Source organism: Vidua macroura, chromosome 27 (genome assembly GCF_024509145.1).
Source record: "Vidua macroura isolate BioBank_ID:100142 chromosome 27, ASM2450914v1, whole genome shotgun sequence".
Lineage (NCBI taxonomy): Eukaryota > Metazoa > Chordata > Aves > Passeriformes > Viduidae > Vidua > Vidua macroura.
Window position 1 is genome coordinate 6094752 of NC_071597.1, and position 282609 is coordinate 6377360.

Below are 282609 nucleotides of genomic sequence, written 5' to 3' on the forward strand. Positions count from 1 at the left end.
GGAGGGCAGGAGGGAGACACATTAAATTTCCATCTTGCTTGATAGATGCCCCTTTGGGGAGCACAGCAGCCTGGACACCTTGCCAGAGCCAGGAAACATGTGTTCCCTCCTTAGGTCTGTCATGGGGATTTAGAAAAGTGGTCTGTTATCCCTTTCCAGCCCCCAAATGCCTGTCTTGTCTTGGAGACCAGCTTTGGGACAGCCATCACGTGGGACGTGGGCCGGCTGTTACCTGGGACCACAGCACCCTTCTGTGGGCCCAGCTAGGATCAGGGATTGTCCATCACTGCTCCCTTGTGTGTGCACACCTGCGAAGACAAGAGTGTCTTTTCCTTTAGCCAGCTGGGGACGCACCTGGACCTAGGCCGGAGGTGTGGCAAGGAGCCAAGGTGGTGGCAGACCATCATCCCAGACCCACCCATGAGAGGGGTTCAGCCCCTTACCCTTTCTAGCACCCAGTTTAAACCTGCAGAGATCCATTCCAGCTATTCCTCAGGCTTTGCAGGGCAACGTGTCTGGAACAACCTGGTTCCCTCCACCTATCTACAGAACAAACCCAGGACTGCCAGAAAAGAGACAGGAAACTGCTACTTATCTAATTTGATTTCATTTAACTTCGTTTTTATTTTCTGGCCTCTCAGAAATGCATTCAGTCTGGATTGAGGTTACAACCTGAGTAATGCCTCTCTGCCTAAAAAACACCCAAACTGTTACCATAACAACCTGACTCTATGCTTTATTACCATGGCGATTCTCAGGAATTATTAAAGACTGTGTATGTTTGGTGCAGGTGCTCTGGTACATCTGATGCCAAGCTCAGGCTGGGATCCTTCTTCCCCCTACAATCTGTCTGTTTCATCATGTTTAACTCTTTCATTCCCTCAGTCCAGACTGCCAAGGGAGGGGAAAGAGGTGAGTATCATCTGGGACTTTAGTGTTTTCCCCCTCACATCTGTATGGGATCATCTGGGACATCTGTATGACCAGCGTTTTCCAGATGGGTCAAGCCACCTCTATTTCTGCAATTGTACAACCAGTGATTCCATAAGCAGAAGATTTCCATTTGCAGGCAGTTCAGCACGGGAAAACGCTATCACTTGCCTTTCTCTGCTGTCTCCCTGCTGCCTGTCTAGAAAGAAGAAATTCCAGCTGGAACAGAATCACAGCAAGTGGGGACCAGCCCAGAGACAGGCAGCTGTGCAGGAGGAGGATGGTGCAGATCCAGGGCAGGTTGCTCTTGGTGGGCAGGACAACTTGACTGACCACAGAGTCACAGAGTCAAAGAATCATTAAGGTTGGGAAGGACCTCCAAGACCATGTACTACCTAAAATCGTGGATGTTTTCAGAGAAGGGATGCAGACCAGATGGACCAGTGACTCAGACTGGTGTAACCAGTCCCACGGGCTTGTGTTCCACTGCTAGAGGAGATCTTAGATGAGACCTGATGGCTGGATGGCTGGTCCTCAGTCTGCCACTGATGTGAGGATGCATCTAAGCACATCCCTTCTGTCCCTGTCCCTCCAGCAGCGTCTCTCAGTCATGCTTGAACAGCTCCTGGTACCCCAGTGGCACTCTGGAAGTTACTGTGATACAAGTAACAATTACAAAAAAAAAATTTAAAATATAGTAATAAATAACAGTTAAAAAATAAACTGCTTGCATTTTCTTGGGAGCTGGTAGGCACTTGTGAGCTTATACTAAATGAGTAGGTGTTAGATGAAAAACTACAGCTTGTGGGGAGAGGCAGCAGAAAGAGCCATTATGTTCTGCTTTCTTCAACAAGCCCTTCAGTAGCAATCTCATCCTCCAGCTGCAGAGCTCATGTCTCTGGGGCAGGACAGCTGAGTTTTAAGGATCTGAGATCACAGCTCTTCCCCTGAGATTTGGGGAGCATTGTGGTACCCTCAGTGCCTTCCCTTTAAGCAACCATGACTTCACCTCAAGATGGTCTTTAGACCCATAACCTCTGATCCAAGGGATTAGTTCATGATGCCAGCCTTCTTTTCCACAAATAATTCCTCCTCAGTGGGGTAATGAGCCTTTTATTGGGAATCTAATTGGATAAGGACATATGCAAGTGTTTTAAATGTCTTAACCTCTGCACAAGGAAGGCAGAAGCATATGGGGACACGTGTTGTAATATGGCAAATGTGGATGGTGACACCAGCTGCTTCCTCTGAGGACCCTCCTCTTGGTCCACACAATCTGGTAATGCAGACGTATCCCTGATGCCAGGAAAGAGCCACAGCATGACCAGAGAATGGACAAGTCAATGTAAAGTTGGCTCTCGCCCCAAGGACCCATGTGGAAAATGTTCCCTCTCCCAGCTGAGTCCTGAGCAAGCTCCACTTGCCTCAGCAGGTGCCCAGCTCTGCTTTCTGGGGTGTTTCATTGCTCCTCCAGTTCATGTGTACATGAGCCTTTCATGGATGATGTTTCTCTTTACCTCTGGAACACTCCACAGCATAAAAGGGTTGAAGACCCCCCATGCCTCATTCCTGGATGTGGCCTCTAAGGACACATGGCAGGACCCTCACTACATACCAGCTGTCACAGCCCTGGCAGAGGTGGGGACAGCTGAGATGTGTGACCAACTGCTTCACTCATGGTATTGCTGCAGGGGAAAAGTAAATTTGATCCTTTCATTGCATTAGCAGCTTTCCCTGTGCCTTGCTCTCCTTGCTAGCTTTGGAAGGTTTCTTCCCTCATCTGTGAGTTGTCCTTTGCATTGGGGCCACAGCTGGTGGATGGACTGACAAGAGGGACCAAATGCCAGCTGAAAGCAGGATGGGATGGGAGTTCAGTGAGTGCATCTGTGTTATCCTGTGACAGCACAGCAGCCTGGAGATGCAGATACACCTTTAGGTTACAAACACAAGTACAGCCCAAATATTTGTAGAGCTGGGTCACTGCATGCTTTGGGGTTTTCATGTCTTACCCTCATGTCTTGACCAGGCTGTACTCCCAAAATAGGAGTCGTCTGCACTCTAGCAAAGAGACCATGGAATCATGGAATCCCAGAATGGTTTGGGCTGGGAGGAATCCTAAAGCTTATCCAGTTCCTGCTGTGGGCAGGGACACCTTCCACCATCCCAGGTTGCTCCAAGCTCCAACCTGGCCTTCGACACTGCCAGGGATGGGGCAGCCACAGCTTTTCTGGGCAACCTGTGCCAGTTTGCATCCAAGGCATCACTCTGAGCAGTCTGTTCCAGGACATCAATGGCCACAACACCCCTTGCAGCAGCATGGAACAAAATCCCCTTCCAGACTGCTGTGTGAGGCCACTTTACATGTGGCAGCAGGGCAGCAGACCCTCTGCACTGAGAAGGTGGCTCAGGTCTGCAGACCTGCAACTGCTCACAAAAACCAGAGCTGCCTATTCAGCTGTTCCACTGGCACCAACAGGACATTTCAGAGTTTTGAATCGCAAATTCTGCCCCTGCTGCCACGTTGTCACTGTGCTCCTAAGGCTGACACATGCAACAGGTCAGTGGGAGCAATCAGAGACAGCACTATGCTGGTCCTGCTCTGCATCGTGTGGGAACCTCGAGAAGGTACTCAGCAAATAATGATTACTTACAAAACATTCTCTAATCATGTTTTTCCCTCTGGGAAAGGCAGACATCTGTTCCTCTAGATTTACATCCAAGCGTCTCAGTTCATCAGCTCCTTCAGTATCCAGGACTGCTTTCCCACTACAGAAATGAACCCAGCAGGAATATTGTTGGTGGAACAAAACACAAATTATTTCTACCTGACACCCACAGCTAGAGTTGTAATTCCATCACAGAATAAAGGTCAGGAGTCTTCCTCCTCTCACATAATTCAGCTTTGACAGGTCATCAGGATCAGAGAAGCGAGAGGTTTTAACTCAAAGGCTGAAATCTTGCTTTGCAAGAGGCACTCAGAGCATTTTTATGAGTCTCTGTTTCAGCACTCTGCAGGTATTCAACACGAGCCTGGAATACACAGTTCTTGATGAATTCATTTGCTAGTAGAAAATGATACTTGCCTGCGAAAAATGATAGTGGTTTTTGCTTTAAAGAAATACCTCTAATTACACTTCACTTCAAGATGAGATGATTATACATGGAACTAGGATTGAAATTCCTGAATTATACACACAGAGAGAAATAATAAAGACAGCACAAAATTCTATTGAAACAGGTTAGTGTTTTTCCTGAATGTTCACCAGTTTTCAAAAATTACAAAACCTCAAAGACTGTAACAATGTAGCACTTGGAAAAAGAGGCTGGTGTGTACAAAAACAAGCATGCTTTTGTTTTAGGGGTGGGAAGGGGTTTATAGTTATCCATGTCCTTTTCTTCCTCCACCATAGCGTAAAAGAAGAAAGTACCAGTTTATTCAACAGAATAGGTCAGGAAAATGAGGAACAACATGCTTTCCCTGTTACAAAATTACCAGAAGATGCATGCTCGAGGTCCAAAACACAACAGACTGACATTTTTTAGCATGCAGACTTTGTTTTATGACCCACATGGCACTTCTCTTCCCCTGCCCCTCTCAAATATAAGGTCTGTGCCCTGTATTTTGATCTTCCATTAGTTTGTTCTTTTGTTTTCTTTTTGTTGACTTACTTGCCTTTTTTTTTTTTAGCCCTAAATCCTAGGTAGCGGTATCCAAGGTAACAGCAGTAAGGAGTCCAGATCTTCACACTATCACTGTTTCTGCAAGTTTCATGCAAAACTTAAGCCATTTCTGTGTGCAACACAATGCTGGTCATTTATTGTGCTGCACACAGCTCTGGGGTGGTTTTCCCATTCGCCACCACATTTTGTTGACTGGGAAGAACAGGTTTGCTTTCCCATGGACACAGACGGACTAAAAGACCCCTCCCCCCCTTCTCACTCCCTCCAGTTGCCCCAAACACATGGGAATGTGCGTCTCAACACCAGGTCCAGACAATTCACTTGCCTACAGGAGCCCGGTGGCTTCAGTAAAGTCCCATGATTGCAGCGCCCACGTCCTTAGAAGGTCTTCGGTCTTTCACCAGAAAGTTAATCATGCTCTCCGACTTGATGAGCAAGTTGCAGCCCAAAAAGAAGATGCCAAACATCACAGTCAAGGAGAGGACACAGAGGACAGCAATCTGCACCACCCTTGTGATGAAAAGGCTCCTCTCATCGGGTGCCAGGACCAAGGAGCTGCCATCAGTCGCCAGCACTGTGCTGGTCCCATTGCAGCAGGCCATAAGCATCCCCAAGCCCTGAGTCCTGTTGGGGTCAGCTGCCTGCTCCAGGAGAGTCTGGTTGAAAAAGGATCCATTCATGGTCTCTGTGTGACCCCAAATCTTCAGGAAAAAATAAAAGTGAAGCTTGTTGTCCCCCTGTCCACCCTTCACAGGCCAGGGCTTGGTAGCTCCAAGCAACCTCCTGCCTTTCCTCTCTCAGTGCCCAGGATGGAGAGGGAACTTCCTCAAGGCTGTGAGCAGGTGAGAAGCCAGTCCATGCAGCCGACAGATGTCTGGATCCCAGATCTCTCCTGGCAGAGTGTTAGCACGAGCCCCCAAACAAGCAAAAGGAGGGAGAGAGAAAAGGAGAAAGGGATGTAGGGGAGAGGATGGCAGACGGGGATCACCCCATGCCCCTTGCCCTCCCAGCCTGTCCCCAAAACAGCGAAGCAGTACTGCTGGATCCCAAGGTTTCTCCCGCGGGAAGGAGAGCTGGTGTCTGCCGGCTGGGAGCTCCACAAATGCAAGTTACAAGCGAAAGTCTTCACCGTGCTCAAAGGAAAAACAGCAACTCCACCCCCTTCCAGCCTCTCCCCAGGCCCGCCTTCCTCCCCCTCCACGTTCACCCTGCTGCCCACCCCTTCCCCACGCTGCACATCCCATCTCTGCCCTGCCACGGGTGCCCACATCCACCCCTGTGCCACCCCCAGGTGGGGGCTGACCCTTGAGGCCCTGCAGAGTGGTACCTAGCTCATCCCTTCCTCCAGCCCTCCTGCCTGCTCCCAAAAGCATCTAGCATGGTGAGTGTTCACCCCGGACTGCTGGCAGGCCCCTGTTCCCCCGAAGGCTCCTGTAAGCCTCAGGTCAGCTCTGCTGTCACTGATCTCCTCTTGCTGCTCCGTGCCACCCACTCCTTCTCCGAGCAGTGTGGCCCTATCCAGCCAGTCCACCCCCAGCTCTGCTTGGTGATGCCTGTCCTGTGCCTCCAGAGAAGAGCTGGATACAGCCCCCCTCTTCATCCTGTTCCTCTGGCTGGGGGCTTCTTCCTCAGGGCACATGGTCTCCCTCTCCTCCCCTTCTCACTTTAGCTCCTCCAAAGGGAGGCGCTGCACCCTGATCTCTGCTCTGGTCTGTCTCCAGCTTTGGGTCCCACAGCAGCATCCAGGGACAGAGCATCACAGGCCCCTCAACCCCACCAAGGCAATCCCAGGCGAAGTTTCACCATCACTCCCCTCTCTGTGTCTGCACAAGCTCCCAAAGTGACACCACGAGTCAGGGTGTCCAGCTTGTCAGGCTTATTCCTACTCCTGCTCATCGCAGGGCTGTGCCCATAGGACTGCCGTGTCCAAGTCTCCTGGCTTTGCCCGTTGGCATTTGCCTGGAAATCTGTCTGGATGGTCCAGAGCAGCAGATCACCCCCAAAGCACAGTGTGAGGACTTTGCCCTGGTTTATCCATGTACATACTGGCTTGTTTCCTTTGCCCAACCTTCAAGGGGATTTTAATAAAACAAAAATGAGGATTGATGAGTTGTAGCTCAAATCAGGGACGTGTGGCTGGCTGAGGGTGGCAGGCAGCTTGGCAGGGACCGTGTCAAGTGATCTTCCTATTGGGCAGCTGGGATCCCCTGATCTGCTGCTGTGACTTTAGGGGCTCAGACCTGTTCAGTTCAGGGTTTACTTGTTGCATTTTCCTCCTTCTTCTGGATTTGGTATTTCTGTCTGGGTTGCTGCCCACTCTGCTAGAGCAGTTGCAGCAGAAGTTAAGCAGGAAGGAGGGGAAAACCCTGATCCAAGGAGCATCTGCTTGTGTTTAACCTGGGAAAATCCCACGGGAAATCAGAGCATACCCAGTGCCCCAGCCTGGCACTGGGGATCCTCTCCCTGCATGCTTTCAGACTGAAGGAGTTTCTGCTCCCTCTGGTGGCTCCATCTCCAGCATCTCCTCTCGCAGCACACCCCAGCATGGATTTGGGCTGCACCCATTGCTCCTGGGTCACAGCCTGTGGTGATGGGTCAGCTAGGGCTCCCAAACACTCCCCTGCTGGCTTCTGCCTTCATCCCACCAGGCACCCCGAAATCTGGAGCATCCCACTGTCTATTATGCGGTGCCTGGAGGTAACATTGCGGAATCTTGGAATGGTTTCAGTTGGAAAGAGGCTCAAGTCATTCTAACACCCTGCTATGGGCAAGGACATCTTCTGCTAGACCTGTCCAAACTGTCCTTGAACACTTCCAGGGATGGGACATTCATATCCCAGCAATGTTCTTAGTACAAGCAACTCCTTCTTGCAGTTTGCAGGGAAATTCCACCCAAACATCTTGGACTGAGTTCATTCCATCCTTGTCCTCAGGCAGGACCAGCCCAGGAAGGTGAAGGCAGGTCAAATACTTCATTTTGCAACTTTTTCCTTTTTCTTTAGCATTTTTGCACTATGCTGAAAGTATCACAGCCCACACTGGGCAGGGGATTCCAGGACACACAGAGCAATATGTCCTTTGGGAGCAGCAGCACTTGCCAGTTTGGGGAGCCAAGAGCTGGGCAGGATGAGTCCCTGGTGAAGAGGGCCTGGGAGATGGATGGCAGGTTGGATCTGGGGGTGTGCAGAGCCAAACAGGATGTCATAGTCCTCTCTAGACAATAAAGACTCATCTTCCTTTCCATCAAACACTCAGGCACAGTCACAGGATGACACAGCGCAGCACATGAGGACAGGCAACTGTGTGGGCAGAAAGCCTCACATGATGGGAAAGGCCGTATAAGCAGGATGTCCAGGAAGGAAAATAAGGAATTTGGATGCCCTAAAACTGGCTAATGGGGTCTGCCGTGAGATATGGCTCCAGGATCTGAAGCAGGGCAAGACTGGAGCTGCCCAAAAACAGATTTGGGATTTGTCTCAACCAAGGTACAGCCCTATTTGATACTGCATGAGGGTGGATGGGCTTCTCCTAGTCCCCTTTGCCAAATCTTCATTAACAAGCCCTAGGGAGGCAATTGGATCCCAGGTGGACATTGATCCCCACTGAGGAGGACAGCAGCATCCTCGAGGTTGGTGAGGCGGTGTGGAGAAGCAAAGAGGTGACAAAACTTCTTTTAAAGCCAAGGAAAGTGCCCAGGTCCTGAGGAAGAGTCTTCACAAAAACTGTTACCTCTTCTGGACAGCTGCCAGGTCTGGGACAAATGCTGTTATCCCCATCTCCCAGCGTGGGGCTGTGGCTCTTGTACAGCTCTGTGCACATTGTCTGTGGTCTCCAACACCTCTAGGATGTGGCTGCAGCTCTTGGCACCCACAAAAACTTGTATTCCACAGCTTGGTATTTCTGTGTGCTGGGTTGTCTTGACACAGGGCTGTGTCATTATTGCCTCCAACCCCTGTCAGCTGGTGGGAGAGAGCATCCCAGGGAAATGACTCCAGCCCTTCTCTCCATAGTGCTCCCAATGTGTATTCCAAGTGCCTCAATTTCCGCAGCTTTGACTAGGTTTGTTGTTTCTACAACACCTTCAAGAGACACCCACAGCCAGTTCTGATGTTTCAGTGGGTGCAGTCCCTACACAGATCCCAATCCCTGGATTTGTTCAGCACAGGATCAATTCCTGAGGACACAGAGGGGAAAAAAACAATACAAGTGAGAAGAAAATCAGGTCCAAATTATGTGACCCCAAGCTGAGCTTCCCTTCCTTTTGAGATGTCCAGGTTTATATCCAAACTGCTGGCTCCATCAGGTGTGCTTCCTGGCTGGGTCTCCCTCAGCTCCCTGCTCTGCTTTAGCAGGGATATTCCCTCTCTGGTGAGGGAGCTGAGAACCCACACTTTCATATTAGTGTGTATTTGCTCTATTTCTCCTTAAATCCTTGAACTCCAGCAATTCAGACGGGGTTTAAAACCAGCTGCCTTTCAAGAGTTAATAAAAGGAAGGAGTGAACAAGGTTTTGTAAGGAATTAAAGCCAGGCGGAAGAGCCTATGGGAAAGAGCCTGTTACGAGCTCCGGGGCTGCAGGTCACCAGTGCCGAGGGAGGACTCGCTGCCAGGGTTTACTAGGTCCTTGTTTAAGCCGAGAGAGTGAAAACCTCATAAGGAGCTGGCGACAGAGCGGGCGGGGACACTCCGGACTCCGAAGTGACGAGGCAGCAGTTTCGTCCGGCCGCCCCACTCGCCATGTGTGTCATTCACCCAGCCCTATGATTCATCTCCTCAGCCGCTAAAAGCCTCCAGCTACTCCAGAGCCGCTGCCCATCACTCATGGAGGGGCTGGTCCAAGCAGTGTCCCCACTCCGAGGCTCAGAGAAGATGGGTGAACTTTCCGTGACACTCGGGATCCTCCTGCTCTGCGCTACCGGCGGCTGGGGTAGGTATACTCTGTCGCTTCTGTCACTGCATATAGCCATTTAGTGAAGATGTTGCGTGTTACTTCTACAAATCCCAGGAGTTTCTGCATTCCCAGGGTCTGTGATTTCAGGGGAAAATCACTCGGAGGGGGAGCTGGCAGCCTGAGCTGCAGCGTGTTCCCACATAGGAAGCACTGCTCAGGCCGCTTGGATTTCGTCTGGGTCGGGGCCAGGAACTTCTCAAGGATGTTACAGGATCAAGACATACTTTAGTGGGTTATTCTTACTGGACGTGGTAGATCTTACTGGATCTACCTACTCTGTGTTTGGCTCTGGTTACTGGTTTGTAATGCAAGGACTGGGGTGTGACTTGGGCTTCATCCTTTATAAACAGAAAATTCTCTGGGAGAAATCACGTCAAGTAATCCCTCCCTGTGTCAGTACATTTTAAGGGCGGGGAGTGGGGTGGGCATTTATGTCAGCATTGCTGTCCTGTGTTATTTTTCTCATTGTTTTTTTTTTTTTTTTTTTATGCTTTTCTTTAAGAAATCTGATTTCTGACATCATATGATCTCAGGATAAATGTAGTTTGTATTTTTTAAAAGTTTTCCAATGTCAGAGGTACAGAAAAGCCTGGAAAAGCATTATCTCCTCCCCAGGTGTGTTCCTAGTGACTAGGCCTGAAAGGAAATCTAGAAACTGCAATATGGTGATTTATAAATTGGTCACATTGTTTTCACGGCCAGACTTGGGATTTGGGGCAACATTGTTCTGTCTAAAGAATTCCAGCTTTTAGTGAATTCCCAGGAACAGCCTGAGGCTCTGATTTGCTGCCGGATGGAGCTGTCATTAGTACAGGACAGATAACCCCTGCAAGAGTTTGAGTTCATAGAGCTGCAGTTTGGGGCTGTGCACATATCTCTGGTGCCTGTGCTCAGTTTGGGGCATCCCATTCCCAGGAAGATGCTGGCAGGAAGGGAGAGGTTCGAGAGAAGAAACACCCCCAGAATGGCAGGGTGGGGATCTGCCAAGAAAGTCCAGATCCTTATCACTTAGTCAAACGGAAAGGCTGGAGAGGATGTGGTTTGTACCTTTATCAAGTTTCCTCAAATGCCTTTATCAGGTTTTCTCTGTGCTCATTCTTGCTCAATTTGGCAGAGGGGGAAAACAAAGTGTGTGGCTGCTCCTGCACCACACAGAGACTGGGACTGAGTAATTTTCTCCAGTCAGGACAGGGTGATACTGAGCCACAGATGTCTGGGGTGTTTCAAGTGCATTACTTCCCTAAATTCAAACAGGGGGTGGAACTGGATGGGCTTTAAGGTCACTTCCAACCCAAACCAGTCTGGGATTCCCTGCTTTCACCTCTCTCAGGACCACAGCTCCGCCAGCCCCAGGTGGGTGGTTCCCATCATTCTGTGCAGTTTATCTCCCATTTCCTTGTATTTCAGGATTGCTTTTTTTCAAAAACTGGAATCTTTAGGATCAGCTCATTGTGTGAGAGCAGCTGCTATCATAGTTTTAAAATGCAGGTTTTGTACTTGGGTTTATTAGTTTTTATGGGTAGGGAAAAAAGCTCCAAATATGGGGGGGGGGGGGGGGAAGTCACTAAAAAATACAGAATTTGTTCGTATAGGCTGTACTGGGATGGTGTTGAGCTGCTCGCAGCCAGGTAGTGTCCAAGTCTGGGAAGGACTGCCAGGCACTCACAGGGCCAAAACCTGAGAGGACTCCAGCTGCAGCATCCTCCCCATCTTTCACATCCTCCAGCTCCTCTATATCCTCCACTTCCACCCACCTGTGCTTTTGTACCAACATCCTCACAAGGTCCCTGCTCCCACAAAACTCTCCCAACACTGCATCCCTGCACCCAGCCATGCAACCAGTGCTGGGAATGCCAAAAAAGGAACATTTCCCCATGGTGGGGGTGTCCAGTTGCCTGCTCACAGCAGGACCAACCTCATGTTTGGATGGTCATAACTGCCCAGGCCCTGCTCCATCCAGCCCCATGGAAATGCAGCCAAGAATGGCCCTGTACAGTGCTGGAGATTGGTTCCAAGGAAGGGAAGGGTCCTCCATCCCCAGAAAAGTGTCTTGGTCATGGAGTGATGGACACCATAGGGACCACAGGGCTGTGTGAGTCTGGGAGCAGATACAGATCTTCAGGAACCCCACAGGCAAAGCCACCAGCAATGGCACGGTGGCATGATGTGACATCAGACCCCAGGGCAGCCTTGGGAATGGCAACATCCCTCCCACAGGGACTTCCCAGCTGTAGCCCCACCTGAGCCCATGTGCAGCTCCCCAGCCATGACAGTGCTCTGCCTAGGTCTGTGGCCTTCATTCCAAAATCCACCAGAAGACTGGATTTACATCCCCAGCAAAGAGAGGGGACACCAGATAAAGGACCCCAGGGCTTTGGGGTGGCAGCACAAGGAGAGGAAAGGAAACCATCAGGGTGCAGGGGCTGCACACAGGCAGGAGGTAATTTGTACCAAATGGCGAGGAGCAGATGAGCTCAGAGGGTCCTGGGGCTCCTTAGCCTCAAGATCAGATTTCACAGCATGAGGAGGCACCCTGGGGCTCTGCCAGCAGACATGACCCTGGAATCCTCCACACAGAGTTTTAGTGGAAAATGGTCTCTCAATGAGACCAGGGTTAACACTGCACAGGGGAAACTGAGGCAGGGAGTGACTGAGGGACTAGATCAAATCACAGGGAAAACCTGTTTGAGGCAGGATTTGGACTGGTGAATCTCATGTCCCAGAGCCCTCATGGAGCCCTTGTCAGCTCTGCCCTTCCCCAGCAAGGTGGGTGCTGGGGCAGAGCCAGGTGACTAAACCAGATAAAACCCACCATGAGGGGACAAAACCCACACTGGCATTAAACAGGAGCCTGTCCCATCCCTGAGGGCTGTCTGGGCAGTGTCTCCCTGCTTCCCGGAGGGCTGAGCTGGCTCCCAGCTGCACAGCACAGCACAAATCCATGGCACGTGCTCTGACTGCAGGCACCGGCACTTGGCAGGGCAGGAGGGATTTCACATGGACGCAGCAGGAGCCAGCAAGAGTCGTGGGAGGTGACGTCGTTGCTGTTTTCAGAGAGCCTTTTGCCTTCCCTCTTCCTAGCCCTGTCCACCCAAGGATCAGTGTTGCTGCTGGCACATTGCTGAGGTGCAGGAAGCACTGGAGACCAACCTGTCACTCTTTTGGGCAATGTTACATTTAAAATCTGTCCCATCCTCACATGGAGCCAGGTATTTCAGGGTATGATGAGAGTTCTGGGCATGGGTGCCACCCCAAAACTGGTGCTAAGGAAGGCACTTGGGCTCAGCCTTTAGTTTAGTCTGGGACAAGGGGGAGCTGCAGGTGTCAGAGGTGCGATGGGGACGCTCTGGGGCACATCCCCAAGCAGCCATTGGCCCCTGGGACAGCCACAGCCTGTGACACCGCCCTCAAATAGACATACATGCAAACACACACACAGAGGTGTGAACACGTGTGTACGCTCTCTGGCTACATGCCAGCAGGCAGGAGTTCACGGTGCTGTGGTTGTGGTTCTGCTCAAAGATCTGATGATGTTGTTTCACCATTTCCTCTTTCTGCTTTGTGTTCCATTTCCTGTGGTTGTGGGACACTGCTGGGACAGCCGTGGGCAACCATGGGGGCACACAGGGCAGAGGGGGAGGCTCTAGTGCCCACTACTCCCCGCTGGCATCCCCCAGGCTCCTTAGGCTGCAGTGTGTCCCAGCCAAGCGGGTACTTCGCTGCAGTTTTCTCTGCCTGGGGAATCCTAAAACTGCCGAGATGCTCGTACCCAGGAGGGAAGAAGAGCCAAGGGTGACGCCATGGCAGCGATGTCCCAGCCACTTGTCACATCGGCCGTTGGCAGCAGGAACCACAGGGCCGCCCACTCTGGTCTGTGTCAGAGGAGCTCCTCCTGCCCTTGGGCTCCACAGGCATTTTGTGGCCCTTTAATTCTCCCCCACAGGCTCACCGGCCTCTGACCTTCAGGACTGGTAGCAGCAGGTATCTCCCAGAGTCCCCACAGCCACTGACAGAGCCCGAGCTTTCCTGGGACATTGGTGCCAACCACCACCAGCACATTTGTGGATTTGTGCCCTTTCACTCCCCTCCTTTCCCTGGATTTGAAGCTGAGCCAGGACCAGCCACTGAGTTTAGTGTCTGCTCAAGGTGTCAACAACCACCCTGGGTCAAGGTGATGGGAAGAGGCAGACAATCCCTGGCAGGGCTGTGGGTACCACCCTGCACCCTTGGGAATTCACCCTTTCCGCTCCTGCTGCCCCAAAGTGTCTGCAGGAGTGTCGGCAAGGAAACATAAACCCCCTGCCAGGGGGCTTCACTCCAACACCCATGTGATGCTGCAGGGGTGAGAGGTCCCTTTGAGGAGCTGGGAGGTAGGGAATGATGCTCAGCCTTGGGCAAGATGAAGCCCAGCTCATACCAGGCTGGAGAGAGCAAGGAGGCAACATCCAGGGTTTGCAGATGGGAAAAGGGATAGAGAAGGGCCCTGGTGGGGCTCTGGCTGCTCAGAAGCTGGTGGCTGAGCACACGTGAGTTTGGGTTCTGTGGGCTGTAATTGCTCTGTTTTGCTGTTTCAGGGGGCAACATCTGCACCACCCGGGGGGTGAACTCCTGCAAGCAGTGCCTGGCTGTCAGTCCCCTCTGCGCCTGGTGCTCTGCTGAGGTAAGAGCTGGGGCCTGAGCAGGGCCCTGAGCAGGGCAGGGGATGTAAAGGAAGGGAAGAACCTTTGGGATGAGTCTAGGTTACAGCCACAAACTCAGTCTCCGTCTGTTCCCACTATATCTAAACAGATTCCTTGGTGCCACCTGGCTCAGACCTCAGATCAAGGCACTTGGTCAGTGGGCACTGCTTCTGCCCTGCTCCAAAAATATGCCCCTTATCTGGGTGTGTTGGTGGGAGCTACACTGAGCTGGCTGGGAAATTGTGGTGTTTCCACTAGGAATGCACTTTATCTTTCAAATAATGTACATTTAAAAACTTGTTTTACTTTTGGTTTGCTTCTTGGAAACCCATTGTAAAGCACTGGCTGAAGGAGCCTAATTCCTGGAAGGGCTGAAAAGGGAAAGGGGCCTGGAAGGCCTGTAAGGAGGAATTGAAAATACTCATCAGAAGTTAAGGGCTGCGTTTTAAAGTCTTTTTTCATTAGAAATAAGGGGAAAAGACAAGGTGCCTGGTTTTGGTTACTGAGCTAAAGTGGATGTGAGTGCTGAGCTGTGGCTCTCAAATCATCCTGTTTGGGTAGGTGAGAGCCAAGCAGATCTTGCCACGTTGCTCTCCAAAAATGCTGCCCTGGGGGTTAATCCATTGGGTAAGAGGAGGGAGTTTCCCAAGGGGATGAGAGAGGAGCCCCAGGGCAGAGCCAAGGGAGGTGATGGGGATGGGGCAAGCTGATGAAACCCTCAAGGCTTTCCTTGTTTTCTCCTTCTCTATCCTTGAAGACCCACTTCTATCAGCTGCAACTGTGCCCCTAATGCCCTCTGGGACTTGGAAAAGACCTGGGAAAAGTGATCCAAGCTGGAAAACGCTGCTGGATCATGCCAGCAATTGTCTAATGCTTTGGGATCAATGCATATCGGGAGGGTAGGCCTCTGGCTTGCTGTGCCCAACAGATCTGACGCTTGGCATGTGGTGTGAATAAAGATGTTTGTGCCCATCTTATCTCCCGCAAGGAGCGGCTGAAACACGCAGCTTGATAAGGGGCCTGGCTTCCCTCTCCATTCCCCCCTCTGAGGGAGGGAATGGTACCATTCCCCTCTGAGGGGGAATGGTAGCTGGGCTGGGCTCTTCCTTCCCAGCTGCTGATCCTGGGCTGCACTGGTGACTTGACGATGCAGAGGGAGCCGTGATGGGTTTTTTTTCCTCCAGATCAGCAAAGGTTTCCAAAAAAGGAAATATTTCCAGTGCTGCTCTGAGCTGTGCTCCCGGGCAGACACAAGAGTGAGGCAGCCATCCTGCTGCTAGACCCAGCCCCTGGAGAGCTGGGCTGTGCACTCTGCTCAGCAACTCTGCCTCCAACATCTGGACCACGATGTCTTAATTTAGCAAATGAGGTTTTTTTTCTGTGGGTTTGTTTCATTTCCCTGGGGTGGGGGAGGGTTCTGATACTGCACCCCCCCCCCCTCATTTTTAAAGGGATAGTGCCCATATTTGTTCTCCTTCTGCTCCCACTACAGGCCTTTTCCACTCACACTGCCTTCCCAAGGAGCCTGGGGTGATGATTTTCTCCTGCTCCCTCCTGATTTTGGTTTGGAGAAGGATTTCATTGTGGTTTCTTGTGATCGCTGACCCCCCCTCCCCCCCCCCCCCGAGCATTGATGCAGAGCAGAGTTGAGTTTTATTTATTTTCCAGAAACCTTGACCGCTCTTACCAACAAATAGATGTCCACATCTGCCTTTTTGGAAAAAGCCAGCCAAGCTGTAACACTGAGATGTTATCTCTAAAATCCCTTTGGAGATTATTGTGACAGATCCTTCAGGGTCTCACCCACACAAAATGTCACCCACTCTGGGTCTCTTGGAGGCTAGACTGGACCAGATATAGATTTCAGAGAAGCTGCTGGAAGTTTTTAGCTTAATTTGTGGCGGTATCTGTGCTCTAAGCACTCCCAAGAGCTGTCCTGAAGAGACGCTGATGCTGCATGTGGTTGTGTCCGAGATGAAAACAGATATGTCCTGGGGAATACACAGTTCCCACAGGCTGCTGCCCTGGGGGCTCAGGGATGGAACTGGCTCTGCCAGAGCCCTGCCTGACTCTGCCCTCATTAATCAGCCCTGGAGGCAGTGACTGGGATAAAAGAATCAGGTTTCCCATTCTGAAGGGAGCATGAGCAGTTGTCTGCTCTGCAGTGAGACAGAGGGCAGGGAGAGCTGGCAAGCATCTCTGGGAAGGGCTGTGGGATGGCTGGGATAGAGAAGGTGCACACGTCTCCCTACATCTCCGTGTAGGGAGCTGATGCCATCAGGACTGTGCTGACAGGGAATGGGTTTCTCATGGATGAAATTCCTGTGCTGTGAGTTTGTCACCAGCAAGCTTGGGTTGCCTCCAGGTCACTCCTAACTAGGGGCTGTGCCCCAGCTGTTGAGTCAGCAAAGTGGCAAAGCTGGGGATCAAAAACAGACTGGGGGCTGCCAGGGCCTTGTAGCCAAAGGTCCCACTTTTGCGGTAGCTTTTGTTGTTGGAGAGGCTCCTCTAAGTCTGGAGTCAGTCACTATATTTAGGGCTTCAAAGAAAGGGGAAGGATGCAGCCCTGGGGTTAAATAGTTTCTTCGTGGAAATCTCACAGGAGAAATGATGCTGCTAATGCCATAAGGTGCCATGAGGCCTCTGAGATCCTGGGAGCTCCCTAGGATCTCCAGGTATCACTGAGCACCATGGTTAAAATCCACCTGCCCAGCATGCTTTTCACCCACATAGTTTTCCAGTGATTTCCCTTGACTAGAATGTACCTGATGATTGATGGGATCTGGAGTGAACCAGTCACCTTTTCCCACAGCAGGGAGCCCTGTGGAGTAAGATTATGGGTGGGTGAGTGTGAGGGAGCTAATTTGGAGGAAGGACTCGTCCTCCTCTCTGTCAGGACACTGTCTAGGTGGGGGCAGGGTAGGAACACGCCTGCTGATGAATTTTTTGTCTATCGCTTGGCCACAGTTTCCAGAGGGCCGTGGGCCAGCCAGGGCCTCCTGACACCATTTGTGTTTTTCTACTTATTTGCATAAAACATACAAATTCATCCCTGGGTTCAACCAGCCTTAACCCAGTTCAGGGCAGTTGATATCCTGTATGGCAACTTCTCTAACTTCTCTAGCACTGGAAGGCTCAGCACTGGATTCCATCATCCCAGGAGCAGGGAGGGCACTGAACCAGCCCCACCAGGACTTGTGCCACCTCCTTTTGCTGCAGGAAGAGGCTGTGGTGGTCCTCTGCTGGAGGACTCTAATATAGAAAGATTTGGGCTGAGGGAGGGAGATAAAGAATCCCTTTGGAGGGGAGGGTGAGTGCTTCCTGAGCAGGAACATGAGGCAGCAGATCACAGCAGTGTTGGGCTGGGAGAGATATTCCTCCCATGTTTGTCTTCATAAGCAACCAAAGGAATAGGAACCCTCCTGAATGTTCTGTGATTAGGATGAGAAGCCAGAAGCTTTCTAGGAAAGGAGGGACAAGGCTGGAGCTCACCATGACTTCACACTTTGTGCTTCCTACCCCTGACAGGCTCTTCAAGGCTTTCCTGCAGCCCCAGTGCCTTTGCACTCTTTCACTCCTTTTTTGGTGCTCCTTTCCCTAGTCGGCTCCATCCATCAGGAAGCTGGAGAGCTGGAGATAAGTCTGATCCACTTCCAGACAGGAACTGAACACTGCTCTGTGCAATGAGCTCACCCACAGTGGACACACTCCTTGCTCATGGCAGGATTTCTAAGGGCCCACGTTGGAAAAATGGGGGAAAAGGTGATTTGTCTTTTGTCAAAGTAATAAATAATTTTAAAAGTCCCACACTGCCTCTACCCGGCTTGCCATGTTCATATCCTGCCGCACCCTCCTCTAGCCATCCCAGAGAGACAGGATTTCCTTTTAGCTCTGCCAAAACCCAAACCTAAGGCTCCAGCTGCCAGGAGTCAGGAGGAGGTTGGCAGGGATGTGTTATCCATCATTCCTTGGCAAGGGCTGATGGGCTTCTGCAGGAGTTGCTCCAGCAGGAGTTGCTGATCCCAAATCCCCTCTGTCTGCTGCCTTCCTCAGGCAAGAGACCGCGTGCCCCAAGAAGCCTTTGATCCTATTCTGGAGTTAGGTGTGATAAAGCAGGGCCTCTCCAGGGAAAAGGAGGGGGCCTTTCTCCTTCTCCCAGCATAGTCCTGGGAGGCTCCTGACCATGTCCCTCCCCCGCAGGTCTGGGCGCACTCAGCCCCTCGCTGTGACCTTCATGCCAACCTCCTGCACAACGGCTGCGGGCAGGACCACATCGAGTCCCCCAGCAGCAGCGTCACCATCCTGGAGGACCGGCCCCTCAGCAACAAGGGCTCAGGGGGGTCCACCACCACCCAGATGAGCCCCCAGAGAATACAGCTGAACCTGCGGCCAGGTAAGAACCCCCAGACTGCTGTAGGAAGGGGGAGATGCAGTGGAAATAACCCAAAGGGCTCAGAGCCATCACTCTGCCTCACTGGCCAAGGTGGTCTTGTGTCCTTCAGGGTCAAGGCCAGACTGCCGGCAGCACAGAATCCTCCAGAACATCTCTGGTGGGCAGTTGAGTTCTCTGATCATTGTGTTCCTTCTCTTGCCTCAGTCCTGAGGTATTTGAGGGGCAGGATAGGATGCAACTTCAACAACACATGGGGTATTTTATAAAGCCATTCAGACCTGAGGCACTGCTGCTGTGCTCAGAATGCCTGGGTGCAAGTCAGCTCATATCTAACAAGCTGCGGAGCAGCTATGAGGGTTGGGCTGCCACCAGATCCTTGTAATATCCCAGGCTCTGCTCAGCCAGGCAGGCTGGAGCCAATTAACTGCTCTGGTCCTTTGCCAGCATCCAGGAGTTTCAAGATGCCAGGCAGGAGGCAAAGCTATCGGGCACACGGCCTCTGTGCACATCCCTGGGCATGGGCAGGAGGAGTCCTGCCCCATTGGAAGGATAGCAGGCAGAGGAATCCCCACACAATCAGGACATGGAGCTTTGAAGTGGCCCTTGTTCTCTTTAGCTCTGAAAGTTGCTGTCAGGAGGCAGGTGAGTATGCTGCTCTGAGGGCTGTAAATCCCTGTTCCTTGGAATAAAGAGGAGAGACCCCCAGCTTGATACCATCTTTGCCAAACCAAGAAGGTTTGGCATAAGTCATCTGCCTTGACTCATGAACCAAGACCAAATCATGAAGGATGCAAGCAGGACAGGTCACAGCTCATGTCCCACAAGCTCAGAATCCTCATGGTTTCTGCTCAGTGAGGACAAACAGCAGCTAAGCACAAAAATGGAACCCCTGGCTCCATGGTGGGTTCCCATCACAACTGGAGAGGGGATGGAGCTTTTTGGGCTGTCATAAATGTTGAAACTTTCTTCATCGTGAAAGAACGTGGTGTGCAGATTTAGACCGAAATGTGAAAAGAATAATAATTTAAGCTCAGTTAAGGCCTTTTTTTCTCAACATGTGAGGTGCTCCGACAAGGCTGTAGCTGTGCCCTGGGTTATGTTTCAAAGAAACCATTTCAAAGATCAGAAAAAGGACCTGTGTCTCTTAAAAAGGAAGAAAGAAAAGGTCAACCTTAAGTGTTTTCAGCTTTTTTTTTTTTTTTTAATGTGCAAAAGTAATCAAAACTGGGATGTTTCCCAGAAGGTTCTTTCTAAGGAGGTTTTTGTTTCAATGGAAAATGTTTCACCAAAATTTTCTCAGAAGGGGCTGGGAGAGCCAAGAGGAGAGGAAAGGAACTGGGATGGGGGAGGGTGCAGAAAATGGTGAGAGTCCTTGGAAGCTCAGAGAAGTCCGAAGAAGCCTTGCAGCCTGCCTTGTGATCCCTTTAAGACCTGCTGCCCACACACTGGGCACACTGGGGGTTTCCCTCATTCCATCCAGCTGTTCCTATAGGATATCTTGAGAGGTCAACCCTGGACAAGAAGATCTGCTCATGTTCCAGCACTGAGAGTTTAGGAGAACAGGAGACATAACCCCCATCTGCCATAGAATTCTAGAATGGTTTTGGGGTTGGAAGGGACCTTGAAGACAATGCTGTCCCACTCCCTGCCATGGACAGGGACACTTTCCACTAGACCAGGTTCCTCCAAGTTCAATCCAACCTGGCCTTGGACACTTCCAAGGGGTGCACAGCACATCTCCTGTGCAAGCACCTGACTAAGGGGTTTGCCCCTCTGTCTAAAGGTAATGTTCTCCTCTTAGAAGCTTTAACCATCCCCTTGGGTTCCTGCTGACCCCCCCTGTGGTGAGCCACCCTCCCCCTTCCAGGAGATGACATCTCACTCTACTGCCCTGTCACTTTGCAGATGACTCCCAAGTCTTTCATGTCCAAGTGCGTCAAGTGGAAGATTACCCTGTGGACATCTACTACCTCATGGACCTGTCTAACTCAATGAAGGATGATCTGAGGAACATCCAGAACCTGGGCACAAAACTGGCCAGTGAGATGCGTAAGCTCACCAGCAACCTACGCATCGGCTTTGGGGCCTTTGTGGACAAACCCATTTCACCCTACATGTACATATCTCCTCCAGAAGCCATCAAGAACCCTTGCTATGAGTAAGTCCAGGTTGAGGGAATCCTGTAAGGGCCAGAAGTTGATGGGACACCACTGCAATGTGGCTGGAAATCCACATCAGCTGGTGAAGAACTGCAGCCCATCGAAAGGACCTATGTTTGAGAGGTTCCTAAAAGCTTGTCTCCCACGGGAAGGACAACAGGCTGGAAGAGGGAAAGAGCATCAGGAGGAAGGAATGGCAGAGGTGTTAGGAACTGAATTCATCCCCCATTTTCTGTTCCCCTGTGCTACTAGGAGGGGGGTGGGCAGAGGAGTGAACTTGAGCCTGAGAGAAAAAGAGGGGAGTGGAGAAAGTGGGTGCCTGATTCTGGACAGGGTTTAAACCTTGGTGCAATCTGTGTTCTGCTGGCACAGGGAGGAGGAGCAGGTCTAAATTAGAAATATCATTATCAAGCTCTTGAGGGAAAAAATTTGCATCATGTTTTCAAAAGAAAAGTTGAGGCTGGAAGAAAATGACTCCTAAAAATCCCAGCAGAACTGAGGCTGGGAGCTGACCTGAGCCCAGCATCCCTTCAACATTAATTTTATTTAAAAGGTCCTTCACCAGCCTCAGGCTCTTGGGAGAGCGTTGGGTCTCTCCAGCACATCCTTGGCAAGACCATGGGATGTGGGATGGCTGTAGGGCAGGAATGGGAGCAGGAAGAGCCTGATGAGCCCTGTGCCCTGAGTCCTCTCCTCCCACAGGATTGGGGAAACCTGTCTGCCCATGTTTGGGTACAAACACGTCTTGTCACTCACGGATGAGGTGACTCGCTTCAACGAGGAGGTGCAGAAGCAGAGCGTCTCCCGGAACCGCGATGCACCAGAGGGTGGCTTCGATGCCATCATCCAGGCCACCGTGTGCGATGTAAGGGGCAGGAAGGCCTGGCTGGGGTCAGGACAGGGTCACCAGGCTGGGCCAGGTGGGTTGGCAGGGACCAATCAATCCCTCCAGGACATGATCATAAGCCTTGCTGAGTTGTTGTATGACTGATTTCTGGCGAGGGTAAACATTCAAGTGGGACATTTCCAGTCCAATAGTCAAGGGAAGAGCAGGACTCTCATGGGATTATGGTAGTGGAGAGGAGCGGAGCAGGTTCTCGGGAGCAATCCCATGTCAGCCCTGTAGTGACCAGTCCAGAAGGGACAACACCTCCTGTACCTTCACCTTGGGCTGGAGATCTTGCATCCCTGAGTCATTAGCCACCTTGATTAACACTCTAACCAATTAAAATTCATCTTCCACCTACAAGCAGCCCATGCCCACCTTCCAGACCCCACACTCCCACAGCACTTCCCTGAAGGAGCAATTGCTTTGGTTCCCTGTGCAGAGGTTGGTTTTTATGACCAAGCCATGACCCCCTGGCACAAAGGCAACAGTGGGGTGCTGGCACATGGGACTGCCCTCAGCATGTGCTAACACATGACTGGGAGCTGCCTTTCACTGCAGGAAAAAATTGGCTGGAGGAATGATGCTTCCCATCTGCTCGTCTTCACCACGGACGCGAAGACCCACATTGCACTGGACGGGCGGCTGGCTGGCATCGTGCAGCCCAATGATGCCCAGTGCCACATCGACAAGGATAATTTCTACTCTGCCACCACCACACTGGTAAAGCCTGACCCAGGCATGGGGTTGTGGAGCCCAGAGCACCCGTTGGGTCCCCATGGGATGGGAAAGGTGTTTCAGCCATGGTTAGAGAGCATGATGGGGATCAAGGTGGGGGGGTGTACATGTTCCTAGGCTATAGCTCTCCTCTTCCCCAGGACTATCCTTCTCTGGGCCTGATGACTGAGAAACTCTCACAGAAGAACATCAACTTGATCTTTGCTGTGACAGATATGGTTGTTGGCCTCTACCAGGTACCAGCTCTAAAGCCACCCTCCTGGGGGGCTGGTGGGCCATGGGTAGCTGTACATGGCTTGGTGCTCTGTCCTATCAAAACTCCCATGTTCCTGGACAGGGTTTTGCCCAGCCATGGCACATTTACCCATCACAAACAGAACCTGCTTATGATATTCCTACAGAACTACAGTGAGCTGATCCCAGGCACAACTGTGGGCACCTTGTCCAGAGACTCCAGCAACGTCCTGCAGCTCATAGTGGACTCCTATGGGGTGAGTGTGCAGTGTGATGGCCCCACAACAGCACTCTCCCTAACAAAAGAGCCACTGCTTCCCACTGCCAACAACCCACAGATTTGTCAGCTCCCCCAGTCCTAAGCATCCTCCTTAGAACAGCTGTGAGCATCTGCTTACACCCATGTGTGCAGGCACCCTGGGGGCAGGAGATCACCGTGTTCACCACCTGTCCTTTCCTGCCTTGAAAACGTTTCCCTGTAGACAATGACATGGCTGAGGCTTGAGAAAGACTTGGGGCACTTGGCTCCTTTCCCATGTGCATGGGAGTATCACTGTGGTGCTGGGGGCAGGGGAGGACTCCACCAGGGCTAAGCCCTGCCCAGCCTGTGCTGTGTCTTCATCAGTCCTCTCTCCTTCCCTAGAAAATCCGCTCCAAAGTGGAGCTGGAGGTGCGTGACCTCCCTGAAGAGCTGTCCCTGACCTTCAATGCCACCTGCCTCAACGACGAGGTCATCCCTGGGCTCAAGTCATGCATGGGGCTCAAGATCGGGGACACGGTGAGGATCCCACTCATGGGCTTGGCTTTTCACCCCTCTACATAGCAGCACTGCCAGGCCATCTGTTGCTCTGCACCAGCACCATCTGCTTGTCCCATGACCTCCCAGGTGACACGGACCCTGGAATCTCAGCACTAGAGAGAGAGGTCCAGCAGGGTGGGTGCAAGGAGGAGAATGTTTTTTTGAATCTGCTGGATGCAAAACTCTTGTGATCTCTCTAGCTCAACCTGGGCTGCTGCCCACAGGGCATGGGAACCTGGAATCATTTGGGTTGGAAAAGCCCTCTAAGACCATCAAGCCCAACCACTAACTGATCTCTGACAGGTCCACCACTAAACCATGTCCCTAAGCACCATATCTGCAGGTTTTTTGAACACTTCTGGGGACAGTGATTCTACTTCTTCCCTGGGCAGCCTGTGCCAGAGCCTGACAAACCTCTCAGTGAAGGAATTTTTCCTAATATCGAACCTAAAATTTGCCTGGTTACTGTGGCAAGCACATTATCTAGCCCACATTGTGCTGGAACAGCTTTGATGAGCCCAAAGAGACCTGGTGGCTCCCATTTTTGACCTCCTTAAGTTGGGGCATGGACTGGAGCAGGTACTGACATCCAGACACACACCTTTGCCCTCCAGGTGAGCTTCAGCATCGAGGCCAAAGTGCGGGGCTGCCCCCAGGAGCAGCAGAAATCCTTCACCATCAAACCTGTGGGCTTCAAGGACAGCCTGACAGTGGTGGTGAACTTCGACTGCAAGTGCTCCTGTGAGAGCCACGCCGAGGCCAACAGCCCATCCTGCAGCCATGGCAATGGCACGCTGGAGTGCGGCGTGTGCCGCTGCAACCCTGGGCGCCTGGGCTCACACTGCGAGTGCTCGGAGGAGGAATACAACCCCTCACAGCAGGACAACTGCAGCCCCCGGCCAGGCCAGCCCCTGTGCAGCCAGCGTGGCGAGTGCATCTGCGGGCAGTGCGTGTGCCACAGCAGCGACTTTGGGAAGGTGACGGGCAAGTACTGCGAGTGTGACGACTTTTCCTGTGTTCGCTTCAAGGGCCAGATGTGCTCAGGTGAGTGCTGGGCTTGGCAGGGAGGCAGCTTAGGGCTGTTTAGGCCACCTGAGATCATGGGCAAGGGAGACACCAGTCATTTTTGGGCTTGTCTTGTGAGTTGTCCCCACCTCTGACTTGTTCAGCCATCCCTGCACTAGCCCTGGTCTGAACTGATGCAAGGGAAATTATTACCTTTTTGGCCACTGATATCACCTCCTGTGCCTGAGAGCTGGAGTGGGGATGGGCTAGAAGGTTAAAAAGGAGGCCTGGTGGGGCTGGTGGGGACCAAGCGAAGCAGCTCTGGGGTGTACAGGGCAGGGACCTTGCTTGAACCATACAGCTCAAACACATCAGAAGTACTGCTCTGCAGGAGGAAACCCCAGGGTGGAGGGGGAGGGGTGGGGAGAGGTGGGTTTTATCCTCCACCCAGTTCTGGAAGACTTCCTATTGACAAAAGTGTTGGGGAAGTAAATCCTCCCTCCTTGCTGGCCTTACAGCGTCTCCCCTCCTGAATATTCATCTCTGCCACATGCTCCCAGACTTCCCCTCTCCAGCTGCTCTCAGTACTGGAAAGAGAGTACCAGTTCCTTGGGTTCTCTGGTTCCCCTCCCAGGGAAGAAGCCCTCTTGCAGAAACCCCATCCCAACAGCAGTTCCAAATGTCCTGATAGGCCAGGGCCTCTTACCCACCAGGAACCTTCATTTAAGTTTCCTTCCAACCACATCTCCAGTAACCACTGAAGGTCTGAGTGAATTGCAATGCTCTGCCCATCTCATGTATTTAAGGGATATGAGAGAGGTGAGTGCGTAGGAATGAGGCATGAAACTGGCACGTCCTCTCCAGGAGCAGAGCACCCCAAAACTGATTTAAGTGGGGAATGGGAGAGGGGTAGCCACTGCCATTCCTAACCCCAGCCTCCCTCTGTAAGCCCAGAATAGGTAGCTGCTAACAGAGTGCCAAAAAAGCCACCACTTACCTGCTGAAATCCCAAAAATCCCCAGGAAAACATCAGTGGCCAAAGCTGATTCCACTCCACTGGAGCCCAGTCTGGATGAGGTGAAACCTGGGGCCAGATGACATTCAATTCTTGCTCCCTGAGGTCTCCAGATTGATCCCACCTGCCCCTCAGGCCAACTCCATGACTCACACTGCCTCTATGCTGCTCAGATTGATCCTTTATCTTAACAGACTGCTGATAACGAGGTGGAGACGCTGGGTTTCCCCCACCCTGAGTAGTCAGTGTCCTCATGGAGCCTGTTCCGGTTTGAACAAGGGCTGCAGATCCCCAGGATGGGTGAAGGGCAATGATGAAGAGCTGCCCCTGGCCAGGGTGGGCTGTTAATTAACTTGAACTCTCTGACCCCGTTGAGCCACTTCTCCCCAGCCTACTCATCTGTTTCCATGCCTTGTCACCCAGCCTGGCACTATTTTCCTGTGACTCAGCCCTAGTTCCTCATTAATGGGGTTATACATTCATTTCACATGCCAGTGCCTCCAAAGGCATGGCCAGGACGGTGCCCAGCCGATCCTCTGCTGGGAGCAGCATTCCCAAAGTGTCCCACTGTGCTCAGGGCTTAGGACAGGTCAGCGCCTGCAGCTCCACAGTGTTTCCACCACTTGCTGTGTCTCGTCTTTGAGCTGAAATAAACCACAATCCAAATAGCTCCAGGGTTTGGCAGGATTTGAGCATGCCTGTCTGTCTGTCTGACTAAACCAGTCTCAGTGAGCGTGTGTTGGGCTTTTCCCAGCAGTCAGCTTTCCCTGTCTGGTCCAGGCCTGAGAAAGGAGTCAGACTTAGGGGCTTTGACCAGATGTCCTGACTCAATCTGAAATTCAAAGCCACAGAAAGAACTTGACTTGCTCAGAGACAGATCTGATGGAGCATCTCCAGTTGCTGCTGCTGGAGCTGGGGCAGCTCAGCCTGAAATGTGGGAGTTTGATCTTGCTTGGGTGGGATAAGAGGAGTGTTTGGAACATGGTGAAGGTCTGGGTTTGGTGTGAGCTTCTCTGTGTCCCACTCCAAGAACAGTGCAAAGGAGTTGTCCTAGGTGGCCAGTCTGCCTTGCAGTGCCCACAGAGGGTGAGCTGCCACTCTGGGTCATAGGCATCCATATGGGGAATTGCTAACAGGCTCTGGGAGACACTTAGAGCTCTGATGCCTTTTGGTTGTCCCCAGGCCACGGGCAGTGCAGCTGTGGGGATTGTCTGTGCAACTCAGACTGGACAGGAGACTACTGCAACTGCACCACGCGCACTGACACCTGCATGTCCAGCAATGGGCTGGTGTGCAGCGGCCATGGCTCCTGTGTGTGCGGCCGTTGCGAGTGCACCCAGCCCGGCTCCTACGGAGACACCTGCGAGAAGTGCCCCACCTGCCCGGACGCCTGCACCATCAAAAAGTGAGAAAGAGCAGAGGGCTGGGACAGGTCATACCACATTGTGGGCTGGCAGGGAGCTGGGATAGGTCATATTCCACTGGGGAGCTGGCAGAGCGCTGAGAAGGGTCATATCCCATCATGGAGCTGGCAGCACTGGTGGCAGGAGCTCTCACCATCTGCAACCCAGTAGGGTTGGGACTGCTGTGATTTCCACAACCTGAAACTGAAAGGTGTGACAGTTCCCTGAGGAGAGCATGGAAAAGCTCACAGTACCTCCCTCCTCTTCCACAGGGATTGCGTGGAGTGCAAGAAGTTTGAGCGGGGAAAGCTAGTGGAGCAGCAGTCCTGCAGCCGTATGTGCCGTGACAAGATTGAGACAGTGCAGGAACTGAGTAAGAGGAGACCCAACCCCTGTCCTAATACGTGGTAATCCAGGGGGCTGTGTGTGCCACATGATTTCCCTCTGTGTGTGCACCCCTCAGCATGGGGACTCTGAGCCTCTCCTTCTGGCAGGTGACAGGGGCAAGGATGCCGTGAACTGCACCTATAAGGATGAGAATGACTGTGTGATGAGGTTCCAGTACTACGAGGACTCCAGTGGCAAGTCCATCCTCTATGTCATTGAGGAGCCTGGTAAGACCCAGCTGCCATGCTTAGGCCAGGGACTGCAGAATGTACCATGCTGGGTTTCTGTGCAGAACAAGGGGATGTTGAATTCCCTTTGTATCTCCCACTCCAGCCAGGCTCATGGGGCACCACAGCTAGGGGCTGAGAGGGATTAAAGAACTTCTTTGTCCCCTGCTCAGTGCCAGCAGGCCATGATTTCCTGCCTCTCAGGTATCACATTTCCTAAGTTATTTCATCCCCTCACTGAGGCCAAGGATGGGGGTTCAAACTTCCCACCGCTCTGATCCTGTGTTTGACTTTGTGGGAGTGATTTTTCTTGGGAAGCAGATTAGAGGAGGCTCCCATCAGCAGCTCTGAGGTCTCCACTGACCTCAGCTGAGCCTGGGACTGTGTGACTGCAGATCCTTCAGAAGCAGGGCCGTGAAGGCAACCACCAGCTCTCACTGCAGCTGTCTGCCATTGGCAGGGTACAGCCCACACTTCCCAGCCCCACAGCCAGATGGGAGAGGAGAGGCAGGGTGAAGGCTGGGGTGGCCACATGGCCCGGGTCAGTGTGCAGAGGGAGCAGGAGCAGCGGAGGCTCACACTGGATCTCCCTGCCCCCATTTGCCAATTCAGTGTTGACACGTGGCCAGAGGCTGGGGTGGGGTGTCAGTGGGCTGGTGGTTTGGGGCGAACTTCACAAGCACAAGGACTTGGTCTCCGATGTCATCCCCCACTGTGTGTGGGACCTGTGATGCCCCTGATCTAGCTCCAGGCTTGGCTGCAGACCCCCACCCTACAGATAGGTACTCAAGTATTTTGGCACAGGCACCCCATGGATGGGATCCTCCTTCACAGAGCATGCTGTGCTCAGGGTAGAGGCTCCTGCTTGCTGGCAGAGGAGGATGATGCCCTCCTGAGACTAAAGGAGCTCCACATACCCATGGCCAGGTAGCCCCAGAGCTGCTTTAAGTTGCCCTGGGGCTGCTGAGCTCCCCTCAACCCTGCCCTCCTCTCTGCTCCAGATTGTCCAAAGGGGCCAGACATCCTGGTGGTCCTGCTCTCAGTGACAGGTGCCATCCTGCTCATCGGCCTCACTGCCCTGCTCATATGGAAGCTCCTCATCACCATCCATGATCGCCGTGAGTTTGCCCATTTCGAGGAAGAGAAGGCCAGAGCCAAGTGGGACACGGTGAGGGGCAGTGGATTGGGTGTGCTGGGCAGGAGCCCCAAAACCCCATAGCCTCTGCCTTGAGGGATCCAAATCCCAGTGCTCCTGGCATGAGAGCTCAGTTGCTGTCTGTTGTCCCATGACATGGTCCTTAAGGGCCAGCTTGTCCCATTCCTCTCTAAAGCCTGGGACAGTGTCCCAGGCAGGACTCAAGGTGACACTGCCAGCCGGGACAGCCCTTCCCTGAGCCTGCTGTGGTCCCAGGGGCTGTGCACAGGTGATAGGAGATGTCCTAGATTATTTTTCCCCCTCCAGCATATCCAAAGCACCTGTCAGCAGCATGACCCCCTTACTCACTGCTCACAGCAGTGTTTCCATCCCATGAGTGAGACAGAAGGTCCCTCCTGCTACAGGATGCTGGAAAGCACTGAGGAACCCCAGGCACAAGGGAGGGGGCTGGGACAGCACTGGTACATGTCCCCCACCCCTCCTCCATCTCCTAACCCCCTACAAAGGGATGGGATGGGATGGGATGGGATGGGATGGGATGGGATGGGATGGGATGGGATGGGATGGGATGGGATGGGATGCTCTTTCAAGAGGTCTCTCTCTTCCTGAGCTCCTGCTGCTTTTCCTTTCCTCCACAGCAGCTTTTCCCTATTCTGCCCCATGAAACCTTATGGGGAGCCATTAAGCTGCTCATCCAAAGCCTTGAGTGGAGACAGGGATCCACCACTCCATGCTGAGACAGTGCCTCAGTTACCCCAGATGTTAAGTAGAACAAATGAGGATGCCAAGCACAAAGTGATGATGCTCTTTTTCATCTTCCTTCTTCCTCCAGACCCATAACCCTTTATATAAAGAGGCCACATCTACCTTCACCAATATTACGTACCGTGGGAACATGTAAGGATGCCACATCCAGCACTGGCCATGGGATCAGCTGATGATCCGTGGGATCTCCTGGAACCCAGTTTACAGAAGAGCTTGTTTGTGTCTGCCTGTGTGAATGACTGCATGTGATTTAACAAGTCCCTGACTGCCTCCAACCCATATTGTCTGTCACCCCACTGTAACTGCAGGGACGTGCTTTCCATGGCAAACTTCAGTCCTTACCTCAGCGGGTCGCTCGCAAAGCCACCGGCCCCCCATACACTGAACACAGAGAAATGGGATGATCTCTGTCAGTCTGTGAACTCTTTGCTTCTCATCGGAATTTCAGGAGCAGCTGCTTGAACCACATGCTGAGCTGTGCTCTCCTCCACAGCCTGTGCTGGTGAAGCTCTGCCCGCTCGGAGTCCCCTTCTGCACTGGCCTTGGTCCCTCTGGGCACAGGGACCTTCTCCTTCAGCACAGGGCAGCTGCCAGCAGGCAGGAGCCATCACTGGCTTTGGAGGTTCAGGACACTGTTGGAGCAGCCCAGCAGCTCTTTTCTTCTTGCAACCATATGTCACGGGTGCTGCTGTGACCCAGGGTGGTAAAAAGCTGTGCCCCACATAACATTGCCCTCCCTCGCTCCCTCCAATGCATTCAGTCTATACCACCTGCCAATTCAATGTAGGATTAGCTGTGCTGCTACCAGCTGCAACCTGGCTCAGCCCCTGGGATGGTGCTGAGTTCCTCCTGTCTGCCTCCACTGTCCCCATGCCACAGCACACATGGATGTGCAAGCAGCTGCTTCAGGATGGTCATGACACCTGATATCCCTTGAGCCTGGCCACCTCTCTCCCCTTACTGTGTTTTTTGAACTGTGTAACTGCACCATCCCTGGACTTCTGTGTGGCTCAGGGTTCCAGAAGAGCAGGCAGGGGTCAGGCTATGTCCTGCTGCCTGGAGCTGTGTGTCCTCCTGTGTGGAGGAAAACAAAGAGCTGTCCCAGAGGCAGTGCTGGGCTGGAACAGTGTTGCTGCCTGGTCCCTGCCCTGCCAGAGCACATGGCTCAATTCCCCTCAATTGCCTCAAAAAGCAACAGTGACCTTGTTCCCATCCTGAGGTTGTCTGTCCTCCCAACGTCCCCGGCAGTGTGTTGGCTGAGCTGGTGGTGACCCTGTGTCCCTGTTCCCTGGCTGGCCTGTCCCAGCAGTGTGGGAGCAGGGGCAGCAGTTGGTGCTGGGTGGGCTCTGGGGCTGAGCCCTGGAGGGGGGCCAGGGATGGATGGGAAACACCAGAGTGCCAGTGATTCACATCACAAAAATAAAAATAATAACAAAAAAAAAAAAAAAAAAAAAAAAAAAAAAAAAAAAAAAAAACAGGGAAAAAAAACCAAACACCACTCAGACTATTATCACTGTGGTCCCCAGCCTATGCCCAGGTTTCTGCCCTGAGGGCAGCCCCTGACACCCGAGCACAACTAGGGGAGCTGGTTTGAGATGAGATGGGTTGACAGATGGCAGAACAGGGAAAACAGGGCTGTGGGCTCCCCATGGGGGTCTCTGCTCTGTTACTGGTTCCTTCCTCAGGGTCAATAACAAGTTGGGGGGCACAAGGTGGGCGAAAGTCACTGCAGACTATGGTACTGGCAGCACCTCACTCCCTTGCTAGTGGAGTGAACCCCAGCACACCACATCCTATTTGCTTGGGTCTTTGACACCCCACACACGTCCCATGCTACCAGGTGCTCCCAACCCACACTATATTCAGGCACCCTGGGCAGTGTTCAGTGTCACCAGCTGTGCCAGGCAGGGGCTCAGTGGGTGGTTACAGCACCCAAGTGGAATCTGGGCTACAGTGGAGGTAGGCCCAGGTTGGTTTGGCTCCAGGCTGAGCATTTTGTCTGCCAGTGGGCTCAGGGAAAGACAAAGGCAAAGGCAGAGCCTGGCTGCAACATGAAGAAGCATGATGAGCTGCCCTCAGGCTGCCTGGGGCTGCTTCCACTGGAGAAACCCCAACGATTCCACATATGCTATTCAGGCGGGAGATTTCCCTTTCCCATGGAGCTGTGGGATGAGGAAAGACCCCAGTTTATCCTAGTCCACTGCCCCTTAATGCCAGAGGGCATGGCTATTTGCAGGATCCAAGCCCATGACCACAAGGAGCGGCTGTTGGAAGTCTGGAGTGACTTTTTCCCCCAAAATCAAGGCAGTGTTGCTGTGCCGGCCGGAGTAGAGGAGAGGGGGCAGCCGGAGGTCCCTCCTGGGCCAGGGCGTGAACTTTGTGGTTGCTCTCAGCTCCCTGGGAGAAGCCATTTGGGGGCTGTAATAGATCCAACTCCGCGGAACGTGCCGATTCCGGGCTACATGGAGGCTGTTGGAGCCCGGCACCACTAGATGGTGGTGTCTGAACGTGTTCAGTCCAAGCTTTCCACCTTCTGGGCTACTGAGATCATCTCCCACACTGGATAGGGACATTTGCCCCACGGAGGTTTCCAGGGAGTAAGGACACCCTGAAACCCATCCCACTGACACAGCTCCTACAGCAACACTTAAGGCCAGAATTCTTTTTACTGCTACTTTAATTCCCGGAAGCGCTGAAGTGCTCTTTCCTTGGACCCCATCAACTCCTTTTGTAAACTGTTTTCTGTTAATATACCCCAAAAATGAGCAAAGCACTTCCAATACAGACAGAAGATGACAAAAGGTGCATTTTTTCTGATTCAAAACCCAGAATGGGGTTTTCTATGTGTCTAGGGAATTTTCTGAAATTAAACACATCTCCCCATTCATTCTAGAGAAGCAGGTCAGTTGGAGTGCTGAAGTCCGAACATTCTCAATGGAAATCCATTTTCCATAACAGAGTCTCCAGGAGGTCCTGAAGGACATGACTGTAGATGGTGAGTACATCGGCACTTCAGGATACTTCAGGGTCTGGAGCATTTGCTGGGCAGAAAACTTAAGATTTGGAGAAGAGAAGAAAGAACTGGAATTAAAACCAAAAAGCCAAAATGCTGCATTTTCCTTAGCACAAAATCACAGAATAGTTTAGGTTGTTGTATTTTGGGCTCCCCTTCCTCAAATATATTTGCTGAGAGAATTGGGATTGTTTAGCCTGGAGAAACAAAGCTTCAGAGTGACCTAATTGTGGCTTTGCAGTTCCTGAAGAAGCTGACAGGAAAGATGGAGAAAGACTCTTTTACAAGGGTCACAGGACAAGGGGGAACGGCTTCACACTGTCAAGAGGGCAGGGTTAGATGGCATATGGGGAGGCCCTGGCACAGGGTGCCCAGGGCAGCTGTGGCTGCCCCATCTCTGGAAGGGTTCAAGGCCAGGTTGGGCAGGGCTTGGAGCAACCTGGTTGAGTGGAAGATGTCCCTGCCCATGGCAGGGAGTGGAATGAGATGGTCTTTAAGATCCCTTCCAACCCCAACCATTCCATGACTCAGTAACTAACTCCACCTTCCCCCATAGTCCTGGGGACATGGTTGACATCCACAATGTAGATTCCAGCTATCCCCTTAGCCAGCGAGGAATAATAATAATAATAATAATAATAATAATAATAATAATAATAATAACAACCACCTCTTTTTGGCAAGTCTCTCTGTGCTGACTGCCAGCAGGCAGGGCAGTTTCTCAACAATTTCTTATTACAAAGAGTGCAACCATTGTGGATAATCTGGGCTTTGATGTGGTCACAGAGGAGACTCACTTGATCCCAGAGCCATGGGAGGTGTCAAGTCTGGATTCTGTGGATGGAGTCTCTCCAGCTGCCCTTTTGATGTCACTCCTGAAGCCTGAAATCTCCCTGGAGTGCTGGCACACTCCCTGCTCCACTCAAACATTGCCTGGGCACTTTCCTAGGGCACAAGGGTGACACCCAGGACCTCAACTCCATCTTGGGCTCCACAGCCAGCAGGGTTCACCTGACCAGCAAGGAAAGCTGGAAGCCTTAGGACAGAGGAAGGTAAGTCTAGGTATCTAAGGTCTTTTTCCTTGGAGGAAACCTAGAAATCTTTGGGAACCAAGAGATTAGTTAAAAGCCTCCTGCATGCCTGTACTGGTGCTTGTCAGATGACAAGGATGTGATGTTAACATACAGCAATTGATTCCCTTAAAATATTGCAGTGGTTCCCCACACACATGGGATAAACATGGAAGCAAGTCTCTGGTGGTGAGGGACTGATGGCTCCTCCAGCAGTAAAATCATCCTCCCCTGACTCAGCAGGGTCTAATACCTTATATTTGTACCTCCAGGTGCCACAGAGGCATCATGCTATGATGGGGATTTCTGCCCCTGGATTTAGTCCGGACTCTCACTTTTTCCCTTTTTCCAGTTTGTTTCAGATGTTCCTGGCTAAAAAGCCAAGCTCTTCCCTTACCAGATGGAACACAGAAAGAGTCAACCCTTACATTTCTGGCTAATGATAAACTGCAGGGAAGTGTCCTCCCTGCCAAATACCTAACCAGCACTGTGAAAAATAGGGATGGATCCCCATGGCATAACTTGTCCAGATCTTCTCAAGGTTGCTGGGATCTCTGCTCCCTTTGAGCTCTGTGAAAGCAGGACAAGGCTCAGTCACAGCTCTGACCACTCTCCTCCTCTTCAGCGCATAGGAAAAATTACTCAGGCAGCTTTGATTACCAGAGGAATTCTCCAGCTCAAAGTATTTGGAAATGGGTGGAGTTGGCAACTCTGCCCCAGGAGAATTGTTTCAGATTATCAGGTGAATTGCCTCTGTGGGATAGAGAGGGAAGTGCCCCTCTCTTCTGGGGTATTTGTGCCTCATATAAGAACATACACAAAACACAGGGGCCCCAAGATGAGATTTCCAGAAAAGCTTTATATCTGGGTGCACACCCAGCAGCATCGGCATGGCTGCCATCTGCTCTGCAGAGGCACTGCTGGAAGTGCCACCACGGGCATGTCACACCCCTGCGCAGTTTAAACTCCCCAGGTACCACGTCACTCCAAAGCCATTGGTGCAGCAGCTGGTGCTGAGTGGGGCTGGGCAGTTTCACAAGCCAATGTCTCTCACTTTTGTCTTCTGGTTGCCACCCACAGGAGCTCAGGGATGACACCAGCCAGTGTGGGTGGATGGAGACTCCCTCAAGTGTTGCAGAAAGAAGCCCCACAAAATTTGGAAAGAGGTGAGTCACCCTGTGCCTCCCTTTACATGCTATGAACAAAATTACAGAATCCCAGAATGGTTTGTAGAGGATTTTAAAGCCCATCCAGTCCCACCCCTGCCATGGGCAGGGGCACCTTCACTAGACTAGATTGCTCCAAGCCCCATCCAGCCTGGCCTTGGACACTGCCAGGGATCCAGGGGCAGCCACAGCTGCTCTGGGCACCCTGTGCCAGGGTCTGCCCACCCTCACAGGGAAGAATTTCTTACAATATCCCATCTAACCCTGCCCCCTATCAGTGTGAAGCCATTCCCTGTGTCCTGCCACTCCAGGCCCTGTTAAATAGTCTCTCTTCATCTTTTTTGGAGACTTCCTTCAGGTACTAGAAAGGGCCACAGTTAGGTCACCCCAGAGCTTCTCATCTCCAGGGTGAACAATCCAAACTCTCTTCGTCTTTCCTTGTACAAGAGGTGTTCTATCCTTCTGATCATCCTGGTGGCCTTCTCAACTTCCATCCTTCCCCCTTCATCTTCCCTCCCTCTTCCCAGAAGGCCAAATAAATAAATAAATATCGGGGTGCCGAGAAGATGGAGCTGGACTCTGCTCAGTGGTGCTGAGCAATAGGACAAGAGGCAACAGGCACAAACTGATGCCCAGGAAGTTCCACCTGAAAAGAGAAAGAACTTCATCCTTGTGCAGTGACCAAGCACTGGAAGAGATTGCCCAGAGTTGTTGAGCTTTCATTGTTGGAAATACTCCAGAACTGTCTGAAGGCAGTCCTGGACAATCCATTCAGATCATTTGAATGTGAACCCATTATGCCTCATTGTAAGAGGACAAAGCGGAATGGGTTCAATTTGAAAGAGCAGAGTTAGCTGGGATAGGGAAGAAATTCCTCCCTGTGAGGGTGGGCAGGCCCTGGCATGGGTTGCCCAGAGCAGCTGTGGCTGCCCCTGGGTCCCTGGCAGTGCCCAAGGCCAGGTTGGACACTGGGGCTTGGAGCAGCCTGGGACAGTGGAAGGTGTCCCTGCCATGGCAGGGGTGGCACTGGGTGGTCTCTAAGGTCCCTTCCCACCCAAACCATTCTGGGATTCTGTGCCATGTACTCTGGAATGACCCCACTAGAACAGGAGGGCTGGACCAGAGGAACCCCTGTGGTCTCTCCCAGCCTGCTCCATTCCAGAACCCCCTGAAATGCGAGATAAACTCCACGAAAGGCCTTTTCGGGGCCCTTTCCCCGCATTATCCGGCGAGACCGGCTCACCTGACCACCCCTGCCACGTGACTACCGCCCGCAGTCCTCCTTCGGGTCGGACCGTGCGGCGCTGCTTCCGCTTCCGGCGCCGGCCGGCCCGGCATGGCGGCGCCCAGCAAGGCGGGGGAGCGGCGGCCATTCGGGAGGCGGCTCCTCACCGACCCCGCCCGGCTTTTCCAGCACAACGCCTGGTGCGTGAGGGCTGCCGCCGCTGCCCGCTCTAGATCCCCGTGAGCCGCCCGGGGTTCTGCTGCCCTGTGGTGCCGCTCCGCGCGCGGCGGTGGGGTGGGGGTGGCCGGGTCGGGCTCGCCGTCGTCTCTCCGATTTGCGCTGTCTGTGGCCAAGCGCTATGTAATGGGCCAGCCGCAACCTGCCCGTTCCGCCTCACGGGGTCTCTTTTCTCCGGAGGTGCCTCGAGAGACGCCCTCAGGGCGTGGCGCGGGCTGAAGGAGCGGTGGGTGTACGGCTAGCGGCCGGACAGCGACTGCAGGCCGGGCGGGGACCGCCATCCCCGAGCAGGGCACTGCCCTATGTGGTCGATGTTGGTCGGGAGTGCTGGTACCCGGAGGTCCTGAGCCTTCGGGATTGATCCCCCGGGGGTCCTGAGTACTTGGAACTGCTCCCTGCAGGGTACTGAGCCTTGGGAACTGATCCTCTGGAGGCTCCTGAACCTTTGGGATTGATCCCCAGGGTGTCCTGAATCTTCAGGACTGATCGGCAGGGAGTTTTGAGCCATTCTCAACCCTTCCTGAAGCAGTAGCATTCCTCAGGCTCCTGTGGTTTGTAGCAATTGTTTTATTGCTGTGGTTAATAAAGGTAAATTATCTGCTGTCAAGAAATCCATAACCTGCCATTCCTTCAGGAGCTCTTAATTAGCTCTTAATACAGAAGTTGTTTTAAGTCAGTTAAACATCCAAATTCTCTAATTTGCTGTAAACTGAAGGTATTTTGCATTTTTGGGGTAAATAAATCCACTTTTGGTCTCTGGCTGCAATACCTTGTTAAGAATCGGGTGTGTTTAATTTGCAGTTAAGTAATATTTATATGTGTCAGCCTGTCATTCCTTCTGAGACTATTCTATACAAAAGGTATATTACAAAAGCATATCCTTAGTTTTCCTGTGGAAATTCTTAGTAATCTGTTTTTTCAGACTTAATATTTAAGCCTTTGTTTTGTAAGTTAAAATCAGAAGACTTGATTCCTTTTGAGACAAGAACTGTTTCTTGGGCCTAGTATTCTGCTTTTCATTGACTTGCTTTAATGAAAAAAGGCCAAGTGAATCACTTTAATGACTGCATAGCTGTGTATGTGCACTGAAGTTATTAATAATTCTTAATGCTTTAAAGCTTCCCATAATTTTCTCATCATTTGATTTAATTTAACAGTTACCTTCCAAATAACCCAACTGCCTTTTTGTTTTAACTTGAGAAAGACAATGGAGTTTTGTGCTGAGTGCCCTCATGGTTTTAGCAAGGATCTATTCCGTTTAAATTTGACTGAGCATATAAAATGGGACAGATTTAGGATCCCTTCTGTTTGCAATTCCATGAGTTCCTTCAGGACTAGGGCCTGCATGTGCTGACTAGGCCGTTGTGCTGGTGCTGGGCTGGAATTGGGGATCACATCTGCACCCCTGTCCATTTGGAGGGCTCTCCAGACCTTTCTCTTTCCTACCATGCTTAGCTCTAGTTCATCTTATTTTTCACAACAGGGATAATGTGGAATGGTCAGAAGAGCAGGAAGCCAGTGCCAGGAGTAAAGTTCAAGAGAACAGCTCACAGCTATTGCCACAAGATAAACAAGGTACTTTTGCAGAGTGTCCTCATGCGAGTCTTGGCTTTGTGCCAGGAATGGAACGGTCTGGCCAGAGTCACATCAGAACATCATCAGTTCCTCCCTTCCCCCTCTCCCAGTCACTGAGAAGGCATTAACACATGTGTGATAATGGGAAATTGAGGAGGAGGAACCTTTCTGTTTTTAATTTACCTCTCTGTGACTCTTCCACCTTCACTAGATACTCCTCCTGGTTGGGAGGAGTCAGATTGGGTTGAGCTTCTTTGTCATGTTGGGTATGTTAAGTACTTGTTAGTGTTCATTGTCAACAAACCTCTTTGAGTGTAGAGTTGTTGCCTCTGCTTATTTTTGCTCTTTAAAGCTAGTAGTCAGTCTCTTCTTGCTGGCTTGCTGTGGAATGAGCCCTGATCCAAGCTGATTTTCTCTTTAAAGGGTCTGATAAAGTAGTGTCCATATCTGTCTCTACAGAGTAAACAAACCGCATGAGAACAATTTCATCAGAGAAAGAAAAACTATTTTATCTTGATTGTTTACCCTCAGATAGACAGCAAAGGGATTCCAAAGTTTTTATTTTATACGATTTAAAGGATATTTATCAATCCAAAATGCAGAGCTTACTTGTCTCTGAATCAAGCTCAAGCTCAGCTCTTTGGTTAAGTCATGGTTGAAGCCGTTCTGAGATTGTTAATAATGCATTTTCTCCACACCTGGTAGAGATCATCCAGGCCCTCAAATGTTGGTGAAATGGTTCTTTGGTGTGATAAGAAATTTGTCTGATGGTGATCTTGTTATACCCTGCTGAGCTCTAGGGTGTATCTGCTACTTTTGTTCAAATTAAATTGAGTGTGTCACCCATAAGATGATGCTGAGCACTACTGGAACTATTGAAACACTTCCATATAACTTCCAGTTGTGTTCACAATAGCAAATTTAATTACACCAAAGAGTAACCCTCCTAATTTCTTGGACTCTTAGAGGTATCCAGCGGTTTTCCATTGTGATGCCTATTGTGTTGAGCTCATTTTAAAATCTGGTTAGCATTAAATGGTGCTGTCTGTCATGCTTTGAGAACCTATATACAACTAGGAAAATGTGGAGCAATTTGCTGTTGGAGCCATTTGTCAGAGCTCCATGATGTATTTTCCAGACTGAACAATGGAGGCCAGTCAAATGTTGATGGTTGCTATTCACTGGGCAGCATGTGGAGACAATGGGATGGCTGGAAAGTAGGGAAAGCAGCCCAGGCAAATGTGCCTGAAGGGTCTGGTAGTTTGAGAATCAGGATCTCCAAGGAGGAGAACAAAGGCAGAGTATTGGTCATTATGGCTGTATTATTCTGTGGACTACTTGGGGATGTCAGGATTTGTTCTGAAGAAGGAGGTAAACTCTGTGGGTATGTGGAAAATGTGTCTCCTGGCTGGGAAAAGAAAGAGAAAGAAATCCAAGTTTCTTGGTTTCCTTTTGAGGCTGCATAATTAGCCCCCTTGTAATTCAGGAGGTTTCTGATTCTCTTCTGGTCTTTTTGAACAGTTACTTTTGTTTGTTCTTCTTTTGCAGAGTGAAGAGGTGAGTATGGGCTTGGCTTTGGGGGTGTGCTTACAAAGGTGAGCAGGAAGTCAGGTGTCCTTATCAGGAAGGTCTTTGTGGGAATCTGACTTGTACACTGATGGCACTGTGAGCTAATACCCCAAAAAGGGCCTGAGATAAGGATGATGTGAACTTTTCTGGCAGGAAGTCTTCCTGAAAAATTAACATGGTCATATTTTTGCTTAAATCTGTTTCTTGTATGATCTTTGTCAGTTGGCCCTTGATTTTTTGTATTTATATTGTTACTGATCCTTTATTCAGGGCTTTGAAAACAGCAGGCTCCAAGGTAAATGAACTTTAAATAAAGCTTCCCTACATGTGGTTTGGCGTATGACAGCTCTTCAATAGTGTCCAACAGAATTTCACACTAATGTAACAAAGGAAGAGTACAATGTCTTCTTCACCAGTGTAATGTGGCAAAAATGTGGGCAATCCAAAATGGCTGGGCTGGAATTTTGTCCCAGCATCTCAGGTAAGCATTCCACTGCAGTCAGGCTGTCATGGGATTGTTGGAGATGAGCAGAAATCAGGATCTGTATTTTTGTGAGGTGAAAGAGCATGTCTGCCTCAGAAGTGTTGCATATTCCTGCTAGTACATGGGAGAAAGGCTGGTCAGGATAGAGTGTGCGAGGGTTTGGATCAATAGTGCTTCTTCCAGCATCAGCAGTCATTGACTTCTTCCATGCAAATAATGAACTGACCTGGCCCTGCTCACTGTGACCTACAGTGAGATCATGGCACAAACTTACTGCTTGTAATAATACCAGCCATTAAAGTTTCCTTTGGCTTGGGGTTTAAGGACCAGGCTTCTTAAAAGGAGAAAATCCTTGTAGTTGAGGTGAAGAGATTATTTTTATATATAGCTCTTTGTGCTGCAGGGATAGATCCTACTAAAAATAGACATATGACTGATTAGTGCTTCTTTGTTAAAGCCATTTTTGTCTGTATTTGGCTGAGGCTACATATTTTTCCAGGTGTTCTGGGTTCACTTTACTGTCTCACTTTGAAACAGTTTTATGTTCTTCAGGAAGACTAATAAATAAACAGCAGTTCAGCTAATAATGCCCTCCAGTCTTTTTTATTCAGTAATGCACTTGTTGCCATCCAAAGATGGTTGAGTTACTTGTTACTGGCATGCAATTGGGATTTCTGTCCATGGATGTTAATGTCTGTAGGTGATTCCAAGCATAGGATGCTATAATTAGGTGTTAATTCCCAGGACAGAGAACTCATCACATTGATGAAGTCATAGAAAGTCACTTGAATTTGTAGCTTCCCATGGAAGAAATAGTTCCCTCAGACTGTACTTGATCTGAAATCTCTGAAAGTGTATGGAAATAAGTTTGCAGGTGACTCAGATTTCTTGATCATGGCTTTATAAGAGCTATTCCAGCTCACTGTAATACTAGCTTGCTCCTAGAATGAACCATTTGATGTGAAAGTGCTGCTGCTCAAATTAATTCTGTTAATCTTTAGCCTGTCCACCTTAGCTCTCCACTGGTACTTCAATGCAGTGGTCACTGTTGATTCCCCTCTTTTGTATTAGTTCATACATGTGTGATACTCTGCCACACATGTATGAAAGCAAAGTTATCTGGACTGGACTCCAGCAAAACGTGGAAAACATGCTGTCCTATTACCTGCAGGATTGCATAAATTCTAACTGAGCTTCCTGCCAGGCCTGGAGAGTTGACTCATTTTTTTTGGTTTCTCCACCTGAAAATAAGAGCAGTGTGTTGGACAGGAGCTTTCAGCTCCAGGCAACTCTCAGAAAATTCCTTAGGAGTTGTGCTTGACACTTAACATCACCAGGCTCCAAATTAATTGTTCCAGTGAGCTGAACAAGTCAGTGTTAGAGATGGAAGTAAAACCTGGATTTCTTTAATCCAGTCTCCTTCTGTTGCCAACTTTCTTTAAATCCTACCAGGAGACAGAATCTCTCTTTTCTCTTTTTAAGTCCTAACAAAGTGACTGTGAGGACATAGGCTGAGTGTCTATGTGGGATTGCAAATTTAAATAAAGGTGATTTTACGTCAATAATGTCACTTATTACAGCAGGTTGGTGCGTAGATACCTGCAGTGATCCCTCACTCTCTGAACTGATTAAACCCTGAGACCTTCTGATTTGATGCCTGATGATGTTTTTGCTTGTGTTCACAGAGGAATATGAGGTGAATGCTAAGAAATACTGGGATGACTTCTATAAAATCCATGAAAATGGCTTCTTCAAGGACAGGCACTGGCTGTTCACTGAATTTCCTGAGCTGGCACCTAACAGGAACTCAAGCCAAAATGGAGATTCTGTGCATGGATTTAGTGACACAGAAGAATCCAAAAATGAAGGGCTGGGAAGCTGTGAAAATGGCCATTGCTCATTGGAAACCAGGACAGAGAGTCAGTTAAACCTGATAAAAAGCCTGCCTGGAGGCCACACAGAGGAGTTGGCTGCACAGAAAGACAGTGAGCTGAGTCAGAGTGATGGGCATTACCCAGGATCAGCTGCATCTTACCGTGTATTAGAGGTAAAAGCTATAAATCAAAGTCACACATCAAAACCTCCCTTGTGTCAGTGTGACTGGGACATAAAAATGTGGGTCACTGCCAAACAGCAAGGAAGTGGATGATTGCCTTCAGTCAGTAAAATGCAAAAATCAGAGGGCAGTTTAGAACTGAACTAAATCTGTTGGGATTCATTTGGTTCAGACTCTGAATTAACAGAGCACAAGGACCATAAGAAGTTTACAAGTTTAAAAGCCAAACTATTACTATCAGATATGCAAACAAGCATTTAAAAGTCATCTTTTGAAGAAGCTGATTCTTCTACTCTGTATAAAGCTTTCCCTTGTGTCCTGGTTTAGGGCAAATTTGGGAGGAAACTTCCAAAGGGGTCTCTCTAGAAAGCAAATTCAAGTGGCCCCTGCCCCAACTGGCTCAGGAAAATATTTCCTTGGAGAAAAGTAGGAAAAAACTGTTTATTTAACAAGCAAAGTATTTACAGGCATAAAAAATGAATAATATTAAACCATAAAACCTCTTGCTGTTCTGAAGAGATGGCAACTTCAGGAAGTCCCTGTCGTGGGGTGTAGTCTGTTTCAATTTTACTGATTCTTTAAACATTCAGAGGCAAATTCCCTAAACCCAGTTGTGTGAGCCATCATCTCTTCAAATGGGAACAAGCAGAAGGAGTAATTAGAGTAAAGCAAACTTAACTTCTCTGTTGCTCTGATTTTCTGTGGAAGCGAATGTAACTCATCCATGGCCTTTGCCAGTGCTTCAGTGACTCATACTGGTTGTTATACTTGGGATTCCAGCAAAAACAGCTTTCAAAAGAGTAACAATGTTCTTAAGATTTCTACAAAAACTTGCTTAGTGGTTTCCCACACATGTAATCCTGTTCCTGAGACCTTAACATGCTTGGGTCTTGCATGGACACTTAAGAATGGTAAATGCCATTCTCAGCTTTACTCATGCATAGCTCTTTGTTCCATGGCGGTAGAAAGATGACTGAAAATCATTTGTATGTACATGCTGAAGGAATTCTTTTCAATGTACACATCTGCTCTGTTTATGCAGGTTGGCTGTGGGGCTGGGAATACAGTCTTCCCAATTTTACAAACCAACAAGTAAGTAGAGACAAGAGGAAATGGCTTCCCACTGCTAGAGGTCAGGGATAAATGGGATATTGGGAATGAATTGTTCCCTGTGAGGGTGGGGAGGCCCTGGCATGTGTTGCTCAGAAAAGCTGTGGCTGCTGCATTCCTAGAAGTGTCCAAGGCCAGGTTAGACAGGGCTTGGAGCACCTTGGTCTAGTGGAAGATGTCCCTGCCCATGGCAGGGGTGGGACTGGATGATCTTTAACGTTCCTCCCAACCCAAACCATTCTGGGATTCTGTGAAGTAATTCTCAGTAGGCTTTTACCTGCATGAGATACCAGCCTCTGAAAAACAATGGGGAAAATGTTCCATGACAATCTCAGAGAAAAGCCAAATGCGAATGGTATCTTTGCCATCTGCAGCTTCAGGTTATTGTGTTTTAAGCTTGGAAGCCCTTGGTTTTAGCCCTTTTCCTTTAGAAAAAGGAAGCAGTCAGTTCCTATGAGAATAATGGGCATAAAAAGCAATGGAATCCACCAGATTTGCACAAAAACTAAAGTCCAGGATTTCTGGGGTTTGTGCATTTGAAACACTCCTTAATTCCTCGATAGAAATGACAAGTTTCTTTGATTTATTGCAGCGACCCTGGCCTGTTTGTTTATTGCTGTGATTTTTCTACAACAGCTGTGAATCTCGTCCAGGTACTCTCAATGGTGACTTATGAAAATATGGGAAGTATCTGGGGCCAATTGCCTATTAACACAAATCTATACCAGCTGCCAGTGACTCTGGCTGTGCTGGCAGCTTTCTGGTCTTAGCCAGCCCTGGTGCTGACCCTTGCACTGGGAAATCTGGAAAATGAGCCATCAAAGATTGTAGAAATTAGGGAAGTAAAAGTTCTCAAAATGTCATATTGGCAGCAAACAAGTCAGACAGATTTTCTTCCCCTGTGGTTGGCAGTACTTTTCTCAATACAGTGTTCTTTTAGCTGAGTAACTTGAAAACAAACTCAAACCTTGAAAACATTCAGGCTAATTTTTAACAGGAACTGAAGCTGGTTTTGGTTTGTGTTTGTTACTGTCACCACAGTTCTAGAAACATGGTCTAATTGATTCTGCACAAGCAGCTGAGGAGGGATCATGTTTGTGGTGCAACAGGTTGGGATTTAGTTGAAGGACAAATACCACTGATAAATTTCAGGTCAAGGGAGAACTGAGAATATATGAAGTATCAATGCAATCAGTCACTTCCTGAGATGAGAGGGGAGCATAGCACCACAGTTGGCATCCATTTCGTCCTCTGGATGTGACACAAGCACTGTTTGTAGAGGCTTCTGCAATCTGTAGCAGCAGCTTTAGAAAAATATGCAACTTCTAAAAGATGTCTAAATCTGATTTTTAAGGCTGAAACTTTAGGCAACCAAGTTTGATTTTTTTGGGGTATAGAGAATATCTGTTTGTAGATGAAATTCATCTTGATTTCAATGATGCAGAGAGGTGCCCTGACACTCTCACTTATGTAAAGGTTTCCAATTTATCAGTATAAATCTCTCATTTCTTACCACTGTTAGTGGAAATTCTGACCTTAAAATTATGATAAACCCTGGATCCAATTTTGTGGTTTTCTTTTTTTTCAGTGCTGATTGATTGTAACAAGACCAAAGCTCTTTGTAAATCTCCTGTATGTAAATATTTTTTCACATTTCACCCCTGTTCCTTGCCTGACCAAGGAACATACCTGACACAGAAGTCCAGTGAGACTGAAACAGATCTCTGGACACACCTCTTGATAATGTGAAAGTTAAAATACTCCATATAATACTAATAATCCATATATCCAACTAATACTGAGATCAGTGTCTGCTACTAATGTTCTTAATTTTTCTCCCTCAAACACAGAACAATGCAGAATATGATTCTTCTCGCTGCTTTGCATTTGTCCATGACCTGTGCAATGACCAAAGTCCTTTCCCAATGCCAGAGGAGAGTCTTGACATTGTTATTCTTATCTTTGTCCTCTCAGCAATTCTCCCAGAGAAGTAAGTTTTAATAACTCCTTCTGATTGCAGAACATAATTCTTCTACAACCGGAGTTCTTTAATAATCTCCTATTGAGGAAAATTAAAGTTTGTTCTGTTTTGGTCCAGTTTTCCATGAAGCCTCAGAAAATAAAATTTCCAGGTATTTGCTGTTGCTGTTGTAACTAATTAAAGAGGACAGGGTGATTTTAAGTGACTGCAGGTGATCATTGCTGGGGTCACTGTTCTGAGCCCCAGCCACACCAAGCATTCACTTGGGAAAGCATTCTGCTGGATTTTCAGGTTCAAAGGGTAGATGAATTTCTCACATGGGAGGCAGCAAGAAGGAAGGGTTCAGGTTCAGAAAAAGGTAAGGAAATTGCTGTGGTCTTAGTGTGATAATTGTTACAACCTACAGTAGTCTCTTTTTTTGTTCCCTTTAGTTTTACTTCACAACACTTCTCTTCAAGTTTGCTTACTACTTCTTTTGCAGAAACCAGTGGAGATCCTTTTGTAATCAGTAAGAGAGAGCAGTTAATCCCTGCTGTGGCAGGATGTTATCCTTGTAGGAAAAAAAGCAAAATCAGGGAATGTCAAAAAATAGAGGCCAAATAAAATGAACCCACCTGACTCTGGGAGAACTCAGAATGCTGCTGGCTTTGGGTAGCTCTTTACATGAAGTTGAAACATAAAGAACTTTATTCCATCTTTTTGAAAGGAAATAAGCATGATTTTGGAGTTTGTTGAGCAATCCTGGTTTGTTTTTCTCTCAGAATGCAGTGCATTGTGACCAGACTGAGTCGCCTTCTGAAACCAGGGGGAATGATCTTGTTACGAGATTATGGCCGTTATGATCTCGCCCAACTTCGGTTTAAGAAAGGTATTTCCTTTCCCCTGGGAATTCTTTATTCCCCATCACTAGTAGATTCTGCTTCTCTGGAGCTGTGTCTGCCCTCTTTGGAGGCAGCTCGTTAATTCCACAAGGCACAGTGTGTGTTGGAGGGCCTGTTGTTGGATGGCAGTTGTTGATTTTTAAGTGATCACTGGTAACTGTTCATATCTGTCTTGCTCTTAGGTCAGTGTCTGTCTGATAACTTCTATGTGAGAGGTGATGGCACCAGAGTCTACTTCTTCACACAAGGTAGGAGGACAGAAACATTCCTCTGACCATCAAAAAACATCCCTCTGATTCTCTTCGCCACTTCTTGTCCCTGTGCCCTCCAGACTGGCCACTAGATCTTTTCAGCCTCTTTCTTGGAGCACTGTGAAAGATTAAGTATCTCCCAATTAAACAGTGACCTGGGCTTGTCAGCTCCTGGTGCAAGCATGGTATGGTCAATTTCCTTAGTGGAAAATCCTTTAAGAGGAAGACTGGTGTGTTTGCTACCCTGGGAGGGGTGGGATTGGAGGAGCTCTCCTTGTATATTGGCTGCAGATGATGGAGGGAGATGGATACCACATAGCAGAACTTCCCTTAATTTTCCTGCTCTCCTATAAGGAAATCAGAAGGGTGTGGTCCAGCATGGAGCTGAGGCAGCCCCTCCAGTTCTGCTGCTGTTTGATGTTAGCAGCAATTATTCTCCCAGTTTATCACCAGCTGCGCCTCCAGTCCCTCCACTACAGGCCCCTGTGCACAGTCACTTCCAGAGCAGTGGCAAAACTGAACTGTTCCCCACTGCATGAGTCTTGTCTGGCACAACAAAATTAATGTTTAATGCATGTTTGGCAAACACCTCACAATAGAAAGCATCTGATAAAGAAGCACAAGCTGAGACCTGTCGGACTTTTCCTACAGAAATTCCAGACAAACCACGTGCTCTGGGAGTAAGCTCTGCTGTTCAGCAGGACTGGGGCACTGTGAGACTTATTTGTTTGGTCAGGATTACCTGCCAGTGGAATTGTTGAAGCCTCAAGGGCTCTTAGTGCTTTAATTGGGCTCCAACAGGGTGTGGAGTTTAGGGATTTTTTTTTTTTCCAGATTTAACCTTAACGAATCCCATTCCCCTCCAGCCTAGGCAGCACAGATCTAACTGCTGCTATTTAAAAGCATAGGTCTGATCCTGTTCTTTGCTCTTGTGGACTCTGAAATTCCTCTGGGCAGGGAAGAAGGAATGGCTCTGTCCCAGCTTGCCAGAAGATGCTCCTTAATTGGTTACTACAAGCAGTACCCTTACTTGAAACTGCTGCTGTTTCCTTTGTCAAGTCTCTAGTTCTAGATGTACTCCAAATAATTCTTTCCTCCTTTGCTAGAAGGAAAACTTGAAAAACTGTGATGTTAACCTCCCCTAATAAAGTAGTTAAGTCTTGTTTGATCAATTCCCTGCCCAGGTGAGACCGTGAGTTTCCTCTGGCCCATCTTTCAGCTCAGCTTAGCACTCAGTGTGAGCAGGTATCAGTTAAAGAAAAGTGATAGTCTCCTCAGTTTCCTCTCTTTGCTTCCAGATGAATTAGATCATCTGTTCACCACAGCTGGGCTGGAAAAAATCCAGAATCTGGTTGATCGGCGATTGCAAGTGAACCGTGGGAAACAGATGACGATGTATCGGGTGTGGATCCAGTGCAAGTACTGCAAACCCACCACCCTTCAGCCATGAGGCATGTGGACTTTGGACTGGAGCCTCTTCATCTCCTCCTGGTGACCTGTGTGTGATGCAGTTCTGCACACCCAGGACCTCAGTGCCTTGTACCATGCCTGGCATCACTTAAAGTGAGTTTTGCTAAGGACGAATGCCCTGAGAGTACAGCAAGCATTTTAGATGTCATAGAATCACAGAATATACTGGGTTGGGAAGGACCCATGAAGATCAAGTCCAACTCCTGGCCCTGCACGGGACACCCCAACAATTCCACCCCATGCCTGAGAGCGTTGTCCAAACACTCCTTGAGTTCTGGAAGCCTTGGGGCCATGACCCATTCTCTGAGGAACCTGCTCAGTGCCCGTTGTGGGAAGAACCCTTTCCTGATATCCAGCCTAACCCTCCCTGGACACAGCTCCAGCCATTTTCTTGAGTCCTATCCCTGGTCAGGAGAGTGAAGAGATTGGTTCCTGCCCCTCTGCTGTCCCTCAGGAGGATGTTGAAGATCCCAGTGAGGTCTGACCTCAGTCTCCTCTTTTCCAGCTGAACAGACCAAGTCCTCATATGGCTTCCCCTCAAGGCCCTTCACCATTCTCATGACCATTCTCTGGATGGTCTCTAGTGGCTTAATATTTTTTTTATATTGTGGTGCCCAAAACTGCCCACAGCACTTGAGGTGGGGCTGCCCCAAAGCAGAGCAGGACAATCCCCTGCCTGACCAGGAATGCTTTACCTAATGTCCCGGGACACAGATGTCCTTCCTGGCTGCCAGGGCACTGTTGACTCATGTTCAACTTGCCGTGGACCAGGACTCCTGAGTCCTTTCTTGCAACTGCTCTCAGCCTCATTCCCCAGTCCACCCACACATCCAGGCTTGCCCCTTCCCATGTGCAGAATCCAGCAACTTTCCCTTGTTGAACTTCCCACAATTGGTGATTGCCCATATCTCTGATTTGTCAAGGTTTCTCTGGAGGCCCTCTCTCTCCCTGAAAGACTTGACAGCTCCTTCCAGTTCAGTGCAGACAGCAAACTTCCTTAGTATTGCTTCAAGTTCTGCATCCAGGTCATTAATGTGGATGTTGAAGAGTACAGGCTTGAGAAGGAAGCCCTTTAAATGTCATGCTACTGGTCTGAGTTTTAAAAATTATTTATGCCTTTATCTAAGAGATGGTGTCTTACAGCAGCTGAGCAAGTTGAGTAGTGACTTGCTCATAGTCTGGATTTCCACATGAAACAGGAGAGCTCTGACCTTATCTCTGTCTTGTGTACTCTTGTCTTGGCAACAAACATACAAAGGATAAACCTGCTCTTCTCTGCAACTGCTCACTGATAGGAATCCCTTGGCCAGCTTATCTTATGCAGCTGTTTCCTAGTCACTCCGGTGTGTGCCAATCCAGGAGTTAAAATACATTGATCTGAGGGCAGGAACTGAGACTATGTGAGTCTCTCTATACCAGCTTTCCCTGGATGATTCAAGGTGTGGAGATAACCTGTGGAGAAAGGAAATGATGCTGCTCTGCCCTCACTGTCCACAAGGATGTCCTCCCAGGGAACCTCTAAACAATAGCTCAGGTGCTATCAATTCCTCTCAGGCAGTGTTCAGGTTTTCAAAAGTTTGGTGCTGATGCTGATTTTAGGGCACCTTCAGAGTGCAGCAGATCAGAAGCAGCTAACAGGACCAGGGTTTATAAATAATTACCTGCTTTTCCTAGTGGCTGCAGCTCCCAGGTCACAAAGTACCCTGCCATGGTGATGTGCTAAACCAAAACACATGAGACACTTTCTTTGATCTGAAATCTGCAGGAGGTTTAATTTTTGCACTCTTGTTTAATTTCTTAAGATGAAGCCAACACTGTGGCTTTCAGAAGGTATTTTTCTGTCTTTGTCAGCAAATACCTCTTAGCTTGTTTTCTTCTGTTATTTTTAGGGTGTGGTACAACAGGTATTAGAATAAGTTTTGTGCTTTTCAGTGGTGGATTGATTAATGTAAATCATTGGAAAAAATATAGCAATGGAGAACAAAGCGACACAGACCCCCTTATGCATCCAAAAGAGATTGCTTTATTGTACAAATCACCCCTTTTTTTACCTTTAATCTCCACCTGACAGAACTGAAACCAAACCAAGGCCCAACAGAACTTAACAGAAGAAGGGCACCCATTGGCTGGCTCAGCTGCAGTGCTGCTGTCCATATGTCCTGTCACCCAATCAGCTTCCTGCTCATACACTGTCCCTGCGTTTCTCCAGCCAATCACAACCTCGCTTCCAGCTGTCACTCAGCTGACTCTCTCCTCACTCATAACTGCCTCTCAGCCCTCAGCCACTTCCAACCATCCAGCCTGCAGCTGTGCCTTTCCCACAGGGCCTTCTGGTGAGCATAAGCCTTAGCAACTTTAATAATTATACTGCCATGTCCCACATCTCCCCCCCTGTTTTTTTTAATTAGGCAACGAAAACCTACTAGAAAAAACCTAAACAACTCCTAAAAACATTAATAACAGTGACAACAATAATAACTATAAAAACTTTTCAGAAACTGTAACATGTTTATAACATAGCAACTATATGCACATAGAATCAGGATGGTATAACAAAAGGTCACACGTACCGTGATGGAATCCTCTCCACCTGGTGGCCTGTGGAGAGACAGGCATAACCTCTTCCCCATGTCACTTAAGTCCAAGAGTCCTTTCCATTGTCCAGTTAATTTACCATTTACCATTAAATTTTAATTTACCAAAGTCCTGTACCATTACTGGAGGTCTTAGATGAGCCTTTGTGTTGAAGGAATACTGTCTTTCGCATGCAGTTTGTTCCATCTCGTCCCAATTTAAAAAACTGAGGACATATAAGGCTTTAGCTAGTCTGCCATGAGGGCACCGCAACTCCCCCTCTTTTTGTTTTTCAAGCATGGTTTTTAGGGTTCTATGGGCACACTCAGCAATAGCTTGACCTGTGGGAGAGTGGGGAATGCCCGTATGGTGAGACACACCCCATTGCTGCAAGAAGTTACCAACTCACTCTGAGGTGCAGGCAAGTCTATTGATTGTGTCAGGAAGGCCCCAAGTTTTGATGGTGTTGGGAAGGCCCAGAGTGGTGAAACAGGTGAGCCAGTGCTGGATAGTATCACAGGCCTTCTCTCCAGTATGAGAAGTTGCCATTAGGAAATGGGAATAGGTGTCAATAGAAACATGAACATATTTCAAATTACCAAACTCTGGGATATGGGTAATACCAGTTTGCCAAATGATGTTAGCTATGAAACCTCGGGGATTAGTACCTTCTCCTGAAGGAGCAGGAGCAATCCCAATACAGGAGGGACAAGACAACAGGATATCATGAGCCTATGAGGAGGTCAATTGAAATTGTTTGTAAAGAGAGCAAGCATTCTAGTGGAAAAAGTCATGAGATACTTTTGTTGCTCAGGCCAAGTTATTTGGTACCACACCTGTCATCACAGTAATATTTGCATAGTTACTACCTTCTGCAATAGGCCCAGGTAAACCTGTGTGGGAGCAAACATGTAACACATAAAAATCATGCTGCTGGCTGTTAATCTAAGTCCACAGTGTTCTTAACTCTGTAAACAAAAGATGGTTATTAACATGTTTTAAATAGGAAGATTCTAAATGGAATGCAACGCTGGCAGCTTATGAGGAATCAGTTACAATGTTAAGTGGTTCCTGTGAAAATAACTGAAAGTCATATTGGATAGCAACCAATTCTAAAATTTGTACGGAAGCATCTTTTAATATTAATACCCTCTTATGCCACTGGGCAGAGTCACTTCCATGCCAAATCATTGCAGTTTTGTTAGTTTTGCTGGATGCATCTGTAAAAACAGTTGGTCCATTGACGGGGGTCATGCTGCAGTGACGTTTTGCATACAAGGGGAGATTACCCACCTCTGTCCATAGACAATGTGAGAGAAAATGGATAGATAATTGTCCAGAAAAATCTGCAAGTGCAATTTGAAAAATAGTGTCTTCTAATAGTAACCATGCCAAATTTCTTGCCATGTCTTTACTTACAGGTGTGTAAATGGTATGTGGGTCTTGGCCATTGACAGTTTTTTGTCACTCTTTGCCTTTCTTAATTAAATACAAGAACATATCATTAACAGTCCACACAGTCTTTGTTGCTGTGTGAGGTAAGAATAACCATTCTAACACAGGTAAAGGGTCTTTATCATTAACAGACTATTGAAATAGAACAGCAAAAGATTGACATTTGCTAGCAATTATAACAAGGTACACAGATTTATCAGGATCCCACCTCCAATTTTGTCGGTTTTCTAGTGCTTGAGCACAGTGTGCAAAGGCAGTTTTAGCTTCTGGGGTCAGCTGTCGAAGCAAATGCAGGTGGGAGTTTCCTCTGAGTAAATCAAAGGGTGTAAAAGTTCTGTAGATAGACCCAAAACAGGACGCAACCAATTCAAGGAACCTAGCAGTTTCTGTAATTCATTTAAAGTTAGGGTGACTTTAACAGAAAGCCTTAAAGGCTGAGGGCTGATAGTCTGCAGAATAATTTTCCACCCCAGATAATGCCACAGGGACTCACATTGCAGCTTTTCAAGTGCCATGATGAGTCCTACATGACAACTACCTGAATAGAACATAAGATGGATTGATCATGAGCTGCGAGTAAAATGTCATCCATATAATTGATGTATGGTTGCAGGAAATTTACGACGGACAGGCTGTAGGGCAAGATCAACTACCCTTTGGCATGTAGTTGGATTGTTACTCATGCCTTGTGGCAACACGGTCCAGTGAAATCTCTTCATTGGTTATGCATGATTCAGGGTAGGCACAGAAAAGGCAAACCGAGGTGCATCATCAGGATATAAAGGGATGATGAAAAAAACATCTTTTAGGTCTAAAATTACTATGGGCCAGTTGAGGGGAATCATTGTGGGTGACGGAAGCCCAGGTTGCAGAGCCGCCATAGGTTCAATAACTGCATTCACTGCCCATAGATCCTCCAATAATTGTCACTTGCCATTTTGCTTAGATATACAGAATATAGGGATATTCCAGGGGCTAGAAGATGGGCAGATATTGACTAAGGACAATTGTTCTTCCATAAACTGTTTTAAATTTAGTAGCCATTCCTTTCATAGAGGCCATTGGTCAACCCAAACAGGGTCTTCAGTCTGCCATGTGAGTTTACATATGTCCAGTATTTGATTTTGGAATGGCTACTCAATGGCCCCTATGAAGAAAGGTTCTCCAGTGAGGTTGAGTCTCTTTGTATGGTTGTTCCAAATTGTCCCAGAACATCTCTTCCCCATAATGTGCATGGTATATAGGCAATGAATAGGGCAATTCAGGCAGTTTGCCCATCAGAGCCAAGGACAAGCTGAAGGTGAGTGCTTGGTCTAGGGCGCTGCATTCCTCCCACCCCAATTAGGGTCAATGTGGGGCTGATTGTGGGCCAATTACTAGGCCATTCATTGCTTTTAATGATAGAGACATCAGCTCCAGTATCAACAAGCCCTTTAAAATTTTTGCCATCGATACTGCAAGTTAAGGTTGGGTGAGCTGTTGTAATATAGAGCTTGTCCAGAAAGCCTGTGGCTGGCCTGTGCTACCAAAGTTACTTGTGCCACATTTACCCTTGCCACTAGGGGTTTTGTTGGAAAAGGGAATAAGTTGTGCTATACATTGACCTGCAGGTATAAAGCAGGGTGGCACGGGAGTCCATAGCATAATTTGTATTTCGCCTTCATAATCTGAATCAATAACTCCAGGTAGTACAAAAAGTCCCAATTTAAGTGGCAGAGGAGCACCCTATGAAAGCAAAACATGGATGTTATTACTAAGGAGTCCCCACACTCCAGTAGGAACTAAGTGCACTGAAAATGTCGTAAGAGTTACTGATTCTCTGGAGGCAAGGTCCAGCCCTGCACTGCCTGTGGTTGCAGGCAGGAGCTTGCTTGTCAAATGTTTTGCCTTGCATTTTTTTGATTCTCTGGGGTGCGCAGACCCACCCCCAGCTGGAAGCTTCCTGGCTGTGTAGCCTTCCCTTTTACAGGGTACTGGGAGCAGCATTCAGCAGCTCAATGCTTCCCTCTTCCACACCGAAGACAATCTCTAGGTGGTATTTTTATCCTATCCCTTTGTTGAGGGCAATCCTTTTTAAAATGACCCATTGAACTGCATTTAAAACAAGCCCCCACCCACGTGTCCAAAACTTGGAAGTGTTGGGCTAAAGCTGCTGCTTGAGAGTTAGTATTATAAGCAGTAGTTCCCACATTTTGGCATGTTCTAACCATATCTGCTATGTCACAAGTATGTGGGTTGCAAACAGCAAGCAATGCCTTTCTAGGCATGTCTGCATGAATGAACAATGTCTTCATTCACATTTGTGAAAGCAAGCTGCCGCAACAGAATAACTCTGGTTTCATCATTATCAACTTGCCAGGAGAGCACGGCTTGTCCACAAATTCTGTCCAGGAATTACACAAACTACTCCGCTGGACCCTGTAAAATCTTAGCGAACGACATGTTAGAACTGATACCCGTGCCCAGGAGTCGCTGCAGCACTTGGAAAGCTAGGTGGGTGATGATATCATGCACATCATGCGGGTGGCCTGCCTGCGCTGTAGGGACTGTGAAAGCACCTTCTCTGGTCAGCTGTGCATCACAATTGTTGGATTTCTGTCTTAACAGCGCTTCCGCCTGGACTGTACACAGTTCTCAGTAACTGGTTAGCCAGACTGCAAACTTCATCGCTGTTAAAATCATTTTCATTATGCTTTTCCAGTCATGAGGTATGAGGACAAACGCAGTTCTGATAAGTCTGATAGCTTAGGGTGTGTTGGGAAGATATGCCGCTTTCTTTTACGAGCATCCTCAGTTCTTTAATTACTTTATAGTCTAGCTCTCGGTACGCTGGTGTTATTTTGGCGCATATATTACTTAGGCAGGCTGTAACACCCGCCAAGTCACCCTCCTTCATGGCGGCTTCCCTGCATTTCTGCCAACGCTGGACTACTGCGTCGCCATTTTGGGCAGGGAGGGAGCCCACCACCCACCTGCGGCATGGGAACTCTGCACTGAGGGGATCAGCTATGCAAGGATTTCCATCAGGGTAAGGCAATTCCGTGGGGCTTAGGTTAATCTCGGAGTAAGGCAATTCTGTAGAGTATGGGTTAATCTCAGGGTCATATATGGGGTCTGATGGCGCTGAAGGTTCGAGGAAATGAACTTCTGCAGCTGCGTAATTGGCTGCCATTCACGCAATTTACTTCAATGGCCACCATGATTGTCCCCCATGTGGCCAGGCGCTCACAATCTTCAGCAGAGCCATCTTTGGTGGTATCAAAAAGTCTCTGCCCCATCACTTGCCAGTCTGACCGAAGGTACCCATTAAAGGGAAAATCTTTAACATGACTAGACACCCAGTCCAGCAGGGTGCTCAATTTTGCATCAGCCATATTAATAGATTGCTGACATAGGAATCACCATACCTGGTCCAAGCTCCTGCTTTGCTCCAGAGGTATTCCACCTCCCATATTCTTTCCACGGGTATACTCACCTACGCTAGGTGAGGGGCGCACACTTTTGTTTCTTGAGTTCTTTCCCAAACTCTCCCAGATCTTTTTCCCCAGATCCCTTCCCAGACTCTTCCCCAGCCGGCCCATCCCTTGAGCCAGTGGGAGTTGCTACCAGAGAGATAACACACCCTGCACCACTTTAAAGGTCCCGATTCGGGCCAGCCATTCTGTAGCAATGGAGAACAAAGTGACACAGACCCCCTTATGCATCCAAAAGAGGTTGCTTTATTGTACAAATCACCCCTTTTTTATACCTTTAATTTCCACCTGACAGAACTGAAACCAAACCAAGGCCCAACAGAACTTAACAGAAGAAGGGCACCCATTGGCTGGCTCAGCTGCAGTGCTGCTGTCCATACGTCCTGTCACCCAATCAGCTTCCTGCTCATACACTGTCCCTGCGTTCCTCCAGCCAATCACAACCTCGCTTCCAGCTGTCACTCAGCTGACTCTCTCCTCACTCATAACTGCCTCTCAGCCCTCAGCCACTTCCAACCATCCAGCCTGCAGCTGTGCCTTTCCCACAGGGCCTTCTGGTGAGCATAAGCCTCAGCAACTTCAGCAGTTTAACAGTTATAGCCTCATATCCCACAAAAAACCTCATGTGCATGTGTGAGCCTGGGCTACCATTAGGGAACCACAGTTTTCTTCTCCTGTTACAAGTCTCACTAGTGCTTGCCCTTTAGTTGAAGAAGAAAAAGCCTTGGCTGGTATCTATTGCCTTATTTTAGTTCATGAAGCATCAAGAAGCATGAATTCATGAAGCATTGCGTGTGTCCTGGGTGAAGCGCAGTTCCCCTTTATTTTTTTAGCCAGACACTCGTATTTGGAGCTGGACATTGTCACCTCTAGAGCCACATAGGTTATGAAATAACTGCTATCTGGAACCAGAGGAGAGAGGCTGTGCTAGTTTGAAAACAAACCAACAGGAGATGCCAGGTCAGAGCTACAATTTTAATAGGAAAGGTAAATAAAGGCAAGAAACACAGGCTTAACCTAACAGAGTTGGTCAGGGTGATGATGGTCCCATTAAATGGTGACTGAGTCTTCTTGAAGTGATAGATGTGGTTCTGTTAAAGCAGTGATTCTGTAGAAGGGTCTCGTCTTCCTTGAAGGTCCAGTGGTGGTTATGTAGATCTTGTCCTCTGGGAATCCAGTAGGTAAGGATTCCTGTTTGGCTTCTGCTGAGCACAAGCCTGACCCACCCCAGAAGCTCTGCAGTCACTGCTGTGTTTTCATGCTAAACCTACAAAGTCTGGTTCCCTGGCAAAGCTGAGGCCTCAGCCAAGGTCTAGGCAAAACACAGCTCAAGTCCTCTGGAAGCAGGTGAGCAAGCTGAAGTGTCCTCAGCTTATCCAGGTGCAGAGTCAGGCTTAGCAAGGGCCCTGTGAGGATTAGACCTGACATGACTCGTGTAACCACCTCAGTGACAGACCTCTTCTGTGCTACTGGGGCCTCAGGCAGTTCCCTGGGGTCCTTTCCCTCTTGGTCACTCAAGGAAGACCTCCTCCTGGGATAGCTTTATCTCCCTGCGAGAAAAAATTATTGGGGTACACAATCAGTATAACTAGTGTAAATTAAAGTAATTTGAAAAATGTCTTATTAATCATCCAAAGGATTGTAAGCAGTGCAGGAAAATGTGTTTTTAATTATAAACATTATTTATATAAAGTTGATGGACTCCCCTTTAAATTTGAACTCCTGAATGGGAGAAAATGAAGGCTTGTTTGTGCTTTCAAGGCTGTATCCCAGTTGCCTGGTTTTAACTTGGACTTCAAGCAAAACCTTGCAGCCCTGTGAGCCTGGAGCCATTGAAGTGGCTCTTTGCCTTTCTTAATGCTCTTAGTTCTGCTGTAGTATTTAAGCAGTCACTCGGCAGGGCCCATGCTGGTTAGACATGCTCTTGTTTCCTGTCCTCTTGGTGGTGTTCAGAAAGCAACAAGTTAATGGCCTTGAATTGAGCCAGGCCTCCTACGGACAGATACTGTTTGAGCTTCCTTAACTAATCCCTACCAGCTCCTGTTCTCTCAGAATCTGCTGCTCTCCTGCCACTCCAGACCTTGCCTCCCACACAGCTCTGCTCAGGTACCTTGGTCCTGACTTGCAGCAGCTCCTGCCATTCCTGCCTTGGGCCTGCTGAGCAGGCTGGGTTTCAAGCATGCCAGCTTTCCAGCATGTTCAAAGGAAATCTCCACATTGACTTTTACCATGCTGAAAAGACAGGTTAAGTGCCATTAGTGTTTTGGGTTTGTTGTTTTTTTTTTCCTCTTCCTTCTTAGCAGAGTAACGTTAACAACTCTAAAGCCTTTCTGAGCATTTCTGCTCTGGTTTTGTTCCCAGCATTCCAAGTCTTGTGGTCTGTGGCTTATAGGCAATGCCAGTGTGGCCTGATGAACCTCCCAAGCAGAAGAGGTGATTTCATGGTTTTTCACATGCACTGCCCCAGCGGTCTTGGAGCCAGGCATTGTTACACTTTGGAAAATCTGGTCCTGAGTCTTGCCAGAAGATGGTGAATTTCCTTGGAGATTCATAGAATGTTTTGGCTGGAAGGGAACTTTATCATCACCTGTTGTGACCCCTCTCATAATCCTTTCATGTAGGGATAATGCCATCAAGCCTGTGACTTTGATTTGGACTTGAAGGTAGTCCTTCAGAAAGGACTTTGATCCAGCTGTGGTGCTGAGGGCTCCCTTCACTGGCTCCAGTGAAGGGCAAAAAAAGCTTTTGCCTCCCCAGGTACATCATTCTTCTCAGAACATTGTGGTTTCATCGACAGGCTATGAATTGGGAGACAGGAGGAAATAGGGGAGGTGATGTGAACAAGGGGCTGCGGGTTATTTCTGATGGCATCACTTCAAAATTAAGTAAATTGTAAATTCCACTGCAAGTCGGAGCTTTCACCTTATCTTCCTGACAGCACAGCAAAGTGAGAACAGCAGTCATCCATAGTGATTTGAATTGTTACAGCAGTGATTATCAAATTCTTTTGACCAGGAGCATGTGAGATCAGACACAATTATCTTCTCTCCCAAATAATTCTGCTCTGCCTTCTTTGTGTATGCCACCAACATTTCTAATCTGCAGTGAGCTCTAGAGCTCTGGGATAAATGAGACCTGACTATTTACAATAGAAGTGTGAGCAGAGGGAACCTCCTTGTGCACACACCAGCAGCTTTTGGCACTGCATCATAATGAAAGCTGGAAGAGCTTCTTGCTGTCATTGACATTGGGATGAACTCTGGCTTGTCCCCACTGGATTCCCTACAGGAATTGCAGCCCCAAACTGAACTTAACTGTTTTTCCTGAGCACTGCTGAAAGATGCACAGTTTTTACTGCCTAGAAGTGGGGATGGGGCTGCAGGGATCAAGTTATTACAGGATTCAGGGACCATCCTTCCATCTCTGTAAACACAGATGAAGGGAAACTGAGTCATGCAGTCTTTGTTCTGATCAGTCAACAAGATCTGATTTGTCAGTCAGAGAAGTGCCACCATTTTTGGTTTGTTGCCATATTGGGGAAAATAAGTCCATGAGGGAGGATGCCACAATCAGGGCCATTTTTGCTATTGTCACTATTTCTCTTCCTTGACAGGGGTGCCTGGCACACATTCTTGTATGTAGTGTCCCTAGACACTGACTTCAACAGAAGTTCTGATTTTAACTGTGTTTCAGGCCAAGATAGAAATTACCAGGAAAATTATAATTAGGAGGAATTCTACGAAGTGAAGTGCTCTGGAGGAAAAAGAGTTGTCAGCTCTGTGCTTAACCAGTAAAGCTCTGGAGTTTGTGCTTTTAGCTCTTGCTGAAGGCAGCAAGTTCCTGTGTGTAACTGCCTGGCTGAATGGGAGCTTGTGTTGCTTAAAAAGTGGGACATATTGCAGGAAATTACCTTTGTAGGCAGCTGATCTGAACTAAATAAGATACAGCATGAGTCAGAAGAGCATGAGCGAGGCCTGGACACTTGGCTGGAACACAGGCAGGGAAAGGCAAGGGAATCTGAGCCATGTGTGCCTCTGCTTTTCCCTCCTGCCCAGGGATTGTATGGCACGGCAGTTGTCATGCCAGTGAAGGCTTTTATTCTTGGTCTTTGACCCACAGTGGGATGAGCAGGAAATGGCAGCGGTTGGAAAGCAGTGATGGCAAAGCTCACTGGCAAGTCTTACACGTCAGCACCTGCCAGCAGCTCCCAGCCTCTTGGTAGTTTCCAGGAAAGAAGAAAATCCCAGTGAGGTTTGGACCCTGCTGTTCTAAACTGTGCTCTCTTGTGCTAACCCCATAAAACCCTCACTGCAAGCACAAACATTGCATGGGATCATGCTATGGGATCAGCATCTTGATTTTGGGGTGGAGCAGGACTGCTGTATTCAGGTTGTCTTTGGATAAGGACCCTTGTAGCTCTTGCAATTTCATGTTATATGGAAGTTAGGGAGTTCCGGGGGATTGCCAGATCTTTGGAATATGAAACTTACTTTCAGCTCCTGTGAAGCGGGAAGCTGCCGTTGGTAGTCCCTGGTTGCAGGGGCCAGGCTCATACCTCTGTGCTGTGTGTGGAACACAAGGGGATCTGCTCAGGTGTAACGAGAGAGGTACCACCTTTCCCTGCGGTCACTGGATGTGGCTTTCCTCATTTGGAGATTAAATTGCCTTATCTCCCCTCAGACTCCTTCTTCATCCCTGGGACCAGGCTCAAGGCATGCTGCATATCCCCCTCACCTGGGGAGCAGTACCTGGGCAGCGGCACCTCACTGCAGTCTGTAATTAGACAGCCACATAGTTTTTTCCACATTCAGTGTCAATAGTGGATGTGAAGAGGTCAGTGGAGGTAATGCAGAAAACTAAATCTGACTTTTCCACAACTGCAGGTGACTTCTTACCTATTGAGATGAGCCTCGTTAGGAAGGTTGGAATGCATTTGCAGACATTCACAAAGAGGCTGAATATACTTAGAAAAATGTGTGTGCAGTAACTCCAGCTTTACAGTAAGATGTTGATTTAATTTTCCTCTTACACAAATCTCAGAGCAGTTTGTCATTCCAAAGCCCTGTAAGGTAGAGTGTTATTATGTGTAACAACTGAGGCACAGACTCAGACCAGCAAGGAATCAGAATCATTTATTCAAAGAAACAAGCTGCTTTTATACGCTTCTTCACGACACAATTATTTCCTTTTACAGTAATTCTCAGTAAGCGACCAATCACACATCACCACGTCAGCAACACACTTTCTTAATGTCCTTCTATGGGGTGGTCACTGCTGTTCACCCATCTGTCAACTTCCGGCAGGCTCCTCTCTGCCTGGCTCTGCCACATGGCACCTCCTCCCCCCAAAGTCAGGCAGAGACAAGCCTCTCTGTGCTGCCATGTGCTTCTTTGTGCTCCGATGTGCTCCTGCAGGTGCGTGCCACAGCCTGCAGTTCAACTCCATCCCATCTCTGACCACAATTCCCTCTTTTTTGTTTTATACAAACAAGAATCACTAAACGAAACACTCCCAACATTAGAACATCCCAACATTGGCCCACAACCCAAACCAAACAAACTCCATTCATCTTGTTCTCTCAGCTTCCCCACAAGTTGATGATAAAGCCAGAACAACCAAGGCTGGTTGGATCACTCTTGCAGGTACCCATCATGGACTGGAATCTATGAAAACACAAGCATAACTTTGCCCCCAGGTTATCAATGGAAAGGGTCCTTCTCATTTTCTACTTTCAAGATTCTTAGTAAGTCTAAGTGAGCTTGTGATTCGCAAAAATGTAATTGGACAGAGTTTAGGTCATTCTGAATGTGATTAAGAACATGTAAGGCCTTTGTGGGGAATATAGCCCATCCCCACACTCCCTCTTTTTTGTTTTAACAACTATAAAATGAACATATTTTAAACCCAGTAAAACAATGCATCTACAAAGCAACAAGCACTACTGAGCAAAAACAAGGTAATACCTTTAACTGCCTAAATACTTTACCGTTACCCAGAGTGTGCCATCGCTGGAGAGCCCTGTCACTGTTGACCTCGTTTCAGAGAGACAAGACACACTCTTTCAAGGCATGAAAAAAGCTACCACTTTATTTTATACATCCCTTTATATAGTTTTATAAACCCTCCCATGTCTATCCCCTATTGGTCAGTAATAAGCTGTTTGTTACCCCATAGTAATTGGTCAGTCTTGGACAAGGTGTCTACATGAAAGAAAGGGCTGTTTGTGAGATACTGTTTTCATTCTTTTGCTGAGACGGTTGGGATTGTTGAAACAGGTACAGGAAAACAGTCCTAATTGTAGAATTCTTTTGCAGGGAAACAAGTTAGTTTTCGCCGTTACAGGCTTCTGTTTTCACGAAGAGCTGTTAGCTTTCTCACAGCTGTGTTGGACCAAATTAGGATTCAGTCTGCAAGACCTTATACAGGCCTGCTGTTTGCCACCACATAGACCCATTTCACAGTGAGGACCTGGAAAACCTTTCCTGGGCAAGGTTTCCAAGTTTACCTTAAAAGTGGATCCAGCTTTTATAAGACCAAATCAGCAAGTCAAAATGAATTGATTACACTTCTAGCGCAGAAATACTTGGGTCTGATGGTATACTTCCCTTACCAGCCAGGGCCAGGGCTAGGCCAGGGCCCAAGCCTTGACTGGGAGGGTTTCCCCAAAATATCTACAAGCAAACCTTTATTAATGTAACCAAAATAATGCATATAAGTAACATTAGATAATTATCTTACTACTAAAGCCCTTCATAAAAGCTCTATGTATTAATGCTGTCTGGATCCAGAAATATACTACCATCACCCAGTTAACCTTAAATCTAATTAACAGTCCTGTCAAAATCTACAGCTTAGTGAAAACATAAAAGTTAGATTTTAACAAGAGCAAAAAATGACTTAAAAATACAAGAGCATCCATAACAAAGAGCAGTTAGAACAATCCAGGGGGTCACGAGGTGATGTGGTAAAAGAGCAATCTTTGAGATAGACTCCAGGATTGTGGCAACATTACAGCAGAGTTTTACAGACCAGCCCAGGAACTTTATGCCAAGCTTGCAGCCACTCCTGCAGAAGATGGCGGCCTCATCTCCCTGGGCAAACCCTGCCATGTGCAGGGAGCAGGGACATGGCACTGCCCCTCCCAGTGCCATCAGGCTCCTTGGGTCACCTTCTTACTGCCCACATGCAGAGAGCCACACGCATCCCACCAGACCTGCTATGTCAGCGTTCGTTGCCGGCCCCTGGCTGTGCCATGTGCTTGCCAGCATGGCACAGCCCTGCCACGTGCTCGCCACCATGTGCTTGGTGCCTTGCACTCACCACCGCCGCTACAGCACTGCGCCCCTGCGGCTCCCCATGCCCTCCGGCTGCTGCCTCTGCTGCTGCTGCCACACTCTCGCAGAGGGCAAATGGAGAGGGAACACTCTACCACAAATGGCCCGCTCTGCTCCAGCTACTCACCGCAATACGGCTCCACCTGATGACGCAGGGCAGAACAAGTTCTTCTAGGATATTAAGAAATAATGTCCTTCTATGGGGTGGTCACGGCTGTTCACCCATCTGTCAACTTCCGGCAGGCTCCTCTCTGCCTGGCTCTGCCACGTGGCACCTCCTGCCCCCAAAGTCAGGCAGAGACAAGCCTCTCTGTGCTGCCATGTGCTCCTTTGTGCTCCGATGTGCTCCTGCAGGTGCATGCCACAGCCTGCAGCTCAACTCCATCCCATCTCTGACCACAGTTTTGCCCATTTTATGCAGAAGAAAGAGAAGCAGGGGGCAATCCCTGTTGAGAATAAAGCCCTCTGATATTCTGGGAATCCAAGAGTGAGCAAGGACAGGGAAGGACTTGTTGGCACATTCAGGAGGATCACATTGTTTCACATGCTTGCAGAACCAGGAGATGTTTCCAGTACTGTGTGCTTTGGGATGACAGAGGTGTTCCTTTCCTGCCTGTGGGATTTGTTTGCCCTCGGCTGGGCCATGGTGGCGGTGCAGTTCCAGGTGGCTGCACGATTCCAGGTGCCTGCACACAGCTGCCTTCCTCCTCCAGCAGCAGCACACACGTTGCCTTGGATCAGGGCTCTGAGGCTGCACATGGCTTGCTGCTTTTGTGGAGGCTGAGTGACCTGGATGCTTTCCTACTGGGTTTGGGTATCAAAGACTCCCTAATGCAATACCTGAAGATGTAGACAGAGGGAGGGGCAGGAACAACTTCAGAGGTAAACTCCATTGTGTAGGAGGGTGGAGACTCTTGGAATGGCCTCAGGAAGGAGTCAGGCAATGGCATGTTATCTTTGAGGCACTCCAATACCAGTTGTCTCCCTAAGGAAAATGAGGAAAGACACTTTTAATGTTCCTAGTGTGGCAGAAGCCCTACCCTTAATAGACAAGAATCTGCACAAGGGTGACATGTTTTGAATGCCCCAAGCCTAGAAAAATCTCCACTGGCAGCTCATGCCTCATTAGGTCTAACAGTATCTGCTATGCAGACAAGGGTAGGCCTCTTCAGGATGTGATGCCTGGAGGTGACATCATCCCATCATGCTAAAATCATATAAAGCCTGTTGAGTGTTGTACTCTTGTAGGTTTTGGTTGAGGTTTCTTTTTCCCCAGAGCTACAAAATGTTTGGATTTGAGATCACTCATGCCAGCTTTTACATTTTAAAAATTCAGGCTATTTGTTGTTTTTCTCCAGTCCCTAGCTGCCTGTGTCCTAGAATCACTGAGGAATCTCAGCTCTTCTGTTGTGTACCTTTTATCAGTAGATTTCCAGACCTTATGGCAGTACAGAAATGCTTGGGAAAATGCAGTTAGTGTATTCCACAAGCCTGGAAAGCAAAGACAAAGAAAAGTCACCAAAAACACATTAAAAAGATCAGAATCTGGTGACATTTTATCTTTTCAAAATTGAAGGCAGAAGGAACTTGTTATATGCTCTGCTAAAATCTCTATAAGGTCTTACCCAACTTTGGTCTAATCTAACCTCTGGGTTAGCAGAGAGGCTGTGGTGGGAAGGCAGGTCTTGCTGATGTTTTGCTGAGCATGCTGTGCTTGTGGAGGGGAGCTCCAAGCTCCACTGACAAAGAAAATGGCTGTGGCAGCTGAGTTCTTCAAAACATGTTCTTCAAAACATGACACAAGTGCTGTGTACTAGGGATATTACTGACATCCAAGGAGGCTGAGACAAGGAGAGGAGAGCTACCACAGCAATGTAATCAGAGACATTAACAATGGTTAATCTCCAGACCTGGAGAGCAGGATGTACACAGGAGTGATCTGGCAGAGCTGATGCTGGAGGAGAGCTGGCTTGTCCCCATGAATGAGATAATATTTGGTCAGCCATGTACATACTCTGTTACTCATAATCAGCTCCTCTGAAAGGACCAGAGCTTAAGAGCTCTTAAAAAGTTAATGAGAAAAGGGGAAAACAGAATAGTTTCATATGCAACTCAGGTGTGGGCTGGAAGGTGTTTTCCTGCATGAGAATTCTTGGAGGTCCGAATAGTCTCTTCTCTTGCTGGGCCAGAATGTGAAGCACACAGAAATTGCTCCCTAACTGTAATAGGATGGGAAAAATCAAGTTGAGGTTAACAGAATCCTGATTTCTAACCTTATATTGTTTTAGTTTTGAGGCTTTATAAGCTTTTAGAAGTAGTACCTTAGAAGTTGACATTAGACACTTTAATTGAATCAGAAAATTTCCTGTACAAAATGATGAACTATTTACATATTCCAGCCACTTTGAAGAGCAAACCTTTCCCTGTAAGAACAGAAACAAACTGACCTTTTCTGACCAGAAGCACCTTCGGATAAGTTGGCTTTTCTTATTAAAAAAAAAAAAAACACCCAAAAAAAAAAAAAAAAAAAAAAAAAAAAAACCAAAAAAAACAAACAACAAAAAAAAAACCACACACACACACACACAAAAAAAAAAAAAAAAAAAAAAAAAGTAAAACAAACAAAAAATCACTCCACCAAGTCTCTGCTGAGTCCAAACCTGAGGGATCAGCTCCCAGGAGAGAACATGTCATAAAAGGTAGTCCAAGTGTGATGTGTCAACACTGATAATTATATTTTTACCTGAGAGACTGTTGCTGTTCCAGGGAGCCCAGTCTCACATGTGCTGGCACAGCACAGTTGGAAGTGGTGTACCAGGCTGGGCTGTGCAGTGCATCCCCGTTCAGAGCTGTATCCTGATGGAGTGTAGGAGGAAAAAGTTCTGAGATCACTGGGAAATTTATCCAGTAACTTCCTTCCTACTGTTATCTGACAAACTTTTCTAAAGTCCCTTGTACCTACCTGTACTCTGCTGACAGCAAGTGGGATCCTTAAAGGCTGCTCTGAAATTCCTGCTTACAGCCAGAAATAGAGTTACAACTTGTTGATTCCTTCCCTCTCTGTGCCACAAAGGGACCAGCTGCCATGTCTGGTATGAGGTGCAATTTTGGCATCTTGGAAAGGAAATTGCTGCTGGAAGTGTTGCTCTGAGCTGCTCTTCAGAGGATGAAGGTGGAGAGGACCATAGTTGAGTGTGCAGCAGAGGAGTGTCGGGAAGGATATGACTGCAGCCGAGAATGAGCTGCTGGACACCCAGGAGCAGAGCTGAGCTAGCAGAGCACTTGGACTGCAAAACACAAGGGCTGCCTTTACAGAATGTGCTGAAGGGGATGTGCCCCAGTCCGGAATTTGAGAGTGAGAAGAAAAACCCCAATTATTTCAGAGGAATGCAGGGCAGGAGAGGGGGAGTCACAGGATAGTGCAACCTCAGTTTATCTGTTCCTTATCAGATGTCACCACCTCCTGTTCCAGCCTGACCCGGCAGAGCCCAGGGCTGTTGCCATGGGTCCTCTGTCAGGCCTGGAACTCAGTGGTGCATCAAGGGATGTCTTGGAAAACATTCCTGGCTGCAGTGGATTCTCCAGGAGGCTCTCTCTCGGAATTTGGTCCTGCTGGAGGGAAGGAGAAGAGAGGCATTGGTTTGTGATTTCAGTGAAAATGACAGTGAGCAAATGACCATTGGGAAATGACAGAGGTTGTGGCTGCTCCATCCCTGAAAGTGTAAAAGGCCAGGTTGGATGGGGCTTAGAGCAAACTGGTCTGGTGGAAGATGTCCCTGCCCATGGTAGAGGGTGGGACAACATGGGCTTTGGGGACCTTTCCAACATAAACCGTTCTGTGATTCTGTGACAGCAAAAGTTTCTTCTGGTGGCGTACATAGAAATACTGATGGCATTGTGATACCTGGCAATGCGGTCCCTGGCAATGTATGGAGAAGGAGGAGGAAGTGCCCCATCAAGTGCTGTCAAAAAAACACAGGAAAAATTAGACCAAAATGATCCCCCATCACCCCTAAAACACAAAGGTGGAGGACAGTACCATAGATTGGTTGTTACTGGTGTCCAGTTCTGGCACTCTGAGGGGGTGAACTGTTCCCTTTAGAGTTGGAGGTGTTTCTTAGGGCAGTGGAGTCCAGAAAAGCTGGGGGGTTCAGTAAGTAAGTCCCTTTATTGGGTGTAACAGCTCTCACAACTTCTCTCTCCACCCAAAATCAAACTGAAATGCAGAAATGAAATTTAAACCTCCTTGAACAATGTTCACTGCAAGTGGTCCTAATTAACGTTCCCCAAATGGCTGTAATTAGCAACCAGCTGATGGAATATTTACTCCAGGATTTTTTCTTAAAAAAAAAAAAAAAAATCAACCCAACACAGACACAAACCACTATTTATTTAATTATTTATTTTACAAATTCCTGACACTGATCGTGCTGAAAATGTGACTTACAGAGCGGGAGCTGAAACTGGAGTGGCTCTTGTACTGAAAAACAGATTAAAGCACAAGAAAAGCAGCTTGCACAAGCAGGCAGCACTCCCAGAGCCATTTGCTGTACCAACTTAACAAAGTACGATAAATCAGCAATTTTAAAATAACACAATTTCCCCTATCGCCTTGCAGGAGCAGTTTTTCCACGATGCTCCACTGGCTCCTCTCCATACCCCTTTTGCCAAACTAGTCGGTTCTGGTTTGGTCATAAATCGCTCGATGTCACGATATCACGCAGTGAAGGGGAGGTGACGGATGTCCCTCCGCATTCCCAGCCCTGGCAAATCCTTTATCGAGCTCCTGGAACCTCCGCTCCCATTGCTAATCCACGCCTGCCTCCCCTTGGACAGGCCTGGCCACTTCCTTTCCCAACAATCCTCTCCTGCTTGTTTGCTTTTCAGAAAGCTGATTCAGCCTTGGAGCGAGGGGGTGCAACACCCGCAGCGCTTTGGGTCCTGCCCCTGCCGCCTGCAATGAGCCGAATGAACTGCATTGGAATTGCTCCACTCCAGCCAGAACAAGCCCTCTCTATTAATTTTGGGGCCTGTTTTCCCGACTGTGGTGGCAGTTTGGCCTTAGAAAGGCGAGAGTGGGCTGTGTAGCTTGGGGGTTGCTGAGGCACCCGGGTTGTGTCTCACAGATGATATACATGTTGGATCAGCCCTGAACCCGGGGCCCAGCCCATTCCAGATGGTGTTTCCAGGGGGCAAGGATGGAGTGGGGATGAGTTGGGGGTGCTGAGGTGCCCTTGCACCCTCCCTCGGGGGAACGAGGGTGGTTTGGGGAGTGAGATTGTTCGTGGGTGTGTAAGATGGAGACTGGAGAGGAAGTGAAGAACTAGGGGGTGCATGGATGTCATACCTGCACGCCCTCTCTGGGGCATCCTGGGGCAGGGGGTAGGGGGTAGGTCAGCCTCTGCTCCCCTGGTGGTGACATGTCCCTAGGCCTGCCCTGCCCCACCCCCAGGCCCTGGCTGGATCTGACCCCTCCTTGTGCCTGTCACGCCCTAGCCCCTCTGCCCTCCCACGATCCTTGCTGCCCCGCCACCTATGATCACCCCCTGCCCCCACCTGGCTGACCCTCAACCCTGACTTCACCCTAAGGCTGGATCCTGCCCCCTCATCCCTCCATGACCCCATAGTCCACCTTGACATTGCTGCCCCTCAGCCCTGTATGACCACCCTCCATACCTCCTGCACCCCCCAGACCTACCCTGACCCCCAGGCCCTTCTGACTCTGCCTTGTGCCTACCACCCCAGCCACCCCGACCCCATGGGACTCTGAACCTCTGCTTCCCTACATGTGCATTACTCCCCAATGCCCCCCAGACCCATCCCCATCCTGAAGCTAGATCTGACCTGCCCTTGAGCCTGCTGCCCCTTCAGCCCCCCCAAACCCCGTAACCTCATGGTCCATCCTGAGATTTTGCTGCTCCCCCAGACCTGTGTGCCATGCCCCCTGCCCCCTCAGACCTGCCCTGACCCGCATGTCCTCATGACGGCCAAGCCCCACCCCAGATCCCGTAGGACTCTGGCCCCTGCTGCCCCCGTGCCCTGTGTGACACCCCCGCCCCCCCCATTCCCCCTGCCCCCTCATACCTGCCCTGACCCCCCCACGTGCCGCCCCCGCCCCGCCCTCTGCCCCCTTAGGCCCCACCCCATTCAAGCCACGCCCCCTCTGACCCCCCCTCCCCCCGCGCAAGTCTCGCGAGACGCAGCGCGGTTTCCCCAGCGCGTGTGCCCCCATCGGTCGGGCCGGGCCCAGCGCCGCGGGGCGGGAGGGACGAGGGGCCGCACCTGCCCCGGCCCCACCGCGCCTGCCGGCCCCTTGCACCCCCCCGCCCCGCCCGCCCGTCCCACCTGGCCGCCGGGTCCTCCCGCGAGGCCTTTGTCCTGCCGCCGCCGGCCCGCGCACGCTCCGGTCCGGCTAGGCCCCTCACGCGAGGCCGGGGATCCGCGGCCTACCCCCAGCCCGGAGCCCTCCCTCTCCACCCCCCGCCACCCTTCCCCTCCGCCCTTCGCAGCCCCGGTGCCCGCGGCGGAGCCCGCGGAGCCGCCCCCGGCCTCCTCTTCCCGCCCGTGCCGCCGCCGCAGCAGGTTCCCTCCCTCCTCCTCCTCCTCCTCCCCCTGCTGCTGCTGCTGCTGCTGCTGCTCCTGCCCCCGGCGGCGGTGGGATCCTCGCGGTGCCCCGGGAGCGCTGGGCCGGGCGGCGGTGGCAGGAGCGGCAGCGCCAGGTGAGACCCCCGGGGCGGCGGGGGGCAGCGTAGGGACACCTCTCGCCTCGTCCCCGCCCGGCCCGAGAGTGGGTGGGGGCGGCCACGGGGAAGGCAGTGGCGGGGACTGGTACCGCGGGCCGGCCCAGGTCACGGTGAGAGGGCCGCGGCCTGAGCCCCAGGGCGGTGGCAGCGCGGCCTGGGCCCTTCGTCGGGCACGGAGCAGCGCAGGCCCCGCGGCCCGGCCCGGCCTGGCGGGCGGGGGTGAGAGCTGGGGGCGGCGGAGGGTGGGCATGGCCTGCGAAGCCTCGGGATGAGGGTTGAGGCGGTGCTGGAGGGGAGGAGGAGGAAGAGGCCGAGGCGGTGCAGCAGCTGGCAGCGGGGCAAGGCTGCTCGCTCGGCGGCTGGTGCCTCTGCGTCCCGAGTGGGTAGGAGAGGGGTGCTGGAAATCCCCTCCCAGAAGGACAGGAGGAAATGCCAGCCCTGCCTGGAGGGGTGCAGCGGGTCCCGGAGCAGCCCCCGGCGGGGGGAACTTGTGTCAACCCCTTCCCCACAGCTGCATCCCGGTGTGGGGATGCGATTCCCTGCGGATGATCGCCTCATGATGGACGAGAGCCCTGAGAACGTTTGAACATCTTGGCGTTTGCTGCTTATCTCTCATTTTCCTCGTTGCTCAGATTTCCTGTTTTGAAAACTGGGCTGAGAGCTTTGTTGGGCTTTTAGAGCCCGTAGCAGAAATATGTTTGTTTGATAACGACGTTTAAGATCCCATTAGTTTTTGAAGCTTGGGACTGATTTGGGAGAGCAGTTGAGAATGCCCCCGGATGGATTCACTTTGCCCCTGTGACTCAGAGCCGCAGCGTTTGGAGGAAGCGGCAGGGACAAAATGGACAGTTCATAAAAGGAACAATTGTGCACTGCCTGTTCTAGAGGGCACTTGCTGCCCTTCAAGAACTTTCTTCATTGCATATGCTCTTTACACAGCAAATCTTTATCTTCTGTTTCTGGCCTTTTTTTTTTTTTCCTACCGTAGTCCAGAAAATGAAACTGGAACAGACATTTCTGGAAATAAACTTGATTGGTGCAGTTGGGAAGATGTGATTCACAGTTATAATGAACAGTGAATTTTGTCCCATTTTTTCTCAGTTGAGGATTTGAATTATGTATTTCCTGATTTTTAACCTGTTTACATAGTTATGCAGGGTAGATTTTTAACCCTTCAAATAAGGCATCCATAGTGTTGGATTGCCAAGAGGTACCCCAGGTCCATCCAGGGTGTAAAAGCTGCTGTTATTTTAAAAGTATCTGATGCTTTACCTTGTAAATTAAAAGGTTTAATCGTGCATTATTTTCTTCTTATAATCCCACTCTGTGCTTGGAAGAAGCAAAGCTGTTATCAGTGAAATCTGGAGTTCGTGGAGCTCGAGTATTTCCAGGATTGGCCAAAAATAAATTATGGGGTAAAGAATGTTGCTTTTTTTTCTTCTAGTCATGCAGCACGGATGAAAAGCTCTGAAGCTTTTAGTCATAACACTCTGGTCCCATGTTTTCATTTTAATAAAGCATCCAGTGGGAGAATGTGACATAATTAGTTTCTTGGATTTAGAGTTCTTGAAATGGCTGGTACAATAGAGGAGAGGAAACTCCAGCAGGGTTATGGTTTAAATACTATAATATGGTGGCAAAGTCATGTTGTTACTACATGGTAATTTTGCATTTCTCTTGCAAGAAAATGCTCTCTACATGGTTGTGCTGCTGTCTTGTCAGTGGCACAGAATATTAAATGTCTCTCTCCTTTCCTTGCATTGCATAATCTGAGTGTTATTCTTCTATAGCAGCAGAAATGATGGAAGAATTGCATAGCCTGGACCCACGCAGGCAGGAGCTTCTGGAGGCCAGGTTCACCGGGGTTGGGGTTGCCAAGGTGAGTGTGAGTACCTGTGGTGACAGGTGTGACTGCTTAGACATCATGCCTTGTGCTTTGGTTGGGTTTTGTAATTTCTACATGGATAATTTTTCTTTGCAAACAAATTCTGTGTCACTTGTTGTGTTTTGAGCTCTAATTTGTGTGAAGTATGTTAGAGAGGAATGAAAATGGGATCTCTGAGCAGATGCTTTGCTGTACAGAAGATTTTGGGCTCTAATTAAGTTCATAGGAATTGTTCCATCTTAAGGCAGCTTGTATACCCAAAAAAACTCCATGACAACTTTGTGGAAGTGGGAATCTCATCTGGCTTTTCCTTTCTCCAAGAATACCTTTGAGAGCTGAATTTGGCTGCTGATGGGATACAGTTTCAAGTATTGTGTGTTGGATACAACATAACCAGACTGAAATATTGAGTCCTATTCTTTGGTGTGCAGGAGCTAAAATTGTCTACCCATCACATGGAACACAGGAAAAAAAAGTGTTTGCATGGCAGCTCTCCTGTGTCTGATCCACAGCCTGCCAATAAAATCCCATCTTTATCCTCATGTACAGCTTCCACTTGGTCAGGAGCTATCTAAAGCAAAGCACCTGAGAAACAACCTTGTGTCATTGCTTGGTGTCCTGGCATTAAGCTGTGAGTTCTCAAGGTGCTGGTAGTGTTAATGTCAGTCTTTCTGAGCAATGAAGTGGAGTGGTGACAGAGCACATTTTAAACTAGGTCAGGGATAATGGGTTGATTTTTGAGGGTGATACTGAATTTTGAACATGAAGGTAAAGCAACACATCATTAGATGATTTTCTAAAGCCACTTAGAATTATTTTGAGGTAAAACCTTGTAGATGCTGCATTTCTCAGAAAAACACAAAGTGATTCAAAACTTGAAAGAGTTTTGTTTGAATTCTCACTTTTCTTTCTGCTCTGCCTCTCAGACAAAGTTGAGTCTGGGAAGAGAGCACAAGGAAACCAAATGCTCAGCTGTAAAAAAGATTAACACTAGAAGTTGAGGTAACAATTTCAGTTGCTGAAGTAAGAGTATGGGGATTTTTTATCTTTTCCCCTACTCATAAGACTTTTAATGTGTTCTTTTTATTGCATGAAAGTTGATGGTGTTTACTGTACTGTGATCTTGTTTCATACAACATTACAACTTTTCATGTACTTTATCACCTGTTTCTTGCCTCTTTTCCTCCATTTTGTCACTTCAGAATCTTTAGCTGTACCAGTACAGATAAACCCAAACATCTTACTAGAACAGCTGAAAGCATAGAAACTGGTACAGCTTTAAAGCAGTGCCAATGTACTCAGCTTTCACAAAGAATGTTAGGAACTCTTCCTTTTAAAGGAATAACCTTTGAGAGATACAGGAAAGCAAATTTTAATTATGTTTCCAGTATGTTTGGAGCAGAAAGTACATGCCCTTTTCTGTAGGGGTGAATATTGAAAACTCGTTTCTAAAGCAATCCAGGGAAAAAAGCCTCATTTGTTGGAGGCCTCACTTTGAGCAAAGCTGTTCTTTTACTGAGTTTTATTTTTCCCTGTTGTTACACGGTTTTACGTTGTACTAGCCAGTAAACTGTTGAAGTGCATTACACTTACTGCAAACAGTATATTTATTTACTTGCATTCTTGCTAATTTGCAATAGATCAGCCAACCATTGATATAAATTAGCATGACTCTACTATGTTGCAGCAAATCTTGGTTGCAATATTAATTTCAGCTACTACATTCCCTCCCAGGTTGGTGCTTCAAATTCCCTCCCTACCCCCCCAAGCCTCCGTCCGTCATGCTCCGCACTGGCATTGGTAGGTCACTGTCTTAAAGGGAATATATTGGGAAAGCTGTGATACAGTTTTGTGTTACTCAGCAAAGATTTTTAGCTGGCTCCAATGAAATGTTTAAAGAAAGAACTGTGGAGTAAGTGAGTGCCATCTAGTGGGACAGGGCCTGGCCCATCCTCCTGGGATGGAAGGTATCTGGTGCTGTTTATTGCATAAAAGGAAGAAATGTCATCTCAGATGTGATTGGGTGAAGGCAGCAGGCAGTTGTACTTAGCTTCCTGCCTTCCTCCCACTGGGTGTATCTTGCTGTGTGTGGATTCTCTCTTTCATGTTTAGAGGCACAGGATATATTTTGGACCTGTATAAAATGAAAGCATTCATTTATACCTTAATACAACTTCAGCTTCAAGCCCACAGTTCCTCTGTGTTGTTAAAGAGCACCTGTAAGTGTTTTGAGGTATGAATGAGAGCAAGCTGATCTAGAACAAGTTTTCAGGCTGGAAACTAGAAAAAAAGCTTCTAGCCATAAGAGTCATGGGATTCTGGAAGAACTTTCCAGTAACAATAGTAGAGGACAGAAATCCTAAACTCTTTTGGAAACAGCTGTGTGCTTGTCACCTCCTGTGGTAGCTGAAAGCACAACCCAATGACCAAGGTCATTTGCAGCTCCAAAAGCCTCAAAATTCTGTTGCAAGTCTCTGATGAAGTTTCTTACTTAGAAGCTGAAGAATGTATTTCACTAGAAGCTTGGAGTTAATTTACTGAATCAAATTTATGAGCAAGGAATGTTTCTAGGCAACTGTTATACTCCTGTGCTTCACCCATGTCACTAGATAGCTTCATAAAGCTGGTGATGCTTTAGATGTCTATTCTTGCCATATGGTGAAGTGCTAGTCTTCCCCAAATTCCCAGAGCAAGTCCCTGAATTAACACATGACACTCTGACATTGACTGTTCCTGCTTATTTAGCCTGTTTATATTTATGTATTGGGAAAACCTAAGTGTATTCCCATGAGGCGTTATGCTGACTAGACATCTTCCTTGGATCAGGAGGCCCAGGAAACAAAAGTGTGAGTTGTTTCTTTGTTTAATTTAGTCTGTTCTCATCTTCTGCCTTCCTTCCTCCTATTTGGGTGTTGCCTTTAAGATATCAAGAGGGTTAACTTGAAGGGATTTGTGTCATTTCCACAGACTTTTCCTGGATAAGAATTTGAATTGTGATGGGTGAACCTGTATTTGTACACAGCCTGTCTCAGACTTAACCAGGGTGGATCCTCACAGCAGCACATGTATCTTCTACAAGTTTGGTTTTCAAAAGATCTCTGAACCAAGCTCTGTGTGCCGCTTTTACAGTTAAACTAAAATAGCTGAAGTACTTCTAGGGAGTGTAGCTGGGCTGTAGGAATCTTGCAGATTCATTTGACTGTGCCAGAATTGAATAATTCTTGGTCTTGGTAGCTAGTGCTCCCTTTCCTCCTGCTCTGAGGTAATGATACAGGATATATGCTGCCAAAATACTGTTCATAAAGAACAGTATTTGCTTGTATTAGTTTGGTTTTTACTTATTCTCTGTAACTTTTGAAGTCTTGATCACTTCAGCAGTTCCAGTTTTGTGATGTACTCAGCAATAGTTTTAGCAGCAAAGTTACCATGTTGAGAATTTGTGTTTGAGGATAATTATGTCTTCCTTGGAGGGAAGTGGTGCTGTACAATGGTGGTCCCCAACAGGTGTCATAGTCCATGAGAAGAGCCAGTTAATAAGAGTTTTAAAACTTCGAATTGAATTTTGCAGCTGCCACAGAATTTGCCAGGACTTTATGCCAGGTACTTTAAAATTGTTTAGATGCTTCTGTGTGCAACATTACTTCAAATGTGTTGTCTGGCTGCTAGACACCAGAAATAGTTATCAAATCTCAAATAGTTGTCAAACCCTCTGCTCCTGAGCTGAGGGTTAGGATGAGTTGCTTGACCCTTCTGTCCAGTTTGCCATCAGTAAAATAAAAATACCATATTTCCAGTCAGAGAGAACTCTCAAAGCATAATGGAAGCCAAGCAAATCCTGCTGCAAATCTGCTTGCCCATCTGATAGAGTGGGGGTTACCTGTGAACATCTGAGAGTAGATTAACTTCTTGTGGCAGAAAGACTTCAGTGATTCAGGGGATTTCATTATCCGCAGTAATACTGAGCTTTTCGAAAAGTCCAGTTAAGAAGCAGGTTGTAATTCTCATACTTATGTGACGTTTGAAATAAGATAATAATATGTTAATTAAACCTGATACAGTAGCACTAGACCAGAGTAACTGTAAAACCATTTGACCATTTCACTTTGGTGTAAACCTGTGTGGAGTCAGCACTAACCTTTACTGGAACGAAGGATTGACTATTTGCCTTTGAAATCACTTGATCTGCTACAGAATTCAGAGGAACTCAGGTTATCCTGGCTTGAGGTAATGAAGCATGTCTATCTCCATGTCTCCTTCATTTACACAGCAAGAGAATTTTGCAGTGCATGTTGCTGTAAGCCTATGTTGGAGACTCTGGCTAGGCAGCTGGAATTCCTAGAGCTCCCTTTCAGTACAAGGAATTGGAGAGCACAAAATCGAGACTGCCCAGCTTGAGTTCTGGAGTGATGGATCATTTCTGGGAACTTGGGGAGACTGTGGAAATGCACAAGTCATGGGAGGCAGGAGATGGTAAGGGGGCTGAGTCAGCTTGATGGTGTTCTAGATGATCTGGTGGGAGCTATTAGCAGGATAAGTTGTTTCTTTAGAAGTCTCAGCCATTGAAGCCTCACTGTGAGCTTTCCAGGGGCTCTGGCAAAGGGAGAAACGATTAACCAGCTCCTGTGAGCGGCCAGATTTTAAATTCTTGCCTCTTGAGTAGGAGTCTTCAAAGTGCCTGCTGCTGTTGAATCCAGTTCTCAACATGGAGGCTTTATTGTGCATAGGTAGGTCACAGACTTTGAAGCCGCAGTTGATAGGTGAATCACAAGGGAAGAAAGCATGCCAACTTATCTTGGAGAGAAATTCCTTGTGGAGGAGGAAGTGTGTACTGTTCTTGTGCTTGTCATTTGGGTAAATACTATAGGAACTATTAGCTTGTTTCAGATGACCCACGTATTTTGAATTTTTGCTGAGCCCCATCACCTTGTGCCTTGACAGGGCACAGTGGATGAGTGGGCTGGAAGCAAGAGCAGAGAAGTGCAGTATTATCTCTAAGTGGTCTATGCTAGAAAAATCAGGAGTAAAATTCATAAGTCTTTTCTCTATAAATTATTGCATGTTTATTATGCACTAATACTACCCTGCTACTTCCCTGGCAATATACTCATGTTAATGTTCTTTGTTTACTTCAGGTTTTTTTTTTTCCAAAATTCATATTCATTCCTTTAATTCCTTTTGTGACATGTCCACTTAAAAATGGTATGCTAAATTAAGTACTGAACATTTATCCCAAGTCAGTTGCTGAGTTATACAGTCAAGAATGATAAAATACAAATTTGAAGCATTTTTTATAGACACACTAACGGACTGTTAGCTGAAGGCATGTACTTGGCTATATGGTTTCTCACATCCATGCCTAAACTTGTTGCTATAAGCAGTCGATACCTAATTTCACACATAACCCCATGTTATCTGGATAATCAGGAAAACTTGCTTTTCCTTTCGCTTGACACACTACATGAGAAGAGGTGCAGCTGAGCACGAGGTCATGTTCCTGAAACATACTAGGTATTGCATCTTTTTTGCTTTGAGTACAGCATGTTCTAGTGAACAGTTTGGGTTTCCATAGCTGAAATGCTTCAAAACAAGACTTTTTGCCAACTTTGCCAAGTTCAGCTCTTGTCTGTAAAGTTCTTATCCTTTAGAATAAGAAAAGTGTCGATGGAAGGTCCTCTTAAATGTAAGCAGAGGAAAGGGAAAGTGATGCATTTGATCCATTCCATGGTCAAAAACACGTCTACAAAGAATTAATTATGCATTTATTCACAAATCAATACATGTGGCAGTGAAATTGCTGGATACCTGTAGACAATGACAAGCTGTTCTGTTCCAGTTCCATAATGAAGAAGTTGGTTCCTTCTCACCCTTTCTTCTACTGCACTGAGTTGAATTTTACCACATCATCAGTGTAGGTTCTAAAGGAAGGTTTAAAATAAAGAAAAAAAAAAAGATTCTGTTCAAGAATCTGACCAGCATTTAACTCATCTTTCATTGATGCAAGACACTGCCTTGATTCCAGCTGGTAGAGCTAAAAATTTCCCACGCAGGGTAGTCGGTGCAGGTACCTGTAGTCCTAGAAGTAAGAAAAATATTGTGGATTTTGTATTAGGCATTTTTCCAGCTGCTTGCATCCCAGAACTTTACATTCAGGTGCAAACTGAGTGGATTTCTTGTACTGGACAAGATAAACTTGTACTTCTGCAAAAAACGTTAGTATCATTTCTAGCTATAAGTGGTCCCATCAGTTTATTCTCCAGGTGATCCCATAATACAGGGGCCTTACAGAAGAATTGTCCTGTGTAAGCCACTGACATTCCCCTTCAGTCATAATGTTCATTGGAAGTTCAAATGTGATGTTTTTGAAGCAGCTGCTCCTGTCATTTGCTATCCATCTGCAAAATGGAGGCAGCGAGATTTAAGCAAATGTGGAAACAACTTTCACTTTCATCTTTATTATGTCAGAACCCCAGTGTGAGCCCAGCAAACACTTGTTTGGAGAGATGCTCCTGTATCTTACAAAGTTCTCACCTGGCACATGAGGTTAATTGGTGCCTCGGACGTGCTCTTGGGGTTGGAATTCCTGAGAGAATGGAAAGATTTTGGAGAGCAGCATTTGTGCAGTTTATAAACAAGTTTTTTCATGGGTGAAAGGATTCACTTTCTGTTGCCACTTCCCATAAGAGTTTACAATTTTTTTAGCAGTGAGACTTTCATGTGGATGTAGCTAAGGTTAGTTTTGGCATTTCTGTTAAGTCCTGTTGGCCCAGGAGTAAATTCCTGGAATAACCAAGAGTTGTACCTATAACATTTGTTGTTTACCACCCACATTGGGTGGTAAGGACCTTGTTGCTTTGCTTAAGAGAAACTATTGATGAAAAGATGAGGTGAAACATTTTTTCTGGTCCTGAGCTATTTGTGCGATCCCTTGAAAGGATAATAGTATGGCTTAAAGAATGTAAACCTGAAATTTTTCCTTAAGGGAATCCTAAATGGTCCATTTCTTGAGCTATTCAGGTGTTGGGTTTTTTTGGTTTTTTTTTTTTACTTTCAGCACATGCCTGCTTGGGAATTTCAGTTAGTAATAGCTAGGTTATGTTACAATTTCATAGTGGTGTTTGTCCCTTAAACAGGGGAGGGGGAACTAATCTATTCAAAAATTGCCTAATGTGGGGTTTCTCTGTGGTGTTAAGGCTTCTCCCCCACTCCACCACTGGAGTCTTCTGCTCAAGTATATAATGAGAAGTGGCTTTGCTTTGAGGAAAGATTGATTGGTGGGAAGTGGTTACTGCAAAGTTAAAAATGTTAAAATAGAATGCATCTTGGGGAAAAGATGCACGCAAGTTATTAATGGACAACTGGCTTTAACATGTCATTCTTCCTATTAATACATTCCATCATTAATTGTGAATCTTGTTTTTACATCTTTGTCAAATTTGTCTAATTTCTTAAGTTAGATCTGTAGGAGGATACTTTTGTGTCAGGATAAAACACAGTGACTTTGCATGATTCACTTTTTCCTTTTAAAACCAGTTTTATTAGAGATCTTAAATAATTTTCAAACTACTTGGATATGTAAAAATGCAGATGTGTATCCAGCAGAGCCTGCAAAGATGCAGCAGACTCTTGAGGTACCTGGTTACAATTTTGTTAAATCTTTTCTGATCTCTTGAGTTTCTGCTTTGGCCTGGTGGGAGCAGCTGCTCTGCAGGCAGGTCACACACGGATCCATAAAATAGCCAAGTGGGAAAGGTTGTGTTATGGGAACTGCTGTTAACACAAGTTCCACTTGTTCACTTTCCTAGTGTTGAAAAAAGCATAAAATTACACATTTAAATCAATGGTACAGCCAGCATCTGATAACAGTAATAGCTGGCTTGCCAGATGAAGATGCGTCTAAATGCTTAGCTCAGGGTCAAGCAGATGGTTGCCTAGAGAACTGAGCTTGGAACTCCTGCTACTCAACAAATCAGGTTTTCTTCCTCAAGCCTTAGGCTTCTATAAATACCACCTTGGCTATTTTGTGGATGTGGTGGGTAAATAGATCAGTTAGGAAATTAATTGATGCAGAAATACCTCAGAGGCTAGATCATTATCCTGAGAAAAAATTGTTGAACAATCCAACTGTCCTGCTGCAAATAGCTTCTGAAGGCTCTTAGTGCCCCATCCCCTGTCTGGGAGTTTGACCCGTGGTGCTGCTGTAACTGTAGTTAGCCCAGAGATTGAGTGTTTTTTAGGGTGGGTCTGCCTTGTAGGGAAGTTGTTTTTAACAGTCTTTGTTTGCTTTTCACTAGGGTCCGTTAAATAGTGAGTCTTCCAACCAGAGCTTGTGCAGCGTGGGATCTCTGAGTGATAAAGAATTGGAGGTAAGCAGGCAAAGCTGCTTGGGGTAGTTTGATTTAAGGTGAACATGATCCATCTCAAAGCATGGAAGAAATTGTGACAGTCGCCTTAGTTTGGAGAGTGAAAGGGACCAGGGAAGTATTTAGCTTGACCCTGCAGGCTTTCAACTTCTCTGTGAAGCTCTTCCTTGAAGCTTCCCACCATTTCAGGAAGGTTTTACCCAGTCCCAAACAAAGCATTCATAAAGCTCAGCTTGGGAAACTGTTTTCAGCTCATTGGGATACGTTTTTGGATACACATAAAAAGCCAGAGAACATTAATGGAAAAGTTTGCCATATCTATCAAAAATGTGAGTTTGCCTAAGCCTGTACAAGGCAGAGCATTTTGTGGGTTATTCTGTGGAAGTGTGGGGAGATGAAAATTGATGCTTTGTCCGTGGTTAGCCTCACTTCTTTAGGATTAACTATTTCAAAATGTTCATTAAAGCAGCAAAATGAACTGTACCTGGATTTTTATTCTAAAATCTAAATCTAATTTTATTCTAAAATTCTATGTTAATAAACCAAAACCTCAAATTTAACTGCATTTTCTTATGCATTTCTTACAAACTTCCCCCATAGTTACCAGGTAAGTTTTGGGTCATAGTTCCCTCTATTATATGGCAATACTAGTATGAGGGGCTTTTGGGAATGCAGTATCTTAAACTCCATAAAGTAAGTGTAGTTAATAGTGAAAATCTGAGTATTCATTCTTTTAATTGTTTTTCTTTTTAATGAACTTCTGTGGAGAGATACAAATTGACCAAGCTGACATACTCAAATCTCCCATTCCTTGCTTTTTCAGTCTGTAACAGATAATGTTGTGTGTAATTTTTCTTATGTAAGTACTTGAATGGGAAAACAACTTAAACTGATTCTCATTAATATACTCACAGCTCCATGGAGGCTGTAATGGAGCCTGTGGTGTTAGAGTCACGCCAACGCTGTTTGCGGGGATTGCTGGACTCCAGGACGGTTTGGGTGGGTGGTAACGAAGGATCTCTGAGGCCCGGTCTTTAGAGCATAGGGTTTATTATAAAGGATGAAGGGCCCTGCTTAGAGTTGCTAGCCGCAACTCGTGGCAGGCCCGGGGAGAGCGGGGGGAGAGAGAGGGATGGTGCCAGGTGGATGTCCCAGCAGGAAGGTCCGAGAGAGAGAGCGTCCGGTCCCTCGGCCACACCTTATCAGGGGGCTTCAAGGTGGGCTGGGACAGGACTTGGGCCAATGGGGTTACAGACATCGGATACTTCAGGGGAGGGTTACAGGTATGGGATGAACCATACATTGGGGGGTGAGACAGGACATTCCATTTGACCCTAGGATCTATCAGAAAGGGGGGATTGCATTATTGTTTTCGGGATGCTCAGTAATGAAGGTTTGGTATTTCAAACCTCGTTTTCATCTCGATATCTGTATTCTCTGATTCTTTTGCCAGGCCCTCATATTTATAGGGCCTTGCTATTTCATCTTCCCCAACATCTCCCCCGTTCTGATGAACAACTAAGATGCTAGATACTGTCTTACTCATTATGTTCTGCACACACTGAAGTATACAGGGTACTGCTACTAAAACTACAATTATCACTATCAGAATAATCAAACCTACTTTACAGAGTTCCTTTAGCCAAGGTGCAAAGCTCCAACCATCAAACAAATCGTCTAGCCAGGATGGATAGACAGATGGTATCAGAGTCTGAAGACTTGGCTAAAGCAACCCAGACATTCATATTTGATTGACTTACAGGTAGCTTCACTACAAGAACTAAAACAAAAGAACAAAAGCAACATGCACGCGCGCAAACAATAAAACTTCATTCTTTTCTTGAGCTGTTCCTGGCAGATCACTTTCTCCTGATGATTCTGCGCAGCTCAGGTCTGGATGCTTGCTTCTTGGTTTGTACTTGTGGAAGTACTGGCTGATGTAAGGGTGTCAGCGGGCTTCACGCTTTTTGCTGGGACCTTAGATGCAAGGCAGTTAGGATTTCAGTAAGTTTTTGGTCTCGTACTTCTGCTTGTGCTGCCTGTGCTTTTGCTTGCGCTACTTGTGCTGTAAGAGCCCTTTCAATTTTCTCTCCTAGAGTTTCTCCAAGTTCATTTACTCGAACTGTTGCTACATGCTGTGGGCTCCCAATTTTGCTGCAGGCATCAATCATTTCAGGCACTGTAGGTCTTTCTTTTCCCAGGGCTTTGATGACTCTCTTGCATTCCACGTTTGCATTATTTTCAATGATGTCCCGTATCACTATTGGACGGGCTATATCATCACCGCATTGTCTTTCTGCTGCTTGGATCACCCGGTCCACAAATGAGGTGAATGGTTCAGATGACTCTTGACTAATTAGATTGTAGGCTTTTTCAAAAGTTCCTGCAGGCTGAACTTGCAAAAAAGCTTTGCGAGCCATCTTTTTTATGTCATCTAACACCATTCTGGGTAAATTCACTTGATTTTCATTCTGGTCATCCGGTGGGTCACCTATCAATTTAGACAGGGTGAGGGCACGAAGGTCTGCATCAGTACATTGTCTATAAGTGTTTAGTACCCCTGTAAGCAGTCTCTTCCATTTAAGTTCCCATAGTATATACTGTGAGTCTGTAAGAATTATAGCAGCAAGATTTTTACAGTCATTTGGTGTGAGTGTATGTCCTTCCAGGGTACTTTTCAGCAGTTGTCTAAAATATGGAGAGGAGATACCATTGTCCTTTATTGCTTTTTGCAATTCTTTCACCTCATGAGATGGGATAGCTGTCCAAGTTCTGGGACCACCGGCTTGCTGGCTGAATATCACAGGCAGTGCTATAGGGTTTAGGCTTTCCTCTTTGCAAATGTCACGTGTTATTTGATTCCAGTCTGTCAGTTGAAGATTGTCAGAACTTTTCTGGGGATTTTCTAAATTTGTGATTGATGCTGGTGACTTTTCAGCATTAAGAGGGTTGGCATTTGGAAATGCAATACAGTTCTCCATGTGTGTCACATTCGACCCTCCCCCTTCTCGTTGCACGGTTTGTGTGCTTGGTTGTAGTCCAGTCCTGCTTGGGTCAGGTGCAGGATGCGGTGGCTGCGGCACGGTACCCGGTGGCGATGGAGGCAGGTGAAGGGTGGCTGGAGGCTGCGTCTGCGCAGAGCTGCTGATGGCTTTAGCGTTGGGGTTTCCAGAGGCTGTGCGAGGCGCGCTGCAGTGGGGGCCACTTGTGATGAGGCTGTAACAGGCTCCGGCTGGGGTGGTGGTGTGGGCGGAGACACTTGTAGATGCGGTGATCCCGGAAGTTGTGGCGGCGCGGGCTGGTGTCCTGCGGCTGGAATTGGGAGCGATGGTGCTGGCGTGGGAGGGCACGGTGATGTCGGCTGGGGGTGGACTGCAGCATGGAGCGTGTGGGTGCCGGGAGGCTGGATCAAAGGCGCGGCGGAGGCGGCGTGGGGGGGCGGCGGTGGTGTCGCGGTGTGAGGCAGGACTTCCGAGGGTCGCAGGGACTGCGCATGCGGGGGGCGTGTCACGAGGTCCGCGTGGTGAGGCATCATGGCGGCCGCCTTGGGGAGCGCAGCAGGGACTGTCTCTGTGGCCACAGAAGGGAACGGCAGGGCGCCGCCGCCCGCAGGGGGTGGCAGCGCCGCGGCGTGGAGCCCCGGGGCATCCCTACGCGATGGGGGCGGGTCGGGCCACGGCGGCGCCGCGGCGCTCCGAGCCGGCAGCGGCGCCGCAAACAGCGGTGCACTGGGGGGCTCGGAAGCAGGGGGCTGGGCTGCTTTCGCGGTTCCGGCGGTGGCCGCGGTCCCCGGCGCAGCCGCAGCGGTGGTAGGAAGGGGGGGGCTGGCCAGGGATCGCCGCGGAGCGGGGACAGGGCGCTGGGGGCAAGCCGGCGTCTGTGCCGCGGAGCTCAGCCGCTGGTAGCTCGCAAGCTGGGCTGGAGCAGGGGCCGGGCGGTCGGGGAGGCACGGGACCATGGCGGTGGGCGTGTCTGAGGGGGGCAGTGACAACGGTGGGGGAGCCACCGCGCGGGAGGTGCGGGGCGGCTTGGCGGGCTGGACCGCTCCGTCCCGCGGCACAAAGGACGCTGCCGTGTCAGCCTGCGCCGCGGCAGTGACGGTAGCATGAGCTGCTTGCAGAAACGTGGCCGCGTGACTCTGCAGGAGGCCGGCGATGGCTGTAGCCACAGAGACACAGCACGTGGCTGGGGGAGCGGCGGGACTCGCGGGGGGGAGGGGGGGGTACAGTCGGGGCCGCGGGAGGAGGGGGGCCGGGGCCGGTGCAGCGCCAGCAGCGGGGGGTGTTGCCGCGATCACATTGCTGGGCGGGCTCGCTTGGGCGGAGGCGGAGGAGGGGCCCGACACGGAGCGGGGGGGGCGAACCGCGCCAACCGGAGCAGCAGAAGTTAGTGGAGTGGGGGGTGCGGGGATGGAGGGGGCGGCGGGAGGGGCCGCGGGGTCCGGTGGGGGGGCCGGGGCAACGGACGCCGCGACCACGAGGGCGGGGGGAGGGGCCGCGGACGCCGCAGCCGCGCGGCGCGGGGGGGAGGCGGGGGGTGTGCCGCGCTGCGGACTCGCGGCAGCGTGGAGGGGACTCGCAGGGACAGCATGGCCAGGCTGAGCGGCTGCCGCGGGCGTTTGCTGTGCAGCAAAGAGCTCAACCAATGCTCTGCACGCCGGGAGAAGGGGAACGCCAGTCAAATCCCGGCGCGAAATATCATTAAAGAGTCTATTTCCTACTGAGTCCCAAAAGTCTCTGGTAAAGACGGCTGAACGGTCCGCATTCGGGAAATTAAGTACAGTCCATTCTAAAAGATTCTTTAACTCTTGCTTAGGTAAAGTACTGTTACTGCAGCGTAAAGAATGCTTAAGTTCCTTATAGAGATCCCGATCAGGGGCAGAGTGGGATTGTCCCATTTTTACACCAGTGTAGCTCACCTCGATATCGCAGGGGCAGGGTCCTCACTCAGAACTCCGACGTGGGGGGCTGGCCAGGCACTCCAGTCGACGCTCAGGACTCTGCTTGAGGTCCCCCTCAGAGCTCCGGTTTCAGGCGTCGCTCAGGAACGTCTTTCCGTGCTCGGGGCCTCCAGACTCCACTCAGAGCTTCAGTGCGGGCAGTGCAGAGCAGTGCTCGCCTGTGCTCAGTGCACGTGGCGGGGTGCCACGGTAAGCTTCCTCAGAGAGCTCTAGGTAGCTGCCGCACAGCAGCAGCAGCCTATGCTCGAGGATTGCCAGGCAAATTCCTCCAAGAGCTAGAGGTACTCGCTACCTTGTAACGAATTCCCCTGCTCGAGGATTGCCTCGGCAAAGTTACAGAGCTCCGGCTTCTACGCTGCTCAGCAACGATACGCCGTGCTCACGACACCGATTAGGAGGCTACAACTGGTTATTTAGTTACCGTCCATGGAGAAATCTCCCACAGGTAGAAAAGCTGAAGAGGTCTTCAGACACGTGGGGTTGCCGGTCTGTGGGGGTCGGTCTTCCTCGTTGGGCGCCAATCTGCGGGGATTGCTGGACTCCAGGACGGTTTGGGTGGGTGGTAACGAAGGATCTCTGAGGCCCGGTCTTTAGAGCATAGGGTTTATTATAAAGGATGAAGGGCCCTGCTTAGAGTTGCTAGCCGCAACTCGTGGCAGGCCCGGGGAGAGCGGGGGGAGAGAGAGGGATGGTGCCAGGTGGATGTCCCAGCAGGAAGGTCCGAGAGAGAGAGCGTCCGGTCCCTCGGCCACACCTTATCAGGGGGCTTCAAGGTGGGCTGGGACAGGACTTGGGCCAATGGGGTTACAGACATCGGATACTTCAGGGGAGGGTTACAGGTATGGGATGAACCATACATTGGGGGGTGAGACAGGACATTCCATTTGACCTTAGGATCTATCAGAAAGGGGGGATTGCATTATTGTTTTCGGGATGCTCAGTAATGAAGGTTTGGTATTTCAAACCTCGTTTTCATCTCGATATCTGTATTCTCTGATTCTTTTGCCAGGCCCTCATATTTATAGGGCCTTGCTATTTCATCTTCCCCAACACTGTTCAGGAGCTGCTCTTAACTACACACTGAGAAGGCAATGTCACTGACTTCTACACACAGAGGGGCTGGAGCAGCAAGTCTCTAGGTAGTTTTGGAGTTTTCAGTCCCCTCATTCTAAAAAAGTACCTTGCAGACACAATAACTGTCTTTGTCTTAATATCCCCTCCATCCTCTTAACAAAGCAGCTCGCTCTCTGTGAGTGCCCAGCTGGTAACAGGGGGCTGTAGATGTCCAGCACCCGCTGGCAACACAGCCAGGTTTAGATTCAACTTTATCCTTTTTATCTCACTAAAGGAGGGAGATTTATTTCTGTGCTTAGAATGTGTAAGTCTTGGTATAGATCTTTAAAGAGGGTACTTGAGATCTGTGTTTCCAAAGAGCATGAAACTTAGGTTTACCACAGACTCTCTGGCCATGGCTTTCCCTCCTCCAGAGCTGTGTTTTGCAGTGTTTTTCTCCCCACCCCCAGGGCTATGGTTCAGTGGTGGCTGCAGTGATTGGAGAACATACATCTTGGGAATTATTTGGGATAAGAGATGTTTTTAAAATTACAATGGTAATGGGAATGACAAGACATCTCTTTCTAGCAGCCTCAGTGAGCTGCTTCCAGCAGTGCTTCCCAATGACTTCAGCAGGTTTGGCCACAGATGTGACCCTGATGATGGGGAAAGCACCAGTGTCTCCTCCATTCTCATTTTTAGGCTTGCTAGCCTCATACAGACAGATAGGCATGACACTTCTGGAGCCCTCAGGCCTGTCAGCTGTGCTCTATGTTGTGCCTGTGCATAAGTAAATTGATTGTGCATAAATTCACTGATCAGCTGCCCATCAGGTCTCTGCACATGCAACTGACCTATGACTTTAATGAGAGCTGTTGAGGAGCAAACAGAAGCCTAGGTGAATTGCTGCATCTGTAACAGCTTTGTCATGCCTGCTGTCCTGTGATAGTTCTTGCAGCCATCTGCAGTGGGCTTCGAGAAGAAGCATTACCTGCAGGCAAAGTGAATTGGTTAAGAGACTGTGATTGGACTGCAGATTTGGATGTCAGTACTTAAACTTCTCATCATTATTCCCCTTGGACCAGTACTATGATCACCTTGGAGGGGTTTACATGGGTTTTTATAAATGTTTGAGCTTGCTCTGCTAACCTTGTAAGGTCACTGGCTTGCAACAGCTGAAATAGAAAAAATAAATTACCTCCTTGTTAACCACATTCTCTCCCTCCTGCAGCACATCTGTGAGAAGGTAGCAACTCTTTGAGAGCAGCTGTTTCTTTAAGTACCAACGATAGAAAGAAATTAAGCTGAGAAATGAAACGGCCACTGGGGATATGGAACAGATCATTGTGTTTGGACATTTTCTTTAAATCTTGGAATAACTGCAGTAACGTTAATTTTGAAGTATTGTTTAACAGACTCCCGAGAAAAAGCAGAATGACCAGCGGAATAGGAAGAGAAAAGCAGAAGCCTATGAGACCAGTCAAGGTAATCCATGCTCCAACCCTACTATAGGATTGCCACTTGCTTGGTAACTTGGGCACAATGTGCACAGGCAGTGTCCTAGGAAACTAATGGCTCTTCTCAAGGGTGTGTCAGGCAGCTTATTATAAGCTACTCCATGATGGTGTATTCTCTTCTGGGAGCCTTGTTATCTTTATTGGCAGGAAAATACTTGGCTTATTTGCACAAACTCTTGCATTTTTATGGGACAGGCTGCCCAGAGGTTTCATATTCTGCTCTGAAGTGTTGTTTTGGTCCTACATATACAGCAGCCAGACTTCAGAATACAGCCTGTACTCTCTTCATTGCTTTCCAAGACACATGCCTGCCTTGTTGGAGGAAGTTCTCACCATGGCAAATCAGGGACAAGCTGTGCCCAAGCAGGCAGTGCTGTCCTGAGTAGAAAACCTAGTGCGTTCAATCCAAGTTCACATTTTCTAGCAAATGGGCAGAGGGGCAGATTTTGAGTTTTTTCATTCTTCAACAAGAAATGAATGAGAATTGTGTTGACAGAACTGCTTTGATAATATGATAGTAAGAAAAAAGGACTAGGTTTTAATGAGCTGATGTTAAACCACTGCTAATTATCTCTCAAACTCTTACAGGAATGCTTGTGAGAGATCTAATATGCAGTAATTTATCTGAAGGCGGAGAAGTACCCTTTGCTCTCCTTATCTTGAAGGAAATTTTGGAGAACCTGTGCAACAGTCAAGACCTTTAGTGTTTTCTGAGTACTTCAGCAAGTGCAAATGCTGTTTGATTAGATCTGACATGTTTGGAATGGAGAGTTAATTGAATTGTCAACTGTAGAGCCTCCCAAAAACAGCACAAGGGCTGTAACCCTGGGGCGGGCTTTTGTTGTGTGGAAGCTTTGTTGTGATAGGTGTTGCTCTGAACAGGAAAAGGAGTGTCAAAATGTAGGAGGAGATTTTTAGGATGGCATGGTAACTTTTCTCCTTTAAAGTACAACTCTTATTTTAATCCTTTGCTTTCCTTTTTAGGGAAAGGCACTCCTAGAGGACATAAAATTAGTGATTATTTTGAGGTAAGAATCTTTTCATTGACAAATCTGCCTTAATTCACATTTTGCAAAATCTGTGCTTAGAAATTTGTAATGTGACGTGTGTTACTGCTCTGTCATTGGGATCATGGATTGATCATGTCAGCCTGATATGTTCAGATCTGATTAGGTAAAGGACATGAGGAAATTTATTTCTAAATTAACATTTAGTTGAACAGTTGATAGGGCATTTTTTTCACTTAAGTATAGGTTTGAGGTTGATTTCCAATGGAACCTGTATCTCAGTTGAGGATATCTCTAGGTTTGCAAACAATTTTGATAAGGATCCAGTGTTGCAAAAGAGCCCACGTGCACAATCCTGCTGATTGGAGTGAGAAGTTGTTTACAGGGTTCCCTCTTAAAAAAAACTTCCCATGGTAGCCTGGTGCCATAGGGGCCAGACCCCTCCCCAAAACAGTGATGGACATTCTAAATTCAGTATTCTTTTTGCACTGCATGATATCTGAAGTTTTTCTAGGTCTGCACAATACAGAGCTGTAGCTTTTCTCTTAATTTTGTTCTCTATTTTATGGAATAACTTGGAGTCAGAAATTAAGTGCTTATTAGTGCTTACTTCTTTCCTGGGTAAATTTTTTTATGAGCAATACACTGTAGGGGTTTCTGTACCAATGGAGCAGTTCCCCAGCTCCTTGCCTGTCCTGCCTCTTAACAATGACCGGCATAGGTGCTTCAGTGGAGATGAACATTCCCTACCACTCTTACAGTGCACATCAGACACTTCTCACAGGGAATGGACTTTCTAATTCCAGAGAGTAAATAACTGATATATGGCCAAGCATGCAGGTTTATATCTTTTTGTATTACAAAGGAAAATGTACTCGGTGCAAATACAAGTGTTTGTCTTAGGTACTTCCATTATTTTGAAAACTCCTTGAACAGTTAAGGTTCTCTTCTTAATTTATGTTCAGTTTATGCAAATTATTCCCTGAAGCCTATATGATTTCATTTTTAAGGTGAATGTGTTTCTTCTGTGTTAAATTTGGTTAAATGTAGTATCTCTGTGGAATTCCTGATGATCAAATCTGTTTGTGTGCCCAGTTTGCTGGGGGCAGTGGCCCAGGAACCAGTCCCGGTAGAAGCGTGCCACCCGTCGCCAGATCCTCTCCACAGCATTCCCTGTCCAACCCCTTGCCGGTGAGTGTTCTTGGGGACACAGCTGGTGGCCCAGCATCGGTTAACTTGGTAGCCATGCTTCAAACAGGTAATACAAGGTTCTGGACAGGGAAATGTCTCTTGGTGAGTGATTTGGCTCGTTCTCCATTTTAAATCTGAAACTGGGTTCTGAGAGCAAAGCCGTGTCTAGGACCCTGAGACAGTGGCTAGTCCAGCTGTAGCTGTCATGAATATCTGAGCTTAAATTATACAGGATGAATGTTTCTAATGTTCTATTTGAGTACAGAGGGATGCCGGTCCTTAATAAAGGTGGAACTGACCTGTTAGTTACCCTTTATTCTACTGTAGCACTTGAACTTCTCCATGGAGTTGGGAGTATGTTGTGTGTTTGTGCAGCACTAGTCAGGATTATTCTGATCTTGATTGGATCCCTTGGGTATCTTGAACCATGTGCCCACCATAATTATTTTGGGAAGGCCTTTTACTTCTGTTCATGTGCACATGACTTGCAAGGGGCATTAGCAAAAGTTTCCAGAGAAATATGTGTACATGCCCAGCTGGTGCTGGGTTTTGGCATGTAATTCCACTTTACTTGCAGCATTTCTGTGAGGTCTGGATGTGAAGAAATAACCAGTGTTTTTAAACCATTTTAGGACAGAGCAGCTAAAAAATTTGTTGCAACTAGCAAAGCCGTATTCAGAGGCTCTGTTGCCTGGGCTTTAGTATTTACCATTGGTTGGGCCCCTCTTTAAAAATTCTCAGCATTTGTTGAGTGTCACAAAAGACTGGAGACATTGTGGGAAAGATTGATATTCCCAAAGCCAAATGCAAAGTCTTTAGTGATTACATTATTCTGCAGAGACCTTTGCTCAGTTCCTGAATGTACTGAACTAAAACCCAACACTAAACACTGCTCAGAATTCCCTGTGTTCATAGATTTCAGAAGCTTTGTAATGTTGCTTGAAGGGAGAGTTCCACATACACTTCGAGATACTTTTTAATGTTTCTAAAAATTAAAATACATCTTATTAATTGAATGGATTTTCATGCTGTCATGTATCAATTCACTAATACATCTCTTTAAAGAGAAGTTAATGAAGAAATAGTATCTCTGAATATTGCAGATGTGTGAGGGATTAGGGACAATTCTTTATTCCGGCAGATTAGATAACCCACAATGAGACAAGTGGATTCTTCCTTTGATTTTCTTCTTCTATGCTTGTATATGTGGAGTAGGTAAAAGTTGAATAGAGTGTTTCTGGTGAGTATTGATGTCGCAGTTAGTTTCAGCCAGGCCAGTTTGTCTCCTTACACAGGTGCTTATCTTCTGTTCTTTGCTCTTGCAGCTAAATCTGTGATGTTTACTTATTCATAACAAACTGTTCTGGGCCTTTGCAAGATCTGTTTTCTCCTTACAAACGGAATGTCAATGGTTTGATCTAATCCCCAAAAAAATGGGGGGATGAGTGAAAACTGGAGGACACTGAGTGTCTTACCCTTTACAGGTGTTAGTAATGATCTTGGAAGGAAGCAGAGTGTTAAAATGTCTTTCACATGATACGTGAAACCTCCTCCAGATCTGAATTTATCTGTACTGTACTGGACAATTTCTGCAATCAGAACTTGCAGAGGAATTGAAACGGCCTCAGGATGTAACTACTTCTCTTCAAATCTCTTGGCCGATTTGAATTGCCTCACTTCTCATTTGATTAGAATGATCTGCAGGTCTTGAGACTCTTGCAAGGCCGCTCTCAGGCACAAGCATTCTTTTGGGGAAGGAAGCACACTCTTGGAATTGGTAATGTTAACCAGAAAACAGGTTGCAATTTACATTTTTAAGAAAAAATGAAGCCTGACCTGACTGTTTGCTTTCTCAGAGGCATTTGCCTGGCCTGGAGTTACAGCTTGGAAGGACTTGCATGATTATTACCCAGATTGCCAAGTTTTAGCAGTGATAGTGTGGCTTTGGAAGCCAGGGCATTGAGATGCCGTGTGCTGTAATCAGTGTAGCTCAGATGATTCTTCTTGTTAAACTCAGTTCCTCTACCACAGTTGGAAAACTAATCTACTACAGGAGAAAGGAGCTGGCCCTTAAGATCTGTAATGGACCTTTAAATGATTTTGGGAAAGAATAAGTACTTCGCTTACCTTGCAGGAGATGGACCCCAGCTGTAATGATAGAAGTGAGCATACCCTGATGTCTGGGTCCTAGACATGGTTAGGTTGCTGCCATTTAGCTCTTCTGACTCAGTTTGCTTTACCAGAATAGCAACATATCATGAAATTGGCTGTTTGAAAATGAGTCTTTAACAAACATTAAAAAATATAATTGTAAATACTTTGACCAAAATCCCAGCCTAGATTTTTGGACCTGCAATCTATTTTGCTCCACTGACTCCGAAGCACATGTATTTGCAAAGGAAGAGGATGTGTTAACTGACAAGGAAATTTGTCCTGTGTGTTCATTTGTTAGGGTTTTTTCAATTGTTAACTTCATTTCCTTGTTGCTGTCTGCCATTGGAACAATCACTGCAGGAGTCCTGTGTGAGTTATCAGATCCTCACCATGCTGCCTGCTCATTCCTGAGCTGCTGCTTCACTGACAACAGTTTTGGCAGAGTCAGAAAATCGCTTCTTTTAATTAAAAAAAAAAAAAAAAGTAGTTCATTGTCTGTTTTTTGACTGTGTTGCAGCGGCGAGTGGAGCAGCCGCTGTATGGGGTAGACGGCAGCGCAGCCAAGGAGCCGCAGGAGGAACACTCTGCTCTGCCAACGCTGATGTCGGTGATGCTGGCGAAGCAGCGGCTAGAGAATGAGCAGCTGGCACAGAGGGGAGGTGGCCTCTGTTTTACTTTTGTCTCGGTGAGCAGCTCCAAAAAGATTTGAATCTTAAGGCATGTGTCTAGTTAAGGGACGGGGAATTTGAAGCTCTTCTGCCCAAGTGCAGCCTCGTTTTTGCTGTCACCTTCTGGTAAGTTCATCTTCCTTGTGAAGAGTTCTAGGTCCCAGGCTTTGCTTTTTTAATAAAATGGCATGAGTTTTAAGGTAACAGCTCAAAATCTTACCTAGATCAAAATGATGTCATCTGAGAGGATAATGTGATAGATGCAGAAAAGCAAAAGACTGATGTATAGTCTTGTTGTGAGAAGTGTTTGGTTTAGCCTTGCTTAATCTCAGCTGCTGTGAATTATATCAGGCTTTTAAAAGGTTTGTCTTCAGCAGGTTGGGCCAGGCTTCTTGGAAGACACTGATTCTGCTTTTACTGAACTGTATCTATAAAGCATCCTTAAACCTGAGCATGAAAGTGTTGTGCAGGCCAGACTGCAGCTCCAGTGTGGAGATGAATGGCACGGGCACTGGTGGTCGTGCTGAGGGACATGTAACAATACACAACTTTCTTTTACAGGCCCAGCAAGGCAGCCCATCTTCTACCGGATCAGGGAACACTGAGCATTCCTGCACCTCCCAAAAACAGATTTCCATCCAGCACAAACAGTCACAGGTATAGCTCATTAGACAACGTAGCTCTTGGATGTGAGGTTGAAGCTTGATGTACTAGAGGGTGCTGCTGGTAGTGGACATGATGTTTCCAGTGAGAAGAGCCAGTATTCCCAACTCCATCTGTAACTACTGAATGAAGTTAATGTCTCTGAGCTTTGTTCCTCATCCTGTAAAGAACGTTTTCAGTTGCTGCTGCTGGAGTTTGTCCGATCTGCTACTGAGGCTTTTCTGTGTCAGTGTTGTGGGCAGTTTGTCAGCTGTATGTGATTGTGCTTGGGAGAGGAGCACCTCAGCTCTCTCTGTTTCTGCTCTGTTGTATCCTCAATGTTCTTCCTCTCTCTGGAAGTGAAGGTGAGAAGGAAACCTGAGTGGTAGTTGTGAATGTTCAGGTGCTGGGTCTATTCAGGTGCTGGATCATGCGTGCATCACGTTGCTTACAGTACAAATCACCACAGTCTTGCTGGCAGCTCTTTGACCTCTGCGGAGTCCACTTGTGGAATAGTTGTCCTGTCAAGGTGGAACATGGTGTATTCTTGGAAGTGCTTCCCAGCAACTTCACTGACCTGGAATTAGTAAGAGGAGTAGCTCTTCTGACTGCAGTGCTATCTTTTTGGTACCTTTTAAATTACTGAGATTCTTATAGCTGTGTCATCTTCTGTTGCTTACCAGGGTGCCCAGCTTTATCTGCAATCCACCTGTTTTATCTCTTCTCCAAGCCTGCTTTTAGTCTTCTTTGGATTTTCATCTCAGATTTCTCTGTGTCTTCCCTTGAGCAATTTTTAAACAGTCATTTCCTCACACCAGTCTGTGTCAGAGATGATTTTGTTGCTGGGAAGGTCCATTGTCCATTAACCCTGCAGGTGGTACAAGTTCTCTCTTCAAGAACAGTAATCCGCCCTCTGGGGGTACTCGCTCAAGTCTGGGCTCTATGTTGTCACTAAGGTCGCGTTTGTCATATGTATTGTTAAAATTCGCTTGGGAAGATCCCTGTTTCCTGACAGTGCATGGAGAGGTCTGTGTGTAAGAATGATGCCACAACTCAAGAACCTGCCAGAGATTATGTTAATCTTTGCTGTCCCAACACGCGTGCTTTAAACAGTGGTCCCACCTGGAGGAAAAAACAATGTGGGTTTATTTTCTTCTGTGCTTAACACAAGGTCCGTGTTCTTACCAAGACATTATCTGAACAAGCTTTCTGCCAGTGTTCAGCTTCATGATATTCCCCAGAGGTCTAGGTGGGGCATATATGTGCAGGAAAGAATCTAGGAAGATGTTAGGTGGAATGAGGAGGTCCTGTACACATTCTTGGTTTTTTTCTTCCAAGCCTGTTAGGAGTTGATAGAGTTAAAAAATAGATAAACTTTAATGATTCTCAGCTTGAATAATTTGTGGCAGTGCCAAAAACAAAACAGCATGATTTCCTCAGTGTTTTCAGTTAGTGATAGGGCCCAAGTGCTCTGAGGTGACTTGGGGTGAAGTCACGTGTAAGGGTATGTATCCTGACTTTATCTGACACAGGGTGAGCATGTTTGTGCACTTGCCTAAATGAAATAACAGTCCCTTACCAAAGAAACTTTCTGCTGTTTGGCCACCAGCTGCACCAGGTTTTCCAGAGACATCCTGCACAGTGCCTCCCATGGCAAAGCTTTTCCTGCAGACAAGGAAGCATGCACCAAGTTGAGTCAGAGATCAGGTGACCTGCCCAGGCCACCTCTTTGTCTCTTGGGATTTAGACCCATCTTGCTCGATGTGCCATGCTTGCAGGAGCTCTGTTTGAGCTTTTCCATACTTGGGCATATGTTGGGAAGCAACAGTCAGCCACCTTTGTCTCTTATGGTGTTGGCTTCCAGGCAAGCTTGAAATTTGGAGAATAGTTATATAACAACTCCACAGGTAAGCCTCTGCAATCTCTTCTCAGAAATGGAATAGGTGCCTGCTAACCACAAGTGTGAAATCTGTGTGTACAGTCCTGGAGAGTTTCCTCTGTGTTGACTTGACTGTTTTAGATTCTGTGTTCAGGTACATATGGACTCCTTCCCGTTCCCCACCCTTTAATTGGAGTGCTGAATCTGAAATATTCAAAGAAATATAGTGTGTGTCTTCTGTTCCTAGGTATAACTCTCACTTCACTGCTTCACTGAATGTATTTGAGATGTTCTGCATCCCGTAAAACTTTCCAGATAGTTTTCACTCAAAAGCTATAAAGCTTCTGTCCCCAGTGGGTCCCCAGTTTATCAGAAATAAAAGCTTGTCCCCGGTATTCTTGCTGTGCTGTCAATCTGTTACAATATTTTAAGATGAATACCTGTGTTTTCTGTCAGGACCACTTTAGAGCCCACAGGTGTTGTCTTTTTCTACTGATGGTTGTCTGTGCTCATGAAAGATCATAAATTTGATACTCCAGCTAAGGGCTGGGATTTGGTGTGGGTTCTTTTTCTTAAGCCTTTTTTTCTGTGCAAGTTCTCCTTCATAGAGACCACCAAAGAGTGTGCAAAACTCAGCTATAAATGTAAAATTCACAGGACACGGATGATATTTTAGGCTGTTGAGAGTTACCAGTTTATGCTCTTCAGAGCTCTCTGCTGGCTGACTGCACCTCCTGTGCTGGAGGAGCCCACCATGCAACAACAAAATGAAAAATGGAGAACATTCTTCCCCTGAATGCCAGGATGCAGGGGATCAGTTCTTCTGAGACCAAGCAGGGGGTTACGCTGGGACTTTAGTGCTGACTATTCAAACATTATCCATTTGTCTTAAACATGGTTTATGGTGATTTTTCCCTACAGTCTGACCTCACAATGGAAAAAATATCTGCACTAGAAAACAGTAAGAACTCTGACTTGGAGAAGAAGGAGGGGAGGATAGATGACTTATTAAGAGTAAGTATTTAAAGTGGGACAATTCTTCTAAATGCTGCTATTTAAAGGTACTTAGAATGCTTATGTCAGCCAGGCTACAGAACAGGGGCTTGTATACCAGGTGTAGAACCAAAACCTGCAAGGTAAAACAAATCCAATGATCCCTTACCAGCAGGATAATTGTCTGGCCTGTGGACCCTGTTTGGGCCTGCTTGAAACTAAGCAGTGTCTGGGGATGTACAGTGCAGAGTTGTTGTAGCTCAATTGTTTGTGTCCTCAGCAGTGCTGGCCTCCCTTTGATCTGTTGCACACTTGTCTATTTTACTGGTTAACCTAACAGGTTTCTCTGCAGAATTCACAGAATCATGGAATCGTTAAGGTTGGAAAAGACTTTGAAGATCACCAAGTCCAACCATCAGCATAGCACCACCACCATGTTCTCACAAAACCATATCCTCAAGTACCACATCTGCATGTTTTTTGAACGCTTCCAGGGATGGTGACTCCCTTTTCCCTCCATCCACTTACTCCCCTCTTCTAAGTCCTTAGGAGCTGACTCTGCCTTGTGTTTATCAGCATGTTCACTAGCCTCTCAGTAGCCTGGGAAGCCGTGTTCTGAACTGCTCATTCAGGAGAATCAGAGACATGTATAGAGATGAGAATATCCTTTGGCCAAACCAAAAGAATAAAGTTCTTAACCCATTAGTATTCTTCAGTAAAAGATAAATACCTTCAAACCAAGGATCTTGTATTAATGGAGGAGTTCTAATTGACTTAGCTTTCATCAGCTGGGAGAGAGAGCTTTTGTAAAGTGTTGAAAAGCATTAGAAAGCACATTAAAGGGAGTAGAGGGAAGGCTTTGTGTGTGTCTGTGCTCAGCACCTGAAAAAGCTCAGTCAAGCTCATTGGAGACATGAGGCACATGTATGCTTGTGGGAAACAATCCATGAAGCAGGAAATAGATTTTGTTTTTTTTTAATTATTATTTTTGCTTTTACCAGACTATTAGTTGGAAGGGAAATGATTAAATTTAACTTTGTTAATAAAAGTGGTTGCACATACAGTCCTCTGCATGCTGTGGTGGTGTGAACCAGCAGCTGCCACTGGGAGCAGTCTGTGTAGGAGGGCTGATGGAAAGTGACTCAATCAAGAATTTACCTGAAAATACAAAGAGTTCCCCCATGCTTTTACTCTGCCAATATTGCTAAAGTGGGAGGATAGTGCAGCAATGACTCAGCTATTTTGAGACTTTGTTGCTGTGGCACGATCTTAAAAAAAAAACAACTTTTGCTTGTCTTCAGTCTCTTTGTACCTTAGATCCTTGCATGTAAACCAGGATGACAGAATTTCCCTGTTCTAGAGGGGTGTTAAGATGTGAGTGAGTTAAAAACTCAAGAGTTTGTCTTGGATGTTTTGCTAAACAAAAGCTGTTCTTTTATCCTGCTGGTTTTCTGACTTTAATCTGATCCCCATGGCTCAGTGGAGAAACTCCTTCCTAAGTGATGCTTAGTTTGGCTCTTCTGAGTGGTTTGAAGTCACAGGCTTTATTCTCTGTTCTTTTAGGCCAACTGTGATTTGAGACGGCAGATAGACGAGCAGCAAAAGATGCTGGAGAAGTACAAGGAGCGGTTGAATCGATGTGTAACGATGAGCAAGAAGCTTCTTATAGAAAAGGTGAGCAGGGGACATCTCTGCAGCCACAGTTCATATCCTTGAAAATATCTCTGTCTTCTTAGCAGTAAAAACCTGCTCCTGTTGCTCCAGTGATAAAAGATAACCAGAATTTTGTCTTGAATTATTTCTCTGCAGACAGGAATGTAATCCAAAGATTGAAGTGGTTCACAATGTTCAGATTTGGTCACTTTCCACAGTGGCAGAGTGATCTCGTGCTTAAATGAAAGAGCTCTAAATCCAGCAGGCATTGCTTGATTTGGAAACCCATACACTTGAAAAGCAATGCTGTGCAGCTCTGGGAATGCAGAAGCAGTGTCCCATTGTGCAGTGGAATTGCAGATACACTCTGGGACATGGGCAGGTGATTCAGACCTTCTTTCAAATGGCAAAGTTGGAAATCGTTGCTTTGTGTAACACTGAAAACAACACACTGGGGACAGTGCCAGGTTCACCAGCATCCAGTCTGGTTCATTACAGAAAGATTTGCAGCTTTCCTGGTGATTAAATAGTGTGGGGGGTTGTTTGCTCTTTCGCCTGTTGGCCAGTTATACCTATTGTTTGTGGGTACTGGATGGGCAAAACTACCCGGGTGCTGGCTGGGACATGCTGTCTGTTTGAGTTGATTTTGTCACAGAGCTGATTGTTCTTGGCTGAGCAGGGCTCCCCTCTCCAGAATGATGACCTTGCTGAGATTGTGTCACTTCTGGACATGTACGAGACTAGGACTGAGCTGGCTGATCACTGTATCTTAGTCTTAATAGTGATTCAAGGTACATTTTCTTTCTTCATCTCCTGAATAAGGGCCTGGTCAGAGCTGGGCCTGCAGTCTATCTAAGCTACTGATACAAAGAGATAGTTTTAATCCTACTGCCAGGCTGATCTCAACTGATCATAGGATGGGTGAGCTGCCCAGGCAGTCATCAGGAGGGAAGAGTGAGGCTGAAATGTCATGATGGAGGTGAACAAATACCTGCCAGACCAGTGTGAAGCACCAGCAATAATTTCATCAATGATATTCAGCTGAGTTTCAGATAATCAGAACTGAAATAATAGAAAGTGGAAAGAATTGGTGGTGATTTAAAATGCAGCACAGCCCTTAGCTAGTAATTTATGGCTTGTATTTTTATGTGGCTTTATTTTGCTTTCAGTCAAAGCAGGAGAAGATGGCATGCCGAGATAAGAGCATGCAGGATCGATTGAGGCTGGGGCACTTCACCACCGTGCGGCACGGCGCATCCTTCACCGAGCAGTGGACAGATGGTTATGCCTTCCAGAACCTCATCAAGTGAGGACAAACAGGATTGTCTTTAACTTCAGGGGCAGAAATGGGAAAAAACCCTACCAGTTGTGTGTGATGTCTTGCACATCAGAATGTGAGAATGGTGTGACTGATGCATGGAAGGATCAGATATGAACTCCTGACAATGAGGAACTCTTTCACACTGAAGTGAGAAATCCATTTCCACTGAAACTTCCAGAGACTTGAACTGGAATGAAATGGTTTGAGTTGGCCTCTGGGCCAACTGTTACTACCTGTTGGGAGTCCTCAGTGCACCCACCTGGCTCAGGTGTAGTGCTTGGGGTGGAAGGGTGGACCAAAATCTCACATATATTGTGAGTCAATTTGATTTGCATCCTTGCATATATTAGTCAAAGAAGGCTAATTAGCTTGCACTTTTTTTTTTTTTTTTTTTTTTTTTTCCCTTAAGTAGAAAGTATAGAAGCTTGAAAGAGAAAATCCATACTATTTAACTTGTTTTGCCTTCTGGTAACAGTGATCAAAGGGGCTGCAGAAACCTGGAAATGAAGATCAGAAACCCTTTATGCAGGATGTTAATGGAAATACCCAGTCAATTCCCACCTGGCCTAGACCTTTAAGTAGGACTTGGCAATTTATTTGCACTAGAGTTATGTGTGATCCTTTAAAATCACACCACTCCTCTGTAGTCTGATAGGGAGGTGCAGCTCTTGTTAGGCACAGATTAAGGACTTTATAATTCTTCCTTCGTTTATGCTGGAAGTCATGGCAAAAATACTTCTGGAATACTTACCTGCAGTCTCAGTCCCTTTTTAAAAGGGAAATAGGTAAGCAAATGCTTAGGTCATTTAGACTTGAAATTTCAAGAGTGCTTTTATCACTGTAAAATGTTCGAGATAGTCTTTTTATCTTGGAGGAGGGACAGTTACTTAGTGAAATTGGGAATGATATTGGTTATATTCCAGAGAATTTAGGATAGCTTAACTGTACTTTTGAAGTGTAAGGATACTTTCTCAGACAGTGCCAGACTTCAGGAATAGTTTTAACAGGAAAATCTGAGGTTTCGAACAGAGGCTTTTAGGAAAAAGGATGTGGAAAGTTAGTGACATGCCATGGATCCTAGGCTTCCGTGGGGTTTGCAACTCCTTTGGATGTCCTCTGCATGAATTAAACCTTTCACTTACTGAAAGATTTCTGTGAGCCAGGAAAAGAATCCCGTTTTATGTAAAAATACCTTTAAAACCATGACTCATCATGTTTGGCACATCTCCCTTTTCTGTACAAAAATATTTTGTTACAAATCTTACAAGTGCAACTGATTTGAAATTCATGCGTCCAGTCTGGTAAGAACAGATGCTGAAGACAACCAAGTGCGCACCCTTAGTTATCTGTTGTGGTTTTTTTCCTTTCTGCATTTCAGGCAACAGGAAAGGATAAATTCCCAGCGGGAAGAAATAGAAAGACAACGAAAAATGTTAGCAAAGCGGAAGCCACCTGCAATGGGCCAGACCCCTCCAGCAAGCACCGAGCAGAAGCAGCGCAAGAACAAGACCAATGGAGCAGAAAATGAAACGTAGGTTCTGTGGCCTTCTTGGTGCGTGGCAAAGCCACATGCTTTGATTAGAGCACAAAATATCTCCTGGGAAATGGAATCTTGCCCTTACCTCCAGGCTTCACTCCATGCAGAAATGAATGTTGTGGAATTAGCCTGGCATTCACCAACATCTTGCTCTAGTTCTAAATAGTTTTTATTGAAGTAAAACAAAGATCATTGCCAAGTCCAGATTATGTATGAGCTTAACTTTATTTTTTTATGAGACCAATAATTTTTTCCGTATTCCTGTTGTGGTCAGGTTTGAAAAGTGGGCTCTGACTTTAGTGTTGTAAGTTCAGAATTGGTATCAGTGCATACGTGGTGCATTTTTTAAGGAAAACAAAATTGTACGCATTTAGAAGCCTTGATTTCTGAATATTTACTGTGGAGAATTCTGAGTTAAGAGTTTTGAAACAATTCATTTGGGATGCTGAAGCACATGTAATAGTAAAATGCTCTCTATAGAGATAGTGCCTTGAGCATTGGCCTGTTCTCCAAAACAGTTCTTCACACATACATGACTCAGGGAAATGGTGGAAGTGCTACTCTTCTCATGGTTTTTTGGGTTTTTTTTCCTGTCTCTTTTGAAGTTACTGATGCTCCAAGAGACTTGATATTCTTCTAGAGTAAAGCTGAGGCTTGAAAGAAATTTAGAACGTTATTTCTTCAGAAGCTTTTGTGAGTTGGAAATACATTTAGTCAGAGACTTAGCCCTACCTTCTCCTAGTTCCCTTTATTGACTTCATTTTCTTGCTGTAGGCTAATGCCATAACCCTCATTGACACTTTTCATTATTAAATCTCCTGGGCTTGACTTGACCTCAGAGTTCCAGAAGCCCTTTGAATTCTTGGTCTTAATCTTTAAAAGGACACGTGAAGCAAAAGCTCCCACTGCCTTTGCAGTCTCAGCAGAGATGGCACAAGGCTGTGTGAATCCTGATATTCAGGGTGCCCTCAGCTCCAGGGCTGTGCCCTCAGAGTGGGATACAGGTACCTGCAGATCAGGTGGGTTGTGTTGGAGAGCACTCTGTGCTTCCTGCAAATAACTGAGTTGGTTGTAGCCCTTTCCCCCTCGTTCTGGCCAAGGGAACCTGAAAAGAACTAAATAAAGCTTTAAAGTCATCCTTTTTATTGCCAGGTTTGAGCTGGGAGAAGCAAATGGAATGTCTGTACATAGATATTTTGAAACATTGCTATTCACTGTGGCAACCTTTCACTTCCAAAGAGCAGGATGAGCTTTCCCCATTTGTGTGAGCTTCTTTTTCTCCAGCAGTTTGGTGCAGCTGTAGCATGGCTTACTCTGGAGACATGGCAGCACAAGTCCTGGTGTGCCCTGGGAATCCTGGTCACGTGGGTGATGCTTCTGCTTGTGCTGTGAGCCTGCCTTGGCATAATCCAGGCTCTGCTAGGAAGCCTCTTGGGTTCCCAAGACCTTTTCTCTGTTTCTTGCTGGTTTATCATTCTTCACTGGTGCATTTTAGGGTGATATTTTTGTGGTTTATAAAAGGTTCTTGTCGTGTACTTGATAAAAACTACTTGCCAGGGTATGGATATGGTTCATGTGGAATGTTCTAGCTTATGTGAAAACACTGGGGTTTTTGCAAGTCAGCTGTAGCAACTGGACTGACTGACTACTTGATAATCATTAGTTATCCAGTAAGTGCACTTGTTGGACCATTGGGTATCAGGAACAAAATTTTATGACCTCTAGAGAGAGGCTTTTCATTGTGGAACTCCTACAGAGGCTGATATTTAGGCAATTTAAATATAAATGTTTCTAAAAGTTGAATGAGAAGCAGACAGCCAAGTTCCTTTTTGATTTTTGGTTCCTCTGTGGTTTATGGTTGCTGCTGTGTCGGAGAGGAAGGTCCCGTGATGGAAATTTAAAGGCAAGCTCTCCCAAAATGAATTTTCTAGCCTGTGAATTAGAAGAGTTTTTTTAATTCTGCTGGGACTGGTTGAGATTGATTAGGGCAGCCTTCAGCTGTGCTAGAGGTAGGTAGGGTGTTTCTAGCACGTTTCTGTGAAACAGGGCTGTGTTTGTCTCCAAGTCCCCTTGAGTTTTGTGATGGTTACTGTGATAGGCAGCTGTTTTGGGCATTGTTAGCCTGGTGGTGCTTGTTACATCTGCCTCAGTGAGTAGACTGGTGGTGTTTGTTATTTGTGCACGAACGTATATGCAAACCTTGTTGCTGGTTTATTCAGTTTTCTCTTTATTCTTTACACAGCAACAGCAACCAATCACAGAATCACAAAGACCTAAATTCTTGGGACGGTCTTCTAGATTATCTGAATCTAACTAAAATTCAGGCTATGTGTGTGAATTAGAATCATAGAATCACAGAATATCTTGAGTTGGAGGGGACTTCCAAGGATCCTCAAGTCCAGCTCAGGGCCGTCAGCTTGTGTAAGAAATGAGACAGCATGTGACCGTCTTTGGTACTGGCTTTGTTTTTTATGTATATTTAATTTGTAATAAGCAGTTCCTTCCGCTCAAGATTCTTTCATAGCAAACTTGGCTTATGAGTTTTTCATTAAATTTATCAGATAAATGCTTTAGGCCTTGTTTCAAGTACCTGGACTCTCTGCATTATCAACAGAGGGAAGTTGGGACATTTCAAGATGAGCACTTGATGAGCTGAATGCTCTCCCCTCTCAATTTACTGAGTAAGGTCTCCCTGCACAGACACCGGACTCGGTCCCCCCTTGAAAGAAGTTGAGGTGTTGATGCTCTGGAGGCCTTCTGCACTAACCTTGTGTGAAAGTACTGTGTAGAGCATAATTCCTGTTGCAGAAATCCTCCTGGGATATGCTTTGAACTCAATTTAGGTTTAAAAGAAGGTATTTGTATGCTGTCACATGCAGGTCATGTTTACAAGAGTGAACAGATGCAATTGATAAGCGTGTCATAGTTTTGTGTTCGCATGTGATGCTTTTACCAAATTCCTTGTTGGTAGTAATGCGACAGTTAATATAGTGATTCATTTTTCTAGTCCTAAAGACCTCAGCGTGTCAGTATATTTCACTAGCAATGGGCTCTGTCACTGTTTTAGTTTAAGGCTGTGCTTTGTCCTACGTAGCATGCTTGCATGGAAAAGAGGTCAAAAACATTATGAAACTTCTTTTGACAAACCAACTAGAGCAGAAACTTTGCACATAATTTATTATCAATAAAATAGGGATTATTCCCCTTATCCCATTGCTTCTCCTAACTACCCATGAGGTAAAAAATATGATAAAGTAAATTTCCGAAGGTTTCCCTGGAAGCCATTTGGTAGATCTTGAAACAGGAAAAAGTTCTGAATCCCAGGTCATTGCTCTGTTTGCAGTGGCTGTGTGGCCAGGTGTGCTTCTAGTCTCAAAGTGAATAGATGGATTGAATTATCCAGCTTTTATTACAAAGAAAAATTTGAAAATGACTCAGTAAAGCAAATTTCACATGGAAAAATAAGATGTGGAATATTTGGGCTTCACTTTTCTATATTTAGATTATGGTTTAGCTATCTTTGTTAAAAGTCAATCAGTAGCCTATATAGGTGTAATTAGGGATTTGAATTTGAAATTAATGGATATTGTTGAGGTTTAAGGTTTTGTTCTCCTTTAGACTGATCATTAAAAATATAGGTTGCAGAGTTTATCTAAAAAATTTTATGCTGGCTGTTGATCTACTCTGTGGAGTTGTTGCTTCCACTGGCCATGTGCATTCTGCAGATTGTTCACTTTATCACGTTTGGAAACCTAATGTGTTGAGTATTTCTTTTTCATGCAGGTTAACATTAGCAGAATACCATGAACAGGAGGAAATCTTCAAACTCCGACTAGGTCATCTTAAAAAGGTAAGAACTAGTTGCAGCAAAGGCTTTTTGTGCAGTATTCTGTGAACAAGAGCATTTCTCTGTAGAGGTCAGTACTCATTTGATAATCAAGAGGGTTTTGCACTTGAAAGGGATAGCCAGAATTTTGTAATAATTTTTTGGGGCGGTGATATTCACAGAAGATGTTCTTTGCTTCAATAAATAGCTTTCTCTGTCCTTACGCGTAAGATTTCATGCGGAAGTTCTACTTTTTTGATACATCTTCTGTCACTGTGACCTGCCTGGTGGTGGACTCTGAATGTGTATAACATGAGGGAACAGTAAGGAACGGACTAAGGGAAGAAAATTATAAAAACACAACAAATAAATGCAAGTCATTGACTATTCCAGTTCTTTGCAATATTGAGTAACCAATGTTATCACTCCAGTACAATTTCTTGGGCTGTTGCAAACCAGTCCTGTTCAGGCAGCGGCAATGCACATTTGTTCTCAAATACTTTGGCCTCAGTAGGAACTGTACCTGCAGGTGAGGTTGTATTTAGATAAGCTGTTGGTTACCTTGAAAGTGATTGCAGTGACCTATAAATAAGTTTTCTGAGACACTTCAGCAGATGAAATACTGGGAAAAAAAGTAGGTATCTTCTGCCACTTCCTGATTTGCTAAGGCCAAGGAGTTTTCTTTTGGAAATGAACCAAAGAAGAAGTAAATGTCTTCCTGGAGTGCCCCTTCCTTTCTCAGGTGGTGCTCAAGCTCTACGTTTAGTTTTTTTCCTGTAACCTTGACACACAAGCTGAATGCAAGGCTTCATTAATGTGTCTGTACTCCTTGTTATTTTCTGTGGAAGGGAAAGTTACTGCACACCCAGAATCTGCTGGCAGTCTGCCCATTATGCTTTATTGACCTCTGAACAAAGAGAAGTTACACAGGCAGGAGAATGCTGCAGGCATGCTGGCTCTACAGCTCCCATATTGCTCCAGGGGATTAACTGCAGGTCCATCTATCCTGGTATAACAGTGCCACCCTGGAATGGAGGAATCCATTTGGAAATGGACCTTAATGGAAAATGAAGTCATGTGTTGGGATTGTGGCATTGTCTGAAGCTGTGCTTATCCTTCTCCACTTTTGGAAACTGGCTCATTCTTTATGTCTAAAAATAGAACCAGTTGGAAAGGGAAGGAGCAGAGTCACAAGACAGATGGGTAACAGTGTCCTCTGAGTCACATACACAAATTGTACTGCTCAGGGAGCATGTTTGAATTGAGGTTTGCAGCCCTGGCCACAGTGATGTGAACTCTCATGTCATTTTTGAGGGCACCAGAACTTCCAGCTAGACAAACAGAACTTCCACGTGGCATTGAGGAGCACTCTGACCTGTTTGAGCAGTTACCACTAGTAGAATATAATGTCATTGTCTCACACTTCCCATCCTGTCCAGATGCTGCCCCATCCCATGTGTCATCATGACATCCTTGCTCTTACTGCTGAGGGCTGTCTTCTTTCTCTTGTCCCACCAGAACTGAAATTCCTTCAAAAACAGCTGCATGGCACTTTTTCAGGGAAGGAGAAAGACCACAGCAACAAAGCTTCTTAATTACAGAAAATATTATAAACAAGGAGGTGTAAAGTTATGTCTCCTCCTGTCTGTGTAGGTGTGAACAGAACTGCCCAGTCAGTTTTCATTCCTGTTGCTCGTCACATGACTGCAAATTGACTCTGACCATCTCTCTGATCTCCCAGACAAGTTTTATGCCAATAACCTCTTCAGAAGTGGAATTTCATTTGTGTTTCCATAAATCCGGTGGAAACACTACCTGCAGTACCTTACAGAGTGTTGTGTTTTCCTTTTGGTTTTTCCTTGTGCAGGAAGAAGCTGAGATCCAGGCAGAGCTGGAACGGCTAGAGAGGGTTAGAAATCTGCACATCAGGGAATTGAAAAGGATACACAATGAAGATAATTCACAGTAAGCACATGGGAATCAGGGATAAGAACTTAAAGTTATTTTTTATGTGTCCTCTTCATAACGAGAAACAATCTTTTCATAATCTTTCACTTAATCCTTTTTTAAATTGATGTTATAACTCAATAGTCACTTGATTGTGGGGAGGTACAGGTATAGCTTGAAGTTCACGTAAGACAGGCTTCCACATGCATCAGGGCACCCTTAAATAGACTTCCATTGGTGCAGTGTGATCAAATAGCATCACATTTGTCAGTCATTAACACAATTACATTTCTCTGTCTGAAAGTGAAAACGTCATTTCTTAGCTGTGCGGTAGCTGTAATTTATTGTGCAGAGGAGATCATTATTTCTGTCTTCTTAAACTGTGTCTTTCTTACCAGATTTAAAGACCATCCAACGCTAAATGATAGATATTTGTTGCTACATCTTCTGGGTAGAGGTGGCTTCAGTGAAGTATATAAGGTAACTTGGAAGTGGTAATCTGGATCTGCAGGAAGCAGAGTTTTTACATTTGTTTTCTCAATGCTGTACAAGTTACGGAGGGAAGAAAGGAATACAAAGCTCATGGTGCATCTGGCTTGTATTAGACATCAGAGTTGAGATTTTCAGGTGCTGGCCTTGTCCTCAGGGGTCAAATTTCCTTCAAACATGTGTCAAAAAGTGTTGCACCAAGTCTTCAATTTTTTGTTAGGACAGAGAAGCAAACCACTTGTTTCTTCAGATGCTGTGCACAGATACCTGCAGTGGCTAAGCCTTACTGAGATGGCACAGCAAGTCTGAACATGTCCATAAATAAGTGAAAATAGCTCCAATAATAAAAGCAAAGCCTGTACTTCCTAGGGGTATAAGGCTCTTGTGCCTCTCTTTCTTGTGCCTTCATTTTACCCTCTGAAATAGCAGGGGGCTCTGTGTGTGTGTGCAGTTTTGGGAATTCCTTAAAGCTGAGGATTCCTGGTGTCAGCACTCTTTAACAGCCAAGACCTGGGGTAGTTTGGTGCTTGTTACTTGACTATTAAACTTAGAGCTATTCCAGTTCTCAGTATTCCCCAGTTGTACTCAGAAGTTTGGAATTCATGTGGAATTTGGCTAGAATGGAAATAATTATGCCAGTGCAAATACTGGAAACTTCCATCGTTTTATTGTTTTGATGCAGCACAACAATAGGAGCCTAAACTAAGGGGACGAGACTGCTCAGATGGGTGGGGGGCGGGGGGGGGGGGGAAGTTTGAGCTGTGTCTAAGTACTTTGAAGTGCTTTGCTGACTAAGCAGCAAGTTTTGGCTCCACAGATGAAAGCAAGAGGGCATGAATGTTTCCTACCTGCCTGCTCTTAAGAGCTGTAACTGTTATTAAAACAAAGAAGTGCTTAGCTTTTCCTCTTCAGGGTCTTGGCTAATCTATTAAGCATTAGGAATTAAGTAGACAACTTGAGATGAACACACATTATGCCTGTTTGCTTACCACAGCATTGTGTCCTGTCCTGGAAATCATTATATTATTGTTGCTACTCTTAGGCAAGGTAGAAGGTTTCTGAATTGCATTGCGAGTGCATTTTCAGAGGTCCATTCTTTAAGGACTGTTTAAATAATAAAGAAGTAGAGGGAAGGATAAAGCACAAGATCACACAGCTCTGCTAAATTCTTGAATTCTCCAGCTTTTATATGTGCTGAAACATTATGCTCTAAGTTGGAGAGCTGAGCTACCAGTGAAACAAAGCATTGAAAAATCTTCTGTATTTTGGTGGTTGTTTTTTATTAACCCAAGTGTAGAAAATTAATTTTGGACTTAGGGAAATAATAGCAGGGTCTTTCCCAATATAAAAACTGTCAATATTTTGGTAATTTGGTCTTCCTAGTCCCTTTGTAACTCTGGTAGTAAAATGACAAAATCAATGCAGTGTGAGTTAGACCCTATGGGGAAGGTCAGATCAAAGTGCAGAATATTCAGTTGTTTTCAGAGTTGCTTGAATTCATTAGTGCAACTTATCAAATCAAAATGTGGGTTTGCTTTTCCCTCACTCTGTTTTAATGCTGATTTCCTGGGTGGAGATATTGGTTTGTTAGAGCTTGTCTGCTTTTGCAGTATTAACTTGAGCCTGTGATTCCTACTGATTTTCAGCTCTTCTCTCTGCAGGCATTTGATTTAACAGAACAGAGATATGTAGCTGTGAAAATACACCAGTTAAATAAAAACTGGAGGGATGAGAAGAAAGAAAACTATCACAAGTAAGTGAGTTTATAAAGTAGTGTAAAGTAAATGTTTCCCAATTCCTCCTGCATTTGGTTATCCGGTGCCTGTGAACAGGCTGCCAATTTTTTTCCTATCTTTGCTACGTTTCAAAAGCCACTTTCTGTCCCAGTAACTACTTGCAAAAGTTCTGGTCAGATTAGAAATGTTTTAAATGTGTACGTATGCACAGAAAGTTTTGTATAAGTCCTGTACCTCTGCATTTTAAAGCATCTGTGCTCTCTGAGGAAAGTGCTGAAGTGGCTTCTCTCTGAAATGTTCAAGCAGTTCCAAGGGAAATGGTTTTTCCTCCCCATCTTTCAGGTACACACCTGAGTTGTGCTCTCTGGAAGTTTCCCCCTTCCCTTTGTTTCCCAGAATAAGTGTTTGTAATTGTGGCTTTCCACTACCTGAAGGGAGCCTGCAAGAAAGATGAGAAGAGACTTATTTACCAAGGGCCTGGAGTGACGGGACAAGGGAGGAATGGCTTCAGCCTGACAGAGAGCAGGGTTAAATTAACTATTAGGAAGAAATAGTTTACTGGAAGCCTTTTGCTGTTGGTAGCTCTTGCTCCCTAATGCCATGGGTTAGATAACTACAGAGTGACAGCCAAGCCTTCTCCATAGGATTTCCAAGATAAAGCTATGTTCTTAATTCCCCAACAAGTCACTGGGAAAAATGAAGCTGAATTTGAAGCCTGGAAATTAGGCTGTTAAGCATCATGGAATTCTTCTAGAACTTGCTGATTTTTGTATGCAGCTCTCTTGGATCTCTTAAGGATTTATGAGGCTGTTCTATTTTGGCAAGCAGTACCATTAATCAAGATGAGTTATTTTGTAGCATTGCCAGGGTTGGAGCTGCCCTGGGGTTTTGTGGTTTTCAAGAACTGTAGAACTGTTCTGTGCAGTTCCTCCTTCACTTGATTTGTCTGAAGCTGTCTGAGGAACGTGCATGGGTTTGATTGAAGCTGGATGCTGTGTGGTATGTCTGGATTCACTATCTGGAGAAATTAGAATTAAGTCACTTGTATGACTAATGCTCAGACTTTGTTGTTTTCAGACATGCATGTAGAGAGTACAGAATTCACAAAGAACTGGATCACCCTCGAATAGTTAAACTATACGACTACTTCTCACTGGATACTGACTCGTAAGTTGTGTTGCTCTGTCCTTTCCCAGGGTTTGACCAGTTCACTAAAGGCAAAGTATTTAAAACTTTCCAGGAAAGTCCAGAAGGTGTGCACACCAATGTTAGACTTCACTGCAGAGATAGCCACGGTGTACTTTCCAGCGTACACTGGTTTTCTAGAGACTGCAGCTCACAAACCAATGTGGTGTATTCTGTCAGATGTGGTACTTTACTGGTAACTCCTGCTCTTGGCCCTGGGCAAATGCCACAGCTGATAACAGCTTGCAGCCTCTAGGTGTTTAATGGGGGATCTCTAACCTTTGTACTGTTGAGCATTGAGGCCTGTGCTCCCGGTAGCTTACTTTTAGAAAGGATTCAGAGGCTGAAGGACTCTTAATTTAATATATTGGCCAAATGGGTGAGTTACAGACAAGCAGTAACAAAATGTTCTGGTTTCTATCAGGTGCCTTAATTGCAACAACCCCTGTTTTTCTTTCAGGTTTTGTACAGTGTTAGAATACTGTGAGGGGAATGATCTGGACTTCTACCTGAAACAGCACAAGCTAATGTCGGAGAAAGAGGCACGATCCATTATTATGCAGATTGTGAATGCTTTAAAATACTTAAATGAAATCAAACCTCCCATCATACACTATGACCTTAAACCAGGTATGTTGTGCTGACATGCTTAAGGATGCTAAGGAAATGTAATGGGTTGCAGATATAATATGAGGCAGTTTGTTTTGTTCAGACAGCAAAAAGAAGACAGGGCTGTCTGGGAAAGCTAACTTGCAACAAGAAAAAAAAGAACATAAAATGCATAGAACCTTTGGAAAATGTGTAAAGGGTGTTGTCTGTCAGAATTGCAACATAAAAGAAACAAGGAGGTGTAACATTTTCGAGAATGAGACCTTGAGTCACCAAGTGGCTGTGTTAGTTTTCTTAATGTCCTGCTTGTATTCTGCTGTTGAGAGCTTCTGTTATTGCTTCATAAAGGCTCCCACAATTACTGGTGTGCTTCATGTTCCCATTCTTTTGGCTTATTCTTTCTGTAATCATCTGGCTGAGAATTTGATGGCAGAAGCTAATTTTGAAATGTTTGTTTTTTCATGTTGTGTGTCAGCTCCCAAAGCTGAGGACGCACAGTCAGACTGCTCAGGTTTGCCTTTGAGTTAATTCAGTTACATCTGCCGGGGAGAAGATCCTCCCCAAATGGTGTTGTATATTTTCCTTCTACCACTGGGGCAGAGCCACAAGGGAGAAAATGGAAATGCTCCATTTTGGGATGATGCATATTGGCTACATAGCTTTTTTCCTAGTCCAGTAAATTCATCCATCTCTTTGGGCAGTTATCCCTGGCTTGTCTCCCTGTACTGGTGGCACCTCATCAGCTTTGTGTAACTGGTTTGTGATGTGGTTTGTTGCATCAGCATGAGGAATGTGTACGAGAGATGGTGCTGTTGCACTGGTTGTAGTGACCCCGTTTCCTCTCTGGCTGTTCCCAAGTTGTCTGAGCTCTGCCTGCAGCTGCCTAGAGCTGTGATTCATCCGCTGCCATCACACAGAGTTCTGCTGTTTTATTGTAGGCTTGGAGAAAAACAGTGATGATCTGACTTCTTGATGGGTTTATGAAAGAGTCTTGCCTAAGCAGTCATTGTCCTTTTTGAGCTTAGAAAGTCACTGGGGAGCACTGTCAGGAAGGAGAGCTTGTGGCATGTTGAGAAGACAGGGCAAGTCAGAACTTCTGGGCATAATGAGTCATAACTGTGTATGTGTACTTCTCTCCTTAATCCTCCTTTTTGACCTGCCCTTCCAAGAAGACCTTTATGAGGGGTCAAAATAGCCTGGGCTTGAAGCTCATTTGGCTAACAGGGCTCAGGATCTGGAGGCTCCAAACAATATGAGGTCACTAGGTCATTCAAGATGAGCCAATAAGCTCTAGCACTTGGTTGTCCTCAAGTCTCTGAAGTTCAGGGTTTTGAGAGATAAAACATCTGGTGCAGCTCACTGTAGGTCTCTTGTCCTTGTGCAGTGCAGGGCTCAATGCAATTTTATTCTTGCTAAATGTGTATCCTAAGGGCTGTTTCCTTCCTCTGTCTAGGTAACATTCTTCTAGTCAATGGTACTGCATGTGGAGAGATAAAAATCACAGATTTTGGACTTTCTAAAATTATGGATGATGACAGCTACAACTCAGTTGATGGCATGGAGCTGACATCGCAGGGGGCTGGTACTTACTGGTAAGCAATGCCTGGGGCACTTGCAAGTTAAGATCAAGAACAGTTTATAAGCAGGTTTGGAAGTGCGTCAGCTCTGTGTGTGCTGCCATTAGCTGTGATAGCAAGACACACTGGAGGTTGGAGACCCTGCAAACTGCTTTTGTTGTCACACAGCTCTTTTTGAGGCTGGCAGCTTTTCACTGTTCAACAGGTCAGTGTTTGAAAACCAGCTCATATTCAAAAGACTGGTGAAAAACTGCATATGCTGCTGAGATAGCAAGCTCTGGAGTGGGGCTTGGCTGCTCTTTCACAGTCCAGAGTGGCTCCATCTCGCATCTTAAGCAAGAATGAGGGAAATACTGTACCTATTTGGAAATTCAGGTGCATCAGGGAGATGAAAAGAGTATTCTTCTGAAATTAGGAGCTGAAGATCCATAGTTAGGTCTCGAAGAATATGAAAATCTCACGGTGTTGTCTATAGCCAGAGCTTCACTTGAATGTCATGTTTTCAGCAATTCTTTATCTTCTGTGCCAAGTGTCACTCTATCACCCTTGGCTGAGAGCAGGCCCTTGGTGAGTGCCACCAAATGTGACTCGTAGATGTCACCCAAGCTGCAAACTGTCACCATGGGCAACAGAAAATTTGTTGGGCCATTCTGTGTTGTACAGCTGTGTTTTGTTCCTAAAAATGAAACTAGCTGTACCCTGAGTGAAGCTGAGTGTCTTTAACTGGGGCATGGCATCTGGGGTTGTATTTCTAAAAACATGTATTTTGGCTGTATGCTTTTCATTGTGGAATTGTTGGCCAAGCCTTTTCAACAGCAAATATGAGTTCTGAAGATAAAAGAGAATGGGCTTGTTTTAGAGCTCTGGTGAAAAGAAACTGACTATGCTGACTAGCTCAGAACACGAGTGTCTGGAGAGTCCTTGGGATCACTGTTCCCAGAAGGATTAGGCACTGGTGATCTTGGCCCAGAGATGCACAGGAATGAAATGGGACTCTTGAATCCCAAGCCAGTATCTGATCATAGAATTTTCTGTTCTAAAGGAAACCATGGAAAATACTTGAAGCTGCTGCTCATAACTTCTTAACACTTCCTTCTAATCAGGTATTTGCCACCAGAATGTTTTGTGGTTGGGAAAGAACCTCCAAAGATTTCAAATAAAGTTGATGTCTGGTCAGTGGGAGTCATCTTCTATCAGTGTCTATATGGCAGAAAGGTAAGAAGGCGTTTAATTTCTTTTCTTAGTGGAGTTTCCCAAACCTTTTGGGAGGCGACCCAGGCTTCTGCTTCCTTCTCCACAGACTTAGAATGTGCTACCTTGTCTCCTTGCCATCAGTTTCAGGGCAGAGTGCCTGCTAATGGAAGTGGGGAGCATAGACTAGGCTGTGTTTTGCTCTACCCTTAGCATTTCCTTCAGAAAAGACATTCTGCAGAACATCTCTTTCCACCAGGCATGTTCCCACTGAGGCTGTTTTGGGCAGGACAGGTGTGTCATTTGTTGTCTGAGGTTTTTGGTCTGGTCTTGTCTGTGACACTTTCCATGCCCTGAGTCTTTGTTGGTCTTGATGGCTGCAAGTGCTTGGTGGGGGGAAAAAAGTAGATACAAATACCTATTTTAGAAGTTTTTAGGATGGCTTTTTTGAAGGGAAAAGTGTGGATCAGGAAAAGGTGATTTGTCAGCTTTATGACAACAGGAAAGATAGGACAGAGAAGGGAAAGGATTCCATGGGTTCTTGTTTTCGGGAGTCCCTGGTAGCTAAGTGTTGTGAAAGCCAGGACTGACACATGTGCTGCTCAGTGCTATCATCAGACATGTGGAACCAGCCCAGCAGAGACGAGTGGGTGAATCTCTGCCAGCTCAAATAGATGACAAATGCTGTAACAGACCCACAAGGTCTGGATGCAGGTGAAGATCCCTGCTGGGCAAGCCAGACATGTTCCAGCTTGATCTCTTTAGTTCAGTTGAGCATGGTAGCAATGTGTCCTGGTCCTCTGGTATCTGCAGCACCTTCCCAGCAGTTGTGGGCTGCTTGCCTGGAAAAATGCTGATATGAGGTGATGATAAACAGTAGAGCTATGGGAGTTTTATGCCTGTCACCAACCTTTAACAACTGTTTTTCTTTCTTTTGGTAGCCCTTCGGTCACAACCAGTCACAACAGGATATTTTGCAGGAGAACACAATTCTGAAAGCTACTGAGGTGCAGTTCCCTCCAAAGCCAGTAGTCACACCAGAAGCAAAGGTAAATCTGCTTGAGGGTCAGGCAGCACAGGCAGTTCCAGCCTCCTGATTTTCATAAAACCATCAGGAGTCCTGTGTTTAATGCTCACCTATCACACAGTCATCAGTGGTGTTGCATGTCCCATCCTTGGAGGTGTTCAAGGCCAGACTGGATGGAGCTCTGAGCAGCCTGGTCTACTGAAAAGGTGTCCCTGCTCATGGCAGGGAGGTTGGAATGACATGAGCTATAAGGTCCTTCCAATCCAAACCATTCTGTGATTCCATGATTACTGCAGCTGTCAGGCTGAGCATTGAACACTGGGTGCCTCTGCCCATGATTCTCCTGGTACAAGATGAGCTTTAGTGCAAGAGCTGGGCTGTGTCTAGAGAAGGAATTTCAGCACTGGGGTTGTCACGTTGGCCCCACTTCCAAAGAGTCAAAAGCTTCCTGTTTCTGTCATAAAAACTAATTCTTGCTTTGGCTTTGGGTTGCTGCAGGCATTCATCAGGCGGTGTCTGGCCTATCGCAAGGAGGACCGGATAGATGTCCAGCAGCTGGCCTGTGACCCCTACTTGCTGCCTCACATCCGCAAATCTGTATCCACAAGCAGCCCAGCTGGAGCTGCAATTGCATCAACCTCTGGATCATCCAATAACAGCTCTTCAAACTGAGACAGAGTAATAGGCCAAAAACTGCTTGAGAAACCGGCAAAAAGACTTTCAGAAACACCTTTGGAACAGAGGAATCCGCAAGGGTCTCAAGAAACCTGTACCAGGTGCTTTTTTTCTCTTGCTTTTTTCCATCCATAGAGCATGAAAACATCAACTCTCATCAAGAAAGCCTTCAGCATCTAGGCCAAGCCATGTGGATAGGAGATGGCTTGAGGTTTATCCAGTCAGTGACCGCAAAAGGGTGGCTGCTCTGAGCAAGGAGGGGAAACTCAAGAAAATATACAAAAAGACATGGTTCCATGTACTGTGAACTTCTGAACATGCAGACTTGGGGAATCCAGGACGCCGTGTGTGCTTCATATGAAGAATGTGGACTTTGGAAAAAAGACTGGGCTAGTCCAGTGTTGATATTTAAACGTTGTTCTTTTTCTTTTAATAAAGTTTAGGTAACATCTCCTTGAAAAGCTCGAAGCACCAAGGTTCAGCTGGGGATGGTATATGACTCTTTGCCCTTTGGAGGGGAAAAAAGTTGATCCTGCCTGTTCATGGCACTAGAGTTAGTGTTTTACCCCTAATTAATTTCAATTTTTTTAAAATAACAATTTTTTGGAAGAAGACAGTTTTCTGGTCTCAGTGAAACCCGTATTAGCAGGTTTGTGGCAGTGTCCATTCTGCAGCTGGTGCAGCTTTCTGCTCCTCTGGGATGGCCTCTTAGGAATGATTCACCTTCTCAGGAGGGTGGTGAAGCCCTGGGAGAACAGGCCTGCGTCATTCTGTGACTAGAGTGGATCACAGCTCAGGCTGCAACAAGGTCTCAGCTGCTGCTTCATCGCTTTCACAACGGTTGCACCATTTTAATGTGTTGAAGCGCTGTTGTTTTTGCAGACCCAGTCCATCATGGTCATACTGAGCTCTCCACACTTGTGAGCCTGATCTTGGGTGGCAGGCAGAGAGCAGGCGGGGATTGAAGCACAGCTCAGGTGTCACAGGTGTGATCTGTGCCCACACAGCTCTCTACTGATCTTGTTCATGATAGAGTGTTCTGAAGCTGAAGCCTTGTCTGCTCCTGTATGTTGGGTGACTTGGCAGCAAAGCTTCCTCTCTCCCTTAACAATTTTCAAACTTGCTGACTCATGAAACTTGCTGCCATCACTGCATCTGATTTCAGATGGCAGAGAATGAATGTTCTTGAAAGGAGCAAACACCCTAATTATTGTCTCCCTCCTGTAATCTGCGTGGAGGGGTCTTGTACCTTCAGCTGGATCTGCCTGCTGTGAAATGGGAGCCTCCCACTCTGCTTCCTTTTCCCTCCCACTTAGAAGGAAAACTGAAAACACAAAAAGCGCAGCAATTGAACATGTGGCAGCCAGGTTGGAGTGCTCCTAACATGTGGCAGGAGTTCTTAGCCAGAAATATTTAAAGATGCAGTGTCGAGGAGCAGGGTTTGTCCCGGGGGGGAGACGAGCCCTGCACAATTGCAATTCAGGATGGTGTTTGAAAAACAAACCACCCTGTGCACACTTCCCAGCCCAGTCCCTGGACTAGTGTGGGCTGGGGGATCCTTTGTGGGACATGTCCAGGATTGTACCGACAGCTGTGGCAGCCTGTGGGCTGTTTGGGTGGCTCTGTTACCCCACTGGCATCTCCTTGCAAGTGCTGTTCTCCATCATGCACTCAGAACTGCCACTTGTCTGCCTTACTGTAAGCCATCATCTGCAAATAACTGTGCTTAAACCTGATCAGGAACTTGTTAACTGAGAAATGGAGCAGTCTGTTGGAATTAAGCAACAGGCCAGGAAAGTGGAGAACTCTGCTGCTTTGATTTTTCTTACTATTTTTGTAGTGACTCTTGGGCTTTTAATTGGATTTACTCCCTTGCAGCTGCATTTAGGATGGTGTCTAAACTGCTGTAGTGTTTTATACAAAGAACAGAAGTACTGCATCTTTAAATCCTCAGCCATCCTCTCTTAGCCCTTTCCATGCCTGCTGCCAGAAGTTAATTGTCCAGCAAGGAGCTTCAACATGTTTATTCAGCCTCTGTCAGAAGAAATCAGGGTTGGTGCTTCATCCCATTTGCCAAAACCAGTGATTTGGTATCTCCACATCAGGGAGAATTCTAAAAGGGTTTTTTTTCTCTCCTGGTCCCATTGTTTCTTGGCCATCCAGTGTGTGCATCTCTGTGGGTGTGATTAGTTTTGTGTCAAAAGCATTTATTCCTGCTGTGCAACACCCATTCAGGGCCAGGGGACAGTGAGGCTTTTTGGGGCTGATAGCAGGGAAGAACCCTGATAGAATTCTGGCTGCAACACTTCCCTTGTTAAGATGGGTTTCACTTCCAATAGCAGACCCTATTGCCACACTGTTCATTTACTTAAAGTGTATGAAGAATTTGTAACTTAAACCAGGCCAGACTGTTTTGGCTCTACCCAACAGATGAGATATGGATATTAAAATAAGTTTTAAGAAACTGATTTGCTTGGCTTTTACTGTTTTTCTGCTCTTGGCACTGGCATGAGCTCTCTTGCAGTGGCTGCACAGAGATGACACAAGAAGGATGAGGAAGGATGGAGGAAGGGTGTATTCCATAGCTCAGAGCAGTGAGATCTCTGCATCAGAGGGGGAGTTGCTGAAAATTTCTGAGTCACTTAATTACTGGTATTGATCTTGTCCTGGAACATAAATTAGAAAGCTGAGATGGAATTGTCCCTCATTTCCTGTAGAATAGCAGCTGCCTTTTAGAGGCCATATATTTTGAGGACATAAAAAAACCACCTTTTCTGTTGCTGAAAATTTGTGGGTCACAACCTTCTTCCACTCCCCCGCCCACAGACACCCAAGTGTCTCCTCCCAGTCACCCACAATAACTACCCTGAGCAGTGATGAAACTCAGCTCCTTTAATTTCTTGGGGCTGGGCTTTGTCAATTTTACAAAAATAGACAACAGAAAATTAAAAAGGACGGTGGCAGCTGAAGATGTTGAGTCAGTTTGTATCTGGAGTGGGGAGTGCTGGGGTCCTTGGCACATCCAGCTCCTCCACAGGCATCCCCCAGGAGCCAGGGCCGTACCTGCCTCCAGAGCTGCTCCCTCAGATGAACAGTCACCAGGTCCCAGGTTACTCTGCAAACCTGACCTGACCTTCACTGTGCCTGAAGTCAAACTCAGTGAGTGCCAGTGAAACCAAACACTGAGTGAGCTTGACTCCCTCCCTGCTGCTGCAATTGATCATCTCCAGCCCCCTGTTCCAGTTCAGGTGATGTGACACAGATTTGGACCAGGAGAGGCAGCAATGGTGCTTCAGTAGCATCAGCAACATCATCATTGTCCTGCAGTGGGTAGGCAGGTGCCCACACGTGCAGGGACGTGTTTGGGGGACACACCTTGACGCCTGCAGGATCAAGATTCACCAAGGGGCTGGCTCACTGGATGCTTTGCCTCCTACATTCACAGTTGGGAATGTTACAAGTAAAAATTAATCGAGCCAAATTTAATATTTAATAAAAATAGATTTCTATTACATGACCGAAATTCGGTCCAAGATGTCCACAATCCAGTCAAAAAGGGTCAGTGCCAAGCCTGGGTATCAGCGCTGGGTGAGACACAGATCTGACCGCTACAGCAGAGGGTCCCCTATGTTTCACGGTTTTTATGCAGTCTATTCTGCCCGAGGCAGAGTCCCTTTTCTTCCTTTCAGAGCTTCACATATTCATGTGTTTCCCGGAATCCGGTATTGAGATGTATCTCACCGATGGCTCCGGCTATCTCAGTCTTAGATATTTAATTCATCATCCGGGCAGTTCCTTGTTCCTCCTCGGATCACCTTGGGGAACAACCCTTCTCTGGGCTGGCCACATTCATTGGTTTGTAAATGAGGTTCTCCTTCCATTTGTCCAGGTGGTTTCGACACTGTGATGCAATCCCCGACACTGACTTTGTGCGCTTAAAAATCTTTTATAAGAGTGTTTCTTACCAATATATATATAAAATATATATAACATTTTTATATGCACTAATTATCCCATATACACATAACAGGAGTCATGCTATAAATGAGCTTCCCTCTACTAAATAGGCCAGTCCCAGTATATTTTGTGACTTGGCAAACCTGCAGTGTGAGCTTTGCAACCGCTGCCACTGTCTGCCTGGGGTCTGCTGCTAGAGGATGCTGTTTTATGGGTGCTGCACAAGTTTGGCTCAAGCAGCCTTAAACTAAACCTTCATATTCACAGTTTGGAGGAGAACAGGAGACTGGAGTGTGTTGGAGCATAAGTTAGGCACAACCCTGACTCCTACCGAGCCTGGACCTAACCTTTGCTACCACATGCTGGTGCATCTTTGCACAGAGACACTGATTTTTCCACAGCTGCACATGGCTCTCCTGTGGTCCCTGCTTCTCCCTGACCCCAGTGCTGCCCTCAGGGCAGCTGGGTGCCCCCCTGGACATCACCCTGGGTGGGGGCAAAAGGCCAAATAAACGCAGAGCAGCTCAGCCTCCCCTTGCTGCATTCACACCCAGGAGCAGGCTCTTGGCCACAAGGACACTATTGTCTGTTCTGGGAGCAGGCCTGAGACACACTCCCATCCCATGCTTTAGCTGCATGGGGCTGTGAAGGCCAGGAGAAGCTGCTGGCATGTGCAGATGGTGGGGAGCTGCATGCTACCACCAGCTTGTCCCAGGTTGAGAAGCAAGATGTATTCATTTGCCATCTGAATAGCAGTTGTCTTGTGTTATGTGGGCAGTTTTTCCTTATCTTTTCCACAATCCTCCCTCCGGGGGAGACATCTGCTGATAATGGGCCATTGAATGTCACTGCCTGACTGATAAGAACTGTAACATCCCATTGTGAGATGCTCCGCCCAGAGGGAGGAGCCAAGCATTCCTACCTGCGTATATAGTCTTGAGTTTCTGGCCCACCAGCACAGCTTTTTCTGTGCTGGATTTTCCCAGAGGAACAGCTGCCTCTTCAGAGGAAGACTACACCCTTTCTCCAGGATCATTGCTCCAACAGAACCACACCTGACACTCCAGGAGGACTGCAGCCACAATTCCAATTGGACTGCTACCAACAACCTGACCAACAGGGTGTCAGGTTGTATTCTGACTCTGTCAGTGTTGTTTTGGTTCACTGCATTGTTTATATTGTTTATTTTATCTTTTTATTTTCTTCCCTAATAAAGAACTGTTATTCCTGCTCCCATATTTTTGCCTGAGACCCCCCCCCCCCCCCACCAAATTTCAATTTTATAACAATTCGGAGGGAAGGGGGTCTACATTTTTCCGTTTCAGGGGAGGTTCCTGCCTTCCTTAGCAGACACCTGTCTTTCCAAACCAAGACACAGCTCCGTGTGCTCTTCCCTGCTCCTCTGTGCTCCCTCTGTACATCTCCTCCTGGGATGGGTTACTGTAGTCTTTTTTTCTCCCTCCACCTTCAGGTGCGGCTTGTGTTTCACTCACTGTGTTGCTACTCATTTCCAAACACATTCAGTGAAGGGGTGGCTGAAGTGCTTCAAGCTGATTCAGAAAAGCCTGAAAATAGAGGTTATCCACCATCTGCCCCACTAGTGTGGGATGAGCCTCACCAGCCCCCAGGCAGCCCTGGCCAGGAGCTGCTTTGTCATCCTCCCTGCTTGGGCTGTAGGGATAGTGCAGAGCAGTGCAATGGTCCAAATGGAGTTAAAATACAGGGATAGAGGTAAAACCACAGGAATTAAGATTAAAATGCAGGGATGCTGCAAACAGCATCAGGATGAAGACAGGGAGGTTTAGCCTCATGTTCAGGCCAGATCTCCGATTCTCACCTGGGCTGCCCAGGGGAACACCATCAGCAAAGTTATACAGTGATTGGCTCAGCTTTGCATTCAGGGGAAGAAAAAAAATCCAGAGCTCTGTTCAGCCCTGTCCTCTCCCGACTGAAGGCTCTGGCTGCGTAGGAACCATGAACACGCACTGCCCTGTCGGCAACCGCCCTGCTCTTGGCTCAGCTTCACACCAGGATCAGGACTCCAAACCTGCTTTGTTCAGCACTGGCTCATCCCATCTCTCACTTATCCTGAAAATCCTCACACTCACACCCAAACCCAGGAGAGTGGCTGGGATTGATGCCAAAACACCTCCAGGCTAAAGGAACTGGTGAGGGATGGAAGTGGAAGGGAACATGCCTGTGGCTATGAGGTAAGGCAGTGGCAGAGGTGGAAATGAAGCACTCGGAGCCAACTGGACCATGCTGCTCTTGCTGGAAAGGGCCAGAGAAGAGGGTGAGATCTCTGCTCTGTGGTCCCATACCCACTTCTGGCAGGAGGAAGATGCTGTTCAGGATATGCTGTCCTCCACTACTCTCCAGCTGCTTTCCCTCCCCACTCTGCAGCCCAGTTCTGCCAATTTGCTCTTGAATCATGCAGAGCAAGTGTTTTTCTAAAAGAAAAAATTCTTGTAAATGGCTGGAATTCTCTCTCTGCCCCTTTCCAGGAGCCCTCCAGGGGAGGCCAGGCAAGAAGGAGAGGCAACAAGCTCAGAAGGCAGCACTTTTCCTTGGGCAGCCCCCAGCCTTGTCTCGCCCCCGCAGCGGAAGGCCAGGATCTCGGCGCTGGTCTTCACAAGGCTGGAGCGCCCTGAAATTCCTCATGGCAGCTCCAAGTGAGCACATCTGGTTTTAATAAATTATTTGCAGCTTGAACTTGTCTGACTTTTCAGGGCTGCAGAAGACAGAGCAGCAAAGAGGTCTGAGAGCTGCCGTGTGGGGCGCCCACAAAGGGACCTCCTTTGCAGTGCTGGGGAGACAGCAACTTTGGGAAGGAGGTCGGGGGGAATGAGGCTGACCAAGCACGTTAAGGGACCTTGGCAAAGCCCCATCTGCTTCTTGCAAGAGCCAAAGGGACGGCTGGGCTGGAGGCAGGGGAAGGGCCCTTCATTTTGGCCAGGATCCCTCTACTCGCAGCTGAGTGTTGAGGGGGCTGATCCCAAACATTGTATTTCAGCTCCTGGGGGAGGAGCATGGGACACAAACAGGAGGTGCTTCCTGACCCTCCCTGCTTGGTGGAGCCTCAGCCACCAGCGCCGAGAGCACTGTTGCGGTATTGAACCATAATGAGAAAACCAAACCCTCAGGAGCATCAGTATGGGGCCCCAATGACAACCAACATGCCTGGGTCTGTGCAGGAGCTGAGCTTCTGCATGGTGTCCCCAGGCTTCTCCCCAAAGGGAAGGGTGCAAATGCAAAGCTTGGGGATGAGTCCCTTGCTATACCCCCATGGGATTCCCCACCAAACCTCACATCCCAGCAAGAGGATACCAATCACCCTCACTGCCTGCGGTGCAAAGCCTGGAGCTGGGAGAGGGAGCTGGACTGGCTGTTCCTGCCTGTCTCCAACAGAGAGAGCAACGTGGCCATTCCCTGCTGCTGCTGCTGCCGGCATAAGGGAGAAGGAGCCAGCAGACGCCAAGACAGCCTCTTCCCCAAGCAGTGACCTCAGTGCACAGCGCCTGCCAGGTGGGTGTTGATCTTGGCCTAACCAGTCCTATTTGGGGCCAGAATGAGGCCAAGGCAATGCTGAGCTCTTGGCAGAAGCTGGCAGGTACCATGGGTCCCCAGCAAAGCAAAGCCCCTGACACCAGAGTCCCTCTAACAGCAGCTGCCCACAGGCAGGGCTTTGCTCTCCTGGAGGCCTCAGTCCCATAGAGAGCCATGGGCTGGGGGGAACACCCTTGGAAGAGTGCAGCAGAGCAGGATATGCTGCCTCCCTGGTCATATAATAAATAGACCCTTAGAACCTGCCAGTCCTCAGACGTGGCCAGACCCTTCCTTCAGAAAATTCTGAAGGCTATAGATGCTGTCCACAGGTCCCCAAATCATTTCCTCTAATGCCTCTGGCATAAGCAAACACCAAACGTGCCCCATGACAGCCCCAAACTTAGTAAGTCATGGGGTGCCTCACTGCCACTGAGCACCCCAGCTCCAAATCTGAGGTTTCTCCCCCACTCCATGTTGGTGACATATTTTGCAACTTGCTGAGCATCCTGACTGACCTGCTTTCTCCCAAGTGTTCCTGACCAGGTCAGACCTTCAGCCAAAGGCAGGCAAGTGGCTTGGATCTATCTCCAGAAATGTTTTTCAAACCTTCTCCAGGATGACTTTCACTCAAGCCAATGCTGTTTCACCCCATCCCACTGCAGTCCCGGCACTGTGACCACTCCCTACATGGGATATTGCTTTGGCCAAAACCCAGAATTTATTTTTCCAATTAAATGACAAGATACAGATGCTTCAGCTGTGGGAATCAGCTACTGACACTGAATATCCCAAGTTCTGGGTAATCCTGTGATAAGCCCATTGCTCCAAATCAATCTTCTGAGGCAAGGAGCTCTCCTGAGATTGTGGCCAGAGGTGCAGTTGGCCATCTCCTGTATGCAGCCATGTCCCCTTGTCCTTGCCTGGCAGCAACTCATTAGGGCCAGAGGGGTCAGTCAGCCTGGAAATATCCCAAGGGAAAAACACATTTCCTCCTGATCGACTCTGCTGAGTATCGACTCAACTGGTACTAAACTGGATTAGGAAGAGAGTAGGTAAGGAGCTGTTGGCCTGTGTTGAAGAAATTAATTAAGAAGTGCTAATTATCTGCCAATCACATGCAGCATAGGGGCCTCCAAGTCACAGGATGAACCAGGCCAGGAATTGGCAATGCTCCGTGGAATCCAAAGCCTTTTGACTCTGCTATGTTCCTTCTTTCTGATGGGTTCAACTTCCTTGAAAGGGATATCAGGTTTGTCCAGGATGTGTGGAGGGTCCCACTCATGGGACTTCACAGTCCCATCATCTCCAGCCACTGGTGTCTCAGTGGGTGGCATCGCCCTGGAGTGGTCTCCAAGTTTTTGGGATAGGAGAGAGGATCTGGATGATTCCTTCCTGTCCTCTGGGCTTGTTTCCTGTGGCAGCCATGGGGGCCAGCAAGGCCTTTCTCTCAGTGCTGCTGCAATTAAAAAATAATCCCTGCTTTAGAAAAACCAACAGCCCGGATGCTGATGTGCTTAATTAGCCCCTCCAGAGGGTTTGCATCCCCAAAGCCCATCCTGGCACCAGCCTGGAGGTCATTCCTGCCTCACTGGGAAACAACTGATTCCTTCATTTTTTGACGAACAGCCAAACCATGGCTGGCTCACACCCATTTCTCAGCCACTCAGGGATTTGTGCCATCTTGGGGTCAGATCCTGCTCCCTGCTCAAGCGAGCTCTGCCATCAGCCTGGGCTCCTCAAAAGCATCATCTCCCCTGAATCTGTATGGCACAGTCCGTGTCAAGGACTGACTGATGCTCCCTACACTGCTCAAATCCCAGGAGAGTTTGAGGAGGTGAGGCTTCTACACCCTTAGGGATAGTCCCATAAGAATGGGCACCATGAGCATCACCTAAATGCACCAAATGGATGTAAAAAGCCAGGAATATACCAACTTCCAGTGTTTTCCATGTATACTGCCTTCTTTGGGTGGCTTTTGTGGCCATGGGCAGCCCTGCTAGAGTTGAGGTGTGAAAAGAAAAGTTTAAAAGTTCTTTAAAAGTTTTTAAAAGCCTTTTATGTTCAGCTCCTGGATGTGGGATATACCTACATCGGATATTGTGGATGTTCTTTGTCTCATGCCCTAAGCAGAGCACCAGAAGCTGGAGAGCTGCACCAGCACCCTGTGGTTGCAGGCACTGGGCTTGTGGTGGGAAGTGCAGTGAGCCGTGTCCAACTTCAACATCCACAGCTGGATTGGGAGCTGCCTAGCTCTATGCCACAGGGATGGATGGAGGAGGATCCAGCTGGGCTGGCTGTGCTTGGAATGAGATAACTGCCCGGCACCCAGAGGTGCAAGCGACGATATGTGGTCGGAATTCAAGGCAGACCTTGGCTGCTCTCCCCGGCGAGGTGGGGTCCCACGCTGAGGACCCACAGCGGGACCGGCGGCACCGCGGGCATCTCCCCCACACCCTCCGCCCCGTACCGGGGCATTGCGACCACTCGGGGTGTGAAGAGGGCTGCGTGGGTACCCTGCTGGGGGAGCCAGCCATCCCTGGGCGTCTGCAGGTATGCCCTGGCCAGGCTGGGCTTCGTTTTTGCCACTCCCCCGCTTCATCCCCGGACCCCCCGCCCCAGCGATGCGCTGCAGCGGGCGGAGCCCCCCCGGGTTCGGGCCGCGCCCCGCTCTATCACCGCCGCTGGGCCGGGCCCCGGTCTGCTGACGCAGTGTCTGAGCCCGGCGCGCACGCCTCGTGTTTTTTCTTATTTTATTTTGTAACATTTTTTCCCCCCCTTCTTTCCCTCCCTTGCCCGCTCGCGTCCCTCCTCCTCCTCCTCCTCCTCCTCCTTCTCCCCTCACCCCCCTCCCCGTCCGCGGCCCCGGCCCGGCAGGAGCGGCAGGAGGGGCCCGAGCGGAGCGGAGCGGAGCGGAGCGGGCAGCGCCGGGAATGGGGCGCGGCTCAGCGGGACCGCGGTCCGTCTGCTCCCCGCTGTGCCCCCCACTCCGCGGCCCCCTCTGCTGCCTCCTGGGGCTCCAGCTGGTGCTCGGCGCTGCGCACCCAGGTGGGACCGCGCTCTCCCTCCCTCCACTTTTCCGAGTTTTCTTATCGGGGGGAAAAGGGGGGACGAGGAGCCAAACCACGTCGAGGGGCCAGACCAGGGCTGGGGGATCCCCCCCAGGCCGGGCTTCTCCGGGGAGGGGGCGGTGGGGCTCCCGCGCTGGCGCGAAGGCCGGGGGGGGCCCGCCTCGCTCTAACGCGGGTCACGTCGCTGTGGCTTATTTCCTCGCGGAATGTTTTATTTGCTTTTACTACGGTTTGTTTTACTCCATCCTTGTCCGGTCTTGGTGCCTTCCGCCGCGTTTTCTTTCTTTTCTTTTCTTTTCTTTTCTTTTCTTTTCTTTTCTTTTCTTTTCTTTTCTTTTCTTTTCTTTTCTTTTCTTTTCTTTTCTTTTCTTTTCTTTTCTTTTCTTTTCTTTTCTTTTCTTTTCTTTTCTTTTCTTTTCTTTTCTTTCTTTTCTTCTTTTCTCCAGTTTGGTCGGGTTGTGTTTTCTTCCCGTTCCGCCGCGTTTTCACTCCCTTTTATCACTCCTGAGTTTAACTCCCCGCGCCGAACGGCCACGCAGCGCCTGCCGAGGCCAGCGGAAACGCTTCCGCGGCCGCGGAGGGGGGGGGCAGGGGGGCTCCTGGGCCGGGGGCGGCCGCCGGCTCGCTGCGCTCCGCAGCCCCGCTCCGGCCCTTTGTCTTTCCGGGGACGGCAGTTCGCAGAGCGGGAGGTCGGGAAGGGGGCGAAGGGGTTTGTTGGAGCTTGCTGCCCTCTCCCATCCTGACCCACTCCCCTCTTCCGTCGCGTTTATCTTATGAAAAAGTGCCCTCCAGAATCGGGGCCCAAGTGAGTATTTGCAAAGTTCTTTTATTTATTATTATTTTTTTTTTCCTCCTAGTAACTCTAAACAATAAAGTGAATGGATTGTATTTTATCTTGTTTTAACCTTCTGAAGGCAACATGAGCCAGACACTGGAGGCTCCTCTGCGTGGCCCCTGAAGTTGCCGTTTGAGACTTTTCAACCCAGGACAGTCTAGCCTAGAACTAAGGAACTGCTTTTGGGGCTTCCTTGAATTATTTTGGCCCTATTGAGAAAATTTTAAGATTTGAAAAGAAAGCAAAATTGGCTATTTTGCCTGAAAATAACAACTGTAATCCCCTGGCCTATTTTGTCAGAGTACATTCAGCAAATCCAAAGCAGATTTGGAAGAGGCAGTATAGGAACACACTGATCCCCTCCCCCATCTCCCCTTGCCCCTCCAGGGCTTTCCCCTCTCCCCTCAGTCTCACAGTGCCTGGGGCTGAGCTGCCTTGCTCAAGGGGCAAGCATGGGGTCATGGACATGATGACACTAGACAGCAATCCCATGCCAAGCAAGGGGTCAGTTCTGGCTTCAGAGGAGAAACTGCTTGGCTGGGAGATGGAGAAAGTAGGAGGCAATGGGAAAGGAGACCCCTGTACCCTGGGGCATTTGGTCAGGGTTTGCTGCTGTTTGGTGGACATCTCAGCTGGACTTTCCACAGCTGAATTCCTGTTAGACCTCCCCATAATTTACTTGAGAGCCATGAATTCCTCCTTCTGTGGGCTTTTAGGGAGTTGTTTCATTTCAGCAAGGTTTTTCTACCTTTACAGGCTGATTCTGGCTGTTTCATCCCAAAAAATGTCAGTGGGATCCAAGTCTGGCAATTCCGAGGACAGAGGCACCTCTATCCTGGCTGTGGAGCCGGAGTGGTGGCAGCCGACCTCATGCTGGGCCTGGGCAAGGAACAAGGCAGCTTTCAGCGGCCGCCAGCCTGCTGGGCCATGTCACTCAGGCCTTGCTGGTGCTGAGCACCCTCAGCTCTTTCTCCTCCCCATCCCTGCTTTCAGCTGCTCCTGCCCTACATCAGTCCTGTTTTGGACCTGGTGGATGAAGAGGGCAGAGAATGGCTCCAGTGGAGGTGCCACATCCAGGATCCTCCACCACCAGGCTGGATTGCAGCTCAGAGAGGATCCTTACTGGCAGTTTGGGATCAGGATGGAGTAATCCCAAGAGTTCCTTGTTCCCAAGGTCACTTTCAGTGGGGGCCAGCCCAGCAGAAAAGCACTGATTCCCCTGGGGAGCTCTTGCTTCTTTGAGAGGTTTGTGCCAAACCCTGACCTCCAGGACAGCCAGAAAGGTGGAGCTCTACTCCAAGAGCTCTGCTCTTGACAGGAGGTTTGGGGCTCCTTGGTGGAATATCTCCTTCAGTTCACCCATCTGTGCAGCATTGTGTGGGCACCCACATACCTTCTCAGGGAAACAGAGGCAGCAGCTGCCATCCTGCCATGGCTGCATGTCTGACAAGGTCCTTGTCTCAATGCCAGGACTTGGTGCTGGATCGACTTCCCACCTATTCAGTGCTCAGTGTAGGTCCTGCCAAGTCAGCTGTGGGGCAAGAGAGAACGCAAAAGGGACCTGGAAAGAATTTACAGCCTGTAGAGCAAATAGAGCAGCCATTACATGAATATCCTCCCCATTTTCCCCTTCCTAATGGAAATAGCTTGTTGCATGGCAAATGCAGCCCCAGTAAATTATATCTTGATCTTCTTCAGACTGTTTGGGAGCAGGAAAAGGGGTCAGAGGTGTTAGCTTTGCTGCTGGAGCCTGGCAGGGCACAAGGGACAGTGGAGACTTCACCTCCCCACCATCTGCAGCCACAGCAGCCACTAGGACGTGGCAGCAGGGTTGACGATGGTGCTTGTTGAGAATGACAAGAGTGAAAAGAGATTTAATGTTCCATGCAAAACTGTTCAACTGCAAATCTGTCCCCTTCCCCTAAAGCCACCCAGCTGGTGTGGGGACCCCTGGAGGTTTCCCATGGGGAGGTGCTCCTTGCCAGCATTTGCAAAGGCATTTTCATACATTGAGGTTTTGGTGATGGTTAAAGCCACGTTGCAGATTTTTCTCTCTGGTTTCATTTTCTCTCTGGCTGGATTTTGCACCTTTCCCTGCAGACAGAGGCACTCTCCTTAAGTATTACTTCCTTAAGTGTTTTCCAAAGAAACATTTTGCCCCAAAATCAAAGCAAATGTGTGCTGAGGGTGTTATCATCCTTCTGTACTAAATAATTTTTTCCAGATGATAAATCCATCACAAGAGGCTCTGGTCCCATTGCCTCAGTGGGTGCTTGGAGCAGGGAAAGGAAGGCTTTGGTCCAGCTCTGCCAGCGGTCACAGTGTTACACACTAGATTATCATGCCCTGCTCAGCTCCATGAATGTGGCTGGATCTTGGGTGAGAGGGGGAGTGGTAGCTGTCCTCCCACCTACTCCAGCCCAGCCTAAGCCAGCATTTCCTGAAGGGTTGTTTAAGCAATTTGTAAAATTTGGTTCTTCACGTGCAGTGAGGAGAAGGACTTTAATTATTCTGAACTGTGCACAGCTCAAAGAGCATCAACATTTTTCTCATTCCTAAGATTGCTTGGAGCCCAAAAGAGACCCACACAGATGCTCTTGTTCTTAAAGAGCCCATCTGTAGTTTCTTAAGGATTAGAAAATGATTAGTGGATTGACTTGCAAATTCCTGGGAGCACTCTTTAGTCTGGGAGAAAAGGTTTGGTGGTTTCAGGGGGCACAAAGTATTTTCCAATATAATTTCCATCCCACTGCTCAGTCCTGCACTGTACTTTGTGATGTCGCAATAGGGACGCATATGGGATTTTCCACGTAAAACAGCCTTGTTTGCAGGATGGCGCATAGGTGGAATGGACAGACTGAGCTTTTCCCATTCCTCCATCTGAATCATGAGGCTCTGTAGTAAAGGCCCCATTACCCCAGTAATGCCTGGTCTGGAAGTGCTTGGCATGAGGCAGACAAAGGGCAGCTGGTGGGAAGTTTCATAGTAAATAAAATTTTAATTTTAAAAATATAAATATATATGTGGAACACCAGAGGCTGCCCCTGGTAGTGTGAATGTTCTTGAGTTTGGTGAATAGGGGTGTCCCTGTCCAGAGACAGTGATACCACTGCTCAGGGAAGTAACATTAGGAGTGGTACTGGAAGAACAAGGGAGGAGAAATCTATGGATCTTTCATCATTTTGGGGGGAATTTCTTTAGTAGTTTTGAAAAATTTGGTAAGTCCTCAGTGAACTGTGCTGGAAGCACCTTGTCTGTGAGGACATGTCAGGGCTGTCCTGGACGTCACATCACACCACTGGCCAGGTTACTGTCCAGGGGGTCTGGAGTGCTGGTGGGTGAGGGAATGGGGACAGTCAGAGGATCTGGGGCCAGAGCAGTGCTCAGGGGTGAGTGTTTGGCCACTGTGTCCTGGGATAGTGCCTTTGCCTCTCCCAGTGTGTTCTTGGTGGGTCCATTGCACTCCTCCATCCTGGCTGGAGCCCATTAATGGATGGTGCTGCCTTCATCTCCCTATGTTCCTTGGGAGTCAGAACCTCTGGACAAATGCAGTTGCTGCAAGGCTGGAGCCTGGGCCAAGTCTAGGGAGAAACTGGGAAAAATTTCCATCCTTCTATCCTTTGCTGGGTACCAGAGGGCAGATTCTGGGGCTCTTGTCTTCCTTGTGGCCACTGATGTGGTGAGTCCTTTGGGCTGTCAAGGGATAAGCATCCCTTCTGGAATGCATTCATTCATCTGTGACCCAGGCAGGATGCTGGGAGAATGGGCTTCTTAATGTCTGCAGAGAGGCTGAAGTGAAGTATGTGGCCTCTTTTCAAAACCTTTATGAGACAGCAGGAGTGAGCAGGGTGGTAGGTAGCCATCATAGTTGCAGCCAAGTAAGGAGCTCATCTCATACAGCTCCCTCCATATAAACAGCAGCTTCTCTCTGCTGGGCCAGCCAAGAGGAGTTTCTCAGCTCCAAGTGCACATCCAGCTTCTTCATACCCCCAACCAGACTGTCAGAAGCTTCACTTTCTTTTTTGTAGCAAGAGGTCCTTAACTCCCTGAGGTCTGTTTTTAGAACAAAACAACAACCACCCTCTTTTATTTTGGAGCTTGGCTTGGAGCCCCTAGAGCTGCTTCTGGCAAGTCTGGCCTCAGCCAAGCCTCAGGGTTGTGCTGTGCTGGGTGAGTCTGTGGGATGCTGGGCATCATTTCTCATTTGCTGTAAACCTATAATTTAGGAGCGCCACGGGTGGGGGCTGTGTCTCCTCTCAGCTCTGGAGCAGATGGGACTGATGCCTGTCCTGAGCCAGATGTGTCCTGGGCCTGCCGGAACAGCTGCATTTCCTTCCCTTTTTTTTTTTTTTTTTTTTTAGTCTGAAGTTCCTCTCTAAGGAGTTGCATGGAGTTACTGATGCCAAAAGCAGCTGGGGAGGAGGTAGAGCCGTGATGTCCCTCCCACAGGCTAGGAATGCTCTTGTGTCATGTGATCGCTGGCAGCAGGGATGCTCTGGCTCTCCTGTTGGGAGCTCCCATGGACACACCTGATGCTTTTGTCACTGTTTCCCATTCCCAGCCCGCAAAGGATGCACAGGCTCCTTCCTTCGCCCAAAAAATTGGCACTCTTCATGGCAGTGGCTATGCTTTTTGCTCTTCTCCACACCAAGACAAGTAAGGATGGCATCAACCATGCCTGGGCTGACTGCTGGAGCTGGGCTTTGCTGGGAACTTCTCTCCAGGAAGGGGATTTTCCTCCAGGGGAATAATTTGTCCAGTAATATGAAATTCAAGATGGAGTTGGGACTTTTCTGTGACCCTGCTGTATCCCTCAGCAGATCTGACTGGACATGGTCAGGGGGCAGTCCTGGGGTCCTGCCTTCCCAAATGTTGCTGAAAGGTGAATCGTCGGGCTGGTCTCTCCCCATTTCAGCAGTTCCCTCTCTTCCTTAGGGCTGTGAAAGCTGGGCCCAGCTAGGGCTCTGTCAGGTGAAACTCTCCTGTGTTCCATGAGCAATGATTTTTGGTTCTTTGTGGAGTCCCAAAATGGCTTGGGTTGAAAGGGTCCTTGAAGACCACCTCCTTACACCCTCTGCCATGGGCAGGGACACCTTCCACTAGTAATGGGCTGCTTCAAGCCTCATCTAGCCGGGCCTTGGACATTCCCAGGGGTGGGACAGCCACAGATTCTCTGGGCAACCTGTGCCAGGGCCACTCCACCCTCACAGGGAAGAATTTCTTCCCAATGTGCCATCTAACCCTGCCCTCCTCCAGCTTAAAGCCACTGTCCTGTCACTCCAGGCCCTTGTCCAAAGTCCCTGCCCAGCTCTCCTGGAGCCCCTTTAGATACTGGAAGGGGCTCTAAGGTCTCCCTGGAAACTTCTCCAGGCTGAACATCCCCAGCTCTCCCAGCCTGTCTGCATTTTTTGGTCTTTTTTTTTTTTTTTTTTTAATTCCAGGGAAATTTTTCTTCTCTGCTGCTGATCTTTTCCCCATACTTGGTGCATCCCCACATCCCCACCATGTTTATTGTGAATGAGTTCCCACTTCCTGCAGTTTTTCACTCATTGGTGCCATGTGGGTTTCAGAGCCACTGCTCAGCCTTGGGCTGCAAAAATGGGCTGAAAAGATGGTGGTTTGGAGTAGATGGCTTGAGGCTGCTGTGCCCTGTTTGCTGGCAGGTTAGACACATTACTTGAGGAGGTTCAGGCTGAAACAGGGATTCCTTTCTGCACCTTGTGAGTGAAGGGTGGATTTCTTGCTGCAGGACGTTACAGGTAAAACCTTTCCTGGGCTCACAAGTCCAAATTAAGGTGTTAATTAGCACAGGGGGCTGCAGCCCCTGAGGGAGCTCGTGAGTCTCGGAGTGCCAGTGGAGCCCTGTTTGCTGGCATGGCTGGGGCACCTTGTGGGCTTCAAGGCTTTGCTGCCTTTACCGGCTGGTTTTGAGCAAATCATATCCATCGTGTGTCTGCAGCACAGGAACCGCTGAGAGAGATCCGTCCCTGTGGCTCAGGGTGCGTTCAGCCTCCTGCACAAGCAACTTGGAGCTGTGTTTTTTGGGACATCCCACATAAAGGGGAACCTTGAGTGAGAACAAGGGCAGGGAGCACCTTTCCCAGGGCAGCTGCAGGGCAGGGCTGAGTTCCAGAGGTTTGCAAGGGGCTCTGGCATCACACAGTGCCATGATCACCCTCACAGAGGAGCCAAAGAGGTGGTGGGGGCTAGCAGGGATGTGGTATCAGAGCCTTGCAGCGCTGACATTTTGGGGACAGCATTTGTGAAAGTTGTAACTGAAGCCAGAGCCCTGGAGCTGCTCCAATCCAGGATAACTGGGGCCAGGGTCCTTTCTTGAATTTGCTCCCTACTGGTGATAGGAGAGTGACAAATGCAAGGGAGCAGGGATGCTCTGGGTGTTGTGGGTGGCTGAGCTGGAATGTGCTTGAGGCTGGGTGATGCCAAGGATGCCCATCCATGCTGTGCTGCAGGGCTTTCTCTGTCCACTATCCTTGTGGCCTTTCTCATTCAGTGCTGCCCACAGTCCCCATAATGGCTGAAAGTTTGTGAAGTTTTCCATGTTTGCTTGGGGGTGGTAAAGCTGTTGTGGGAAGGGTTGGGCTGAGTTCCTTCAGTTCAGGCTTCCTGCTGGCCAAGAAATTGGGGTTTTTTTGAGTAAGAAAAAGAACCTGGAGCCAGCAGAGGGTGTATAAGCTCTCCTGAGGGCTGCCTCAAAAAAGATGGATGCTTCTCTATCTCTGCAGTGTTCAGCCACCAGTGCCGAGACCAGTTTCTCCTGTGGTGCTCAGTCATGAGCACCCAGTATTTCCCACATGGGTGAAAAGAGTGTTTCTGCTGGCAGTGTCCTGCTTTCAGTCCCAGTTCCCCCCATCCCCACCATCACACTGCCTTGTAGCACCAGCTGCTTTCCATGATCCCATCAGTAGGATGAAGGCAGCATCCCAGTGGCTGCATGGCTGGAGCAAGAGACCATCCTTGATGAAAGTATGTGGGATTTTGCTTTGCTTTCACAAGTCCTCCACAGAGGAGGAGGACCAGGATGTGATGGGTCAGAGCTGCTCCAAGCTGGCTCTGCTCAAAAGAGGGAGGAGGCAGGAGGGAGAGACGGAGCATGCCAATAGCAGCCCTGGTTTAATTTTGGTGATTCCAGGCAGAGCATCCAGCAGGATTGTATTTTCCAGTGCTCTTTGTCTTGTGCCAGAGGACATCTCCTCTTTGGGAAGGATCTGCAGGTGTTGCTGTGGCTGGGTTTGCATAACTGGGGAACGTTTGGAAACCTCTGCTGTGTGATTTCAGGTCCACAGGTAGGTACCAAAACCTGAGGAACATATCTGAAAGGAGTCAGCCATAGTTGTGTCATGGCTACTGAGGGCAGTGCAGGAGAGCAGGCCCTGGAAGGGATGGGAGCATTCCCAGTCCCTTTGGGATGCTCCTCTGGAGCCATCTCCTGCAAGGATTGGGTTTGCTCTGAAGAATACCAGCTTGGGAAAAGGGATCTATTGATCCAAACTTGCCTCCACCCACCCAGCTACACTTCTATTCTGGGGTCAGGAATGCTGAATGCTCCTTTCAGTGCCCAGGAGCTTATCCAAGCACCACTGCCAATGTCATGGACACCATGGACCCAGTCAACCCCAAATTCCATAGAAATAAGGGAAAGAAAGGTGTATTTTTGATGAAGCACAGATTTCCTGCCTTATGTTGAGCTCAGGTGGGTTGTCCTCCCAGCTCCTCCCCAGCAGCGCACAGCGAGTGGTTTTGCTGGAACTGCTGGTAGGGGTGCCAGGGCTGAGCTGGTGCTGGAGCTTTCCCAATCCTCCACAGCCTAGCAGACACTGGGGACACACTATGTGGCCTCTCCTGCCTTCTTTGAGCAAAGGGGCTGAGCTGCTTGCAGCATGCAGGGGCTGCCCAAATCCCGTAGCCTATAATTTCCTGCCTCCAGCTCTTCTCTTTTTAGAGTAAAATGGTATTTTGTGCTTCTCTGGCCCTGGGCCTGTCCCTTCCAGTCTGGATGGCTTCCTTGAACACGGTGCTACTGCAGGAGCACTGGTGAGTGTGGCCCTTGCATGGTGCTGCCAGCCCCAGTGTGGCACTGAGCACCCTGACACTGATTCCTGAGCTGCTCCAGGGCTTTTCCAACCCGATATTAATTGTTTCTTGCAAGACAGAGTGTCCTGTTGCTGATGCTCCCTGTGGTGATGCTCATGGTAGAGCAGCTTTTTCTGTTCTAAGGAGCAAAGCAGTGGTGTTTGGCTCCTTGCAGAGGAGCCATTGTGGGATCAGGCTGTGCCCCAGGGAGGCCTCATCCTGCTCCAGTAGGTCACAGTACTGATGCTACATCACCCAAACCTGCTTAAAGACGCCCATAACCCTGGTGCTGGAGGGGTTTCGCTGCCATCACTGTAGGTGGGAAGGGGAAAGCAATGGGCTGGGTGTGGCATGGGTGGTGCTGGCATGGGGAGAAGGTGTTTGGTGGGAGATGAGTTGGTCTCCCACTGTCCGGGTCGGGATCAGGGCAGTTCCAGCTGGAGAAACACCACCACCAGCTTAAGGAACCTGAGCTTCAGACAGCCAGAATCAGCCCTGTCTAGATTTTTGTTTATTTTCTCACTTGCCATGATTTAAAAAATACTTTCAGTGAAATGAAATGCTTCCCTTAAATTAAATAAAGCCTGCAAACAAGCTTCACTTTTGTTTATTTGACATCATCAAATAAATGTTATCTGGGCTGGAGAAGGGGCCTCTGTCATAATTTCAGACCCAGAGCTGGGTCGATGCTGGAACTCCAGAGAAATGGGGATGTCTGTCTTCCTCCACTTCTTTTTCTCTTTCATACACAGGGCAGAGAAGTTCTGTGAGCCAAGATGTTTGTTGCTTGAATGTGCAGGAGCTGGGGCATGGTGAGGTTGTGGGGAAGTAGGAAATGAAAAACTTTTTAGCCCAAAAAATTCATACAATGGCAACAAACCAAAGCAAACCAAAGCTAAATATAGTGGAGCCCGTGAGTTCACTTGGACTTCTGGTGAATGTTTGTGGTGGAAAAAAATGGGATGTGTTATAACAAAGAACAACAAAAGTGGTGGTGTTGATGTGGTGCTTTGGGAAGATTCTTGCTGGGGTGTTGGGGTGAGAAGAGACAGTGACAAGCCCTGAGGTGGCGTTTTAGCTTAGAAACATTCATTTGAAGAAATAAAGTGTCTTTTAAATATGACACATCAGCTGGAGCAGCATGTCCCAGCATAATGTCTGGGATTTACTGGTTTATGCAGGTTTTGGGATAAAGTCACATGGTGGAATGGCCTCCAGTGATGCTGGGGGTCAGGGAATTTCCTTGGGGAAGCATGGTTGGCCTGTGGCAGCAGGCAGGACTGTGGGATGTGTGTGGAGTTAGGGTTGATCTTGGCCTGTCTTCCCTCGTCGGCTGCACCTCTATCTGCCATCAGCGATTCCCCTCACTTGGCTTCCTCCTTCCAATGCCTGGGCTGGGATTACAAAGGGTCCTGACATGACATTTTGTATTTGCTTGGGCTGGGGCTGTGCAGATGTTTTCCTTCACAGGATGGGAGACTTTGCCCAGCAGTTCCTGTTTGCTCCACAGTTTTTAGCAGGTCCCTAAACACGCATAGCAGTGATGGATGCGCTATTTTCCTGCTCTGTTTTTCTCCACCTGGAGCAGATGGCTGGTGCCAAAGCCATTGGCTTCTCCAGCACTGGCATCATTGCAATGCCTGGGAATGCTGCAGCCAAGCACTGCCCATGGGAGGTCAGCTTTGAACAGCTCTAACGGTGCAGTTAGAGTGGGCAAGCACTTTGCGCTGGCTCCAATGCCCAAGAGCCACCCTTGGTGATACCACACTGGATACAGACACCTGCCTGTATCACTCTGCCCAGAGCCCACCAGCAGGAATGGGCACCGGGGCAAACCCTGAGTCAGTGCTGAAGGGAAGTGGTGGCCCCCAGTGTTCCGGGTGCTGTGCCCAGGGATGCATGCCAAAACTTGCTTTGCACAGAGCCGGATGTCCTGTTAGGACTCAGGGCCATGCACGGCACATACTGAATCTCACCCAGTGATGCTTTCACCCTTTCCATTTGTTCTTTCCCCAGACTCCAAAGTCTTTCTCATCTACAACACGGGCACGCAGGGCTGCCTGGAGACCAAGGACTCACTGGTGCGACTGGCCAAAGGTTGCAATGCCAGTACTCCAGCCCAGCAGTGGAAATGGGTCTCCCGAAATCGCCTCTTCAACGTGGGAGCCATGCAGTGCCTGGGAGTATCATGGCATGGGGCCAATGCCACAGCAGGGCTGCACCTCCTGGCCACCTATGAGTGCGACCGCGAGTCAGTCAACATGCGCTGGAGCTGCCGTGGGCTCGGGGAGCAGCTCTCCCAGCATCTAGGTGCCCGCCTGGGCAATTCCTCCCTGGACAGGGGGGACCAGGTCCATGGCTCACAGTGGAGGATGTATGGCACCGAGGAGGATCTGTGCTCCATGCCCTACTCTGGTAATGCCTCATTGGGCATTAGTGTTGTCCTGTAACCCAAACCAACCTCAAAATGTGAACTGAGGCTGTGGTGCTGCAGCAATTGGGTCCTGCCTGAGAAGCTCAGTCCCAGCTTGTTGGGGCTACAGAACCAGGCAGGATCAGGGTGATGGGGAGTGGGAAGCCTCTGGGCACCCCATAGCCCCCCACACTGGGCCAGCCTGCACTCCTCACCCCAAATCTCCCTCCAGCCCCCATAGACACATCCTCAGGCAAGGGCTTCTCTTTTCCCTCAGAGATTTACACCATCCAGGGCAACTCTCATGGGAAGCCCTGCACCATCCCCTTCAAGTACGACAACCAGTGGTTTCACGAGTGCACCAGCACAGGACGGGAGGATGGGCACCTCTGGTGTGCCACCACCCAGGACTATGGCAAGGACGAGCGGTGGGGCTTCTGCCCCATAAGGAGTAAGTAGGGGGACACATCCCATGGGAAAAAGCAAAAACCCCGTGCCGGTCCCTCTTGGGGACTTCCAGGCTTCTCGTCTCCCCCTGTGAGCAGTCTGCAGTGCCAGGGCAGCATGTTATTGAGGTTTATTTGGTTTGGGTTTTTTTGGGTTTTTTTGGGGTTTTTTTTCTTTTGTGTCGGGTGCTCACCCTGCTCATCCCCACAGGCAATGACTGTGAGACCTTTTGGGACAAGGACCACCTCACAAACAGCTGCTACCAGTTCAACTTCCAGTCGACACTGTCATGGCAGGAAGCCTGGAATAGCTGTGAGCAGCAAGGGGCCAACCTGCTGAGCATCACAGAGATGCATGAGCAGACCTACATCAATGGTGAGATTCTGGCAGCCTATCTGTGCACTCCTCATCTGGGACAGAGCTGATGGCACTGTGGGCATTGCCACTGCCAGTTTGCTCTCCCTGCTCTGAATTTGAGTGGTGACAAGCTGGGGACTGAGCTGGGCTTGGGGAACTGATTCTGCCCCTCTGCCTGTGTTGGCTCCAGGTCTGTTGACTGGGTACAGCTCCACACTCTGGATTGGCCTGAATGACCTGGACATCAATGGAGGCTGGCAGTGGTCAGACAACTCACCCCTCAAATACCTCAACTGGGAGAATGGTGAGACAGGGGAGGTTGTAGCGGTGATGAGGCTTGAGGAACACCCTGTGACCACTAGAATTGGCCCCATGGCAAGGGAGGTGGCCTGGGCTGCTGCAGGGGGACAGAGAACCCCAGGGGCCTGTGTAACAGCCTGGGACATCTGTGGAGCTGGAGCAGGGACACAAGGTGCTAAGGGGGAATTGGCCCTCTGCAAACACTCGTTGACCCTGTGGATAACGTGGATTGATATTCCTTGTTTGGCGGGTTGCTGCATCCCTACTTAGTGCTGGAGTGTGGCCGAGGAATGGTCCCCAGCTGCAGACACCTATCCCTAATCCTGGGGTACTCAGAGGGAAGACGGCCCATTGGTCATGCCTGGTGCCATCACCCAAAGGCACCTGGGGGAAAACAGTGATACCCTTGGAGTAGGTTTGAGGACAGGTGGGAGAAGTTCAGGTCTGGTATTTTGACCCCCTGACTGCTATTGATATTTCCAGGTAAAACAGTGACCCTTTGGGTTCTTGTGCATTGAGGCACTATAAATAATCCCGGGCATATTTGGGTCATGTCTTCATTGTGCAAAATAACAAAATAAAAGGGGTTTTAATGGTGTTGAAGCTGGGAAAGCTGCATTGGTGGCTCTGTCCTGGCTCCTCTTTATCCCCAGTAGCCTGTCCCCTCCTTATCCCACTCTCCAGACCAGCCTGACAACCCCAGTGAGGAGAACTGCGGCGTGATTCGTACCGAGTCATCCGGGGGATGGCAGAACCGCGACTGTGGCATCGCCCTCCCCTATGTCTGCAAGAAGAAGCCCAATGCCACGTCTGACCCCTTCCTGACAGGTGAGCAGGGGATGGCCAGCACTGGAATGGGCATCTGTAACCCATCTGAGTGTGCTCCCATCCCAGCATGGTCAGGGGATGCTGCCCATATAGGTACCCACGGTGTCCTCAGCTTGCTGGTGTCCTAGGTGTGCAGAGCAGGGCTTGAGCTCCTTAAATTTAGGAAAAGTCATCCCCAAGGAACATTTCCAAGAAGTGCTTGGTGCCATTCCAGGTTGGGTGGTAAGGGAGGGATGGAGAGCAGCCAGTCCCCGTGGTCCCCAGGGGAAGGGATGCTCTCTATTCTGCTCTGCCCTCATTCCTCTGCAGACAGAAGGGCTTTTGTTTTGAAGCCACCATTCCCACATCTTGCACTGCTTATTATATTTTGGCTGTGGCTTTCCCACTGTGCTTTGGCTTCGTCTGCTGAGCACCCGTAGGACTGCGGTCCTTTCCCTGCCAAGGAGAGGGCTGGATAGCTGGGCAGGAACCCTCAGGCTGCCTTGTGTCCTGACAGACTCGTGGTCAGAGGTGAAGGTGGACTGCGAGCCCAGCTGGCAGCCCTTCCAGTCCAACTGCTACCGGCTGGTAGGAGAGAAGAAGAGCTGGCAGGAGGCGAAGAAGACCTGCCTGCGGAGCGGGGGTGATCTGGTCAGCATCCACACCCTCTCTGAGCTGGAATTTGTCACCAAGGAGATCAAGCAAGGTAAGAGGAGTTTGCTGTGCCAGCAGCCCTTTTTCTGTCTTATGGGGTTCATGGAAAAATCCCTGGATGTGCTGGAAGCTGCAGAGTTGACTTTGTGCTTGTGCAGGGAGCAGAAGTCCCAGGCTGGGAGGTGCTGTGTTCCTTGGAGGAGCCCATAATCTGGATGCATTCTCCATGCAGCAAATGTAAAAGCTGTTCCCAGAGCCTGCAGTGCTGAGTCAAAACTACACAACTGCAGCTGGGAATGGTGCTAGTCCCAGCTAGTTAATGTAGGAAAAGATGGGAAAAAAAATTCCTGCTGGACTTGCTGGAGGAGGCCAGCAAGGAGGTATAGGAGAGTGGAGGAAGGAGAGGAAATACTGCTGCCCCCAGGCTGGGAGCAGACTGGGATGTGCTGGAAAGGAATGGTTGAAAACAAGTAGTTCACTGGACCTGAGCCTGCAGACCTGAACTTTTACTCCCATACTGCTAGCCCCTCTCTGAAAGCTGCAGGCAAATGTCCCTGTGTTTCCCACTCTGGGGATCCATGTCCTTGTATTTCCCACTCCAGGGGTCCATCCTTGCAGGCAAGAGCTGCCCTGCCCTCTCCTGCCCTCTCCTGCCCTCTCCTGCCCACTGGCACAAGGAGATCAGAGCTGAACCCTCTGAGTGGGTTTTGGCAGGTGCTGGTGCAGAGACCATTTCCATCACGAGAGCTGAGGTCATGGGGGGTTCTGCACGGGGTCAGCCAGGAGGAGGGAACTTCACTCCCTCCCTTCCTGTCTTGGCAGATGTGGAGGAGCTCTGGATTGGCCTAAATGACCTCAAGCTGCAAATGAACTTCGAGTGGTCAGATGGGACACCTGTGAGGTTCACGTACTGGCACCCCTTCGAGCCCAACAACTTCCGTGACAGCCTGGAGGACTGTGTTACCATCTGGGGACCAGTGAGAACCTGGAGGGGTGGGGGGTTATCCTGCACCTCTGCAGGGAGCTCCACAGCATTCTCATTGCTGAGGAAGGCATTCCTCAGGGAGTGTCTCCAGCTGGGTTTAGCTTAGCTCATCTGAGCTATTGGGATGGGAGGAATCCATCTCATCATCCTTGGGGATTTAGTGTAGGGAAGGAAAGTCTTTGGACCCAAGGTAGGGGTGAAGGGGCTGAGACATTCCCCAGGCTGTCAGATGGGCTCATTGCCACTCTTCTTCCCACCTTGCAGGAAGGGAGGTGGAATGACAGCCCCTGCAACCAGACCCTGCCATCCATCTGCAAAAAGCCTGGTCGGGTGAGCCAGGAGAAGGAGGAGGATGACCATGGGTGCCGAAAGGTGAGGGGCACTTGGGGCAGCAGTGGTTCTGGCTGCTCCACGGCTCTGCATGGTGCTCGAGGCTTCAAAGGGACCTTTCCCTAAAACCATTTTGGGGAGCCCCGATGAGCAGCACCCAGAGCAGCTGGTCTGTGCCTGAGAGCTGCTGAGCTGGAGCACTTTGGGGCTGCTGAGCCCCTTGCTGCTGTGGTGGAGGAGTCCATGGGAAGAAATTGGACACAACACACATGCATCTGGGCACATTGTCCACGACTCTCCCCATCAGGCAGCCTTGGCTGCCAGCCGGAACATTGATTTTATCCCCCCTTGCCTCTCTTTGTGCCAAAACACACGAGCACGTGGGAGCCTGGCAGGATGGAGGTGGCTGCCAGCCCTATGCCTTGACATGATGGCAGGTTGCCTCCTCCACGCAGGGCATGGGCATTCTGGGGACACCAAACCAGCAGATTCTCACTCACCCGTGCCCTGTCTCACCCGTGCCCTGTCTCAGTTTCCCCAGCTGTCGCATAAGGCTGAAGCCGGCCTGTTCCCACACTTGCTGGGAAGTGGCTTTTGTGGTTCTCTGCAAAGCCTCCAAGCACTGAGTCTGGCAGCACTGTGGCTCTTGAACCTCTCCCAGCCTTTCAGAGCTGGCCAGCATGCTTGTGCCCTGACTAGCAAGCAGCCACTCCAGGCCAGCTCCCAGAGGTGCTGCTGGGCTCCTTCCATGTCCTTGCCCCATTTCTGTCAGCTGCTTGACTCTGCCAGAGCTCAGGGGAACACAGCAGCCAAGAGAGCTGCCATCCAGAGGCAGATTTAAGGGCTGCCAGAGGTAGCTGGAAGAGCCCCCATGTCCACAGGTGCTGGGGATGAGACACTCGGTTGCAAAGTTCTGCTACCAGCATCTGTGTGTCCCCAAAGCAGACCTGAGGACTCCCTATTCAGATTTAACTCCCTCCCGGCTCTCCAGCTACAGTCTTATCCTGGCCCTGGGTGCCCAGCAGAGATGCACTGGGAAACAAACTGTGATGGATGAATAAACCAGTGAACCAGTGCAAGGGACAAATGAACCAAGAACCATCCTTCCTCTACTTCCTCATTCTCAATGAGGACTTCTGCCACCCAGAGGCAGAAGCTGGTGGAGAGGAGGCACATCTTGCTCAGGCATTTGGTCCTATCCACTCCAGCCACTGTGCTGTTTTTTCATGGTGGCCTTGCTGCTTTTCCCCCCCTTTAAAAATCTCCTTTATTTCGGAACAGCCTTAAAAAGGATAGAGGATAGAGGTTAGAGGTTAGAGGATAGAAGGATAGAGGTTTGGGCAACGGGAAAGGCAGATCAGGAGAGGGATGTAGGGGCACACTGAGATTGGAAACTGGAAGCAACACTTGGGGTTGGGGATCCAGCCAAGAAAGGAGGCCTGTCCTGGTCCTCTTTTAGATCACAGGGATTTGCTGTGGTGCTCAGTGTGTGGGAGTGCACTCTTGGAGTATTAGGGGTGCTGAGGCCGTTGCTGGTTGGGGACCCATCTGGGGAGATTGCACTGTCTCAGGACAGGCCTCCTTTCTTGGCTGCTCAGTTGCATCCATGCTGTTCCAGAGGGACCCAGCTTATGGGTCTGTACCTGGTTTTGCCAGCTTCAGAGAAAGGCTGTAGGAGCAGGAACTTGGGGGAAAAACTGGGATTTGCAGTTGTTTTCATTTCCCAAAGCTGCTCCCCTGCTTCCTTCCCCACTGTGCTGATGACACTGCATATGGCATGTGCCCCTATTGTCCTTCCAATGCCCGGGGGACCCAGGAGTAGAACCCTAGTGATGCTTCCCCTTCCAGGGGGTCCCTGAGCCTGGGGCCACTTGGCTCCTTGGCTGAGCCACTTCACCCTTGTGAAGGGTGTGTCCCCCCTCTTGCAGATGAGCCTCCATGTCCCTCCCCACTCAGCCACCACTGCTGCCAGCCTCAGGGCCACCCTGCTCCCTGCTCTGGCAGAAAACAGACACTATTGTGTCTCCAACCCCGGAGAGACTCCAACATCAACAAGGCGAGGGATTAAAGCTGGCTGTGGTGGTACTCGCTTTGGACTCAGTCCTGTAGTGTAAAGAGGAGGATTGTGTTCCCCTGCCTGTGCCCCGGCTGGGGCTGGACTCTGGCAGAGAGAGCTGTTTCCCCAGCTTTGAAGCTGCCTGGGTGTCTGTTTTCCCTGTATCCATGTCCTCTGGGGCCAGGGGCTTGTTGAAGCTCAAAGCTGAGTGGGATCAATCTGGGGCAGCTGGGGGCAGGAGACCTCCGAGAAGAAGGTAGAAGCGGTGGTGGGGAACTTGGGATGTTGCTCTCGTGCCCTCGGATTGCTCCCATCCTTCTGGGGAGGTCCAGGTGGACAGTGGTGGATGTTCCCTGTCACCCGTCCCCAGGGATGGAAGTGGCACAGCCCATCCTGCTTCTGGCTGGGTGAGGATCGTGTCCCCTACAGTGACGCCCGCAAGACGTGTTCTGACTACAGCTCCACGCTGGTTACCATCACCAACAGGTCAGTGCCATGTCAGTGGTGGTGGGTTTGCCCCAAAATGAGCCTTGCAAGGTGGGGAGTGACTTCGAAGGGCTGGAGCATCATGGGCAGCTCAGTGTCTCAGCTCGCTGTATCGCCCACTCTCACTGTTCCTCCAGGTTTGAGCAGGCATACGTGAGCAGCCTCATTTATGGCTGGGATGGGGAGTATTTTTGGACAGCTCTGCAGGACATCAATGAGACAGGCGCGTTCCGCTGGCTGAGCGGTGATGAGGTGATGTACACTCACTGGAACCGCAACCAGCCCGGTAAGGGATGGGGATGGGATGAGGACTTCCCTTTCATGCAGGGCGGGGCTGGCACTGCCCCTCAGCACAGTCCAACTCTAAGGCTGGCATCTCCCCTGCTCTCCTGAGCGCTCCAGGTTACAACAAGGGTGGCTGCGTGGCCCTGGCCACCGGCAGCTCCATGGGGCTGTGGGAGGTGAAGAACTGCAACACCTTCAAGGCCAAGTACATCTGTCGGCAGAACCTGGGCACCCCAGTCAATCCTGAACTGCCCGGTCCTTTCCCCACGCCTAGCCTCACTGCCACCTGCCCCCCAGGATGGAGCTCCGACCCCAAACTTCGTCACTGCTACAAGGTGAAGGGGGGTTGGACAAGTTGGTGTGGGGGTGCACGTGCGTCCCCAGTGCAGGGGAGTGAAGGGGCACATTTTGGTGCTTGCAACAGGCACTCCACAATCCTGTCTGGGGCTGGACGGCAGCACTGTGACCTGGGACATGGCTGCCTGCAGGTGGGAACAGGGCTCTGCTCCTGTTCTGCTGCTGAGCCCCCCATGCTGTGGGTTCCTCCTTTCCCAGGTGTTCAACTTTGAAAAGCTGCAAGAGAAGAAGACGTGGATCACTGCACAGGAATTCTGCCGGGAGTTGGGAGCCCAGCTGCTCAGCCTAGGAAGCTACGAGGAGGAGCATTTTGTCGCCAACACCCTTAACAAGATTTTTGGGTGAGAGGCTGGGGGCATCAGTGTCCCAACTCCTGGTGTGTGCTTGCCACAAGCCCACAGCCCTCCTGTTGGTCTAGCACATGTGGATGGATGGATGGATGGATGGATGGATGGATGGATGGATGGATGGATGGATGGATTTCTCTGAGCACAGACTGATGTACAGAAGGTGCATCAGTTGGTGTGGGTGATGTGGGAGATGTGCAGGAAGTTCAGTGTAATTTGGGGATGGAGCTTGGGTTTAAAGCAGCTCCAGTCCTGAGATGGCATGCCTGTTATCCCAGTATCTTCAGGTGTGTGGGGATGGCAGGCTTTGAAAACAAACAGAAAAAGCCTTGATTATAAATATATATTTGTATATAAGTATAAACCCCTGTGATTTGAAGGGGGTTGTGTACTCACCTGTCCCACTGGGTCCCCATAGGGAGTCAGAACCAGAGCTCCATGAGCAGCACTGGTTCTGGATCGGCCTGAACCGGCGGGACCCTGCTGGGGACCAGAGCTGGAGGTGGAGCGACGGGCTGGGGGTGAGTCCAGGGGGCATTTGAGTTGTGGGAGGGACAAATCTGGTGCTGGTGGAAAGGACCAACACTGCCCATCTCTCTCAACCCCCAGTTTTTCTACCACAACTTTGACCGCAGTAACTATGATGATGATGACATCCGGAGCTGTGCAGTGCTGGATCTGGCCTCCCTGCAGTGGATGCCGATGCAGTGTGAAGCCCAGCTGGACTGGATCTGCAAACTGCCTAAAGGTACTGGCAAAGGGGTCCTCAAACCCATCAGCTGTGACTGACCTGGAGGAAGAATGGGCTGTGGGGTGGTTGAATCCTTGGGAGGAAGGAGGGTGATTCCTAATTCAGGGACTGGGAGAGGTGCTGTCACTTTTTGGGGGAATTTAGGAGGGGCATTCTGCCATTGTAGCCCATGGATGGTTTGCAGAGAAGCATCTATGGGAACATCCCAGCCTGCACACTACTGACAACTTCCCTTGCCCTTTCTCCAGGTGCTGATGTGAAGGAGCCGGAGATCACAACCCAAGGTGTGTTAGCCACAGCCTTTGGAGACAGTCACAGAATATTCTGAGTTGGACAGGACCCACAAGGACCATTGAGTCCAGCTCCTGGCCCTGTACCCCAACAACCTCACCCTGCCCTTGAGAGTGTTGTCCAAACATTCCTTGAGCTCTGGCAGCCTTGGAGCCATAGTTACTGCCCTGGGGAGCCTGTTCAGTGCCTGACCGCCCTCTGGGGGAAGAACCTTTTCCTGATATCCAACCTCATCCTCTCCTGACTCAACTTCAGGTCATGTATAGACCACCTGATGTTTTCAATGGGTGTTTGCTGCAGTGTTATTAAGAGGAGGATGGATCCTGGGCAGGGTTGTAGGAGGGAGGGGAACCCAGACATCCTGCTGCAGCTCCGTTGCAGGAGAGGGACGAAAGCAAAGCAGCCCAACTCAGGACCTGAGTGCCCTGGCAGGGTACCATGGCAGGGGTGTCAGTCTCAGTGTGACACTGGTCTCTGCCTGCAGGCAGCAAAGAGTGGGTGAAGTACCAGGAGGCCGAGTACAAGTTCTTTGAACACCACTCAACATGGCTGCAGGCACAGCGCATCTGCAGGTGGTTCCAGGCTGAGCTGGCGTCAGTGCACAGCAAGGCCGAGCTGCACTTCCTGGGCCAGAACCTGAAGAAGGTACCAAGGAGACAGGAACTTCCCAGGGCACCAGTGGCCGTGGGCTCTGCTGCCTTGTGGGCTGCTCCTCCTTGTCTTCTTTCACCCTCTTCTGGAAGGACCATATTTGGGGGTGCTGGGCTTTGCTGGGATCATGATGGATTTGTGTGGTGGCTGGTCCTGATGCCTGGGGGTGGGTTTGAGGCTTATCAAAGTGATGTTTTTTGCCTTGCTTTTGTAAGCTGGGGAAGGGTGTCTGATCCCCATGGCAGCCTGAGTTGCCCCCAAAGACCCTCCAGTCCCTGAAGGGCACTGATATGTCTTCTCTGGACGTGCAGTTCTCCAGGGGCCAGGAGCAGCACTGGTGGATTGGGCTGCACACCTACGAGAACGACGGGAGGTTCAAGTAAGTCACAGACATCTACTGTATCCCTGGACGTCCCTACACTGCAGTCTCTATCACATCCCCACACCACTATGTCCCTGCACACTACTGTCTGCATATCTCAGAGTGCTATGACTCAGCAGTTGCATCTCGGGGGTCTCATCCTGGGGTGCTGGGCTGGAGATTCCTCCTCCAAGAGAGCAGTGGTGGGAAATGCTCCGAGTTAGGGCATTCAAGTGGTCCCATTCACCAAGTCACTGCTCATCCTCCTGATGCTGTTCCAGGTGGTCTGATGGGTCCCTCCTCAACTTTGTCTCTTGGGCACCAGGCAAGCCTCGGCCCATCAGCAAGGACCGGAAGTGTGTGTACATGACAGCCAGCCGAGGTGAGGGCAGGGCAGGGCTCCACATGGGGCTCTGAGGGGCTGGGGCACTGGTACCGGTGCAGAGGGGCATCATGCCCAGCCTGTCCCTTCCCACAGAGGACTGGGGGGACCAGAAGTGCATGACAGCACTGCCTTATATCTGCAAGCGAAGCAACGGGACAGCTGTGAAGCCTTCCCTCTCTCCGGTACCTGCTGCCACAAGTGGGGGCTGTCCCCAAGGCTGGCTGCCCTTCCTCAGCAAGGTACCGCTGGAGGGAGAGGGGACAGCAGGATGGGAGAGGGGATGGAAGGATGGAGAGGTGATGGCTACTTCGTGGTCTTCCACCAGCCCTGCAGAGGCGTAGAGGGGGTGGCTGCAAAATGGCAGGATGGAGATGCCTGCACATGTTTTGTGGGGAGTGCTGGGGGATGCATTTACAAGGATGCTGGGAGACATGCTGTGGGATGGGGAAGGTGGAGGTGTGTGCACAGGTTTGCCAGGAGAGATGTGGAAGGGCCAGAGGGGTTGGAGGGTGGCATGCATGAGGGTGTGAAGGGGAGAAGGACCATTGGGGCAGAATGGGGCTGGAGAGGGTGGCTAAGCGGGGAGGGTGCAGGGCTCAGCGTTGGGGTCAGCTGCACCTCCTGGCCCATCCTGTGCCCCTGCCTGTGCAGTGTTTCAGCTTCAATGGCCACAACAAAGGCGAGATAGTGAAGTGGCCGGAAGCGAAGCAGGTGTGCGAGAGCCAGGGCGCCATCCTGGCCACCATCGCCAGCCCCCTGGAGCAGGGTAGGTCTCCTCTGCCCCATCACCCCATGAGAGTTCTACTCTGCCAGGGGTGGTCCTCAACATTTCACCTGTCACTCGCAGCCTTCATCACATCCATGCTGCCCAACATCTCCTTTGACCTCTGGATTGGTCTGCACGATGTCCAGGGGGAGTTCCAGTGGGTGGAGGGGGAACCGCTGCAGCATGTGAGCTGGGCACCTGGAGAGCCCTCAGGATGCAGCTCCTCCAGCCCCAATGACAAGCCGGTGAGGGAGATTCCCCATAGCACCCCCATCCCCCAGGAAGATCTCAGTGCCAGGCCCAACCTTGGAAAAGGGAAGATTTAGTGGGCTGGGGTGGCTCTCTAAGGGCAGTGCAGTATGCAGCCCTGCAGGGTGGGGATTTCTGGCATGGGAATCTCTGTGGTGTAGGACAACAATGCTAAGGGAAGTGCTGACCTTGTGGTTTGGCTGTGCAGACCAACTGTGTTGTGGTGTGGCATGGCTCACCCCCCCTCTTCACGGGACGCTGGGATGACCGGAGCTGCCTGGAGGAGAAACATGGCTATGTCTGCCAGCGGAGCATAGGTAGGAGCGGGATGAGGGGACAGCTCCAGCTCTCTTGGCTGGGGATCTGCCACTGCCACCCCGGTGCCCCATGCTGTGGTGGGACTGGGGAGCTTGGGGCAATGGGTTTAGCTTGGGGAGACAGACTTAACTTGGGCAGGTGGGTCCCTGGTCCCAGCCTTTTGTGGGACAGCCCGAAACCTGTGCGCACCAGCCTGGCTTGGTGTGTCCCCACAGGGATGTGCATCCTGGTGGACAGCTCCTAGGTGAGGATGGTGATAGGGTATCACTGCTTGTCGTTCCTGGGGACATCCCTCTGCCCTCCCCAGTTGCACCAGGATGTCGCCAGGTGCAACCAGCACAATACTGTCAGGGACAGCCTGGCCTGGGTAGGGATGGACAAAAGGGTGACCCACCTGGGATGCAGGAATGTCCTCTGTGCCCCCTGACCATGTCTCTTTGCTCCTCCAGACCCGGACCTGAGCCTTGCACAGGCACCATTCCCCCCTTCTCCTACCGGCACCCTCTTTTACCACAACAGCACTTACCGCATCCTGCAGAAACCCCTCAGGTGGCACGAGGCACTGCTGCTCTGCGAGACCCTCAATGCCACCCTGGCCACCATCCCCAACCCCTACAGCCAGGCTTTCCTCACGCAGGCCGTCAGCAGCCTGCAGGCTCCGCTCTGGATTGGGTTGGCCAATGATGAGGTGAGGGAAGGGGGCAGGCACCTGGGGCACAGTTGCCCAGAGGAACCACAGCAGCCTCCCAGGCACCTCCTCCCTTTGGTGTTCCAGGGAGGCCGGAGCTACTCGTGGCTGACGGAGGAGAATCTCATCTACACTAACTGGCAGGATGGAGAGCCCCAGCAGATCACCGGCTGCTCCTACATGGACACAGACGGGAGCTGGCGCACAGCTGGCTGTGACACCAAGTTGCAGGGGGGCATCTGCCAGCTCCAAACAGGTGCTGGCCAGGGGCCCTGGGGTAGTCTGGGTGGGGTGTGACCAAGGGCTGTAGACGGCATCCCACCAGGGACCTTCTGGAGCATGTCCTTGTGGGTCTGGGTGCACCAGTGTGCTCTGGGACTCCAACATCCTGTGCCCCACCACACCTTTAATGTACCATATGCTCCACAGGTCACCCCCGCATGCACAAGTGGACCTACAGTGGCAGCTGTCCCAAATCGTTGGAGGACTCATCCTGGATCCCCTTCCGGGACCACTGCTACACCTTCCACATGGAGATTACTCTTGGGCAGAAGGATGCTATGAAGAGGTGCCAGAAAGGTGTGAGGGAGCTGGGGTGGTATAGGAGGGTGATGCATCCTTGGAAATGGAAGCGAGTGGGATCCCCAGGATGTTTGTGGGTGCAGCAGAGCCCCCTTGTCCCTGTGCCCCTGTCCAGCCTTGGTCAGCCATTGACTCCTTGCTGTTCCATGTTAGGGTTCCGCAATCATCATGTGGTTCACGGTTGGGTCCTGAACTTTGTCCTGTTGGGCACTGCTGCGCCCTAACTCAATCCTCTCAGTTCCGGGCTCCTCCATGACAGTCTTCCCTCTGCAGTTGGTGGCACAGTGTTGTCCATCCAGGATGAGATGGAGAACGTCTTTGTGTGGGAGCATCTTCAGGCGTACGAGGGCCTTTCCAAGGGGGCCTGGCTGGGCATGACCGTCAACCCCAAAGGTACAAAGGAAGGAATGAGGTTTGAGATACTCCCCCAGGCACCTCCATGAATTCCCACCAAGTCTGTGGTGAGCGGAGGAAGCCCTTGGTGGTGGCACCAGTGTGGAGGGCTCATACCATAGTGTGACCAGGTGCACCAGTGTGGAGGGCTGTGCTGGACATACTGTGTGTGTCCGCCTCTGACTTAGTGGGATAGGAAACCCAAAGCAACCTTCAAGGCACTGGAGCCTGCAGATTCAGGAAGGTGTGCTGTAGCCCCTGGTCCACCCCATCACACCTCCCCACCATAGAATCACAGAATCACGGGATGGTTTGGGTTGGAAGAGACCTTAAGGCCAATCCAGTACCACCTCTTGCCATGGGCAGGGCCACCTTCTACTAGACCAGGTTTCTCAGAGCCCTGTCACACTTCCTTGTACTTTCTGAACTGGGGCAAAGGTGGGGTGTCCTCTTCAGCCTCCTCAAGCCTAATTTTCCCATTTCCCAGGTGGCACCTTGGTTTGGCATGACAACAGTGCTGTGAACTACTCCAACTGGGGCCATCATGACACGGGGCCCAGCATGCTTAGCCAGAACAGTTGCTACTGGATCCAGAGCAGCAATGGCGTGTGGCGTCTAGGCTCCTGCACAAACGTAACCATGGGGGTCATTTGCAAGATCCCCCGAGGTAGGGCCACCTCTGCTGCCCGAGGCTTCTGGGCTGATGTAGGGTGAGCTGGGTGTCTGGGCAGGGTGGTGCATGGTAGAACTGTCACAGTGGCAGCACCAGCCACATGTTTTGGGTAATTCCAGTGCAGGGGCTTGTATGGGTTGGTGTTGGGGTCTGCAAGTCTCCATTTGGCTCAGTGATGGGCTGTGCATGTCTCATTGGCTGCGTCAGCTCCTTGGGGTAGGATGAGGCCGGTGGGACAGGGGTAGAGCAGAGCCAGAGGACCACCCCAGCTATTTGTCACCCATTGCCCATGTGGTGCAGCCCTGGGAGCAGTGCAGGGTGTGGGTCCAGAGGTGCTGGTTGTGGGAAGATGGGAGGGTGTCGTGGCTATGCACTCACCTGTCTGTGTTGCCATTGCAGTGGAGGAGAGCAGCTTTTCCAGGGCAGGTGAGTAGCACCATCAGCCTGGGCATAGTACTGGGACTAGAAACCAGGACTGGTTTCTGTGGCTGTGCCACAGTCCGACTTGTGTAAGTAATGAAAGGAATGGGGTTTATGTGTGGGGAATGCCATTCCCAAGTGACTTTGGCCTTGACTTAGGACTCCTCAGCAGCAGGAGCCATCCTTTCATGAAGGTGTATGTCTGCCCAGCCGCTTGCCAGACTCTCCTTCCAGTGCCCACACTGCCTGGTCAGTCAGGGAGATGGCCAGCATGTCTGCTGGTAGGATCCCAAAGATCCATCCCAGGCAGCTGCTAAATGTTCATACACACCGCGAAAGATCCAAGGAGTCTGCCCAGCTCCAGGAGGTCTGCCGGGAGCAAGATGTCCACAAACCACCAAAGCAGATTGGCAGAGTCGCAGAATATGCTGAGCTGGAAGGGACCCACCAGGATCAAGGATCATTGAGTCCAGTTCTTTAAGTGAATGACCCATATGGAAATCAAATCCACAGCCTTGGTGTTATTAGCATCATGCTCAAACAACTGGGCTAATCTCATTCCAGTCCTGTCCTGCTCTGACCCACCACAGGGGAAACAGGTTCCCCAGGGCAGTGGTCGGCCCCAAGACTGCCAGAGCTCAGGAAGTGTTTGGCCAGCACTCTTAGGCACAGAGTGGGATTCTTGGGGTGTCGTGTGCAGGTCCAGGAGTTGGACTTGGTGGCCTTTGTGGGATCCTTCCAACTCAGGACATTCTAGATTCTAAATGACCCTGCCCAGAAACACGAGTCTGGCTGGAGCCCCACCAACGCCAGCCTCTCCTGCAGGCTGAGGAGGGAACAGGAGCCATCTGTCTGCCTCTCAACAGCCTTTCTTCCCTGCAGCTCTGCCGGAGAACACAACAGCCATCGCAGTGGTCGTGCTGTCGACGCTGGCACTGTGCACTGTGCTGGGGGTCGTTGTCTTCCTGTACAAGCGTCGACAGAGCACAGAGCGCAGCGCCTTTGAGAGCGCTCGCTACAGTCGCACCACCTCCAACCCCAGTGAATCTGCCGAGAAGAACATCCTGGTGTCGGACATGGAGATGAATGAGCAGCAAGACTAATGGCAGAGGGGACGCTGGGGATGGGGATCTGGGGAGGGGGGAGGATGGAGAGCATCACACATGCTATCCCCATGGTGCACGGGGCAGGGGTGGCAACAGGACTGGTGTGGCAGGGCAGGGAGAGGATCTGGGGTCAGAGTTGCGGTCCAGCCAGGTGGGCAAGAGGAGCCAAGGTCCCTCCTGCCCTGCATGTCACTGCCGTCACCTCTGGGCTTGTCCCCAGCTGCTGGGATTTTGCCTGCAGCAGCTGTGGTGGCTGCTGGCTAAAAAGTTCAGGGCTAAAAAGTTTTGAGAGAAGTTGCTGCGCAAGTTTGAGAGCTTTCCAGTGGCATGAGCAGGCTCCAAGAGACCTTTGCCTTGGGAGAAGGCAAGCACAGGGATTCAGGGCCCTGCAGCAGGCTCTTCCCCCAGGAACCAATCTGTTGTCCATGAAGACATCCTCCCAGGCAGGAGGTCTCCAAAGGCGATCTACCTCCCCTCTGTGTGCAGCAGCAAGGGCCCTGCCAGCTCCCAGCCCCACCACTGTGCTGCTCCTTCCCTCTCTTCGGCCTCATCCCCACCTCCAGCAGAAAGCGGCAGAGACACGGTTGCAGCGATCCCAGTGTGGAGCCCCACAGGATCAGAGATGGAATCCTCTCCTCCTTGGCACATTCCTAGGGCTGTGTACACCCCCAGTGATGCTGTGGCAGCTTCTCTGTTCTGTAAGCCAGAGCTTGTCCCATTTTCTTTGATATGTGTGTCCCCCAAATAACTGCACGGGAGAGCACCACAGCAAACTGCTGGCCAAACCACTCTGGTGGGAGCACCCTCAGCACCCCAGACCCCCACAGGAGGAGTTGGATGCCGAGGCAGGAGATGCTGCCAGAGATCTGGGACCACTCTCTGTGCCTTGCCAAGCAGGGATGGCGTGGGGATGGGGTCACTTGCCACTGGTGCCTTGTTGGGCCCAGAGGGCTGGGGATCAGTGCTGTAGGGTGGGGAGGATTTGGAAGTTTTGGTGGTTTTGAAATTGGTGGTTTGTTGGTTTTTTAAGGAAATTATGGTAGCTTTTGTTGCTATACTGTACTGAGTGTGTGCTGAATATATACATTTTTTCACACAGCTGACTGGGGTGTGTGTGGTTGCCTGTTTTCATGTAGGGTGTAGCAGAGGAGGAGGTGGAGGGGAAGGAGGAAGGCAGTGTGTGGCTAATCCCCTGTCTGGCTTTTGAGCCGCGCAGGAAGGAGTGGGGGTGCCCAGGGCTGAGCCATCCTCCATCAGTTGCGTGCATCCCTTGGATGAAGGATGCCTGGAGACAGCAAGAGTTGTTAGGTCCCCGACGAAGGTTCCCTGCTAAGAAGGACATCCAAAAAGCCCCTTGGACCTCTGAAGTGGGGTAACACAGCCCTACAAAAGATGTTGCCTTTAGCCCTCTGCCTCTGAGGCTCAAGTTGGGGTTTTGCTGCAAGAATGGGAACAAGCAAATTTTAAGTCTCTTTTTTGACACCTGTGTGGATTTTAAAATCTGTTGATTTCATTTAAGCTGTACATTAAGAAACTGTTGGGGGTGGAATAGGGGAACCAGGTATCACTGAGTTTTTGTTTAATTTTTGGCAACCTACAAAAGCTGCCATGACATTTCAGGTGAGGAAGAATCTGAAGCACATAGATCTGCCCCGGCTCCATTTCTCTCTCTCAGCTTTCTCTGCCTTTATTTCCTGAGGTCCTTTCTAGTTTGGAGCAGTTGGTCCTGTCCATGAGCCCATGTCTTCCTGATATGGGAGCTAGATCCTGGAAAGCCAAGCGTGACTCCCTTCTCATCCCCAGCAGCTGGAATTCCTGCTGCAGAGGTGCTTGGAGTAGCATACTGAGCTGGAAGCTGTGCTGCTAGTGGGGGTGGAGGTCTAGGATTAACTCCTTCTAGATGGGCAAAGGTGTTAGGAAGTCCTAAAAAATAAAGATTGAGGTTAGGATTGATGAGCAGATGTGAGGACGGAGCAGTGCTGAGGGGTGCAGCTGGGCAGGGTTGGGACTCTTCGAGATGAGACCCTGCGCAGGGTGGAAGCAGGGTAACACGGGGCATTATGGGTGGGATGGTGGGGAGTGATAGGTGCTGGAGGAAATTCTGTGCCATGGAGAGGCTGGGAAGGAGCTCTCACAGCCATGCAGGAGGTGTTAAACTTGGCTCTCACCCAGTCCAACCTGGAAGACCTTGCTTAAGAGAGTTTTCTTTTTTCCTTTCCTCTGCATTACTTTGTATGTTTTCCTTCTCATTTGCTTTGAGAAAAGAAATCTGTACAGTCTAGGAGAAATGTTGTCTAAGAAGAGTTTTGTGAGCTGTTGGCAGTGATCAGGATTACAGGGAAATGCATATATGGTTACATGGTATCATCTATCACCATTAGATAATGTGAAGAATTGCTTAACAGGACCCTGTCAAATATATATATATATATATATATATATATATATATCTCCTTTTTTTTTTTTTTTTTTTTCTTTACTCTCTGTGGTTTGTAAGATCCTTTTAGAAGCTTGGAAATAAAATTTCCCTCCCCACTTCTTTTCTTCCTTTTAATTGGGAAAAGCAAAACTTGTCTTTCCCTATGTCCCCAACAAGTAATGATTATAAAGCGGAAATGACACTTACCTGCCTGCAGCAGAGGAGGTTCCAAGGTGCCCAGATGAGGAGGATGTTGTAGTGATTCCTTGTGTTTTTTGGTTGCATGTCCCATGGATATGATGTCTCTGCTCTACTGGTTTTTTTGAAGTGTTGGCTGGAGCACTCCCACACGTCAGGCTTCCCTTGCTTGCACTGGTCACTCCGTGCTGTTTCCTCGCCTCCCTCTTCTTTGGGGCTTCCCCATCCCTTCAGTAGCCTGAGGCTGTCCATACCCGCCACTCCTTTCTCTGGGGTCAGAACCAGCACTGTCCCTGCTCACCCACTCTGCCCGGGAGAGATGCAATTTCATAATCACAGAACCACTTAATAATGGAATTTTTTAGGTTGGGAAAGTCCTCTAAGTTCATTGAGTTCAACCATTGCCCCATCACTGTCAAGCCTACCACTAACCCGTGTTCCCAGTTGCCTCATCCACACAGCTTTTAAATTTCAATGAGGTTTTGTTTGGGTTTACTGAGGCCATTTGATTTTGTCTTTGACTGGGTGAAGAGCACAGGGCAGGCACCTGGAGCAGAAACTCTCAGGATGCTTTGAAGGAAGAAATTGTTTTCTATTGTTTTTCACCCAAGAGGTGAGAGGATCTCAGGGGGGCTGCTTTGTTTAATTGCAAACAGCAGTGGAAATAACGTGGAGGGACACTCCACTGCAGCAGGGAAAAGGAGACTGGACTCACCTTCCTTCTGGAGCTTAACCCCTCTCAGGGTGACCTGACCTGAATTCAGGTTTGTGTTTTCTCTTCAAAGGAAGCTTAACCAAGCTTGTACTACTGGTGTGAAACAGTGATGATCAGAATGTGGTTTATTTATTTATATTTTAATCTAAAAGAAATGTGGCCTTTGGGGGAAAAGTCAGTTTCTAGTAACCAGAGGCCCTTTCTCACAGGCCTGAAGAATATCTGCCTTTTATCAACTCTTCTAAACTTGAACTGAGCATGCTCATTTTAAAAGACTCTTTAGAATATTCCATGCAATCTGGTTCAGAATGGATTCATCCGGAGAAGGATACAAAATAGCCTTGTTATTTCAATCCTATTTAATTTCCCTGCGGAATACCAAGGTGTCAGACAGAGGGAAGGCAGCACCTCCAAAGCAGGCAACTAGCACATTCTAAATTAGTCCCTGGCAGGTGAGCTGCCTGTTAGTCCACAGATCAGCCCTGGATCATGGGCTAGACTGGGGGTGTGGGAGGGAAATGTCCCTTTTATTTTCAGAAGCAGTTTATAGCACATATAAGGGCAGCACACCACACCCAGAGCCCAGGCTGGGCTTCATCAAATAAATCAGTCAGCTCAGTGTGTTGGCACAGCCTGAGCCTCCCGTTGTGTCAGCTCTGGTGCACTCACTGGGCGCTGGCAGATCTAAATTGGGTCAGGTGAACAGTGACCTAAAGTTCCCTGTTTTGAATAAAAACAGGAGACTGGGGCAGCTTGGTGAGCTGCAGTGTCTACATTGCACCTGATGCAGGTGCACAGAATCCTGCCCTCAAAGGCTAAATTCCTCAATTTGATAGGTAAAAACAGACCTAAGCTGCTTATGCCTTACTCATCATCTGCACTGAATACTTGTAGCCATGCACTGAGATGGTCCCAATATCCACAGAGCGTGAGAGGCATTCTTAATATATTTGGGAGTCCTACAGCACAGGCAGTGCAGAATCCACGCTCAACTCTACTTAAGGCATGTGGCGGGTTTGTCTACAAGCTGTAGCTAGCAGAGTGTAGAGAGGGTGGAGGAGCCTGCTCGGCTGAGCTGCTCTTTGCCATTCGGATCCAACACAGTGGTGCTTGTGAAGGTCACAACTCAGTGTTGTATGTTCAGGAACACGAATGTGCTGAGGGGCTGCAGCACAACAGAGGTCAGGGCTTTGAAGAGCCATGGATGTGTCTAGGCTGTGACCAGTGGCTACTGCCTTTTTTATTCAAATTGCACTTGGAAGCTGTTTTCATTTCACCCTGTGGTAAAAACCGCTACTCTGAAAACAACCAGTTTGAGCAAAACGAGTCACCACAAGACCTTTGTTTCCTCATTCCCAGAAGCCAATCATAAGCCTGACTCAGAAGGCATTAATCTCTGTGGGATAAAGGAGTAATCCAATCTGCTGTGAATGTGGTGTCTGCTTAGTAAGTGATTTTGTTCAGGAATAATCAAGTATGCTGCGTGCTCCTCACTTGAGATGATTACCAGTTCATGCTTAATTGTTACCTTCTAATTCATGCAGTCAGTACTCAGTTTGCAAGGTCCAATGTGAACACCAATGAGCACAGTTCCACATATGGATCAGGTTTCAGTGACGGACAATAACCAGTAGAGAGTTGACCAGCAGCATAGGGGATAATAAGTCCCTTAAAATTTACAAAATTATACCATCTCATCACAGAGTAAAAAGAATTATAATGTATTAAGCAATATGTTTCAAGTTCATGCAATTGAGAAAATGTGTAAATCAGGCAAGAATTCAGAAAGTTCATGTACAAATCTGAGCCTTAAAAATAAGCCTAAAAGAATTTATACAGCAAATTTGTACTGATCAATTATTTTGCTGAGATGCAAATGGTCCAGGCTTCTTACTGTACAGTGCAGTGAAGCTTTCAGGGTCTTTCCTAGCTTCACTTCCAAACAAAAGCTGCATTTTCTAGTTGCTTTCCACGGATTCAACTCTGTGTGTCAGCATTCAAGTAAAGATCTGAGCAACTGTTTTCCTTCTGCCTACATTCTCCCTTATAAAACAAAGGAAAATTCTCACTTTGTTGAGGCCATGGTAGTTATTAGAGAATGTTAAATACAAGAACTTTCCTGAAAGTTCATCCCAATCTAGCTGAGAGAAAACACTCTATGAGTTGTTCAGAGATATTCTGGTCTCCTTGGCTGGAAGCTGTGGACAGAATCCCATCACTTTATAATCTCCAACTCTAATCAGAAGAAACCTCAAAAGCAAAGTATGTCAGTGTTAAATGTGAATTCAGATGCACATCAGGGGACTACAGGCATCTCCACAGCTTGTCATTTTAAAGGTTAAAGGAGGTTAGTTAAAGACACAACTTGCTAGCCAACTGCTTCCAATTAGGTGAGGCAGTTTTGGGACATAATCAACAGAAATGCCGTTGACTTCACTACTAGTTACTTTGACCTGTGGTCTTTGAAAGTAATTAGCTGTCAGTGTTTGGACTTTAAAGGCAACAGTAGAAGTTAAAAAAGGACTGTGTGGCATAAACACACTTGTTTTGGCTTTAGTTAGAGTAGGAGAAAAGTATATAAAAAAACAGCAAAGTATAAAAAAACCAGTGAAAAGGGTACTTGATACAAAGGCATCTTGGTGGAATTCCAAGGTCGTGAGAGTTTTAATTGTTTTTCTCAGAGTCAGGACCTGTAAATGAAGACTGAAGGGTGGTTTAGAATTCCTTTCTTCATCAATGAGAAAAAAACCTAAGTGAAGTTAACAAGGTGAAAACCCATTGCTTTCTCTTAAGCTTGGAGATAGGGAACAATCACTGAATTTTTTTTTTTAATTGCCAATTATCTGCACAGTTATCTTGCTGTTCTGCTCTCTAAGGCACCTGCACAACCTCTTCTGAACTTGGTTCTGCTGTCCATTTGAGGGTACAACAGCTTCCTCAGCATTCAAAAGCTGTTTATCAAAAGCCATGATGTAGCCTTCATTTATACAGTTTGACTTACTGTGAGAAAGTATAAGGTGTAAGTAAGGTTTTCTGATTACACATAAACTTCTAAGAACTCCAGTGCCTCAGTGTCTTTTTGCTTAAAATGGGAATTTTGTAATCCTTACAGTAGTGTTGGTAAGTTTTAATATGTGGAAAATCTTTTCAAGCCACTGGTTGCAAATCATGCAAAATCATGCAGAGTCCTGCTTGCTTAGATTAGCTATTATTTACAATACAGCTGAAAAAACAGTTTTCTTTTTGATGTGTTTGTCAAATCTATTGCATTGTTAACTCTCCAATATGATATAAGAAGTAAATTTAGTCCATTCAATAACTACCAGACGTAGTTTTTTGGTGTAGTGGCTAGATGGGGAATGGTGTTAAAAAAAAAAAAAAAAAAAAGCAGGAAGGTCTATTTAGAAGAGACATGATCATTAATTAATTAAAATTTAATTCAAAACACGATTTTATATTCTAAGGAATGTGCCAGCATGAGCAAGTCACTTTTTGTGTCTCTGTGTTTGAGAACGTTTTGCCCCGTGCTCTGATGGAAGGTGATATGCTGGAAGTGGAAAAGGTAAGTCCTACTGTAGGAATTCCTCACTGCTGGAGCTAATGGGATAGAGCCTGTGAAAGTCCAGCTGTAATTAGCCAGGCAGTTACTAGATGTCACTGCAGCCCCAGCCAATAGTGCCGGAAGAGCTCTCCTTTGGCCAAAACCCATGGAAGGGGAAGTGCATCCATGAAAGGAAAGGGACTCACTCCAGGTGTTCGAGCTTTGCTGAGAGCATGAGTTGTGTTATAGACACAGGAGCTGAAGCCTTGCTCCACTCGTTTGGCATTTCACATTGTTCCCAGTCATTCCAAGCCTTTTAAATCCTATTTATGTGTGGTGTTTTTCCTGTAACTGGCACATTTGAAAGAGGAACGTCACTTTAGCAGCAGCATCACCATCTGCAAATTCATCATCAGCTCCTTGGTAAACGGGTCTGCAAGATAACAAATACCTGTCAGTCACTGGGAAAATGCCTATTTAAAATATGCATTCTCATTTTTCTCTTCACTACATGGACAATAGATTGTAATAGGACCTGGAAGGTGAAGGAAAAATATCTGATTTGGCCAAAGAAAGCAAATTCACACTCTGGAGAATATTATTATGCTATGGTAATAAATCATTTACTATTATGAAAGTTTTCTTGCCCTTGTATTTGCATTTTATTTCAAACTTTTAAAGAAATACAACCCCATTTATCAGTTGAGGGACAGAAGTTCCTGTTCTGTAATACAATTCAGCAGTGTTACATCAGGAACAAGAGAGTTAATCTCTTTTTAGCCAATAATCATTGTCCACAAAACTTAGTTAAATATGAAGTTTACTTTGCCTAAATAGCCATTAAAAATCAGAACTGGGACAAAGAAAAATATCTCTGTAATGGAAAATAGATGAAATACCTGTGCAATTGATAGTTTAACTCCAAGATCAAAGTGAAGATTGTGAGTAGGAACATTGGAGGCAGCAGATTTACAATTACAAGGCAAAGAGCAAACATAGAGTGTGTTAGACTCAGACATAGGAAGTGAGTGATCCCTGACTCACCAGGTGATAGAAGTATCAATAAGAAAGTAAGTTCTAACAAGTTTCATAACTACATTTAAATTTTTTTCTTTACTTCTCATAGATTCAGTTAAAAACCCTCTTGTTCATAGGAGATGTTCCAGGGTAGGTATTGTTGTGGCTTAGATGTACTGCAGGATAGAAGATGACTTTATTTTACTGGAGTAATGGTCGCATTCAGGAAAAGCTGTGAGGCAAAGCAGAGTTTGAAGGGAGGGAAAGGGGGCACAGACTTAAAGAGTTTGTTGAACAACAAAGACTGCTGAAAACATAATTTTTAATCAGTAATACCTGCACCTCTTTAAAATTCTTGTCTGGAATGCAAGGTAAAAAAATTTAAATTGTGAATAGGTTTTAGCAGGTTACTAGAAGTCCCAGCATCCTTCTGAACTCAGCAGGGATGGGCACTTAAAAATCCAATGGCTTAATGTAGTTGTAGGTCTTGAACCCTGAGAAAAGAAACAACTCAGGAAGTTTCCTCAAAGGGTAAGGTTTCAGCTGATCTTCATTCAGACACTGAACCTGGTGTGGAAAACACCTTGGGGCTCCTTCTCTGATGGAGCCCTGCTCTTTGACATCACAGTTGTATGAGTAAATGCTCAATGCTTTAACCCACAGAATCAAAAATCATCTTGCAAGTAAAAGCAGAGTATTTTTTTACAGAAAATGTAAAAAATTAGAAATTTCCTTAGTTTGTCATTGCACCTTAAAAAGTAATCCAGCTCCTTGCCCTGGTTTGCATTTGTCAATGCCTCCCTGTTAGCAAAGCTCTGGTAACAGTGTGGGTATGTAGAATTTCCTGACCAGCTCAAAGGAAAGAATATACAGTGACTTTGTTAGAATTGGATGAGAACAAAAGCCTTATTAAATGCAAAAAGGAGATGCCAGCATTCTTTCTAGATGTTCCAGAAAAAGTTCTTAAGTGCTGGTACAGGCAATTTCATTTTATTGAAACGAATAATTGGGGATCACCAGCACATAAAACACAGAACCAATTGAAATTTACTGCAACAAACTTCCAAAGAATTAAAGGACTAAAGCCCAACAGCAAAACTTTTACACTGTGGGGGGTTTCTTTTTTCTTGTCATTGTTTAATGTTTTTCTGGAGATCTTCAATTATATATCTTTACTTGACACTTGATACCATGTAAATTTTCCTAAACCTTAAAACACAATGCACAGGGCTCCATTCTTAAGCTTAGAACTTCCTAATATCTCACTAGATATACTTTTCTGTAGCTTAGGGAGTTGTTCTAGACAAGCATTAATACACAGACCATTGTTCTATTTGTCGTTTACTTCTTATATAATTTTTCTGCTGACAAATCTTATGTCTACTGCTTAGCTCTAATCGCAGTTCTGCTGTTTCTGAGGCCTGCCTTTTGCAGCTTTCCCAAAACCCTCTGATTCCCACAATTTGAGGGATTTCATTTGAGGACAACCCCTTCTTTTCTGCCCTTATGGAGAATGAAGTTGAAGAGGAGAACACATTTATTTGCCCTTGTTAAAGTGAGGTGAGCACCTGAGTGTGGCGTCAGTTTCGGGAGCTCAATTGAAGTAAGCTGCAGCTCTCGCAGCGTTTGAAGGGTTGAAATCGGGCTGTGCCGCTGCATTTGAGGGTGCTTCTTCTGCCCCTGGCCCGGCACCCAAGGCTGTGGCGCGGGAGCTGCTGGCGTTGCCTGGGGAGCTGCCGAGGTGGAAGGGGACTTGGGCGCGGCCGGGCTGGCGCGGGACTGCCGGAGCCGCGCCGGAGCGAGGCGTGCGGAGCCGAGGGGAGCTTTGCCGGGCCGGCGGGCGGGAGAGGCGGCGCGGGCGCTGCGCCGGCGCTGCGCCGGTGCCGGCCGGTGCCGGCCGCTCCGTCCGCTCCGGGCGCGGGGCTCGGGCGCCGCCGGGGCCCCCTGGGCCCGGTGCCGGCCCCGCCGGGCAGGGGGAGCGGGCGGGAGGCTCCCGGCGCGGCGCCGCCTCTGCCTGCCGCAGGAGCCGCTTTCCTGCCGGGAGCCGCGCTCCGCCCGGTGCCGGGAGCGCGGCTTTTAATTTTCCAATGTTCCTTGATGTAGCGGTTTTGAGGTGGTTCTTAGGAATTGATTGTATCGTTTTATTTTGTTCGTAGTTGGTGTATGACGACGGACATGGTGTACTTCTTGAATGTTATGGTTCTTGGTGCAGGTGCTGATGGCAGGGGTTTATTTGGATTGAGTTTTATTGTTGGATTTTTTTTTTTTTTTTTTTTTTTTTTTTTTTTTGGTGCGATTTGTTGGATTTTTTTGTTTTGATTTTTTTGGGTTGGATTTTTAAATAATATTTTTATGTTATAAAAATAGAATTAAAAGTTATATTTTTTAAGGTTTGCAATGGCTTTTATGGGTCATACGGTGAAGTAGAGGGTAGGTTTTTAATTCGATTGTGGTGGCTTTTATTAGCGTGAGTAAGTAGTGTTTGTTTTGTTGGGTTTGAGGTAGTGTCTTGTAGTTAATTAGTGAGGTTTTTATAATATTGATAATTCCATTACTGTTTATTATATTATAAGGGTTTTATTATTTTGCTTTATTTGATTGTCTTCTGTGTTTTATTGTTGTGGATAATTTGGGCGATATCGTTTATGGTTACATTTATCTTTTGGCTTCGTGTTTATTTCTAGGTGGTATTTTCGTTTTGATGGTTTGAGGCGTTATGAGTTCATGGAGTTAGGAATAATTTTTTAGTTGTTGTTAATTGAAGTTTTTATATTTTTTGTAGTTTGATGTATTTGGTTGCTGTTTTTTATTCGTTTTATTTTTGGGAACATGGTTGCTTATATGGTGGATTTCCTTAGGTAGTTATTTTATTTGGGTGGTGATTTTTTTTGTTTCTTAGTGGTTTAGATTTTTTTATATTGGTAATTGGTTTGGTGGGGTTTTTTTAGTTTATTTTATAGAGTATTGGGTTCTCTTTATGAATTAGTGTAGAGGTAGAGTTTTGTTTTGTTTTTTTTTTTTTTTTTTAGTAACGTTCAGGGTCTGTTGTAGGGTTTGGAGTTTAGTAAATTAGTTGGATTTTTTTTTTAGGGTTTTTTTGATTTGCTTTGTGGGTTTCTATAGGTTTTTTTAAAATGTTTTGTTTCATTTTTGTGATGTGGTAAGAATTGTTAGTGAAAAGATTGTAGTGTGGGGTTTTTTTGCTGGTAGTTGGTTGGCTGGTCGAGCCATTCTAATATTTTTGGACGGTATTGGTGGGAATTTGGTGCTGTATGTATTGGCATTTTAGTTTTAGGTATTGGATTTTAAATGCAAAATTATAACTATAACTATAATGTAAGAAAACAAATATACAAATATAAAAATGGGAATATAAAACTTCAATTTTAAATATAAAGGGAATACATATATATAGAACATGTAACATAAATAATATTATCTATTACCATAAGATATTATAATGTTTGATATAGAGTATTTTATGCTCTATAGAGTATTTTAGAGTATGTTTATATAAATACATATAAATATAGATTATAAATATAAACCAAATCAATATAAAATATCAATATAGAAAAGTATAATTAATATATGTAGATAGATAGATAGATAGATAGATAGATAGATAAAATACAAAAAAATACAAAAAAATACAAAAAAATACAAAATCATAGAAATCGGTACAATACATAATGGATGTTATACCGTATATGTCTTATTATAACACATTACATGTCATATATTTTATATATCTAAATATAGTACATCAATATACTGTAATATAATATGTAAGAACCTATAAATGTAAATATCAAAAGCATAAATATAGAAATATTCAAATATAGTTTAAAATAAAGGGGTTTTTAAAATTTTCTATTTGGTAGTAGGCAGGGTTTTTATTATAAAAGTTATGAATATAAATATAATAAATTAGAAAGGGCTTTTTTGGTTTTTATTTGCTTAGAGGCAGGGGTTTTATTTTAAAAAATATGAATATACATTTTATTTCGATATAATTCTAAATATAGAAATAGATAATCAATGTATAAAGATAGATATAAAAATATAAAGTGTAAATAAAAATAAGTAATAGGAAGAGATAGACTATAAGTAACACCATACATCAATCTACATTTACACTGCAAATTTCAGTATAAATGCAAAAAACATAGATAAATTTAAACACAGTTTAAAAGAAAGGGTTTTTTTTTTTGTTTTGACTTGGGTAGAGGCAGGGGTTTTATTATAAACAACATGAACGTTTTTGAAATATCAATCTAAATATAGAAATATGTAATCAATATCTTAAGGTATGTATAAAAATATAAAAAAAAATAAATTCTAAGTAATAGGAATGAATGTAAGAAATTATAAAATTATCATTATACATCAATATATATTCTAAATCAAAATGTGAATAGAAATATGAAAAATATAAGAATAAAATAGATTGAAATATAATTTAAACGAAAAGGTTTTTTATTTCTGTTCTTACTGGGTTAGAGGCAGGGTTTTTTTTTGTTGTTTTTTTTTTTTTTTTCGTGAAGGATGTTTTGGGGCATTTATTGTAGAGGATGTTTTGAAGGGGGTCGCACCTGTTCTTCTTTGCCCGCCTTCCCTGCCCCAAGGCGGGCGGCAGCGCCCGGCTGAGGTGGGCGGCAGTGCAGCTGCCTTGTGGCCAGAGTGCGGTACTGCAGCCCTCCACCGAGGTCTTCTCGCGGCCGCCATCTTGGGAGTGGCTCGGCCGGGACGCTTTTGACCTTCTCAAAATGGCGGGGAAAAAAAAATTAAAAAGGCGGGAAATTCGAGGCGCGTGGTCCGCATGCTGCACTGCCCGCATGCCAGGCAGGCGCCGGCGCCGCCCTGCCGGGATTTCCCGCAGCCTTGCCAGTACTGCGCACACGGGCTGTTGCCACAGTTGCGCCGCGGGCAGGCGGGTTTTAGGCAGCATTTTTATTTTAAATAAGAGATAGTTATCATTAATATTATAGAAATAGAATTCGGCAATAGGCAAGGCTTTTATTTTAAATAATATAATTATTTTTGGAATATAAATAAAGAACTGTATAATAAATATATCTAGATATATAAAAAGATAAAATATAAATAAATATAATTAATAGGAAGAGATGTAATATAGAATCGAAATAACATCATGCATCAATATACATGAAAAATGTAAATGTGAATGTGAAAAGTATAAATAGAAAAGCTAGTTATAGAGAGTTTAAAAGAAAAGGATTTTGGAGGGTGTAATAAAAAGGTCTTTGTTCATCAAAACGAACATTGAAAGAAGATAAGAATTTAAACTGAATAGAGAATTTCAGACTGTGAGAAGAGAAAGAGGAGAAAAAAGGGGGGGGGGGCTTGATAAACAACAAGTATTCTGCTTAAGAATTGTGCAAATGCAGCTAGCATAGAAGACTGTGTAACTAACTATATACAAGCTAACTTTTAGTCCAAGGACAACCGGCAAAGAAGATAAGGAGCCTTCATCCCTATGACCACCAAGGGCAGAGAGAAAAAAAAAAAAAGGAAAAGGAAAAAGGACCCCCTAGCAACCAATTGCACCGGCGCAGAGTACATCGAGAGAAAATACGTCAACTGAAAAAAACGGGGGGACTATAAAAACAAAAAGGTCAAAGGGGGAAGCTGCGCCGTGGCAGAGTGGAGACTCCCCGGCCACCCAGTGCTGGTTTTTTTTTGCTTAATACCGCTTGCTTAATAAGTTCTTGTTAATTGATTTATCTATAATTAGCCTCCCCAGTTGAATTTGTCCATAACAAATTTGGTGCCGTGACTCGGATAAGGGCAAACGGGCAGGAATTCCTAATCAGGGAGGCGCCCCGCTACCTTTTCAGCGGCCCTGGTGCAGGCTTTTCCTTCTCGGGCCCTTACCGACGAACCTAAATTCGGTATTAAGCAAAAGGGATACCGGTAACCCCGTAATCTTTGTGCATGAAGCCCGGGCGAAGACGCAGGACAGCGTGAGTATAAAAGTGGGATCTGCTCGGTTGGGGTTGGGATCCCAGGACATAACGTACGAGACGTCCTTTTAGGACGAGGCAAGTGTGGACCTCTAAGTAGTGCGGTTTCCAGACCCCTAGAGGGGCTGGGCCACGAACAGGGGGCCGCGAGTGTGTGTGTGTGTGAAGGTGTCCTGGAAGATGGGACAGAGGAAAAGCAAGCCCTCTGACTCCATGGGGACGGGGACCCCGGTAAAGTTTCCCCAGATACCACCTGACAGTCCGTTAGGTTTAATAATAAAATCTTGGGATGAATACCCTTCAAGAAAAGGGAAGGATAGGGCAAAAATGATACATTATTGTATGGAAGTATGGGGAGGGAAACAAATCCGTGGTGATAATTTATTTTGGCCAGTGTTTGGAAGCTTCGAGGACTGGATTTACCAAGCATTAAACATTTATGTAAATTCTAAAGAACCTTTTGATATGGAAGAGAGCAAGTACGCTGCTCTCTGGATAGGGGGGGAAACAAGAGCAAAACTTTTTGCCTTAAGCACCCAGGGAGAAAAAAAGAAAAATAAAAAGCCTGCGGAGGTTCCAACTGCACCCCCTCTACCATACATACCTCCCCCTCCTCCACCTCCACCAGCACCACCAGTAGTCTACCCCAATTTAGATCAAGGGGGGGATTTTGAAAACCAGGAAGTAGAAATCCTGGAACCGGTCCCTGAGGAAAATCGTCATGTTACTCATAGCCTAACAAGGGGGAAAAGCGAGAGGGAAAGGCAAGCTCTATATCCATTAAGGGAAGTAGCTTTGGGAATGATCCCTAATCCTAATGCTGGTCAGCAGGGACAACCAGCCCAAATTCCGGGAATAGGTTATGTGGAGGTACCTCTTAATTCAGGAGATGTGAGGCAGTTCAAGAAAGAAATGGGACATCTATTGGAAGACCCCCTCGGAGTTGCAGAGCGGGTGGATCAGTTTCTGGGGCCCAATGTGTATACGTGGGGCGAAATGCAGTCAATACTGGGGATTTTATTCACATCTGAGGAGGGAGGGATGATCAGGACAGCCGGTATGAGAATTTGGGATAGAGACCATCAGGCAGGACCCCAAGCAGATACTAAATTGCCTTTACAGTGTCCTAATTGGGATAAGCAAGATCCCCTGCATAGGACACATATGGCAGACTTAAGAACAATTCTTATCCAGGGGATCAGAGAATCAGTCCCTAAGGGGCAGAATGTGAATAAAGCTTTTTGTGAGAGTCAAAAGAAAGATGAGGACCCCACGGAATGGTTAGGACGGCTCCGGAGATCTTTTCAGCTGTACTCCGGAGCAAACCCTGACACTCCGGAAGGACAGATGTTGTTAAAGACCCAGTTCGTGGCCAGAGCCTGGCCTGATATTAGGAGAAAATTGGAAAAGATTGAGGATTGGCATGGTAGAGGCCTGGATGAATTGTTGCGGGAAGCTCAGAAAGTGTATGTACGGAGAGAGGAGGAAGGACATAGGAAACAAGCAAGAGTGATGATGGCTGTGGTACGTGAAGGGCAGAGGGGAACGCTTAGTCAGTTCCAGGGAAGTAAGCCGAGGGGCCAGAAGGTAGAAGAAGGGAGAAGAGAAAAGGAGAGTGGACAAGGAAGCTGCTTTTATTGTGGTAAGAGAGGGCATTTTCGGCGGGAATGCAGAAAAAGGTTGGCAGATGAAAAGCAATTCAAGGAAGATTGAGGGGGTCAGGGGCTCTATTTGCTGGAGACCCAGAAAAAAACAGAGCCCCTGGTAAAACTAAAAATTGGTCCCCAGCAGCAAGAATATGAGTTTCTTGTGGACTCAGGAGCTGAGAGATCAACGGTTCAAACCCTTCCCTCAGGGTGTAAATTATCAAGAGAAACAATACAGGTAGTTGGGGCAAAAGGGGAAGCCTTTAAAGTGCCTGTAATCAAAGACATGATTTTTGAAACCAGCTCCAAAATAGGTATAGGGTCACTGTTGTTAGTTCCAGAGGCTGACTATAACTTACTGGGACGAGATTTGATGATTGAATTAGGAATTGGAATCGACATAAATTACAAGAAGCTAAATATTAAATTATGTCCTCTTCGGGTAGAGGACGAACAGAAAATTAACCCTGAAGTGTGGTATACCCCAGAAAAAGCAGGCCGATTGGACATAAAACCTTTTGAGATAATATTAAGAAATCCTGAAGTCCCAGTTAGAGTTAAGCAGTACCCAATTCCAAGTGAAGGAAGGAAAGGGGTCAAACCTGAAATTGAAAGATTAAAAGCACAAGGGTTATTAGAACCCTGCATGTCCCCTTTTAATACTCCTATCCTTCCTGTTAAAAAACCCAATGGGAAATACTGTTTGGTACATGACTTACGAGAAATTAACAAAAGGACTGTAGAAAGATTCCCTGTAGTAACTAACCCTCATACTTTATTAAGTCAGTTAGGCCCCGAAAATCAGTGGTATAGTGTTATAGATTTAAAGGATGCATTTTGGGCATGTCCCCTTAAAGAAAGTTGTAGGGACTATTTTGCCTTTGAATGGGAAGACCCAGACACCCACAGGAAACAACAACTCCGTTGGACGGTACTCCCACAAGGGTTTACAGAGTCCCCTAATTTATTTGGCCAGGCACTGGAGCAGCTGCTTACAGATTTTCAGTTGAGAGAAGGGGCTGTCCTGATTCAGTATGTAGATGACTTGTTAGTAGCTGGGAAAGAAGAGGAAATTGTCAGGGAAGAGAGTATAAGATTACTCAATTTTCTAAGCCTGAAAGGACTCAAAGTGTCAAAATCCAAATTACAATTTGTGGAAAAAGAGGTGAAGTATCTCGGACATAGACTGAGTCAAGGAACGAAGAAACTAGACCCAGAAAGGGTTAAGGGAATCTTAGCTATGCCAGGGCCAAGGACAAAGCGGGAGGTTAGACAGCTGTTAGGATTGTTTGGGTACTGTAGACAATGGATAGAGGGATTTAGCGGGAAAGTAAAATTCCTATATGAGAAACTAACAAAAGAAGGCTTGCTTAAGTGGACTCGGGAAGATGAGGAAAAACTACAGGACCTCAAGGCAGAATTAGTAAATGCACCGGTTCTCAGTCTTCCTGATTTAAAAAGGCCCTTTTATCTTTTTGTAAACATTAAGGATGGTACAGCATATGGAGTATTAGCTCAAGATTGGGCAGGGAATAAAAAACTGGTGGCCTATTTATCAAAACTGTTAGACCCAGTATCTAGAGGTTGGCCCACTTGTTTACAAACAATAGTTGCAGCAGCAATGTTAGTAGAGGAAACAGTAAAAATAACTTTTGGAGGGGAATTACATGTACTATCTCCCCACAATATTCGAGGAGTGTTACAGCAAAAAGCAGAGAAATGGATTACAGATGCTAGGCTCCTAAAATATGAAGGAATTCTGATTTCCTCACCAAAATTAAGCTTAGAAACCACTTCCCTCCAAAACCCTGCTCAATTTCTGTATGGAGAACCTAGCGAAAACCTGACACATGATTGCCTAAAAGTTATTGAAGAACAGACAAAAATAAGGCCTGATTTGGAGGAAGAAGAATTAGAAGACGGTGAGAGATTATTTGTGGATGGGTCGTCTCGAGTAATAGAAGGAAAAAGAAAATCAGGTTATGCTGTAATTGATGGAAAAACTTTGGAGGTAATAGAATCAGGGCCATTAAGCTCAGGGTGGTCGGCACAGGCTTGTGAGTTATATGCAGTATTACGGGCCTTAGAGCTGTTAAAAGGAAAGGCTGGAACTATTTATACAGACTCAAAATATGCTTATGGGGTAATACATACATTTGGAAAGATATGGGAAGAAAGGGGCTTGATTAACTCACAGGGAAAGGGATTAATTCATAAGGATTTAATTAGGAGAATACTGCAAGCTTTAAGGTTGCCTGAAGGTATCGCTGTAGTTCATGTAAAAGGCCACCAGAGCGGGATATGTAACCAAGTAAGGGGAAACAATGTCGCTGATCAAGAGGCAAAGAATGCGGCTCTTAGAGTGTTAAAGGAAACTGTAATTACCAAAAGGGGTAGAGAAGACTGCCCCGATTGTGGAGCTGATTTAGAGAGTGAACCTTGTCACGATTGTCGGAAAGAATTTGGGATGTGTGGAATAAATTGTGTTTGCAAGAATCCCAACAAGAAGTATTGTATACTACATGGACCAATCCAGATATTGGTGTGCACCGAAAAGGAGCAGGAAAAACTAAAAGAAATGGGGATTATAGAAAAGGGAAATAGAAAAGAATTACCAGATGGCCGTGAGGTACTCCCAAAATCAGTGGCTCGAAGAATCCTGGAAGCAATTCACACAAAAACACACTGGGGTACCCAAGCATTAATAGATCAATTTGCAATTAAATATACTTGTATGGGGATGCACACCTTAGCTAAACAAATAACACAACAATGCCTAACCTGTCAACGGGTCAACAAGAGGCAATGGAGACAAAGGGAAATGGGGGGACGGGAATTGGCACATAGACCATTTTCCCACATTCAAATAGATTTTACTGATTTGCCTAAAGTAGGAAGGTATAAACACTTATTGGTGATAATAGATCACTTGACTCACTTTGTAGAGCCATTCCCTACCTCCAGGGCAACTACACAAACAGTAGTAAAAACACTATTAGAAGAGATAATCCCCCGTTATGGACTAGTAGAAGTAATAGACTCAGACAGAGGGCCACACTTTACCTCCAAAATAATTAAAGAAGTAGTTACAGCTCTAGGAACGAAGTGGCAATATCATACTCCCTGGCATCCACAAAGCTCAGGTAAAGTGGAAAGGGTAAATGGGGAAATTAAGAAACAACTAACTAAATTGATGTATGAAACACAGTTATCCTGGGTAAAATGTCTACTTTTAGCCTTGTTAAATATACGAACTCAGCCCAGAACAGATATTGGAATTTCTCCATTTGAAATGCTGTATGGGATGCCTTATGACATGAATTCTCCGATAGACCACCCCGAAGTAAGTAATCAACAAATTAACCAATATGTCACGCAACTTATAAAGGCTTGGGAAGGGCTTAGAAGAGCTGAGTTACTAGTGCAACGACCTCCTTTAGACCTAGCAATCCATAATATAAAACCAGGTGATAAGGTGTTAATAAAAACCTGGAAAGAAACCTCACTAATCCCAAACTGGGAAGGCCCCTATGTTGTTTTACTTACTACAGAAACTGCAGTCAGAACCACCGAGAAGGGATGGACACATGTGAGCCGAATAAAGGGACCGATTACTGCTGCTGCTGCCGAAGACCCCTGGAGAATAACCAGCCAACCCGGAGATCTTAAGGTCACATTTAAACGGACTTAATGGACTCAGTAAAAATTGTACAAACCAGCTGGTATAGTGAGATATTGGATTATGGATATCCTATAACTGATGATTTTAGAGTCTATTGTACAAATAAGGATTGTGATTGTTACCCTTTTGTATGCTATATTTGTAAAATCTGCCAGGAACGGTGGTGGGTCCATAGTTATAGAGGTACCCCTCCTAGGGGTATTTGTAAAGGGTGTTACCAATTAGAAAGAGAACTGACAAAGTCAGTCCTAGAGATTAGAGAAGAGAACGGGACCCTACCAAGGGAATCCCAAGAGTGGTGGGAGGTGTTTACTAAGGGGGCTAGGCCTGAAAATTGTTGTTACCACTCTAATGAACCAATTCCCCTAATTGTTCAAATTATAAAAGGGAATTGCCGGAAGACTTTACCTGGAATTCAGTGTAATTCACCACAAGTGAAGGATAAGAATTGGGAATCATTCAAAAAGAGGCAGCAAAAACAGAGTAAGGGTCCTCCTGAAGAATATCCTTGCTGCCGAGAAGATGGTACACCTCGCGGCTCGAAGCAACCGGGTCGGCGAGCGAGGCAGAGGGATAAGAAGCAGTGGAGGAAAAAGCCCTCAAACTGGGACAATTCAAAGGTATTTCAAGAACTGCCTCAAGGATACTGATCTCCCAAGGGTAAAGGTGAGCCCAGCAATAACATGTCAAACCAAACAGTGGGAAGGGGGAAATAATGATAATCAAGTTCTGGGGCGGTTTGGACTCCACCCTTGCTGGCAAATTCTGTACATATTAGTTATAAGTTGTACCTGGCCTGTACAAGGGGACTATGCACACCAGCCATTTAATTGGACTCTGACCAAAATAGACCAAGGGAAAGTTGTTAAGCAAAATGCCACCACTGTAGCTCCTACTTTTTTAGTTACTAATGAGGACTTGGTGAACTCTGTGTGGGGATGGAGTAAACCTGACTTCCACGCTATCTATTGGTGTCCTAGTTCCAATCCTGGGAGGGGATATTGTAATTACCCTGGGGAATATCTGTGTGGATATTGGGGCTGTGAAACCATAGCAACTGCCTGGGCTGTCACCCATCCAGATAAATTTTTACAGGTCTCATGGTATCCTAAAGGATGCAAAGTTCCATGGTATGGCACTCAAGGAGAAATTCTGTATATGGGGAATTGCAGGTCCTTGAAAATACAGGTGTTCAACCCCCTGGACCCAGGATGGCTGGTAGGAAAAACTTGGGGAGTAAGGTGTTGGGAACTGGGTAAGGATCGTGGAAGGTACATTCAAATAAAAAAGGAAATCCTACCACATGATCCTCTACCCATAGGCCCTAACTCTGTAATTGCTGAGGAGGAGTTAACCGAGACAGCTATAGGGACCAGTGACACCACAATGCCCGGAAACGGGACCCTCATACTCCTGACCCCGGATCCCCAGCAAAGTACCCTTTGGAACTTATGCAGGCAGCATACCAAGTCCTCAATGTAACATGACCTAACATTACTGAACAATGCTGGCTGTGCTTTGATATTAAACCTCCTTTCTATGAGGCAGTAGGGCTCAATGACAAACCCAAGCGAGTTAATGGGAGCAATCCGCCACAATGTAACTGGAAAGACCCCCAAACCCAAGGGATAACGTTAGCAGCAGTAACTGGAAAGGGACGATGCATAAGGAGAGTCCCGTGGCAAAAGAAACATTTGTGTAAAACAGTCAGTAAAGCACAGCATAAGGGTAACCCGGCAAAATGGTTGATTCCAGCCAAAAATACTAAATGGATATGCTCCAGAGGGGAGCTTACACCCTGTATTGCTCTTGACCTATTCAACGAAGTCTCTGAGTTTTGCATACAAGTGGTAATAGTCCCTAAAATCATTTATCATCCTGAGGAATATGTGTTTAATGCTCAAATCACTTCTGAACATCACTTATCAAAAAGGGAACCCTTCACAGCCTTGACAGTGGCTACCCTAATGATTGTAGGTGGAACAGGTGTTGGCACCGGGGTGGCATCATTAGTAAAACAGAATCAAGAATTTAATTCCTTGAGGATGGCTGTAGATGAAGACTTAGCCCGCATTGAACGGTCAATCTCAGCCCTTGAAAAGTCTGTAAGATCCCTGTCAGAGGTAGTATTACAAAATTGTAGAGGATTGGACTTAATATTCTTGCAACAGGGAGGATTATGTGCTGCCCTTAGGGAGGAATGCTGTGTGTATGCAGACCACACGGGAATTGTGAGAGATACAATGACTAAACTAAGGGAAGGCCTCGAATGGAGAAAGAGGGAGAGAGAGTCACAGCAAAGCTGGTATGAGACTTGGTTCAACAGCTCCCCTTGGCTTACCACGCTACTATCAACCCTTGCAGGTCCTGTGATATTGTTGTTACTAGGTTTAACTTTTGGACCTTGCATTTTTAATAAAATCATAGACATTGTAAAAGGAAGACTAGAGGCAGCTCATCTAATGCTTATTAGGGAGAGGTACGAAGCATTGCCCAGGGACTCAGAAGTAGATGAAACCCTGGTCTTAAGCCACCAAGAGTTAAAGCATTTTAATGAACAAATTGGTAAAGAGAAAGAGGAGGGATTGTAATAAAAAGGTCTTTGTTCATCAAAACGAACATTGAAAGAAGATAAGAATTTAAACTGAATAGAGAATTTCAGACTGTGAGAAGAGAAAGAGGAGAAAAAAGGAGGGGGGGGCTTGATAAACAACAAGTATTCTGCTTAAGAATTGTGCAAATGCAGCTAGCATAGAAGACTGTGTAACTAACTATATACAAGCTAACTTTTAGGCCAAGGACAACTGGCAAAGAAGATAAGGAGCCTTCATCCCTATGACCATCAAGGGCAGAGAGAAAAAAAAAAAAAAGGAAAAGGAAAAAGGACCCCCTAGCAACCAATTGCACTGGCGCAGAGTACAGCGAGAGAAAATACGTCAACCGAAAAAGAAAGGGGGGACTATAAAAACAAAAAGGTCAAAGGGGGAAGCTGCGCCGTGGCAGAGTGGAGACTCCCCGGCCGCCCAGCGCTGTTTTTTTTGCTTAATACCGCTTGCTTAATAAATTCTTGTTAATTGATTTATCTATAATTAGCCTCCGCAATTGAATTTGTCCATAACACCAGGGTTGTCCAGTTCCTGCAAAGAAATGCCATCAAGGATATCATACCCTAGTTCCATGAGAAATTCCTCTACATTTCTCTAATGTCACACAGCTGGTCTCGAATGTCACAGCCTGTTCTGTGATGTCATAGCATGCTCTGTGATCTCAGACCTCTGCCCTGTGATGTCACAGCTAACTCTGTGATGTCACAGAGACAGCCTATGATACCATAGTTGCGTGATGACCTCACATAACCCACTCTGTGATGTCATATCCCACTCTGTGACCTCATGTTCCCAGATGAGAAATTGTCTCCACCTGCTGAGCACACACAATGCTCGTTCTGCAAAACCCCGGGCCTATGGAAACCACACAATGCCCTTTGTGTGAGAAGGGGAACTGAAATTCACCAGCCTCAGTGTCCTGCCAGCTCAGCCAGGCTGATGGGAACATTGGGGTCCACGACCACCAGGGACCACCAGAGAGACCCCCCAGGACAGAAGAATGCATGCAAAATGAGAGGGGAAATGTGTTCATGATTTTGGGGAAATGATTATCATCTCTGTGTTTAGTCCCGGGCAATCAATGAATATGTGTGCAAAATACAGAATATGAACAGAAACTTTCCTGCACTCAGCATGCTTGGCTTTGGGAGGAGCTATCCCCCGTGCATCCAGCTGAATAAAGAATGCTGCTTCCTAAAGCTACATTGGGGTTAAAGAGTTTTCTGTTTTACCAAATTTTTGGTAACTCCCACTCCCAAGGAAAGCTCTGTCTCCTGCTGTTCACAAACAGAGAAGGGCTGGTGGCAAATGTCGTGGTCAGAGGCTGCCTGGGGCACAGTGACCATGAAATAGTCAAGTTTTCAATGTTCTGTGAAAGAAGGAGGGGCATCAACCAAACTTCTACGCAGGAATTACGGAGGGCAGACCTGGGCTTATTCAGGATGCAGATTTGGAGAGTAGCGAATCAAGTACTGATTTTTTCAGGGAAACAGCCTTAAAAACAAAGAGGTCCAGGAAGGATGGACACATCTCAAGAAAGAAATCCTAAGGGGGAAGGAGCAGCCTGTCCCTCTGTGCCGAAGTTGAGCCAGCGAGGAAAAAGGACTGTTCTGTCTGCATGGATCTTTTGTGGGAACTCAGGAAAAAACAGGGTGCATCAACTTTGGACAGAATATCAGGCATGTCAGGAAATCTTTAAGGATGTTGTTAGCTCATGCAGAAAGTAGAGTGGTGAAAGGTCAATTAGAGCTTAAGCTGGCCACTTCTGTGAAAAAGAATAACAAGTGTTTTAAAAATAAACTAATAGCAAAAGGAGGGATAAGTAGAACTTCTACTCATTATTGGATGCAGTGGGGAATAAAGTACCTAAAGATAAGGAAAAGCTGAGCTGCTTAACGCCTTCTTTGCCCCAGTTTTCAACATTAGGACAGGTCATGGTCAGGACAAGTGTTCTCCTGAGCTGGTGGATGGGGACAGGGAGCAGAACAGCTCCCTGGAATCCAGGAGGGAGCAGCTGGGGACCTGCTGAGCCACTCAGATGCTCACAGGTGTCTCTGGCACCAGATGGGATCCATCCTAGGGGGATGAGGGAGCTGGTGGATGAGCTTGCCAAGCTGCTCTCCATCATTTCTCATCAGTCCTGGCTCACCAGGGAGGCCCCAGAGCACTGGAGGCACCAGTGTGATCCCATCCCCCAAGAAGGGCTGGAAGGAGGATCTGGGGAACTGCAAGCCTGTCAGCCTGACCTCGGTGCCCGGCAAGGTTCTGGAACAGATCACCCTGAGTACCATCACAGGGCACCCACAGGATGGCCGAGGGATCAGAGCCAGCCAGCGTGGATTTCAATGTCTGCATTGAGGATCTGCATGAGGGGACTGAATCCACCATCAGGAAATTTGCAGATGACACCAAGCTGGGTGTGAGTGTGGATCTGCTGGAGGGTAGGAGGGCTCTGCAGAGGGACCTGGACAGGCTGGATCCAGGTCCAACAAGGTGAGGTTTAACAAGACCAAGTGCCGGGTCCTGCACTTTGGCCACAAAAACCCCTGCAAAGCTACAGGCTGGCGCCAGAGCGGCTGGACAGCAGCCAGGCAGAAAGGGACCTGGGGGCACTGATGGACAGCAGGCTGGACATGAACCAGCAGTGTGCCCAGGTGGCCAAGAAGGCCAATGGCTCCTGGCCAGGATCAGGAATGGTGTGGCCAGCAGGAGCAGGGCAGTGATTCTTCCCCTGTACTGGGCACTGGTTGGGCAGCACCTCGAGTGCTGTGTCCAGTTCTGGGCCCTCAATTTAGTGGCTTCCCTGGCATCCCCCAGCCTGTCCTGGCCCCAGGGGCTGATGGCATTTGTGCTCCCTCAGGTTCATGTCCCCACAGCACCAGCACGGGGGTGCTCCCGCCTGCTGTGTGCAATGCAAACAGGGGCTCCTGAGCCAGCGCTGCCGTGTCTGTGCCTGCAAGGATGCGGCACCTGTGTGAGCTGGGGGAGAAGCCAGGGCTGCAGAGGGGGGATGTTGTTGGCAGCTCCATGAGGACGCTCTGGGACGCTGCCCTGGGCTGTGCAGCGCACTGGGGATGGATCAGCCCCTGCTCTGCTGCTCCTTCCCGTCTCCCCTAGGGCCCTGGCAGAGCACCAGCCGTGCTGTTTGCCCCCAGCCTGCCCACGGCCAGCCTGGGGCGGCTCACAGGGGTTTTCTGTGCTGAGCATTGGCCTGGCCGTGTTCTTGAGAGAGCCTGGGCAAGGAGCCTGGAGCCCCCAGGCCCTGGCCTGAGGCGTCAGCGCTGCCCCAGCAGTGCCCATGGCCTGTCCCTGCTGCAGCCCCGGCACTGCCACCCCCAGGACTGTGCCCGGCCCCGAGAGCACTCAGGCCCTGCAGCAACACCAGGGCCACCAGGGCAGCGGGGCAGGGCCACGGGAGCAGCACTGGCAACACCAAGTGCTGCTACTGCTGGGCACAGCTGCTGTGCCAGCACTGATCTGCCCCCAGCTCTGCACACAGACATTGCTGCTGCAGCTCCAGAGAAGGCAACAAAAGGCAGATGTCCAGTGAAAACTCTGCTGGGAGATCGTTTCGTTCATTTAAAGTGGCTGAGGGCACAGCTCCTCATTGACACAATTTGAAGCCTCAGCAAAGGTGGAGAGAAACAAAATGAAAAATGGCACAAGCAATGGCATTTCTTTGTGGACAACGTTAAAAAACCAAATCAGAAGAATAAAAAGAAGAAACCAACCTCAAAACCCAACATGAAATATCAAAGATGAATTTTATTACAAATTATATGCAGGAATAGGCCATAAGTCTACTGTTTCTGAAATGGTCCAGTGATCAGTCTCCACAGTTGCTGCCTTGAGCTCCTGGTTCCTCAAGCTGTAGATGAGGGGGTTCAGGGCTGGAGGCACCACCGAGTACAAAACTGACAGGGTCAGATCCAGGGATGGGGAGTAAATGGAGGGGGGCTTCAGGTAGGCAAATGTGCCAGTGCAGAGAAAGATAGAGAGGATGGCCAGGTGAGGGAGGCAGGTGGAAAAGGATTTGGGCTGTCCCTGCTCAGAGGGGATCCTCAGCACAGCCCTGAAGATCTGCACGTAGGAGAAAACAATGAACACCAAACAGCCAAAAGCTAAGAAGGTAGCTGAGTTCCCTGAGGTAGAAGTATGAGTAGGAGAGCTTGAGGATCTGGGGGATTTCACAGAAGAACTGGCCCAGGGCATTGCCATGGCACAGGGGCAGGGAAAATGTGTTGGCCGTGTGCATGAGAGCACTGAGAAAGGCACTGGCCCAGGCAGCTGCTGCCATGTGAGCACAAGCTCTGCTGCCCAGGAGGGTCCCATAGTGCAGGGGTTTGCAGATGGACACGTAGCGGTCGTAGCACATGATGGTCAGGAGGGCAAGCTCTGCTGAGATGAAGAACATAATGTAAAAGAGCTGAGCAGCACATCCTGTGTAGGAGATGGTGCTAGTGTCCCAGGGGGAATTGTGCATGGCTTTGGGGACAGTGGTGCAGATGGAGCCCAGGTGGCTGAGGGCCAGGTTGAGCAGGAAGAAGAACATGGGCGTGTGCAGGTGGTGGCCGCAGGCTACGGCGCTGATGATGAGGCCGTTGCCCAGGAGGGCAGCCAGGGAGATGCCCAGCAAGAGGCAGAAGTGCAGGAGCTGCAGCTGCCGCGTGTCTGCCAGTGCAGCAGGAGGAAGTGGCTGCTGGAGCTGCTGTTGGACATTTGCTGTGGCTGCACAGGGGGACCTGTTCATGGAGAAAGGACAGGGAAGAGTTAGAGGAGATACCTGTAAGCAAAATCAAAGCCATTTCCCATACACCCTGCCCAGGAATACAGAGACACACTTCTGTGTTCAAGAGTTCTGGGGTTTTCTTCAAAAGCTCCCCTATATTTGTCCTGGTGTTCTTGGATGTCAGAAACCCTCAGCGTGTCTGCTGCCGTCAGGGAGAACAGAGCAAGTTCTGTGAAAGTGGAGAGTGGAGAGTGAGGGGAGATGGTCTGTCCTTCTCAGCTGTTCCGAGTTTCTCTGGGCTTTAACCTTTCTCTGGGGGAGGTTGATCAGCTTCCCACATTTTCCCTAAAAAAAAACCCAGGTACAGTCGAGAGCAGATGGAGCCCAGCCCACAACCACAGCCCAGCTCCACATTTGTAGCCAAGGACTCACATTGCTCATTTCACCAACCCAGCAGCATTTTCAGTGTCACAACACCTCTGTCTTTCCCCATCAATCTTCTAACTCAGAGATGCTCTAGGACAGGTTTGCATCCTGGATTGGAGCTCCCAGCTTGGACTGAAATCTCAGGAAGACTTCCAAGTATCCTTCTGATGGCATTGGATGAAGGGAGATGCAGCTCCTTCCCTGGCTGCACTGACAGCATTGCCCAGAGCTGGGCACTGGGGACAGCTGTGTCACCCTGAGCCAGCTGTGCCCCCTGCCAGAGCCCCCAGTGCTGGGCAGCTGCTCCCAGCCCTGTGCTCTGCAGAGGGAACTGGGCCCGGGGCTGCAGAGCTGCCCCATGGCTCTGCTGCAGCTCTGCCTGCACAGGAGGGGCTGCACGCCTTGGAGCCCCGGCCCTGAGGGCAGAGGCTTGGCTGGGGGCACAGGAGGGAGGGGGCTTCTGCAGAGGGAGGGGCTGCACTGGAGGGGATCCTCTGCACATCTCTAAACTCTCCCTGCCACAGCACTAATGGGTTTCATTCTCTCTCCTTCCCTGATCTCCTCTCTGCTTCCTGGAGATTTTCCTCCTGCAGGTGTTTCCCTGTACCTGATCTCTCCGTGCCAGCACTCACAGACCCCAAATCTCTGTGCACTCTCCTTGGCCTGACAGAACCCTGCCTGTTTTCAGGGCACTGGCTGGAGGCAGCTTCTGTTTGCAGCTTGGAGAAAGGACAGCTCAGACTGAGCCTGATGGCTCAGGCAGAGGTGATGCTGGTGCTGTCCATGGGCAGAGTAGCTGAAAGCACACTAGGGATCTCCTGTGAACCTATTGATCACTAAAAGTAACAGTTTGGATGTCTCAGGCACTTGCCAAAATTCACAATTAATAATTCATAATCAACATTTAATATTTATCCCCCCTCCTTGCCATTCTCCAACACCAGGAAACTGAATGCCAAAAGTTTGCAAATTTCCTCATTTTTGTCAAAATCCTTGTCTTGGAAATATTCCATGACTGATCAGACCCCCCCAGCATGTCAGAGCTTCATGAGCATTTCACCTGCCCTGCACCAGAAATACTCAGAGTTGTACTAACAGGGTCTGTGGGCATTGGGATGTTCCAGCTTGAGGAAATCACTGCAGGAGCTGCAGCTGCATTGTCCTGCAGCCAGAGGTTCCTGTGCCAAGGGCTGGCAGTGATTCTGCCCCAGGCACTTCTCAGCACCTTCCCAGCCCTGACTGATTGAAGCTCTCTGTGCCTCTGGGCTGTGCCCAGGCTGGCTGCAGGCAGTGCCCCAGCCCTGCTGGACTGGGAGAAGAGCTGCTCATCAAGAGAAATGTGCTTTTGAAGCTCTTCTTGGTTGCCAGGATCACCCTCTGAGCCAGGAGCCTGGCCCAGCTCAGCAGCACAGACACAGCATGTGATAAGTTAGAAAAGACTCTTTGTTCATCAAGACAGAAAGGAGAAGCCTTGTGTAGATAACAGAAAATCAAAGGAGAAGCCTTGTGTAGATAACAGAAAACCGCCAGACAGAAACTAGCTAGTATGTTGATTACTTAAGCTGGTTGTGTAATTAGAACTTAGGTGCATATAACATATAACCTTATATGGAAAAGACCATTACAGGGCCGTGGACTTTCACCGAGGAAGAAGAGAGGAGCCTTCCTCAAACGACCACCAGAGAGTAGAAGAAGACCCCCTAGCAACAGAGGGCGCAAGCGCAGAGTACACCCAGAGATACCGCGGACACAAAAGAAAGAGTATAAAAAGACTGTGGGAAGGGGGAAACAGTGTGAGACATTTGTGGAGCAGGGACTCCCCGGCTGCACCCAGCGCTGTTTGCTTGCCATTGCTTGCTGTAATCAATAAATTTCTGATTGACTCTTGAAAGGCTGAACAAATTATTCGCCTCAAATTATAACAATCTGCTGCCGTGACTCGGATAAGGGCTATCCATTGGAAGCTCCTCACGGGGAGGCGCCCTCGCTGCCTTGGCAGCGAGCCCCGCTCAGGAGTCTTCCCTCTGGGACCCTTACCGACGAACCCAAATTCGGTGGCAAGCAAAGAATAGCCTGCAACCCCTTAATCTTTGTGCACGAAGTCCCGGGCGAAGACACAGGACTGTGTCTTCCACCTTTCAGTGGTCCTTCGGGGCTACTGAGATTGCCCCGTTCAGAGGGAATGAGGCCCGCTCGGTCGGGGTTGGGATCCCGGAGTGTAATAAGTGAGACGTCTCTGTGAGACGACGTGAGTGTGGACCTCATAGCAGTGCGTTTCCCACACCCGGCGACGGGCTGGGCCACGAATTGAGGGAAGCGTAGAGGTGTGTGTAAGAAGGCACTCCGGAAGATGGGACAGAGGAAAAGCAAGCCCTCTGGTCCCATGGGTAGGGGAAACCCTGTAAAGCTTCCCCAAATTCCTCCAGATAGTCCATAAGGACTAATGATTAAAAATTGGGATGCCTTCCCCTCCAGGAAAGGACAAGGTGAAAATGGTGCACTACTGCATAGAGGTTTGGGGAGGGAAACAAATAAGTTTGTACTGGCCAGTGTTTGGCTCATTTGAGGATTAGATATGTCAGGCTCTAAGTATTTATGTGAGTTCTAAAGAGCCCTTGAACTTAGAGGAAAGCGAGTACGCCTCCCTCTAGATAGTGGGGGAAACTCGCACTAAGTTGTTTGCACTTAGTACTAGGGAGAAGAAGAAAAGATTGAAAGAGGATACAGACCTACCCGATTCCACCCCTCCACCCTACATACCTCCTCCCCCTCCACCCCTACTTCCACATTCACCACAACATCCCTCTGCCCTGGTACAAGACAACTCGGTACAAGATGAGTCTGAGGGGGATGAGGTGAATGTTGAGCTCCAGGGGAATAACCAGCGGGTAACTAGAAGCCAGACTAGGAAAAGGCGGGAGGACCTCCCCAGCTGATAGCGCGGCTCGGGGAGGGAGAAATCGCGATTTCAGTGTGTTGTGTGTTGTGTCCTGATTGCAGTGTGGTGTGCCCCAGTTTCGGTGTGGTGTGTCTGTTACATCCGGACGTGCGTGCTTGTGTGTGTGTGTGTGTGTGTGTGTGTGTGTGTGAAGCGCGGTGCGGCGTTACTAAGATACAGAGACGCGGCGCGGCGGTGCCGGAGAGCGCATGCGCGGGGCAGTTCAGCTACACCACCTGATGGAGCAGGTAGGGCGCATGCGTGGTACAGGCTGTCCCTGGCGAGCGAGGGAGCGCGGCGCGGGGCTTAAGTCGGGGCTTGCAAAGGTGCTTTAGGCGCGGCCCAGCTGATAGCGCAGCGGGCGCGCGGGCACAAGCCGCGGTTTGAGGAGCCGCTTTGAACGCCGCTAGCTGATAGCGCAGCTAGTGGGAGCGTGGTACAAGTTGGGAGTTACAAGCACCGCTTAAAAACATCGCTGGTTAGTAAAGGGCTTGCAAAAGTAGCCAGCGAACCCAGCTGGGCTAAGAGTTAAGTGTTTGTTGTGCAATAGCACTGCCCTTCAGTGTTAAAAGCTGTCACTGGGAGATCCTTTGCATTACGGGGTTTGCTGTTCAGTTCTTGTTACAAGTGAGAGGCGATCTGCCCACAGTGGCTGCAGAACTCCAAGCCCGGGCCGAGGGAGCCCGGCCTCCCAGTCAGGCTCTCCACAGGTGGTTCCAGCTTGAACCAAGTCAGTCTCTTCATCCATCAGGAGACTGGGTAGTCATAGAGCGGGAGGACGGAGGGAGAGACAGAATATTCTTAACTAGGATATACCAAAGTTCCACAAGTTGCTATCTAGCCTTTGACTGGGAACAACCGCCAGTTGAACGGGCGCTTAAGAACCCCTTGAGGTGGGGTCTGGAAGGGGTAATCCCCTGCTTCGTGTGTAGATTGACAACCTTTTACTGGAAGCCAGACTGGCACACAGCTTGGGTTCTCCTCCGATGCTTGAAGTGTCAGAGGAGGTGGTATTGTATTTCATATAGACGGAGATTCACATGTCGTGCATGTACCCCTGAATTGCCGAGATACTATAACCCAGGGGTTGAACAAGCAAGGTCTGAAATAGTGAATTTAAAAGCCACCTAGTCCCTGAAACCTGAGTTGTGTTTGAAGAAGATTGAGAAAGGATAAAGGAGTGGCACAGCCTTAGCATTAAAAGGAAGAACTAAGGCAATTTTTTTCTCCTTTTCTTTCCTCCCCAGTAGTTTAGATTGAACCCTTAGGAGTTTATAAATTTATGTGAGACGGGGTGAATAAAGGGAGAATGAATGTGTGTGAATGAGAGGCGGGCTGGTTACCCCAGACCTGCTAAGCGAGAGCGGCAGTCTCCCATGCTGCGTTTCCGTCTTTTTCGCGAGAAAAGCGGCCAGTAAAGAAACGAAATAAGTGATAAAAAGAGTGAGAGAACCACCCCCTGGTCTGGGTCTCAGAGAAAGAGTGGGACCCCTTGGTGGGGGGGGGGGAGGGGAATAAAAGGTAATTAATTAGAAAAAAAAATTAATTAAAAGGTAAAAAAAGAGGGTTTTCTTGGCATAATATATTGGGGAAAAATAAAAGGTAAAATGTGCAGGAGGGGCCCCTAAAAATTCTGCTAGATTGAGGGATAAGAATGCCCAAGAACATCCAAGATCAAACCTGCTGGATTGAGGGATTAATATTCCAAGAGCATCCAGGGTTAATTCAAACCTGCTGGATTGAGGGATTAATGTTCCAAGAGCATCCAGGGTTAATTCAAACCTGCTGGGTTGAGGGATTAACATTCCGAGAGCACTCAGAATTAAGTTTGCTGGGTTGAGATATTAATATTCGAGAGCACTCAGAATTAAGTTTTGCTGGGTTGAGATATTGATATTCAAGAGCAGCCAGAATTGAATAAAATTTTTGCCGGTTTGAAGATAAATCTGAGAGGATCTGGAGTTAGGAACAACACAGCTAGATTGAGGGGTATCCAAGAACACTGGGACTGGCCAGGGAAACCTAAAAGTGTAATAAATGTGTTGAAAAATAAAAGGTACCTTGTTGTTGTGATTGTTTTGTTGTGTGTGAGAGTAAGCGAAAAATAAAGTTAAGTGAATGTGGACGAATAAAAGTATATGTATGCATCCTGCCCTGTTAGGCAGCCTCACTGTACTCCCTTAGTGTGACCGACAGACGCCGGTTACGATCCGATAGACAAAAGGACTACAGCTGACCATTGGAGAGTAACAAGCCAATCCGGAAACCTGAAGGTCACCTTGAAGAAAAACTAACGGACTCAGTGTGGGTAATCAAGATAGACCAAGAAGGGGAACAGAAAAGATACACTTACCCCTTGGCTGATGATTATGGAGTAGTGTGTAAAGAAATACGTTGTGACTGTTATCCTTTTGTGTGCTTTATTTGCAAAACTTGCCAAGAATGGTGGTGGGTCCATTGCCACAAAGGAAAGCCACCTACTGAGATTTGCTCCAGCTGCTACAAGCTAGAGCGAGGATTAACAAGAATCATATTAGAGTTAGGGGAATTGAAGAATAAGTGGGTAAGGTTCAAATCAGAAGAGTGGTGGGAGGTTTACAGAAAAGGGGTTAACCCTGAGAATTTTTGTTTCCACCTGAATGAACCTGTCCCCTTTGTTGCCCATATTGTAAACCGGTGTTGTCGGAAAGAGCTAAAAGAAATCCCGTGTGACTCATCCCTGGTCAAGGATGAGAACTGGGAGCAGTATAAGGCTAGAAGGGGAAAAGGGAATGGATGCACTGGAGAGTACCGCTGCTGCCGAGAAGATGGTAATCCCCGCGGCTCGAAGCACCCAAGTCGGCGGGCGAGGCAGAGGGGAAAGAACCAGGCTCTTCCCAATCCCAAGTGGAATAATGCAAAGATACTCCGAATATTACTGACTGGGTATTGATAATCTCTCCAAAGGTACCGACTCAACCACCCCGGGTAGACAAAAAGGGCAACAAGCTAAAAGGGAAATGGTAGGAAATGATGAGTTAAGTGCAAAACCATGACTCCATCCTCCTTGGCAAGTTATCGTTATTGTAATTCTGATTATGTTATTACCAGGAAGATATTCTCAATTTTCATATCAACCCTTTAAATAGATATTAACCCGAGTAGATAGGAAGGAAATTCAAACTCAGATATTGTCCAGATCTCCTAGTTTTACATTGTCATTATGCACATTGGCCCCCATCGATGTGTCCAGCATCAAATCCAGGAAAGGGATATTGCAATTACCCCAGGGAATACTTCTGTGGGTATTGGAGCTGTGAAACAATAGCATCGGATTGGTCAGTAGAAGGAGATCAATGGCTTACTGTTTCTTAAGGACCCCACGGCTGTAAAGCTCCACAGAAGGACTGGTCGGGCAGCATAGTCAATCAGGGGAATTGTCAAATTGTGTATTTGAATGTAACTATACCATCAGATCCAAGATGGACAGTAGGACGAACATGGGGTTTTCGGTACATGGAACCCAGTAAGAAGGAGCCTATCCCACCAGATACCCGGCCAGTAGGCCCTAACCAGGTAATAGCCAAAGATAGAGAGCCAGGTTATGTTGAAATAATCAGTAATTAAAGTAACGCAGGAATGGAAAATTCAACTAGTGATAACCAGACAATAATACCCACTAGCGAGGATTCTCGATTTAACACCCTTTAGAATCTAGTAGAGGGAGCGTACCTAACCCCCAGATTACAGAACATTGTTAGCTTTGTTTTGATGTTAAACCCCCATTTTATAACACTGTTAAAATAACTAAAAGTTTGATGAACAAAATAAAGAAAAAGAAAAGGAGGGATTGTGATAAGTTAGAAAAGACTCTTTGTTCATCAAGACAGAAAGGAGAAGCCTTGTGTAGATAACAGAAAATCAAAGGAGAAGCCTTGTGTAAGATAACAGAAAACCAAAGGAGAAGCCTTGTGTAGATAACAGAAAACCGCCAGACAGAAACTAGCTAGTATGTTGATTACTTAAGCTGGTTGTGTAATTAGAACTTAGGTGCATATAACATATAATCTTATATGGAAAAGACCATTACAGGGCCGTGGACTTTCACCGAGGAAGAAGAGAGGAGCCTTCCTCAAACGACCACCAGAGAGTAGAAGAAGACCCCCTAGCAACAGAGGGCGCAGGCGCAGAGTACACCCAGAGATACCGCGGACACGGAAGAAAGAGAGTATAAAAAGACTGTGGGAAGGGGGAAACGGCGTGAGCCGTTTGCGGAGCAGAGACTCCCCGGCTGCACCCCGCGCTGTTTGCTTGCCATCGCTTACTGTAATCAATAAATTTCTGATTGACTCTTGAAAGGCTGAACAAATTATTCGCCTCAATTTATAACACCTTTGGCTCCGCCTGGCCCGAGCCCGGCCCCGGCCCTGGCCCCGGCGCCGGCTCCTCCCGGGCCCCGCAGAGGACACAGGCGGTGCGGCCGCTGCCGCCGCCTCCGCTGCGGCTTCCCCGGCCCGAGCTCCGCCGCTCGGCAGCGCAGCCGCCGGCCCCGAGCCGCCGCTGTCCCGTTGCCAGGAGCGAACGCCTGGGGATGGCCGGCCCGGGGCGCTCGGGGGGTGCTCGGGGGCCGCTCCTGGCCCCGGGCCGAGCGCTGACAGCCGCGTCCTGCCGGCAGGGAAGGCGCAGCAGGGCCTGAAGGAGCAGTACTGGTTGGGTTCACTGCCGGGCCGCGGCGGCTTCGGCAGCGTCTTCGCTGCCACGCGGCTCTAGGACGGCGCCCCGGAGAGCGGTGGGGCCGGCGGCAGGCGCAGGAGGAGGGGACGGAGGAGGAGGAGGAGGAGGAGCAGGAGGATGGGGCTGGGCAGGGTGGGCGGTGAGCTCAGCCCGCTGATGCTCTTGGCTTGCAGGTGGCCATCAAAAGGGTGCCAAGGAACCATGTGCTGCACTGGGGCGAGCTGGTGAGTGAGCGGGGCCAGCGGGAGAAGCCGGGTCGTGCCGGGCGGGGATGAGCCGAGGCCCGGCAGGGTGGAAGCTGCGAGGACGCCTCGAGGGAGAGTGGGTGTGGGGCCAGCGCAGGGCGCAGAGCATCAGCCTCACTGACGGCATCGTGCTCCTCCCGCAGCCCGACCGCGCCAGCGCACCCCTGGAGGTCGTGCTGCTGGCCAAGGTGTCCACTGGCTTCCCCGGTGTCGTCCAGCTGCTGGAGTGGCTTGAGCGACCCAAGGATATCGTGATGGTGCTGGAGTGCCCAGAGCGGTCTCGGGACCTGCACCATTTCATTCGGGCACGGGGGATCCTATCCCAGGAGATGGCGCAGAAGCTGTTCTGCCAGGTGCTGGGGGCCGTGCGGCACTGCCCCAGCTGCGGGGTCCTGCACAGGGACATCAAACCCCAGAACATCCTGGTTGACCTGGCCACCGGGCAGGTCAAATTGATCAACTTTGGCTGTGGCACCTACCTGCAAGACACAGCCTACATTCACTTTGCAGGTGAGCGCAGGCAGGGGTGTGCTCTTGGTCCCAGCATCTCATGGCCCAACATCTCCCAGCCCAAGCTGGGTGTGGCAGCGGGGATTCTCCCTTTTGCTGCCCTTCATGGCACTGAGATTTCAGCCAAGTTGTGTTTGAGCAGGCCTGGGTGGAGACCCAGCTTCCAGCCCTGCTGGCAGCCTTTGCCCACCACTCTGGGCAGGACTGGGGCTGGGGCTGGGGCAGCCAGCCCGACAGAAACACCCGTGGGTGGGGGTAGCAGAGAGGGGGGGGCGGAACCTGTGCCCCAGCTGGTTTGGTTTGCAGGTGAGAAAGGGCTTGGACTGCTACACTCACCGGGTTTGTTTTAGATTCATAATGTTTCTTGGGGCAATGCAGGCAGGGAGGATGAAGGCATGGTTTTTTCCCCAGCACTGAGTGGGTTTTCCTTTGTCATGGTTGGGCCTTGCCAGGGCTTCTGCTGCCCTCTTCCAACACCAGTGGCTTCTTTTCCAACCCCAAGTCTGTACACAAGTCCCAGGTGCTGGCGAGAGGGCAGCGGGTCACCCCGTGCGCCACTGGGGCAGCCCCCGCATGCCCAGGGATGCTGGGGCCAGGCTCTGGGAGCAGCAGCATTCCCCTGATGAAGCCCATCTCTATTCCATAGGAACATGGTCATACAGCCCCCTGGAATGGACCCACGCTGGCTGGTACTATGGCAAGCCAGCTACCATCTGGTCCCTGGGCATCCTGCTGCACCAGATGGTCTGCGGGGAGCACCCTTTCAGGAGGGGCCAGAACATCAGCTGGGACCGTCAGCTCTCGCTGCCACAACGGCTCTCTCCAGGTGGATCCTCATCTGTGGCCACAGGGGCAATACCAGTGCTGGGAGACAGCAGCAGCTCATGAGCATCCCGCTCTGGCAGCTGCTGAGGAGGTGGCACATGTCCTGCTCTCCTGCTCTCCTCCAAAACAGGGAATTGATGGGAAAGTTTAGGCCCAGCTCTGAGCCCATCCAGCATGGCCTCAGCATGGCATTAGTGGGGCAAAGCCAACAGGAGCCTTCTCCAACTGACCGGAGGGTTCTGGTTTCTCTGCCCAGCGTGCCAAGATCTGATCAGGCGGTGTTTATCCATGGTGGACTTGGAAAGGCCCTCGTTAGGAGAGCTGTGCTGTCATCCCTGGATGCAGGACATTCATCTGCCCTAGAAGAAGGGAGAGAGCCACAGGCACACTTTGATGCAAGGCCCTGGTAAGTTACAGCTCCACACATGCCTTGGCAATCAGAAGCAAAGGAACCCAGACTTTTTGGTCCTGCCTGTGTCACTGCCCAGGGGTCATCAGATGGGAACACGCAGCCCTTATGCTGGAGCTGAGCTGCTCTGCCCAGCACTGGTGGCCGCCATCTGAGCTGGTTTTGCTTGTCCTTGGTTCCCTGACATCTGGGGCCCTGGGCAGAGCCCTGACAGCCTGGTCTCACCCCCACAGAAAGAGAAGGAGCCCCTGGAGAAGCTGTACCAGGTGGGGCTGCTGCTGCTGGAGACAGCAAGGACAACATCAAGGATGACAACCTCTCATTCCACCTGGTCACTGGCAGGCTGAAGATGATGGACTTTGATTCTGGCACCTTCTTCAAAGCCAGGCTCCACAGGGAATTTGCAGATGAGTCCACATGCAGGGGATGCTCCCAGATTTGGGCATTGCACAGCCTGGCAGGGAACCAAAGGTTCCCCCTTTGCTGGGGCGGATGCAGCTGATCCTTCAGTCGGCTGCCCAGCTGCTTTTGGCAGGGCTGGGGGGATGGCCTGGGGTGGGTACGAAATGGGAGTGGGCTTCTGGCCCTGCCAACAGCCCCCACCACCCACCGTGCCCTGGGCTGGGGCTGGGGCTGGGGCAGCCAGCCCGACACAAACCAACCCCCATGGTGGGAGCAGAGGTGGGACTCCAGAACCAGTGCAGGGGCTGCTTTGCTTTGCAGGCAAGGAAGGGCTTGGGCTGCTCCCCTGCCCTTGTTTGCTTTGGGATCACCGCTATTTTGGGGGACAGTGCAGGGGGGAAGGGAGAAAGCCTGGGCTTCCCTCACCTGTGGATGGGTTTTTCCCTGGCATGCAGGGGTTGGGCCTTCCTCAAGTCCCTGTCAGAGATATGATTTTTCTTGTTTTCTTATTTCCCCTATTTGTCTATAATCTATTTTCAATCATTTGTTGTGTGTTTTTCTAGAGGAAGTGTTCTAGGTGTGGTCCAGTCTGGATGGGGAAGTGCTTGGGAGCAGCTGCGGCGTGGATGGGCCGTGCCCTTGGAGAAGGCTGAGGACATTGTTTGGGACCAGATTTCTTCCAGCAGTGGATGGTGTCAGGTGGGTCCCGTCTGCTTGGCATGGTGGGATCAGAGCTTTGGGGAGATGGCAGCGAGCACAGGAGCATCCTGCTCTGGGCAGCTGCTGAGGGCTGGATGTGCCGTGGCTGGCTGCAGGCTGGGCACATGTCCTGCCCTCCTGCTCTGCTGCCAAAGGCAGCAGTGATGGGCAGCTCTGGGCACCGCTCTGGGCACGGCCAGCATGGCCTGGGCACCGCGGGCAGCTGGGACAAGGGGACAGGAGCCTTCAGCTGAGGGGCACTTTCTGGTTTCCCTCCTTGCAGCTGGGCTCTGCAGATGCTGAGGCTGCTCTGGGCTCTGCCAGGGCTCTGCTGGAGCTCAGCACCGGGCCCCAATCAGCCAAAGAAGAAATGGTGTGACCTGCAGCACAGACTTGCTTGAGCATTTCAGCAACACAGCTCAAGTTTGCAGAGTGTACACCTCCAAGGGAAAACATGCCACCACCCAAAAATTAAACTTGTTCAATACCTTCTGAAATGAAATCAATCTGGGATGACCCTAAATGACATTTTTCAGCTTGCTCAAGCTGTAGTTCAGGCCTTCTCTGAACAATTCTCTCCCCCACCTGCCTTTTACTCCCCAACTGCTCCCTCTTTTCCCCCAGTGAGTTCCCAGCACGTGGCAGTCTCCATCACACTGTTGCCTTCCTTGATGCGCCTCACCACAAGGAAGGCCGAGCCCCTGGCTTAGGGACTCATCCTGTCACTGGCTGAGGAGCAGCAATGTCTCAGAGGTCTGGTTGGATTTTAGTGGCACTCAGAGCTGCTCTCCAGCCCTCAGCTCTCCTCACTGCTGAGCTCCCACTCCCTTTTCCTTGTCCTTTCAGCAGGATGAGCTCTGTGAATCCCCTTGGGCCTCCCCACTCTTCCCAGCCCATGCACCCACCTCAGTTAGGCTGAAGCTGCAGCTTCTCTGTCTCCTCTGGCACACCAGTCCAGTCCCCTGTGCGGGGAGCCCCAGCCCCAGAGCGCAGCACCCAACAGTGCCGTCCGGGCTGGAGCAGCTGCCCTGCAGCCCTGGCTTGGCTCTTGGTGGCAAGGGAATGCTCCCTGTTTGCAGCTGTCCTTGCAGGATGGCCCCAGGGCAGAGCCCAGCCGGGCTCCCACTGCAGCCCTGAAGCTTGGGGCAGACAGTGGTCCCAGAGCTGAGGTTCATGGGGAGCACCCGCAGCTGTGCCTGGCACTCTGTTGCCGTGTGTCACAGTGCAGGCTGCCTTGTACTGGGTGAATGGACCAGCCCCTGCTTTGACTGACAGGGGCCTCGCCCATCACATCTCTCCCAAGGCTGCAGGCATTTCACAGGCCAGAATCTGAAGGGGCGCAGAGATCCAACCAGTGAAATTATCCAGGCTGGCTTTTTCAAAGGCCCCTTAGAAGGAAGGGCTTGAGCACAAACGCTCTCTGATTGCCCCATGAACATCAGGCTGAGTGGTCTCTTTGGCTCCAACCCACTTTCCTCCTCGAGCCAACGTTACCCACTGCCTCCCACATCCCCCCTGTACCTTCCCACTGCCTTGTCCTGTCAGGGCTTTCGCAGCCCCTCATCCCTTGGTGGTCCCATCCCCTCAGGGTCTCCCTCAGCCCGGCCAACCTGCCCGGCAGCAGCGCCGCAGCCCCACAGGAGCTCCCGAGGAGCCCCATCCAGAGGCACCTCGAAGCCCTCAGCAATGCAGCCAGCAACACACGGGCAGGAGGACACAGATGGTGGTTCCTGCCTGGGACAGGGCTTGTGGCCATCTCCAGGCACTGGTCTCACAGGGATCCCTGGAACTCCGGCCCCTGCCCACCGGCTCTGTTGGCAGCACAAAGGCTTCAGCAGAACCACCAAAGGCCAAGGGGCTTCTGGCCATTTTCCCTGCAAGCCTGCACATGCCTGGGCAGCTTGCTGAGCCCAGGCACCCTTTGCTCCCTCTTCCCCTATGCCCTGCAGAGCCCGGGCAGCAAAAGAAAGATCCTGGGAGTCTGTCTATTACAACACATCCTATATTTATATCCTACAGAAAAGCAAAAAGAACAAAAGAACAATCTTGAAGAAATGAAACATTCCTGCTGGCTCAGGTGGCCCCAGCAGACAGAGCTTCTGGGATCAGCACTCTGCACAGCTCCAGCAGCACAGCCAGCCGAGCCCCAACAGACGAGGCCGTGTCCTCCATGCCCTGCGGAGCTGATCATGCAGGCTGTCCAAGATGGAATATCCAGCTCTCTCTACTGCCTGGAGGACGTACAATGTTTGAATTGCCAGGCTTCCAACGGCGACGCTGATGTCATTTGCCGTGCCTTCAAGGGCTGAAAGAGAGAGCAACAGAGCCATGGTCAGATCCCGCATCTGAGGGGACCCGAGGAGACCTCCCTGCCAGGGCCATCCCAGCCACCTCCGGCCACGGCCAGCAGGGAGCAGGGACCAACGAGATCAGCCTGAAGCTGCTGGCCACGAATCCCCCAGGTGGCCCTGAAATCTCCGTGTGCTCTGCCCACGCCGCCCCTCGTCCGCACAGGGAGCAGAGCCCTGCGCAGCCGGGGCACGGCTTGCAGCTCCCCTGCCAGCCCCCGCTGACAGCCCGCTGCCCTCACTCACCCTCACAGATGAGCTGAAGCTCTTCCTTCTTCCCCCTCAGCTGCCGCCCGGCCATCCCTGCCAACACAGAGCCTGTCACGGCCCAGCGGCACAGCTCTCTGCCAGTGGCGCTGCCAGCCCTGTGGCCACACGGCCTCCTGGCCCGGCAGGGCTCAGCCGGGCCCTTGCCGCACGCTGCCGCCCAAGGGCACGGCTGGCAGAGGGCGGCAGCAGCGCCCAGGCCAGCCGGGGCTCCACCCCGCCGGGCCCGGATGGCGCTGCCGGGGCAGCAGGCGGGGCTGGGGCCGAGCTGCGGCGGGGAGGGGAGGGAACCCGTGCTCGCGGCCCACCCAGGAACCTGATGGCCGCCTCTCGCAGGGGCTTCTGTGGGCTCTCCAGGTAGGGCACGGCCCAGCGCAGGTGCTCGGCCGCTCTGCTGCTGTCGTCTGCCAACTGGAGAGAGCGGCAGGAGGGAAGGCTTGGCGCGGGCTCAGGCCCTGGGCCGGGCGCTCCCTGCGCCCAGCCCCGGCCTCCCCTGCCCGCACCGCCCTGAGGCGCGGCCAGCAGCCGCTGGCGCCGGGCTCTGGAGGGGTCAGAGGGCCGGCTGCTGCCCGGGGAGCCGCGGGGCCGCCCCGCCCCGCAGCCCCGCCGGGCCGGGGCTCCATCGGCCCTGGCTCGGGCCCACAGGAGCCTGGAGAAGAGCCCGCGCCGCCTCTGGCTGCAGCAGCGGGCAGGGGCACAGCTGCCAGCCCTGCACACTGAGCACCGCGCTCAGGGGGATTCTCCAGCCTGAGGCTGGCACTTCCAGGCCATCCTTACCAGGCACTCGGTGAACTTCCACAGCTTCTTGTTCTTCACCGCTTTTTCAAGATCCCTCCTCTTCAGGAACTTGGCCACACAAAGCAGCGTTTCCTGAGAAGCCTGGAGAGCAGCAGAGATGCGGAGATTGCCCCACAGCCCAGGGCGCAGGACCTGTGTCCCTGTGCCAAGGCCTGGAGGAGGCTGCAGCCCAGCAGGCGCCACGGCAGGAGGCAGCTGAGCCGCCTCCCAGGGGGACAGCAGCAGCCCACGTGTCCTCACCTGTGCCACACGCCCATTCTCATCGTGGCAGTGGAAGAAGAGTGGCAGCAGGCTCTGGCACACGTGTGTCTTCAGGGCCTTTTTGTCCTTTTCCAGTGGAAGAGACACCAATGCTTGGATGAGCAGTATGGAGAGCAGCTGCACCTGGCTATTGTCCTGTATGAAAGGAAGAATAAAAGACCTCAGCATTGGCTGCACGGGGCTCAGCTTGGCTCAGGCCTGGAAATCCACAGGGCACAAAGCTTCCGGGCAGCAGCCAGTGGCTGTGGCTGGAGGCAGCGAGCCTTACGTGGTCAAAGAGTGGCAGCAGTGCCTCAACCAGCTGCAGTGCAATGGAGCTGGCTATCAGCATGTCCTTGTCCCAGGAGATAAAGCTGAGGAGCATGACTGTCATGCTAACTATCTCTCCATCTGCGTCACACAGGAGCTCCACAAGACTTTCAGTCAGGCTCCACATTTTTTCACTCTGTGCGGAACACAAGTTTGTGAAACGCTATCCTGCTGCCGCAGGGTCTAGAGGCCAAAGGGCTGTTGCAGAGCACTTAGGCAGCTGAAGCAGGAGGCAGGAGAGCTGGGAGCAGCTGCCCCAGCGCCTAAAGCCCAGCAAAGCCCAAGCGACTGCATTCCCGAGCGCAGCCTCAGCCGCTAACCCCTTCTCACCATCGAGGGATTGTCAATGAGCTTGAGAAGGGCCCTGAGCGCCAGGTGACGCCTGTCCCTGCACTTGCTCCGCAGGTGCCTTGACAAGATTTGCAGGACTCTGTTAGCACCGCGTTCACTCAAGTTCAGGCACTCGAGGACCTGAAAGGCACAGGGCAGTGACAGGGGACCTAGCCGGCAGGAGCCCGGAACCGCACAGGGCTGGGCCCAGGCAGCAGCACAGGGTGCGGGCACCCAGCCCAGGCAGCTGCGGCTACGAGAGGGCAGAGAGCTGGGAGGCAGTGGAGCGAGGCAGCGCTGGCCATCAGGCTCACCTCCACAAGGAACGCCAGGGTGGGCAGCTCCCAGCGTGGCTCCTGTGTGCTGAGCAGCCGGAGCAGGTAGCGAGCGATCCGGGAGCACAAGGGGATGGAGACACGGGATATCTCCCTGGCAGGAGAAAAAGTAACCAAGACTTTGGGCCAGGGGACAAACCTCTCCCAGGATGGACTCACAGAGGTCTGGTCTTTCCCCAGCGTCCTGCAAGGGGCCCTGGGCTATTTGGGAGGCGGCTCCTTGTGGGTACCCTCCTCTGCCAGCCTTTTCCAGTCTGCTTGGCTGCACCTCGGTGACAAGGCCCTCTGGCCCACAACCACTGGGACTGTGTGGGGCACCCTGGGCACAGAGCACAAATGTCAGAGGCAGCGGGGAGAAGGGGGTCTCACCTGGCCAGCAGACCCACGGCATAGTGGTGGGTGTCAGCACACAGCAGCGTGTCCCAGCCACGCTTGCGTTCCATTGCCAGCACCACATCCTCGTGCTCCATTTGGCAGAGCAGGGACTTGAGGGTCCGCACTGCAAACCTGCGTGCAGAGCAAAGCCCAGGTCACGCTGGGAGCACTGGCTCCTGCCCAGGGATGTGGCAGTGACAGACGAGTGGGATGGAGCACCTGTTGGGGCTGGTGGCAAGGCCGTATTGCTGCTGGCATCCCTTCCAGAAGGTATCGACCTCCTCTGGCATATCCAGAGTGCTGAAGAACACTTGCAAGAGCAGATGCACAAGTAGGTGGGGGAAATACACCGTCACCATATGTGGGACACAGGGCACCTGGAGGATCTTCCACATCACCACAGTTGCCTGCAAAGGACAAAGCTCCCCAAGACAGTGCTCAGTGCCGAGGTGTCCGTGTGGCAGGGCCCGAGCACGGGAGGGAGAGGCCCGGAGAGACGCAGGGGGAGCAGCGGGCCTGGTGCCACTGAAGCTGCCCCGAGGCCAGGTTTCAGCCTAGCGCCTGAGGCAGGGAGATGCAGTGGGGCAAGGAGGATGGAGAGCTGTTGGACAGGTGGCCTTGGGGCCAGCAAAGGCCAGTTGCAGAAACTCACAGCCAGGACAAAGACACCCATTTTGTCCCCATCAGAGGTGAACGTGCTGTGCTCTGGCCAACTCCCCAGCACATCGAGGAGTATCAGGTGCACTGGCTCTGCAGTCCTGGGCGAGCACATGATGCTCTTCCACATGGTGAAAGCAGCTCTGTGGGGTTAGAGCTCTGTCTCAGGGGGGTCTGGGACACAGCACCGTGGCCTGGGCAGCAGCGGGGACCTGAGCTGGCTGCCAGCTCTGCCTCTGCCCACTGTCCCTCGCCAGCAGCACCCAGGCAGCCCAGGCCTGTGGGGACAGGCCCCTGAGGGGCAGCAAGGGAGCATGGCAGCAGGCTCGGGGGCTGAGGTGCCAGGGCTGGCAAAGGGAGCAGCCAGAGGGCCCTGGGGACACCTGGCACAGGCTGTACAGGCTGATGGGCTGGGGAGCCCTGAGCCCTCTGGGCAGGTGGCCCCATACCTGTCACAGGATGGGGCCACACACAGGAGTGTCATTACTACATCAGCAGGCTGTTCTTCGGTGAGATCCAGCAGGGCCCTGTTCAGCCTCTGCTCAGCAAACTGATTGTCCATGAGCCACTGGTGGATGTACCTCACCATGGCGGGCACCTGGAGAAGGCACGGGGAGACTTGGAAAGCTGCCAGAGGGAGGAATGTCCCCAGCTTCCCCAGAGAAGTGCTTCCCTTCCCACCACGCTGCCATGGCCTCAAAGGCTTCCAGTGACCAGCGGGCGTGGCTTGGGAGGCCAAGCAATTCCTGGGAGAATCAAACCCTGGCCACAGGCTGCTTATTTGCTTTGGATTGCAAAACCCCTCCTCTACGAGCATATCCAGCAGGGCAGCACAGGTCTTGGTTTTGAAGGTGTGTGAATATGCTCTGAGCCCTTTGCCCATGGTGCTGGTCTCTTCCTCCTGAATGAATCCTCTTGATAAATTTGCAAACCAGGTGTAGGAGAAGGGCAGGAAGCCAGGGATGTTCCACGGAATGCTCCAAGCGCAGTGCTCGGCTGAGTGGTGACAGCAGGCCCAGCCCAGGTGGGGATGGCTGCAGGTACCTCCACTGTTCTGCGGAAGAGGCCACGGGCGGGGTCCTGCTCTTGTGTGCGGTCCACGGCTGCATCTGGCAAAGAGCGAGCGCAGCCAGAGCTGAGGGGCTGCGGGAGAGGCCGGAGAACACAGCCCAACCCTGAGCTCCCCAGGCAGGGACAGTCTCGGGATGCCCCAGGGGATGGAGCACGGCCGCTGTGGGGTGTCTGCCCGGCCCCTCTTCTGTCCTGTCTGTGGGCATGTCCCCAGGGGATGGGATGGGATGGGATGCCATGAGATGGGATGGGATGGGATGCAATGGGATGCAGTGGGATGGGATGCAATGGTGCCAAGCTGGCTGCAGGCACCAACCCTAAGCCCAGCTCTGCCACTCACCCTCCTGTAGAGTCTTGAACCACACCACCTCTTTGAGCTCCTCTACTGGGGCAGCTCCAGGGCCTTCTTCCTCTTCTTCCACCCAGGCCGGCTTGGGCCCTCTCAGGGATCTCTGCTCCATGGCAGTGACTGGATTTGAGGCTACTTGCAGGAGAGATGCCTCGGAAAAGCTCCGAGTCAGCAAGTCCTGCAGTCGTGCCTGGAAGGCACCTTCAAGAGAGAAGCCTCAGGAAGGCTACAGGACAGCAAGTCCTGCACTCTGGTCTTGAGGGCTCCTGCCACAAGGACAGGAGAGTCCTGTCAAGGATTGTGGTCTGGCCTCGAGGGCACCGGTGGCAGGGATGGAAGATGCCTCCAGGGCACCAAGTCCCACGGTCTGCCCTCAAGGGCACCTGCAGAAGAGAAGCCTCGGGAAGGCCACAGGTCAGCAAGTCCTGTGGTCTGGCCTCGAGGTCAGCTGCAGGAATAACGCCTGGGAAAAGCTCCGGGTCAGACACGAACGAGTGCGCTGTGCGGGGGCTCCTCACGGCACCGCTCTGTCCCGTCCTGTCCCGTCGCGTGCTCCAAGCACTCTGGCGTGGTCTTGTCACTGCCAGCTCCTATGTCACCCCGTGTCACAAAGGGCCCTTGGACATGCTGTCCCGTTCCATGACACGGTGACCACGCAGCACCGTGTCACAAAGGGCCCCTGCACACACTGCCCCCTGCCCTGGGGCCGCCCCCGACCCACCCAAAGTGGCCCAGGTTGGAAGGAATTCCTTACCCCAAGTGTCTAAGACAGCCCGACAGGGTCTTTAGGAACGGCTGAAACCATCAGCAAACGCTGCCCTGCTCTGCGGGCTCAGGGCAGCAGAAGGAGCCCCCAGGGCTGCCGACACAGCTGTGCTGGGAAGGGCATGGGGCCTTCCACAGAAGCTGGCACGGCCTCCTTGGGACACGTCCCGGCTGGTGGCCATCCTAAACCCGCGGGTGTGACACAGACAAGGCACGTGTGGGCCAGGGCACCAATGCTGCTCAGACCCCTGGGTCCCGGGGAGCGCTGACATCAGCAGGTGTGGCAGAGTCCCTGCCCAAGCAGACCTGCCACCCCGGAGCCCTGGCAGCGCTGGTGCCCGTCTCCTGCCCCAGAGACCTGTGCCCGTGGGGGGCTTCTGTGCCAGAGGGAGCCAAAGCCCATGTGCATTGGGGGCTGTGCTCCTGCCTGCAGGGGCTCTTGGCAGGAGCACCTGGAGCAACTGCTGGCAACACTTGGTCTCTGTCAGAAGCTCTTACTCCGTGCTGAAATTATTTTCTCATTGAACTTCTTGCCTTCTGTACAAAAACGCCTTAGTGGCGAAGGCACGGAAGAATCTGGCAAGTAAGAATCCTCAGTTCAGGAAAGCTTGACTTCCCGTTGTTCAACTTAAGTAGTTCCAAAAATTTGCAAACTTCCCAAATTAATTGGGATGGCCTGAGGAGATGAAGATTTGGAATTTTGCTTCCCATCTCAAAGCAGCAACTCATGTACCTTAACCTCATCCACTGAGGATCACTTTACAGAACCTAACACTACACAAAAAAAGGGCAAAAACAAGGGCCATTCTTTGGTTTTCTATGAAGAGATGATAATATCCTATATATTTTAAGGAATAAAAGCTCTCAAGAAATGAAAGTCTACTCAGTGGTACAAAAGTAGCCCAGAGAAATGAGTAGATGGCAAAAGGGCGAATCCTCCCCCTGGTACAGATATCTAAGTGGCCAGTAAAGTGCAGCTCTCCCCTCTTGTTCCCTGCAGCAGAATCAGGAGTATGAAGAGGAAAAGTCACAGATATTCTTTCTGCCCTCCCTAACCAAAGCTGTGCCAAAGCACAGATGCTGCCTTCAAACTGACTCAAATTCCAGCCTAGACCTCTCCCCTTCCACACAACTCCTTCTCCAACACCCCACCAGCACCAACCCCCCAAACTCCCGCACAGAAGCCCTCAACACCCTGCCAGGAGCCCCAGCTGTCCCCGTCCCTCCACAGAGCTTTCCCACCCTCCAGCAGATGCCCTGGTTCCTTGCAGGTGCCGTGGGATGGCACTCAGGAGGATCTGCTCCAAGGCCTTCCCGTGGAGCAAGCTCAGGCTGCCAGGCCTATGATTCCTGGATCATCTTTCCCACTGAGCCTTCCTGTGCACGGCTGTTCCATTTGCACCTTTGTGCTCAGCTCAGACTTCTCCACTGAACCAGGAGTGCTGGGGAAGGATGGGGAGCAGCCGGGCAGGCTCTTCTCCAGCTCCCTCTTTACTCTCAGGGAGGTAGAACATTCCACAGGAAAGCAACTGCTGCCACAAGGAGCGGGTGGACTCAGGCACCTTTGGCAAGGAAACAAGGCCTTTGTTTGACAGAAGGAAGAACAAGCAATTCACAGGAGTAAACAAGGAATTAGCACAGACATAGGGAAGTACTTAGCACCAGTTAGCATAAGAAAAACCTGGCAGGCCTAACTTGACCTGAGAGTGACTTGACAAAAAGCTTCAGACATAGTCTACCAGAAGAACTAAGGGCAAGTGTGGAGCCAGCCCTGTGCAGGGAAGCCATGAGGAAGACTTTGTGCTGCTTTGGGGCATGGAGACGGCTCCTGGCCAGGGCCTGGACATCAGCTTCAAGTACAGGAATCTGACACAATGTATTTCTAACCCCCTGCCTATCGAATCACCTCAGCAGTGTAAAGATGGATGGTATGTTTGATACAATTCCTACATCAACCCACTGGAATTTATAGGTGGTGGAGAAACATTTCAGTGGGTGCAGAGCCCTGCCCTCCTGCCAGATTAGTAAAAGGGCTTTTGGCAGACAGTGCATTTGTCTGCCGATTTCTTTGAATAAGGGACACCCCTCAGGACTGCTGTATCCTGAGGGAACACCGTTGGCCTTGACCTGTAGGCACCTGCACAAGCTTAAAATCAGCTGCCTCAGCTTCCAGGACCTCTCTTGGCCAGCATCCTGACATGGATGCAGGACTGCTGCGAGGCACTGCTGGGACCCAGCGGGACGGGACCGGCTGTCTCGTGTCCACGTAGCACCCCCTGACACAGCCAGGGTCATCCCGAAACCAGAGAAACGCTCACGTGTCAGCACAGGGGAGCAAGGAGCACTGGGCTCCTCTCAGGGTATCTCAGCTGGGCTCGCTCCACAACACAGCCCCATTTTAAGGCCTGCTGATGCCCAGCTGCCAGAAATGCCTACCTTGCTCTCTCCAAGATGCACAGGGAGAGCCAATGAGCAGGACGCCTTGGGAGGCAAACCTTCCCAGCCTTTTCTGAGGCCAGGGACACACCAAGATCAAACAAGACTCTCCAGGCTGCGTGGTCCACACAGCCCAGCTCTGTGCTGGCCCTGGGCCACAGCAGCATCCCCCAAGCAAGAGGCAAATGCATATTGCCAAGAGTTGAAACCCAGCAGACAGGGAAGATGTGAAAAGTGTGTGCATAAAGGCCTTTTAATTTACAGTTTTCAAAGAGAGCTTTGGGGCTCGTGGCTGGACAGAGATGCTCCTGCTCACACCTCTGTCCAAAGGGGGGAACACGCCCTGCTGCAGGTACTTGGGTTGGTCTCCATAGGTCCAGGCGGATGCTAAACCTGCTCTTCACAGCCTTCTCCCTTGCCCTGCCCCTCTGCCAAGTGCAACGAGCCTCAAAGACTGAAAGGACCACAGAGAGCCAAAGGGGGACACTTGCACCCACACTGGGAGCTCCCTGGGAAGCACTTCCCTTGAGAAGCAAGCCCCTTTCCTCCAAAGGCATTTCCCCAAACGTGTAGCTTTCCTGGGGAACACCAACACACTCTTAAGAAAAGCTGGCAAGGCTGAATGACTTCAGGTCCTTTCAGGACAGGCACTCCAGCTGTAGCTCCTATTCCCCCAAGTATGTTTCCAGGTGGAGGTTCAGAGGTCCAGCCCCAGGCCCTCTACAAACACAAGCTGCCTGCTGCCTCTTCACCTGCCTCAACTCCTGCCTGGGGTCACGGCAGCAAAACCAGGCTGTTCCAGGCAGAGCCCAGAGCCCTGTTCCCGCAGGACGCTCTTGCCAGCACCTTCCTGCAAAGAAATATCATCTAGGATATCATGCCCTGGTTCCACGAGAAATTCCTCTACATTTTTCTTTCTGGACAAGCCAGGCTCTATTTACAATAGACTCTAAAATTTTCTTCATACACAAAAAAATTCTGCCAAAGATAATAAGCACAGCAAAAGTGACAAGAAGGATTCTAATTCCTTCCATCAAGAAGGTTTTCAGACATCCAGTAATTCCACATTCTTTGAGCCATTTGTCCAAAGGATTTTCAACAAAAGTAAGCTTTTTCATATTCTCTTGAAGTAGGGAAAGTCTCTTGTGAATGGAAGCAGAGTGATCAGAAAGATTCATGCAACACATTCCTTCAAAATCCTCACAGCTATGTCCTTGAGCCAGTAACAAGAAATCAGTTGCAGCACGATTCTGTAATCCAGCGTGTCGTATACTGCCAACGTCAGTGGTGAGCTCACTTAATATTTTGGAGATGATATTAATTTGTTTCCCTGTCCAACAAGCCAGTCGTCTCATTAGTTCAAAAGCTCGGGCGGAAGCAACTCCTGGTGCAAAAATTGATGCTAAAATGACAGATGGTCGTCCCCACAATTGAACATCATCTCTACAGTCAGGTCCTAATTCTAATTGGTGTACGCTACGCTTAACACGTTGAGACTTGTGACTTATGTTGAGTACCTGTTGGATGCTGGGGGCAAATGATGTTAATTTGCCAAAGTAACACGATCCTCCTGCTGCTTTAGCAGGTATGGCAGGCCTGGCACGATCCCCACAAATGAGGAATACTCCTGGAGGTTACATCTGTGCCGTGGCCCTAAACCATGGAACAGGCCAAATCCAATTGTCACAAACAGCAGTAATGTTGTTGTACCAAGGGGATCCAGGGGCATTGCAAATACTATTACTTCTTGGTTTGAATGCCTGAAGGTTTTCGGAGCTAATGTCCTTTCTCTGAAATCCAAAAACTAGACAGTAATTTCCTGGAGCAGACCCTAAAATGTCAAGCTCCTTAGGTTCTTTTTATACCTGTAACATTCAGTCCTTTTTGCAATTAAGAATGCTCGGGACCCTAGGGGAGTTTGTCGAAATGTTGAGTTGTTTGCAGCCATTAATTGGAACGCCTTTTGTTTCATTTCATTGTTGTGGATATTCTCAGTTCAGTCAGAGAGAAAAAGAGAGATTTCTACCAGGCTGGGCCTGGGAGAGAGTTGGAAAAGAATGTAAAGAATTCACTATGTCTCTTGTTGTTCATATTGTTTATAGATATATTCTGCCACCGTGCGTCATTCAGAGCGCACCAATGGTGTGGGATGATTTTACTTTAAGACCAATGAAATTTGTCTGCACAGTGTTCTCTATAAAGAGAGTGGTGCATTTTTAAATAAATCAGTTTTCCTTCTCGCCTTCTGAACTGGAGTTCTTTGTTCCTGTCCTGCCACAACAACAGGCGGTAGTACAAAATTCATATGCTGCTTGTTCAGGCTTGGGATATGCTTTACTCTTTGTCCAAGGCCTGAATTCTGTGAGATTGTTCAAAGGAACTCTGATTAAAGAAGTACAAAAGGGATCAGAGGGGGTAGCTAGTGATAAACAGAATGATTTTTGCCCTGTCTGATTGCCCAGGTAACCCACATATTTGTTCATGGTTGGATGTTAATCCATGCTGTCTTCTCCAAGGACAGTTTTGTCAGTCCTAACAGCCCTATAATCAAATGAAACAAAAATTTTGTAATTCTTGTTCCTAACTAGCAAAATGAACACCACAGGCTAAGAGCTTGCGTTCTTTTTGTGGCTTAGACAACAGTGTAAGCCTTGGTTAAAAGATGCCAAAAGAAAGCTTCGTATAGGCCTTCAATCTTTTCTGGTATCCATGTTTCTGGAAAAGGCTGATCTGGCTCAAGGTTCAGAAATGCCCTACCAGGTTCTTCAAAGGTAATACTAACAATGACATCTCAGCAGTCTAAGCACAAAGCATGATCATTTTGCAAGAGGTTCCACTGTATAACAAAATTCTTTCTACAACTACTGCAATGTAACACTATGTCAGCTTGCTTTCCACAATTCTCACAAGCAGAATTTTTATAGCACTTTCTTAACACGGCATTACAAGCTAGCAGTCCAAATGATTGTCCTGCTATGACTTTTGACACGACGTCTTCTCTGGAAGGTGGGATTGGTCCGAGTTCTTTGTGGAGTCTCTTGAAGAGTGGGAAGAAGTAGAGTTGATATCGATATTCCCTTCATTCTGCTGGGGTTGACATGCAGGGCAGACAAATCTGCTAGGGACCCACTCTTTACCTGTGGAAATGCAGAAATATCCTTGACCGATAAAGAACACTGGACTGGGTCCCTCCCAGTTGCCCGTAGTCATATGTTTTTAGAATGAACTTGCATCCCAGTAATGGTTTGATTTTGACTGTTTTGAATAGCCTGATGATGTATAACAACAGGAGGCCCCTCTCTTCCTTCTGTTAGAGACAAGTAATTCCATGTAAAAAATACTTTATTTAACCGTTTACTTGCATCAATCTCAGTTGTCTTTTCTTTCCTCAAGTATTCTTTTATTGTGCGATTTGCTCTCTCGACTATGGCCTGTCCTGTAGGGGAGTGTGGAATTCCCCTAACATGTTTCTCCCTCCATGTTATCATAAATCTAGCCACCCATAAACTACTGTAAGCAGGACCATTATCTGTTTTGATTTCTGCAGGCACTCCCATAACTGCAAAACAGGCTGTTAAATGTCTTTCAACATGAACTGCCTTTTCTCCAGCCTGGGCAGTGGCCCAAATGAAGTGAGAGTATGTATCAATTGTTACATGGACACATCTAGACTTTCTAAATTCAGGAACATGTGTTACATCCATTCCCCAAATTTGGAACGCTTTTAAATCTTTTGGGTTTAAACCCTATACCAGGCCCATGATGACTACACTGAGGAGAGGAACGAACAGTTCCTTTTGCATCTGCCAAAGGGATTCTGTACTGTCGATGCAATGATTATGCATTTTGATGAAACATTTTGTGAAAAATGCCAATCACTTGTTTTTAGAATTTTTAAAAGTTTAATAATAATAAAATGGTTATAAAAATAGCAATACAATTAGAGCAATAAAAATTTAGGGTTAAGACAATTACAAGACAATTAAAAGCAAAGAATTACAGATGTCCGGATGTTCTTGGGCACTAAGCTGCCAAAAACATGCCTTGCGAACAAAGGAATAACCCTTAAAAGCAACAGCCTGTTGCATATTCATCTATCTCATATCTGATGCATAAATTCCTTGCTAATTAAGAACTTTTCTGGTTTTTGTCAACTTCTTCCCCTTAATCCTGGTGCTTCCATAAAGATGGAGAGAAGGTAGAAGAATGTTTGTCTTTTCCGATAAGGAGGCCGTAACTCTTTGTGTCCTGTTACTATTATCTCTCTGCGGAGAGTTTCTTGATTATCTTATCCCTTTCTTGAGCTAGTAAAAAATCATACATCACAGAGTTTCTATGTTAACATTATGTTATAACCTAAAACTATATTTAACACACCACTCAAGAGAATTAATACAGCATAACTTTCTAATATTACACATATCATATTCATTTTAATCTTTGTGAAAAGCCAGTCATAAAAGATGCATTTTCACAATTTCATGGCTGTTTTGGGCTTCTTCCAATTTGTTTCTTGGAAGTGTTATTGCAAAACAACTGACTGCTTCATCTGCTCATGCATTGCCTTCGCCTAATCTAATGTTTCACTGATGGCTTCTGATATGCATCATGCAGAATTCTTGCTCTCTTTGCTGAAGCGTGGTATGTAACTGTACAAACAGTTCACCAAGCTGCTGATTTTTTCTTTCTCGTAGCAAAGCATCTTCAATGCGCTGCACTACGCTGACTACACACAATGACTCTGATGCTATGTTTACAGGCGTATCTTTCCAGTTTCCAAAAGCCCAGCACACGGCTTTCAGTTCTAAGGTTTGGAGGCTGTCTCTCTGTTGCCCAAAGATGATGTGCTTCTGCCAGTGATTTTCTGATTGCCACACACATGCAGCCTTCTTCATTTTTCGCCCTGCATCTGTAAACACCTTTGGCCCTTTAACTGGCCTTTCAGAACAGAGTGGCCTTTTGACCCGTATCGTTCAAGCATCTTCCAAAGAGGCCCTTTTGGTCGATTATTATGTACAGTTCCTGTAGAGCCTATCAAGGCGTCTTGCACTTCAATCGAATGCCACAGGAGCCATTCCAAATCATCTCCACGCACTGGGATGCTGTTGTCTGCAGCCGCAGCTCCATCTAGTTCAATGATTCTGTCCCTCCCTTTCCTTACCAAAGCTGCTAATGCTTCTGACCGACACGAAATAGATGCCATAGTTGCATTGGCAAAAATCCCACTCAAGAATGATCGCTGTGTCCTCCCCCTTTTTCTTTTGCCATTGTAGGATAATGGCAAGGGGAGAAGTGGTGGCGTTGCAGATCAGAAGAGATAATGGCTGATCTGGCAATCGGCGATTACTCCATCCTGTTTGAATCTTACGAGCTACTGCGTGCAGGGCAGCCTGTTGTTCTGGTGAACAGGTGCGGGGACTATGTGCCTCGGTGCCATGCAGCCAAGACTGGAAGTGGAATGAGAGGTTGTCATCCTTGATGTTGTCCTTGCTGTCTCCAGCAGCAGCAGCCCCACCTGGTACAGCTTCTCCAGGGGCTCCTTCTCTTTCTGTGGGGGTGAGACCAGGCTGTCAGGGCTCTGCCCAGGGCCCCAGATGTCAGGGAACCAAGGACAAGCAAAACCAGCTCAGATGGCGGCCACCAGTGCTGGGCAGAGCAGCTCAGCTCCAGCATAAGGGCTGCGTGTTCCCATCTGATGAGCCCTGGGCAGTGACACAGGCAGGACCAAAAAGTCTGGGTTCCTTTGCTTCTGATTGCCAAGGCATGTGTGGAGCTGTAACTTACCAGGGCCTTGCATCAAAGTGTGCCTGTGGCTCTCTCCCTTCTTCTAGGGCAGATGAATGTCCTGTATCCAGGGATCATAGAACAGCTCTCCTAACGAGGGCCTTTCCAAGTCCACCATGGATAAACACCTCCTGATCAGATCTCGGCATTCTGGGCAGAGAAACCAGAACCCTCCGGTCAGTTGGAGAAGGCTCCTGTTGGCTTTGCCCCACTAATGCCATGCTGAGGCCATGCTGGATGGGCTCAGAGCTGGGCCTAAACTTTCCCATCAATTCCCTGTTTTGGAGGAGAGCAGGAGAGCAGGACATGTGCCACCTCCTCAGCAGCTGCCAGAGCGGGATGCTCATGAGCTGCTGCTGTCTCCCAGCACTGGTATTGCCCCCGTGGCCAGAGATGAGGATCCACCTGGAGAGAGCCGTTGTGGCAGCGAGAGCTGACGGTCCCAGCTGATGTTCTGGCCCCTCCTGAAAGGGTGCTCCCCGCAGACCATCTGGTGCAGCAGGATGCCCAGGGACCAGATGGTAGCTGGCTTGCCATAGTACCAGCCAAAGTGGGTCCATTCCGGGGGGCTGTATGACCGTGTTCCTATGGAATAGAGATGGGCTTCATCAGGGGAATGCTGCTGCTCCCAGAGCCTGGCCCCAGCATCCCTGGGCATGCGGGGGCTGCCCCAGTGGCGCACGGGGTGACCCACTGCCCTCTCGCCAGCACCTGGGACTTGTGTACAGACTTGGGGTTGGAAAAGAAGCCACTGATGTTGGAAGAGGGCAGTGGTAGCCCTGGCAAGGCCTGACTGTGACAAGGAAAAACCCACTCGATGCTGGGGAAAAAAACCATGCCTTCATCCTCCCTGCCTGCATTGCCCCAAGAAACATTATGAATCCAAAGCAAACCAGGTGAATGGAGCAGTCCAAGCCCTTTCTCACCTGCACACCAAACCAGCTGGGGCACAGGTTCCGGCCCCCCCTCTCTGCTACCCCCACCCATGGCTGTTTCTGTCAGGCTGGCTGCCCCAGCCCCAGCCCCAGTCCTGCCCAGAGTGGTGGGCAAAGGCTGCCAGCAGGGCTGTGTGATAAACTGTGGTAACTTGTTTGTTCATCAAAAGAATTGGAATATTAAAGGAGGAAATATAAAAATTAAAGTATAAGGGACTAGCCTGCTTGTTAGGAGATAGGGGAGGACAATAAAAAAAAAAGCAACTGCTACAAACCGCAAGGCTATAGACATATTGCAAAACCGCAAGATCACAAGTATGATTAATCACCATATAGGGAGCTTTTTGTAGCTTTTTTGCAGACACAGGCTAAGGATGTCAGGGGATGGCCGGAGCTGATTATGAAATCAGCGACCACAAGGCAACGGCCACCGGACTAGACAACGTAGGAGTGCTCCAGGTACGCCCATCACTGTCCGGAGCCGATTGTGAAATCAGCGATCACCTGCCTCGACACAACGCAGAAACGACGCAGAGAGATGCTCAAGCTACGCACACCGCTATCGCAAAAGACACGAATGACGAAACCTCCAAGAAACTATAAAAAGAAACTGAATAAGGGAGTGGGGTGTGGGGCACTGCAGTGTGGGACACTGCAGGAGGGGCGGTTTGGAGACCCCTACCCACCCAGCGCTGTTTTGCTTGCTACTGCTTGCTGTAATTAATAAAATGCTAATTGACCTTAAAAAGGCTGAATCAAATTATTCGCCTCAATTTATCACAATTTGGTGCCGTGACTCGGATAAAGGAAATCCGGGAGGGAGGCCCCACTAGGGTGAGGCGCCCCACCGCCTTTTGCGGTGGCCCTAAGGGGGGGCTTCCTCCTTGGGCCTTTACCGACGAACCTAAAACTCAGTAGCAAGCAAAGGTACCCCCGTTAATCTTTGTGCACGAAGAACCGCGGAAGAGTGAACACACAGGAAGCGTAAGTAGCCCCCGGTGGACCTCTTTTTCCCGGTGGGTGGTGGGCCTCTTTTTTCCAGGGTTGGGTGACGTAGGAGGGGAGAGCTGCACCCCCTCGGCGTCGAGTTACCCTCGGTGGGGTGGCTCCTGGGTTAGGAGGAGAGCAAGCGGGCCTAACCCAGACGTGGAGGTGGACTGCGTCAAAGTTCCTGGGGCAGGGGATCCCCGGAGAAACTTCCCCAAGTTTCGGCTTACTAATTTAATATAAGTGTATGTGTTCAGTGGGCCCCGTACAAGCGGGCTCCGGAATGCGTGTGAAAGGGACAAAGCCTCGACCCCGGAAACGGGGTCTTTAAGTGTCATTTAGGGGTGTGTAGTCCCGGGGTGATTGAGGTGAGTAAAGAAGACACACAGGGCGAAGCCCCGGTCGAGAAACGGAGGCGCCGGAAAGACGTGAGTAGTCCGGTCTGCTCGGTCGCTCGGTCAGGGGTGGGAGTCCTGGAGTGTAGCGAATGTGAACGTGTGTGTGAGAGGGGAACTGGCAGCTCAGATTCCCCAAGTGTGTGTGGACCCCATAGTAGTGCGTTTCCCATATCCGGCGACGGAGTGAGCCACGAATTGGGGGAAGCGACTGTCGTATTGTTTGTGTTGAGTGTGAGAAGGCACTCTAGAAGATGGGTCAGAGAAAAAGTAAATCTGCTGAACCCATGGGTGGGAGAATCTCGGTAAAACTTCCTCAGATCCCAGAGGAGAGTCCACTAGGCTTAATGGTAAAGTATTGGGATGCCTTTCCTTCTAGAAAAGGAAAAGATAGGGTTAAAATGATCCATTATTGTATGGAAATTTGGGGAGGTAAACAAATAAGGGGAGACCAACTATATTGGCCCGTATTTGGGTCGTTTGAGGATTGGATTTGTCAAGCTCTAAATATATATGTTAACTCCAAAGAGCCCTTTAACCAAGAGGAGAGCGAATATGCAGCTCTTTGGATAATGGGGGAGACAAGAACAAAGCTATTTGCTCTCAATAGTAAAAGGAAAAAGAAAAGCATACAGGAGGAGGAAATACCCCCAGTTATTCCTCCTCCCTATATACCACCACCTCCTCCAGTACCTCCACCCCTGCTACAATACCCTGACCCCTCAGCCCCCGTTCAAGAATTATCTGATGACGAGGGATCAGAGGTTAGGGGGTCAGAGGGGAATACCCCCAGGATGTCCCGGAGAGTCACTAGGAGTCAAACCTGACAAAGGGAGAAACAAGAACTGGGCATATTTCCTCTTAGAGAACATGGGATGGGAATGGTACCCAACCCAAATGCAGCACAACCAGGGCAGCCAGCCCAAATTTTGGGAGTGGGATATATATCTGTCCCACTAAGTCCGGGAGATGTCCGGGATTTTAAAAAGGAAATGGGACATCTGTTGGAAGACCCCCTGGGGGTGGCGGAATGATTAGACCAATTTTTAGGACCTAACATTTACACTTGGGAGGAGCTGCAATCTATCTTGGGAATCCTATTTTCTGTGGAGGAAAGGAGAATGATTAGGGAGACGGGTATGAGGATCTGGGACGATGAACACCAGCAAGGACCATTAGCAGACACCAAATGGCCCCTCCAGAATCCTCAGTGGAATAACCAAGACCCGGTACATCGCATACACATGAGCGATTTGCGGAATATAATATTACAGGGAATAAGGAGGGCTGTTCCTCGTGGGCAGAATGTACAAAAGGCATTTAAAGAGCACCAGAAAAAAGATGAAGATCCAACAGAATGGTTGGAGAGATTGAAGAAAGCTTTCCAGTTGTATTCAGGGGTGGACCCCAATACCCCAGAAGGGGAGACACTTTTGAAGGTGCATTTTGTAGTCAATTCTTGGGTAGACATTTGGAAGAAGTTGGAGAAATTAGAAGGATGGCAAACGAAAGGATTGGATGAGTTGTTGCGAGAGGCTCAAAAGGTGTATGTTAGGAGAGAAGATGAGAGTTTTAAAAAGCAGTCTAAAATCATGTTGGCAGCAGTAAGGGAGGGACAACGGAATCCCCAGAGAAGAACTGGAGGTCAGTCTAGAGGTCAGACTGATGTCCAGAGAAGTCAGTTTGAGGGGAAGTCGAGAGGTGGAGAGAGCATTGTTTGTTTCTATTGTGGGAAGAAGGGACACATAAGGAAAGAGTGTCGGCAGAAGATTGCTGATGAGGAACAGTTCAAAGAAGATTAGGGGGGTCGGGGGCTCTATCTGCTGGGGACAAGAGAAAGAACAGAGCCCCTGGTAAAATTAAAAATAGGTCCCCAGCAACAAGAATATGAGTTCCTTGTGGACTCAGGGGCGGAGAGATCAACTGTCCAGACCCTTCCCCAAGGGTGTAAGGTTTCACCTGAAATAATACAGGTGATTGGGGCCAAAGGGGAACCCTTTGGAGTACCTGTAATTAAGGATGTACTTTTAGAAAGTGATTTTAAATTAGGAATTGGGTCATTTTTACTAGTTCCAGAAGCAGATTATAATCTATTAGGGAGAGATTTGATGATCGAGTTGGGGATAGGGATAGAGGCAAAAAAAAAAAAGGGAGAACTAACAGTAAAACTATATCCTCTCCGGGCTGAAGACGAAAAGAAAAAAAGATTAACCCAGAAGTTTGGTATACCCCCGACAGTGTGGGGAAATTAAATATTGAACCCTTTGAGGTAACTATCAGGAACCCAGAAATCCCTGTCAGGATTCGGCAATATCCCATACCCAAAGAGGGGAGGGAAGGACTAAAAACAGAAATAAAGAGACTTTTGGAAAAGGGACTTTTAGAACCCTGCATGTCCCCTTTCAATACCCCCATTCTGCCAGTAAAGAAACCGAATGGCAGTTACAGATTGGTGCATGACTTGCGGGAAATCAATAAAAGAACAGTTGAAAGATTCCCGGTTGTAGCCAATCCACATACTATTTTAAGCCAACTTGGCCCAGAAAACCAGTGGTATAGTGTAATAGATCTTAAAGGTGCTTTTTGGGCCTGTCCCCTTAAGGAAACTTCTAGAGATTATTTTGCTTTTGAATGGGAAGACCCGGATACACATAGAAAACAACAATAGAGGTGGACAGTCCTTCCCCAGGGGTTTACTGAATCCCCAAATTTGTTTGGGCAAGCTCTGGAACAAATATTGGCAGAATATTCACAGGGGGAGGGGATTGTGCTTCTACAATACGTAGATGATTTATTAATTGCCGGGAAAGAAGAAGAAAAAGTAAGGGAAGAAACTATAAAACTCCTAAATTATTTAAGCCTTAAGGGACTCAAAGTTTCAAAGTCGAAATTACAATTCGTGGAAGAGGAAGTTAAGTACCTCGGACACTGGCTGACTCAGGGGACTAAGAAATTGGATACTGATAGAGTCCAGGGAATACTTTCCCTGGAAGCTCCAAAAACGAAAAGGCAGGTTCGACAGTTACTGGGACTTTTTGGGTATTGCAGACAATGGATTGAAAATTTTAGTGGGAAAGTTAAATTTCTGTATGAAAAATTAACAACAGACGGGCTATTAAAATGGAGCTCTGAGGATGAGACCCGGTTAAAATCATTAAAAACTGAACTGGTCAATGCCCCGGTTCTCAGCCTCCCGGATCTAAAAAGACCATTCTTTTTATTCATTAATGTCAAGGAAGGGGTGGCATATGGGGTGTTAGCCCAGGAATGGGCTGGAGGAAAAAAAACAGTGGCATATCTTTCAAAGCTTCTCGACCCTGTTAGCCGAGGGTGGCCTGCCTGTCTGCAATCGATAGTGGCTGCTGCCCTTTTGGTAGAAGAAGCAGGAAAGATAACTTTTGGGAGTGAACTGAAGGTTCTATCTCCTCATAACATCCGTGGAGTACTACAAGAAAAAGCGGATAAATGGATAACAGATGCCAGACTCCTAAAGTATGAAGGCATCCTAATTTCTTCTCCTAGGTTAAGTATTGAAACCACAAGCTTACAAAATCCAGCCCAGTTTCTATACGGGGAACCAGTTGTGGGACTAACTCATGATTGTCTTTTGCAAATAGAGGAACAAACAAAAATAAGACCAGATCTCAAAGAGGAGGAATTAGAGGAAGGATAGATATTATGTAGATGGATCCTCTCGGGTCCTTGAAGGGAAAAGGAAATCTGGGTATGCTATTGTGGATGGGAAAATTTTTAAGAAAATAGAATCTGGTCCTCTTAACCCCAGCTGGTCAGCACAAGCATGTGAATTGTATGCAGTGCTCAGAGCTTTAGAACTGCTAAGAGGAAAGGTTGGGACCATTTATAGTGATTCAAAATATGCTTATGGGGTGGTTCATACATTTGGTAAAATCTGGGAAGAAAGGGGACTTATCAATTCACAGGGAAAGGGGTTGATACATGGGGAATTAATTCGGAAAGTGCTCCAGGCCTTGAGAGGTCCGGAAAGAATAGCTATTGTTCATGTAAAAGTACATCAAGTGGGGATGGGAAACTCAGTACGGGGAAATAACTTAGCCGACCAGGAGGCGAGAAAGGCAGCTCTAATGAGTTTAAAACCATATAAAGGGGGGGGGGGGGGGGGGTCACACAAAGGGAAGATTGCTCCACTTGTGCACTTGTGGAGCTGACTTAGAGGAAGAACCATGTTGGGCTTGTTGGGATGCATACGGGATTGATTCGATACAGTGTGCCTGTGATAACCCCCAAAAGGAACATTGATGGTGCCACGGACTCATTAATCATGAGTGTGCCTGTGATAACCCCCAAGACAAACATTGCCGGTTCCATGAACCCATTAACCATGTGTTAGCCTTCATGGTACAGGAAAAACAAAAACTAAACCAAATGGGGGTGAAGGAAAAAGAGGGAGGCAAGTGGATACTACCGGATGGGCGGGAGGTACTCCCAAAAGGAATGGCAATAAGGGTCCTGCAAGCAATTCATGAGAAAACCCACTGGGGAACACAAGCCCTGGTTGACCAATTTGCAATTAAATATATGTGCATAGGGATCTATAACCTTGCAAAACAGGTAACCCAACAATGTTTAACCTGTCAAAGAATAAATAAACAACAATTAAGAGAAAGACCAATGGGCGGAAGGGAACTGGCACAACAACCCTTTTCACATATACAAATAGATTTTACAGAATTACCAAAAGTGGGGAGGTATAAATATCTATTGGTACTGGTAGACCACTTAACCCATTACGTGGAAGCTTATCCTATGGCCCGAGCTACTTCGAACACTGTGGTAAAAGTATTATTAGAGCAAATTATCCCCCGGTATGGATTAACTGAGTGTTTAGACTCGGACCGGGGACCCCATTTCACCTCTAAAATTGCAAAAGATGTCCTGACAGCTTTGGGGACTCAATGGAAATATCACACCCCATGGCATCCACAGAGCTCAGGGAGGGTGGAAAGAATGAATGGAGAAATAAAAAAACAACTCACAAAGTTAATGCTGGAAACAAAAATGTCATGGGTTAAGTGCCTACCTCTTGCCTTATTGAACATTCGAACTCAACCCCGAACTGATGTGGGAATCTCCCCATTTGAAATGCTATTTGGAATGTCTTATGATATGGAAGCCCCCACAGATCACCCCTGCCTTAAAGATTCTCATATTAAATTTTACATCACCCAAATTATGAGCAGAAGGCAGGAATTGAGAAAGAAAGGAGTGCTGGCACAGAGACCACCTCTGGACATAACAATCCATAAGATAAAACCAGGGGATCAAGTACTTATTAAGTCTTGGAAGGAAGATTCCCTAACCCCATGCTGGGACGGTCCCTTTCTTGTTTTGCTTACCACAGAAACGGCAGTCAGGACGGCCGAAAAGGGGTGGACTCACGCCAGCCGAGTGCAAGGCCCGGTTGCTACAAATAACCAGTGGAGAGTGACTAGCCAGCCTGGGAACCTGAAAGTGACTCTTAAGAAAAACTAATGAACTCTGTGGACATTATCCAAATCAACCAAAAGGGGGAGCAAAAGGGATACAATTACAAACTAGCTGAAGACTCTATAGTGATTTGTAACAGGAAAGTTGTGGAGATTGTTATTCTTTTGTGTGCTTTAGACTCTATAGTGATTTGTAATAGGAAAGTTGTGGAGATTGTTATTCTTTTGTGTGCTTTAGTCTCTATAGTGATATTGTAATAGGAAAGTTGTGGAGATTGTTATTCTTTTGTGTGCTTTAGACTCTATAGTGATTTGTAATAGGAAAATTGTGGAGATTGTTATTCTTTTGTGTGCTTTAGACTCTATAGTGATTTGTAATAAGGAAGGTTGTGGAGATTGTTATCCTTTTGTAAAATTTGCCAAGAACAGTGGTGGGTCCATTGCCAGAGGGGAAGACCACCAATTGAGGTTTGTACTGAGTGCTAAAAACTCAGCAAAAACTAATTGGAACTGTACTAAGGATAGGAGAATTGAAAAATCGGTGGGTCAGTTTTGGATCTGAGTGGTGGAAAATATTTACCAAGGGAATATACCCTGAGTATTTTTGTTTACTAACGAGCCCACTCCATTTGCTGCTCAGATAATAAAAGGGTGTTGTCAAAAGGAACTGAAGGGGATTCCTTGCAACCCACTTCTGGTCAAAGATAAGAACTGGGAACAGTACAAGGCTAGGCAGGAGCAGAAAAGGGGACGCTCAGGCGAGTACTGCTGCTGCCGAGAAGATGGTTTACCTCGCGGCTCGAAGCACCCGAGTCGGCGAGCGAGGCAGAGAGGAAAAGGCCAAGCCCCCTCTAAGTGGAACAATGCTGAAATGCTCCAACTATTGCCAGCCAAGTACTAGGATCCCTCAAAGGACCAGTCTAAGTGCCTCCGAAACACCAAGGGAGCAGCAAGCCAAAAAGGGGAAAACAGGATATTACGTAACAAAAACAAGGCTAGGACTCCACCCTTATTGGCAAATTATTAGTTTTCTATTGCTCTGTCCTAGTGGTGTTTCTAGTCAGGACAATGCTGAACACTTTACTTCTAGCCTACGAAGCAGCAAAGCGATTTGATGAACAAAATGGTAAAAGAGAAAATGGGGGATTGTGATAAACTGTGGTAACTTGTTTGTTCATCAAAAGAATTGGAATATTAAAGGAGGAAATATAAAAATTAAAGTATAAGGGACTAGCCTGCTTGTTAGGAGATAGGGGAGGACAATAAAAAAAAAAGCAACTGCTACAAACCGCAAGGCTATAGACATATTGCAAAACCGCAAGATCACAAGTATGATTAATCACCATATAGGGAGCTTTTTGTAGCTTTTTTGCAGACACAGGCTAAGGATGTCGGGGGATGGCCGGAGCTGATTATGAAATCAGCGACCACCAGGCAACGGCCACCGGACTAGACAACATAGGAGTGCTCCGGGTACGCCCATCACTGTCCGGAGCCGATTGTGAAATCAGCGATCACCTGCCTCGACACAACGCAGAAACGACGCAGAGAGATGCTCAAGCTACGCACACCGCTATCGCAAAAGACACGAATGACGAAACCTCCAAGAAACTATAAAAAGAAACTGAATAAGGGAGTGGGGTGTGGGGCACTGCAGTGTGGGACACTGCAGGAGGGGCGGTTTGGAGACCCCTACCCACCCAGCGCTGTTTTGCTTGCTACTGCTTGCTGTAATTAATAAAATGCTAATTGACCTTAAAAAGGCTGAATCAAATTATTCACCTCAATTTATCACAGCTGGAAGCTGGCTCCCCACCCAGGCCTGCTCAAACGCAACTTGGCTGAAATCTCAGTGCCATGAAGGGCAGCAAAAGGGAGAATCCCTGCTGCCACACCCAGCTTGGGCTGGGAGATGTTGAGCCATGAGATGCCGGGACCGAGAGCACACACCTGCCTGGGCTCACCTGCAAAGCATGTGTAGACTGTGTCTTGCAGGTAGGTGCCACAGCCAAAGTCGATCAATTTGACCTGCCCGGTGGCCAGGTCAACAAGGATGTTCCCTGGTTTGATGTCCCTGGGCTGCGGGAGGAGCACGATGCCGTCAGTGGAGCTGATGTCGTGCCGGTTGTCGGGAACCCGTCACCCAGCGCGGGGTGCTCTGCGCCCTGCGCTGGCCCCACGCCTGCTCTCCCTTGAGGCGTCCTCACGGCTTCCACCCTGCCGGGCCTCGGCTCATCCCCGCCCGGCATGCCCCAGCTTCTCCCGCTGGCCCCGCTCACTCACCAGCTCGCCCCAGTGCAGCACGCGGTTCTTGGCACCCTTTTGATGGCCACCTGCAAGCCAAGAGCAGCGGCGGGCTGAGCTCGCCGCCCGCCCTGCCCAGCCCCATCCTCCTCCTCCTCCTCCTCCTCCTCCTCCTCCGCCCCCTCCTCCTGCGCCTGCCACCGGCCCCGCCACTCACCGGGCGCCGTCACTCACGCGTGGCCGCGAAGACGCTGCCGAAGCCGCCGCGGCCCGGCAGGGAACCCAGCCGGTACTGCTCCTTCAGGCCCTGCTGCGCCTTCCCTGCCGGCAGGACGCGGCTGTCAGCGCTTGGCCCGGGGCCAGGAGCAGCCCCCGAGCGCCCCTCAAGCGCCCCGGGCCGGCCATCCCCAGGCGTTCGCTCCTGGCAACGGGACAGCGGCGGCTCGGGGCCGGCGGCTGCGGGAAGCCGCAGCAAAAGCTGCCAGGACAGAGAGCTCTGGCTGGCCTTGGCCTTTGGTGGTCACCTCTCATCTCAAGGAAGCCCTGAGGAAAGTATTTTAACAGGTTTGAATACTGGAACATCAATGAGTCTCTCATCCTCTGAAAAACTCAGATGCTCTTCTGATCAGGTGTGTCAGGATTTTTTCTCATTGTGTGTTCTGCATGAAATACTATTGTCAGCTAAAAAAGATTATTCTTCTCACTCTAGCATTGTTATCTGACACAAAACATCTCGTCTACATATGGATCCAAGTCACCTGTAGAAGACAATGAAGAATGCAGCAGGAATGATTGGTCTCTGCTCCCACCTGTCACATCTCCTCTGGAGCTGGAGGTGCAGCCCCAGCACTTGGCAGGGCTCAAGGGCTCACCAGCTCAGCTCCCACACAGAGAACTTGCGGACCCTGGGCTGCTCTTCTTGGCCCCTGCACACTCAGCCAGGCTGAGATGGACACTGCTGGTTTCTGTGCCAGGCTCTCTGAGCCAGCCCAGCTCCCTGCAAGCTCTGCCAGCTGCCCTGAGCTCTGTGCAGCACCAAGGGCCTCTCCCCAGCACAGCCCAGCCGGCTCTGGCCCCACAGCTCTGCTCAGGCCAGGCTGCTCTGGCCACTGGCCCCATGGCCTCAGCCCCTGGCAAGGGCACAGCAGCAGCTGCAGCTCAGCCAGGACTCAGCCCCACCATGGGGGAAGGGGCCTGGCCAAGGGAAAGGAGGCTCCCTGGGTGCCCTGCTCCCCTCAGGCTGAGGTGCTGAGAGCTCTGCAGCCCCTGCTGCCATCCCATCTGCCCAGGCCAGCACAAGAGTCCTGGCCTTGGGGCCCTCCAGAGCTGCTCCTGCTCCAGGCCCAGGGCTCATCCCAAAGCTGGGGCAGCCACAAAGCTGTGCCCATTTCTGGTCATTCCTGCTCTGATGGGGATGGATCCTCAGCCCCTTGGAGGTTGGTGATGAATTTTAATTAATTGTCCTGAGGCCTCTCCTTTCTTGAGCTCTTCTGTTGAGAAATTCAGCGACAAAGGCTCATTAACATTTGTTCAAAACATCCAAACAAGACAAGCCCATGGGAATAATTCAAGTCTTCAATACTTCTGTGGTCAATTAGACAGATTTCAGAAGTGTATTCAAAGTGAATCTACTATATTGAAAGCAATGAAGAGAGAATTGTTTTGTCCTGTTTAGTTTTCTTTTCCTGTTTATGGATTGATATCAGCAATCCCCAGTTGATATTGATTCTCAGCACCTCCTAATGCAGTCTGAACAGATATGAAATTCAAGACCCTTCATGGCTGACAATCAATCACACTTTGTCCCTACCCCCACCCCACCATTTCCCTCATCCAAGCCCTGGCACTCAGAGCAGCTGAGGAATGGAGTCATATCCAGGGGTGTCCCCAGGGCTCAGGACTGGGGCCAGGTCAGTGAAATCTCTTTATTGCTGATCTGGCCGAGGCCATCGAGGGCACCCTCAGGCAGTTCCCAGGTGAGCCCAAGCTGGGTGGCAGTGTGGCTGTGCTGGAGGGCAGGAAGCTCTGCAGAGGGATCTGGACAGGCTGGAGCCATGGGCCCAGGACAATTGAATGAGGTTCATCAAGGCCAAGGGCCGGGTCCTGCCCTGGGCTCACAAGCAGCCCAAATCCCTGGCCGTGCCCTGCCCCTGATCCCCACAGCCTGTCCTGTTTCCTCCATCCCTGCATTGCCAGGCACTTTCTGGGACAAGGCAGCTCTGCTCTGGGCATAGAGGGAGGTGCAAGTGCCACCACTGCAGTGGGAGCCAGAACTCATCAGGTTTGTGTCCTTTGGGGGTCAGGAACTGGTGGCACTCAGAGTCACAGGAAGTTTCTCTTCATTGCCAACATAAAATATGTAAACGTGATAGAATTTAAGAAACATTGAAACTCTTCCCGCAGCAATGGGAGACATCCCAGCAACATCTGACATGTCCAGCATTCACAAGGGATTTTTGTAGAAAACCAATTTTATACAAAGATGATTTTGTGATAGATATAGAAACAGTTAATTTGTTGTATCATGATGCTCTGCGTGAAGTGGGGATAAATCAGCCTGAACCATGCCTGGTCTGCAAAGCTGTCAGTGGTGGATGGAGAAGGGGGTCAGACTGCTTTTGGGGTTGAGGAAATGCTGAAAGGCCAATAAAAATATTTCAAATTTTTTTGGACTATGACCACAATATTTCTAGGTCTGAAAAGACCTAGGAAGGACACAAAAATCTCCCAAGGTGGGATTGGAGGCCTCAAGCACATGACCCAGAGAGACTGAGGGCGCTGGGCTCAGTGGTGTGAAGACTGAGAACAGAACAAGAGAAGCCTGAGAGGACTTGGAGGGTGGTTTCAGAGATGGTAGAGCTCTTCTTCATTATATTAAACAACCTGAGAAAAAAATGATGCCACACAGATCACCTGGGGAGGTCCAGACTGGACGTAAAGACAAAGGAATTTCACTCCCAGGGCAGGGCTGTGGTGCAACACATCCCCCAGAAGGAGCTGGGAGCAGCCCAAGGCTTTGTGTGGCCAGGCAGAGGCAGGCAGGAGGCAGAGCTGTCAGCAAAGGAAGGGGCCAGCCAGGTGGGGCGGCCGGGGGATGAGGACAGCCTGCAGGGACAGAGGCGCAGGGCAGGGACACCGTAGGACAGCCTGGGCTGCAGAGGGCACAGGCATGTGCAGCAGCTGCAAGGCCCTGACAGAGCCAACCTGTGCAGCACTTTGGCCGTGGCTGCTGGCCCTGGGTCCAGGAGGGGACAAGTGACCCTTGCAGGCCTGGGGCCTCATTGCCTCCTTGTCCCTGCTCAGCAGCCTGGCAGGGGCCGCCCCATGGTCCTGCCCTTGGCATTGCACAGCCCCACATGCCAGTGCCCATCCCAGGAAGAGCCCTGAGGAAGGAGGGAGGGACAGGATCTGCATTGCCAGGGGCTGGGGCTCAGCCTTGGCCCTTTGCATTCCTGAAACACATCCAGGTTTGCTCAGCACCAGAGAGCTGAGCAAAGAGACACCTTTGCCTTGCTTGTCCCCAGCTGTCATCACTGCCTCCAGTGTTCTGCTCTAATTGGAACCTGGGGACACTTTCTCAGTTGTGTCCCTCACAGGGACACACTCTTCAAAGTAAAAGAAACTGCAGTGTTTCAATCTCACTTGGAGTTCTTGAGAAGTTCTTTGAGCACACTCTGAGGGACTGGGTCTGATGCAAACAGCACCAAAGCCCCAGAGGGTCATTAAAGTCCTGGTGCTGTGTCTGTGCTGCTGATCTGGGCCGGGCTCATGGCCCAGAGGCAGCTCCTGGCAAGGGCAGCGCTGCAGAGAGACAGCTCAGGCCAGGAGCAGCTCCTGTGCACAGCCCAGCAGGGCTGGGGCACTGCCAGGGCATGCCAGGGACACAAGCAGGGCACAGACAGAGCTCAGAGGGGCTCAGCACTGGCAGGGGCTGTGCGATGTCCCAGAGGGGGCTGTGTCACAGCAGCACCTCTGTGGCTGTGTCCCAGAGGCACAGAGCAGCTGTGATGTCAGAGAGGGGCTGTGTGACAGCCCAGAGTGGGTTGTGTGAGGTCACAGATTAGGCTATGACATCACAGGGTTTTTTGTGTGAGGTCATTGAGCAGCTATGGCATGATAGAGGGGACTGTGTGACATCACAGAGCAGGCTGTGACATCATGGCATGGCTATATGACATCATAGAGCGGGCTGTGAGGTCAAAGTGTGTGCTGTGACATTACAGAGTGGCAGTATGACATCTCAGAGAGGTTTTTGTGACATCACAGAGTGGACTGTGACATCATAGAATAGGGAAGGAGGCCATAGAGCAGATTCTGCCATCATGGAGGGTGGTTCTGTGACATCAGAGAGTGGGTTGTGACATCACCGGGTGGCTGTGTAACTTCATAGAGCAGGCTGTGACATCACAGAACAGACTGTGACATCTCAGGGTGACTTTGTGGCATCAGTCTTCGGTGACATCACAGCACAACTCTGACATCAGAGAGTGACATCTCAGAGTTCACTCTGTGACATCAAAAGGGTGCTGTGTGACATCCCAAAGTGGGTTGTAACATCAAAGGTGGCTGTGTGACACCACAGGGGCTGTGTGACATCACAGGGGCTGTGTGAGGTCACTGGGGAGGTCACTCCACCCCAGCCCCCCTCACAGTTCCCCCAGAGAAGTCCAACGCTGCTCATGCACAGCGGGGTCCCCTGTCCCCCCGGGTCCCCCTGGCCCTGGCGCCGCAGCCTCCCCCAGAGGATGTTCCACGAGATCGACCCCAGAGCCTGACACGGGGACGGGGGCTGGGGCCGTGGGGGGTGGGACAGGGGGACAGGGACCCCCCGGCAGCGTCCCTGTGTCCCCCAGGGCCAGAGCCTGGGCCAGGGCTCCTTCACCCTGTTACCAACGAGGGCTTGAGAGCGCTGAAAAAATCCCCTGGCAAGGGATCAGCAAAAACCATTTAATTTAATATTAAGATTAGTTTTAATATTAAGTGACAGCACGGCCAAGTTCCTTGGCAAGAGTCGCTCTGCTCCTGACTGGATACTTCAGGCACTCCAAGGAAACAAAGCAATAACAAAACCAAACAAAATCCAGGCAATCAAACCAGAAATTATCAGAGAACTGGCCCTGTGTGTGTGTGACACAAGGACAGTGAGGGCAAGGATAAAAAGAATACAGCCTAAAAGCTTAACAGAGCTCAAACTTGACAGGACTTAACTCATACCTTAACCTTAACTTCTACTTTAACTTCACAATTTAGCAAAAGAACAGCACTTTACAGCATTTTACCTAACTAATAACCTATGACTTTGCAATTTAACAGAGGAATAACATTTAACAGTGTTTAACTCATCTTATAACTTATATTAAACATAACAACTTAGCAAAAGAACAACTCTTAGCAGCATTTAACTTCACTTTCACCTTGTGATTTGACCTTACTTACAGGCCTGACTGGCTCAGCTACCCAAGGCCCTCAGACCCCTCAGAGAGCAGCATTTCTGCCACATTTCCCGAGCACAGGCACTCCTGTGTGCACACAGGCACAAGGAGTCAGTGCAAGGCACCTGTGAGAAATTCCCCTGAGGGCAGGGAAATGCTCCCTGCGGGTGCTTTGGCATCTCCCCAGCGGGGGAAGGGTTGAGCCTGGAGGAGTGGGGGGATCAGCCCAGGCTCCCTCGTTGTTGGGGATCCCCCGAGTGCAGCAAACGGGAGAGTTCCCGGCTTGGAGAGGCCCCACTCAGAGGGAGTCGCTGGCCCAGGAGAGCTGCAAGGGGCTCCTTTTGGAGTGCTGTTTGTAGGGCCCCAAGAGAGGGGCTTCAGTCCCAGCAATGTTTCATCCTGGCCGCACTTGGCATCAATAGCTTTCTTTGGCAGGGTGAGAACAGGGATGTTGTGCCACCGAGGGAACAAAAACAGTTCCCAGGGCTGCTCCTAAAGCAAGCAGGAGCTGGTTGGGCAGCAGCAGTGCCTGGAGCAAACAGTGTTTGTGATGAGCTCCAGAGGAGCTGAGCCCAGGGGCTGTTGGCCAAGGCCGAGGCCCAGCGAGCATTTCTCAGCTGGCAGGGCAGCCTGAGAAGGTGGAGGCGGGGGGAATAATTCACAACCTCAGTGTGCTCCCAGTCGCTCCCAGTATTTCCATGTCCGTGCTCCAAGTGCTGCTCCCAGCCCTGATCCGTGGGGATGGGAATGTCCCTTGCCGGGGCAGGGTCCCACCTGAGCCAGGTGTGCAGGGCAGGACCTTGCTGTGAAAAATGCATATTATATGGCTCTATGCAGATATTTACTCTATGTATTATGCTGAAAGTTATGCTGTATTAACATTCTAATAATGTAGTAAATGTAGTTTTGTAATCAAAATTAAGCATTAGTAGTTAAAATAGAAACTATGTGTGTGAGATATTCTTTTTATTAGAAAAGAAGAAGATAATCAAGGAATTCTTCACACAGAGATAACAATTACAGAAACCCCTAAATTTTCCAGAGAAGAGGAATTTATGGTTTTCCTTATCAACAGAAACGAAGTTCTTCAAGCCTGACTTAGACTCGAAGGCGCCTGGGGATTAACAGAAACTTTTTGACAAGTACCATATGAATTTCTTGTTTTAAATAAAATATATGCATAATCATGAAGTGTTTTGTATATGCAACAGGCTATTGCTTTTAAGGTTAATCCTTTGTTCACAAGGCATGCTTGTCGTGGCTTAAGTGCCCGAGAGCATCCGGACGTCCGTAATTCTTTGCTTTTCATTGTCTTGTAATTGTCCTAACTCTAAATTTTGATTACTCTAATTGTATTACTATTTTTATAACCATTTTATTATTATTAAACTTTAAAAATTTTAAAAACCAAGTGATTGGCGTTTTTCACATTGCCCTGACCCCCAGCACTGTCCCAGCTGCAGGATCTGCTTCCCACCGGCCTCTTCCTCCTGCGGCCCCGAGCCCAGCTTGGTGCTGAACAAAGGGGCTGGGCCGGGGTCATCCCCCGGCGGGGGCTGCACACCCCCTCTGCCCCCTCCCCAAATTCCCTCCTGGGGGAGCAGGAGCTGGGGCAGGAGCCCTGTGGGGAGGGACAAGGGGGTGACAATGGGATGGGAGGGGGTCACACATGCTCTGGGGGGGGACACACACAGCCCTGGGGACCCCCCCATATCTTCTGCAGGGCCAGGAGGTTGAGCCCAAATATGGACCCCTGGCAGTATCTTGGGGGGTGGGGTCTGGTGGCAGCTTTGGGGGTCTGGGGGAGTCACAACCACCCAAAAACGCCCTCCCAGCCCCACAGCCACTCCCGGACTCCTCAAATTACCCCACAGCTCCCAGCCAGGACTCCCCCAACTACTCCCTGCAAGATAAATGACCCCAAGAACCACCAAAACCCCTTTGCATCTCCCCCAAGACCTACCCAAATCCTCTGCAAGCCATGCAGCCCTGTCAGGGACCCAAACCTCCCTCACAGACCCTGCCAAGCCCCCTCCCAGCACCACAAATGCCCTCAGAAGCCCTTTGCAGTCCCCCCAGGAGCCCCTAAACTCCCACCTCCCGTGGCACTGACCAGGAGACGTTGGTGGACAGGAACATTTACAGCCAGGATCAGCTCGGGCACTTCAGCAGCCATTTGGGCACTTTGGGGGAACATCCCAAATGGGGAGACCCAGGCCAGGGACTGGGACAGACAATTAGAATTCTTGGAGAACAGGTGGGCTCAGGTGGACACGTTTTGCCAGCACACCTATGAGATTGTGGACATGTCCCCTGCTTTTGATAGCCTCAGAACACCCAAATTCTCCCAAATATTCCAGTGAACCAACCCCAAATTCACCCCCAAATCCTAGTAAATGGTGCAGCTTTAGATCTATTTGCTTAATTTCTTTATTTCCACCCCAGTTTTGGTTGTTTAGACAGGGTGACGAAAGAAATTATTTAGATGGAGAAGACCTCCAAGATCATGCAGCACTGCTTGATGCCACCAGAAGAAACAACTGGACAGAGCAGGTGAGATTTTTTGGGGTATTAAGTCAACAAATCACTTCTTCCCAATGAATTTCCAGTTTAGATCTGAGTCCTGATGGACTCTGGAACCCCATTAGTCCTAGTACAGAGAACAGTCCTTGTACAGAGAACTCTCCGGTCACTTTGTTCAACTCTTGCAGACTCAGCTTTGGATTTTTTTCCTCTTTGTTTCAAAGTTCAAGGGGCCTCTCTTATTTCTTCAGCTTGGAAATTCACATTCTTTCTTCTCAGCTGAGGCAGATTTTACAAGTGCAGCAGAACTAGCAGACTAAACAGCATATTTTACCTATGCTAGCAAGCTACTAATGATTCAAAGCAGCACATTTCACCTAAATACAAATGGATTCTACCCTGTTAAATGTATCCTGTAAAATACCCTGTTTCAACCCCCGAGGACCCCCTGGGCTGAGAGAGACAGAGACTCCCATGAGCACTCTCCTGGCACAGGGTGAGACGGAGGGAGACCCCCGCAGGAATTCCCTGGAGTGAAAACGATGGAGACCCCATGGGGAATGGCCTGGGGTGACAGGGGCAGGGACAACCTCCCCAAGCCCCTCCCAAGCATCCCCCAGGGCGAGAGGCACAGAGACCCCTCGAGCATCCCCAGGGCACTGGACAAAATAAACTCGGCAGAAATCAAACTTGAGCCTACATAATGTGCCTTGAGGAATATTTGCTCTTCCCACAAGTCACTTGTGATGGAAACGCAGACAAATCCCAAACATGAACAAACCGACAACAGAAGCAATTCTGTAGCAATTCCAAATTTCATCGGTTCCTGCACAGCTCCAGCTCAGCTGCTGGCAGATTCCGATAAAAGAATAGTGGAAATTTGGCCCAATACAGATTATAAAAGGGAAGGGAAAGCTTAGTGTATCTGTCAAAAAGGTGACAGGGACAAAGAAAATAATGATTCTCACATTTGGCAAAGCCCCCAAGCCTGTGAATTTGGGAGTTATTTGGGAATTTAGCTACTTGAGCTGGGCTTCTTGTAGGACTTGAGTAGCCTTGCTTTCCTCACATTGTGATGAATGATCCTTGTCAGTCTTGCTGATATCATTTGCTCCCTTTCCTCCAGTGATTTGAACAAACTTTTCAAGGAAGGACAACAAAATATTTTCTTTGCACTGGCCAGCCACAACAGCCATTTTCCTCATAAGTTCTCCCATAAGTCGCTCAGGGGAAGCTGCGTCCAAGTTTCCAAGAGTTCCTCCAGAAAGAACCAGAACCTCCTCAGAGGAGGGAACCATGCTGTTGTCAAAGGCACTTGGTGTCAGACAACAGTGCCCTGAACTCACTGTGCCAAAAGAATATCACAATCTGACGCTGTTGAGCAGGATGGGAACAGAGAACTCCAGATCAGAAGGCTAAGAAAATGAACTCATTCCTTTATTTCAAATGCACCCATCTATATATAGAGAACATCGAACAGACTAATTTCATTGGTCTTAGAGTAAAAACACTTCACAGCATTGGTGTGCAGTGAATGACGCACAGAGGCAGAACACATCTATAAACAATGTGAATAACAAGGTAGATTAGAGAATTATTTACATTCTCTCCCCACCTGCTTCCCAGGCTGTCGCCTGGTTAGAAAACCTTTCTCTCTGACTGAGCTGAGAATACCCACAACAATCTGGTTAATAAAATTGTTAGAGAGATGCCTCTGCCCCAGTTAAGGTGCTAAGGAGACTGAATCCAAAGTGGATTTTATTGAACAGTAAATATGAGGTAGAGAGAGAGATGGAAAGAAGGAGAAACGGGGGGAGAGCAAGGGAGTGACAGGGACAGAGACCTCCCCTGGGGCAGGGCAAGTGTGACATTGTCCCCTGTGTGTGTGGCCTTCCCAGGGTGGGGATTTTACACCAGAGCCAGTTTGGGTAGGGGGGGTGGTGTTCACCCCTCCACCCTGAGCAGAGATTGCCTCACTGCTTCAGGTGACAATGTAAGATGTAACCAAAAGTATGTTTTCAGTCACCATCTTCATAAACTGTTATAAACAAGTGGGGCAGTGTTCTTTATCTCTTCCATGACTCAGCCCTGATAACGCCCTCCAGGGGCCATCTTCTGTTAATGGGCCATTGAGTGTCACTGCAGGACCGATAAAATTACATCATCCCATTGTGGGATGCTCCGCCCAGGGGGAGGAACCAAGCATTCCTACCTGGATATAATCTCACCCTTGCAACACCAGGAGTACCTTGCCTACTGGATTCCCAGAGGACAAGAGCTCCATAACCATCACTGGACCTTCAGAGGAAGACCAGACCCTTTTGCAGGATCACTGCTTTGACAGAATCACGTTCATCACTCCAACAGGATTGCAGCCACCATTTCATCAGATGGCTGCCACCACCCTGACCAGTGGTGTGTCAGGTTATATCCTGACTCTCTCCGTGTCAGCCAGGGTTTCTGTATCATTGCTTTGATTTTAATTTCTTATTAAATTGTAATTCTGGCTTAGCCTCTCCCCCTGGTTTGCCCTCAAACCAGTACAAAACTCAACGTGCTTATCCCTTGTTTTCCTCACAAAACAGAATTTCCCATCCTCAAACATTGGCTGGATGGAGGAGAAGGTTGCGAGGAAGAGAAAGGTGCCCTGGGACAACCAGGCAGGTGAGGAGGAAGTCAGTGCCCCTTTCCCCCTCTCTCCTGCTCCATCTCCCAGCCCAGCACGGCCCCCGTCTGCAGGACAGCCCCGCTGCTGACACCGTCCTATCGGGAATGCACTGGGGGGATCTCCTTTCCCTTCCCTCTGGCACAGAGGCAAATCCCATCCTCTCCTTGTCCTTCCTCCCCCAGATCAGGAGCTGAGGATGGAGACCAGGGAGGACAAATCCCCACAGCAGAACCTCGTGGCAGAGGCTGTTTTGAGCGGCTCCATGGTGCAGGAATCCAACAGGAAGGAAAAGCCACGGAGATTCCACAGGAGGAGGGGCTGCAAAGCCAGCCCAGGGTGCTCTGGGGAGGAAAGACCCACCCTGTGCCAGGAAGGTGGGTAGAGCTTCAGCCAGAGCTCGGAGCTGGTGGTCCATGAGCAGCTTCATGATGGGGAGAAGCCCTACAAATGCCTGGAGTGTGGGAAGAGCTTCAGGCAGAGCTCCCACCTGATCTGCCACCAGATGATCCACACCGGGGAATGGCACTACGAGTGTGGGGAGCGTGGGAAGGGCTTCAGCTTCAGATCCAACCTCATCATCCACCAACGCATCCATACTGGGGAGAGGCCCTACGAGTGTCCTGAGTGTCAGAAGAGGTTTCACACCAGCTCACATCTCCTCTGCCACCAGCGGAGTCACACAGAGGAGAGGCCATTCCACTGCCCTGACTGCGGGAAGAGCTTTAAGCGCAACTCCCACCTCGTCAGGCACCGGCACATCCACACCGGGGAGAGGCCTTACGAGTGCCCCACATGTGGGAAGAGGTTTCAGACCAGCTCCAATCTCCTCCTGCATGAGCGGATTCACACGGATGAGAGGCCCTTCCGCTGCCCTGACTGCCGGAAGGGCTTCAAGCACAACTCCACACTTGTCAGGCACCGGCGCATCCACACCGGGGAGAGGCCCTGCGAGTGTCCCTAGTGTGGGAAGAACTTCCCCCAGAGCTTGAACTTGACCAGAAAGCAATGGAGTCACCGGTAAGGGAAGCCCTGCAAATGCCTCAACTCCAGGAAGACCTTCATGCACCGCTCCAGCTTCATCCCCCACTGGAGAACCCACACCGGGAAGAGCCCTGGTGACCCATGTTCCCTGTGATCCATGCTGGGAAGACACCTGTACCTTCTCCTGCCCCTGCCAATGGCATTATGTGGGAGTGAAGAACATGGAGGTCTGGCCAGGGCCCTGTCATGACATTCACTCCCAACTCAGGTCATTGCCAGGGGCAGGAAAGGGACTCCCTCTCTCTGTCCCTGAGGAGAAGGGTGTCCTTTCCAGGCAGGAGGAAATATGTGGCTGGGACGGGACGGTTGGTGGTGATGTAGTTTTCCCTATAAATAGTTTTTCTTATCCCTTCTGTTATCAATATGGTTTCTGTTCCTGTTTGTTCCTTGTCTCGCTGATATTCCCAGTAAATTGTTCTTATCCCAGTGTTGCCTCCCGCGGAGAAGGCAGGCGACCTGGTTTCAAGACACAGCACGGCGACCCGGCCTCGCCCGGTCACTCGGGCCACAGACATGCACAGACACCAATGTGGTGGATGGTCAAATGGCGTTTATTATCTCATCTCGTGAGGTTAAATAGTCAAGGGGGTCTTACTACGTCAAAGGGGGACGGTGGGTCCGGCTAGGGTTAGTAAGGAGTGGAAAACTACTGAAGTTAGGAGGGGCTGCATGCTTCAGGGGTGATTGATTACTTATTACAGGATGAGGGGGGAAGGGTCTTGCTTTCCGTCACATCCCGAAATTTTCCGTTCGCCTGTCCCTATCTACCACATCCCAGCCCAGGATCTTTGCCTTCTGTGCTTTCCATGGGAGGTGGGAGGGCAGTGAGCGGCAGCACGGTTTTGGTGGGAGCAGGAAATTGGGGAATCCCATTCCTGAACCCCGGCCTGTGGAAACCAAGCATCCCAGCTGGTGCCAGCCTTGGTGGCCACGGCAACAGCCTTGGGAGCGGGTCCCTGGCTGGGGCTGTGGGAACCTCTTCACTCTGGTGCCCAGGGACAGGAGTGGAGGGAGAGTCTGCAGCTGAGTCGGGGCAGGCTCGGGTTGGATCTCAGGAAAAGGTTTTTGCCCAGAGGCTGCTGGGGCACTGCCCAGGCTGCCCAGGGAAGGGTCACAGCTCCAGGGCTCTCTGAGCTCCAGCAGCGTTTGGACAGCGCTGCCAGGCCCAGGCTGGCATTGTTGGGGTGTCCTGTGCAGGGCCAGCAGTTGGCCTCGAGGATCCTGATGGGGCCCTCCCAGCTCAGCCAATTCTGTGTCTCTGGGATCCCATGACCCTGGGGATGGGACTGCCAATGGTTTCCATGGCAATGGGCTGTGGCTCCAGGCCTGAGCTGGTGTCCATGGCAACCATACCTGGCATGGGGTCTCCATGGAGCTACCCAGGGACTGACCATAGCAACAGGGGATGGTGATGGTTGCTATGGAAACACACCGTAGCAACAGGGGATGGTCATGGTTGCCATGGAAACTGACCATAGCAACAGGGGCCAGTGATGGTTGCCATGGAAACTGACCACAGCAATAGGGGTTGGAAATGATGGTTGCCATGGAAACTGACCATAGAAACAGGGGATGGTGATGATGGTTGCCATGGAAAGTTACTACAGCAACATGTGGTGATTATGGTTGCCATGGAAACTGACCATAGCAACAGGGGCTGGTGATGGGTGCCATGGAAACTGAACATAGCAACAGGGGCTGGTGATGGTTGCCATGGAAACTGACCATAGCAACAGGGACTGGTGATGGTTGCCACGGAAACTGTCCATAGCAACAGGGACTGGTGATGGTTGCCACGAAAACTGATCATTGCAACAGGGGCTGGTGATGGTTGCCATGGAAACTGACCATAGCAATGGGTCCTGGTGATGGTTGCCACGAAAACTGATCATTGCAACAGGGGCTGGTGATGGTTGCCGTGGAAACTGACCATAGCAATGGGTCCTGATGATGGTTGCCACGAAAACTGATCATTGCAACAGGGGCTGGTGATGGTTGCCACGGAAACTGATCATAGCAACAGGGACTGGTGATGGTTGTCATGGAAACTGACCACAGCAACATGGGGTGATGATGGTTGTCATGGAAACTGACCGTAGCAACAGGGGCTGGTGATGGTTGCCATGGAAACTGACCATAGCAATGGATCCTGGTGATGGTTGCCGTGGAAACTGACCACAGCAACATGGGGTGATGATGGTTGCCATGGAAACTGACCATAGCAACAGGGACTGGTGACGGTTGCCACGGAAACTGATCATAGCAACAGGGACTGGTGATGGTTGCCATGGAAACTGACCACAGCAACATGGGGTGATGATGGTTGTCATGGAAACTGACCATAGCAACACGGGTTGGTGATGGTTGCCATGGAAACTGACCATAGCAATGGGTCCTGGTGATGGTTGCCGTGGAAACTGACCATAGCAACAGGGACTGGTGATGGTTGCCATGGATACTGACCATAGCAGTGGGTCCTGGTGATGTTTGCTTGCTAAGGATCAGATTTGTCACAGGCCCTCAGAGGGGTTCCATGGGGATTTTCCAATAGTCTCCAGGCTGTTCAGGAGCTGGAATGTCACAGGCAGAGACAGGGGCTCCATGGAGACCTCCCAGGAGTTTCTGGGGATGGTCAAGAGCCGTGTGGTCAGAGGCAGTCACAGCCATTCCATGGTGACATCCCAGGGCACCTTGGGCTTCTCAGGCACCGATCTGTCACAGGCACTCACGGGGGCTCCACGGTGACATCCCAGGAGTCCCCAGGCTGCCAAAGAGCCAGGATGGCACAGGCAATCACAGGGGTTCCTGTCATGGGCAGAGTGGGAGCTTCAGGCAAAAGCTTTATTTCTTTATTGGAGAAACTCCTGCTGAGTCATGAGGTGGAAAATGACACCCAGCAGCCACCATGTAGCCTCAAACCACTGCAGGACCCGAGAGAGGAGACTGGGAGTGACTGGATCCAATCCCGGCCCCACAATTTGTCAAAGGTGTAAAAGATTGGACAGGTGGAATAGGACCTTAACGCAATTTGTCCCACAGGATTAACGATGGAATACCAGAAATATTTATATAAATACAGCTCTGATTGATTCTGATCATGATTAGACAGAAGGATCTTAACCAGAGTTATTTACTCCACAGTCCAGAAGCTGTAACAATTATTCTAATATAGTGCTCTGGGAACCAATTTTGAAGGCAACAGGGCCTTGCTGAAGTTCTTTGAGCCCAGTGCAGGCAGAGCCTCCTGCTCCAGCAGGAACTGCCTTTCCTGTGCCAGGAGCAGGGCAGGTCCCGCTGCAGGAAAAGCCCCAGGCCAGCCCCAGCCCAGGGAAGGCCTCGGGCACAAGGGCAGAGTGCCGTGCTGGGAGCTGTGCCAGGCAGAGCCTGAGGCACCAAAGGCACCTTGGCAGCAGCAGCTGCTTGCAGGGCATGGCCAGAAGCCTCCCTTGGCAAGCCGGCCTGGTGGCCAGCACTGCAGAGCTGCTGCCTCAGGGCTCATTTCTGGCTGGGCTCTGGAAAGCCACTTCTGCTCCAGGAGCCTGACAGGGAAGCCATTGGCCCCAGCACCTTGGGGACAAGATCTTAATGACAAAACTCTTCATGCCGGCAGAGACAAGGCAGGGGCAGAAGAAAGGGGAGAGCCAGGCCCAGGGGACAGGGCTGCAATGGTGATGGCTGTGAGGTCACAGCCCCTGCAGTAGCCTGGATGCCCTCAGCAGACATTCTGGCCAGAAGCGCTGTGAGGGCACCCAGCACATCAAGAGAACCCACACAACAGGAATTCCATCCTGTTGGGGAGGGGACGGGGTTTCCCTGGGTCAGGTTGCACAAAGCTCCTGCTCTTGGAGCATTCCTGGGATGAGGTATCCACTTATCTGGAAAAACAGTTGCAGTTTTCTGCCACTCTCATCATTGTAAAATATTTCCTCCTTCTAACAAATGAAAATCAACCTTCATTCAGTTTAGAGATATTGACTCATCTTCTGTCACTGCAAGTTCTGGGAGAAAATAACTTTGATCACAGTTTCCGTTTCCATAGACCTTGGAGAGGAGCCAAAAATCTCCCAAGATGGGGTTTGGAGGCCTCATCACATAATCAGCAGGTAGAGGCTGCGGGCTCTGGGCTCAGTGGTGTGGAGACTGAGGACAGAACAGGAGTAGCCTGGGAGGGATTAAAGGGTGCTTTCAGAGAGGCTGGAGCTTTTCTTCATAGAGGACATAAGCATGAGAAGGAAGTAAAGACTCCAAGTACAGCTGGGGAGGCCCAGACTGGACACCAGAAGAAAGGAATTTCCCTCCCAGGGCAGGGCTGCGGTGCAGCACGTCCCCAGTAGGAGCCTGGAGCAGCCCAAGGCTTTGTGTGGCCAGGCAGAGGCAGGCAGGAGGCAGAGCTGTCAGCAAAGGAAGGGGCCAGCCAGGTGGGGCAGCCGGGGGATGAGGACAGCCTGCAGGGACAGAGGCGCAGGGCAGGGACACCGTAGGACAGCCTGGGCTGCAGAGGGCACAGGCATGTGCAGCAGCTGCAAGGCCCTGACAGAGCCAACCTGTGCAGCACTTTGGCCGTGGCTGCTGGCCCTGGGTCCAGGAGGGGACAAGTGACCCTTGCAGGCCTGGGGCCTCATTGCCTCCTTGTCCCTGCTCAGTAGTCACACACAGACACACAAACAGAAATTTAGAATAGGCAGGAAACAAACATTGATGAAGAAGATTGAGTAGGATAGGAGAGACTGTGGAGATCAGGTACCAGGACCAGCCAGCAAAGTCCACTGAGAATCCCCTTCTCCCCATGCAATCCTGGAATGGTTTGGATGAGAAGAGATCTGCAGTGCTCATCTCATCCAAACCCTGCGATGAGCAGGGACATCTTTCAGCAGATCAGGTTGTTCAGAGCCCTGCCCCAGCTGGACTTGAATGTTTCCAGGGATGGGGCACTGACCACCTCCATGGGAACCTGTCCTGGTGTATCACCAATCTTATCATCACAAATATCCTCCTTATCTCTTCTTATCTGAACTTCCCTTCCTTTAGTTTAAAACCACTCCCCTTTGTCCTGTTGTGACAGGCCCTACTAAAACCTTTGTCCACCCTTGTATTTCCAATGAGCTGGGTTGCCATGGCAACTGCCAGGACAGGTGACCCAGGTGTCACAGCCAGTGAGGGTTGACATGGAAACAGTGCCCAGCACAGCCCCTTTCTGTCTGGCTGACCTGGCCTTTGGCCCTGGCCCTGGCGTTTGCTGCTGGTTCCGCGGCGCCTGAGCGGCCAGCGCGGCACAGGGCAGGTGGCCGTGGCACAAGCCCCCAGCACGGGATCCCCTCTGGCTCTGGGCAGTGACAGCAGCCCTGAGCAAGGGGCCCAGGGCAGGTTTCCATGGCAACCAACCATCACAACGCCTCCAGGCCTTGGTTGCCGTGGCACCAAACTAAGGAACGCCTGTGGCCGTGGCCATGGCACCTGGCGGCACCAACGAGTGTCACTGCAATTGTACCTCCTTGGAGGCAGCTTGGTCTTGGCACACCCTTGAGGAGGGTGTCTGTTTTTAGTGGGCAACTTGGGAGATTTAGATTGCTTAAAAAAAGAAGAAGAAAACCCTTCTTTGGCTGTGTGCAATGAGTTCTCCAAGCAAAGCAGGCCCCAGATGAGTAAGGAGAGGCAAGATGGGTTGGGGAATGTGGAGCAAGGTTGTCCCCACTGGGTCACATCTCAAGGCACAGCTTCTCTGAGCAGGCCAGACATTCTTAAGAGAATCCCTGGATCACTATGAATCACTGAATACTGCCATCACCTCTGCTATAAAAAGAAGAGTAATAAAATATACCCTTTAAAATAGGAATAAATATTTCTTAGAAGCTCTTTGAAATAATTCTCATAACTGTAGTAGGAAAACTTACTGATGAACTGCACCAGGCCAGAGGGAAATCAAGGCAGAGCCATGGCTTATCAGGATTTGCTTGATCCTAATGAGCCCCGTGGTGCATTTGGAGCTGAGCCCTGAAACCTCAGGGCCTCAGAGGGGATTGCACAAACCTTTCCAGGAGTCCAAGGCAGAAGAAAAGCCCGAAGTGTCTGTCATGGTTTGACACTGGCGCAATGCCAGTGCCCCCATGAAAATACACCTTCCTAAATAAATGCTGTGAGATGTTATCAGGAACAGAGCAGAGCAGGCCCAAGCTTAATAACAAAGGGAAAAAAAAACTTTATTAAACTACTACTACAGAAAACACATAAACTAAATCCAGGATGAAGACCTTTTAAAACACCCCTCCTCCTCCCAGTTTCCAAAAAACACCCACCATGAAACATCACCCGGGATTCCTGATCAAATTACCACCCTTCAGATAATCAATACTCAAACTATCAAGGGAGAGAGAAGTCTCTCTTGCACCACAGACTCCCCAGGAAACACAGTTGCCACCTCCTGTGTTTCCCTGTCACACATGGCAACCGCCCAGAGAAAATCTGCCAGTGTGACACTCTCCTTTCCATGTCACAGTGCTCTCACCACCGTGCATGGACAGACTGCTCATAGGGCTCCTTTAAGGATGCTTTGCCACAGACCCAAAGATACAACAGTTCAGCTTCTCATCTTGGGACTACAGTCCCCCCCATTTTTCCCTGGGGCCGAGGGTCCAAGAACAGAGATCATCTTCTTCCTGAAGACAGAGGGCATCACCATTCCCTCCTCAACTTTCCTCTGTTCTTGCCATTCCTTCGCTGGTGGTTGCTGAAGCAGGTCTCCTTGGGTCACCACTGCATCCCCCTAAAATGCAGTCTCTACTGCAGGAGATTTTGGTTCAGTCTATGGCTAACAAGAAAAGTCCAGCTAAAAGCTACCTCCATCATCTCCTCCCACCTAAATATTTCTTCTTCTAACATCTCAGGTCCCAGACTGTCTCTCTTCCACTACAAATCGAGGAGGAGTAATATTTTACAAAGCCCTCATTTCTTGGAAAGGGTTAAAAGTTCAGACTCCCTGGACAGCTGAAATCTCTGCTCAGCATTCTCGACTCCCATGCTGGGCATCATCCCCCCACTTTCTCCTTCTCCTCTGCCTGTAGGAGGAGGGGTTGGGGAAGGCAGTCTAGGGTTGCCATGGGAAACAGCAGTTGTATGAGTTCTCCACCCCCTTTTGGAAGAGAATTGTACCCTCCCCCTGTCCTGTCAGTTATTGTTCAAGTCTGCCCCTTAGCCTAGAATCTTCTCTGTTCCACGTTTTCCCTTTGGTTCTTCCACCAAGAACACTCCTTTCCCTTTTCCCCACTGGTTAATGTTATATTTCCCCTCCCTTTAGCCTTCTCCCGATTGTACCCTCGAATGCTAAACCCTCCTACCCCTACGCAGTTAAAAGAATCCTCACCCCGGCCTTCGGGGCTCTCGGAATCTGCCTCCCTTCTGCTTTGTTGTCTCCCTGTTTGCCCCTTCTGCGACCCTTCAATCAACGAGCAGGATTTCAGCAGCCCGAGTGTCCCTCCCGTTCTTCTGGTGGACCCTCAGATGTACCAGCTACCCGAGCTTCGTGCCGAGTGGCTAAAAGCCCCCATGGCTCAGCGAATTCTACCGGCAAATTTCCAGGTGCCGTCAGGCTCTCTATCTCTTTCCCTCTTGGGGGGGGACAAAGGCATCTCCGCTTCTCTCCACCCTTCCGTCCAGGAGCTGGCTCGGTTCCAGACCTTCAGCCCCTCGGCCTACCTGGACAAGGCCACATGGCTTCCCCTCCCCCACCCAGCCTGAGGTTGGGCAGAGGAGAGTCTGCACTCTCTGACGACCGGAACCAAAGAGACAGTTCCCCTGGGAGTTCTTGCTTTTAACCCCCTGTGTTCTCAGAGGTGTGTCCATACTTTCCGTGATCACTCCAGGTGCCAAAATCCAAACCTGACCACTGATTGGTTTGACACAACTTCCTGGAAAAAAAGAAATTCACTTCCATGTCAAACCACAACATTGTCTCAAAGCATTAATGGGACCCACTGAGGTCCATCCCCAACACAGGCTCCTCATGGACTCCTTGGAGGAGAGAACTGGAGGCCAGGATGGCACAAAAACCTCTAAGACACTCAGTGTGGAAAGGAAAATCCAAAGTACCTTAAAATCTTGAGTATCTCAAAGCATTAATGAGCCCCACTGAGAGTCAATACAAAGCTCTCAAGGGACTCGTTAAAGAAGATAATTGCGGCCATGATTGCATAAACCTCTCACAGAGTGTGTATCAACAGGGAAACACCAAGTACCTTAAAATAAATGAAGTACCTTGAAGCATTAATGACCCCACTGAGTGTTGTTCCTGACAAAGCCTCTCCAGGGACTAATTACAGCAGATAATTAGAGGCCCCTGCCTCAGCTTCAGTAGTGTGCAATTGACTGAATGCGAAAAACCAAGCAGCAGAGCAGCGGGCTTCTGTGCGCACTGAAGGCAATTGCAAGAATCCAGCAGCTGCTCCTTGCCAAGCACAGTCAGCTGCCTAGGTTCTTGCTTCTTGACCAACTCACAGTTGCCCTTCTTTTCAGCAGCTGCCACCGTGTTCTCTGCATCTCGGAGCCTCTGGAGAGCAGCAGGAATTTCCAAGGAGGGATGCATGACGACTACGTCGAAACCCAGGAAAGTTGTCCTGGAACACCTTCCATTGGCATACTAAAAGTCAATTAAAGAGACAGGAGAGCGGCAGCCACCGTCCTGCAGCAGCCTGCGAGCTTCGCACACAAGCCGGCTTCTTCGCGGCTTCGTTCTTCGCCTCTTGCAAGCTACCGCGATCTCCGGCTCCCGGAGGCGAAGAAGCAGCTACTTCACGCCCAGATGACTGGAGTGGCAGCGGTGCACTCCGGAGCATTGCTTCTGCCGAAAGACGCCGGCAAGCGGCACTTCCTTTTGGCCAGCTGCGGAGCTGCGTATTCTGCCTCTCTAGTCGCCTACATCTTAGCCAAAAGCTTTTCCGCTCCAGTTCTCAAGGAGAAAGTGTACCAGCACTGCTCACTTAGCCCGACCTTGCCAAGAAATTGGATTTGCTGCACATTCCAAGGACACTGCATTTTCCTGGGCAAGCTGCAACCTGCTGCCAGATGGCCGTGCTCTCTGCCCACTCCTGCCCAGCTCTGGGTACTAGCGGGCACGTTGCAGCCGGGCGAAGGCAAGAAACCTGGAGAGCTGTCACAGAGCAGAAGGGCAGATGAGATGCTGAAAAGCAGCAAAGCTGAACAGCCTGCCTCAGCTTCAGTAGTGTGCAATTGACTGAAGGCGAAAAACCAAGCAGCAGAGCAGCGGGCTTCTGTGCGCTCTGAAGGCAATTGCAAGAATCCAGCAGCTGCTCCTTCCAAGCACAGGCAGCTGCCTATGTTCTTGCTTCTTGACCAACTCACAGTTGCCCTTCTTTTCAGCAGCTGCCACCGTGTTCTCTGCATCTCGGAGCCTCTGGAGAGCAGCAGGACTTTCCAAGGAGGGATGCATGAAAACTAAAATAAAAACTCAGGAAGGTTGTCCTGGAACACTTTCCATTGGCATTTCAAGAGTGAATTCAACAGGCAGGAGAGCAGCAACCACCGTCCTGCAGCTGTCTGCAAGCTTCGCACACAATCCGGCTTCTTCGCGGCTTCGTTCTTCGCCTCTTGCAAGCTACCGCGATCTCCGGCTCCCGGAGGCCAAGAAGCGGCTACTTCGCGCACAGATGACTGGAGCGGCAGCGGTGCGGTTCGGAGCGCCGCTTCTGCCGAAAGACGCCGGGAAGCGGCACTTCCCTTCGGCCAGCTCCGGAGCCGCGTATTCTGCCTCTCTAGTCGCCTACATCTTAGCGAAAAGCTTTTCCGCTCCAGTTCTCAAGGAGAAAGTGTACCAGCACTGCTCACTTAGCCCGACCTTGCCAGGAAATGAGATTTGCTGCACATTCCAAGGACACTGCATTTTCCTGGGCAAGCTGCAACCTGCTGGCAGATGGCCGTGCTCTCTGCCTACTCCTGCCCAGCTCTTGGTAGGAGCGGGCACGTTGCAGCCTGGCAAATGCAAGAAACCTCGGGAGCTGACACAGAGCAGAAGGGCAGATGAGATTCTGAAAAGCGGCAAAGCTGAACAGCCTGCCCCAGCTTCAGTAGTGTGCAATTGACTGAAGGCGAAAAACCAAGCAGCAGAGCAGCGGGCTTCTGTGCGCACTGAAGGAAATTGCAAGAATCCAGCAGCTGCTCCTTGCTCTAAGAGCCCGTCTGAAGCCCCTCATTTTCCATTCTGCCTTCCGATTGCCACAAGAAAGAATCCCTTCCCCCACTGCAGTTCCGGCTTAGAACAGGACACAGCACAGGTGGAACCACTGAACCGTCATGCTGGCTGTTCCCAACAAGGCCTGGTAAGAACTTGGCAAGGAGTTGGCAAGGACTTGGCAAAGACCTGACATGGAGCCAGCACGGGACCGCCTGATGCGCGGCCTGCTTCTCTTCTAATCTCCGTTCTTAAGCCCAATGAACTTTTGGGGTGATTCCCGTGGTCCTTCATTGAAGACACTTCATCTGCCTCGTTACCACTGTGACAAAGAAAGAATGAGAACCCTCCTCCCAAGGGCTGAGACTGAGACCCCTACTACAGGGAGGAGGGGAAATTGGTGGTCTGACCACCAATGACAAGACCTGTTTCCCTTCAGTAATTTTAATGGACTTATTCTTCATTGGATTCGTCTTGCTTTGGTGGTTTCTGTGGACTCACCTGTTCCCGCGTGGCGATTACAATGGACTTTCATTGTTACACTTGTTCCCCCCTCTTTCCTCTGTGGACTATAACTGGACCCCCGAGTCGACCAGAACTTCGGAGACTCCCCCGACACGACAGACGGATCCCCATCGTCCGGACCACTGAGGATCTCGCCTGTGTTGGTAGCTATTCCCATACCCCTCTTCTCTCTCTCTATCCTTCTATCTCCTTTCTAATCCCCCACTATCGCATTTACTCTTTTGGCCCCTACTAAAGGTGCATTTGTTCTGATTAACTGACAGTCCCTTGTTGTTTACCTTTTTCGCACTTTTGGGATCGGTGAAAAGAACCATCACGACATCTCGCAATAAGCAGATCGTGACACTTGCCAAGCACTGTCAGCTGCCTATGTTCTTGCTTCTTGACCAACTCACAGTTGCCCTTCTTTTCAGCAGCTGCCACCATGTTCTCTGCATCTCGGAGCCTCTGGAGAGCAGCAAGAATTTCCAAGGTGGGATGCATGAAAACTAAAATAAAAACTCAGGAAGTTTGTCTTGGAACACCTCCCATTGGCATGCCAAGAGTGAATTCAACAGGCAGGAGAGCGGCAGCCACCGTCCTGCAGCAGCCTGCGAGCTTCGCACCCAAGCCGGCTTCTTCGCGGCTTCATTCTTCGCCTCTTGCAAGCTACCGCGATCTCCGGCTGCCGGAGGCGAAGAAGCGGCTACTTCGCGCACAGATCACTGGAGTGGCAGCGGTGCGCTCCGAAGCGCCGCTTTTGCCGAAAGACGCCGGCAAGCGGCACTTCCCTTCGGCCAGCTCCGGAGCTGCGTATTCTGCCTCTCTAGTCGCCTTCATCTTAGCGAAAAGCTTTTCCGCTCCAGTTCTCAAGGAGAAAGTGTACCAGCACTGCTCACTTAGCCCGACCTTGCCAGGAAATAAGGTTTGCTGCACATTCCAAGGACACTGCATTTTCCTGGGCAAGCTGCAACCTGCTGGCAGATGGCCGTGCTCTCTGCTCACTCCTGCCCAGCTCTGGGGACTAGCGGGCACGTTGCAGCCTGGCGAAGGCAAGAAACCTGGAGAGCTGTCACAGAGCAGAAGGGCAGATGAGATGCTGAAAAGCAGCAAAGCTGAACAGCCTGCCTCAGCTTCAGCAGTGTGTAATTGACTGAAGGCGAAAAACGAAGCAGCAGAGCATCGGGCTTCTGTGCGCACTGAAGGCAATTGCAAGAATCCAACAGCTGCTCCTTGCCAAGCACAGGCAGCTGCCTAAGTTCTTGCTTCTTGACCAACTCACAGTTGCCCTTCTTTTCAGCAGCTGCCACCGTGTTCTCTGCATCTCGGAGCCTCTGGGGAGCAACAAGAATTTCCAAGGTGGGATGCATGAAAACTAAAATAAAAACTCAGGAAAGTTGTCCTGGAACACCTCCCATTGGCATGCCAAGAGTGAATTCAACAGGCAGGAGAGCGGCAGCCACCGTCCTGCAGCTGTCTGCGAGCTTCGCACACAAGCCGGCTTCTTCGCGGCTTCGTTCTTCGCCTCTTGCAAGCTACCGCGATCTCCGGCTGCCGGAGGCCAAGAAGCGGCAACTTCGCGCACAGATCACTGGAGCGGCAGCGGTGCGCTCCGAATCGCCGCTTCTGCCGAAAGACGCCGGGAAGAGGCACTTGCTTTCAGCCAGCTCCGGAGCTGCGTATTCTGCCTCTCTAGTCGCCTACATCTTAGCGAAAAGCTTTTCCGCTCCAGTTCTCAAGGAGAAAGTGTCCCAGCACTGCTCACTTAGCCCGACCTTGCCAGGAAATAAGATTTGCTGCACATTCCAAGGACACTTCATTTTCCTGGGCAAGCTGCAACCTGCTGGCAGATGGCCGTGCTCTCTGCCCACTCCTGCCCAATTCTTGGTACTAGCGGGCACGTTGCAGCCTGGCGAAGGGAAGAAACCTCTGAAACGATACGCGGAAGAAATCAATAGACTCCATAACCTGGGGTAGTTATGAAGTGGGTACGTATGTCAGCGCCCGGCACAAGTGAGATAGCTCTCCAAAACTTGTGCCCCGAGTCTCAGTCTGACCCACACTTTTATTCTTAAAGACGTTCCATATGCAATACATTGCACAACTTTTTCATGCATATTCAACCCCTGGCCCCGCCTGTCCTCGCTTCTCATGCTAAGTAAGTCCACGCCCTTCTAGGCATGCGTGGTTTGCTGTGGTGGTCGTACGGGGGTCTCTTGGTGGTCCTGAGGCTGAAGATTGTGGTCTTCCTCATGATTGAACTTTTGAACTTTTCCTCTCTGCGCGTGCGCTTTTGGTCCTTTGGTGCTTATCTGAGTACCTCCGTCTGTCTTGATAGGCTTGGAGACAGAGGAGCTTCTTTATCTGGGTTCTTTGCTTCTTCTGGTATTGTTCTTTATGCAAGAAGCTTCAGAAATTTGCATTTTCCTATGCCCTTTTTACTAGGCAGAGGTTTCTTAAGTAAAAGGTTGAAAATTCAACACATAACTCTACAAGCTAAATTAGAAATGCTTAATTCATTTTGCTAACCTAACTCTAAAAATCTCTGCTTCAGTCCCCCCTTTTCTTAAAATAGAGTAAATTCTTTTACTACAGGGGTCTTGATTTAAATTCTGATCTACTATCATGACCGTCCTCTTTCAGTAAGATTCTAGGAGTTCTAGAGAGTGATGTCAGACTGGCCATGTGTTTTAACATCCTCGAATTCTACATGAGTGTTAAAGTAGACATCCTTAAACTTACAGTAACTAAAATTAATAGAATTATAATTGGGTGACATAAAGTCTTCTAAACAGTGTATTTCACTAGTTATGACTTGTGTTTATTAGCTAGTGATTGGTGCTGGATACACCCAGTTAAGAGACTTAACATACAGGAGGTTAGTGACATGTCTTGGGTAGACATTCTCTTTCGCACCCCATATGGTTTTTCATAAAGCAATTCAAAGTGGTTTAGCTTTTCTTTAGTCTTGGGTTTGGTTCGGATCTGCAGTAGTGCTAATGGGAGGGATTGAGTCCATGACAAATTAGCTTCTTGTCCCAATTGTACAATTTGTTGTTTGATCAAATGGTTCATTTTTTTTACCTGACCACTTGATTGTGGGTTATACGGGGTGTGAAGTTCTCAGTCTATGTTCAAGTATTGGCTAACTTGTTGCACGAATTTTACAATAAAATGTGGTCCTCTATTTGAGGAGATTGTGGCCAGGACTCTAAAGCGTGGTATGTTTTCTTGTACCAATACCTTAGTTACTTCTTGAGCTTTAGAAGTCCTGGTGGGGAATGCTTCTGGCCATCCTGAAAAGGTATCTGTTAGCACCAGGAAAAACTTATACCCCCCTTTTCTTGGCAATTCTGTACAATCAATCTGCCATTGCTGCTCCGGCCCATGACCCTTCCTCATCTGGCTAAGCTTTGGTTTGGGAGTATTTTTGGGGTTGGTCTGGAGGCAAAGGTCACATTGTCGAGTTGTAAATGTCTAGTTATGCTAGAGCATCAATACCCCAATGGTTTTCTGGTGTTCTTCCTTTATTAGGGACCATAAGAAATAGGAGGGTAGAACTAATTTTCCTTCTATGGTGGCCCATCCCTCTTGGTTATAGTCTCCTTTTTGCTCATAGATTAATTTTTTTTCTGGTTTGTTGTATCTTGGCTTACCTTTAGGGGAAATGTGCCCGTCTTGCTGCTTCTTTTGCTTCCCTATCTGCCAGCTCGTTTCCTTCTTCCAATTCGGAGTTGATCTTCTGATGTGCCTTAATGTGCATGATCGCTACTTTCTCTGGCAACTGGACTGCTTCTAGAAGTCGCAGTACTTCTGATGCATCTTTAATATTTTTCCCTTGAGAGTTCAGCAGTCCTCTCTCTTTTCAAATGGCTCTGTGAGCATGCACTACTCCAAATGCATACTTCGAGTCCGTGTATATGTTTATTTCTTTCCCTCTTGCCAATTCTAGGGCCCCAGTTAGAGCAATTATCTCGGCCTTCTGTGCAGAGGTATTTGTTGGCAGGGGCCCAGATGATATTACTTCCTTGCACGTTGGAACTGCCTAGCCGGCGTGCCGTTTTCCACTGATGATATAACTGCTTCCATCAGTAAACGAGACTTCTGCATTCTCGAGAGGGGTGTCCTTCGAGTCAGGGCAGCTGGAGTAGGTGGCTTCAATGGTCTCCAGGCAGTCATGTTCCACTGGTTCCCCTTGGTTTCTACTGAGGAAGGAGGCTGGATTGACAATGTTAGCCACTACTATCTCTACATCATCTTGCTCCGCTATGATAGCTTGGTATCTCAGGAGCCGTTGTGGGGAAAGCCAATGCCCACCTTTTACCTCTAGCACTGCAGACACTGTGTGAGACACTAGCACAGTTCTTTTCTGGCCTAGGGTGAATTTGTGTGCCTCTTGGATGTTCAGGACGACTGCTGCAACAGCTCTGAGGCACCCAGGCCACCCTTTAGCTGCTGTATCCAATTGCTTAGAGAAGTAAGCCACTGCTCTCCGATATGGGCCCAGGTCCTGTGCTAGTATTCCTAAGGCGATTCCTTGCTTCTCATGGGAGAATAAAAGGAAAGGCTTACTCACGTCCGGCAATCTCAGGGCTGGAGCTGACATGAGGGCTTTTTTCAGCTGGTTGAAAGCTTGCGTAGCTTCCTTTGTCTCTTGGATGTTCCTGCTTTCAGTTGCAATCAGTTCATAGAAGGGCTTAACAAACAGTCCATAGTTATAGATCCATAACCTGCACCACCCTGTCATCCTCAGGAAAGTTCGTAGTTCCTTTACAGTCTGAGGTTTTGGGCTCTGGCATATTGCCTCCTTCCGGCTTTGGCCCAAGGTACGTTGTCTAGCACTGACTTCGTAACCCAGATAAGTTACTTTCTGTTTTACTACTTGGGCTTTTTTCTTTGATACTCGGTACCCTTGGAGCCCCAAAAAGTTCAAGAGGCTTATCGTCCAGGCCGTGCATGCTTCCCTTGTCCGTGTGGCTATCAGGATGTCATCTACGTACTCTAGCAACTTCCCTTCCTCTGGAGGGGCTTCTCAGGTCTCTAATTCTTTTGCAAGTTGTTCTCCAAACAAAGTGGGTGAGTTTTTGAATCCTTGTGGAAGTCTGGTCCATGTCAGTTGAGTTCTTCGCCCGCTCTTAGGATTTTCCCATTCAAATGCAAAAATTTTCTGGCTTCGTGGATAGGAAGGCAAAAGAAGGCATCTTTTAAATCTAAAACGGTAAACCAAGTTAGCTCGGCTGTTAAGCAAGTTAATAACGTGTAGGGATTGGCCACCACAGGATACAGATCCTCCGTGACCTTGTTTATGGCCCGCAGATCCTGTACTAACCGGTATGACCCATCAGGTTTATGAACTGGTAGGATAGGGGTATTAACACTTACATAACATAAGTTGGAACAAGGTATTATAGACAATATCATGGTCATCAATGGAAGCAATATTTGATTGAACTTTTTCAGGTCTGAGGGGTCGTAACTTGTGTTTGTCGGTGACAGCAGGGAAGCACAGTGAGGCTGCTTAACAGGGCAGGATGCATACATATACTTTCCTTCGTCTACATTCACTTAACTTTATTTTACTTACTCTTACACATAACAAAACAACCACAACAACAAGGTACCTTTTCTTTTTCAACACACCTATTACACTTGTAGGTGTCCCTGGCTAGTCCCAGTGTTCTTGGATACCCCTCAATCTAGCTGTGTGGTTCCCAACTCTAGATCCTGTCAGACTTCTCTTCAAACTGGCAAAATTTTTACTCAATCTTGGGTGCTCTCAACAACCCAGCAAACTTAATTCTGGGTGCTCTTGGAATGTTAATCCCTCAACCCAGCAGGTTTGACTTAACCCTGGATGCTCTTGGAACATTAATCCCTCAATCCAGCAGATTTGAATCAACCCTGGATGCTCTTGGAATATTAATCCCTCAATCCAGCAGGTTTGATCTTGGATGTTCTTGGGCATTCTTATCCCTCAATCCAGCAGAATTTTTAGGGGCCCCTCCTACACATTTTACCTTTTATTTTTCCCCAATAGATTATGCCAAGAAAACCCTCTTTTTACCTTTTAATTCATTTTTTTTTCTAATTAATTACCTTTTACTCCCCCCCCCTCCCCCCCCCCCACTAAGGGGTCCCACTCTTTCTCTGAGACCCAGTCCCAGGGGGGGTTCTCTCACTCTTTTTATCACTCGCTTCGTCTCTTTACTGGCCGCTTTTCTCGCGAAAAAGACGGAAACGCAGCATGGGAGACTGCCGCTCTCGCTTAGCAGGTCTGGGGTAACCAGCCCGCCTCTGTCACGATCCGCTTCTTGCGGGGTGTCGTGATGGTTCTTTTCACCCATCCCAAAAGTGCAACAAAGGCAAACAACAAGGGACTATCAGTTAATCACAACAAATGCACCTTTAGTAGGGGCCAAAACAGTAAACGCGATAGTGGGGATCTGAAAGGAGATAAAAGGTTAGAGAGAGAAGAGGGCTATGGGAATAGCTACCAACACAGGCGAGATCCTCAGTGCTCCGGACGATGGGGATCCGTCTGTCGTGTCGGGGGAGTCTTCGAAGTTCTGGTCGACTCGGGGCTCCAATTATAGTCCACAGAGGAGAGAGGGGGGGGAACAAGTGTAATAATGAAAGTCCATTGTAATCGCCCCGAGGGAACAGGTGAGTCCACAGAAACCACCAAAGCAAGACGAATCCAATGAAGAATAAGTCCATTTGAATCACTGAAGGGAAACAGGTCATGTCATTAGTGGTCAGACCACCAATTTCCCCTCCTCCCTATAGCAGGGGTCTCAGTCTCAGTCCTTGGGAGGAGGGTTCTCATTCTTTCTTTGTCACAGTGGTAACGAGGCAGATGAGGGGTCTTCAATGAAGGACCGCGAGAGTCACCCCAAAAGTTCATTGGGCTTAAGAATGGAGATTAGAAGCAGGCCGCGCATCAGGCTGTCCCGTGCTGGCTCCATGTCAGGTCTTTGCCAAGTCCTTGCCAACTCCTTGCCAAGTTCTTACCAGGCCTTGTTGGGAACAGCCAGCATGACGGTTCAGTGGTCCCACCTGTGCTGTGTCCTGTTCTAAGCCGGAACTACAGTGGGGGAAGGGATTCTTTCTTGTGGCAATCGGAAGGCAGAATGGAAAATGAGGGGCTTCTGACGGGCTCTTACACCACCCCGTGACTGACGATTGCCCTCGAAAGATCTTCATCAGCAGGATTCCATGGTGTCGTCTTGGAGTCTTCAGGACTCGTCAAGTGTTGGCAGCACGTCCCAGGGAAAAGAGAAGAGGAAAAGGGAAAGAAAGAGAAAACAGGAAAACTAAAACAATCACAACATATTAGTAATCACAACAAATTATAATTAAACAATAAGCAAAATACAATTAGTAAATCAATAATAGTTATTTAAATAATAATCAATATGAATCAATTAAACAATAAATTGATCAAATAATAAACCAGTATCATCAATATTAAACAGTAAAGTAATAAACCTAGTATAATCGATATTACTCAGTACAATTCTATAAACAATAAACAAAAATAATTAAAACAGCGATTAGAACAAATCATAAAAGAAAATGATGTAAAACATATCTTCTAACCTTATCATCTTCTTGTGTCTACTGTCCTGGGAACATCTCTAGTGTAAAGGATGTCGGCCAAGTGGTGTGCATTAATTATAGATGTTAATTTTGTTCATCGTTTCATCATTCTCCAATTTACAATAAGCAAGATTACTGATAAAACAAAACCAATCATAACTAAAATCAGAAGAACAACAATGGGATGACACAATTTCTTCAGGATACCGGTGGCGGTGGGTGACCACCCGAAAAGGGTATCCCACCACTTGTGCTCGGCATCACTTTTCACCCTTTCTACAATACGATGTATTTCTTGCACATGATGATGAACAGTTACCAGAGTTTTCTGTCCATTCCCCTTGATTTTTCCTAGGATCTCTATTAGATCTTGATGAAGTAATAACTGCTTTACCAGAGAAAGGTTCATCCCAATGGCAGTAGGCAGTAGCTTGTGAATCAACGTGAGATTGGATTCTAAAAGTTCATGTGAAGTAACTGGAGCTACAAAAGAAAAATCACATCCTGCAATTTTAGTAAAGTTGCAAGCACAAAAATTTGAATGATTTTTAGTAGCTACTACTGTACTTTCTATAAACACAGTATCCCAAGCGGTTCTGAAGCAGGCACGCCCATTGTCTGTAGATACAAGGACTGTTTCAGAAGTCTCGTTAGGATGAATATCAAAATGACAGCTATTTTGTTCTGTATCCAGACAAATATCTTGAGCTACAATTGCATTACCTTCACAGATAAACCCTAGTTGTTCTCAGATGGTACAGGACTCTAAATTGACAGTTTGCCATTTGTCATCAATTTGACGGGCCCATTCTCTATGTTCAGAAGGATAGAAAGTGGGTCCATCATGATTTAATCCTAGTGCAATGATAGGGAATATCAAACACACCGAGGCATTTCTTATGGTCAACGCAAATGCTGTGGCTGTGTTTGTGTTAGGGTCATAGGTAAAATTCACTAAATTCCACCAGGACTGGAAATCTCTTTCAAAGTCAGTGGCACTGTCCCAGACTATTTTCCTCATTTCAGTAGGAAAAGTGCCTTCTTCACCTTCCCTTCTAATTGCGGCAGCAACTGACTGCATCCATAATTGAGCCTGGATGCAGCTAAGAGCTAAGGAAACGTTGCTTTGTGTGGCATTAAGTCCATCAATTATCAATTTGCTATTATTTACATTTATCTTTTCCCAATTTGCTAGAATGTTTGATAGCAACCACTGATGTGTTCCCAAGGCCGATAAGGACGATTGCAGTGGTTGTTGTATTTTGCTTAAATCTTTAGTCGTGGAAGCCAATTTATTCATTCATACTTCTGAATCAATACTATTTAGGATTCCCAATCCTGTTCCCACAACACCAGTTATGTCTCTTGGCAGCCGGTTTTTAGGAGGCTTCCACTGTCGCAGCCAGGTTGTCCAAGCCTGAAAAGAGGTCTGCAAAAAGGGTGAACAAGCTGGTTGTATTTCTCAGATATTGTTTTGCATCAGCAATTTGACTTGTTTAAGAGACCATAACAGATTAAACAATATCTGTTGTTGGCCAGTTTTCCTGATTATACATGGTCCAATTTCAAAAATTTTCGGGCTAAATGTAACCAGTGGTTGGGTGGTAGGTGTCACAACATTAACATCAAGTCCTACTCCAGTATTTGAATCAATACTTTCAACTTAAAAAACAAAAACAAAAACAAAAACAAAACAAAACAAAACAAAGTGCTTGAGTATTTTTGGACCAAAACCAAACTACTTCTACAGTTTGTGTTCATGTGAAATTGTGCCAACAATCCTGTATGCTTGGCTGCGTACAAACCTTTTTGTGCTTCAAGAGATCCTTTCACTTTTTCTGCATGCTACCACAATTAGTTCAGACCACGGTCACTCAGCTGGTTTCTGGCCATGGGGTTGTGGTAGGATGCAGAAAAGTATTACCAGTTTGATCATGGATTAGGTGGTCTTCATGTCCCTCGGAGTTCTTCTGAAAAAGTCAACACAACAGAATTCTGCCGCCGAGAGGCAGAAAAGTTAGAATGATGGAATTATCCAGCATGTATTTGTCCAATGCTCTTTCCCTAGAGCACCAGAGGATTCCCATGCATATTTCTTCAGAGGGGGTTTTAGCACAAGTGCTACTAGTCCTATAGTAAGAGAGGTCCACCAGAACAGGTTGGCCAGGGTCATGAGCTGGATCATTAGGATCATTTGGTACAGAGCATAGGAGTCAGTGTAGATGCAGACCAAAGAGGAATTCTGTGCTTCTTGTTGAAAAATACTCCAGACAGCTATCAGCTCCCCACTGTGTGTACTACCTTCTCCCTCTGTAATCATTTGCTCACCAGAGGAAAAGTGGAGGGCTTCTGCCCTAGATTTCCATACTTTTCCTTCCCCTTTAGCAAAAGCATCAGTAAGCCAAGAGTTTGCTGATTGTTCGGGGCAGAAAGGAGGGGTTACTTTGATTACAGAGGCAGGTTTGTCCAAGCTCTCCGTTTCTTGGATTGCTAAAGTTTTTACAGCTCCTTCTGTCATTGAGAAGAAGTTACAGTAATGTTCAACCTGAGCATACCACTTTCTCACTGAGGCCCTCTGGGCCACCCCGTCAGGAGGGGGAGCTCCACTAGTGACTGTCTTAATAACCTTGAAGGGGCCTCTCAATACAATTGGTTGTTTTCGTGCAATTTTTTCTACTTCTAGGAAAGCCAAGATAACCATCAACAATCCTTTTTCCCAGGTAGTGTATCTTTTCTCAGCATCTTTGGAACCACGGGAATCAAAACCAACAGGTCTTGTCGGAGCCTCAGGACCCCGCTGCCATATGTGTACTGACAGCCCTGAGGAGGCAAATGCCCATTCCACCTGGAAAGGATCTGTAGGATGGATAGGGCCCAGTGCTTGATGAGCTGTTGCTTCAAAAATCAGCAATTGCAATGCTGACTCCTGAGAAAGACTCCAATCCCATTTCACCCCTTTCCTCAACAAGTCATAAAGGGGAACAAATGGGTCGTTCCGGTTACTAGGAAATCTGTCTGGTCTTTCTACAGGAGATACAGCTGCTATCGTTTTTGGAAGGAGAATTGCTGTAGGTTTGAGTGATTCTGGAAGCCCACAAATTCAAGGGGTCATTATCTTGGGCTTCACAGGCAATTGCATCAGGGATTCAAAGCCAGGAATTCATTTCTTTTGGTGAGTCATTTGCAGGCAAGCAGCTTTGTGCACATTTTCCAAGAGCTGGTCGGGGGTACTAATTCTAGCTATGGGATCTCCCCTTTCCAAGGGGCTTGTTTCCCCGGCCCAAAAAGCTGCACGCTGTGTCAGGGACCATGTGTCACCTTTCTCTCCTGTTGTTAAGAAGACACCATGTCCCCAATACCCACTGGCTTCCTGTTCAGTTAATTGGATTTGATCACCACCAGTGAGGGACACCCGGAAAACATATTCTGTTTCTGATTCATGTGGAGGGTGTCCGTATTCCCTTTTAAGCTTAGCTAGCTCGGTGGCAGTGTTTAGTTGTGATGGTATGCATTTGGTTGCGATGTGAGGTTCGAGATCATCATCACTGAGATAGTTCTACTCTGTTTTAATCAAGGGTCTCAAGTGATGGCAGCAATGTTCCCCACAATTACTTGCTGCTTCAAGTTCTTGATGAGGATAGATTTGTTTAATGTGAGGAGTTTCCTTCTCCTCAAGCTCTGTAGAGGAATCAGCATGATGTGATTTGTTAATATGTTCCTCTGTTAAGGCAGCTCGCAATGCATAGATCACATTTTTTGCTTCATAGAACTGTTTTTGCAAAATTTCAACTAGATTTTGAAAGGAGTCTATTATAGCATGTTCCTCACTTCTTCGCTCGAAGGGATTTCCTATAGCTGCCATAAGACAAGCTCCCAAAACTGAGCAGAAGATAGTTTTATTTTTGCCCAGTTTGAATTTTGTTTCATGTTGTAATGAACACACTCTATCAATAACATTTTCTAAGTTCAACCAATTACTCTGTGCCCATTTTTCTCCTTCTGTAGAAGGTTTGGCATTGTGTTTGGCTAGTAGTGCATAAAATTCAGCTTTAATTTCAAGGCTAAGATTGTCACTCATTTTGGGAAGGGACCAAAACCACGACAGGGAGCTACAAACTTAAGTTCCACAAAACTACACAGCCCTCGCTGTGTCGCCCTTCGCTTCCCTGGCTGGGTGAAAGGACAATAATCTGCCTGGGAGGCTCTGCTTAGTTGCTTCAAGTTGTCCCTTCCTTCCCAGACCACATACACACAACAACAACAAAACAACAGTGTCCCGCCCTTTGCACTAAGGGATCCTTTATGAATTGCCAAAGACAGTATGGGTGCCTTTTCAGCTGCAACCCTTCTGTCTAGACAGAAATCCTGTCCGTGACGCCAATTTTAATGTCACGATCCGTTTCTTGCGGGGTGTCGTGATGGTTCTTTTCACCCATCCCAAAAGTGCAACAAAGGCAAACAACAAGGGACTGTCAGTTAATCAGAACAAACGCACCTTTAGTAGGGGCCAAAACAGTAAACACGATAGTGGGGATCTGAAAGGAGATAAAAGGTTAGAGAGAGAAGAGGGCTATGGGAATAGCTACCAACACAGGCGAGATCCTCAGTGCTCCGGACGATGGGGATCCGTCTGTCGTGTCGGGGGAGTCTTCGAAGTTCTGGTCGACTCGGGGCTCCAATTATAGTCCACAGAGGAGAGAGGGGGGGAACAAGTGTACTAATGAAAGTCCATTGTAATCGCCCCGAGGGAACAGGTGAGTCCACAGAAACCACCAAAGCAAGACGAATCCAATGAAGAATAAGTCCATTTGAATCACTGAAGGGAAACAGGTCATGTCATTAGTGGTCAGACCACCAATTTCCCCTCCTCCCTATAGCAGGGGTCTCAGTCTCAGTCCTTGGGAGGAGGGTTCTCATTCTTTCTTTGTCACAGTGGTAACGAGGCAGATGAGGGGTCTTCAATGAAGGACCGCGAGAGTCACCCCAAAAGTTCATTGGGCTTAAGAACGGAGATTAGAAGCAGGCCGCGCATCAGGCTGTCCCGTGCTGGCTCCATGTCAGGTCTTTGCCAAGTCCTTGCCAACTCCTTGCCAAGTTCTTACCAGGCCTTGTTGGGAACAGCCAGCATGACGGTTCAGTGGTCCCACCTGTGCTGTGTCCTGTTCTAAGCCGGAACTACAGTGGGGGAAGGGATTCTTTCTTGTGGCAATCGGAAGGCAGAATGGAAAATGAGGGGCTTCTGACGGGCTCTTACACCACCCCGTGACTGACGATTGCCCTCGAAAGATCTTCATCAGCAGGATTCCATGGTGTCGTCTTGGAGTCTTCAGGACTCGTCAAGTGTTGGCAGCACGTCCCAGGGAAAAGAGAAGAGGAAAAGGGAAAGAAAGAGAAAACAGGAAAACTAAAACAATCACAACATATTAGTAATCACAACAAATTATAATTAAACAATAAGCAAAATACAATTAGTAAATCAATAATAGTTATTTAAATAATAATCAATATGAATCAATTAAACAATAAATTGATCAAATAATAAACCAGTATCATCAATATTAAACAGTAAAGTAATAAACCTAGTATAATCGATATTACTCAGTACAATTCTATAAACAATAAACAAAAATAATTAAAACAGCGATTAGAACAAATCATAAAAGAAAATGATGTAAAACATATCTTCTAACCTTATCATCTTCTTGTGTCTACTGTCCTGGGAACATCTCTAGTGTAAAGGATGTCGGCCAAGTGGTGTGCATTAATTATAGATGTTAATTTTGTTCATCGTTTCATCATTCTCCAATTTACAATAAGCAAGATTACTGATAAAACAAAACCAGTCATAACTAAAATCCAAAGAACAACAATGGGATGACACAATTTGTTCAGGACACCGGTGGCGGTGGGTGACCACCCGAAAAGGGTATCCCACCACTTGTGCTCGGCATCACTTTTCACCCTTTCTACAACACGATGTATTTCTTGCACATCATGATGGACAGTTACCAGAGTTTTCTGTCCATTCCCCTTGATTTTTCCTAGGATCTCTATTAGATCTTGATGAAGTAATAATTGCTTTACCAGAGTAAGGTTCATTCCAATGGGAGTAGGCAATAGCTTGTGAATCAACGTGAGATTGGATTCTAGAAGTTCATGTGAAGTAACTGGAGCTACAAAAGAAAAATCACATCCTGCAATTTTAGTAAAGTTGCAAGCACAAAAATTTGAATGATTTTTAGTAGCTACTACTGTACTTTGCATAAACACAGTATCCCAAGCGGTTCTGAAGCAGGCACGCCCATTGTCTGTAGATACAAGGACTGTTTCAGAAGTCTCGTTAGGATGAATATCAAAATGACAGCTATTTTGTTCTGTGTCCAGACAAATATCTTGAGCTACAATTGCATTACCTTCACAGATAAACCCTAGTTGTTCTCAGATGGTACAGGACTCTAAATTGACAGTTTGCCATTTGTCATCAATTTGACGGGCCCATTCTCTATGTTCAGAAGGATAGAAAGTGGGTCCATCATGATTTAATCCTAATGCGATGATAGGGAATATCAAATGCACTGAGGCATTACTTTATGGTCAGCACAAATGCTGGGGTCATAGGTAAAATTCACTAAATTCCACCAGGATTGGAAATCTCTTTCAAAGTCAGTGGCACTGTCCCAGACTATTTTCCTCATTTCAGTAGGAAAAGTGCCTTCTTCACCTTCCCTTCTAATTGCGGCAGCAACTGACTGCATCCATAATTGAGCCTGGATGCAGCTAAGAGCTAAGGAAACGTTGCTTTGTGTGGCATTAAGTCCATCAATTATCAATTTGCTATTATTTACATTTATCTTTTCCCAATTTGCTAGAATGTTTGATAGCAACCACTGATGTGTTCCCAAGGCCGATAAGGACGATTGCAGTGGTTGTTGTATTTTGCTTAAATCTTTAGTCGTGGAAGCCAATTTATTCATTCATACTTCTGAATCAATACTATTTAGGATTCCCAATCCTGTTCCCACAAGACCAGTTATGTCTCTTGGCAGCCGGTTTTTAGGAGGCTTCCACTGTCGCAGCCAGGTTGTCCAAGCCTGAAAAGAGGTCTGCAAAAAGGGTGAACAAGCTGGTTGTATTTCTCAGATATTGTTTTGCATCAGCAATTTGACTTGTTTAAGAGACCATAACAGATTAAACAATATCTGTTGTTGGCCAGTTTTCCTGATTATACATGGTCCAATTTCAAAAATTTTCGGGCTAAATGTAACCAGTGGTTGGGTGGTAGGTGTCACAACATTAACATCAAGTCCTACTCCAGTATTTGAATCAATACTTTCAACTTAAAAAACAAAAACAAAACCAAAAACAAAACAAAACAAAACAAAGTGCTTCAGTATTTTTGGACCAAAACCAAACTACTTCTACAGTTTGTGTTCATGTGAAATTGTGCCAACAATCCTGTATGCTTGGCTGCGTACAAACCTTTTTGTGCTTCAAGAGATCCTTTCACTTTTTCTGCATGCTACCACAATTAGTTCAGACCACGGCCACTCAGCTGGTTTCTGGCCATGGGGTTGTGGTAGGATGCAGAAAAGTATTACCAGTTTGATCATGGATTAGGTGGTCTTCATGTCCCTCGGAGTTCTTCTGAAAAAGTCAACACAACAGAATTCTGCCGCCGAGAGGCAGAAAAGTTAGAATGATGGAATTATCCAGCATGTATTTGTCCAATGCTCTTTGCCTAGAGCACCAGAGGCTTCCCATGCATATTTCTTCAGAGGGGGTTTTAGCACAAGTGCTACTAGTCCTATAGTAAGAGAGGTCCACCAGAACAGGTTGGCCAGGGTCATGAGCTGGATTATTAGGATCATTTGGTACAGAGCATAGGAGTCAGTGTAGATGCAGACCAAAGCGGAATTCTGTGCTTCTCGTTGAAAAACACTCCAGACAGCTATCAGCTCCCCACTGTGTGTACTACCTTCTCCCTCTGTAATCATTTGCTCACCAGAGGAAAAGTGGAGGGCTTCTGCCCTATATTTCCACACTTTTCCTTCCCCTTTAGCAGAAGCATCAGTAAACCAAGAGTTTGCTGATTGTTCGGGGCAGAAAGGAGGGGTTACTTTGATTACAGAGGCAGGTTTGTCCAAGCTCTCCGTTTCTTGGATTGCTAAAGTTTTTACAGCTCCTTCTGTCATTGAGAAGAAGTTACAGTAATGTTCAACCTGAGCATACCACTTTCTCACTGAGGCCCTCTGGGCCACCCCGTCAGGAGGGGGAGCCCCACTAGTGACTGCCTTAATAACCTTGAAGGGGCCTCTCAATACAATTGGTTGTTTTCGTGCAATTTTTTCTACTTCTAGGAAAGCCAAGATAACCATAAACAATCCTTTTTCCCAGGTAGTGTATCTTTTCTCAGCATCTTTGGAACCACGGGAATAAAAACCAACAGGTCTTGTCGGAGCCTCAGGACCCCGCTGCCATATGTGTACTGACAGCCCTGAGGAGGCAAATGCCCATTCCACCTGGAAAGGATCTGTAGGATGGATAGGGCCCAGTGCTTGATGAGCTGTTGCTTCAAAAATCAGCAATTGCAATGCTGACTCCTGAGAAAGACTCCAATCCCATTTCACCCCTTTCCTCAACAAGTCATAAAGGGGAACAAATGGGTCGTTCCGGTTACTAGGAAATCTGTCTGGTCTTTCTACAGGAGATACAGTTGCTATCGTTTTTGGAAGGAGAATTGCTGTAGGTTTGAGTGATTCTGGAAGCCCACAAATTCAAGGGGTCATTATTTCGGGCTTCACAGGTAATTGCATCAGGGATTCAAAGCCAGGAATTCATTTCTTTTGGTGAGTCATTTGCAGGCAAGCAGCTTTGTGCACATTTTCCAAGAGTTGATCGGGGGTACTAATTCCAGCTATGGGATCTCCCCTTTCCAAGGGGCTTGTTCCCCCGGCCCAAAAAGCTGCACGCTGTGTCAGGGACCATGTGTCACCTTTCTCTCCTGTTGTTAAGAAGACACCATGTCCCCAGTACCCACTGGCTTCCTGTTCAGTTAATTGAATTTGACCACCACCAGTGAGGGACACCCGGAAAACATATTCTGTTTCTGATTCATGTGGAGGCTGTCCGTATTCCCTTTTAAGCTTAGCTAGCTCGGTGGCAGTGTTTACTTGTGGTGGTATGTGTTTGGTTGTGATGTGAGGTTGGAGATCATCATCACTGAGATAGTTATACACTGAGATAGTTTTAATCAAGGGTCTCAAGTGATGGCAGCAATGTTCCCCACAATTACTTGCTGCTTCAAGTTCTTGATGAGGATAGATTTGTTTAATGTGAGGAGTTTCCTTCTCCTCAGGCTCTGTAGAGGAATCAGCATGATGTGATTTGTTAACATGTTCCTCTGTTAAGGCAGCTCGCAATGCATAGATCACATTTTTTGCTTCATAGAACTGTTTTTGCAAAATTTCAACTAGATTTTGAAGGGAGTCTATTATAGCATGTTCCTCACTTCTTCGCTCGAAGCGATTTTCTATAGCTGCCGTAAGACAAGCTCCCAAAACTGAGCAGAAGATAGTTTTATTTTTGCCCAGTTTGAATTTTGTTTCATGTTGTAATGAACACACTCTATCAATAACATTTTCTAAGTTCAACCAATTACTCTGTGCCCATTTTTCTCCTTCCGTAGAAGGTTTGGCATTGTGTTTGGCTAGTGGTGCATAAAATTCAGCTTTAATTTCAAGGCTAAGATTGTCACTCATTTTGGGAAGGGACCAAAACCACGACAGGGAGCTACAAACTTAAGTTCCACAAAACTACACAGCCCTCGCTGTGTCGCCCTTCGCTTCCCTGGCTGGGTGAAAGGACAATCATCTGCCTGGGAGGCTCTGCTTAGTTGCTTCAAGTTGTCCCTTCCTTCCCAGACCACATACACACAACAACAACAAAACAACAGTGTCCCGCCCTTTGCACTAAGGGATCCTTTATGAATTGCCAGAGACAGTGTGGGTGCCTTTTCAGCTGCAACCCTTCTGTCTAGACAGAAATCCTGTCCGTGACGCCAATTTTAACGTCACGATCCGCTTATTGCGGGGTGTCATGATGGTTCTTTTCACCGATCCCAAAAGTGCAAAAAAGGCAAACAACAAGGGACTGTCAGTTAATCAGAACAAATGCACCTTTAGTAGGGGCCAAAAGAGTAAATGCGATAGTGGGGGATTAGAAAGGAGATAGAAGGATAGAGAGAGAGAAGAGGGGTATGGGAATAGCTACCAACACAGGCGAGATCCTCAGTGGTCCGGACGATGGGGATCCGTCTGTCGTGTCGGGGGAGTCTCCGAAGTTCTGGTCGACTCGGGGGTCCAGTTATAGTCCACAGAGGAAAGAGGGGGGAACAAGTGTAACAATGAAAGTCCATTGTAATCGCCACGCGGGAACAGGTGAGTCCACAGAAGCCACCAAAGCAAGACGAATCCAATGAAGAATAAGTCCATTAAAATTACTGAAGGGAAACAGGTCATGTCATTAGTGGTCAGACCACCAATTTCCCCTCCTCCCTGTAGTAGGGGTCTCAGTCTCAGCCCTTGGGAGGAGGGTTCTCATTCTTTCTTTGTCACAGTGGTAACGAGGCAGATGAGGGGTCTTCAATGAAGGACCACGGGAATCACCCCAAAAGTTCATTCGGCTTAAGAACGGAGATTAGAAGAGAAGCAGGCCGCGCATCAGGCGGTCCCGTGCTGGCTCCATGTCAGGTCTTTGCCAAGTCCTTGCCAACTCCTTGCCAAGTTCTTACCAGGCCTTGTTGGGAACAGCCAGCATGACGGTTCAGTGGTCCCACCTGTGCTGTGTCCTGTTCTAAGCTGGAACTGCAGTGGGGGAAGGGATTCTTTCTTGTGGCAATCAGAAGGCAGAATGGAAAATGAGGGCCTTCAGACGGGCTCTTACAGCAAGGAGCAGCTGCTGGATTCTTGCAATTGCCTTCAGTGCGCACAGAAGCCCGCTGCTCTGCTGCTTGGTTTTTCGCCTTCAGTCAATTGCACACTACTGAAGCTGAGGCAGGCTGTTCAGCTTTGCTGCTTTTCAGCATCTCATCTGCCCTTCTGCTCTGTGACAGCTCTTGAGGTGAAACAGAGATTTTTAGAGTTAGGTTAACAAAATGAATTAAGCATTTCTAATTTAGCTTGTAGAGTTATCTGTTGAATTTTCAACCTTTTACTTAAGAAACCTCTCCCTAATACAAAGGGCAAAGGAAAATGCAAATTTCTGAAGCTTCTTGCATTAAGAACAATACCAGAAGAAGCAAAGAACCCAGATAAAGAAGCTCCTCTGTCTCCAAGCCTATCAAGACTGACAGAGGTACTCAGATAAGCACCAAAGGACCGAAAGTGCACGCGCAGAGAGGAAAAGTTCAAAAGTTCAGTCATGAGGAAGACCACAATCTTCAGCCTCAGGACCACCAAGAGACCCCCGTACGACCACCACAGCAAACCACGCATGCCCAGAAGGGCGTGCACTTACTTAGCATGAGAAGCGAGGACAGGCGGGGCCAGGGGTTGAATACGCATGAAAAAGTTGTGCAGTGTATTGCATATGGAACGTCTTTAAGAATAAAAGTGTGGGTCAGACTGAGGCTCGGGGCACAAGTTTTGGAGAGCTATCTCACTTGTGCCGGGCGCTGACATACATACCCACTTCATAACTACCCCAGGTTATGGAGTCTATTGATTTCTTCCGTGTATCGTTTCAGTTGGCGACCACGAAGGGACTGCTCTGCTCACCCGCAGGTCCGGTTGGGAGCAGACACCCTCAGGCGCCACGGGGCTTTTCCCCGGAGGGCCTCTGCGCCTCGGCTGTACACTGCGGGGAGCAGACCACGGCCCGTCGACTAGCGGATGAAAGCGGTATGTATTAATTTATTTTCTTAAGGTTGGCACTGATAAGTCGCAAAAAGATGTTTTTGCGCGCAGGTTTGCCTAGGGGCTTGCAAGCAGACCGCCATCGGGGGAGAGGCCGGCGGCGGGAGGACCTCCCCAGCTGATAGCGCGGCTCGGGGAGGGCGAAATCGCGATTTCAGTGCGTGGTGTGTGTCCCGATTGCAGTGTAGTGTGTCTGTTACGTCCGGACGTGCGTGCTTGTGCGTGTGTGTGTATATGTGAGTGGAACGGTGAAGGCGTTGCTAAGATACAGAGAGGCGGCGCGGCGGTGCTAGAGAGCGCATGCGCAGGGCAGCTCTCAGCCCACAGTACCTGATCGTGCGGGTAGTGCGCATGCTCGGGGCGGCTAGCAGCCACTCTACCAGATAGAGCGGGTAGTGCGCATGCGCGGGGCAGCTCTCAGCCACACTACCTGATAGTGCGGGTAGTGCGCACTCTACCTGATAGAGCGGGTGGTGCGCATGCGTGGTACAGGCTGTCCCTGGCGAGCGAGGGGAGCGCGGCGCGGGGCTTAAGTCGGGGCTTGCAAAGGTGCTTTAGGCGCAGCCCAGCTGATAGCGCAGCGGGCGCGCGGGCACAAGCCGCGGTTTGAGGAGCTGCTTTGAACGCCGCTAGCTGATAGCGCAGCTAGTGGGAGCGTGGTACAAGCTAGGAGTTACAAGCACCGCTTACAAGCATCGCTAGTTGGTATAAAGCTTGCAAAAGTAGCCAGCGAGCCCGGCTGGGCTAAGAGTTAAGTGTTTGTTATACAATAGCACTGCCCTTCAGTGTTAAAAGCTGTCACTGGTGCAGGAGGAGGGGTTGGGGAAGGCAGTCTAGGGTTGCCATGGGAAACAGCAGTTGTATGAGTTCTCCACCCCCTTTTGGAAGAGAATTGTACCCTCCCCCTGTCCTGTCAGTTATTGTTCAAGTCTGCCCCTTAGCCTAGAATCTTCTCTGTTCCACGTTTTCCCTTTGGTTCTTCCACCAAGAACACTCCTTTTCCTTTTCCCCACTGGTTAATGTTATATTTCCCCTCCCTTTAGCCTTCTCCCGATTGTACCCTCGAATGCTAAACCCTCCTACCCCTACGCAGTTAAAAGAATCCTCACCCCGGCCTTCGGGGCTCTCGGAACCTGCCTCCCTTCTGCTTCGTTGTCTCCCTGTTTGCCCCTTCTGCGACCCTTCAATCAACGAGCAGGATTTCAGCAGCCCGAGTGTCCCTCCCGTTCTTCTGGTGGACCCTCAGATGTACCAGCTACCCGAGCTTCGTGCCGAGCGGCTAAAAGCCCCCACGGCTCGGCAACAGGGAGATCCTTTGCATTACAGGGCGAATAAAGGGGGGATGAATGTGTGTGCATGCGAGGCTGTAAGAGCCCGTCAGAAGCCCCTCATTTTCCATTCTGCCTTCCGATTGCCACAAGAAAAAATCCCTTCCCCCACTGTAGTTCCGGCTTAGAACAGGACACAGCACAGGTGGGACCACTGAACCGTCATGCTGGCTGTTCCCAACAAGGCCTGGTAAGAACTTGGCAAGGAGTTGGCAAGGACTTGGCAAAGACCTGACATGGAGCCAGCACGGGACAGCCTGATGCGCGGCCTGCTTCTCTTCTAATCTCCGTTCTTAAGCCCAATGAACTTTTGGGGTGACTCTCGCGGTCCTTCATTGAAGACCCCTCATCTGCCTCGTTACCACTGTGACAAAGAAAGAATGAGAACCCTCCTCCCAAGGACTGAGACTGAGACCCCTGCTATAGGGAGGAGGGGAAATTGGTGGTCTGACCACTAATGACATGACCTGTTTCCCTTCAGTGATTCAAATGGACTTATTCTTCATTGCATTCATCTTGCTTTGGTGGTTTCTGTGGACTCACCTGTTCCCTCGGGGCGATTACAATGGACTTTCATTATTACACTTGTTCCCCCCCTCTCTCCTCTGTGGACTATAATTGGAGCCCCGAGTCGACCAGAACTTCGAAGACTCCCCCGACACGACAGACGGATCCCCATCGTCCGGACCACTGAGGATCTCACCTGTGTTGGTAGCTATTCCCATATCCCTCTTCTCTCGCTCTCTCTATCCTTTTATCTCCTTTCAGATCCCCACTATCGCGTTTACTGTTTTGGCCCCTACTAAAGGTGCATTTGTTGTGATTAACTGACAGTCCCTTGTTGTTTGCCTTTGTTGCACTTTTGGGATCGGTGAAAAGAACCATCACGACACCCCGCAATAAGCGGATCGTGACGTTAAAATTGGCGTCACGGACAGGATTTCTGTCTAGACAGAAGGGTTGCAGCTGAAAAGGCACCCACACTGTCTTTGGCAATTCATAAAGGATCCCTTAGTGCAAAAGGCGGGACACTGTTGTTTTGTTGTTGTTGTGTGTATGTGGTCTGGGAAGGAAGGGACAACTTGAAGCAACTAAGCAGAGCCTCCCAGGCAGATTATTGTCCTTTCACCCAGCCAGGGAAGCGAAGGGCGACACAGCGAGGGCTGTGTAGTTTTGTGGAACTTAAGTTTGTAGCTCCCTGTCGTGGTTTTGGTCCCTTCCCAAAATGAGTGACAATCTTAGCCTTGAAATTAAAGCTGAATTTTATGCACCACTAGCCAAACACAATGCCAAACCTTCTACGGAAGGAGAAAAATGGGCACAGAGTAATTGGTTGAACTTAGAAAATGTTATTGATAGAGTGTGTTCATTACAACATGAAACAAAATTCAAATTGGGCAAAAATAAAACGATCTTCTGCTCAGTTTTGGGAGCTTGTCTTACGGCAGCTATAGAAAATCGCTTCGAGCGAAGAAGTGAGGAACATGCTATAATAGACTCCCTTCAAAATCTAGTTGAAATTTTGCAAAAACAGTTCTATGAAGCAAAAAATGTGATCTATGCATTGCGAGCTGCCTTAACAGAGGAACATATTAACAAATCACATCATGCTGATTCCTCTACAGAGCTTGAGGAGAAGGAAACTCCTCACATTAAACAAATCTATCCTCATCAAGAACTTGAAGCAGCAAGTAATTGTGGGGAACATTGCTGCCATCACTTGAGACCCTTGATTAAAACTATCTCAGTGTATAACTATCTCAGTGATGATGATCTCCAACCTCACATCGCAACCAAACACATACCACCACAAGTAAACACTGCCACCGAGCTAGCTAAGCTTAAAAGGGAATACGGACAGCCTCCACATGAATCAGAAACAGAATATGTTTTCCGGGTGTCCCTCACTGGTGGTGGTCAAATTCAATTAACTGAACAGGAAGCCAGTGGGTACTGGGGACATGGTGTCTTCTTAACAACAGGAGAGAAAGGTGACACATGGTCCCTGACACAGCGTGCAGCTTTTTGGGCCGGGGGAACAAGCCCCTTGGAAAGGGGAGATCCCATAGCTAGAATTAGTACCCCCGATCAACTCTTGGAAAATGTGCACAAAGCTGCTTGCCTGCAAATGACTCACCAAAAGAAATGAATTCCTGGCTTTGAATCCCTGATGCAATTACCTGTGAAGCCCGAAATAATGACCCCTTGAATTTGTGGGCTTCCAGAATCACTCAAACCTACAGCAATTCTCCTTCCAAAAACGATAGCAGCTGTATCTCCTGTAGAAAGACCAGACAGATTTCCTAGTAACCGGAACGACCCATTTGTTCCCCTTTATGACTTGTTGAGGAAAGGGGTGAAATGGGATTGGAGTCTTTCTCAGGAGTCAGCATTGCAATTGCTGATTTTTGAAGCAACAGCTCATCAAGCACTGGGCCCTATCCATCCTACAGATCCTTTCCAGGTGGAATGGGCATTTGCCTCCTCAGGGCTGTCAGTACACATATGGCAGCGGGGTCCTGAGGCTCCGACAAGACCTGTTGGTTTTTATTCCCGTGGTTCCAAAGATGCTGAGAAAAGATCCACTACCTGGGAAAAAGGATTGTTTATGGTTATCTTGGCTTTCCTAGAAGTAGAAAAAATTGCACGAAAACAACCAATTGTATTGAGAGGCCCCTTCAAGGTTATCAAGACAGTCACTAGTGGGACCCCCCCTCCTGACGGGGTGGCCGAGAGGGTCGGTGGCCGAGAGAAAATGGTATGCTCAGGTTGAACATTACTGCAGCTTTTTCTCAAGGACAGAAGGAACTTTAGCAGTCCAAGAAACTGAGAGCTTGGACAAACTTGCCTCTGTAATCAAAGTAACCCCTCCTTTCTGCCCCGAACAATCAGCAAACTCTTGGTTTACTGATGCTTCTGCTAAAGGGGAAGGAAAAGTATGGAGATATAGGGCAGAAGCCCTCCACTTTTCCTCTGGTGAGCAAATGATTACAGAGGGAGAAGGTAGTGTACACGTTGGGGAGCTGATAGCTGTCTGGAGTGTTTTTCAACGAGAAGCACAGAATTCCTCTTTGGTCTGCATCTACACTGACTCCTATGCTCTGTACCAAATGATCCTAATAATCCAGCTCATGACCCTGGCCAACCTGTTCTGGTGGACCTCTCTTACTATAGGACTAGTAGCACTTGTGCTAAAACCCCCTCTGAAGAAATATGCATGGGAAGCCTCTGGTGCTCTAGGCAAAGAGCATTGGACAAATACATGCTGGATAATTCCATCATTCTAACTTTTCTGCCTCTCGGCGGCAGAATTCTGTTGTGTTGACTTTTTCAGAAGAACTCCGAGGGACATGAAGACCACCTAATCCATGATCAAACTGGTAATACTTTTCTGCATCCTACCACAACCCCATGGCCAGAAACCAGCTGAGTGGCCGTGGTCTGAACTAATTGTGGTAGCATGCAGAAAAAGTGAAAGGATCTCTTGAAGCACAAAAAGGTTTGTACGCACCCAAGCATACAGGATTGTTGGCGCAATTTCACATGAACACAAACTGTAGAAGTAGTTTGGTTTTGGTCCAAAAAATACTGAAGCACTTTTTATTTTTTTTTTTTTTTTTTGGCTTTTGTTTTTTAAGTTGAAAGTATTGATTCAAATACTGGAGTAGGACTTGATGTTAATGGTGTGACACCTACCACCCAACCACTGGTTACATTTAGCCCGAAAATTTTTGAAATTGGACCATATATAATCAGGAAAACTGGCCAACAACAGATATTGTTTAATCTGTTATGGTCTCTTAAACAAGTCAAATTGCTGATGCAAAACAATATCTGAGAAATACAACCAGCTTGTTCACCCTTTTTGCAGACCTCTTTTCAGGCTTGGACAACCTGGCTGCGACAGTGGAAGCCTCCTAAAAACCGGCTGCCAAGAGACATAACTGGTGTTGTGGGAACAGGATTGGCAATCCTAAATAGTACTGATTCAGAAGTATGAATGAATAAATTGGCTTCCACGACTAAAGATTTAAGCAAAATACAACAACCACTGCAATCGTCCTTATCGGCCTTGGGAACACATCAGTGGTTGCTCTCAAACATTCTAGCAAATTGGGAAAAGGTAAATAGGAAAGACCACAAATTGATAATTGATGGACTTAATGCCACGCAAAGCAATGTTTCCTTAGCTCTTAGCTGCATCCAGGCTCAATTATGCATGCAGTCAGTTGCTGCCGCAATTCGAAGAGAAAGTGAAGAAGGCACTTTTCCTACTGAAATGAGGAAAATAGTCTGGGACAGTGCCACTGACTTTGAAAGAGATTTCCAATCCTGGTGGAATTTAGTGAATTTTACCTATGACCCCAGCATTTGTGCTGACCATAAAGTAATGCCTCAGTGCATTTGATATTCCCTATCATCGCATTAGGATTAAATCATGATGGACCCACTTTCTATCCTTCTGAACATAGAGAATGGGCCCGTCAAATTGATGACAAATGGCAAACTGTCAATTTAGAGTCCTGTACCATCTGAGAACAACTAGGGTTTATCTGTGAAGGTAATGCAATTGTAGCTCAAGATATTTGTCTGGACACAGAACAAAATAGCTGTCATTTTGATATTCATCCTAACGAGACTTCTGAAACAGTCCTTGTATCTACAGGCAATGGGCGTGCCTGCTTCAGAACCGCTTGGGATACTGTGTTTATGCAAAGTACAGTAGTAGCTACTAAAAATCATTCACATTTTTGTGCTTGCAACTTTACTAAAATTGCAGGATGTGATTTTTCTTTTGTAGCTCCAGTTACTTCACATGAACTTTTAGAATCCAATCTTACCATGATTCACAAGCTACTGCCTAGTCCCATTGGGATGAACCTTACTCTGGTAAAGCAATTATTACTTCATCAAGATCTAATAGAGATCCTAGGAAAAATCAAGGGGAATGGACAGAAAACTCTGGTAACTGTTCATCATCATGTGCAAGAAATACATCGTGTTGTAGAAAGGGTGAAAAGTGATGCCGAGCACAGGTGGTGGGATACCCTTTTCGGGTGGTCGCTTACCGCCACCGGTGTCCTGAACAAATTGTGTCATCCCACTGTTGTTCTTTGGATTTTAGTTATGATTGGTTTTGTTTTATCAGTAATCTTGCTCATTGTGAATTGGAGAATGATGAAACGACTAACAAAATTGACATCTATAATTAATGCACACCACTTGGCTGACATTCTTTACACTATAGATGTTCCCAGGACTGTAGACACAAGAAGATGATAAGGTTAGAAGATGTTTTACATAATTTTCTCTTATGATTTGTTCGAATCACTGTTTAAAATTATTTTTTGTTTCTTGCTTATAAAATTGTACTGAGTAATATCGATTATTGTTTAATATTGATTATACTGGTTTATTATTTGATCAATCTATTGTTTAATTGATTCATATTGATTCAATAATTTATTGTTTAACTAGTATGGATTTAATTAATACTGATTGTATTTTGCTTATTGATTAATTCTAATTTGTTTACTAATATGTTGTGATTGTTTTCGTTTTCCTGTTTCTTCTTTCCCTTTTCCTCTTCTCTTTTCCCTGGGACGTGCTGCCAACACTTGACGAGTCCTGAAGACTCCACGACGACACCATGGAACCCTGCTGATGAAGATCTTTCGAGGGCAATCGTCAGTCACGGGGTGGTGTAAGAGCCCGTCTGAAGCCCCTCATTTTCCATTCTGCCTTCCGATTGCCACAAGAAAAAATCCCTTCCCCCACTGCAGTTCCGGCTTAGAACAGGACACAGCACAGGTGGAACCACTGAACCGTCATGCTGGCTGTTCCCAACAAGGCCTGGTAAGAACTTGGCAAGGAGTTGGCAAGGACTTGGCAAAGACCTGACATGGAGCCAGCACGGGACCGCCTGATGCGCGGCCTGCTTCTCTTCTAATCTCCGTTCTTAAGCCCAATGAACTTTTGGGGTGATTCCCGTGGTCCTTCATTGAAGACACTTCATCTGCCTCGTTACCACTGTGACAAAGAAAGAATGAGAACCCTCCTCCCAAGGGCTGAGACTGAGACCCCTACTACAGGGAGGAGGGGAAATTGGTGGTCTGACCACTAATGACATGACCTGTTTCCCTTCAGTAATTTTAATGGACTTATTCTTCATTGGATTCGTCTTGCTTTGGTGGCTTCTGTGGACTCACCTGTTCCCGCGTGGCGATTACAATGGACTTTCATTGTTACACTTGTTCCCCCCTCTTTCCTCTGTGGACTATAACTGGACCCCCGAGTCGACCAGAACTTCGGAGACTCCCCCGACAGGACAGACGGATCCCCATCGTCCGGACCACTGAGGATCTCGCCTGTGTTGGTAGCTATTCCCATACCCCTCTTCTCTCTCTCTATCCTTCTATCTCCTTTCTAATCCCCCACTATCGCATTTACTCTTTTGGCCCCTAATAAAGGTGCATTTGTTCTGATTAACTGACAGTCCCTTGTTGTTTGCCTTTTTTGCACTTTTGGGATCGGTGAAAAGAACCATCACGACACCCCGCAATAAGCGGATCGTGACGTTAAAATTGGCGTCACGGACAGGATTTCTGTCTAGACAGAAGGGTTGCAGCTGAAAAGGCACCCACACTGTCTCTGGCAATTCATAAAGGATCCCTTAGTGCAAAAGGCGGGACACTGTTGTTTTGTTGTTGTTGTGTGTATGTGGTCTGGGAAGGAAGGGACAACTTGAAGCAACTAAGCAGAGCCTCCCAGGCAGATTATTGTCCTTTCACCCAGCCAGGGAAGCGAAGGGCGACACAGCGAGGGCTGTGTAGTTTTGTGGAACTTAAGTTTGTAGCTCCCTGTCGTGGTTTTGGTCCCTTCCCAAAATGAGTGACAATCTTAGCCTTGAAATTAAAGCTGAATTTTATGCACCACTAGCCAAACACAATGCCAAACCTTCTACGGAAGGAGAAAAATGGGCACAGAGTAATTGGTTGAACTTAGAAAATGTTATTGATAGAGTGTGTTCATTACAACATGAAACAAAATTCAAATTGGGCAAAAATAAAACGATCTTCTGCTCAGTTTTGGGAGCTTGTCTTACGGCAGCTATAGAAAATCGCTTCGAGCGAAGAAGTGAGGAACATGCTATAATAGACTCCCTTCAAAATCTAGTTGAAATTTTGCAAAAACAGTTCTATGAAGCAAAAAATGTGATCTATGCATTGCGAGCTGCCTTAACAGAGGAACATGTTAACAAATCACATCATGCTGATTCCTCTACAGAGCCTGAGGAGAAGGAAACTCCTCACATTAAACAAATCTATCCTCATCAAGAACTTGAAGCAGCAAGTAATTGTGGGGAACATTGCTGCCATCACTTGAGACCCTTGATTAAAACTATCTCAGTGTATAACTATCTCAGTGATGATGATCTCCAACCTCACATCACAACCAAACACATACCACCACAAGTAAACACTGCCACCGAGCTAGCTAAGCTTAAAAGGGAATACGGACAGCCTCCACATGAATCAGAAACAGAATATGTTTTCCGGGTGTCCCTCACTGGTGGTGGTCAAATTCAATTAACTGAACAGGAAGCCAGTGGGTACTGGGGACATGGTGTCTTCTTAACAACAGGAGAGAAAGGTGACACATGGTCCCTGACACAGCGTGCAGCTTTTTGGGCCGGGGGAACAAGCCCCTTGGAAAGGGGAGATCCCATAGCTAGAATTAGTACCCCCGATCAACTCTTGGAAAATGTGCACAAAGCTGCTTGCCTGCAAATGACTCACCAAAAGAAATGAATTCCTGGCTTTGAATCCCTGATGCAATTACCTGTGAAGCCCGAAATAATGACCCCTTGAATTTGTGGGCTTCCAGAATCACTCAAACCTACAGCAATTCTCCTTCCAAAAACGATAGCAGCTGTATCTCCTGTAGAAAGACCAGACAGATTTCCTAGTAACCGGAACGACCCATTTGTTCCCCTTTATGACTTGTTGAGGAAAGGGGTGAAATGGGATTGGAGTCTTTCTCAGGAGTCAGCATTGCAATTGCTGATTTTTGAAGCAACAGCTCATCAAGCACTGGGCCCTATCCATCCTACAGATCCTTTCCAGGTGGAATGGGCATTTGCCTCCTCAGGGCTGTCAGTACACATATGGCAGCGGGGTCCTGAGGCTCCGACAAGACCTGTTGGTTTTTATTCCCGTGGTTCCAAAGATGCTGAGAAAAGATCCACTACCTGGGAAAAAGGATTGTTTATGGTTATCTTGGCTTTCCTAGAAGTAGAAAAAATTGCACGAAAACAACCAATTGTATTGAGAGGCCCCTTCAAGGTTATCAAGACAGTCACTAGTGGGACCCCCCCTCCTGACGGGGTGGCCGAGAGGGTCGGTGGCCGAGAGAAAATGGTATGCTCAGGTTGAACATTACTGCAGCTTTTTCTCAAGGACAGAAGGAACTTTAGCAGTCCAAGAAACTGAGAGCTTGGACAAACTTGCCTCTGTAATCAAAGTAACCCCTCCTTTCTGCCCCGAACAATCAGCAAACTCTTGGTTTACTGATGCTTCTGCTAAAGGGGAAGGAAAAGTATGGAGATATAGGGCAGAAGCCCTCCACTTTTCCTCTGGTGAGCAAATGATTACAGAGGGAGAAGGTAGTGTACACGTTGGGGAGCTGATAGCTGTCTGGAGTGTTTTTCAACGAGAAGCACAGAATTCCTCTTTGGTCTGCATCTACACTGACTCCTATGCTCTGTACCAAATGATCCTAATAATCCAGCTCATGACCCTGGCCAACCTGTTCTGGTGGACCTCTCTTACTATAGGACTAGTAGCACTTGTGCTAAAACCCCCTCTGAAGAAATATGCATGGGAAGCCTCTGGTGCTCTAGGCAAAGAGCATTGGACAAATACATGCTGGATAATTCCATCATTCTAACTTTTCTGCCTCTCGGCGGCAGAATTCTGTTGTGTTGACTTTTTCAGAAGAACTCCGAGGGACATGAAGACCACCTAATCCATGATCAAACTGGTAATACTTTTCTGCATCCTACCACAACCCCATGGCCAGAAACCAGCTGAGTGGCCGTGGTCTGAACTAATTGTGGTAGCATGCAGAAAAAGTGAAAGGATCTCTTGAAGCACAAAAAGGTTTGTACGCACCCAAGCATACAGGATTGTTGGCGCAATTTCACATGAACACAAACTGTAGAAGTAGTTTGGTTTTGGTCCAAAAAATACTGAAGCACTTTTTATTTTTTTTTTTTTTTTTTGGCTTTTGTTTTTTAAGTTGAAAGTATTGATTCAAATACTGGAGTAGGACTTGATGTTAATGGTGTGACACCTACCACCCAACCACTGGTTACATTTAGCCCGAAAATTTTTGAAATTGGACCATATATAATCAGGAAAACTGGCCAACAACAGATATTGTTTAATCTGTTATGGTCTCTTAAACAAGTCAAATTGCTGATGCAAAACAATATCTGAGAAATACAACCAGCTTGTTCACCCTTTTTGCAGACCTCTTTTCAGGCTTGGACAACCTGGCTGCGACAGTGGAAGCCTCCTAAAAACCGGCTGCCAAGAGACATAACTGGTGTTGTGGGAACAGGATTGGCAATCCTAAATAGTACTGATTCAGAAGTATGAATGAATAAATTGGCTTCCACGACTAAAGATTTAAGCAAAATACAACAACCACTGCAATCGTCCTTATCGGCCTTGGGAACACATCAGTGGTTGCTCTCAAACATTCTAGCAAATTGGGAAAAGGTAAATAGGAAAGACCACAAATTGATAATTGATGGACTTAATGCCACGCAAAGCAATGTTTCCTTAGCTCTTAGCTGCATCCAGGCTCAATTATGCATGCAGTCAGTTGCTGCCGCAATTCGAAGAGAAAGTGAAGAAGGCACTTTTCCTACTGAAATTAGGAAAATAGTCTGGGACAGTGCCACTGACTTTGAAAGAGATTTCCAATCCTGGTGGAATTTAGTGAATTTTACCTATGACCCCAGCATTTGTGCTGACCATAAAGTAATGCCTCAGTGCATTTGATATTCCCTATCATCGCATTAGGATTAAATCATGATGGACCCACTTTCTATCCTTCTGAACATAGAGAATGGGCCCGTCAAATTGATGACAAATGGCAAACTGTCAATTTAGAGTCCTGTACCATCTGAGAACAACTAGGGTTTATCTGTGAAGGTAATGCAATTGTAGCTCAAGATATTTGTCTGGACACAGAACAAAATAGCTGTCATTTTGATATTCATCCTAACGAGACTTCTGAAACAGTCCTTGTATCTACAGGCAATGGGCGTGCCTGCTTCAGAACCGCTTGGGATACTGTGTTTATGCAAAGTACAGTAGTAGCTACTAAAAATCATTCACATTTTTGTGCTTGCAACTTTACTAAAATTGCAGGATGTGATTTTTCTTTTGTAGCTCCAGTTACTTCACATGAACTTTTAGAATCCAATCTTACCATGATTCACAAGCTACTGCCTAGTCCCATTGGGATGAACCTTACTCTGGTAAAGCAATTATTACTTCATCAAGATCTAATAGAGATCCTAGGAAAAATCAAGGGGAATGGACAGAAAACTCTGGTAACTGTTCATCATCATGTGCAAGAAATACATCGTGTTGTAGAAAGGGTGAAAAGTGATGCCGAGCACAGGTGGTGGGATACCCTTTTCGGGTGGTCGCTTACCGCCACCGGTGTCCTGAACAAATTGTGTCATCCCACTGTTGTTCTTTGGATTTTAGTTATGATTGGTTTTGTTTTATCAGTAATCTTGCTCATTGTGAATTGGAGAATGATGAAACGACTAACAAAATTGACATCTATAATTAATGCACACCACTTGGCCGACATTCTTTACACTATAGATGTTCCCAGGACTGTAGACACAAGAAGATGATAAGGTTAGAAGATGTTTTACATAATTTTCTCTTATGATTTGTTCGAATCACTGTTTAAAATTATTTTTTGTTTCTTGCTTATAAAATTGTACTGAGTAATATCGATTATTGTTTAATATTGATTATACTGGTTTATTATTTGATCAATCTATTGTTTAATTGATTCATATTGATTCAATAATTTATTGTTTAACTAGTATGGATTTAATTAATACTGATTGTATTTTGCTTATTGATTAATTCTAATTTGTTTACTAATATGTTGTGATTGTTTTCGTTTTCCTGTTTCTTCTTTCCCTTTTCCTCTTCTCTTTTCCCTGGGACGTGCTGCCAACACTTGACGAGTCCTGAAGACTCCACGACGACACCATGGAACCCTGCTGATGAAGATCTTTCGAGGGCAATCGTCAGTCACGGGGTGGTGTAAGAGCCCGTCTGAAGCCCCTCATTTTCCATTCTGCCTTCCGATTGCCACAAGAAAAAATCCCTTCCCCCACTGCAGTTCCGGCTTAGAACAGGACACAGCACAGGTGGAACCACTGAACCGTCATGCTGGCTGTTCCCAACAAGGCCTGGTAAGAACTTGGCAAGGACTTGGCAAGGACTTGGCAAAGACCTGACATGGAGCCAGCACGGGACCGCCTGATGCGCGGCCTGCTTCTCTTCTAATCTCCGTTCTTAAGCCCAATGAACTTTTGGGGTGATTCCCGTGGTCCTTCATTGAAGACACTTCATCTGCCTCGTTACCACTGTGACAAAGAAAGAATGAGAACCCTCCTCCCAAGGGCTGAGACTGAGACCCCTACTACAGGGAGGAGGGGAAATTGGTGGTCTGACCACTAATGACATGACCTGTTTCCCTTCAGTAATTTTAATGGACTTATTCTTCATTGGATTCGTCTTGCTTTGGTGGCTTCTGTGGACTCACCTGTTCCCGCGTGGCGATTACAATGGACTTTCATTGTTACACTTGTTCCCCCCTCTTTCCTCTGTGGACTATAACTGGACCCCCGAGTCGACCAGAACTTCGGAGACTCCCCCGACAGGACAGACGGATCCCCATCGTCCGGACCACTGAGGATCTCGCCTGTGTTGGTAGCTATTCCCATACCCCTCTTCTCTCTCTCTATCCTTCTATCTCCTTTCTAATCCCCCACTATCGCATTTACTCTTTTGGCCCCTAATAAAGGTGCATTTGTTCTGATTAACTGACAGTCCCTTGTTGTTTGCCTTTTTTGCACTTTTGGGATCGGTGAAAAGAACCATCACAACACCCCGCAATAAGCGGATCGTGACGTTAAAATTGGCGTCACGGACAGGATTTCTGTCTAGACAGAAGGGTTGCAGCTGAAAAGGCACCCACACTGTCTCTGGCAATTCATAAAGGATCCCTTAGTGCAAAAGGCGGGACACTGTTGTTTTGTTGTTGTTGTGTGTATGTGGTCTGGGAAGGAAGGGACAACTTGAAGCAACTAAGCAGAGCCTCCCAGGCAGATTATTGTCCTTTCACCCAGCCAGGGAAGCGAAGGGCGACACAGCGAGGGCTGTGTAGTTTTGTGGAACTTAAGTTTGTAGCTCCCTGTCGTGGTTTTGGTCCCTTCCCAAAATGAGTGACAATCTTAGCCTTGAAATTAAAGCTGAATTTTATGCACCACTAGCCAAACACAATGCCAAACCTTCTACGGAAGGAGAAAAATGGGCACAGAGTAATTGGTTGAACTTAGAAAATGTTATTGATAGAGTGTGTTCATTACAACATGAAACAAAATTCAAATTGGGCAAAAATAAAACGATCTTCTGCTCAGTTTTGGGAGCTTGTCTTACGGCAGCTATAGAAAATCGCTTCGAGCGAAGAAGTGAGGAACATGCTATAATAGACTCCCTTCAAAATCTAGTTGAAATTTTGCAAAAACAGTTCTATGAAGCAAAAAATGTGATCTATGCATTGCGAGCTGCCTTAACAGAGGAACATGTTAACAAATCACATCATGCTGATTCCTCTACAGAGCCTGAGGAGAAGGAAACTCCTCACATTAAACAAATCTATCCTCATCAAGAACTTGAAGCAGCAAGTAATTGTGGGGAACATTGCTGCCATCACTTGAGACCCTTGATTAAAACTATCTCAGTGTATAACTATCTCAGTGATGATGATCTCCAACCTCACATCACAACCAAACACATACCACCACAAGTAAACACTGCCACCGAGCTAGCTAAGCTTAAAAGGGAATACGGACAGCCTCCACATGAATCAGAAACAGAATATGTTTTCCGGGTGTCCCTCACTGGTGGTGGTCAAATTCAATTAACTGAACAGGAAGCCAGTGGGTACTGGGGACATGGTGTCTTCTTAACAACAGGAGAGAAAGGTGACACATGGTCCCTGACACAGCGTGCAGCTTTTTGGGCCGGGGGAACAAGCCCCTTGGAAAGGGGAGATCCCATAGCTAGAATTAGTACCCCCGATCAACTCTTGGAAAATGTGCACAAAGCTGCTTGCCTGCAAATGACTCACCAAAAGAAATGAATTCCTGGCTTTGAATCCCTGATGCAATTACCTGTGAAGCCCGAAATAATGACCCCTTGAATTTGTGGGCTTCCAGAATCACTCAAACCTACAGCAATTCTCCTTCCAAAAACGATAGCAGCTGTATCTCCTGTAGAAAGACCAGACAGATTTCCTAGTAACCGGAACGACCCATTTGTTCCCCTTTATGACTTGTTGAGGAAAGGGGTGAAATGGGATTGGAGTCTTTCTCAGGAGTCAGCATTGCAATTGCTGATTTTTGAAGCAACAGCTCATCAAGCACTGGGCCCTATCCATCCTACAGATCCTTTCCAGGTGGAATGGGCATTTGCCTCCTCAGGGCTGTCAGTACACATATGGCAGCGGGGTCCTGAGGCTCCGACAAGACCTGTTGGTTTTTATTCCCGTGGTTCCAAAGATGCTGAGAAAAGATCCACTACCTGGGAAAAAGGATTGTTTATGGTTATCTTGGCTTTCCTAGAAGTAGAAAAAATTGCACGAAAACAACCAATTGTATTGAGAGGCCCCTTCAAGGTTATCAAGACAGTCACTAGTGGGACCCCCCCTCCTGACGGGGTGGCCGAGAGGGTCGGTGGCCGAGAGAAAATGGTATGCTCAGGTTGAACATTACTGCAGCTTTTTCTCAAGGACAGAAGGAACTTTAGCAGTCCAAGAAACTGAGAGCTTGGACAAACTTGCCTCTGTAATCAAAGTAACCCCTCCTTTCTGCCCCGAACAATCAGCAAACTCTTGGTTTACTGATGCTTCTGCTAAAGGGGAAGGAAAAGTATGGAGATATAGGGCAGAAGCCCTCCACTTTTCCTCTGGTGAGCAAATGATTACAGAGGGAGAAGGTAGTGTACACGTTGGGGAGCTGATAGCTGTCTGGAGTGTTTTTCAACGAGAAGCACAGAATTCCTCTTTGGTCTGCATCTACACTGACTCCTATGCTCTGTACCAAATGATCCTAATAATCCAGCTCATGACCCTGGCCAACCTGTTCTGGTGGACCTCTCTTACTATAGGACTAGTAGCACTTGTGCTAAAACCCCCTCTGAAGAAATATGCATGGGAAGCCTCTGGTGCTCTAGGCAAAGAGCATTGGACAAATACATGCTGGATAATTCCATCATTCTAACTTTTCTGCCTCTCGGCGGCAGAATTCTGTTGTGTTGACTTTTTCAGAAGAACTCCGAGGGACATGAAGACCACCTAATCCATGATCAAACTGGTAATACTTTTCTGCATCCTACCACAACCCCATGGCCAGAAACCAGCTGAGTGGCCGTGGTCTGAACTAATTGTGGTAGCATGCAGAAAAAGTGAAAGGATCTCTTGAAGCACAAAAAGGTTTGTACGCACCCAAGCATACAGGATTGTTGGCGCAATTTCACATGAACACAAACTGTAGAAGTAGTTTGGTTTTGGTCCAAAAAATACTGAAGCACTTTTTATTTTTTTTTTTTTTTTTTTGGCTTTTGTTTTTTAAGTTGAAAGTATTGATTCAAATACTGGAGTAGGACTTGATGTTAATGGTGTGACACCTACCACCCAACCACTGGTTACATTTAGCCCGAAAATTTTTGAAATTGGACCATATATAATCAGGAAAACTGGCCAACAACAGATATTGTTTAATCTGTTATGGTCTCTTAAACAAGTCAAATTGCTGATGCAAAACAATATCTGAGAAATACAACCAGCTTGTTCACCCTTTTTGCAGACCTCTTTTCAGGCTTGGACAACCTGGCTGCGACAGTGGAAGCCTCCTAAAAACCGGCTGCCAAGAGACATAACTGGTGTTGTGGGAACAGGATTGGCAATCCTAAATAGTACTGATTCAGAAGTATGAATGAATAAATTGGCTTCCACGACTAAAGATTTAAGCAAAATACAACAACCACTGCAATCGTCCTTATCGGCCTTGGGAACACATCAGTGGTTGCTCTCAAACATTCTAGCAAATTGGGAAAAGGTAAATAGGAAAGACCACAAATTGATAATTGATGGACTTAATGCCACGCAAAGCAATGTTTCCTTAGCTCTTAGCTGCATCCAGGCTCAATTATGCATGCAGTCAGTTGCTGCCGCAATTCGAAGAGAAAGTGAAGAAGGCACTTTTCCTACTGAAATTAGGAAAATAGTCTGGGACAGTGCCACTGACTTTGAAAGAGATTTCCAATCCTGGTGGAATTTAGTGAATTTTACCTATGACCCCAGCATTTGTGCTGACCATAAAGTAATGCCTCAGTGCATTTGATATTCCCTATCATCGCATTAGGATTAAATCATGATGGACCCACTTTCTATCCTTCTGAACATAGAGAATGGGCCCGTCAAATTGATGACAAATGGCAAACTGTCAATTTAGAGTCCTGTACCATCTGAGAACAACTAGGGTTTATCTGTGAAGGTAATGCAATTGTAGCTCAAGATATTTGTCTGGACACAGAACAAAATAGCTGTCATTTTGATATTCATCCTAACGAGACTTCTGAAACAGTCCTTGTATCTACAGGCAATGGGCGTGCCTGCTTCAGAACCGCTTGGGATACTGTGTTTATGCAAAGTACAGTAGTAGCTACTAAAAATCATTCACATTTTTGTGCTTGCAACTTTACTAAAATTGCAGGATGTGATTTTTCTTTTGTAGCTCCAGTTACTTCACATGAACTTTTAGAATCCAATCTTACCATGATTCACAAGCTACTGCCTAGTCCCATTGGGATGAACCTTACTCTGGTAAAGCAATTATTACTTCATCAAGATCTAATAGAGATCCTAGGAAAAATCAAGGGGAATGGACAGAAAACTCTGGTAACTGTTCATCATCATGTGCAAGAAATACATCGTGTTGTAGAAAGGGTGAAAAGTGATGCCGAGCACAGGTGGTGGGATACCCTTTTCGGGTGGTCGCTTACCGCCACCGGTGTCCTGAACAAATTGTGTCATCCCACTGTTGTTCTTTGGATTTTAGTTATGATTGGTTTTGTTTTATCAGTAATCTTGCTCATTGTGAATTGGAGAATGATGAAACGACTAACAAAATTGACATCTATAATTAATGCACACCACTTGGCCGACATTCTTTACACTATAGATGTTCCCAGGACTGTAGACACAAGAAGATGATAAGGTTAGAAGATGTTTTACATAATTTTCTCTTATGATTTGTTCGAATCACTGTTTAAAATTATTTTTTGTTTCTTGCTTATAAAATTGTACTGAGTAATATCGATTATTGTTTAATATTGATTATACTGGTTTATTATTTGATCAATCTATTGTTTAATTGATTCATATTGATTCAATAATTTATTGTTTAACTAGTATGGATTTAATTAATACTGATTGTATTTTGCTTATTGATTAATTCTAATTTGTTTACTAATATGTTGTGATTGTTTTCGTTTTCCTGTTTCTTCTTTCCCTTTTCCTCTTCTCTTTTCCCTGGGACGTGCTGCCAACACTTGACGAGTCCTGAAGACTCCACGACGACACCATGGAACCCTGCTGATGAAGATCTTTCGAGGGCAATCGTCAGTCACGGGGTGGTGTAAGAGCCCGTCTGAAGCCCCTCATTTTCCATTCTGCCTTCCGATTGCCACAAGAAAAAATCCCTTCCCCCACTGCAGTTCCGGCTTAGAACAGGACACAGCACAGGTGGAACCACTGAACCGTCATGCTGGCTGTTCCCAACAAGGCCTGGTAAGAACTTGGCAAGGAGTTGGCAAGGACTTGGCAAAGACCTGACATGGAGCCAGCACGGGACCGCCTGATGCGCGGCCTGCTTCTCTTCTAATCTCCGTTCTTAAGCCCAATGAACTTTTGGGGTGATTCCCGTGGTCCTTCATTGAAGACACTTCATCTGCCTCGTTACCACTGTGACAAAGAAAGAATGAGAACCCTCCTCCCAAGGGCTGAGACTGAGACCCCTACTACAGGGAGGAGGGGAAATTGGTGGTCTGACCACTAATGACATGACCTGTTTCCCTTCAGTAATTTTAATGGACTTATTCTTCATTGGATTCGTCTTGCTTTGGTGGCTTCTGTGGACTCACCTGTTCCCGCGTGGCGATTACAATGGACTTTCATTGTTACACTTGTTCCCCCCTCTTTCCTCTGTGGACTATAACTGGACCCCCGAGTCGACCAGAACTTCGGAGACTCCCCCGACAGGACAGACGGATCCCCATCGTCCGGACCACTGAGGATCTCGCCTGTGTTGGTAGCTATTCCCATACCCCTCTTCTCTCTCTCTATCCTTCTATCTCCTTTCTAATCCCCCACTATCGCATTTACTCTTTTGGCCCCTAATAAAGGTGCATTTGTTCTGATTAACTGACAGTCCCTTGTTGTTTGCCTTTTTTGCACTTTTGGGATCGGTGGAAAGAACCATCACGACATCTCGCAATAAGCAGATCGTGACACTTGCCAAGCACTGTCAGCTACCTATGTTCTTGCTTCTTGACCAAATCACAGTTGCCCTTCTTTTCAGCAGCTGCCACCGTGTTCTCTGCATCTCGGAGCCTCTGGGGAGCAACAAGAATTTCCAAGGAGGGATGCATGAAAACTAAAATAAAAACTCAGGAAGGTTGTCCTGGAACACCTCCCATTGGCATGCCAGAAGTGAATTCAAGAGGCAGGAGAGCGGCAGCCACCGTCCTGCAGCTGTCTGCGAGCTTCGCACACAAGCCGGCTTCTTCGCGGCTTCGTTCTTCGCCTATGCAAGCTACCGCGATCTCCGGCTGCCGGAGGCCAAGAAGCGGCTACTTCGCGCACAGATCACTGGAGCGGCAGCGGTGCGCTCCGGAGCGCCGCTTCTGCCGAAAGACGCCGGAAAGCGGCGCTTCCCTTCGGCCAGCTCCGGAGCTGCGTATTCTGCCTCTCTAGTCGCCTTCATCTTAGCGAAAAGCTTTTCCGCTCCAGTTCTCAAGGAGAAAGTGTATCAGCACTGCTCACTTAGCCCGACCTTGCCAGGAGATAAGATTTGCTGCACATTCCATGGACACTGCACTTTCCAAGGCAAGCTGCAACCTGCTGGCAGATGGCCGTGCTCTCTGCCCACTCCTGCCCAGCTCAGGGTAGTAGCGGGCACGTTGCAGCCTGGCGAAGGCAAGAAACCTGGAGAGCTGTCACAGAGCAGAAGGGCAGATGAGATGCTGAAAAGCAGCAAAGCTGAACAGCCTGCCTCAGCTTCAGCAGTGTGCAATTGACTGAAGGCGAAAAACGAAGCAGCAGAGCAGCGGGCTTCTGTGCGCACTGAAGGCAATTGCAAGAATCCAGCAGCTGCTCCTTGCCAAGCACAGGCAGCTGCCTGTGTTCTTGCTTCTTGACCAACTCACACTTGCCCTTCTTTTCAGCAGCTGCCACCGTGTTCTCTGCATCTCGGAGCCTCTGGGGAGCAACAAGAATTTCCAAGGTGGGATGCATGAAAACTAAAATACAAACTCAGGAAAGTTGTCCTGGAACACCTCCCATTGGCATGCCAAGAGTGAATTCAACAGGCAGGAGAGCGGCAGCCACCGTCCTGCAGCTGTCTGCGAGCTTCGCACACAAGCCGGCTTCTTCGCGGCTTCGTTCTTCGCCTCTTGCAAGCTACCGCGATCTCCGGCTGCCGGAGGCCAAGAAGCGGCAACTTCGCGCACAGATCACTGGAGCGGCAGCGGTGCGCTCCGCAGCGCCGCTTTTGCCGAAAGACGCCGGGAAGCGGCACTTGCTTTCGGCCAGCTGCGGAGCTCCGTATTCTGCCTCTCTAGTCGCCTACATCTTAGCCAAAAGCTTTTCCGCTCCAGTTCTCAAGGAGAAAGTGTACCAGCACTGCTCACTTAGCCCGACCTTGCCAGGAGATAAGATTTGCTGCACATTCCAAGGACACTGCATTTTCCTGGGCAAGCTGCAACCTGCTGGCAGATGGCCGTGCTCTCTGCCCACTCCTGCCCAGCTCTGGGTACTAGCGGGCAGGTTGCAGCCTGGCGAAGGCAAGAAACCTGGAGAGCTGTCACAGAGCAGAAGGGCAGCTGAGATGCTGAAAAGCAGCAAAGCTGAACTGCCTGCCTCAGCTTCAGCAGTGTGTAATTGACTGAAGGCGAAAAACCAAGCAGCAGAGCAGCCGGCTTCTGTGCGCACTGAAGGCAATTGCAAGAATCCAACAGCTGCTCCTTGCTAAGCAGAGTCAGCTGCCTATGTTCTTGCTTCTGTACCAAATCACAGTTGCCCTTCTTTTCAGCAGCTGCCACCGTGTTCTCTGCATCTCGGAGCCTCTGGGGAGCAGCAAGAATTTCCAAGGAGAGATGCAGCAGGACTACGTCAAAACCCAGGAAAGTTGTCCTGGAACACCTTCCACTCGCATGCCAAGAGTGAATTCAACAGGCAGGAGAGCAGCAGCCACCGTCCTGCAGCTGTCTGCGAGCTTCGCACACAAGCCGGCTTCTTCGCGGCTTCGTTCTTCGCCTCTTGCAAGCTACCGCGATCTCCGGCTGCCGGAGGCCAAGAAGCGGCTACTTCGCGCACAGATCACTGGAGCGGCAGCGGTGCGCTCCGGAGCGCCGCTTTTGCCGAAAGACGCCGGGAAGCGGCACTTGCTTTCGGCCAGCTCCGGAGCTCCGTATTCTGCCTCTCTAGTCGCCTACATCTTAGCGAAAAGCTTTTCCGCTCCAGTTCTCAAGGAGAAAGTCTCCCAGCACTGCTCACTTAGCCCGACCTTGCCAGGAGATAAGATTTGCTGCACATTCCAAGGACACTGCATTTTCCTGGGAAAGCTGCAACCTGCTGGCAGATGGCCGTGCTCTCTGCCCACTCCTGCCCAGTTCTCGGAAGTAGCGGGCACGTTGCAGCCTGGCGAAGGCAAGAAACCTGGAGAGCTGTCACAGAGCAGAAGGGCAGCTGAGATGCTGAAAAGCAGCAAAGCTGAACAGCCTGCCTCAGCTTCAGTAGTGTGTAATTGACTGAAGGCGAAAAACGAAGCAGCAGAGCAGCGGGCTTCTGTGCGCTCTGAAGGCAATTGCAAGAATGCAGCAGCTGCTCCTTGCCACGCACAGGCAGCTGCCTAGGTTCTTGCTTCTTGACCAACTCACAGTTACCCTTCTTTTCAGCAGCTGCCACCGTGTTCTCTGCATCTCGGAGCCTCTGGGGAGCAACAAGAATTTCCAAGGAGGGATGCATGAAAACTAAAATAAAAACTCAGGAAGGTTGTCCTGGAACACCTCCCATTGGCATGCCAGAAGTGAATTCAAGAGGCAGGAGAGCGGCAGCCACCGTCCTGCAGCTGTCTGCGAGCTTCGCACACAAGCCGGCTTCTTCGCGGCTTCGTTCTTCGCCTATGCAAGCTACCGCGATCTCCGGCTGCCGGAGGCCAAGAAGCGGCTACTTCGCGCACAGATGACTGGAGCGGCAGCGGTGCGCTCCGAATCGCCGCTTTTGCCGAAAGACGCCGGGAAGAGGCACTTGCTTTCGGCCAGCTCCGGAGCTCCGTATTCTGCCTCTCTAGTCGCCTACATCTTAGCGAAAAGCTTTTCCGCTCCAGTTCTCAAGGAGAAAGTGTACCAGCACTGCTCACTTAGCCCGACCTTGCCAGGAAATAAGATTTGCTGCACATTCCAAGGACACTTCATTTTCCTGGGCAAGCTGCAACCTGCTGGCAGATGGCCGTGCTCTCTGCCCACTCCTGCCCAATTCTTGGTACTAGCGGGCACGTTGCAGCCTGGCGAAGGGAAAAAACCTCTGAAACGATACGCGGAAAAAATCAATAGACTCCATAACCTGGGGTAGTTATGAAGTGGGTACGTATGTCAGCGCCCGGCACAAGTGAGATAGCTCTCCAAAACTTGTGCCCCGAGTCTCAGTCTGACCCACACTTTTATTCTTAAAGACGTTCCATATGCAATACATTGCACAACTTTTTCATGCATATTCAACCCCTGGCCCCGCCTGTCCTCGCTTCTCATGCTAAGTAAGTCCACGCCCTTCTAGGCATGCGTGGTTTGCTGTGGTGGTCGTACGGGGGTCTCTTGGTGGTCCTGAGGCTGAAGATTGTGGTCTTCCTCATGATTGAACTTTTGAACTTTTCCTCTCTGCGCGTGCGCTTTTGGTCCTTTGGTGCTTATCTGAGTACCTCCGTCTGTCTTGATAGGCTTGGAGACAGAGGAGCTTCTTTATCTGGGTTCTTTGCTTCTTCTGGTATTGTTCTTTATGCAAGAAGCTTCAGAAATTTGCATTTTCCTATGCCCTTTGTACTAGGCAGAGGTTTCTTAAGTAAAAGGTTGAAAATTCAACACATAACTCTACAAGCTAAATTAGAAATGCTTAATTCATTTTGTTAACCTAACTCTAAAAATCTCTGCTTCAGTCCCCCCTTTTCTTAAAATAGAGTAAATTCTTTTACTACAGGGGTCTTGATTTAAATTCTGATCTACTATCATGACCGTCCTCTTTCAGTAAGATTCTAGGAGTTCTAGAGAGTGATGTCAGACTGGCCATGTGTTTTAACATCCTCGAATTCTACATGAGTGTTAAAGTAGACATCCTTAAACTTACAGTAACTAAAATTAATAGAATTATAATTGGGTGACATAAAGTCTTCTAAACAGTGTATTTCACTAGTTATGACTTGTGTTTATTAGCTAGTGATTGGTGCTGGATACACCCAGTTAAGAGACTTAACATACAGGAGGTTAGTGACATGTCTTGGGTAGACATTCTCTTTCGCACCCCATATGGTTTTTCATAAAGCAATTCAAAGTGGTTTAGCTTTTCTTTACTCTTGGGTTTGGTTCGGATCTGCAGTAGTGCTAATGGGAGGGATTGAGTCCATGACAAATTAGCTTCTTGTCCCAATTGTACAATTTGTTGTTTGATCAAATGGTTCATTTTTTTTACCTGACCACTTGATTGTGGGTTATACGGGGTGCGAAGTTCTCAGTCTATGTTCAAGTATTGGCTAACTTGTTGCACGAATTTTACAATAAAATGTGGTCCTCTATTTGAGGAGATTGTGGCCAGGACTCTAAAGCGTGGTATGTTTTCTTGTACCAATACCTTAGTTACTTCTTGAGCTTTAGAAGTCCTGGTGGGGAATGCTTCTGGCCATCCTGAAAAGGTATCTGTTAGCACCAGGAAAAACTTATACCCCCCTTTTCTTGGCAATTCTGTACAATCAATCTGCCATTGCTGCTCCGGCCCATGACCCTTCCTCATCTGGCTAAGCTTTGGTTTGGGAGTATTTTTGGGGTTGGTCTGGAGGCAAAGGTCACATTGTCGAGTTGTAAATGTCTAGTTATGCTAGAGCATCAATACCCCAATGGTTTTCTGGTGTTCTTCCTTTATTAGGGACCATAAGAAATAGGAGGGTAGAACTAATTTTCCTTCTATGGTGGCCCATCCCTCTTGGTTATAGTCTCCTTTTTGCTCATAGATTAATTTTTTTTCTGGTTTGTTGTATCTTGGCTTACCTTTAGGGGAAATGTGCCCGTCTTGCTGCTTCTTTTGCTTCCCTATCTGCCAGCTCGTTTCCTTCTTCCAATTCGGAGTTGATCTTCTGATGTGCCTTAATGTGCATGATCGCTACTTTCTCTGGCAACTGGACTGCTTCTAGAAGTCGCAGTACTTCTGATGCATCTTTAATATTTTTCCCTTGAGAGTTCAGCAGTCCTCTCTCTTTTCAAATGGCTCTGTGAGCATGCACTACTCCAAATGCATACTTCGAGCCCGTGTATATGTTTATTTCTTTCCCTCTTGCCAATTCTAGGGCCCCAGTTAGAGCAATTATCTCGGCCTTCTGTGCAGAGGTATTTGTTGGCAGGGGCCCAGATGATATTACTTCCTTGCACGTTGGAACTGCCTAGCCGGCGTGCCGTTTTCCACTGATGATATAACTGCTTCCATCAGTAAACGAGACTTCTGCATTCTCGAGAGGGGTGTCCTTCGAGTCAGGGCAGCTGGAGTAGGTGGCTTCAATGGTCTCCAGGCAGTCATGTTCCACTGGTTCCCCTTGGTTTCTACTGAGGAAGGAGGCTGGATTGACAATGTTAGCCACTACTATCTCTACATCATCTTGCTCCGCTATGATAGCTTGGTATCTCAGGAGCCGTTGTGGGGAAAGCCAATGCCCACCTTTTACCTCTAGCACTGCAGACACTGTGTGAGACACTAGCACAGTTCTTTTCTGGCCTAGGGTGAATTTGTGTGCCTCTTGGATGTTCAGGACGACTGCTGCAACAGCTCTGAGGCACCCAGGCCACCCTTTAGCTGCTGTATCCAATTGCTTAGAGAAGTAAGCCACTGCTCTCCGATATGGGCCCAGGTCCTGTGCTAGTATTCCTAAGGCGATTCCTTGCTTCTCATGGGAGAATAAAAGGAAAGGCTTACTCACGTCCGGCAATCTCAGGGCTGGAGCTGACATGAGGGCTTTTTTCAGCTGGTTGAAAGCTTGCGTAGCTTCCTTTGTCTCTTGGATGTTCCTGCTTTCAGTTGCAATCAGTTCATAGAAGGGCTTAACAAACAGTCCATAGTTATAGATCCATAACCTGCACCACCCTGTCATCCTCAGGAAAGTTCGTAGTTCCTTTACCGTCTGAGGTTTTGGGCTCTGGCATATTGCCTCCTTCCGGCTTTGGCCCAAGGTACGTTGTCTAGCACTGACTTCGTAACCCAGATAAGTTACTTTCTGTTTTACTACTTGGGCTTTTTTCTTTGATACTCGGTACCCTTGGAGCCCCAAAAAGTTCAAGAGGCTTATCGTCCAGGCCGTGCATGCTTCCCTTGTCCGTGTGGCTATCAGGATGTCATCTACGTACTCTAGCAACTTCCCTTCCTCTGGAGGGGCTTCTCAGGTCTCTAATTCTTTTGCAAGTTGTTCTCCAAACAAAGTGGGTGAGTTTTTGAATCCTTGTGGAAGTCTGGTCCATGTCAGTTGAGTTCTTCGCCCGCTCTTAGGATTTTCCCATTCAAATGCAAAAATTTTCTGGCTTCGTGGATAGGAAGGCAAAAGAAGGCATCTTTTAAATCTAAAACGGTAAACCAAGT

At 48.5% G+C, this 282609-nt stretch overlaps 7 protein-coding genes, 1 long non-coding RNA gene and 1 pseudogene across 30 annotated transcripts; 6 read left to right on the forward strand and 3 right to left on the reverse strand.

Moving 5' to 3' along the window:
• Positions 1–4955: 4955 nt before the first annotated feature.
• Positions 4956–5291, reverse strand: RPRML (reprimo like). Its single transcript, XM_053999918.1, has one exon. It carries the CDS (start codon positions 5289–5291, stop codon positions 4956–4958), a length of 336 nt encoding a protein of 111 aa, XP_053855893.1.
• A 4017-nt stretch (positions 5292–9308) lies between these two features.
• Positions 9309–30844, forward strand: ITGB3 (integrin subunit beta 3). The gene is made up of 15 exons (XM_054000198.1): positions 9309–9538; positions 14137–14222; positions 18442–18634; positions 20540–20792; positions 21496–21658; positions 22241–22402; positions 22558–22653; positions 22819–22908; positions 23295–23429; positions 24065–24494; positions 26653–26875; positions 27146–27246; positions 27368–27487; positions 28489–28655; positions 29476–30844. The coding sequence occupies exons 1-15, from the start codon at positions 9433–9435 to the stop codon at positions 29542–29544; spliced, it is 2394 nt and encodes a 797-aa protein (XP_053856173.1). The 5' UTR covers positions 9309–9432; the 3' UTR covers positions 29545–30844.
• A 3587-nt stretch (positions 30845–34431) lies between these two features.
• Positions 34432–67486, forward strand: LOC128819827 (tRNA N(3)-methylcytidine methyltransferase METTL2-like). 9 transcript variants are annotated; one of them, XM_054000210.1, is made up of 12 exons: positions 35994–36082; positions 37603–37694; positions 41433–41794; positions 42846–42895; positions 43506–43566; positions 44764–44903; positions 45656–45762; positions 45958–46023; positions 47325–49829; positions 53885–54018; positions 54133–54233; positions 67220–67486. In XM_054000210.1, exons 1-9 carry the CDS (start codon positions 35994–35996, stop codon positions 47474–47476), a joined length of 1119 nt encoding a protein of 372 aa, XP_053856185.1. In that variant the 3' UTR covers positions 47477–49829; positions 53885–54018; positions 54133–54233; positions 67220–67486. The 9 variants fall into 9 exon arrangements, with proteins under 9 accessions (XP_053856191.1, XP_053856189.1, XP_053856185.1 ...); XM_054000209.1 differs by lacking the exons at positions 53885–54018; positions 54133–54233 and adding exons at positions 54390–55555; positions 59882–59998; XM_054000211.1 differs by lacking the exon at positions 54133–54233.
• Positions 60112–67796, reverse strand: LOC128819829 (uncharacterized). Of its 7 annotated transcripts, none has more exons than XR_008440761.1 (6): positions 67680–67796; positions 66237–66548; positions 65295–65944; positions 65076–65188; positions 63748–63823; positions 60112–63317 (listed from the first exon to the last, which is right to left on the reverse strand). It is a non-coding gene; the product is annotated as an uncharacterized LOC128819829 (long non-coding RNA). The 7 variants fall into 7 exon arrangements; XR_008440759.1 differs by lacking the exon at positions 67680–67796 and adding an exon at positions 66780–67224; XR_008440762.1 differs by lacking the exon at positions 67680–67796 and having other exon boundaries at positions 65295–65941; positions 66237–66294; positions 66372–67224.
• Positions 67797–68623: 827 nt separating this feature from the next.
• On the forward strand, positions 68624–116625 carry TLK2 (tousled like kinase 2). Of its 9 annotated transcripts, none has more exons than XM_054000200.1 (24): positions 68624–69051; positions 70413–70490; positions 70866–70954; positions 72695–72760; positions 79252–79323; positions 86749–86818; positions 87835–87878; positions 88953–89048; positions 91720–91887; positions 92432–92527; positions 95313–95405; positions 96948–97058; positions 98207–98343; positions 99737–99889; positions 103679–103745; positions 105589–105686; positions 106067–106148; positions 107819–107910; positions 108971–109060; positions 109539–109708; positions 111141–111279; positions 112368–112479; positions 113397–113504; positions 113981–116625. In XM_054000200.1, exons 3-24 carry the CDS (start codon positions 70874–70876, stop codon positions 114152–114154), a joined length of 2319 nt encoding a protein of 772 aa, XP_053856175.1. In that variant the 5' UTR covers positions 68624–69051; positions 70413–70490; positions 70866–70873; the 3' UTR covers positions 114155–116625. The 9 variants fall into 9 exon arrangements, with proteins under 9 accessions (XP_053856175.1, XP_053856176.1, XP_053856174.1 ...); XM_054000201.1 differs by having other exon boundaries at positions 70416–70490; XM_054000199.1 differs by lacking the exon at positions 70413–70490.
• A 7890-nt stretch (positions 116626–124515) lies between these two features.
• Positions 124516–152215, forward strand: MRC2 (mannose receptor C type 2). The gene is made up of 30 exons (XM_053999993.1): positions 124516–124705; positions 135671–136069; positions 136345–136518; positions 136725–136889; positions 137062–137175; positions 137856–137999; positions 138496–138684; positions 139455–139609; positions 139882–139989; positions 142374–142489; positions 142627–142775; positions 142892–143109; positions 143330–143472; positions 143897–143999; positions 144088–144226; positions 144478–144513; positions 145005–145165; positions 145483–145550; positions 145814–145914; positions 146011–146156; positions 146569–146683; positions 146765–146928; positions 147141–147249; positions 147700–147938; positions 148026–148194; positions 148368–148517; positions 148794–148913; positions 149401–149580; positions 149986–150012; positions 150889–152215. Exons 1-30 carry the CDS (start codon positions 124591–124593, stop codon positions 151107–151109), a joined length of 4437 nt encoding a protein of 1478 aa, XP_053855968.1. The 5' UTR covers positions 124516–124590; the 3' UTR covers positions 151110–152215.
• Positions 152216–186000: 33785 nt separating this feature from the next.
• Positions 186001–187450, forward strand: LOC128819694 (serine/threonine-protein kinase pim-1-like). Its single transcript, XM_053999919.1, has 2 exons — positions 186001–186484; positions 187131–187450. The coding sequence occupies exons 1-2, from the start codon at positions 186001–186003 to the stop codon at positions 187370–187372; spliced, it is 726 nt and encodes a 241-aa protein (XP_053855894.1). The 3' UTR covers positions 187373–187450.
• Positions 187451–190805: 3355 nt separating this feature from the next.
• On the reverse strand, positions 190806–196031 carry LOC128819695 (uncharacterized). Its single transcript, XM_053999921.1, has 14 exons — positions 195911–196031; positions 195544–195608; positions 194949–195097; positions 194495–194642; positions 194062–194249; positions 193837–193974; positions 193447–193561; positions 193133–193273; positions 192762–192938; positions 192473–192628; positions 192212–192313; positions 191743–191845; positions 191414–191470; positions 190806–191124 (listed from the first exon to the last, which is right to left on the reverse strand). The coding sequence occupies exons 1-14, from the start codon at positions 196029–196031 to the stop codon at positions 190925–190927; spliced, it is 1860 nt and encodes a 619-aa protein (XP_053855896.1). The 3' UTR covers positions 190806–190924.
• Positions 196032–225497: 29466 nt separating this feature from the next.
• LOC128819696 (zinc finger protein 239-like) lies at positions 225498–226574 on the forward strand (annotated as a pseudogene).
• Positions 226575–282609: the final 56035 nt, after the last annotated feature.

What these genes read in the sequence shown, in the direction of transcription:
- RPRML (XM_053999918.1), bottom strand. Translation starts at nt 5,291, where the DNA reads ATGAATGGATCCTTTTTCAACCAGACTCTCCTGGAGCAGGCAGCTGAC.
- ITGB3 (XM_054000198.1), top strand. Translation starts at nt 9,433, where the DNA reads ATGGAGGGGCTGGTCCAAGCAGTGTCCCCACTCCGAGGCTCAGAGAAG. An exon ending in CTGCGCTACCGGCGGCTGGG is followed by an intron (nt 9,539 to 14,136) that starts GTAGGTATACTC and finishes TTGCTGTTTCAG; the next exon opens with GGGGCAACATCTGCACCACC. An exon ending in ATCAAGAACCCTTGCTATGA is followed by an intron (nt 20,793 to 21,495) that starts GTAAGTCCAGGT and finishes CTCCTCCCACAG; the next exon opens with GATTGGGGAAACCTGTCTGC.
- LOC128819827 (XM_054000210.1), top strand. Translation starts at nt 35,994, where the DNA reads ATGGCGGCGCCCAGCAAGGCGGGGGAGCGGCGGCCATTCGGGAGGCGG. An exon ending in CCAATTTTACAAACCAACAA is followed by an intron (nt 42,896 to 43,505) that starts GTAAGTAGAGAC and finishes GATTTATTGCAG; the next exon opens with CGACCCTGGCCTGTTTGTTT. An exon ending in CCAACTTCGGTTTAAGAAAG is followed by an intron (nt 45,763 to 45,957) that starts GTATTTCCTTTC and finishes TCTTGCTCTTAG; the next exon opens with GTCAGTGTCTGTCTGATAAC.
- TLK2 (XM_054000200.1), top strand. Translation starts at nt 70,874, where the DNA reads ATGATGGAAGAATTGCATAGCCTGGACCCACGCAGGCAGGAGCTTCTG. An exon ending in GCTTCAGTGAAGTATATAAG is followed by an intron (nt 106,149 to 107,818) that starts GTAACTTGGAAG and finishes TTCTCTCTGCAG; the next exon opens with GCATTTGATTTAACAGAACA. An exon ending in AGTGTCTATATGGCAGAAAG is followed by an intron (nt 112,480 to 113,396) that starts GTAAGAAGGCGT and finishes TTCTTTTGGTAG; the next exon opens with CCCTTCGGTCACAACCAGTC.
- MRC2 (XM_053999993.1), top strand. Translation starts at nt 124,591, where the DNA reads ATGGGGCGCGGCTCAGCGGGACCGCGGTCCGTCTGCTCCCCGCTGTGC. An exon ending in CTGGTTACCATCACCAACAG is followed by an intron (nt 142,490 to 142,626) that starts GTCAGTGCCATG and finishes CTGTTCCTCCAG; the next exon opens with GTTTGAGCAGGCATACGTGA. An exon ending in TTGGGTTGGCCAATGATGAG is followed by an intron (nt 147,939 to 148,025) that starts GTGAGGGAAGGG and finishes TTGGTGTTCCAG; the next exon opens with GGAGGCCGGAGCTACTCGTG.
- LOC128819694 (XM_053999919.1), top strand. Translation starts at nt 186,001, where the DNA reads ATGAGCCGAGGCCCGGCAGGGTGGAAGCTGCGAGGACGCCTCGAGGGA. An exon ending in AGCCTACATTCACTTTGCAG is followed by an intron (nt 186,485 to 187,130) that starts GTGAGCGCAGGC and finishes TCTATTCCATAG; the next exon opens with GAACATGGTCATACAGCCCC.
- LOC128819695 (XM_053999921.1), bottom strand. Translation starts at nt 196,031, where the DNA reads ATGGAGCAGAGATCCCTGAGAGGGCCCAAGCCGGCCTGGGTGGAAGAA. An exon ending in CTTGCCACCAGCCCCAACAG is followed by an intron (nt 193,975 to 194,061) that starts GTGCTCCATCCC and finishes CTCTGCACGCAG; the next exon opens with GTTTGCAGTGCGGACCCTCA. An exon ending in TCATTGACAATCCCTCGATG is followed by an intron (nt 192,939 to 193,132) that starts GTGAGAAGGGGT and finishes TGTTCCGCACAG; the next exon opens with AGTGAAAAAATGTGGAGCCT.